Below are 288,358 nucleotides of genomic sequence, written 5' to 3' on the forward strand. Positions count from 1 at the left end.
TAATCTCTAATATGGATATGGGTGTTCTAAATGCAACGTCTTAAATTATTTGAATTAATCATCACCTTAGAAAGCGCTTCCCATTTTGTGGTTTGGCTTTGAAACAATGACCATGTTTTCCACTCTGTCGTCAACCTGTTCAAATTGATAGATCACATTGAGGTGAGTTTTTAAAGCCTGATACTGTTTTGATGACAACTGTTTTAGATGTGATTTTCGATTGTATTTCCATTGATGAGGGACGGTTAGGGACGGTTGTTAGCCAGTTGGGTTCCCCCAAGCATGTCCAGAGTGCATAAGAGGAGAATAACGTGACTCAATGGTAGTACAGTCACCGCAACAGCCCTAGTTTTACCACGAGATGCCTGTCAACACACACATCAGCCCACACCGCTACATGAAGCTGTCATGCACCTGAGGAAGATGAGCTGCGAGGCCTTGCGCAACTCTCAAATCTAAAAGACTACTACAAGCCCTGCTCCAGGGAGTGACCATACCCACACCAGTTGGGAGCTGCTGAGGGACTACGAGACGCTACTCTGTAAGAGAGAAGAGATCACAAGGGTGTTCTCTAGGCCCTCCCAGGTCAGTCGCCCCCACGGGAGCATCAGTACCGCTGCTACTCTCCTGACCACCACCAATCTGGGCCCTACCAGCTAGATCCACTGTCACCGTGTCAGGAGCACCACCGTTATTCCCAGACTCAGACAGTCTACTTCCCCGAGAGACACTACCCCATGCCCCCCGGCCAGAGCACCTCCACGGGACAGTTAGGACTTTCACAATGTCTCGATGTGGCACAGTTATTCAGTAGATCTTTGTCGCTCCTACCCCCCCTCAGCTGGAGCCCACGTCGTATCGACCACAGCGGCCCAGCTGCTCCCCCAACCAACATACCGTGGATCTGCACCCCGCTCAGCCAGAGCCTCAACTAGCCATTGAAGAGGCGATACCCACTCCAATTGTGGAGCCACAGCCAGCCTCTACCATGGGGCTCATTCTGGTTGCTGTTGCGGAGTCGTTCTCTCCTCCCCGTAGGGATGCCTTGCTAGATGAGGCAGATGCTCGTGTTCCCAAGGTTCCACTGTCTGCTGCCCTGGAACCTTTAATCACAAAGTCACCACCTGCCGCTTCTGGCCCGGAGCCCAAGCCAGTGGGGGATTCTTCACCTGCTCACAGGATTGAGCTGCAGCTGCAGATGTCAAGTGCAGCCAGGGAATTGGGGCCTCTCCAGCCCTGCCTGCCAGCGCCGTGCTAATTCCAGCCCGAGGGTCCTGCTACCTCCAGACATTCCAGACCACGCCTCAGGGGACCCACCAGGCATTGCCCCGGGTGACCCACCAGAGGTCGCCCCCGACCTTGATGTTAATTTCCCTGCCCCACGGTAGGATCAGAGTTTCTGTTTCCTGAGAGTTTCCATTTTCTGTAGAGCTGTGGAACTCATTGTGCGGGCCGTGAGCCCTTAATTTGCGGCTCGCAGTGATTTTCCGATTTTCCGTTCATAATAGATAACAATGATACAATTTCAATTAAATTTGTTTAATGCAGGCCTGAATCACTTCATTGAAATATATCTATTGTTCCCTGGATGGCAGATAGATGGCTGAATAGCGCAGCTGTTGAACAGATAGGCCGAAATAGAACGTTTGCCGAAATAGAACGCAACTGCTCAGCTATAGTGACCGACACACATCAGTTTGCTACTAGCTGATTTTGCAGTATGATATACATGGATCAATTTATTGTAAAAAAGAAGCGTAAATCTATTGACAATGAAAATTAGGGGGACCCGATTTAACCAGTTTTAGAATCTTCAGAGTGTTTTCTATCCACACATACTTATCATATGCATATACTATATTCCTGGCATGAGTAGCTGGACTTTGAAATGTTGCGCGATTTTTAACAAAAAGCTGCGAAAATTCGCATCATCCATAACAGGTTTTAACCTCCACACATTAACAAGTCCAATAGCTCAAATGAAAGAAAAAAACCTTGTTCATCTAGCCAGCAAGTCAGATTTCTAAAATGTTTTACGGCGAAAACATAGCACATATATATGTCAAACCACCACCAGACACAGCTCATTTGAATAGCCAAAACATGCAATCAACAAACGCAGGATTAAAAAATAAATCATGCACTAACCTTTTGAAAATCTTCATCAGATGACAGTAATAGGACATGTTACACAGTACATTTTTTTTTTCAATAATATGCCATTTAAATCCATAAATGTCCATTTACATTGAGTTCATGTTCAGAAATTACTCAAAAATGTCCGCAGGAAATCTAGGTAGCGCGGCAAGATAACGTAAATAGACATCATAAACTTTGACTAAATATACATGTTCTACATATAGTTAGAAAGATACACTGCTTCTTTATGCAATCGCTTTGTTACATTTATTTTTAACGTTACAGAAATCGCACACTATTCAATATTCTGAGACGGCGCTCAGATATAAGCTACATTTCTCCGTAATGTTGGAGTCAACAGAAACACAGATTTCAGCATAAATATTCCCTTACCTTCGATGGTCTTTGTTCAGAATGTTCTGGAAAGGTTCATACTTACCCAATACATCGTTTGGTTTCAAGTCTTGCGTCTTTGTATTAGCTACTGCTAATAACATCAGCTGAAATGCACCCAAAATGTCCTCTGGTCCGGAAAAGTTGCGCATCAAAACTTCAAAATTACATATTATATGTCGACTAAACAGGTCAAACTAAGTGCAGAAGCAAGCTTTATGATGTTTTAAACACACAAAACAAATTTCAATTCAACCGGTCATCATTAGCTCTTCCCAGGAGTGCTGGAACAAAGGAATGACCGGGACCAATTCGCGCCCCAACGCACAACATATTTTCTCATGGCACACACTAATTTCACTCCCATAGGGCCAATTCTCGCGGGATTTGAACGATTAAAAGCTCTACTGAATGATGACATCTAGTGGAAGACATAGAAAGTCTCCCCAGATTCATAACTGGTTGGGAAGGGTGGGGGCGATGACGTCAAAGTTGCTCCAACTTTCATGACCACAAAAAATAGTTTGGAAGAATGCCTGCCCTGTGAGTTCTGCTATACTTACAGACATAATTCCAACGGTTTTAGAAGCTTTAGAGTGTTTTCTATCCAATAATAATTATTATATGCATATATTAGCAATTTTTGACAGATTTTTTTTTTAGTTTACTAGGGGTACCCAATTCCTCCAAAGGGGGCATAAGTCAGCCATATCCTCAACAGGCTTTAGAGTCACAGTAGGACCCACAATGTAACGATGTGCGCTGACAGTCGGGAAGCAAGTTCAGGGAGTGAGTGTTTTTGATAAAATAAATGGAGCATAATACAAAAAAAGAAACACTGACAGCACACAGACAGGAAACAGAAACAATGACTCCTGGGGAAAGAGTCAAAGGGAGGGACATATATAGGGCAGGCAATCAAGGAAGTGATGGAGACCAGGTGAGTGACGCGCAGGTGCTTGTAACGATGGTGACAGGTGTGCGCCATAACGAGCAGCACAGTAACCTAGAGGCCGGAGAGGGAGCAAACGTGACACATAATCAGTGCTCGCCCTTGCACTGGTCTGGAGCAATGAAGTGGTGACGCAGGGTACCGTACCTAACCACAAATTACCTCTAAATCCCGCAGCAAAATCACAAAACCTTTAGTTGAGAAAACACTATAGCAGGTGTGGGTTCCCTCTGCAGAGCCTGGTGGCTGTCCACGTCTTTGTCCCAGAGCACATTATACATTTTTCCAGAGGGTGGAATGAGGATCGGGATCGGAACCTCAGGATCGGAAACTCTCCCAAATTGGGCTGACAGGAGAGAGCATTGGCTTTGATGTTCTTAGAACCTGGGTGATATGACAGGGTGAAGTTGAATCTAGTGAAGAAAATAACCCACTTTGCTTGGCGCAGATTCAGCAGCCTCGCTGAAGATGAAGAATGGCTCCTTGGCGCCCTCCATTCAGTGTCTCAACTCCTCTGCCAACTTGACAGCCAGCAGCTCCCCATCGTCAATCATAGATCCTCTCGGCAGGAGACAGTTTATTTTGAGAAGTATGCACATGGATACAATTTCTCTGGGATACCTTGGCTTTGGGACAGGTGACTCCCACGCCCACTTCTCTAGCGTCCACCTCCACCACAAAGGGCAATGTAGGATCTGGTTGTTTCAGCAATGGGGTGAAGGTGAAACGACCCATCAGCAGGCAGAAGGCCTCATTGGTTGCAGGACTCCACACCAACTTATGAGGACTACCCTTGAGGAGAAGTAAAAGGAGAGGCAATAGAGCTGAAGCGGCGGTAGAAGTTGGCAAACCACAGACACCTTAGGAGCCCCTTTATGGTGGTTGGGACTATCCATGACCTGACTGCTTCGACCTTCCTTTCATCCATACTCAGGCTGATCCAGTACCCCAAGAAGGAGACATAAACCTGATGGAACTGGCACTTCTCCGCTTTAATATAAAGGTGTTTATCCAGGAGGCGTCTCAGGACTACTCGGACTTGAGTGATGTGATCCTCAAGGTGGCCAAGTAGACCAGGATGTTGTCGATATACACAACCATCTGGCGCCCGATCATGTACTGGAACACCTCATCATGAATGCCTGAAACACTGACGTAGCATTTGCTAGTCCAAAAGGCATCCCCAAGTACTCGTAGTACCCAGACGTCATGCTGTAGGCCGTTTTCCACTCATCCCCCTCGCGGATGCGAAAAAGATTGCAGGCACTCCGCAGGTCTAGCTTCATAAAAAAAAGCAGGCCCCGCAGAGCTGTTCAATAGCGGGAAAGGATAGGGATACTTAGTGGTGTTGGAATTGAGACCTCTGTAATCAATGCAGGGGCGCAGACCCTCATCCTTCTTAGTCATGAAGAAGAAGCCTGCCGATGCAGGAGAGGTGGATGAGCAGACAAAACCCTGTTGGAGAGGCTACTGGATGTACTCCTCCATGGCCTCAGTCTCAGCCACCAACAGAGGGTAGACACAGCTGCTCATACATAGCCTTCTAGCATGTCGATGGCACAGTCCCTGGGGCGATGAGGAAGGAGACCGGTGGCTTGGGTCTTGGAGAACCCCTCCAATAGATCCTGGTACACCTCTTGGATGGCGGGCAACCACAGGACACTCAACCAACGTGGAACCGCTGGGCAAGGGAAAGCTGGTTCTTCGGCATCCGAGTGCCGTCAGTGATTTCCATCTTCGACCAGGAGATGGTGGTGTCATGACGTTGGAGCCACGGGACGCAGAGGATGACGCTGTGCACTGGTGTGGTGATGATGAGGAAGGGAAGGCTCTCCTGGTGCATGGATCCCACGGTGACGTGTGTGATAATGCCAGATCCCACTGGTTTATTATACAGGCCATGGATGGGAAAAGAAGAGGCGAGTGAGTACAAGGAGATATTCATGGAGGAGATGAGTGCCTGGTTGATGAAATTCAGCACCAGAATCCACTAGAAAGGTAGAATCAATTTGAGGGACAGCCAACCAGTCAACTGGAAATCAGGAACGTTTAGGCGGAAAAATGTTGGAATGCCAACGCCTTTGCCGGGAGACGGATGTTGACCGGGCCGCCCCTCAGCTCTCATGGATGCACCAGACATCGCTGAAGCTGGTGCCCTTCCTGGCCATAATAGGGTAGAGCCCCAGTTGTCTCCGGCTACGCCGTTCTGCCGTGGGGAGGTGTGGATGCTATCTCCATGGGCTCTGCCTCAGGATGGCCAAAGGAGTGAAACGAGTGGTGAGGTGGGCACCGGCTCTCCTGAAGAATGTTATCCAGATGGATGGCCATTGCGATGAGGACGTCCAAGGAAAGTACATCCCAATACGTCAACTCTGGACCTCTTCGCGCAGTCCTCTCTGGAATAGGGTGTGGAACGCCGGCTCATTCCATCTGCTGTAGACTGTCACAGGTAAAGGTGAGGGCATACTCCGCAGCGGTCTGGGCACCCTGATAGAGTTGAAGTCACTTACCTACTTATCTGGTGGGTGGTCGAAGAAGAACCGCCTCTCCTCTCTTCCAGACAGCCGTAGCCCACTCCAATGCCCTCCCGTACAGCAGGGAAATGACAGGGCCAACCTTGGACCTCTCGGTGGTGGGGGCTCCCGTTTGATGGGCGAAATAGAAGGAGCACAGGAGTAGGAAGCCACAGCGTTTCAACAGAGTACCATCGTTTCAACACAGTACCACTTCTCCGGAAAGAACAGTTGGGCATTGCTGACCTGGGCGGACTGCTGGGTAGGCTGGGGGACTGGCTCACTGACAACCCGTGGTAGGAGGCCCTCTGATAGTGGTATGAAGATCGTCTCTGGTGGTGTCGAGGTAGTGGAGAACGCAGAGGACCTCCTTCATAGCCGTACCCAGTTGCGCCAGCTGGTCGTGGTGCTGGTGGAGTAGATGACTCTGTTCTTTGACGGTCTGGAAGATGGTTTTATCTTCTGCTGCTTCCATATGTGGAAGTAGTATTCTATTTACACATATGCCGGGAGTCAGGATGCAGGTGCAGAAGGTGAGTTTAATAATAAATAAATGCAGATAAACAAAACAACAAGGGTACAGAACGTGACTCAAAACAATGCTGCCTAGTGACTGATGGCTAAATAAAGGGAGAGTAATCAAGAAAATAATGATGTCCAGGTGTGTGTAATGATGGGGAACATCTGGATAACAGGTGCAGTTAATGATGGTTGCTAGGGCCGGTGATTATCAGACTGATGATGTCGAACACCGGAGTGGAGGTTGCCGTGACAATGGGCTAAGAAACCAAAATAAAACAACATTAGCTGACATAGTCTAGTTGAAAAATTTAAAATGTAATTATTATGCGACTTGATGAGCACGTTTTTACTCCTAAACTTCCACAGCACAGGGATTGAATACTTATTGACTCAAGACACTTCAGCTTTTTTTTTGTATTAATTTGTAAAAATTTCAAAAACATAATTAAACTTACATTATGGGGTATTGTGTGTAAACCAGTGAAAAAACTTTATTTTTTATTTTTTTACATTTATTTTAAATGATTTATTACAAAAAACACAAGGAAGGGGTAACATTAAAGTATTATAACATGAAGGACAAACAATACAGCACCAAGACACTATCAAACATGTATCAGTCTTTCCGTAACAATTTAATACATTTTAAATTCAGGCTGTAACACAACAAAATGTGGAAAAAGTCGAGGGGTGCGAGGTCCAGGACCAGAGAGGTCCAGGACCTGAAGAACAGTTTACAGTTCTCCCAGGGTCAGCTTGATTGAGAGAGCACATCAGAGAGCACATCAGTTCTGTGTGTGAATCCTTGATAACAAAGTCAATGGAGGGACAATCAAGGCGGAACAACTTGGTTGTGGACGGAATTGCAGAATATCTACATGAGACCTGGATGGAGTCTGAGGACAAAGTGAGGGAAATTAACTCAGAGAATTTGAAGACAGACCACAGGAATTGCGCCGAAGGAGATGACTGACGTTTTATGATCCCGTAACCAATTGTGCTATTTTAGCGTTTTGTACGTAAAGTTTCTGCCACCGTGTCTTATGACCGAAAAGATTTTCTAGATATCATGACAGCAATTACTCACCCCGTACTGGAGGAAAACTTTTTCTTCAATGAGTTGGACAGGAAGGATTAACTTCAGACGCCCGACGAGGCCCTCATTCCTGTCATTCGCAGGAAAAAGAGATGGAGATATCGGAGACGAAGGTCTGGTAGCCTTGTAAAGATCTGCCGCCGAGAGGGTAATCTATTTTATACAGTTGAAGTCAGAAGTTTACATACACTTAGGTTGGAGTCAATAAAACTTGTTTTTCAACCAATCCACACATTTCTTGTTAAGAAACTAGTTTTGCCAAGTCTGTTAAAACATCTACTAATCTAATTTTTCCAACAGTTGTTTGAGACAGATTATTTCACTTGTAATTCACAGTACAACAATTCCAGTGGGTCAGACGTTTACATACACTAAGTTGACTGTGACTTTAAACAGCTTGGAAAATTCCAGAAAATGATGTCATGGCTTTAGAAGCTTCTGATAGGCTATTGACATCATTTGAGTCAATTAGAGGTGTACCTGTGGATGTATTTCAAGGCCTACCTTCAAACTCTGCCTTTTTGCTTGACATCATGGGAAAATCAAAAGAAATCAGCCAAGACTTCAGAAAATAATTGGAGACCTCCACAAGTCTGGTTCATTCTTGGGAGCAATTTCCAAACTCCTGAAGGTACCACGTTCATCTGTACAAACAATAGTACATAAGTATAAACCCAATGGGACCATGCAGCCATCATACCGCTCAGGAAGGAGATGTGTTCTGTCTCCTAGAGATGAACGTACTTTGGTGCGAAAAGTGCAAATCAATCCCAGAACAATAGCAAAGGACCTTGTGAAGATGCTGGATGAAACAGGTAGAAAAGTATCTATATCCACAGTAAAATGAGTCCTATATCAACATAACCTGAAAGGCTCTCAGCAAGGAAAAACCCACTGCTCCAAAACCGCCATAAAAAAGCCAAACTACGGTTTGCAACAGCACATGGGGTTAAAGATTGTACTTTTTGGAGAAATATCCTCTGGTCTGATTAAATAAAAAATAAAACTGTTTGGCCATAATGACCATCGTTATGTTTGGAGGAAAAGGGGGGAGGAAAATGTCAGGAATTGTGAAAAACTGAGTTTAAATGTACTTGGCTAAGGTACACTTCCGACTTCAACTGTATATCCTACCAAAAGGGACATAAAAAACTGTAATATCTTATGTTTCACCGAGTCGTGGCTGAACAACGACATGAATAACATACAGCTGCCGGGTTTAAAGCTTTTTCGGCAGGGTAGAATAGCGGCCTCTGGTAAGACAAGGGATGGCGGTCTATGTATGTTTGTAAACAGCTCGTACACGAAATCTAAGGAAGTCTTGAGGTTTTGCTCGTTTGAGGTAGGCATTAATACTGCACTCAATGAGCTGTATATGGCCGTAAGCAAACAGGAAAACGTTCATCCAAAGGCGGGCACTCCTAGTTGCCGGGGACTTTAATATAGGGAAAGTCAAATCCGTTTTACCTAATTTCTACCAGCACATTAAATGTGCAACCAGGGGGAAAAAACTCTAGACAACCTTTACTCCACACACAGAGACGCGTACAAAGCTCTCCCTCACGCTCCATTTGGCAAATCTGACCATAAATCTATCCTCCTGATTCCTGCTTACAAGAAAAAACAAAAGCAGGAAGCATCATTGACTTGGTCATTAAGAAAGTGGTCAGATGAAGCAGATGTTAAGCTACAAAACTGTTTGCTATCACAAACTGGAATATGTTCCAGGATTCGTCCGATGGCATTGAGTACACCACATCAGTCGGAGGCTTCATCGATAAGTGCATTGATGACGTTGTCCCCACCATGACCGTGCCTACATACCCCCATCTAGAAGCCATGGATTGCAGGCAACATCTGCACTGAGTTGAAGGGTAGAGCTGCCGCTTTCAATGAGCGGGACTCTGACCCAGAAGCTTATAAGATATCCTGCTATGCCCTCCTACGAACCATCCAGGCAAAGCATCATTACAGGACTAAGATTAAATCGTACTACACCGGCTCTGACGCTTGTCGGATGTGGCAGGCTTGCAAACTATTACAGACTACAAATGGAAACACAGCCGCGAGCTGCACAGTGACACGAGCATACCAGACGAGCTAAATAACTTCTATGCTCGCTTCAAGGCAAGTAACACTAAAGCATGCATGAGAGCACCAGCTGTTCCGGATGACTGTGTGATCACTCAGTAAGACCTTTAAACAGGTCAACATACACAAGGCCGCAGTGCTAGGCGGATAACCAGGACGTGTACTCTGAGCATGCTCTGAACAACTGGCAAGTGTCTTCACTGAGGTTCTCAACCTCAACTGAGTCTGTATTACCAACGTGTTTCAGGCAGACCACCACAGTCACTGTGCCCAAGAACATTAAGTTAACCTGTCTAAAATGACTACCGACCCATTATCCCAGAAACCCTAGACACACTCAATTTGCATACCACCCCAACAGATCCACAGATGATGCAACCTATTGCAATCAACACTGCCCTTTCCAACCTGGACAAAGGAACACCTATGTGAGAATACTATTCATTGACTACAGCTAATAGTTCAACACCATAGTGCCCTCAAAGCTCATCTCAAAGCTAAGGACCCTGGGACTAAACACCTACCTCTGCAACTGGATCTCGGACTTCCTAAAGGGCCACCCCAGGTGGTAAGGGTAGGTAACGACACCTCCACCACGCTGATCCTCAACACTGGGGCCCCTCAGGGATGCGTGCTCAGTCCCCTCCTGTACTCCCTTTTCACTAATGACTGCATGGCCACCCATGACTCCAACACCATCATCAAGTTTGCTGATGATTTAACAGTGGTAGGCCTGAACACTGAAAACGATGAGACAGCCTATAGGGAGGAGATCAGAGACTTGGTAGCAGTTATTTATTTTTCCTTTGCCTCCAACCCCCTTCGATGTGTAGAACGGATGTGGTGGGAGAGGCTAGGTCCACATAATGGTGCAACTTTCAAAAAATCCCAAAAGCTCTGACGAAGGCCGTGTGGCCGATACTTAGCTTATTAAAGATCAGTGATACTATCAAGAGCAGTGTGCAGTTTCCTTTTCCCTTCAATTTAGAATTATATAAAAGCACGTTGGCTATTCTCACATATATATTATTAACCCTGCTTTTAGCTGGACAATATAAATTGGTCATTGCTCCCGAGTGGCGCACAATGGGATTGCCTTGCAGTTCTCCAGCTGTATCCACTGAAAGCACGCAAGGTTCAAGGCACGAGGGCAGGGGGCACTGGATGGGCTGCAGATCCCGTGGACAGAAGACCGACCTAGCCCATGGGGAAGGGAGGACGAGATAGGGGGAGGAGGGGTGGACTCTCCACACTGGCAACACTTTAAGGGCCATTGCACTTATAATGGCGCTGACTAGGGAAACGTTCCGCTGTTCTGTTCTTAGTGCCAGTCTGCACGTTCAAACTAAAACAATGTAACTAAGAAAGGCATATTCATGCTTTCGTTAATAAAATAATGATAAAAATACTCTTTCAAAATGCCGAAGTGTATTTAGTAATGGATCCATAACGAATTATGGGAACTATGGGAATAAACATCTCTGAATTACAGAAATATCCTCCAATCCTCTATATGTTAATTATTAGGGGAAAATCACGTCATATTTTTCGATATACAGTAGGCCTACCGTAGGCGACATGAGTCTCACTAGTGTTGAGTAATGTGCTATTTAAAGGGTGTAGGTCTTAATTATTTGAAGAGCATATTGAAGTTTGCAACACAAACCCAGGTGGCAGTGTGTTTAGGGTCATTGTCTGCATTTGGAGAAGAGAAAAATAATTTTAGCCTAACAGCCAAAATTAGGGACAATACTAGAAATATACATGTCAATAGGCCTAAACATAACAAAATATTGCTAGAGTCCTACCTTGAAAGAAACGATGTGGTCCCAGAAACACCTCTCTGACATAGGGTCCACCATATCTCTTGAGGATTTCTTCCTCAAAGAAATCTCGAGCTATGATACCTGAAAAAGGAAGCAACAGTGAATTATTGTGGAACACATAGCAGTCCGTGCGGTGTAGGCTACAATATTTTATGTACCTTTTGATTTGTAAATAGCTAAACCTACTATCAAAAATGAAATATGGGCCTGGTCTCTGGTGAGAAATTGCCCCCCACAAAGTTTGAGCGGATGTTTGGGACTCGGCTTGCTTGACCTTCTTCCTTTTTTTCTGTAGCAATTTTGAGCAAATTGCTCAAGGCCCACAGTTGATTCCTCTGTGAAGATGACATCATTGAATGTCTCGCCAGCTTTAATCCATGCCTGGGCCTGCAGGATGCAAAGTTCTTTGTTTGTCAGACGAATCGTTGGGTCGAAACTACAGAACAGTTAATGTTATGAAAAAAAATATATATATATATATATATATATATATATATAAAACATGTCTTATCGCGGTTTCCATAAATCCACACAACTTTCTTCAACTGTCTTCTGATTGTGATTAGAGTGATGTTGTGCCGTGATGCCAGCAGATTACAGATGGCCTTTGCCGATCAGTCCTCATATTTTTTTGAACACAAAATAGCCTCCAAAATATTGTTATATATTATCAAGTTGATGACAGTCATATAGTCCGGCACCAACATAAAGCTGAGTGACTTACTCATTCATGGCCTTGGATTAAAATAAATATGTACCAACAATCTTTCTGATAGTCTTTAGTAAATAAATGTTTGGTTATCCTGACCTGGATACCATGTACAGTATGGGCTATTAGCATTATAATATACTTTTACCAACACCTCCCGCAGTGCAAAATGTTTTGCTACAGATGCTGGTTTGATACCCATATCGGCCGCAGCTGGGAGACCCATAAGGTGGCTTTTGGTTTTAATTTAGAATCCTCCAATCCTCTATATGTAATTATTGGAGGAGAGTCACGTCATATATTTAGATATACTGTAGGCCTACCGTAGGCAACATGAGTCTCACTAGTGTTGAGTAATATGCTGTTAAAATTGGGGTAGGTCTTATTTATTTAAAGTCCATATTGAAGTTAGAAGCAAATGGATTTGAAGCAATAGCCTACAACTATTTTAGCACCGTTTCGCGCTGCTCTGAGACAACATTGGGACTGGTCTTGGTAAATCAATGACATTTTTATTTGAACTGATTCTCCGTTTGGGTATTTGGTTAGAATATAAATTGAAAATTAAGGTGTAAAAATGTTATTCTCTTAGTGTAACCTTTATTTAACTAGGCAAGTCCTTTTAAAAAAAAATATATTTACAAAGACAGCCTACTCCTTCCTCCCCATCAGGGAAATGAACCCCAGTCTCCTGAATGCCCGCATGACATGGGGCCTCTTTAGCTAAATAGCCCAGAGGGTTTTTCATGTTTTTTATTATGGAAACACCATAATATTAATCAAGCAAAAGGTCTTAATCAATCCCATATACTAAGTTCTTACAAAAAGGGTTTAAATACTCTAGGAAAGCCTCTATTGAAGGCTATCAACTGAATCTCAAAAATGCCCTCTGGTGGTCAAACTAGCATTAATGGTACCAGTGGTCCACACTTAAAATAACGTGCCATAGAATTCTCCAGCACCAAGCAAGCTGCGCCGCATTACGCTGCAACTTTTAAAGGACGAACCTCTGAGCATTTGTTGGATGCGTTTCCTTCACCTTGCGGTCCATCCCAAACCATCTCAATTGGATTGAGGTCGGATGATTGTGGAGGCCAGGTCATCGGATGCAGCACTTTATCACTCTCCTTGGTCAAATAGCCCTTACACAGCATGGAGGTGTGTTGGGTCATTGTCCTGTTGAAAAACAAACAATAATCCCACTAAGCGCAAACTAAATGGGATGGCGTAATACTGCAGAATGCTGTGGTAGCCATGCCAGTTAGTGTGCCTTGAATTCTAAATGAATGACAGTGTCACCATCAAAGCACCCCAACACCATCATACCTCCTCCCCATCATACCTCCTCCCCAATGCTTCACAGTGGGAACAACACATGCGAGATCATCCATTTACCTGCTCTGTGTCTCTCAAAGACAAGGCAGTAGGAACACAAAATCTCAAATTTGGACTCATCTACACTAAATGACACAGGTCTAATGTCCATTGCTTGTGTTTCCTGGCCCAAACAAGTCTGTTCTTCTTATTGGTGTCCTTTTAGTGGTGGTTCTTTGCAGCAATTTGACCATGAAGCACTGATTCACGCAGTCTCCTCTGAACAGTTAATGTTTAGATGTGTCTGCAATTTCTGAGGCTGGTAACTCAAATGAACTTAGCAGGGTCTTCCTTTCCTGTGCCGGTCTTTATGAGAGCCTGTTTCATCATAGCGCTTGATGGTTTTTGTAACTTTGCAGTTGAAAAACTATCAAAGTTCCTGACATTTTCCAGATTGACTGACCTTCATGTCTTAAAGTAATTATGGACTGTCATTTCTCTTTGCTTATTTGAGCTGTTCGTGCCATAATATGGACTTGTTATTTTACTAAATAGTGCTATCTTCTGTAAAGACACCTACCTTGTCAATACACAACTGTTTGGCTCAAACACATTAAGAAGGAAAGACATTTCATGAATTCACTTTTAACAAGGCACACCTGTATATTAAAATGCATTCCAGGTGACTACCTCATGAAGCAGGTTGAGAGAATGTGCAAAGCTGTCATCAAGGCAAAGGCTGGCTACTTTGAAGAAACAATCATTTAATTTGATTTGTTTAACACTTTTTTTGGTTTGTCAAATCATATAAAATGTTATTGGTCACATACACATGGTTAGCAGATGGTTAGCAGTTCCAACAGTGCAGTAATACCTAACTAGTAATCTAACAATGTCCGAACAACTTCCTAATACACTCAAATCTAAAGGGAATATGTACATATATTGATGTACATATATATAAATGCATGTACATATATATAAATGAGAATATGTACATATAAATATACGGATGAGCGATGGCTGAGCAGCATAGGCAAGGTGCAATAGATGGTTTAAAACACAGTACACCTGATATGAGTAATATAAGATATGTAAACATTACTAAAGTGGCATTATTTAAAGTGGCATTGTTTAAAGTGACTATTGATTCCATTATTAGTGGCCAACTTTCATTGTTGATTTGTTATTTCATAGTTTTGATGTCTTCACTATTATTCTACACTGTAGAAAATAGTGAAAATAAAGAAAAATCCTGGAATGAGTTAGTGTCTCAACTTTTGACTGGCACTGTATATACATTGTATATGTGACCGGCCGGCACAATTTGGTCTTATGTAGCAACATTTTTTATTGTATTTTTTTACATTGGATAAAAGTAAAATGGTATATCACACACTGATTGAACGAATCCTCACTATCAGTATCTGAAATTTGGAAGTACGCCCAGACCCTTGTTTTGAGAATGAAAGATATGTCAATTTCAAGGTCTCAACTTAGAGAGAAGAAGCCTCGTGAGGTATTGATACAGTGGTTCCTCCTTTAAAAGCTGCGTCATACTACGGCACACTTTGCAGGCTGCCTCAGCATTCTGTGGCACGTCATTTAATTGTCAGCCATTTTTTCGGTTAAAGCAAGTTAGTGCTAGTTTGAACACCAGAGGGCATCTTTGAGAAGCATTCCATAGTCCTCCATATTGCAGGCATGTGGGAGACCGGGGTTTACCACCCCGACTAGGAGGAAGGAGAAGGCTGTCCTTGTAAATAAGAATTTGGTCTTAACTGATTCCATATGTTATTTCATAGTTGTGACGTCTTTACTATTATTCTACAATGTAGAACATTTAAAAACGTCTCTGGGATATGTGACTAGCCAAAAGCCAGTGAAATTACTATAAAAATCTAACTTTCATGAAATCACACATGCAAGATATCAAATTAAATCTACACTTGTTGTGAATCCAGCCAACGTGTCAGATTTCAAAAAGGCTTTTCGGCGAAAGCAAATTATGCTATTATCTGAGGATAGCACCATAGTAAACAAACACTGACAAGCATATTTCAACCCTCCAGGCGCGACACAAAACACAGAAATAAAGATACAAGTCATTTGACGAGCTTCTTTTGTTGGCACTCCAATGTGTCCCATAAACATCACAAATGGTCCTTTTGTTTCATTAATTCCGTCGATATATAACGTAAACTCACGTAAACCCGTACAACACCTTGGTCCGTACAATTGCCCTTATTTTAGCGCCCCAAAAACATAATACTTCCAGATCAACTGTAATGTCAATACCATTGTAAAGCACAATTTCTCCCCTTTCCAACATAATCAATTACATGACCTAAACACTGCCAGTTTCTGCATAATTCAAGCAGGCAATGAGCCCCCTCGGGTCTTTTTAAAAATGGCGGGTGGGGAAGCAAAACTAATGTGTGATGGTGAGAAGGAGAGATGTCGTGTGAGAAAACGCCTTTTTTTCACTCGATCTGTCCAAATTATTACCTTATCGTCTCTAAAATGTAAATAAAACACTATAAAGAGTTTATATAATGTGTCATTACATACCTATTTGAAGATTTGTGTTGAATTTGAATCAGGTTTTAGGGCTGTGCTAAAGTGATCTTAGAAGTAAACAGTGGCTTTGAGAATGATGATCGCATGCAATGATGACGCAAAAAATGACTAGGTATCCCCCTTACCCCCGTCACTGTGCATTTCTTGTTTTTAAAGGATGAGAGAAGTGATACACCTGTGCTACGAGTGCTACAACTCTTGAATAGAAACCTAGTTCATACCCCCGATTTTGAAGTCAACACAGTCGCTACAGTCCCATTAGTTGTCTTTGTAGCCTTGTTTGAACGTTGCGGTTGTGCACATTTGTACGGAATGGGGTGTGTTTACGTTGTCCAAAATGTCCATTTATTTGGCGCGTTTGATTCAGAAAAACACCAGTTCCAACTTGCGCAACGTGAATACAAAATATCTCAAAAGTTACCTGTAAACTTTGCCAAAACATTTCCAACTACTTTTGTAATACAACTTTAGGTATTTTTTAACGTAAATAATCTATACAATTGAAGATGGGATTATCTGTGTTCAATACCGGGGGAAAACAAACTGTAGCTAGCTTTCAGGTCACGCGCCTCTAACAGAGTCCTCTTCACTCTTGCCTCGTTCTGAACAGTGTTACTTATTCATTACACATAGGAAAAACATCAACCAATTTCTAAAGACTGTTGACATCCAGTGGAATCGGTAGAAATTGCAAAAAGGTCCCTTAGAAATCTGGATTCCCAATGAAAACCCATTGAAAAGAGAGTGACCTCAAAACAAATCTGAATGGTTTGTCCTCGGGGTTTCACCTGCCAAATAAGTTCTGTTATACTCACAGACATGATTCAAACAGTTTTAGAAACTTCAGAGTTTTTTCTATCCAAATAATATGTACAGTATATCTTATCTTCTGGGGTTGAGTAGCAGGCAGTTGAATTTGGGCATGCTTTTCATCCAAAATTCTGAATGCTGCCCCCTATCCTAGAGAAGTTTTAAGAATATAGAAAAATCCTAGAATGAGTAGGTGTGTCCAAACTTTTGACTGGTACTTGCATACCTTAAGGGAACATTTTGACATTCGCCATATGGTTAGTGAGAAAGTCCACATTGCAAATGTACGGCCCCTTACTAGACGTCCGACAACGTTTCTAAAATTCGCGGACGGCAGCGGGCCGTGCAGCAGGGCCGGATCTTCCAGGAAGTCATCAAACGAAGTCTCTCGGACATTCGGTTTCCGTTTTATAAAATGTTCCAATTTTGGTAATTTTTCCGCTGTCCCGGTAAATCCCACAAGAGGGCGAGTGGAATCATATTGCAAATGTACAAAACATCACCAATCATCACGTGGCCTTATCTCCTAAATGGAAAAGACTTCGAAGACAAAACTTGGTGAGCATAGGTTTGGCATAATGGGCAGTTGGCCCCGAACAAGATGGCGTCCAGGCCTCAACGGTTTTTGAGTTATGGCCATTTTTCTGGGATTAAATGTCAAAAATGAAAATAGAGCAATAATATTTCCACTTCACGTCAAAGAAAATGAACCTACGGTGTCAATAAAAAAAGAACCAGCCATCTATTGTAATTTAAGAGAAATCGTACAATGTGTTGTTTTTTTTAAAGTTACAGATCCGGTAGCAGTGTGTTCAGACTAATCTTTTTTAATTGTGTTTCCGAGCTATGCGAGATTTCTGTGATTTTCTGTGATTTTCTGAAATAACACACACTCATTCAACCCTCTGTAAATAAGTCAGTTCTTAACAAAAATACTTAAAACTAAATATTCTATAAGTGCCTACCCAAAGGAGGATATGTGTTCACTTTCAGCTTCCTGTGTAAACCGGAAATGCCTAAAAATTGTGTCATATGTGCTGTTTCAAAGGGTTAAAAAGGTCTGATCTTTTCAAAACTTTGTATGTGTTATTAGGCAACCCACATGAACTGTAAATCAGTCATTTCACCCAACAGATGTCAAAGAAAAGCTCTCTCTCACACACACACACACACACACACACACACACACAGCAAGGATGGAGTGACAAAGTCCGGTGCTTAAAGACACACAGAGCCTGCAATGGCATTTCCATATTCTCAACGCCGTGCCGAGTTCAACAAGATGCCCCGCTTAACCGTAGCTCGCTCTGAGTGCAGCGACCGTGAAAAAAGTAGGCCCAAAATGTCATTTGCTTTTGGGTGACATTGGGAGACCCTTTAGGGTGAGAAGCACAATTTGACCTCAGGAATGTTCCTGAGGTCCTCCCGATCTGTGCAAGCCTAAACTTGACGGTGTGGCATTAACCCATAACAGATAAAACAGTTAATTTTCATCAAACAGTTTACAATGACTTCTCTCCCCATAGGAATACATTGCCTGCTCCTCTAAAGTCAACCTGAAGCCTATGTGGGTTATGAATGCCTTATGAACCTGTCTTCAATGACATTCCATCAGGCCACTATGAGGTCTACCTGTGTCGATTATAAGCTTCCTGTAGCAACCGGAAGTGGTTAAAAACACCCTAAAAGTGTTTTTCCATACCCAACCTGATGTTTGATAGAAATACTGCATTCAACCCTGTGTAAATCAGTCAGTTCTTAACGTAAAGACTTAAAACTCAGGATTCTGTAAAAGCATACCCCAGTGAGGATACAGTGGGGCAAAAATTTAGTCGGCCACCAATTGTGCAAGTTCTCCCACTTAAAAAGATGAGAGAGGCCTGTAATTTTCATCATAGGTACACTTCAAATATGACAGACAAAATGAGAAAAGAAATCCAGAAAATCACATTGTAGGATTTTTAATGAATTTATTTGCAAATTATGGTGGAAAATAAGTATATGGTCAATAACAAAAGTTTCTCAATACTTTGTTAAATACCCTTTGTTGGCAATGACAGAGGTCAAACATTTTCTGTAATTCTTCACAAGGTTTTCACACACTGTTGCTGGTATTTTGTCCCATTCCTCCACGCAGATCTCCTCTAGAGCAGTGATGTTGTGGGGCTGTTGCTGGGCAACACAGACTTTCAACTCCCTCCAAAGATGTTCTATGGGGTTGAGATCTGGAGACTGGCTTGGCCACTCCAGGACCTTGAAGTGCTTCTTACGAAGCCACTCCTTCGTTGCCCGGGTGGTGTGTTTGGGATCATTGTCATGCTGAAAGACCCAGCCACATTTCATCTTCAATGCCATTGCTTATGGAAGGAGGTTTTCACTCAAGATTGCCCCATTCATTCTTTCCTTTACACGGATCAGTCGTCCTGGTTCATTTGCAGAAAAACAGCCCCAAAGCCTGATGTTTCCACCCCCATGCTTCACATTAGGTATGGTGTTCTTTGGATGCAACTCAGCATTCTTTGTCCTCCAAACACGACAAGTTGAGTTTTACCAAAAAGTTATATTTTGGTTTCATCTGACCATATGGCATTCTCCCAATCTTCTTCTGGATCATCCAAATGCTCTCTAGCAAACTTCAGACGGGCCTGGACATGTACTGGCTTAAGCAGGGGGACACGTCTGGCACTGCAGGATTTGAGTCCCTGGTGGCGTAGTGTGTTACTGATGGTAGGCTTTGTTACTTTGGTCCCAGCTCTCTGCAGGTCATTCACTAGGTCCCCCCTTGTGGTTCTGGAATTTTTGCTCACCGTTCTTGTGATCATTTTGACCCCACGGGATGAGATCTTGCGTGGAGCCCCAGATTATCAGGGTCTTGTATGTCTTCCATTTCCTAATAATTGCTCCCACAGTTTATTTCTTCAAACCAAGCTGCTTACCTATTGCAGATTCAGTCTTCCCAGCCTGGTGCAGGTCTACAATTTTGTTTCTGGTGTCCTTTGACAGCTCTTTGGTCTTGGCCATAGTGGAGTGCATATGCACAGTGCACAGTGCATTTGCAATATGATTTAACAGTGAAAAAACATCACCAAATGGACATGATGAAATCAACACAACGAGCGATGGAGAGGAACCACTATCACTGCCCGGCCATCCCAGGTTCATCAGTCCAGTCAATTTTGCATTTTGGCAGTATTTTTGAGCATGCTAAATTAGTGATGGTAAATGCACATTGAAACATACTGCAAATGCACAGCCGTGCACCTGGTGATTGGGACGGGTTACCAGGAGCACATTTTTAAAATGTTTTTTAATGCCATTACGAGGTAGCAAGTGGTCCACGGTTGGGTAGGGAGCACCCCCCACCCGTGCCCACTTCTCCCTCATCATACATGACAAATCAACCATTTAGGTTGATTCATGGCTTGACATTGTGCTATATATCATTTTGGCAGTATAAATGCCTTTTGGACATGGTTCACTGACTTTTGGGTTTGTAAACCAACTTACATTGATCGTACATGGCAAATGGACATAACATCCTGATTTGGCACTTTCAAATCATTTATATTGCATTTGGACATTTCTTATGGCATTTGGCTCCCCCCAAAAAAGTGACTTTTGACTTCCTATGAAATCATATTGCAAATGGACAAAACATATGCCTTATGCACAAGTATAAAAATTTAAAAAATTTTAAAAAACATGATGATAATAATATTACATGACTAAAGTATGTTGATACAGTTCTTATACATGTGTAATTGACACAAACATCGAAATAATTTTGAAAAACGGTCCAGAAAGCACTTTTTTAAAGGGGTGATAAGTTTTTGATTTAAAAAAAAAAAAAAAAAAATTTTACTCTTGGATCTTGACTTGTGTTACATTTGCAATATAAAAAATTACGGTGGAGCGCACTCGCCATCTGTTTTTCGGTGGAGCGCACTCGCCATTTTTGCAGTGTTACACTTGGCATTTGCCATATGGCATTTGCAACTAACTTTGAATGAAACGACGCCGAATTGAGTGGTATTGAACATCGTGTATATGTTTTGTACGGTGCCAATATGTTCCCATTCATTTTTGTACATTTCAGGGGGGTGTTCCCTTACTTAATTAATTTGATTCATATTATGGTATTTCTATTCCATGAAAATCAAAAGAACCCATGGGTAATTACAGACCGTTTCGCTCACGGAGTGCACGCTGGACGTTCGGGCTGAGGAGTAGGGTTGAATTTGAGCGTTCTGGCCTTACAACGGCAGTCAAGCACCCAAGCTATCGTTGTCTATCGCTGCCCATGTTACTCGCCGTAGCAGAGCTGGTTATGCAGTTTTCGTGTTAACCAGAGCGTTGGTGACTGTTTCCAGCAGCACAGTTACAATTTAATTACGCTTTTTTGCCAACGTTTACTGACACTGGCCATTACTGACACCGGCCATATTCAACTGGTGTTGAGCGCTAGTAAATTCATTATTCTGCGCTCTGGTACACTCGAGGCGAGAATGTTCTGATATTAGAGTAGATAGACAGAGCAAATTTACGAAAGCACCCGAATGTCCATTGAGAACACACAACCACTATACCATTTAGCTAAGCTAAGAATGACTGGAATCATCAAGTCAATAAACATTGGGTAGTTTGATAGCCTATAGTTAATGTACTGGCATGTTTGATAACTACTAACGTTAGGTAGATAGCTAACATACCATTACATACTGCTGTAATGATATGCTATGTGGTTCGTAAGGACAACGTAGCTAACAAATTGTCAGCCACATAACGTTTAAGGCAACTTATTTGAAAAGTCATTACTTTATTACATTGAGTAGCAAGCTACCGCGAGGACGCGCTCTATTGACTCTGTGGCTTGAGAATGCTTTTTGTGCACAGTCGATAGCGCGCTGGACTTCGGGCAAGAAGGCTGAGGGTTCGAAATCTCCCTGCTTGTTTCATTTCAAGTAGTGCACAATTATCAGTTTATTATTTTATTTAAATTGTCCATTCATTGTCAGTTAGAGACACAGTAGGGCATTGGGGCCCAAAAGCATAATCAGGTTTCTAACTCCCCCTTGGTCGTTAGGGCAAGTCTGGTCTGTGATAGGACGGGGTTTTTTCACACTTAGCTCAGCTATTAAACTATTCTTTTGTAAAGGTTGAACAGTCTATTGTTCAGCTATTAGCCCCCCTCCCCAACTTGCAACAAATTAAGGTATTTTTGTTGAGAGCAAATATTTTTTTATTTTCAATCAAAAATTATTGTTCTGAAAGAAAAAACAGGGCTTCAAAATAATTTTTTATTGCAATCAAATATTTTGTAATAGAGCGCAAAACTTTATGCATTTTATTCCTCAAAAATATATATTTTTAAATGTATTTGAAAACAGAACTCCAATTTAATTACGCTATCAACCACCCCCCATTTTGGCCATTTTTGAGTGTCAGTTTGGCTACAACCAATATTATTCAGCCTTTCTTTCCGACACAAAGGAAGTCATAGCGGACACCTACGAAGAAGGACTGTGTGATGATGACATCTCAGGTAAGCAGCACTTACCTGAGAATGCACAGGCGTTCTTTCATCCAACTTTTACATAGCTAGTAGTCAGCTCCTACGATTCAGTGTCGGTTCATAACATTCTACTATAGTACATACATACATACATACCGTGGAATGATAAATCATGCAATTATTATTCTCAAGCTAACCAAAACCATTTAGCTACAAACGCCTGTTCTTGACATTTTCAGTTGAATGATTCTAACTTGTACTTCCGGCGCCGACAGAGATGGCCGCCTCGCTTCGCGTTCCTAGGAAACTATGCAGTTTTTTTACGTGTTATTTCTTACATTAGTACCCCAGGTCATCTTAGGTTTCATTACATACAGTCGAGAAGAACTACTGAATATAAGATCAGCGTCAACTCACCATCAGTACGACCAAGAATATGTTTTTCGCGACGCGGATCCTGTGTTCTGCCTTACAAACAGGACAACGGAGCGGATCCCATGCAGCGACCCAAAAAAACGACTCAGAAAAAGAGGGAAACGAGGCGGTCTTCTGGTCAGACTCCGGAGACGGGCACACCGTGCACCACTCCCTAGCATTCTTCTTGCCAATGTCCAGTCTCTTGACAACAAGGTTGATGAAATCCGAGCAAGGGTAGCATTCCAGAGGGACATCAGAGACTGTAACGTTCTTTGCTTCACGGAAACGTGGCTCACTGGAGAGACGCTATCCGAGGCGGTGCAGCCAACGGGTTTCTCCACGCATCGCGCAGACAGAAACAAACATCTTTCTGGTAAGAAGAGGGGCGGGGGCGTATGCCTTATGGCTAACGTGACATGGTGTGATGAAAGAAACATACAGGAACTCAAATCCTTCTGTTCACCTGATTTAGAATTCCTCACAATCAAATGTAGACCGCATTATCTACCAAGAGAATTCTCTTCGATTATAATCACAGCCGTATATATCCCCCCCCAAGCAGACACATCGATGGCTCTGAATGAACTTTATTTGACTCTTTGCAAACTGGAAACCATTTATCCGGAGGCTGCATTCATTGTAGCTGGGGATTTTAACAAGGCTAATCTGAAAACAAGACTCCCTAAATTGTATCAGCATATCGATTGCGCAACCAGGGGTGGAAAGACCTTGGATCATAGTTACTCTAACTTCCGCGACGCATATAAGGCCTTGCCCCGCCCCCCTTTCGGAAAAGCTGACCACGACTCCATTTTGTTGATCCCTGCCTACAGACAGAAACTAAAACAAGAGGCTCCCACGCTGAGGTCTGTCCAACGCTGGTCCGACCAAGCTGACTCCACATTCCCAGACTGCTTCCATCACGTGGACTGGGACATGTTTCGCATTGCGTCAGACAACAACATTGACGAATACGCTGATTCGGTGTGCGAGTTCATTAGAACGTGCGTTAAAACATTCCCTAACCAGAAACCGTGGATTGATGGCAGCATTCGCGTGAAACTGAAAGCGCGAACCACTGCTTTTAATCAGGGCAAGGTGTCTGGTAACATGACCGAATACAAACAGTGCAGCTATTCCCTCCGCAAGGCTATCAAACAAGCTAAGCGTCAGTACAGAGACAAAGTAGAATCTCAATTCAACGGCTCAGACACAAGAGGCATGTGGCAGGGTCTACAGTCAATCACGGAATACAGGAAGAAATTCAGCCCAGTCACGGACCAGGATGTCCTGCTCCCAGGCAGACTAAATAACTTTTTTGCCCGCTTTGAGGACAATACAGTGCCACTGACACGGCCTGCAACGAAAACATGCTGTCTCTCCTTCACTGCAGCCGAGGTGAGTAAGACATTTAAACGTGTTAACCCTCGCAAGGCTGCAGGCCCAGACGGCATCCCCAGCCGCGCCCTCAGAGCATGCGCAGACCAGCTGGCCGGTGTGTTTACGGACATATTCAATCAATCCCTATACCAGTCTGCTGTTCCCACATGCTTCAAGAGGGCCACCATTGTTCCTGTTCCCAAGAAAGCTAAGGTAACTGAGCTAAACGACTACCGCCCCGTAGCACTCACTTCCGTCATCATGAAGTGCTTTGAGAGACTAGTCAAGGACCATATCACCTCCACCCTACCTGACACCCTAGACCTACTCCAATTTGCTTACCGCCCAAATAGGTCCACAGACGATGCAATCTCAACCACACTGCACACTGCCCTAACCCATCTGGACAAGAGGAATACCTATGTGAGAATGCTGTTCATCGACTACAGCTCGGCATTCAACACCATAGTACCCTCCAAGCTCGTCTTCAAGCTCGAGACCCTGGGTCTCGACCCCGCCCTGTGCAACTGGGTACTGGACTTCCTGACGGGCCGCCCCCAGGTGGTGAGGGTAGGCAACAACATCTCCTCCCCGCTGATCCTCAACACTGGGGCCCCACAAGGGTGCGTTCTGAGCCCTCTCCTGTACTCCCTGTTCACCCACGACTGCGTGGCCACGCACGCCTCCAACTCAATCATCAAGTTTGCGGACGACACAACAGTGGTAGGCTTGATTACCAACAACGACGAGACGGCCTACAGGGAGGAGGTGAGGGCCCTCGGAGTGTGGTGTCAGGAAAATAACCTCACACTCAACGTCAACAAAACTAAGGAGATGATTGTGGACTTCAGGAAACAGCAGAGGGAACACCCCCCTATCCACATCGATGGAACAGTAGTGGAGAGGGTAGCAAGTTTTAAGTTCATCGGCATACACATCACAGACAAACTGAATTGGTCCACTCACACAGACAGCATTGTGAAGAAGGCGCAGCAGCGCCTCTTCAACCTCAGGAGGCTGAAGAAATTTGGCTTTTCACCAAAAGCACTCTACAGATGCACAATCGAGAGCATCCTGGCGGGCTGTATCACCGCCTGGTACGGCAACTGCTCCACCCTCAACCGTAAGGCTCTCCAGAGGGTAGTGAGGTCTGCACAACGCATCACCGGGGGCAAACTACCTGCCCTCCAGGACACGTACACCACCCGATGTCACAGGAAGGCCATAAAGATCATCAAGGACATCAACCACCCGAGCCACTGCCTGTTCACCCCGCTATCATCCAGAAGGCGAGGTCAGTACAGGTGCATCAAAGCTGGGACCGAGAGACTGAAAAACAGCTTCTATCTCAAGGCCATCAGACTGTTAAACAGCCACCACTAACATTGAGTGGCTGCTGCCAACACACTGACACTGACTCAACTCCAGCCACTTTAATAATGGGAATTGATTGGAAATGATGTAAATATATCACTAGCAACTTTAAACAATGCTACCTTATATAATGTTACTTACCCTACATTATTCATCTCATATGCATACGTATATACTGTACTCTATATCATCGACTGTATCCTTATGTAATACATGTATCACTAGCCACTTTAACTATGCCACTTTGTTTACATACTCATCTCATATGTATATACTGTACTCGATACCATCTACTGTATCTTGCCTATGCTGCTCTGTACCATCACTCATTCATATATCATTATGTACATATTCTTTATCCCCTTACACTGTGTACAATACAGTAGTTTTGGAATTGTTAGTTAGATTACTTGTTGGTTATTACTGCATTGTCGGAACTTGAAGCACAAGCATTTCGCTACACTCGCATTAACATCTGCTAACCATGTGTATGTGACAAATAAAATTTGATTTGATTTGATTTGAACTTTCTTTCATGGCAACTCATAAGCAGGCCATGTTCTATTTGTTTCATGGTCAATATGTAATCATATTGCGTGACAGTGTAGTTTTTTTACAGAAGAATGAAAAAACACTATGTCTGTCAGAGAATGCTATTCTGATATGTCAGATTTAGAGGTAGACCAGAAAGTCAGCCCCATTAAGTCAAGGATTCCCCATGCGGCCATATCAGAGATATGGGCCACCGTGTAAAATGGCGAAGAGTTAGGGAGTCTTTGCAGCTTGTGCCTAACTAGATGGTGCAGGTATCATTGCCAGAATGATCTAGCTTCGTTGCATTGCTCGGCAAAAATACTCTGTTCTTGCTCCCCTGTCTCTCGTCCACATTGATACAAATCATATATTGATAAGGTACTAAGATGTAAAATGTCTCCATCAAATCTAAGAAGTTATTTAAACTTTTTTATTCTTACTTATTCGTAGACAAATGTTCAATGATGTTTGGAGTTGGAGTTGTTCTTCATCAACTGGTAATACTAAATAATGAAGCAGGTTAATAGGTTACACATTTCACTTTTAATTCCAATGCTTTTTGTCAAGATACAACATTGTCAGTTTTGGCGGTATAGATGGATTTTCAAGGAAGGTAAGTATATTATTTTGTATACATATAGCGAATTTCTAATCACCTAATGAACAACCACAATACCAGTCTGGTGTTAAGCTTTCTGTGCTGTATTGACATATGCTGAAATTTTTGTAACAATTTTTTTTTCACCTTTATTTAACCAGGTAGGCAATTGCGATTGCAATTGCAATTACAATTGCGACCTGGCCAAGATAAAGCAGAGCAGTTGGACACATACAACAACACAGAGTTACACATGGAGTAGAAAAAACATACAGTCAATAATACAGTAGAAAAATAGGTCTATATGCAATGTGAGCAAATGAGGTGAGATAAGGGAGGTAAAGGCAAAAACAAGGCCATGGTGGCGAAGTAAATACAATATAGCAAGTAAAACACTGGAATGATAGATTTGCAGTGGAAGAATGTGCAAAGTAGAAATAAAAATAATGGGGTGCAAAGGAGCAAATTAAATAAATAAATACAGTAGCGGGAAGAGGTAGTTGTTTGGGCTAAATTATAGATGGTCTATGTACAGGTGCAGTAATCTGTGAGCTGCTCTGACAGCTGGTGCTTAAAGCTAGTGAGGGAAGTAAGTGTTTCCAGTTTCAGAGATTTTTGTAGTTCGTTCCAGTCATTGGCAGCAGAGAACTGGAAGGAGAGGCGGCCAAAGGAAGAATATACCTGCAGGAGCGAGATATACCTGCAGAGAAATACCTGCAGGAGCACGTGCTACAGGTGGGTGCTGCTATGGTGACCAGCAAGCTGAGATAAGGGGGGACTTTACCTAGCAAGGTCTTGTAGATGACCTGGAGCCAGTGGGTTTGGCGACGAGTATGAAGCGAGGGCCAGCCAACGAGAGTGTACAGGTCACAATGGTGGGGAGTATATGGGGCTTTGGTGACGAAACGAATGGCACTGTGATAGACTGCATCCAATTTATTGAGTAGGGTATTGGAGGCATGAGTGAAGGATGCTTTGTTGCGAAATAGGAATCCAATTCTAGATTTAACTTTGGATTGGAGATGTTTGATGTGAGTCTGGAAGGAGAGTGTACAGTCTAACCAGACACTTAGGTATTTGTAGTTGTCCACATATTCTAAGTCAGAACCGTCCAGAGAAATTATGCTGGACGGGCGGGGAGGTGCAGGCAGCGATCGGTTGAAGCGCATGCATTTAGTTTTACTTGTATTTAAGAGCAGTTGGAGCCCACGGAAAGGGAGTTGTATGGCATTGAAGCTCGTCTGGAGGGCTGTTGACACAGTGTCCAAAGAAGGGCCAGAAGTATACAGAATGGTGTCGTCTGCGTAGAGGTGGATTAGAGACTCACCAGCAGCAATAGCGACATCATTGATGCATACAGAGAAGAGAGTCGGGACAAAAATTGAACCCTGTGGCACCCCCATAGGGACTGCCAGAGGCCCGGACAACAGGCCCTCCAATTTGACACACTGAACTCTATCAGAGAAGTAGTTGGTGAACCAGGCGAGGCAATCATTTGAGAAACCAAGGATATTGAGTCTGCCGATGAGGATGTGGTGATTGACAGAGTCGAAAGCCTTGGCCAGGTCAATGAATATGGCTGCTAAGATATCATTTAGGACCTTGGGTGCACCTCAGCCACGCTCATGACCAGATCTGAAACCAGATTGCATAGCGGAGAAGGTACGGTGGGATTCGAAATGGTCGGTTGACTTGGCTTTCGAAGACTTTAGGCAGGGCAGGATAGATATAGGTCTGTAGCAGTTTGGGTCAAGAGTGTCTCCCCCTTTGAAGAGGGGATGACCGCAGCTGCTTTCCAATCTTTGGGAATCTCAGACGACACGACTACTGGATTTGGGAGAAGGAGAAATGGGGAAGGCTTGGGCGAGTTGCTGTGTGGGGTACAGTGCAATTGACCGGGGTAGCCAGGTGGAAAGCATGGCCAGCCGTAGAAAAATGCTTATTCAAATTTTAAATTATAGTGGATTTATCGGTGGTGACAGAGTTTCCTATCCTCAGTTCAATGGGCAGCTGGGAGGAGGTGTTCTTTCTCCAAGGACTTTAGTGTCCCAGAACTTTTTTGAGTTTGTGTTGCAGGAAGGACATTTCTGCATGTTAAATCTAGCCTTGGCTTTTCTAACTGCCTGTGTATATTGGTTTCTGACTTCACTGAAAAGTTGCATATCACGGGGGCTGTTCGATGCTAATGCAGAATGCCATAGGATGTTTTTGTGTTGGTTAAGTGTTCCCTTTATTTTTTGGAGCAGTGTATAACACTGTATTTGTTTCAAAGCACATCTCTCCGACAGCAGGCATCTCTCATGTTGAGACTACGGTCTCTTTGCAGAAAAGCCTTGCATGAACACATCAATAAACAACAGTGACACTATACATAGCTACACTGAGTATACAAAACATTAAGAACAGATGCTCTTTCCATCAGTTTTTAATGCTCAACAGTTTCCCGTGTGTCAAGAATGGTCCACGACCCAAAGGACATCCAGCGAAATTGACACAAATGTGGGAGGCATTAGAGTCAACATGGGACAGCATCCCTGTGGAATGCTTTCGACACCTTGTAGAGTCCATGCACCGATGAAATGAGGCTGTTCTGAGGGCAAAGTATACTCATCAATTACACATGAAAAGCAAACATAAAACACAAAGCAAAACCCAATCATATCAAACAAACACATTCTTCAGTAAAAAAAAAGACCCTCTAACATCCAACAGAATTGCCCAAGAGGCACCAACTTCATCAAGTTTAAGTAGTTTTTTTTAGATAATTCCACGAGAGGAGCAAAAAAACCAAAGCATATATACCTAACTCTGTGAAGATTGGAGGGATCTCCAGGGTTAGCCATACCTGAGTCCGGGTCTGGTAACTTATATGTCTGAAGGTTAACACCCTGGCCATCCTACAATCTAAGCTTGATGCCCTCAATCTCACACAAATTATCAATGAACCTACCAGGTACCACCCCAAAGCTGTAAACACAGGCACCCTCATAGATATTATCCTAACCAACTAAATACATCTCTGCTGTTTTCAACCAAGATCTCAGCAATCACCTCATTGCCTGCATCCGTAATGGGTCAGCGGTCAAGCCACCTCCACTCATCACTGTCAAACGCTCCCTGAAACACTTCAGCGAGCAGGCCTTTCTAATCGACCTGGCCCAGGTATCCTTGAAGGATATTGACCTCATCCCGTCAGTAGAAGATGCCTGGCAATTTTTTTTAAATGCCTTCCTCACCATCTTAAATAAGCATGCCCCATTACGGATGCAGGCAATGAGACAGTGATTGCTGAGATCTTGGTTGAAATCAGCAGGGGTGTATTTAGAGGACATGTTGATTATGATGATATCTATGAGGGTGCCTCTGTTAACGGCTTTGGGGTGGTACCTGGTAGGTTCATTGATAATTTGTGTGAGATTGAGGGCATCAAGTTTAGATTGTAGGATGGCTGTGGTGTTAAGCATGTTCATGTTTAGGTAATCTAGCAGCACGAGTTCTGAAGATAGATGGGGGGCAATCAGTTCACATACGGTTTCCAGAGTACAGCTATCGGCAGAGGGTGGTCTACAGCAGGCGGCAACGGTAATAGACTTGTTTTTCGAGAGTTGGATTTTTAAAAGTAGAAGTTCAAATTGTTTGGGTACAGACCTGGATAGTTGGACAGAACTCTGCAGGCTATCTCTGCAGTAGATTGCAACACCGCCCCCCCTTTGGCCATTATATCTTGTCTGAAAATGTTGTAGTTGGGGATTGAGATTTCAGAGTTTTTGTTGGTCTTCCTAAGCCAGGATTCAGACACGGCTAGAACATCCGGGTTGGCAGAGTGTAGTAAAGCAGTGAATAAAACAAACTTAGGGAGGCTTCTAATTTTAACATGCATGAAACCAAGGCTATTACGGTTACAGAAGTCATCAAAAGAGAGCGCCTGGGGAATAGGAGTGGAGCTAGGCACTGCAGGGCCTGCAGGGCCTGGATTCACCTCTACATCACCAGAGGAAAAGAGGAGGAGTAGGATAAGGGTACGGCTAAAAGCAATGAGAATTGCTCGTCTAGAACGTCTGGAACAGAGATTAAAAGGAGGTTTCTGGGGGCGATAAAATAGCTTCAAGGTATAATGTACAAAACAAAGGTATGGTAGGATGTAAATACAATGGAGGTAAACCTAGGTATTGTGTGATGATGAGAGAGATATTGTCTCTAGAAACATCATTGAAATCAGGACATGTCATCGCATGTGTGGGTGGTGGAACTAATAGGTTGGATAAGGTACAGTGAGCAGGACTAGAGGCTCTCCAGTGAAATAAGCCAATAAACACTAACCAGAACAGCAATGGACAAAGCATATTGACATTAAGGAGAGGCATGCTTAGTCGAGTGATCGAAAGGGTCCAGTGAGTAGTGAGGTTGGTTGGGGTCATGGGGATTCAGACAGCTATCCGGGCCATCGGTAGCAAGCTAACATAGGATGGAGGTCTGTTTTTAGCCACCTCGTGCGTTTCCATCGGTAGGATTAGCGGGGTTCCGTGTGGTAGAGGGGATCAATCCAATTCGCAAAAAATATATATATAGTTATAGAGGCCTAAGAAAAAATAAATAATAATAATAATAATTGTCCGATAGATCTATTCAGATAGCAGCGGATAAGACAGCTAACGATTAGCGGGCCGTAGATGGTCGTTCATGTAACGTCGCGACGGAGGGGCCAGTTGGATAATTCCTACGGGCAGATAATGTCGGTACTCCAGTCGTGAAGGCCCGGTGGGGCTCCGCGTCGGCAGTAAAACGGGTCCGGATAGGTGATTGTAGCCCAGGAGTGGCTGATGGAACTCTTCAGCTGGCTAGCTCCGAAATAATTGATGTTTGCTCCAGGACCTACGTAAGCAATAGTCACTCGGATAGCAGCTAGCTAGCTGCAAGATCCAGGTGAAAATGTCCGGGGATATGGGGAGAAAATACTGTAGGTCCGGTATGCTCTGGTCTGAGTCGCGTTGTACAAAACTGCCGATAGCTTTTCGAGCTAAAGGATAGCTGATGACCACCAACTGTGGTTACCTGAATACTAATGTCAGCCAGTAAACTGGCTAGCTTCTATTGTGGATTTCAGATTTAAGGTGAATAATACTTTTTTTTTAAATTGGTAAGGCAGGTTGCAGGAGAGTGTTTTGAAGTTGAGATTTTTAGAAAAAAATACATATAATAAGATATGCGAGGAAAATGTGTAAATATATATATACACGGGACACGACAAGATGAGGACAAAGGACGTCTGACTGCTATGCCATCGTGGGTCAAGATGTGTAAAAATCTGATGCTTTAGATTGAACGGTCATATCTCAGTTATTGTTTTCTTATCTACATTAAAGAAGCTATTTTCTTTACTTTCAGAGTGTGAGCTGATCAAGGGGTCGAAAATGTAGATATTGCCAGATGTTCACTGTCCGAGGAACCGGCCGTGGAAGCTTTATTGTTGGCAAAAGTGTCCATAACCAGAGGTAATTAAACTGTTCTGTGTTATTTTTATCTCTTCCTCTCTGTCTGTTTTGTTGTACATGGAACCTGTCTCACATGCACAGGTTGGAGGAAGGAGGATACCTTGACCTGTCGAATTCTATCCACCTCTTCTGTGTGGGATGTGTTCCTACCTCGTCTGTGGGCAGATCGGCAGCATTTCACAGAGAGTTGGAATAATCACCCTTCATTAAGTTCAGAGGCGAACCTGACGCCTCACCAGCTGTGGCATATCGGAATGCTCCAAACACCTGTGCACGTTTTTGTTTTTGCCTTATCACTACATAGCTGATTCAAATGATCAAGCCATCATCAAGCTTCAAGTGGTATTTATGTCGAATAGTGTCATTATCTTCTATTGTTTTGTCCTCATGTGTCTGTTTTTCATCATAAAGTACTATGTAGCCACTTAGTGTGGACACCAGGTGAGACCACACATACAAACACACAATAGCAGTCTCTCTCCTTCACTTCATCCCTCTCCCCCTTCTCCCTAAATCCTTTAGGTTATATCAGCTGTGTTGGTGAACCCCTCCCGTATCTGAACTGGTTGACACAGAGAGCACAGCATGATCATAGGTGAGAGGTCACTTGGTCGGGTCAACATGAAGTATTATGAAAGAGAGACTTTACATTGAAATAGAGATGTAGTAGTCCCAGAGTTAATGATCCAAGGTCAGCTTTGCATTTCACCTCCTGATGATTATGATGACTGACCGTGTTAGAATAGAATAACAAGGCTTATTCATGCTCTCTCTCCATCCATCTGTCTCTCGTCTGCAGGTATGTTTTGACGTGAGAGAGGAAGCCAGTCCAGTCATCGCCACCTCACCCGCTCTTAAGATAACCTTCAGGCCCACTGAGAATATTAGGGTAGCACTGTAATTCATTAATCATATGCTGTTTGCCTCTGTTCTAGCTAGCTAGCTAGCTGACTCGTTTTGACGTTATAATTACTTAAAGTTGCTTTCACCGTAACGTTTTGTCAGCCATATTTGCAGAAGAAAGTCACCAGGGACGGGTGGCTCGCGTCAAATTCGTCATTGGAACCACTCAATAACGAGTGCTCTAACTCCCCCTTGTGGTGGTCTGGAGCGATAAAGCCATGACGCTGAGTACCTCTAAGTCCCTCGGTGTAAGCTCGCAACTTTTAAAGGAGGAACCACTGTACGTGCCAGGAAAACATTATACCCCCCAACCAACATGTACCGTTGACACCAAGCAGGATGTGGCAATGGACTCATGCTGCTTATGCCAAATCCTGACTACCATCAGCATTACGCAAAAGGAACCAGGCTTCGTCGGACCAGGCAAAGTTTTCCCACTCCTAATTTGTCCAGTGTTGGTGATCGCGTACACACTGGATATGTTTATGTTGTTGCACCATTCTCAGTAAACCCTAGAACTGTCGTGCGTGAAAATTCCAGGAGGCCGGCCATTTCTGATATACTGGAAATAGCACGCCTGGCACTGACAATTGTACCATGATCAAAGTCGCTTAGGTCAGTCGTTTTGCCTATTCTAATGTTCAATCGAACAGTAACTGAATGCTTTGATGGCTGTTTGCCTGCTTTATATACTAGCAAGCCATGGCTACGTAACTCAGTCTATAGGAGCCAACCATTTTCGTGATCGGGGTGGTGTACCTAATAAACTGGGAAGTGAGTGTATACATCATAACACACAAAGATATGGAACCCACACACATAGGGACACACAAAAAAAGTAGGAACAACCCTCTCACTACTCGTGATGAAAATTAATCAACTTGGACATCTTTTGTTGAACAAGTGTCCTTCCTCTCTAAATTTCTCTTTCCCTTTTTGCCAAGTGGTGTATCCTGATTTTTGCAGTACATGGAGGATGCCTTTTTCACCAAGAGATGTACATCTTCCACAGTGGTGTGAAACATGTGGCTATGCAGCTCTGGAAAGAGGGTCTTAACAGCACTATCAGCTAGTACTTTATTGGCAATAGATGCTTTTTGTATTCCAGGTCCCTGGGATGGCTTTTCAGAGTTGTTTTCAGAGTAATCTGAAAACAACACTCTGTGTCTTTACACACTGCAACAATCCTTGGTGGTGGTTTTTGCAACCCTCCACAATCTTTCAACGTGACAAACGAATGTACAGAGGAATCTGAATTTAGAGCCTTGGATCAAGGCATACAGGTGTGTTGTTCCTTGATTTTTAAAGGAGATCATAAGAGACCGATGAAAACCATGTGATAACAATGGAATCAACCATTGCACCTCCAATAGATAGCCTATTTCAGGGGTTCTCATTCTGCACACAACCCCAGATCAACAAAATAAAATGCAATGTACCCCACTTGAAAAAATTGTCTTGCTCATAAAAAACTAGCAAACGTTAGGCTATATCTTGACCTATTTATATGTCAGTTAGATTATTGAAATCAAAACACCAAAAAGTAATATAATTAATATTAGTATATAGTTACACTTATTCACATTGTTTTCTTTATCTTATTTTGAAAAGTTTTATTAACATTACACATTATTGCATTGGATATAATAAATGGTGAATTCCGCATGTTATGACTTCTCTACATTTTTCTTGACATATTTCTGATTTAAGACTGAAGATTCACATGCAGCACAACTCTTTGTCGAACATATTTTAAATGCAACATCGTATCATCATTACAAAAAAGCAATACAGTAAACATTTAATAAACATTTCCATAAATGTCATGATCTAACAAAACTATTTGGACCCATCAATTCACTTAAACAGGCATTCACATTCATCTTCTAGTCTCAGGCCAGGTTTTCAGCACAGCACCCAGCACAAGCAGGTCTCGGTTGAGTGGTTGAGTGAATGATTTCTATTGTTTATTGTCTATTGTCTATTGTCTTAAGTGTGTGCATGTGACACAAGCTCGTCCACTTGGGCATGACATCACAGCTTGAACATAACAGATTAATATCTTTGGCTGTGAGTGGTGAGGGATTTTGTTTTTGCCTCATTGACAATTATTTGAAAAATTAAATTGATGGTTTGTGCACAAGGGTGATGTCTAAAGTGTCTTATTAGGAATGTTCAAATCGGACTTCTCTATGTGGCCGTCTAAGAAAATTGTCTTTCTGGGCCGGGCGTCAGTTAAACTGCAGTACCGAAGCAAAACTGTTGGAGCAGTCAAAACCGTACTTCTGGACCGGAAGCCCGGGTCCGTTGATGAGACTAGGCTGAACAATCATCGGTAGTTTCCAAACTTTCAATGGAGCCTCCAGACCCCCTTGTTCTCACCTCTTTTTCCTCCATTATACATGGTACTAGAGTTATGAGGAGTTTCCAAGCCTTATGAATTCCTTTCCCAACGGCTGTAACTAAACATATATTGTTCTTATTTCATGAGGGGTGAATCTGAATGCTTTCACTGTGACATCAGCCTCTTTCACGCTTGCACACTGGCACATTGTTGTGGCCGTGCGGCCGGAGGAACTTGGCAGGGACTGGGGAAGTGGTAGGGCTGAGGTGTGGACTGGAGCTGGGTTCGGGAGCAGGGAATGAGACTTGGACTGGAGCTCGAGGCTAGGACAGGAGCTGGGGTAGGTAGGGGCTTGGGCTGGGGCTGAGGGTAGAGACATAGGCAGCGGTAGGGACTGTTGTATAGGGGATGGGGCTGGGTAGTGATAGTAGGCATATTGTTGTGGCCAGGCCGGTGGACTACGCAGGGTTAGGGACAGGGCTGGGTGATGGGTTGATGCTTGGACAAGAGCTGGGGCAGGGAAATACTGCAGTCAGTTGTAGAAGCTGGGGCAAGGGCTGTTGTGGCCAGGATGGTTAGAAGCTCAGGGGGCTCCCGAGTGGCACAGCGGTCTAAGGCACTGCATATCAGTGCTGGAGGCATCCCTACAGACACACTGGTTCAATTCCAGGCTGTATTACAACCGACCGTGACTAAATAATACAATTTAATTTAAAAAATAGGCTAGGACTGAAGCTGGAGTAGGGGCAAAGTATTTGCAAACAGTATTCACCCCCCTTGGCGTTTTTCCTATTTTGTTGCATTACAACCTGTAATTTAAATTGATATTTATTTGGTTTTCATGTTATGGAAACAAAATAGTCCAAATTGGTGAAGTGAAATGAAAAAAAAACTTGCTTAAAAATGTATTCAACAACAGCATATGTACTCACCCACTTTGCTATGAAGCCCCTAAATCAGATATGGTGCAATCAATTACCTTCAGAAGTCACATAATTAGTTAAATAAAGTCGACCTGTGTGCATTCTAAGTGTAACATGATCTGTCACATGATCTCAGTATATTTACACCTGTTCTGAAAGGCCCCAGAGTCTGCAACACCACTAAGAAGGGGTACCACCAAGCGAGCGGCACTATGAAGACAAAGGAGCTCTCCAAACAGGTCAGGGACAAAGTTGTGGAGAAGTACAGATCTGGGTTGGGTTCTAAAAAAATATCAGAAACTTTGAACATCTCATGGAGCACCATTAAATCCATTATTCAAAAAGAGGGCTGTTTTTCATCGGCAGAGACTGGGAAACTGGTCAGAATTTAAGGAATGATAGATGCCGTTAAATACAGGGACATTCTTTAGGGAAACTTGTTTCAGTCTTCCAGAGATTTGTGTCTGGGACGGAGGTTCACCTTCCAGCAAGACAATGACCCTAAGCATCCTGCTTAAGAAACACTTCAGCATTTTAAGGGGAAACATTTAAATATCTTGGAATGGCCTAGTCAAAGCCCAGACCTCAATCCAATTGAATCTGTGGTATGACTTGAAGATTACTTTACACCAGCGAAACCCATCCAACTTGAAGGAGCTGGAGCAGTTTTGCCTTGAAGAGTGGGCAAACATTCCAGTGGCTAGATGTGCCAAGCTTATAGAGACATACCCCAAGAGACTTGCAGCTGTAATTGCTGCAAAAGGTGTCTCTACAAAGTATTGACTTTGGGGAGGTGAATAGTTAGTTTTTTTTGTCTTATTTCTTGTTTGTTTCACATTAAAACATATTTTGCATCTTCAAAGTGGTAGGCATGTTGTGTAAATCAAATGATACAAAACACCCAAAAATCTATTTTAATTCCAGGTTGCAAGGCAACAAAATAGGAAAAATGGCAAGGGGGAATAATAATTTTGCAAGCCACTGTAGGAGCGGTTACAGTTGTAACTGGGGTGGTGTCAGGAGTTGAGGCATAAGCTGTAAGCAGGACAGGAGCAGGCAGGAAGAGAGACAAGGGCTTATTGCTCATTGCTCACCTGCAGAGAGATTGTGACACTTTTGGGTCCACTACTGAAAGATTAACAGGCAGCTAGGCTTCAGGGCAGTCTTTACAGAGGTGTGTTTATGTGCCTCTGTACATGGAGTTGCGCAAGTGTATGTGTCTCTGTGTGAGTGCACATGGGTTAACCTGTGCATGTGTGTCTCTTTCTTTGTTTGCCAGTGCGTTTCTATGTGTGTGTGTGGTGTTAAAAGTAGACAAAATGGTCTGTTTTTTGTTACATGCACACATTCATCATGTGCGCTCCTTGGCTCAAATCAAATTTCATTAGTCACATACACACATTTAGCTGATGTTATTGCGGGTGTAGCAAAATGCTTGTGTTCCTAGCTCTGACAGTGCAGTCGTATCTAACAATTCACAACAATACACTCATCTAAAAGTAAAAGATTGGAATTAAGAAATATTTAAATATTAGGATGAGTAATTTCGGGAATAGCATTGACTAAAATACAGTAGAATGTCTATAAAATGTCCAAGTCTATGTACATAGAACAGGTGCAGGGTTGAATAACCGCTGGGATACAGAGTATGTTAGTCCCTGAAGTGTCTCTGGAAGGAGATCCTCACCCTGAGCTCGTCTACTTTATTGTCCAGTGACTGAACATTAGCAAGTAATATACTCAGAAGTGGTGGATGGTATGCACACCTCCTGAGTCGGACTAGAAGTCCACTCAGAATACCTCTTCTCTGCCGGCGGGGGCATCTTGGAGCAGCCTCTGGGATAAGTTCAATTACCCTGGGGGTTACGAACAAAGGATCCAATTTGGGAAACTCATATTTCTGGTTGTGACCGCCTTTCTGACATCCAAAAGTTATTTCCGGCTGTATGTAATAACACAAAACATTTTCTGGGCTAATAATGTAAGAAATAACACACAAAAAAACTAAACACTGCAAAGTTGCTTAGGAGCTAGAAGCAGAGATGCCATGTCTGTCGGGCACCATCAGCTGTGGTCAGAGTGTTGATTTTTCTGTGTGTTCTTGTAAAAAATATTTTATTCAATATTGAATTTGGCCTACTACTATAACACATGTAACCGCATTGAATAACACATTCATAAATGGCAAATAAATCAGAAGGAATACGTTTCTATATCTATGAGAAATAACAAAGCTCAGGAAATATACATTACCGTTCAAACGTTTGGGGTCACTTAGAAATGTCCTTGTTTTTGAATGCAAAGCACATTTATTTGTCAATTTAAAAAGTGTAGACATTGTTAATGTTGTAAATGATTATTGTAGCTGGAAACTGCAGATTCTTTATGGAATATCTACATTTCTAAGTGATCCCCAACTTTTGAACGGTAGTGTATATATGTGATCCAATTCAGGAAACTAGGCGTAGGTGTCAAGCCCTGACCTCAGATATCTGTTTTTCTATATATTTTGGTTAGGTCGGGGTGTGACTAGGGTGAGTACTCTAGTTTTTGTATGTCAAGGGTTTTTTGTATGTCTATGTTGGCCTGATATGGTTCCCAATCAGAGGCAGCTGTTTATCGTTGTCTCTGATTGGGGATCATATTTAGGTAGCCATTTCCCTCATTTGTGTTGTGGGATCTTGTCTATGCATAGTTGCCTTAATGCACATCAGTAGCGTCACATTTCGTTTGGATGTTTGTTGTTTTGTTCAGTGAATTTAGATTTATTAAAATTATGTGGAACTCTACTCACGCTGCGCCTTGGTCTCATCATTATGACGAACGTGACAGTAGGTCGCAAGTCACGACTTCACATGAGAGCCGTTTGAACGTAACATTTTTTTTTAACAAAACGCGTTTTTTGGCAAAAATGCCTTCTCGAACATGTGAACTTTCTTGATCCTTAAATAACAAACTTGTATGCAATCTGTAAACAGGAATACAATTGTTAAATTACGAGCCTTGTTGGTTTTAAGGCACAGAAAAAGTAAGCAACCTTCCCACTAGCCATGATTGGCTGAGATAATAGTGGGCTTGACTTCCCAAGAGAGGAGTTTGGATTGGTCTGACATATAGAAGGCTTCTGTCTATTTGAGCTCGTCAGCCTGTGTTGGTAATCCTGTCGAACGCAGCTTATTTTGTTATGTATTGTGTAGTGGAGCTGCATTAGTGTTGCTCTCCACTTTCTGGAAGATCAAGTTTTGAAATCAGTGGAATTAGAGTATGATAGCTAAAGAGATGGAGAAAACACGTGTCTCGATTACATCTTAAAACTAAAGGCAATCGTGGTATGGCATTCCTGACAGGAAGACGCGTCCATCATGCATGATGATGTATACAGGTAAGATAGTCCAGCGTTAGCTAGCTACATTTTCAGATATTACACGTTTCTAATTTTGACAGAAAGTGGTTTCATTCCAAGCTAAAGTGTACTGTTAGCTAGCTAAATAACGTTAGCTGACTGGCTCCCTAGCTGACGTCATTATTTGTTTCCCAGAGCTGTTTGCTTTTCTAGTTAGAGCCTAATGTTAGCTAGCTAGTATTGGACCTGGTTGGTTAGCGCCCAGCACTGTGGCATTGTTGGCACGTTGTTCATTGTTTAACTAACTAACGTTAGATGGCTGGCTCGTTATGTGACGTGTGTGATCTTAAACATTGGTTACATAGCTAGGTTCATTGTTCAGCTAGCTAGCTAGATATATGTCTTAAATCTAAAGAGTATTGTTAGCTAGCTAGCTAACATTAGCTAGCTGGCTCCTTAGCGGATGTTATTATTTGTTTCCCAGAGCTTTTTGCTTTTCTAATTAGAGCCTAATGTTATGCATTGTTGGCACTTTGTTCATTGTTGTTTAACTAGCTAACGTTAGCTGGCTGGCTCGTCAGCTAAAGTTACATGACATGTGTGATCTCAAACATTGTTTACCTAAAATAGTTTCATTGTTTACCTAACTAGCCAAATGTCTTAAGCTAAAGTGTATTGTTAGCTAGCTAGCTAATATTAGCTCTCTAGCGGAGGTTATTATTTGTTTCCCAGAGCTGTTTGCTTTTCTAGTTAGAGCCTAATGTTAGGCAATGTTGGAACTTTGTTCATTGGTGTTTAACTAGCTAACATTGGCTGGCTGGCTCATTAGCTAACGTTACGTGACTTGTGTACAACACCCGTTGAATACGGCCGGTGTCAGTAAACGTCTGCAAAAAAGCTTAATGAAATTGTTGCCAGCAGAGCTGGTTAAGCTGTTTTAATGTTATCCAGAGGTAAACAAATCGGCCAGAGCGTCAAGTGTAAGCTCAGAGAGTGAAACGAGATGGATAGGGCTAAAGCTTAAGATGGTGTGAACGATGCTGAATGGATGTAGACGAAGAAGAGCTCTTCACTAGATACCAAGACATTCAAAGGTGATTTTCTCAAAAGTCAGCTTACAAGCTGATCTACTTTCAAAGCAGAATTTCTTTCCCATTGTTCCTCAAATGCAGTGTATGATATGCCATTTTGTAGCTCTGAGTCTCTACTTTTGTCCAATGTAAAAAACACCATTTCACATTTTGCTACATAAGACCGAATCCAGGTGGTGAGTCACATTTAGCCCATCTGGTAGGCTTGTGCTACTGGGCAGATCGTGGCTGTCCTTCCCTTTTATAGTCTGTAATAGTTTGCAAGCCCTGCCACATCCGACAATTGTCGGAGCCGGTGTAATACGATTCAATCTTCGTCCTGTCTTGATGATTTACCTGTTTGACGGTTCGTCGGAGGGCATAGTAGGATTTTCTATAAGCCTCCAGGTTAGAGTCCCGCACCTTGAAAGCGGAAGGTCTACCCTTCAGCTCAGAGTGGATGTTGTCTGTAATCCATGGTTTCTGTTTGGGGTATGTACGTACGGTCACTGTGGTGACGACATCATCAATGGACTTATTGATGAAGCCAGTGACTGATGTGATGTACTCCTCAATGCCATTTTAAGAATCCCGGAACATATTCCAGTCTGTTCTAGCAAAACAGCCCTGTAGCTTTGCATGTGCGTCATCTGACCACTTCTGTATTGAGCGAGTCACTAGTACTTCCTGCTTTAGATTGACCTTGTAAGCAGGAATCATGGGAATATAGAGATATGGTCAGATGGAGGGCGAGGGAGAGCTTTGTATGCGTCTCTGTGTTTAGAGTTTTATTTCCCTCTGGTTGCACATACTGGTATAAATTAGGTAAAACAGATTTAAGTTTGCAGGCATTAAAGTCCCCGGCAACTCGGAGCGCTGCCTCTGGATGAGCATTTTCTTGTTTGCTTATATGGCCTTATACAGTTCGTTGAGTGCGGTCTTAGTGCCAGCAGTTGTTTGTGGTGGTAAATAGACAGCTACGAAAAATATAGATGAAAACTATATGGTGTACAGCTTATCATTAGATACTCTACCTTAGGTCAGCAAAACCTTAAGACTTCCTTAACATGACAGTTTGTGCACCAGCTGTTATTTACACATAGACACAGACTGCCTCCCCTTGTCTTACCGGAGACAGCTGTTCTATCTTTGCAGATGCACAGAAAACCCAGCCAACTATATATTATCCATGTCGTTGTTCAGCCACGACTCAGTGAAACATACGTAAGATGTTACAGTTTTTATTAACTTCTTATGGCCAGGGGTACATTGCTCTGAAAAGGCAGCGCGCGAAATTCCAAAATATTTTTTTTAAATATGTAACTTTCATACATTAACAAGTGCAATACACCAAAATAAAATAATTTTCTTCCAGTATTCTAGTTAAGCTAATAAGCATGCACCCGTTAAGACATTGACTGTAAAAACTATTTAAATAATTATTCCAGTGCTCCAGTTACTAACAGCATGCACCCATCAATAAATTGACTTAAAGCTGTTAAATCCCCTTGGATAGTTGAGGAATAAGAAAAATGTAATGGTTGAGATGGGTGAGGCAAAAGGTATGGCACATAATTGACTGCAAATTGAGAAATCAAGTTAATAAACTAAAAAAAAGAAGAATGAACTGTATTATAAAACAAAACTAAATGATATGTAGAATGATAGTAAAAAGCTTTGGAGCCCCTTAAATGAAAATTTGGGCAAAAGTCAAACTTAGCTCCATCATTCATTGAATCAGATGGCTCATTCTTCACAAAACCCACTGATATTGCCAACAACTTTAACGATTTTTCCATTGGCAAGATTAAAACCTGTTATGGCTAGCATTCCCCTAGGGGAACAACCTCCCCATTCAGGTGAAAAGGTGGCGCGGGAAATTCAAAAGATACTCTTTAGAAATATTTAACTTTCACACATTAACAAGTCCAATACAGCAAATGAAAGATAAACATCTTGTTAATCTACCCATCGTGTCCAATTTTTTAAATGTTTTACAGCGAAAACACAACATATGTTAGATCACCACCAAATTCAAGAACACTCACAGCCATTTTTCAGTCACAAAATCAGAAATATAGATTAAATGAATCACTAACCTTTGATTATCTCCATCAGATGACACTGATAGGACATCATGTTATACATGTATTGTGTGTTTTGTTCGATAATATGCATATATACTGTATATATAAAAAATCTGAGTTTACATTTGCGCGTTATGTGCCATAATGTTTTGATTCCAAAACATCCGGTGATTTTGCAGAAATACTCACAATAAGCATTGATAAAAGATGCAAGTGTTATTCAAGTGTATTAAAGATAAACGTATCCTCTATGCAACCGCTGTGTCAGATTTCAAAAAAACTTTACGGAAAAATAATAATCTGAGAACGGCGCTCAGAACCCAAATTAGCCAAAGAAATAGCAGCCATTTTGGCGTCAATAGAAGCTACAAAAAAACACTATAAATATTCACTTACCTTTGAATATCTTCATCAGAAGGCAGTTCCAGGAATCCCAGTTCGACAATAAATGACTGATTTGTTCCATAAAGTTCCATAAAGCCCATCATTTAGCCACTTGTTGTTAGCTTGTTCAGCCCAGCATTCCATCCTCAAAAAGCACGAGCAATTCCTCCAGACAAAAACTTTAAAAGTTCCGTTACAGATCGTAGAAATAAGTCAAATGATGTATGCAATCCATATTTAGGATGTTTTAAACATTAATCAGCAATAAGGTTCCAACCGGAGAATTTCATTCTCTGAAGAAACGCATTGGAACGGAAGAACACTCCACCGCGCACAATGAGACCGAGGCTTTCTGCCAGACCACCCACTCAAAGAGCTATTATGAGCCCCTCCTTTATAGTAGAATCATACAACCAGAATCTAAAGATGGTGACATCTTGTGGAAGCCCTAGGAAGTGCATGATCATCTATATCTAAGATGGACGTCAAATGGCACTGTTTTCAAAATTGAGTTCTCACTTCCTGTTTGGATTTCTTCTCAGGTTTTTGTCTGCCATATGAGTTATGTTATACTCACAGACATAATTGAAACAATTTTAGAAACTTCAGAGTGTTTTCTATCCACCAGTAATAATATGCATACATTCCCATCTGGGAAAGAGTAGGAGGCAGTTTACTCTGGGTACGCCTTTCATCCAAAAGTGAAAATGCTGCCCCCTAGCCCCAACAGGTTTTAACAAACGTAGGCATTAAATGCCAACAACAAATGTTGACACCACACATAATGACACAGAAAAAAACAGGTTTTTATAAAACTGTACACCACAAAAAAAATGACATACATAAGTTTTCAGAACCTTTGCTAATAGTCTCGAAATTGAGCAAAGATGCATCCTGTTACCATTGATCTTCCTTGAGATGTTTCTGCAACTTGATTGGAGTACACCTGTGTTAAATTCAAAATGATTTGGAAAGGCACACACCTGTCTATATAAGGTCCCACAGTTGAGAGTGCATGTCAGAGAAAAAACAAACAATGAGGTTGAAGGAATTGTCCGTAGAGCTCCGAGACAGGATTGTGTTGAGGCACAGATCTGGGGAAGGGTATCAAAAAATGTCTGCAACATCAAAGGTCCCCAAGAACACAGTGGCCTCCATCATTCTTAAATGGAAGAAGTTTGGAACTACCAAAACTCTTCCTAGAGGTGACCAAGAACCCAATGGTCATTCTGACAGAGCTCCAGAGTTCCTCTGTGGAACTGGGAGAACCTTCCAGAAGGACAACCATCTCTGCAACGCTCCACCAATCAGCCCTTTATGCTAGAGTGGCCAGATAAAAGCCACTCCTCAGTAAAAGGCAGGTGACCGTCCGCTTGGAGTTTTCCAATAGGCACCTAAAGGACTCTCAGATCATGAGAAACAAGATTCTCTGGTCTGATGAAACCAAGATTGACCTCTTTGGCCTTAGTGCCAAGCGTCATGTCTGGAGGAAACCTGGAAACATGGTGAAGTATGTTGGTGGCAGCATGATCCTGTGGGCATGTTTTTTAGCAGCAGGGACTGGGAGACTAATCAGGATCGAGGGAAAGATGAACCGAGCAAAGTACAGAGAAATCCTTGATGAAAACCTGCTCCAGAGCGCTCAGGCCCTCAGACTGGGGCAAAGGTTCACCTTCCAACAGGACCACGACCTTAAGCACACAGCCAAGACAACACAGCAGTGTCTTCGGGACAAGTCTCTGAATGTCCTTGAGTTGACAAGCTAGAGCCCAGACTTGAACGTGATCGAACATCACTTGAGAGACCTGAAAATAGCTGTGCAGCATCGCTCCCCATCTAACCTGACAGAACTTCAGAGAATCTGCAGAGAAGAATAGAAGAAACTCTCCAAATACAGGTGTACCAAGCTTGTAGCGTCATATCAAGCAAACAAAGTTTGTCCAAGATAAGATTTACAATGGATCCCTCTTCGTCTGGAGAAATAAATGTACGGTTCCAGCGCTGTAGGAGCTGTATCTACTACGCTTTGTTTCAGGACAAACTAGGCTTGAGGTGGCTTGCCTGATCAGGCAGGTTGCCAGACTGCATAAGAAACTGTAGTAAAAACGCAAAGTCGAATGTTTACCTTTTCTACTCCGGTGGCTGGATGGCGTTCGCGATTGCTGGATGCCTCTCCGCCATGTGACTGTTCATGGTGCAAAGACAATGTCCTATCCCGGAGCTCAAGTAAAAGACATTACTAAGCTGCCCCCAAATGTACTACGCCAGGACATGGACATCGATTCTATCGTAGTCTATGTGGGTTTTAATTACATTTCGAAGGGCAGCTCCGAACAGTTGAAACTGAATTGACTCTGCTGGACACTAATATCTGGCCCTGTGCCCTCTTTGAATCATGTCATTGAATGCTTTATTAGGATTCTTTCTCTTCACAACTGACTACGTGGTTACTACAGCTCTATGGGTGTAACTTTTGTTGACAATTTCCATACCTTTTGGAAACAACACATTTTATAAGGAGGATGGGATCCACACAAATAATTTGGGTTCCTGGATCCTTTCCCAGCATTATAAGGCTGTATTGAGACAATTACTTATCAATGACCCAAGCCCAGCTCAGTTAATCCCTACCATTGTGTCGCTAAGTCTTTATAATGCTTTAGCAAATGTACATTATACTGGAGGAATTGGTAGACACAATGTAAGTAACCTAAATGATGTCCCTCCAACTGCCCTGAATGCCTCTGCTGATCCTACAGCTATTGTATGCTGAAATCATGTGCCTATGAACCAGAGTTATACTGTTAGCGCTGAGGCGTTGTGCCCTAGTAGGAAGTCCACTGTGTGCAGCTCACTTTGCACTAACATAAATAACATGAGAATATCTACTTCTGCTAAGCTTCCCAGTAAAGCAATGAAAACATGCAAGCATCCCAGAAAAGTGTTAATAGCTTACTTGAACATACAGTGGGGAGAACAAGTATTTGATACACTGCCTATTTTGCAGGTGTTCCTACTTACAAAGCCTGTAGAGGTCATTTTTATCATAGGTACACTTCAACTGTGAGCGACGGAATCTAAAACAAAAATCACTTTGTATGATTTTTAAGTAATTAATCTACATTTTATTGCATGACATAAGTATTTGATCACCTACTAACCAGTAAGAATTCCGGCTCTCACAGACCTGTTAGTTTTTATTTAAGAATCCCTACTGTTCTCCACTCATTACAGGTATTAACTGCACCTGTTTGAACTCGTTACCTGAACAAAAGACACCTGTCCACACACTCAATCAACAGACGCCAACATCTCTAAAATGGCCAAGACCAGAGAGGGTGTAAGGACATCAGGGATAAAATTGTAGACCTGCACAAGGCTGGGATGGGCTACAGGACAACAGGCAAGCAGCTTGGTGAGAAGGCAACAACTGTTGGCGCAATTACTAGAAAATGGAAGAAGTTCAAGATGACGGTCAATCACCCTCGGTCTGGGGCTCCATGCAAGATCTCACCTTGTGGGGCATCAATGATCATGAGGAAGGTGAGGGATCAGCCCAGAACTACATGGCAGGACCTGGTCATTGACCAGACACATGCATACACATACACAATACCATATACACTATACATATGTACGCATGGTTTTTGTGCTGTAGATATGTCTTCGTAGAGTAGGCGCCTGAGGGCACACACTTAATGTGTTGTGAAATCTGTTGTGAATGTATTGTAATGTTTTTGAAATTGTATAACGGTCTTAATTTTGCTGGACCTCAGGAAGAGTAGCTGCTGACTTGCCTGTAGCTAATTGGGATCCATAATAAATACAAATCTGTAGATGTTAAATACAAATAACTCTCTTATAGGGTAGCATAGTGTCTAATACTAAATTGTCATACATTCTTCTTCTCTACCATAGATTTCCCCAAGATCTCAGACTCCGGAATGGGAAAATGCTTACAAGAAAGAAACATATGAAGACAGACAGTTGTTGTTACTTGCAAAGTTAAAAAGGGGAGAAAATGACAATCCCTTTGTCACACCCTGATCTGTTTCACCTGTCTTTGTGCTTGTCTCCACCCCCCTCCAGGTGTCAGCCATCTTCTCCATTATCCCTAGTGTATTTATACCGATGTTCTCCGTCTGTCTGTTACCAGTTCATTTTCTTCGTCAAGCCTACCAGCGGTTTTTCCCTTGCTCCTGTCTTTTTTTACTTCCTGTTTTCTAGTTTTCCTGCTTTTGACCATTTCTGCCTGCCCTGAACTTGAGCCTGCCGTTTTGTACCTTGTCACACCACCCTGGATTATTGACTTCTGTCTGCCCTGACCGCGAGATTGCCTGCCGTTCTATACCCTATGGACTCTGATCTGGATAACTGACTTCTGCCTGTCCTCGACCTATTGTTTCGCATGCCCCCTGTTCTAGTAATAAACTTTTATTACTTCGACACTGTCTGCATCTGAGTCTTCTCCTGAAACGTGATAGTATGAACTGGCCATGACTGACCCAACAGACTCAGACTAACTCTACAATGCTGTCTCCCTGCAAGGAGCCACCATTGGAAGACACAAGGAGTTGCTTCAATGTCTTATGGAGGGACTCCATGGCAGAACACCATGACGAGGCATTACATTGCTGTAGCAATTCCGCGGATTCCCCACAGGGCAGCGGGTCACACCTGTAATCTCCCAGCCTACCCCAGTTTCCTGAGAACCCCGCTTACCACCTCCGGCGTTGGCGATTTCGGAACCTACGGGGCATTTCTCTCCCAGTGCTCCCTCATTTTCGAGCTGCAGCCTTCTTCAGACCCTATGACTGCGAGATCGACCTTCGCCCAGGCACCAACCACTCTGCCCGGGGATGACTGTACTCTCCATCGTGTCCGGAGACCAAGGCTATGGAGTACCTACATTGGAGGACTCCCTAGCTGCAGGGTTCATCTGTCCTTCTGCCACACCTGCAAGCGCAGAGTTCTTCTTTGTGGAGAAGGACAAAACCCTGCACCCATGCATCAACCACTGGGCCTCAACTCATCTCCTCTGCTTTCGAGATGATCCAGGGGGCCACCGTGTTCTCCAAGCTGGACCTACGGAACGCCTACCACCTGGTGCAGATATGGGAAGGGGATGAGTGGAGGACTGCCTTCAATGCGGCCAGACGTCACTACGAGTATCTGGTCATGCCATTTGGCCTTACCAACGCCCCTGCTGTGTTCCAGGCTCTGGTGAATGATGTTTTCTGCAACATGTTGAACAGGTTTTCTTTGTCTACGTCGACATCCTCGTTTTCTTCCGCTCCGTCCAAGAACACGTGCTCCACATCCGACAGGTTCTCCAATGGCTGCTGGAGAACCAGCTTCTTGTGAAATCAGAGATGTGCAAATTCCATCGCTCCACCGTCCCCTTCCTGGGTTACATCATCGCTGCAGGGAGTGTACAGATGGATCTCGGAGGATTGGCCCCAGCCTACGTCCAGAGTGCAACTGCAACATTTCCTGGGATTCTTCAATTTTTATTGCCGCTTTATCCGGGGATACAGAACCCTGGCTTCCCCCCTGTCTGCACTCACCTCTCCCAAGGTTCCGTTCACGTGGTCCCAAGATGCTGACCGGGCGTTCCGTGATCCTTGTACCTTGTCACACCACACTGGATTATTGACCTCAACCTGCCCTGACCCCGAGACTGCCTGCTCCCTGTTCTAGAAAAATACTTTTGTTACTTCGACACTGTCTGCATCTGGGTCTTCTCCTGTAACGTGATACCCATTTTTCTACATTTACTATCTAGGCTACTCACCGTTCTATGGGCTACAGATTTGAGTCACCACTAGAATAGTTATTTGTGTGTTACCTTATATTATTAAATCTAATTAAACATTGCAAATAATGATTTTGTAAGACATGTAAAGTCTTTTTACATGTTGCAATAAAGATGAAGCTCATCTTTTGTTTTTAGGTATTTTCACTTGGTAATGAATAGTAGGCCAAAATAATTATATATAATTATATAGAAAGTGCTAAATCCTGTGTAACACCTAGTAACTACATTGTATTTTTGCAGATATTACATTTACTCTGTGGTGTAATAGTGTTTATTTCTCACTTGAATGGAGCTTTCATAAACTGGTGATTAGATTGTCAGGATGGGTAACGTACTTTGCAGGTACACTATAATTACAAGTCAGTACCCTTCAAGATACACTTAATTTTGACTAGTTGGGTAACAACTAGTAATTACATTGTACTTATGTGAATATTACATGCACTCTACGGTGTACTAGTGTGTTTTCTCCCACTTAGAGCTTCCAGAAACTAAAAAAAGGAGGCCAGGGTACTGTATAAGTACACATTAGTTACAAGTAAGTACCCCGCAAGATACATTTCATTTTAACTAGCTAAATCCTGTGTAACAACTAGTAATTACATTGTACTTAGGCAAACATTACATGCACTGGGATGACACTCGTATTAGATCTGTTTTCGTAAGCTCAACCAACCCAGATGGTACGCTTTATTTTTGCAGCAATTGCTAGCAGCAATGTTGACTGCAGATATAGTTTAAACCGTGTACATTCGTGGTTAAGTGATTAGACCCTATTGAGTATAGGCTTTAATCTCTCAGACACCCAGAGCATCCACAAGGGATCCCAAACTTTGTCACAGTTGTTAATGAATCAAATGCAGCTGAGAAGAAGCAAAACAATAAGTTGGTTAATTTTGTGGAAGCCTGGCCATTTGTAACAAGCATGGTACCAAACATTTATTACACTTCTGTAATTACAGACCGCAATTACTACCAGTTACATGTTATTACACTGTAGCTATGAACTACAATACTTATTACAGTGTAATTACACATGTTACCAAATTTTCATGTTTGTTTTAGACAATTACAAAAATACATTTAAGAAAAGTACAACATGTCTTAAACTTACTTTCACCATTGCATGCTCTCGTTCACTTCACCGGCCATAGACCGGTGCCCCCCGCGGCTCAGCATAATCAAATCCTCCCAGTGCTAGCTAGCTAGCTAGCTAACAACAGGAACATTAAGCCTGCCAAGACCAAAAACACAAACAAATGGACTATAGAGCTACAAGTAGTGATTGAAGTTACAAATGGACAATACTAAACAAGTTAAATGCCTTACCTGTGATGAAATGTGTTCCACACACATACGTGTACTGTGTGTGCACAGAACAAGACTCCGCGGCAAGCTCCGGCTGGCCTTCATCAACCACTCCTTGTGTCCCATATACAGTTGAAGTCGGAAGTTTACATACACTTAGGTTGGAGCCATTAAAACTTATTTTTCATTCACTCCATACATTTCTTGTTAACAAATTATAGTTTTGGCAAGTCGGTTAGGACATCTACTTTGTGCATGACACAAGTATTTTTCCAACAATTGTTTACAGACAGAGTATTTCACTTGTAATTCACTGTATCACAATTCCAGTGGGTCAGAAGTTAACATACACTAAGTTGACTGTGCCTTTAATAAACAGCTTGGAAAATTCCAGAAAATGATGTAATGGCTTTAGAAGCTTCTGCTAGGCTAATTGACAATTGGGGGTGTACTTGTGGATGTATTTCAAGGCCTACCTTCATACTCAGTGGCTCTTTGCTTGCCATCATGGGAATATCAAAAGAAATCAGCCAAGACCTCCACAGGTCTGGTTCATCCTTGGGAGCAATATCCAAATGCCTGAAGGTACCACGTTCATCTGTACAAACAATAGTACACAAGTATAAACACTATGGGACCACTCAGCCATCATACCGCTCCGGAAGGAGACTCGTTCTGTCTCTCTCCTAGAGATGAACGTACTTGGTGCAAAAAGTGCAAATCAATCTCAGAACAACAGCAAAGGACCTTGTGAAGATGCTGGAGGAAACAGGTACAAAAGTAAATATATTTCCACAGTTAAAACGAGTCCAATATTGACATAACCTGAAAGGTCGCACACCAAGGAAGAAGCCACTGCTCCAAAACCACCATAAAAAAGCCAGACTGCAGTTTTTAACTGCACATGTGGACAAAGATTGTACTTTTTGAAGAAATTTCCTCTGGTCTGATGAAACAAAAATAGAACTGTTTGGCCATAATGACCATCGTTATGTTTGGAGGAAAAAGGGGGAGGCTTGCAAGCCGAAGAATGCCATCCCAACCGTGAAGCACGGGGGTGGCAGCATCATGTTGTGGGGGTGTTTTGTTGCAGGAGGGACTGGTGCACTTCACAAAATAGATGGCACCATGAGGAGGGAAATTATGTGGATATATTGAAGCAACATCTCAAGAGATCAGACAGGAAGTTAAAGCTTGGTTGCAAGTGTCTTCCAAATGGACATTGACCACAAGCATACTTCCAAAGTGGTGGCAAAATGGCTTAAGGACAACAGAGTCAAGGTATTGGAATGGAATGGGCCAAAATTCACCCAACTTATTGTGGGAAGCTTGTGGAAGGCGACCCGAAACATTTGACCCAAGTTAAACAATTTAAAGGCAATGCTACCAAATTGTAATTGAGTGTATGTAAACTTCTGACCCACTGGGAATGTGATGAAATAAAGCTGAAATAAATAATTCTCTCTACTATTATTTTTTTTTGACATTTAATATTCTTAAAATAAAGTGGTCATCCTAACTGACCTAAAACAGGGAATTGTTACTTGGATTAAATGTCAGGAATTGTGAAAAACTGAGTTTAAAGGTATTTGGCTAAGTTGCATGTTAATTTCCGACTTCAACTGTATCCTTGGACTTCGTCACGGGCCTCCCTCAGTCAGAAGGCAACACCACCATCCTTACGGTGGTGGACAGGTTTTCCAAAGCCACCCATTTTATTCCCCTTCCTAAGTTGCCCTCAGATAAGGAGACGGCCCAACTCTTGGTGTAGCACGTCTTCCGGATCCATGAACTCCTGGTCGACATGGTCTCCGATCTCAGTCCTCAGTTCTCGTCCCGGTTTTGGAAAACGTTCTGCACCCTCATTGGTTCGTCGGCCAGCCTGTCCTCTGGTTTCCATCCCCAGTCTAACGGCCAGTCGGAGCGAGCCAATCAGAACCTGGAGACGACTCTTCGTTGCCTCGCAGGAAGCTTGGTCACGAAGCAGGAAGCTTGGTCACGAAAATCAGAAAAGCAATCAAATTCAATCGTTTACCTTTGATGAGCTTCGGATGTTTTCACTCACGAGACTCCCAGTTAGACAGCAAATGTTCTTCCTTTTGTTCCATAAAGATTACTTTTATAGCCGAAATACCTCCGTTTCTTGTCCACGTTTTGTTGAGAAATCCAATGCCGGAAAAACTCCACATTAGATCCATAATATCGACAGAAACATGACAAACGTTTTTTTATAATCAATCCTCAAGGTGTTTTTCAAATATCTATTCGATAATATATCAAGAGGCAGAATCAGCTTTTCAGTAGGAGCGAGAGGAACAATGGCCGCCTTTGTCTATTACGCACAAATCACTCTGAGAGCCACCACCTGATGCAATGTTGTCGTTCACGCTAATTTTTCAAAATAAAAGCCTGAAACTGTCTAGTGCCTGTAGACACATTAGGGAAGCCATAGAAAAAGGAATATGGTTGATATCCCTTTCAATGGGCAATAGGGATGCATAGGAACACAGGGGTTTCAAAATAAGAGTCACTTCCTGATTGGATTTTTCTCAGGCTTTCGCCTGCAATATCAGTTCTGTTATACTCACAGACAATATTTTTACAGTTTTGGAAACTTTAGAGTGTTTTCTATCCTAAGCTGTCAATTATATGCATATTCTAGCATCTGGTCCTGAGAAATAGCCTGTTTACTTTGGGAACGTTATTTTTCCAAAAATGAAAATAGTGCCCCCTAGCTTCAAGAGGTTAAAGAGTCATCCTTATTGTAATAAAAACACCACATTATCTCCCCCCCCCCCTAAAACACATTGTGTACCACCAGAGAAAGAGAGAGAAAGAGCAAGAGAGGATCTATATACATCTACATAGCAGGCGCTTGAGCAGGTTGGATGGTTTTCAGGCTTTGCCTTTTCCTCTCTGCTCTTCCCCTGAAAACCAGATGTTTGTGTTGACTCCACTGAGCCTGCCCTCAATACAGTTTCAGCCACCATGGTTTGTGATGTTTCACAACAAAACCAATTCACATGAAAAATACAACGTGTGATAAGTAACCATTCAACCTTTCGAATACCAGGAAAGTCACTTCACTCAGAGCCCTATGGTACCTGGTCAAAAGAAATGCTCAAGATAAGGAATAGGGTGCCAATTAGGTCACAGCCTATGTATTCAAATGTAGTCATGTGGAGCGGGCAGCTGGGCAGTTCAGGCAAGCCACCATCAATTGCCATACATTGCACAGAGGTTAGGTGCTGCATTTTCCCAGTTCCGGGTTCTATGAAACAAGTCCATGATGGTGTGTTTTGACTGCCACACACTATCTGTATTAGAAGAACAGCTATCTTGAATAACTATCTGTTTTGGTAATATAGAGGATTGTATGGAGGCAAGTAGCTGGATTCTGAATTTTTTTAATAATGCCCTCGTTGCCCTACAGCAACCCCCTAGGGGTTACTATAGCACTTTGACACAGTTCGTGATGGGCTGCATTCCGTGCGACTGTCAAACAAACCTCAGAATGCAGGTGAGCTTCATTGCACCTGCATGAATTAACAATGACTCTCCCTCTGTCTTTCTCTCTTTCTCTTTCTGTCTCTCCCTCTTCTCTACTCTGTTCTGTTCTGTGTTTGGTGCTGACTCATATTCTGGCAACAAATCAAATATTGTGTTGTCATATGGACACATACTGACTGTCGATGATTTGAACCCATTTGTTTCGTTATTTAACCATTTATATTTTTGCCCATTTCATTTTGCACTTCAGACTGACAGATGAAACAGACCATTGTCATTTTGAAGTCGCCGATCTTCTAGCCATCACGGATCCATTTTTCATTTTCCATTGGTTTTGTCTTGTCTTCCTTCACACCTTGTTCCAATCCCATCAATTACATGTTGTGTATTTAACCCTCTGTTTCCCCTCATGTCCTTGTTGGAGATTGTTTTGATTGTATGTGATGTGATATTTAGTGTTGGTGTGCAACGGGTTTTGTACCCACTTTGTTATTTTGAACATTTTGGTTATTTGGGAGTTTTGTCAGCATTTATTAAACAACTCCATTTAAACCAAGTTCACTCTCCTGCACCTGACTTCTCTGCCACCAACACGCAACCCTTACACATTTGAAGTTTACATTCTGCTCTTCTGATGTGGCCCTGCATTTTGTAGGAACATACAGCAGAGGACAGGAGTCTGGACGAGCCAGGTTTCTCCTTCTCTCTGTTCCGGGTTAAATTATCTTCACAAGATGCTGGTAATACTGCTATTAACGTATTAATGTTTAAGCGTTCAGTCACATACTTCTCCTCTGATAAGGAAGTGGCTATATTTCAAATCCAATTTATAAGCAGTAGGTTGGCTCTCAAAAAGCTCATTTACAAAATTATTGTATGCTTTTTTTTCATTAAGGCAACAAGAGCAAAATAAAAACATTTAGGCTTTAACCATCACCAAATGGACAGGCTGAAATCATCACTGAAAGTGTCACTGTAGTCTCTAGACCTTGCCGAGTTCAACGAGGTGCCCGGTCTGACCGCAGCGACCCGTGCAAAAAGTAGGCCCGAAATGAAGCCTGACTAGTTGTGATTTCAACATGCTTTTGACATATTGCGGCCTCTGGGTCACACAGAGACACGCCATTTTCGATGGGCTCATCGGGAGGAGGTTGGGGTGGATAAGCCATAGAGTTATTCTAGCTGAGCTCGCTGGTTCATATAGGTTGACACTTCCGAGTTTCTCCCTTATGATTACAATGGTTTACAGGTTTTGCTCTAACTCTGCTTCTGTTAAAGCAATTTTCAAAATTCATTTTGTCACATGTTCAAGGTCACCTCTACCTCTACAGATATCAGCCTGAAAAGATTGAATGGTCCCCTTTATATCCTAAATGGGAAGTATGTACCATCAAATAGGGCTGAAATCAACAAATGGGCAGGCTGAAATCATCACAGAAAGGGAAACATATGGCATCACCATAGTCTCTACAAAGTGGCGACTTCAACGAGGTGCCACGCTTGACCTTAGCTCACTCGGTCTGACCGCAGCGACCGTGCAAAAAAGTAGGCCCAAAATGAAGCCTGACCTACATTTCAAATCAAATCAAACTTTATTGGTCACAAACACATGGTTAGCAGATGTTAATGCAAGTGTAGCGAAGTACTTCTAGTTCCGACCGTGCAGTAATATCTAACAAGTAATCTGACAATTCCTAACAATTTCACAACAAATACCTTATACAGGAATGAATAAGAATATGTACATATAAATATATGGATGAGCGATGGCCGAACGACATAAGCAAGATGCAGTAGATGGTATAGAGTAAAGTAGATACAGTGGGGCAAAAAAGTATTTAGTCAGCCACCAATTGTGCAAGTTCTCCCACTGAAAAAGATGAGAGAGGCCTGTAATGTTCATCATAGGTACACTTCAACTATGACAGACGAAATGAGAAAAAAAATCCAGAAAATCACAATGTAGGATTTTTAATTAATATATTTGCAAATTATGGTGGAAAATAAGTATTTGGTCAATAACAAGTTGACCAAGTTTAAGTTTAAGTTTATCTCCAATACTTTGTTACATACCCTTTGTTGGCAATGACAGAGGTCTTCACAAGGTTTTCACACACTGTTGCTGGTATTTTGGCCCATTCCTCCACGCAGATCTCCTCTAGAGCAGTGATGTTTTGGGGCTGTTGCTGGGCAACACAGACTTTCAACTCCCTCCAAAGATTTTCTATGGGGTTGAGATCTGGAGACTGGCTAGGCCACTCCAGGACCTTGAAATGCTTCTTACAAAGCCACTCCTTCGTTGCCCGGGCGGTGTGTTTGGGATCATTGTCATGCTGATAGACCCAGCCACGTTTCATATGACATTCTCCCAATCTTCTTCTGGATCATCCAAATGCTCTCTAGCAAACTTCAGACGAGCCTTAACATGTACTGGCTTAAGCAGGGGGACACGTCTGGCACTGCAGGATTTGAGTCCCTGGCGGCGCAGTGTGATACTGATGGTAGGCTTTGTTACTTTGGTCCCAGCTCTCTGCAGGTCATTCACTAGGTCCCCCCGTGTGGTTCTGGGATATTTGCTCACCGTTCTTGTGATCATTTTGACCCCACGGGGTGAGATCTTGCATGGAGCCCCAGATCGACGGAGATTATCAGTGGTCTTGTATGTCTTCCATTTCCTAATAATTGCTCCCACAGTTGATTTCTTCAAACCAAGCCGCTTACCTATTGCAGATTCAGTCTTCCCAGCCTGGTGCAGGTCTACAATTTTGTTCCTGGTGTCCTTTGACAGCTCTTTGGTCTTGGCCATAGTGGAGTTTGGAGTGTGACTGTTTGAGGTTGTGGACAGGTGTCTTTTATACTGATAACAAGTTCAAACAGGTGCCATAAATACAGGTAACGAGTGGAGGACAGAGGAGCCTCTTAAAGAAGAAGTTTCAGGTCTGTGAGAGCCAGAAATCTTGCTTGTTTGTAGGTGACCAAATACTTATTTTCCACCATAATTTGCAAATAAATTCCTTAAAAATCCTACATAGTTGAAGTGTACCTATGATGAAAATTACAGGCCTCTCTCATCATTTTAAGTGGGAGAACTTGCACAATTGGTTGCTGACTAAATACTTTTTTTGCCCCACTGTACGTAACATTAGCTAGCGAGCCAGCAAGCAAAAGTTTGCTAGCTACCTTACAGTATGCATTAACTTGCAATAAAAATGACTTTCTGACAAAATTAGCAACTCATCTGGAAAATGTAGCTAGACTCTTACCCGTATACATGGATGAATGCTTCCCGGCAGACTGGAACCATTTAACACCGTTTTGTTTGTAGCTACATCTTGTTTGGCCAGCTTTGTGTCAAGTAACTCCAGTTCACATTGAATGCGGCATGTGCAGAAAGTAGCCCGTCACTTTTTCCTACCGATCTGTCGATATTGCCTGCTAAATTCAGAGCATCAATGATGTTGAGAAAAGTAGAAAAAAGTAGACGCGGTAGAAAGGACTGTCAACACATACTGAACAGATTACGTTATAGACAGAATCATGCTACAGGCCAATCCAAACTCATCTCCCGGCATCTCAGCAAATCAATGCTAGTGGGAAGGTTCCTCACTTTTTCCATGGCTAAACCAACTAGGCTCGTAATTTAACAATTTTATTCGTATTCATGGATGGAATACAAGTTTGTTATTAAGGCACATGAAAGTTCACGTTACAGAAGATGCTTTTGACAAAAAAAAATGCATTTTGATAAAAAATAAATGTTTACTTTCAAATGCTTCTCCTCTAAAGTAGTGACGTGCGACACACGCCTAGTTTCCTGAAACGAGTCACATATAATATATATTTAACCTTTAACTATACATTTCCAATTAAGTCAGAAGACCTTTTTCCCAATGGCTAGTCCTGCACAGTAATATCCATTTTTATTTAACTGTATTGGGATAGGCCTGATCAATGTCAACTGACTTCACACCCATGTATAAACACCAAACCCGTCTGTGTGTTTTTGTATGTTTCTGCCGTGTGTGTTTTGACAACAACAATGGCCTGTTTCTCTTGCCCTGTTCCTGCAGCAGTGGTTTGAGATCATGGGAAAGGCACAAGGCCGTAACAACACTGGGGCTCTGTGTGTGTGTGTGTGTGTGTGTGTGTGTGTGTGTGTGTGTGTGTGTGTTTCCCCCTCTACTCCAGATGCTTGCCTCTGTGGTCTGCTTGGCTGGCTCCAGAACAGTTTATAGCACTCCCCTTTTCTGTTTACCGGGGACCTTATAGGAGCCAACGCAGAAACTTAAGGAACTGAAGGAACTTAACTTTCACTCTGCAGGAACTTACAGTGGAGGATTGGAGAAGATTGAAAAGAAAAAAACAACACAGAGCTTCCTCTACTGTTCTATACATCCTACCTTTCTTCTCTAGGTTAAACCACTCACTCACCCTCTCACCCTCTCCCTCTCCCTCTCTCTCTCTCTGTCTCTCACACGCCCTTTCACACTGTATCTGTCTTTTCATCACGTTTACAGGCGGTAGCCAAGAAAACATTTGGGTGCAACAATTTCCGATCTGCACTGGAGAACGGTCTCTCTCTCTCTCTCTCTCTCTCTCTCTCTCTCTCTCTCTCTCTATAAATATATCTTGCTGTTGCTCTTTCAAGCCTCCCATTCATTCAGGACCCTCTCTCCTATCTCCAGAGCTCTACTTCTTCCGTAAGTGTTACTGAGATTGCCCAGCACTGAATGTAGTATAGAATGTTTGCTTGTTAGACCTTGTTGTTAAACCACCTTATTGAAAACAGAGCCCATTTGGACTTAAATATATGCCATGTTAGTGTTTGATTGTCATATTTTCCTCTGTTCAATCTTGTTTCGCAATGACGTCTTTTTACTGACATTTCCTACTAGTAACATTTCCAACGAAGAATGTTACTAGTAAAACCCACACATTTTTTGTTCGTTTGTTCTCTGTCCCATTTCATTTTGCTATGATGTCTTGTAATGTATTTTAAATGGGGATGGTTTTGCCTGTGGAACAGATATGATTGGGATGGAGCGGGCTGGTTGCCATCTTGGCTTCTTTAATGAGAGGGGTGATAGGCTGTGGAGTTAATTGGGATTGCTGTAGCTGAAACCACAGTGGAAAGCAAAGCAGTGTTGCATTGACCTAAATGAATTTAAGAACACTCAACTCATGTGGAAGGAGATGTTAGCATAACATTATGATAACATTGAGATGCATGCATGTGTAAGCGTGCATGTATCTTCAGCGTGTGTGCGTGTTGCTGTTCTTTGCGTGTGTGTGTGTGCGCGTGGGCCTCCCAGACACCCTGGTGTTGTTTCAGTGACTCAGCAGAGGGCTTTAATTACCACAGGCTGTTGCGAAATCTCCCTGACCACTCGGGCCATCCACTCTGTAAAGCACAGTCAGACACAGACAGACAACCACTCGTTCTGCTGATCTCATCCTGACTCCACTTTTTACCACCCTCAGGATAACGGCAGACATAGGGGAATTCTCAATGTTTTCTCAATGTCTATGGAAGTAGTCTTCAGTACTGTTAGCCTGGTTCCAGATCTGTTGGTGCTTTATAGTCAACTCCTTAACAGAACTCAGAACAGTTCGAATCACAGAGGTTTATTTACAAAACAGGGGGCAGGAAAACGACAGGTCAAGGGCTGGCAGAGGTCAGTAATCCAAAGCAGAGTCCGTAAAATACAGAAAGGCAGGAAGGTTCAGGGCCAGGGCATGGAGCAGTCAGTAATCCAGGGCAGTGTCAGAAGGTTCAGAAGGGCAGGCAGGCTCAGGGTCAGGGCAGGCAGTATGGTCAAAACCAGAAGAACTAGATGATAGGGACTAAAGAAAACAGGAGTACGGGAAAAAACATGCAGGTAGGCTGGTAACAGACAAACAGTCAACACAGGTATAAATGCACAGGGCATAATGGGAAAAATGAGCGACACCTGGAGGGGGGTGGAGACAAGCGCATGACAGGTGAAAAAGATCACGACTCCTATGGTCGTCATGTTTTTCATGACAATAACTTCACTGTAAAACCCTATAAGTTCCGTGAACTAATTGTAAATCAAAACACTAAAAAGTTCAAATGAAGGCACACCTAATTATTTTTAATTACTTGTAGTTAACCTGATGGTTTTATGCTAATTTAAAAAAATTTAACTGTACTTTACTTAAAAAAATAATGTTAATTAGTTTAATACATTGGATTGCTGCATATTGAATAGCTATGTTTTAGCTGTAGTCAACTTAGTTTGTATTTGTATTTATTAGCTGATGCCAAGGCAGCAGCTACTTTTCCTGGGGTCCAGCAAAATGTATACAAAAGTTATACTTAAAAAGAAAAAATATTACAATACATATACAACAGATTAAGTGTGTGCCCACAGGCCCCTGCTCTACTACCATATATCCACAACACAAAATCCATGTGTACGTGTGTGTGTATAGTGCGTTTGTTATCATGTGTTTGTATGCATGTGTCTGTGCCTGTGTTTGTGTATTTTTATAAATGTTTCTATCGGAATTTACTGCTTGCGTGAGTTACTTGATGTGGAATAGAGTTTCATGTAGTCATGGCTCTATGTAGTACTGTGCGCCTCCCATAGCCTGTTCTGGACATGGGGACTGTGAAGAGACTTTTGGTGGCATGTCTTGTGGGGTATTTTTAATTTAATTTAATTTAACTAGACAAATCAGTTAAGAACAAATTCTAATTTACAATGACGGCCTACACCGGCCAAACTCGGACGACAATGTGCCAATTGTGCGCCGCCCTATGGGACTCCCAATCACGGCCGGTTATGATACAGCCTGGAATCAAAAAAGTGTGTCTGTAGTGACGCCTCTAGCACTAAGATGCTGTGCCTTAGACCTCTGCGCTGTGAGCCCAAAAGGACGAGGTCCTACTGAGATGCATGGGTGTCCGAGCTGTGTGCCAGTAGTTTAAACAGACAGCCCGGTGCATTCAACATGCCAATACCTCTCACAAATACAAGTAGTGATGAAGTCAATCTCTCCTCCACTTTGAGCCAGGAGAGATTGACATGTATATTTTTAATGTTAGCTCTCTGTGTACATCCAAGAACCAGTCGTGCTGCCATGTTCTGAGCCAATTGCAATTTTGTGGTCAGGTGCCACAAAAAGTCCCACTTTGTGGCATCTGACCACGTGACTAAACAGTAGTCCAGGTAAGACAAAACTAGGGCCTGTAGGACCTTCCTTGTTGAGAGCTGTTAAGAATGCAGAGCAGAGCTTTATTATGGACAGACTTCTCCCCATCCTAGCTACTGTTGGATCAATGTGTTTTGACCATGACAGTTCACAATCCAGGGTTACTCCAAGCAGTTTAATCTCCTCAACTTGCTCAATTTCCACATTATTCATTACAATATTTACAGTGCCTTGCGAAAGTTTTCGGCCCCCTTGAACTTTGCGACCTTTTGCCACATTTCAGGCTTCAAACATAAAGATATAAAACTGTATTTTTTTGTGAAGAATCAACAACAAGTGGGACACAATCATGAAGTGGAACGACATTTATTGGATATTTCAAACTTTTTTAACAAATCAAAAACTGAAAAATTGGGCGTGCAAAATTATTCAGCCCCCTTAAGTTAATACTTTGTAGCGCCACCTTTTGCTGCGATTACAGCTGTAAGTCGCTTGGGGTATGTCTCTATCAGTTTTGCACATCGAGAGACTGACATTTTTTCCCATTCCTCCTTACAAAACAGCTCGAGCTCAGTGAGGTTGGATGGAGAGCATTTGTGAACAGCAGTTTTCAGTTCTTTCCACAGATTCTCGATTGGATTCAGGTCTGGACTTTGACTTGGCCATTCTAACACCTGGATATGTTTATTTTTGAACCATTCCATTGTAGATTTTGCTTTATGTTTTGGATCATTGTCTGGTTGGAAGACAAATCTCCGTCCCAGTCTCAGGTCTTTTGCAGACTCCATCAGGTTTTCTTCCAGAATGGTCCTGTATTTGGCTCCATCCATCTTCCCATCAATTTTAACCATCTTCCCTGTCCCTGCTGAAGAAAAGCAGGCCCAAACCATGATGCTGCCACCACCATGTTTGACAGTGGGGATGGTGTTCAGGGTGATGAGCTGTGTTGCTTTTACGCCAAACATAACGTTTTGCATTGTTGCCAAAAAGTTCAATTTTTGTTTCATCTGACCAGAGCACCCTCTTCCACATGTTTGGTGTGTCTCCCAGGTGGCTTGTGGCAAACTTTAAACAACACTTTTTATGGATATCTTTAAGAAATGGCTTTCTTCTTGCCACTTCCATAAAGGCCAGATTTGTGCAATATACGACTGATTGTTGTCCTATGGACAGAGTCTCCCACCTCAGCTGTAGATCTCTGCAGTTCATCCAGAGTGATCATGGGCCTCTTAGCTGCATCTCTGATCAGTCTTCTCCTTGTATGAGCTGAAAGTTTACAGGGACGGCCAGGTCTTGGTAGATTTGCAGTGGTCTGATACTCCTTCCATTTCAATATTATCGCTTGCACAGTGCTCCTTGGGATGTTTAAAGCTTGGGAAATCTTTTTGTATCCAAATCCGGCTTTAAACTTCTTCACAACAGTATCTCGGACCTGCCTGGTGTGTTCCTTGTTCTTCGTGATGCTCTCTGCGCTTTTAACGGACCTCTGAGACTATCACAGTGCAGGTGCATTTATACGGAGACTTGATTACACACAGGTGGATTGTATTTATCATCATTAGTCATTTAGGTCAACATTGGATCATTCAGAGATCCTCACTGAACTTCTGGAGAGAGTTTGCTGCACTGAAAGTAAAGGGGCTGAATAATTTTGCACGCCCAATTTTTCAGTTTTTGATTTGTTAAAAAAGTTTGAAATATCCAATAAATGTCGTTCCACTACATGATTGTGTCCCACTTGTTGTTGATTCTTCACAAAAAAATACAGTTTTATATCTTTATGTTTGAAGCCTGAAATGTGGCAAAAGGTCGCAAAGTTCAAGGGGGCCGAATACTTTCGCAAGGCACTGTAGTTGAGGTTTAGGGTTTAGTGAATGATTTGTCCCAAATACAATGCTTTTAGTTTTTTTTTTTAGGACTAACTTATTACTTGCCACCAATTCTGAAAATAAATACATTTCTTTGTTAAGTGTTGCAGTCATTTTAGTCACTGTGATAGCTGATGTGTATAGTGTTGAGTCATCTGCATACATAGACACACTGACTTTACTCAAAGCCTTTGACCTTCCTTCAAGCATTTATGGAAAACGACTACCTCGATTTAGTTAGGTACTATTAACTCTAAACGTAACAAACCATACTATATTGTTAGTACACACAACTCAGTGAGTTAGTCAGTCAATGTTCATGCATTCAAGGAATCTATATTCTAGTTTGAGGAAGGCCCTTTCCTGTTTCAGCATGACAATGCCCCCGTGCAAAAAGCGAGGTCCATACAGAAATGGTTTGTTGAGATCGGTGTGGAAGAACTTGACTGGCCTGCGCAGAGCCCTGACCTCAACCCCATCGAACACCTTTGGGATGAATTGGAACACCACTGCGAGCCAGGCCTAATAGCCCAACATCAGTGCCCAACCTCATTAATGCTCTTGTGGCTGAATAGAAGCAAGTCCTCGCAGAAATGTTCCAACATCTAGTGTAATGTCTTTCCAGGAGATTGGAGGCTGTTATAGCAGCAAAGGGGGACCAACTCCATATGAATTCTAATGCAATAATATAGTATGACATAATGGACAAAACATGAACAGCAACCGTTTTAACCAATCAAATGGGCAGACAATGGTGGGAAGGAAGTGGTAAGCACATTTCATCCCTCCCTGCATATTTCCGCTATGTATCCAGCTCTTTAAGTAGAACATGAGCGAAAGGGAGGAGGGGACAAGAGGAGAGGATGGCAAGGGAGAAAAGAAGAGGAGGGAAGGGGGTGCTGAGAGGAGAGGGTAGAGGGGGAGGAGAGGAAGGAGGAGGAGAGAAATAGAGTAGAGAATGAGAAGTAGAGGAGAAAGGAGACGAGCTAAAGAAACGTACTTTGTCCAGGGTTGGGGTCAATTCCATTTAAATTCCAGTCAATTCAGGAAGTACACAACAATTCCAATGCTTTTCAATGAGGAACATTTGGAATTGGAATTTGATTTACCTTCTGAATGGAATTGACCCCAACCTGGTTGTGTTTTTATCTTTCTCATTTTTTATATTTTATGGGAAGCACTTTGCACTGCATCTTACCTTTAAGGAAATGTGCTTTTTCAAAAAAGTTTGGTTTGATTTTTTAAAAGAGGTTATGAGAGGAGGCAAAACAAGACAATAAAAAAGAAGAGAGCTGGCAGACACATGGCGCTTACAACTGTGTTAACCTTTGCTCCTACTAATCATCTAGTATAGTGTGAAACACTGACCTTTGTGATCAGGTTATTGAATGATTCATTGCAGTGTGACATCAAAAAACAAAGAAACTATCCCTCTGGTGTAATGAGTCAGATAAGGACACAGATTTACAAGTAGGAACCATTTCTGACACCTATACATTGTGCCATTGTTGATTAGGATATACAAGCAATGGTTTGATAGTTCGCTGCATCCTCCCTCAGTAAGTATTCATTACTACTACACAATGCAATTATCTCACATAATACATGGATTGTTTTGGTTTGTAGTATGTCAATTTGCAGTGTTATACAGCACTGTAGCCTGGTCCCTGATGTGTTTGTGTTGTCTAGCCAAAGCCTGCGCACCGTAAACCCTAACAGTGTCATGGAGTTAAAACCAGTTAAGTCTATAGGGGCGCTATTTCATTATTGGATAAAAAAAACGTGCCCATTTTAAGCGCAATATTTTGTCACGAAAAGATGCTCGACTATGCATAGAATTGACAGCTTTGGAAAGAAAACATTCTAACGTTTCCAGAACTGCAAAGATATTATCTGTGCGTGCCACAGAACTCATTCTACAGGCGAAACCTAGATGAAACGTCAAACAGGAAATGAGCAGAATCTCTGAAGCTCTGTTTTCAAATGTCTCCTTATATGGCTGTGAATGCAGCAGGAACGACCATGTGCTTTCTATCGTTTCATCAAGATGTCTGCAGCATTGTGACGTATTTGTAGGCATATCATTGGAAGATTGACCATAAGAGACTACATTTTCCAAGTGTCCGCCTGGTGTCCTGCGTCGAAATTGGTGCTTGGCAAAAAGCCAGGTGCAAGTATTTTTCCATTTGATAGAGAGGAGAAACCAGGCTTCCACGAACGATATATCATCGAAGAGATATGTGAAAAACACCATGAGGATTGATTCTAAACAACGTTTGCCATGTTTCAGTCGATATTATGGAGTTAATTTTGAAAAAAGTTTGGAAAAAAGTTCGCGTTTTGAGGACTGAATTTTCGGGTTTTTTTGGTAACCAAATGTGATGTACAAAACGGAGCAATTTCTAATACACAAAGAATCTTTTTGGAAAAACTGAGCATTTGCTATCTAACTGAGAGTCTCCTCATTGAAAACATCTGAAGTTCTTCAAAGGTAAATTATTTTATTTGAAGGCTTTTCTTGTTGTTGTTGAAATGTTGCCTGCTAGATGCTAACGCTAATGCTAACGCTAAATGCTACTCTAGCTAGCTACTGTTACACAAATGATTGTTTTCCTATGGTTTGAGAAGCATATTTTGAAAATCTGAGATGACAGTGTTGTTTACAAAAGGCTAAGCTTGAGAGATGGCATATTTATTTCATTTCATTTGCGATTTTCATGAATAGTTAACGTTGCGTTATGGTAATGAGCTTGAGTCTGTATTCATGATACCGGATCCGGGATGGGGAGATCAGAGAGGTTTTAAACACATTTTTGTTGTAAACTCATTACGTGGCAAACCGTTATCCAGACTCTAAAGTATTGGGTTACCCTGATGTAGCTTTTACTTTTCCTGAACTCAACTATTTTATCTGAATACTGTAACTCATATTTTTAACTGTACAGCCCGACGTCTGGCGTCATGTGCATCAACAACGTTCTGTACCGTGGTGCATCTCAAAGCGAGGGAATTTCAAATACTGTTAAGGATTTTCATAGTAAGAAGAACCTTGGTAAATATCTGTTTTGTCAATGACTGTATATTCAAACAGGTTTTACTGTGTAACTGCAACTAAACAGACCTGTTTGGACAGCAACCATGCTGATTATGAGTTTTATCTAAGTTTTTATTATTGGTGAGATATTAGTGAGATATTGTGCAATTCAGTTTGGCTAACATTACTCTAGGTATGTTAGTGTGTTGCTTGACAAGTAAATGTTTTGACCGCGTGTACAGAGTATGGCGACAGAATTAGTTTATTAATGTTATGCCAAGGGTGCACAATGTAGAAAATAGTAAGAATAAAGAAAAACCCTTGAATGAGTAGATGTTCTAAAACATTTGTACGGTACTGTATAAATAAAAATATTACAATACTTTAAATACTTTAATACTTTAATAAAATGTGTAGAAATAAAATACACTCATGAAATAATAATATTTATGTGATAATCAAAAAAGCATGTTGCTTGGATAAGTTAAACAATTATAAAAAATGTATAAATATATATACAGTACAAGTAAAAAGTTTGAACACACCAACTCATTCATGGATTTTTCTTTATTTGACTATTTTCTACATTGTAGAATCACAGGGAAGACATCAAAACTATGAAATAACACATATGGAATCATGTAGTAAGTAAAAAAATATTAAACAAATCAAAGGTACAGAGGTACATGTGACCCTGACCACGTGGCAAAAGGAATTTTGAAAATTGCTTGCACAGAAGCAGAGTTAGTGCATTGCAGCATCACAATCGACACACAATTTTTTGAAGGAAACTACAACTCTGCATATTTTCCCATTTCACGGGAGCATAATATATGTGATTCTAGTTATTTTACCTCACACTGTCTTGTCAGTTTGCTTTGTAACGTGTTAGATAAGATCAACTTTGACACAACATAGGTCACATACTGATCGAAGGGGATATAAATGCAATAGTAAAAACAAAATGGCCTCATGTATCAAGGCCTTTAACTGTAGTAAACTATACCTATGGTATGCATTGAGTAACAATTTTATGAATTCCGTTCACACAATGGGATGTCCATATGAATTATATCTGATTGTTTTTAAATGAGTGTTTGTTTCCTCAGGTGGCTATAACAGCATGCGATGTCAGCCAACCAGTTAATTCAGCATTTCATATTTTTCTGCCACCAGTCTGGGGGATATGGCAAGAAGCTGGCTAAAAATGGGCATGGTATCATTTGACTCAACATCTAACAAGCTTAGCTTTCTGAATGAACCAGAAAATCAATAGTTATTTCTGAATGATTATCAAAGTTAGATGGCTAATTTGGTTATCCTGCTTTGTGATATACCCCACAGGATTGGTCTTACTGTATCACTGTTCTGTTCAACCCAACAGTAATCAGATAAGCCTTCCCGAACATAAATAGACCCAGATAAAACAAGACCCCCCAATGTACAGCACTATTACAAGTAAACAGTGCAACTGTTAACCGCCCATGCAGGAAGTGAGGGGCTTTTGACCTTTCACATTTTGAGGTCCTACTACTGTGAGCTTAGAGGCCCACTAAAATTTCCCTAATGCGAAGCCGGCAGCTGCTGAGGTCAACTCTCCCCTGCCATCTGCTAATAAGCATGTTCAGTGTTTAAATATAGACCCAGCTACCCCTGTTATTTTTTCAGCCCCATGTTGAATGCTTGAATCCAATGTGTCATTACATGGAGTAGGGTTGTGTGTAGTCCTAAATCACTAAGGGTTATGCAGATGTACAAACGAGGAGGGGGAAGGAGGCACTGGGGAGTTGGAGCATGAAACATTAAAGCTTTACTGTTCTAGGAAGAAGGAATTGACCGATTGTACACAGTACACGCGCTAGGGATCTGTTTTTGGATTGTAATACAGGGTTCAAATATGCAGGGTGTTATGTCAGGACAGGTGACATATACAGCCTGTAACACTCTCTCTCACACACAGTGCATGCATGAGCACACACTCACACAAAACATTATTGCATTGAAGAGAGAATATTTGCTCCACTCCTTTCTAGTCACTAGCAATATTTGCATGGTAGTTTTATTTACATTTTAGTCATTTAGCAGACGCTCTTATCCAGAGCAACTTACAGGAGCAATTAGGGTTAAGAGCGTTGCTGAAAATCAACAGATGTTTCACCTAGTCAGCTCGGGGATTCAAACTAGCAAACTTTTAGTTACTGGCCCAACGCTCTTAACTGCTAGGATACCTGCCGTCGCTCAACCTCTTGTTACAACCGCAGGTGTTCTACAGTGCAGGGAGGGTAGGGGCCAGTTTATTACGGGTGTGTGTGAGAGAGAAAGTGTTACAGACTTGTAAACTTCACTCACCTCTCCTAGTTCCAAATACCCCGCCCCCTTAGCCGGCCCACACACTCTCACAGGTAGTTTTAGAGCTGTCAATTTGCCGGTCATGCTGCCCTGCCCCTGCTTGTGTGTGTTCTGCATTGTGTCACTCTCTATTTGCTACACACACACATGCTCCTACCCGCCCCTTTCTCAGTTATCCCCGGTGGTGTGCACTTTGGATATGCAGCAGTGAAGTGTGGAACTGTTGCTTGTCAAGTCTGCCAGAGAATGCCTGAGTCATTATTGACGGTGACTCTAAAGTTGGAAAACCTTCTCTCTCCCTGTCTGTCTCTCAGTCAGTCTGTTTGTCTATCTGTCTCTCCATAGGACAACTTCAACGTCTTCCTTCCTGTGGGAAGCTCTGACTAAAGGAGGCACAGCTCTTTCACGCAGGAGACCTCCAAGACACATCCACTAAAGCCACTGTCAAGTAAGTACTGCTACATATTAGGATGCACATACAGTACCAGTCAAATGTTTGGACACACCTACTCATTTAAGGGTTTTTCTTTGTTTTTACTGTTTTCTATATTGTAGAATAATAGTGAAGACATCAAAACTATGAAATAACACATATAGAATCATGTAGTAATCAAAAAAGTGTTTGGTTACTACGTGAAAAGTGAATGAGTAGGTGTGTCCAAACTTTTGACTGGTGCTGTATTTACATACAGATGACAAGATATTGATTACTTTTGTATGCATTGTCTGATCTGTGACTGGAACATACTGGGCAGATTATGTGAGCGGAGTTGAGCAGTTGGAAATCCAACTCAGAGATGTGCACCACTCATCCTTTCAAACCGCTCTGCTAAAAACCACTCCATGCACACAGGAGAAGAAACTGCAGCTCCAAATTCGCTCCATTCGCACATCATATCAAATAGACTACATGTCATATTAAACAGCATATACACACTCAAAATAGGTCAGGAGCCAGACAGGGAGCCTAAGAAGGAACTTAAAAAAAAAAAAATTGGCTATATTATTTAAATGATTTTAAGGTTATTGCCTACAAAGAAATGCATTGTGAAGCATTTGCGAGTGTGACACAATAGGCTGGTAGGGATATAAAGCGCTCAGCATTTAAACAACATTTTGTTGTATTAAATCATTATTGTCTATAAATTGTGCATATAGGCTGTGACTTACTTAGAATGAAATACAAATTAACCGAAAAATGACTTATTAGTGCCTTTTAATTCATTTTTAGAAACAGTAGTTTGGCCAGTATGTGGCTTCGGGCTCATGTGATGGTGCCTGGAGAGCAGGCCAGCAGCGGAGAATATCCTCTCCACACTTGCAGAGCCACTGGGGATGCTTAACATCCTTTTGGCCACTCTTGCCAGGCTGGGCAGAGATACAGAGCTGTTTTTTTATTTGTATATAAGTAGGCCAAAATGTTTTTAGGCAAAATAACCCAATCAAAAGGGCAAGCCTCTTGAACATGGAAATATGCCAGGCCTATTGTGCCAAAATCAATTAAGTCCTATTGTATCAATAATAGAACAAAAATTTATGAAATGTTTAAGAGATCAGATTTTTTGTCTAGAAATACTTTGCTACAATGACACATTTAGTTATCTACCCACCTTGTTCCTTTCTTTTAGCATGTGCATGTAGTAAGTACACCATCATGCTTTCGTGATATGTGTCTTTTCAGATTCCACGATGATACTTTAGTTGTGGACATTACATCACCACACTCCTTCTCTTGCTATTTGTCCTCATCTTTGTTAGTCACCTTGATTTTGCACCTGTGTATTTTATCAGTTTCTTTATGGACATATCTGTCAAACTCCATGACAGTAGCTAAAGCAAGGGGCTATAGCAGCTCACAAGTAGACTGCAAATGTATGCTGGACTGGGCATGCCCTGAGCTCGTGAAGTGAGTGCTACTTTGAGCACTACTAGAGTAAAATTGGAGAGGGCGAGAAGGACCACACTCCAGCATTTGGGCATCTGGCTCTGTGCTCCAGTCAAATTGGGCACACCGCTCTTTGCTCCGCTCACATACTCTGAGATCGGTTATTTTATGAGACTAAGTTTGAACAGTGTGAGAGACTCACCTTTCTCTTTCTAACAAGACAAGACTAAACTATTACAGATAGTGCGTGTGTGTGCAGGCTTTTGTGTGTGTTTAAGGGTGTGGGTGCGTGTGTGCAGTTGACAAGTGTGTACGTGATTGGGGTGAACTTGTGAACGTGTTTGTAGATGACCCCAGGTTTAAATGTAACTATGTGGACTGTTTTCTCGAACAAGCGGCTCTCAATGTGAAATCTCTTTCATATTGAGAGGTTGAGAAGGGGTCAACAAAAAGGTGCTATTCAAAGTGTAAATCTCTGGGGCTATTCGGCATTTAATTTGCTATTGTCTCTACTGTTTGCTGTAGAGTACAATAGAATAGATACCTGCCATCAATCAATACTCTCTGTGTGTGTGTGTGTGTGTGTGTGTGTGTGTGTGTGTGTGTGTGTGTGTGTGTGTGTGTGTGTGTGTGTGTGAGAAGAGCAGCACTTATGTTACATGTATTTGTATTTTAAATGACTTTTGAGTATTTTGTCAATTATATTTTACTGGCCTGAACTTCACTTCAGTGTATTTTATAGACTTTAGAGAGCTGTATTTTTTGTATTTTCAAAATACAAAATACTTTTCAAAATACAAAATAACCCCAAATACTTTTCAACAGTCCTGATAGAGAGAAGGGCCTGTTTCTTCTAAAATAAATTGAAATTGAAAGAACATTTGGCGTTCACACATGTATTTATATTTAATCTCATTAGCTGCTGCCAAGGCAGATATATATTACAATACATTCACAACATATTTTACAACATATTAAGTATGTTCCTTCAAAATCCATGTGGATGTGTGTGAATAGCATGCATATGTTTGCACGCATGTGCCTGTGCCTATGTTTGTGTTGCTTCACAGCCCGCTATTCCATAACGTGTATGTTTATTATATCATTTATAACATAAGGTGTTTTTTATTTAATTTTCTGCTTGTTTGAGTTACTTGATGTAGAATAGAGTTCAATGTAGTCATGGCTCTACGTAGTAGTGTGCGCCTCCCATAGTCTGCTCTGGACTTGGGAATTGTGAAGAGACCTCTGGTGGCATGTATTGTGGGGTATTTATGGAAGTCCGAGATGTGTGCCAGTAATTCAAACAGACAGCTCGGTGCATTCAACATGTCAATATCTGTCACGAATACAAGTAGTGATGGAGTCAATCTCTCCGTCACATGGAGCCAGGAGAGATTGACATGCATATTATTAACATTAGCTCTCTGTGTACATCCAAGGGCCAACCGTGCTGCCCTGTTCTGAGCCAATTGCAAGCCTAAGTCTCTCTTTGTAGCACCTGAACACACGACTGAAAAGTATTCCAGGTGCGACAAAACTGAGGCCTGTATGAACTACCTTGTTGTTGTGCTGTTAAGAATGCAGACAAGAGCTTTATTATGGACAAACTTCTGCCCATCCTGGTTATTGTTGTATCAATATGTTTTGACAATGACAGTTTTACCATCCAGGGTTACTCCAAGCATTTTAGTCACCTCAACTTGCTCAATTACCGCATTATTCATTACAATTTAGTTGAGGTTTATAGTTTAGTGAATTGTTTGTCCCAAATACAATGCTTTTAATTTTTGGAATATTTAAGACCAATTTATGCCTTGCTACCCATTCAAACTAACTACAGCTCTTTGTTAAGTTTTGCAATAATTTCAGTTGCTGTGGTAGCTGACTTTTTTAGTGTTGAGTCATCCGCATACATGGACACACTGGCTTTACTCATAAGTAAAGATTGAAAAAAGTAAGGGGCCTAGACAGCTGCCCTGGGGAATTTATGATTTGACCTGGATTTTGTTGGAGAGGATTCCATTAAAGAACACACTCTGTGTTCTGTTAGACGGGTAACTCTTTATCCACAATATAGCAAGGGGTGTAAAGCCATAACACATACATTTTTCCAGCAACAGACTATGATCAATAATGTAAAAAGTCACACTGAAGTCAAACAAAATAGCCCCCTCAATCTTTTTATCATCAATTTCTCTCAGCCAATCATCATCAATAATTTGTGTAAGTGCTATACTTGTTGAATGTCCTTTCCTATAAGCGTGCTGAAAGCCTGTTGTCAATTTGTTTACAGTGAAATAGCGTTGTATCTGGTCAAATTATTTTTTTATTCAAAAGTATACAAAGGGTTGGTAACAGGCTTATTGGTCGGCTATTTCAGCCAGTTAAAAGGGCTTTACTATCCTAAGGTAGGAGAATATCTTTTGCTTCCCTCCAGGCCTGAGGGCACACACTTTCTAGTAGGCTTAAATTGAAGATATGGCAAATAGTAGTGGCAATATCATTCACTATTATCCTCAGCAATTTTCCATCCAAGTTGTCAGACCCGGGTGGATTGTCATTGTTGATAGACAACAAAATAATTCACCTCTTCCACACTTACTTTACGGACTTCTAAATGATAATGCTTGTCTTTCATAACTTTGTAAAATATACTTGAATGTGTAGTGTCAGCGTTTGTTGCTGGTATGTCATGGCTAAATTAGCTAATCTTGCCAATGAAGAAATCATTAAAGTAGGTGGAAATATCAGTGGGTTTAGTGATGAATTAGCCATCTGATTCAATGAATGTTTACCTTTTTGCCCAAAATTTCATTGAATGTAATCCAAGCTTTTAACTATCATTCTTTATGTCATTTATCTTTGTTTCATAGTGTAGTTTCTTCTTTTTATTTAGTTTAGTCACATTATTTCTCAATTTGCAGTACATTTGCGCCAATCGGTTGTACAGATAGACCTATTTTACATTTATTTTGCCTCATCCCTCTCAACCATAACATTTTTCAATTCCTCATCAATCCACAGGGATTTTACAATTTTTACAGTCATTTTCTTAACGGGTGCATGCGTATTAGTAACTGGGATAAGCAATTTCATAAGTGTTAAGAGCAGCATTTAGTTGCTCCTCATTACACACCAAGGACCAACAAATAGTCTTTACATGAACAACATAAGAATCACTTCCAAACATCTTGTATGACCTCCTATACATTATATTATGCTCGGGAACTTTGCTTTTCCTAGATATGGCTAGTACAGTTGGAGACGGAAGTTTACATACACCTAGGTTGGCGTCATTAAAACTAGTTTTTCAACCACTCCACAAATTTCTTGTTAATTAACAAACTATAGTTTTGGCAAGTTAGTTAGGAGATCTACTTTGTGCATGACACAAGTAATTTTTCCAACAATTGTTTACAGATTGAAATAATCTATCACAATTCACTGTATCACAATTCCAGTGGGTCAGAAGTTAACATACACTAAGTTGACTGTGCCTTTAAACAGCTTGGAAAATTCCAGAAAAATGTCATGGCTTTAGAAGCTTCTGATAGGCTAATCGACATCATTTGAGTCAATTGTAGGTGTCCCTGTGGATGTAGTTTAAGGCCTACCTTCATACTCAGTGCTTTTTTGATTGACATCATGGGAAAATCTAAAGAAATCAGCCAAGACCTCAGAAAAAGAATTGTAGACCTCCACAATTCTGGTTCCTCCTTGGGAGCAATTTCCAAACGCATGAAGGTATCATGTCCAAACAATAGTACGCAAGTATAAACACCATGGAACCACGTAGTCATCATACCGCTCAGGAAGGAGACGTGTTCTGTCTCCTGGAGATGAACGTACTTTGGTGCGAAAAGTGCAAATCAATTCCAAAACAACAGCAAACGACCTTGTGAAGATGCTGGAGGAAACAGGGACAAAAGTATCTATATCCACAGTTAAAACGAGTCCTATATCAACATAACCCGAAAGGCCGCTCAGCAAGGAAGAAGCCACTTCTCCAAAACCGCCATAATAAAGCCAGACTACGGTTTGCAACTGCACATGGGGACAAAAATCGTACTTTTTGGAGAAATGTCCTCTGGTCTGATGAAACAAATAATGACCATCGTTATGAAAAAGGGGGAGGCTTGCAAGTCGAAGAACACCATCCCAACTGTGAAGCACGGGATCGCAGCATCATGTTGTGGGGGTGCTTTGCTGCAGGAGGGACTGGTGCACTTCACAAAATAGATGGCACCATGAGGAGGATATTTTGAAGCAACATCTCAAGACATCAGTCAGGAAGTTAAAGGTCTTCCAAATGGACAATGACCCCAAGCATTCTTCCAAAGTTGTGGCAAAATGGCATAAAGGACAACAAAGTCAAGGTATTGGAGTGGCCATCACAAAGCACTGACCTCAATCCTACAGAACATTTGTGGGCAGAACTGAAAAAGTGTGTGCGAGCAAGGAGGCCTACAAACCTGACTCAGTTGCACAAGCTCTGTCAGGAGGAATGGGCCAAAATTCACCCAACTTATTGTAGGAAGCTTGTGGAAGGCTACTCGAAACATTTGACCCAAATTAAAAAATGTAAAGGCAATGCTACCAAATTCTAATTGAGTGTATGTAAACTTCTGTCCCACTGGGAATGTGATGAAAGAAATAAAAGCTGAAATAAATCATTCTCTCTACTATTCTTCTGACATTTCACATTCTTAAAATAAAGTGATGATCCTAACAGACTTAAAACAGGGAATCTTTACTCAGATTAAATGTCAGGAATTGTGAAAAACTGAATTTAAATGTATTTGGCTAAGGTGTATGTAAACTTCCGACTTCAACTGCATTTTGTGATCACTACATCCAATGGATTTTCTGTACAGATGTGATCAATACATGTTGATGATTTCATTCCTGTGCTGTTTGTAAAATACCCTGTAGGTTGATTGTTAACCTGATCCAGGTTACAGGCACTAGTTACAGTTTGAAGTTTCTCTTGAGTTGGCAGCCTGATGAAAACCAGTCAATATTTAAATCACCCAGAAAATATACCTATAGCATATAGCAGCTTCCCACCAGAATGGGCTTTAGGTGTAGCAGATGAACCTGTAGCCATATGACTTCAACAGTATTTAACATGAGATCCTCTCTAAGCTTTACAGGAATGTGGTTCTGAATACTAACAGCCACACCTCCACCTTTGGCATTTCTGTCTTTTCTGTAGATCTTATGTATTGCTACCACAGTATCATCAAAGGTATGAACTACTGAACTAGCGGTAAGATTTCTAAAGCTTCGCCCGTCTGTACTACCTGGATTGATCCACAGAAGATTTCTAACTCTCACTAGCTTCGTTCTCCTTCTCAAGATCATGCCCCATGCTCTAAATAACTCAACTGGCTAGTTTTCCTGTCTGTAAAGGGAAGAGCGGGCTTGTAGGTTGATCCTGCAGCTCTGATTGCATAGAGCGAAGCTATCTTCGTTCCCTTGCTTCATATTTCACCCTATCACTTCTCATCGCACTTCTTTCAGTTTTCACACACTTCTGAAGTTTAGACACTGACCACAACCACACAACTACTGACCAGGTACATACTGTAGGGCCCAAAGACCCTGCAACACAACCACACAAATACACAACTACTGACCACAACTACTGACCACAACCACACAACTACTGACCACAACTAATGAACCACACAGCTACTTAACAAAACTACTGACCAAAACATGAAGATCCCTCCCAGGAAATAAACATTATTTGAATTTGAACTACTGACCATAACTGACCACAACTACTGACCACAACCACACAACTACTGACCACAACTAATGCACCACACAGCTACTTAACAAAACTACTGACCAAAACATGAAGTTCACTCCCAGGAAATAAACATTATTTGAATTTGAACTACTGACCACTACTGACCACAACTACTGACCACAACTAATGACCACAACCACACAACTACTTACCACAAAACCTATGACCATTACACCAAACTGTTACAACAAACCAACTTTCACATATTCAGGCTATCCTATCCTATGAACCAACCAATCAATCTTTTCATCTACGTACTTTTTCAACTATAACTATCACCACCACTACTGCAGACACTACCACTATTTTCTTCAGGAAATGCAATTTTCAGTGATCACTGATAGCCAAAAGAGTGTATTTATTAGATAGAACTACACCTAGCTATCTGTAGATCTACATACAAAGCTATTCTACATAGTTCTTCAACTCAAATCAAATCTAAGTTTATTTGTCACGTGCGCCGAATACAACAGGTGTAGTAGACCTTACAGTGAAATGCTTACTTACAGGCTCTAACCAAAGGTGCAAAAAATGTATTAGGTGAACAATAGGTAAGTAAAGAAATAAAACAACAGTAAAAAGTCTTTCTTCTTTTAGTTTCCACACAGTAGTTTAGACAGTGACCACAACTGCTGATCACATCTACTGACCACAACAACAAAACTACAGAACACGACTGACCACAACTAGCTACCGACCACAACCACACAACTACTGACCACAACTAATGAACCACACACCTACCTTCGATTTCTTCAATTTAAGCCTACTAGAAAGTGTGTGCCCTCAGGCCTGGAGGAAAGCAAAATCCATTCCCAAGAATAGTAAAAGCCCCTTTGCTGGCTCAAATAGACGACCAATCAGCCTGTTACCAACCGGAGATCAAATCAAATCAAATTTTATTTGTCACATACACATGGTTTTTGACTTCATCACTATTTGTTTTTGTAAGAAGTGTTGAAAAACTGAATGTACCGAGCTGTCTATTTAAAATACTAGCACAAGACATGACACCAGAGGTCTCTTCACAATCCCCGAGTTCAGAACAGACTATGGGAGGTGCACAGTACTAAATAGAGCCACGACTACATGGAACTATTCCACATCAAGCAGTAGAATCAGATTTAAAAAGCAGGTAAAAATGCACCTTATGGAACATCGGTGACTGTGAAGAGACATACACAAAGGTACAGACACACATATATGCACACAAGCACTATCACACACATTCTACACAAACATATATTGTGAAATTGTTGTATGGTGGTATTATACATTTTGTACTGTAGATATGTAGTGGTGTAATAATATTATAATGATGTACTGTTTTGTCTTTTGTTTTATATGTAATGTAAGTGCCTTCATGTTTTTGGACCCCAGGAAGATCTCCTTAATGGGGCTCCCTAATAAATACAAATACACCTACTTACAAAACTACTGATCACTACTGACCACAACTACTGACCACAACTATTGACCACAACCACAAAACTACTGCCCAGAACTACTGACCACAGCTACTGACCATAACCACACAACTAATGACCACAATGACTAAACCACAACTACTAACTACAACCACTAACCTCAACCACACAATTACTGACGACAACTACTGGCCACTACTGACCATAATTACACAACTACTGACCACAATTACTAAACCGCACACCTACTTAGCAAAACAACTGATCACTACTGACCACAACGAATGACCACAGGTACTAACCACAACCACACAACTAATCACCACAACTACAAAACCACAACTACTGATGACAACAACAAAACTATTGACAACAATTATTGAACCACACACCTACTTACCAAAACTACTGACCACTACAGGCCACAACTACTGGCCACAAATACTGACCACAAAACTACTGAGCCACACAGCTAGGGACCACATCCACACAAATATTGACCACAACTACTGACCACAAACACAAAACTACTGACCACAACTACTGACCACAACTAATTACCACAGCTACTGACCACAACCACACAACTAATGACCACAACTACTAAATCACAACCACAACACTACTGACCACTACCGACCACAACTACTGACCACTACTGACTACATCAACCAACCACAGCTACAGACCACAACCACACAACTACTGACCACAGCTACTGAACGACACACATACTTTCCAAAATGAATTACCACTACTGACTACACCTACTGACTACAACACTACTGATCACAACTACTGACCGATACTGACTACATCAACCGACCACAGCTACAGACCACAACCACACAACTACTGACCACAAACTACGGAACCACACAACTAATGACAACACTACTGACAACAACTACTGACCACAACCACTCTACTACTGACACACCCCTACTGACAACGTCCATACTGTAGGGCTCAAAGAACCTGCAACACAAGCACAAAACTAGAAAAATACTGACCATAACTACTGACCACAACTACTGCTCTGGTCTGCACTAACTCTTGTCCAGCTCTGGTCTTGGGTGTAGCTAGCTAGCCTCTAGGTTAGAGTGTTAGAGTTGGGTTAGGTTGCTGGTTTGAATACCAGAATCGACAAGGTGAACAAATCTGTTGCTGTGCCCTTTAGCAAGGCAATTAACCCTAATTGTTCCATGGGTGCTATATAAGAGTGGCCATTACCCCACTCCCTGCTTGTGTCTCAGGGGGAGTTGGGATATGCAAAAAAAATAAAAAATCCATTACACACGTGTGTGTATAACAGGACAAATATAAGCACCCCCCAAATGATTATAATTGAATCCTAACTACTTATGGGCATTCAGGTTAGAGACCCCAAACCAACTTTCGCATGTTCATGCTATCCTATCCCCTCAACCAACCAACCAATCGATTGGTCAATCAATCTTTCCATCTTCCTACTTTTCCAACTATAACCAGTCACCACCATTACTACTGCAGACTCTACCACTACATTTACATTACATTTGAGTCATTTAGCACTATAACGTATGTCAAAACCATATGTACTTTAAAACAAGCTAGCAAGCAAAACACATTTTCTTCAGGAAATGTACTTTTCAGTGATCACTGTTAGCCTAAATAATGTATTTATTAGATAGAACTACACCTAGCTACTGTATCAGTAGGTCTACATACGAACGTATTCGACATAGCTCTTCAACTGCCACAAAAAAAATATGATTAAAGAGTTGTCATCACTAAATGCACAATGATATTTATCTCCCCAAATAATAGCATAAAATGTTCTTATTGTTATGTCATAATTCAACTAAAATCAAACGTATACACTGAACGTTTTGCAAAAGTAAATTGTGCATCTATTTATCTGAAACCCACAGCAAAAATGATTCAGTTGCTTTGCTTCCCTATGAGATCCTACCTTTTTTCATATCTACTGACAGAAGATCGCATTGTCCAATGTCTTTCTTCTTTCAGTTTTCACGCTTAACAACTGTAGTCTATACATTTTTGTAATCTAACTGAACCAAAATCCAAAGTAATACGATTTATATAGTAGTTGTCACGTTCTGACCTTAGTTCCTTTGTTATGTCTTTGTTTTAGTATGGTCAGGGCGTGAGTTGAGTGGGTTGTCTATGTTAGTTTTTCTATAATTTGGGATTTCTGTGTTCGGCCTAGTATGGTTCTCAATCAGAGGCAGCTGTCAATCGTTGTCCCTGATTGAGAATCATACTTAGGTAGCCTGGTTTCACTTTTGAGTTGTGGGTGTTTGTCTTCCGTGTCAGTGTTTGTTACCACACGGGACTGTTTCGTTTTTTTCACGTTTATTGTTTTGTTGTTGTGTGTTTGATTAAACATTATGGACACTTACCACGCTGCGCATTGGTTCTCTGATCCTTCTCGCTACTCCGCCTCAGAAGAGGAGGACGAGATCCGTTACAGTAGTCTATCAAAGTAATCAGACCAATAATATTACTACATTTAACTCAGACTATATGTACTACTATGTTTTAAATAGTAAAGTAAAACGAGTTAAATGCAAGTCCCACCAATCTATTTTTCTTTTAAAATATATTGTTGACAACTTATTTAGCATTTTATTTTTATACATTTTTATTAAAATGTACTTTTGTTTGGGGCTGGAGCTCATTAGAATAATAATCATACCCAGCATGCTTTGCTAGTGTTCATTTTTACATTTATGTTTGATTTTGGGTATTTAGCATCCTGAGTGACTTACCACATACAGAGATCCTTCATGAAAACCTGCTCCAGAGCACTCAGGACCTCCTACTGGGGCAAAGGTTCACCTTCCAACAGGATATTGACCCTAAGCACACAGCCAAGACAACTCAGGAGTGGCTTTGGGACAAGTCTTTAGATGTCCTTGAGTGGCCCAGCCAGAGCCCAGACTTGAACCCAATCAAACATCTCTGGAAAGTTCTGAAAATATCTGTGCAGTGACTCTCCCCATCCAACCTGACAGAGCTTGAGAGGATCTTCAGAGAAGAATGGAAGAAACTCTCCAAATACAGGTGTGCCAAGCTTGTAGCATCATACCCAAGAAGACTCAAGGATGTAATCGCTGCCATTTTTTTATATACATTTGCAAAAGTCTAAAAACCTGTTTTTGCTTTGTCATTGTAACGGCTGTCTTGGGTGGAAGAAGGAGAGGACCAAAGCGCAGCGTGGTTAGTGTTCATCTTAATTTAATAATAATCAAAAAGCTGAACACTACAAATAACAAAAGTGAAAACCTAAACAGTTCTATCTGGTGCAGACACACAAAGACTGAAAACAACCACCCACGAACCCAAACAGAAAACAGGCTACCTAAATATGGTTCCCAATCAGAGACAATGACTAACACCTGCCTCTGATTGAGAACCATATCAGGCCAAACAAGAAACCCCACATAGACTGCCCACCCAACTCACGCCCTGACCACACTAAAACAAAGAAAATACAAAAGAACTATGGTCAGAACGTGATAGTCATTGTGGAGCATTGTGTATAGATTGATGAGGGGGAAAAACTATTTAATACGTTTTAGAATAAGGCTTTAACGTAACAAAATGTGGAAAAAGGTAAGGGGTCTGAATGCTTTCCGAATGCATTGTATCACAGTAATAGCAAGCAAAACGTATTTGTTACCATTACTGATAATGTGTTGAGGTTAAAGGGGGTACTTGCAGATATATTTAGAAAATACAAGATACTTGTATCTTAATTCAATACAATACTTCGCAAAAGTATTTTTATTTTATTTTGGAACATTAGTCTTTGGGGTATTTTGTAATTTCTTCCCATCCGTGTGTATAAGGGCTGACAGTGAATGAGTTACAGTGGGGCAAAAAAGAATTTAGTCAGCCACCAATTGTGCAAGTTCTCCCACTTAAAAAGATGAGAGAGGCCTGGAATTTTCATCATAGGTACACTTCAACTATGACAGACAAAATGAGAAGAAAAAAAATCCAGAAAATCACATTGTAGGATTTTTAATGAATTTATTTGCAAATTATGGTCAAAATAAGTATTTGGTCACCTACAAACAAGCAAGATTTCTGGCTCTCACAGACCTGTAACTTCTTCTTTAAGAGGCTCCCCTGTCCTCCACTCGTTACCTGTATTAATGGCACCTGTTAGAACTTGTTATCAGTATAAAAGACACCTGTCCACAACCTCAAACAGTCACACTCCAAACTCCACTATGGCCAAGACCAAAGAGCTGTCAAAGGACACCAGGAACAAAATTGTAGACCTGCAGCAGGTAAGCAGCTGCAATAGGTAAGCAGCTTGGTTTGAAGAAATCAACTGTGGGAGCAATTATTAGGAAATGGAAGACATACAAGACATCTCCCTCGATCTGGGGCTCCACGCAAGAGCTCACTCCGTGGGGTCAAAATGATAACAACAACGGTGAGCGAAAATCCCAGAACCACACAGGGGATCTAGAGAATGACCTGCAGAGAGCTGGGACCAAAGTAACAAAGCCTACCATCAGTAACACAATACGCCGCCAGGGACTCAAATCCTGCAATGCCAGACGTGTCCCCCTGCTTAAGCCAGTAAATGTCCAGGCCCGTCTGAAGTTTGCTAGAGAGCATTTGGATGATCCAGAAGAAGATTGGGAGAATGTCATATGGTCGGATGAAACCAAAATATAACTTTTTGGTAAAAACTCAACTCGTCGTGTTTGGAGGACAAAGAATGCTGAGTTGCATCCAAAGAACACCATACCTACTGTGAAGCATGGGGGTGGAAATATCATGCTTTGGGGCTGTTTTTCTGCAAAGGGACCAGGGCGACTGATCCATGTAAAGGAAAGAATGAATGGGGCCATGTATCGTGAGATTTTGAGTGAAAACCTCCTTCCATCAGCAAGGGCATTGAAGATGTAACGTGGCTGGGTCTTTCAGCATGACAATGATCCCAAACACACCGCCCAGGCAACGAAGGATTGGCTTCGTAAGAAGCATTTCAAGGTCCTGGAGTGGCCTAGCCAGTCTCTAGATCTCAACCCTATAGAAAATCTTTGGAGGGAGTTGAAAGTCCGTGTTGCCCAGCAACAGCCCCAAAACATCACTGCTCTAGAGGAGATCTGCATGGAGGAATGGGCCAAAATACCAACAACAGTGTGTGAAAACCTTGTGAAGACTTACAGAAAACGTTTGACCTCTGTCATTGGCAACAAAGGGTATATAACAAAGTATTGAGAAACTTTTTTTATTGACCAAATACTTATTTTCCACCATAATTTGCAAATAAATTCATAAAAAATCCAACAATGTGATTTTCTCTTTTGTCTGTCGTAGTTGAAGTGTACCTATGATGAAAATTACAGGCCTATCATCTTGTTGAGAGAGTTTGGTGGCTGACTAAATACTTTTTTGCCCCACTGTATGTCTCTTTATTATACAGTGCTACCATGGTTGTCATCCAGTGAAACCAAACAAATAAATGGAGCAGAGAAAGAGAGTTAGCTAGAGAGAAAGAGACAGTGAAAGCGAGATAGGCATGAGAGAGAAACAGAGACAGAGAATTAGAGAAAGAGGAAGTAAACATTCAGCCGCAGGTGAAGTAACACTTTGGCATGATAAGAGCCCAACGGATGATGGAATTCAAACCTTTACACGACCAACGTCCGATTCAGTTCCGCATGGTATTGACTTAACAAAATCAGCCTGCATTGTAAAGCTTAATGACGTTTGTGTGTGTGTGTGTGTGTGTGAGAAAGAGAGGTTGTGTTTAGGATATAAGGTGTGTGTGTTGCCACAGTGAGGGGGTACGTGGATGTTTTGTATGTACAAACTGGAAGGTCTACGAATATATATATACTATATATATACAGTGCCTTGCGAAAGTATTCGGCCCCCTTGAACTTTGCGACCTTTTGCCACATTTCAGGCTTCAAACATAAAGATATAAAACTGTTTTTTTTTGTGAAGAATTAACGACACAATCATGAAGTGGAACGACATTTATTGGATATTTCAAACTTTTTTAACATCAAAAACTGAAAAATTGGGCGTGCAAAATTATTCAGCCCCTTTACTTTCAGTGCAGCAAACTCTCTCCAGAAGTTCAGTGAGGATCTCTGAATGATCCAATGTTGACCTAAATGACTAATGATGATAAATACAATCCACCTGTGTGTAATCAAGTCTCCGTATAAATGCACCTGCACTGTGATAGTCTCAGAGGTCCGTCAAAACGCAGAGAGCATCACGAAGAACAAGGAACACACCAGGCAGGTCCGAGATACTGTTGTGAAGAAGTTTAAAGCCGGATTTGGATACAAAAAGATTTCCCAAGCTTTAAACATCCCAAGGAGCACTGTGCAAGCGATAATATTGAAATGGAAGGAGTATCAGACCACTGCAAATCTACCAAGACCTGGCCGTTCCTCTAAACTTTCAGCTCATACAAGGAGAAGACTGATCAGAGATGCAGCCAAGAGGCCCATGATCACTCTGGATGAACTGCAGAGATCTACAGCTGAGGTGGGAGACTCTGTCCATAGGACAACAATCAGTCGTATATTGCACAAATCTGGCCTTTATGGAAGAGTGGCAAGAAGAAAGCCATTTCTTAAAGATATCCATAAAAAGTGTTGTTAAAAGTTTGCCACAAACCACCTGGGAGACACACCAAACATGTGGAAGAAGGTGCTCTGGTCAGATGAAACCAAAATTGAACTTTTTGGCAACAATGCAAAACGTTATGTTTGGCGTAAAAGCAACACAGCTGAACACACCATCCCCACTGTCAAACATGGTGGTGGCAGCATCATGGTTTGGGCCTGCTTTTCTTCAGCAGGGACAGGGAAGATGGTTAAAATTGATGGGAAGATGGATGGAGCCAAATACAGGACCATTCTGGAAGAAAAGTAGTGTTTTGTAAGGAGGAATGGGAAAAAATGTCAGTCTCTCGATGTGCAAAACTGATAGAGACATACCCCAAGCGACTTACAGCTGTAATCGCAGCAAAAGGTGGCGCTACAAAGTATTAACTTAAGGGGGCTGAATAATTTTGTACGCCCAATTTTTCAGTTTTTGATTTGTTAAAACAGTTTGAAATATCCAATAAATGTCGTTCCACTTCATGATTGTGTCCCACTTGTTGTTGATTCTTCACAAAAAAATACAGTTTTATATCTTTATGTTTGAAGCCTGAAATGTGGCAAAAGGTCGCAAAGTTCAAGGGGGCCGAATACTTTCGCAAGGCACTGTATATATACAGTACCAGTCAACAATTTGGACGCACCTACTCATTCAAGGGTTTTTCTTTATTTTTTACCATTGTTTACATTGAAGAATAATAGTGAAGAATAACACATATTTGTAGTAACCATGTAGTAACCAAAAAAGTGTTAAATAGATCAAATAAATCAAATTAGATTTTAGATTCTTCAAAGTAGCCACCCTTTGCCTTGATGACAGCTTTGCACACTCTTCGCATTCTCTCAAGCACCTGGAGTGCTTTTCGAGCAGTCTTGAAGGAGTTCCCATATATGCTAAGCACTTGTTGGCTGCTTTTCCTTCACTCTGTGGTCCAACTCATCCCAAACCATCTACATTGGGCTGAGGTTGGGTGATTGTGGAGGCCAAGTCATTTGATGCAGTACTCCATCACTATCCTTCTTGGTCAAATAGCCCTTACACAGCCTGGAGGTGTGTTGGATCATTGTTGTGTTGAAAAACAAATGATTGTCCCACTAAGTGCCAAATAGATGGGATGGCATATCACTGCAGGTTGCTGTGGTAGCCATGCTGGTTAAGTGTTCCTTAAATTCTAAATAAATCATCAACAGTGTCACCAGCAAAGCACCCCCACACCATCACACCTCCTTCATGCCTCACAGGGGGAACCACACATGCGGAGATCATCCGTTCACCTACTCTGTATCTCACAAAGACAAGGCAGTTGGCACCAAAAATCTAAAATTGGAACTCATCAGACGAAACGACAGATTTCCACCAGTCTAATATCCATTGATTGTGTTCTTTGCCCAATAAAGTCTGTTCTTTATTGGTGTCCTTTAGTAGTGGTTTATTTATTCGACCATGAAGGCATGATTCACGTAGTCTCCTCTGAACAGTTGATGTTGAGATGTGTGTTAACTGTGTGAAGCATTTATTTGGGCTGCAATTTCTGAGGCTGGTAACTCTTAACTTATCCTCTGCAGCAGAGGTAACTCTGAACCTTCCTTTCCTGTGGCGGTAGTCATGAGAGCCAGTTTCATCATAGTGCTTGATGGTTTTTGCGACTGCACTTGAAGAAACTTTCTTGAGAAAGTTCTTGACTGACCATGTCTTTAAGTAATGATGGACAGTCGTTTCTCTTAGCTTATTTGAGCTGTTCTTGCCTTAATATGGACTTGGTGTATTGCCTTGGGTCTTTTGCCAAAAATATAATTTAAGCATTTGACATGAGATCCTCTCTAAACTGTACAGGAATATGACTCTGAGCATAAATTATATTGAGATTGCCGGGCTACCCAGAATAATTGCTCCGTTCAAACCCTACGCCATGCCTACGGACTTTTCTTACTCTGCAAGGAGTCTTAATCAGACCATACTCCCTGACCCTGGGCCAGAGCCAGAACGCACATGGCTTAAGCAATGTTTTCAAAGTGTGTGTATGTGTTAACTATAAATTGATTGGAATAAAAGCAGCTGTAAATACTGTTAAGGATATTGAAGGTCCAACTTGTCCAATAATAAACGCAAATTTTTGTTACTGTGTGTCTGCTCCATAATGAATACCACCCAGGTGTTCGAATTTGACATCAGCTGTGGTTGAGTTATGTCTCTTTAATATACAATGCTACGCTGGTATTCACCTAGTGAAACCAAAAACAAAGTGAGCAGCGAAAGAGAGAGAGCTAGAGACAGAGAGAGGTAGACAGCAGAAAGAATGAGAAATATGTGTGTGTGTGTGTGTGTGTGTGTGTGTGTTGGTTGCTCTACTTCTCTCAGCTCCAACCTGCCGCACTGGGCGGAGTTGCATGCGGTATGTCGAACAACCTGTTCAGTTTTGACACAGGTGTGTCTTAGGGAGACAGGGAGGCAGAAAGGTGAGGTGGGGGGATGTAGAGACCATACACTCAGACATGTTCACCATGGCAGAAGACGCAGCATGGAGAAAACCACAAGCAAATATCAATAGACTTTGCTTAGAAGAATGTCTATAGTGCCTGGCTGCCTATAGTGGTCCAAAAACCATGAGACACAAACATTAGTATGCTCACAATGAACTTTGCTTAGATGAATCAGTTCGCTATGAGACTCAAATTATTTGTAACAAATAGGATTTTTATAAGATAAATGCACTGTATACTAAGAGGTGTGCCACACTACTGATGTAGACTATTGACTCTTATGGTTGAAGTGATTCATTTGACAGAAGTGTTTTCCAGTAATGTCTTAAAACACGAAACCACTGTGAAGTGAATCTGCCATGCCAGTGAATCTCTCTCGCGCGCCTCTCTCTCTCGCTCTCTCTCTCGGATTTAGTGTGTCATTCAGCATTGTATAATAATCCAGCTATGCTTAAATTAGCCACTCCGTTGATAAGGTGGAGTGGTACAAGTCAGCAGGTTAATTTCTCCCAGGATCCACAATGGCTGTGTCATCCACCAATCTGTCAAAGGCGCGGCTGGTGAACACACATAGGTTGACACACAACAACAACACACACACCAAATAGCACCCACACTAACCAGCCCACACACACATCAAACAAAGCTAACTCTGCCTGTTGGTAACTAACCACACCACACCTTCCTGACCCTAACAACACGGTCAGCACAGACAGACAGAATCTGAAATACAGATGAAACAGGAAAGGGTCATGATGTCATGAATGGACAGATTCTGCAGTATGCAGAAGTTGTAAACATGGAGATAAATAATGCTTGTAAATAATAATGGGCCAGACTATTGCGCTTATGCAACGGAGAACTATGAATTCAGCTACTGCACCGCAGTAAAAGTGAATGGAACTGGATGGACATAATGGAAGCTCTAGATCAGGTAGTCCCAAACTGGGGTACGCAATGCTTTCAGGGGTACGCCAAATAAAAATGTGATTCACATTTTTTTTTACATTTTCAAACAGTACATTTCTATTTTCCAACAGGGCTATACATTTGGGTGAGTTTTTTTTCTCGCCTAAGTAGCCTCGTTTCACTGCAAAAAATCAAAATAAACCATCTAGCGTTCAGCAAAATAACAACACAATGTCAAATACAAGTCAAATAATTAACATCCATTCACATTAACCGTTACTCTCTCACGGTAAACCTTCACTCTTGCACAGACATTTAGAAACGAAACAAGACAATTTTAAATATAAGCCAAGGGAGTTTTTTGAGCGAGAAAAAAGGTGACTTTCAAGTAGTAACACATGTATAAAAGCAACAGAAATCATTATTAAGAAGGGGCTAGAAGCGTCTGATATGGTGAGCTACCGAGTGGCTAGGACAGGCAAGCCCCATACTATTCTGGAGGACTTAATTCTTCCTGCTGACGTCGCCATGGCTGGGACAATGCTGGGGAAAAGGCCCAATAAACTATATAGACTTTGTCTTCATCAAACAACACTGTTTCATGACGCATCAGTGACATGGCAGGAGATGTTTTGAAACAATTACTGCTTGCATACAAGCCAGTGAATTATATGTTGTTACACCTGGATGAGTCAACAGACATGGTGGGCCTGGCACAGATCCTGGTATATATTCGTTACATTTATGGGGGGGGGGGCGGGGGTTCAATTAAGGAAGACTTCCTCTTCTGCAAACCACTGGGAACCAGTGTACTGATGATGCTGATTGCACAAAAGCCAAGACAGGAAGACATAGTAAAGTGGTAACGCGTGCAAGCAGTTGCTCCCGACGCCACTTGGGTGCACTGCAGCATCCACCAAAAGGCTCTTGCTGACAAGGGAATGCCTGACAGCTTGAAATACGTTTTGGACACTACAGTGAAAATGGTTAACTTTTGTTAAAGCAAGGCCCCTGAACTCTTGTGTATTTTCTACATTGTGCAATGATATGGGCAGCGACCATGTAATGCTTTTACAATATACAGAAGTGCACTGGTTATCAAGGGGGAAAGCATTGACACATTTTTAAAAATAGAGAAACAAGTTTAAAGTTCTCTTTACTGACCATAAGTTTCACTTGTCTGACCGCTTGCATGATGACGAGTTTCTCACACGACTGGTCTATTTGGGTTATGTTTTTTCTTGCCTGAATGATCTGAATCTAGGATTACAGGGACTATATGCAACTATACAACAACATTGAGGCTATTAATAAGAAGTTGGAGCGCTTCTTTGTTTGCATCAATAAGGACAACAAACAGGTCTTTCCATTTTATGATTTTTTTGTGTGCAAATGAACTCAAGCTTACGGACAATGTCAAATGTCATATAGCAAAGCACCTGAGTGACTTAGGTGCGAAATGTACAACACAAACAACTGGATTAGTTATCCCTTTCATGACGTGCCTCCAGTCCACTTACGATATCTGAACAAGAGAACCTCATCGAAATTGCAACAGGCTGTTTTGTGAAAATGTAATTTAATCAGAAGCCGCTGCCAGATTTCTGGATTGGGCTGTGCTCAGAGTTTCTTGCCTTGGCAAATTGAGCAGTTAAGACACTGATGCCCTTTGCAACCACGTACCTGCAGTGGGGAGAACAAGTATTTGACACACTGAAGATTTTGCAGGTTTTCCTACTTACAAAGCATGTAGAGGTCTGTAATTTTTATCATAGGTACACTTCAACTGTGAGAGACGGAATCTAAAACAAAAATCCAGAAAATCACATTGTATGATTTTTAAGTAATTAACTTGCATTTTATTGCATGACATAAGTATTTGATGCATCAGAAAAGCAGAACTTAATATTTGGTACAGAAACCTTTGTTTGCAATTACAGAGATCTTACGTTTCCTGTAGTTCTTGACCAGGTTTGCACACACAGCAGCAGGGATTTTGGCCCACTCCTCCATACAAACCCTCTCCAGATCCTTCAGGTTTCGGGGCTGTCGCTGGGCAAGATGGACTTTCAGCTCCCTCCAAAGATTTTCTATTGGGTTCAGGTCTAGAGACTGGCTAGGTCACTCCAGGACCTTGACATGCTTCTTACGGAGCCACTCCTTAGTTGCCCTAGCTGTGTCATGCTGGAAGACCGAGCCACGACCCATCAATGCTCTTACTGAGGGAAGGATGTTGTTGGCCAAGATCTCGCGATACATGGCCCATCCATCCTCCCATCAATACGGTGCAGTCGTCCTGTCCCCTTTGCAGAAAAGCATCCCTAAAGAATGATGTTTCCACCTCCATGCTTCACGGTTGGGATGGTGTTCTTGGGGTTGTACTCATCCTTCTTCATCCTCCAAACACGGCGAGTGGAGTTTAGACTAAAAAGCTCTATTTTTGTCTCATCAGACCACATGACCTTCTCCCATTCCTCCTCTGGATCATCCAGATGGTCATTGGCAAACTTCAGACGGGCCTGGACATGCGCTGGCTTGAGCAGGGGGACCTTGCGTGCCCTGCAGGATTTTAATCCATGACGGTATAGTGTGTTACTAATGGTTTTCTTTGAGACTGTGGTCCCAGCTCTCTTCAGGTCATTGACCAGGTCCTGCCGTGTAGTTCTGGGCTGATCCCTCACCTTCCTCATGATCATTGATGCCCCATGAGGTGAGATCTTGCATGGAGCCCCAGACCGAGGGTGATTGACCGTCATCTTGAACTTCTTCCATTTTCTAATAATTGCGCCAAAAGTTGTTGCCTTCTCACCAAGCTGCTTACCTATTGTCCTGTAGCCCATCCCAGCCTTGTGCAGGTCTACAATTTTATCCCTGATGGCCTTACACAGCTCTCTGGTCTTGGCCATTTTAGAGAGGTTGGAGTCTGTTTGAGTGTGTGGACAGGTGTCTTTTATGCAGGTAACGAGTTCAAACAGGTGCAGTTAATACAGGTAATGAGTGGAGAACAGGAGGGCTTCTTAAAGAAAAACTGTCTGTGAGAGCCGGAATTCTTACTGGTTGGTAGGTGATCAAATGCTTATGTCATGCAATAAAATGCAAATGTAATACTTAAAAATCATACAATGTGATTTTCTGGATTTTTGTTTTAGATTCTGTTTCTCACAGTTGAAGTCTACCTATGATAAAAAAAATACAGACCTCTACATGCTTTGTAAGTAGGAAAACCTGCAGTGTATCAAATACTTGTTCTCCCCACTGTATGTGAGAGTGGATTCTCGGCTTGCGATTATAATTTTAGCAAACAATTCTTGTGATTCATCCTATCATGACTGGCCTGTTCAGGTCAGGTTACCGTGGATCACAGTCCTACAGTGACATCTCTCACTTCTGGAGAGGTATAGAGGGATTGATGGGGGGGTTTATGACACCTCATGCTAATTGTAAATCTTAAAGCAGTACATGAATCCTTTGTCCTCTCAGTGTGGAGGATTGGAATGTATGGTGGGCCTATGGAGAATCTACCTCAGAACGGTAACGTGCAATAAATGGACTTAAGGACAATATATTTCATCAGCCAAAATGGTGGTAACAGCAATAGTTGGAATATGAAAATGAATGTTGTTTTTGTTATGCTATTAAAAGTTAAATGACGACGTTATAACAAAAACATTGTAACTTCAAGAGTTTTCAGAATATGTACATGATGTTTACATACTGTTCATTATACAGATAAAGGAGAATATCTTTGAAATTAAGAACTGTGATTTAAGTTGTCTAAACTAGATCAGAGTAAAACTTGTCATAAAGACAGAAATGCCCCTTTCTACACTGGGGTATAAAACATGTGAGTTAAGAATTTACATATCAGACTAATACGGACCACAGCTGCAGCATGATCTAAGATAGCAGCAACCCCACAAATGCAGCACGAGGAAGAGGACAAAATAAACTCTTAACAATCAAGGCTACGATTGAGTACTAGGTCTACGAAGGTCAATTAAAGAAGGACCCAACCAGCTATTCTCTTCAAATCATTAGTTGTCTACATGGCGATCCTGCCCATGCTGTCAGCGTTGACACAGCTGATTAGCCTCCTCAGAAGTCCACTCTCACAAACGAGTGCAAGGGAACAGACCACTAAGAGAAAGGACACTGACATGGTGTGGACAATCAAAGACTTACACCCGATAACGAAGGAGACCTCCATTGAAGGAATAGTCCTCGTCGAACCGCCCAGTAAGCAGAACTCGGTCCACGAAGAGACTTTCAACAAGTAATTACATCGTTATAATTCTGACCCATAAGAGTGGCAGCTCGAGGCAAGGTGCTAGGGCTAAGCTAAGCATAGTTTACAAATGTATCCAAGTGTGCTTTTCTCTCGTGCACTCTCTCTCTTTCTAAATCCCCATCTTGTGTAACACGTGTCATATTGTGTAGAAGGTCTGCAAAACTGAGCAAAACTGGGCAAAAATGAAACACCCACACGTGGTCCCCCTTTCATGGCCGACGAAAGAACTGGACAGAAGCTCAGCGTGGTGAGCGTACATATTCATTTATATTAGGATGACGCCGACAAAAACAACAAACACAACCGTGAAGCTTAATTAAAGGTTATGTGCAACAACCAAAGTTAACTTCCCACAAAGAAAGGAGGGAAAAGGGCTACCTAAGTATGGTTCCCAATCAGAGACAACGATAGACCCTGATTGAGAACCATACCCGGCCAAAACATAGAAATACAAAATCATAGAAAAACAAACAGAATGCCCACCCCACATCACACCATGACCAAAGCTGGGACCGAGAGACTGAAAAACAGCTTATATCTCAAGGCCATCAGATTGTTAAACAGCCACCACTAACATTCCCTTTAATTATGGGAATTGATGGGAATTGATGTAAAATGTATCACTAGCCACTTTAAACAATGCTACTTAATATAATGTTTACATACCCGACATTATTCATCTCATATGTATATGTATATACTGTACTCTATATCATCTACTGCATCTTTATGTAATACATGTATCACTAGCCACTTTAAACTATGCCACTTTGTTTCCATACCCTACATTACTCATCTCATATGTATATACTGTACTCGATACCATCTACTGCATCTTGCCTATGCCGCTCTGTACCATCACTCATTCATATATCTTTATGTACATATTCTTTATCCCTTTACACTTGTGTGTGTGTATAAGGTAGTAGTTTTGGAATTGTTAGTTAGATTACTCGTTGGTTATTACTGCATTGTCGGAACTAGAAGCACAAGCATTTCGGATATGCACCCATTTCCTTTCTCACTCACTTAACGCCACACTTTCCCAAACACCAAAAACACACCCCACATCTTCCATCACAATACATCCACACACACCCACATACTGTGCCTTATGTCTACTGTGTTTTTATCTCCACCGTGTTGAATTAGTATTTTTGTGTTCCAATTAGTTATATTTGAAGATTGCTTTTCTATCAATTCATTTGTATTATTGCAATCCCTACCATGGCTAGTATTGTGTGTTCCATTATTCACCTCCTCTACGAGAACTTCGTAATTCTTAGAATAGCCATGGAGTAGTCTTTGTGTCTCTGAACATTTGGTTATCAAATTTATCGACTACAGTTTATCGACTACGAGACATACCCGTTTCCCTTTAAATCTATTTTCCTTGAAGATCGGATACAGAACTTTGAGCGGTTCTGCAATTTCCTTCGGGAACTGATCATTCATGCCTATTTTTGTGCCAGCAAGTCTTTTACCCAGGCTTTTAACCATTATTTTATCTTTAAAGAAAGCTAATTTGTCCGAAACGGTGCACACCGTGGGATTTGCGTGGGATCTGATGCTCTGTAAGGAGGAACTCCCTAACTACACATTCAGGAACTTCTACTTCTTTCTCTTGGATACCTGTAAGTACCAGATTTCCTCTCATGAATCTAGTCTGTATGTCACGTAAGGCTTCTCTCAGAAAGATGTTCTCCTTTTTAAGTTCATTAACATCGGTTTCAATCTTATTGATTGTCCCTTTTAGCTTGTTTTTATCTTTCTCCAATGTCGCAGCATTTTACTCACTCATCTCGAGGCTTGCCTTCAACTCTTTTAAATAATTACTGACTAGTTCAAGTATGCCCAGTTTGACATTTACTAATTTTAACAGATCGATTTCAACCTTTACCATTAAATTGTCTGTGTCTGTAGAAGAGTCACTTCTCGTTTTGAGATTGGTTCCCCTGTTTCACTCTCCATCATGTTTGGGTGTTGCTTGTTTTCGTAATATTTCTAGATACATTTCTCAAGTCTTATGATTTTTTTTGTGTTGATATCCAGATTGAAGGTTATTACCCACCAGTTTATGAAGTGCTAATATTTATTCTAGCTTACCGATATGGTTTTTATCTTGAGGTCTTGGGGTGAGCTACACTGCTGTGTTCAGTCCGCCATTTTGAAACACGAGCAATGGACATTAGACCAGTGGAAATCTGAGTCCAAATGTAAGATTTTTGGTTCCAACCGCCGTGTCTCTGTGAGATGCAGAGTAGGTGAACGGATGATCTCCGCATGTGTGGTTCCCACCATTGAAGTATGCAGGAGGAGGTGTGATGGGGTGGGGGTGCTTTGCTGGTGACACTGTTGGTGATTTATTTACAATTCAAGGCACACTTAACCAGCATGGCTACCACAGCATTCTGCAGCGATATGCCATCCCATCTGGTTTGCGCTTAGTGGGACTATCATTTATTTTTCAACAGGACAATGACCTAAAACAAACCTCCAGGCTCTGTAAGGGTTATTTGACCAAAGAGAGTGATGGAGTGCTGCATCACCTGACCTCTACCCAATTGAGATGGTTTGGGATGAGTTGGACCGCAGAGTGAAGAAAAAGCAGCCAACAAGTGCTCAGTGTATGTGGGAACTCCTTCAAGACATTTTAGGTGACTACCTCATGAAGCTGGTTGAGAGAATGCCAACAGTGTGCAAAGCTGTCATCAAGGCAAAGGTGGCTACTTTGAAGAATCTCAAATATAAAATATATTTTGATTTGTTATTAAACACTTTTTTGGTTATTACATTATTCCATATGTGTTATTCCATAGTTTTGATGCCTTCACTACTTTTCTACAATGTAGAAAGTTATTTTTATAAAAAGAAGAAGAAGAAGAAGAAAAACCCTTGAATGTCCAAATCTTTGACTGGTACTGTATGTAAAAAAAAATAGTATTGAATGTCCAAGAGGCTAATACACCCTTAGGGGCAGTAAACACAGAGTTAATACCAGGCTGAGTACTGGTTCTCTCTAGGGGCAATGTTTCTCTCTGTTCCCCCCATCTCAGGTATCCAAGTGGGAGGAACGATATGGGGGGCTAGCTTGGCTAAATTTAGGACTTGGAGGATCACATTTTGACATTGGATTAAGTGGAATGATGAGAGCACTCTTGGGAATGGAGCTTTTTTTAGCTTATGTTTTCTCCCCCGCTTGGCATTCTCCCCTCGATTAGTCCGTGTGTGTGTTTACGTGTATGTTTTCTCCCCTCGAATAGTCCTTGTGTGTGTGTGACTGTGTTTACGTGTATGTTTTCTCCCCCGCTTGGCATTCTCCCCTCGATTAGTCCTTGTGTGTGTGTGACTGTGTGTTTACGTGTATGTTCTCTCCCCTCGATTAGTCCTTGTGTGTGTGTGACTGTGTTTACGTGTATGTTTTCTCCCCCGCTTGGCATTCTCCCCTCGATTAGTCCTTGTGTGTGTGTGACTGTGTGTTTACGTGTATGTTTTCTCCCCTCGATTAGTCCTTGTGTGTGTGTGACTGTGTGTTTACGTGTATGTTTTCTCCCCCGCTTGGCATTCTCCCCTCGATTAGTCCTTGTGTGTGACTGTGTGTTTACGTGTATGTTTTCTCCCCCGCTTGGCATTCTCCCCTCGATTGGTCCTTGTGTGTGTGTCTGTGTGTTTACGTGTATGTTTTCTTGTAAACCTTAAGTTGCGTGTTGAGGGTGAGGAGGTATGTGGATGTTTTGCATGCACAAACTGGAATGTCTACCAATATAGACCCTGGGCCATGTCTCCTGTCTTCCTGGAGCTGTTGTTGGCCAAACAAACATACACACATACATACACGCACATGGGCACACGAGCGCACACACACACGTTAAGAATGCCACATCAGCTGTTATGTTCCTGGTGTGTGTCCAAGTCTCCACTCCCTCAAACCCAGTCTGACAGGTGTGCTGCTCCATGTCTGTGTGTTCTCATGCACCAGTCATTATCTCATACATCAGCAGCAATATCACTCCTGTTATCATTGGGTTGGTATGTTGTTCTGATGTTGGGCCTGTTGACTTGATGTTCTAGGCCAGGTATTCCCAAACTGTTATTACACGCAATGATGTTGGGGGTATGCCAAAAAATAATATATATTTCTTTCACATTTTCAAACAGTCCATTTAGATTTTCCAACGGGGATAAACATTAGAGTTTTTTTTCATGCCTGAGTAGCCTCATTTCACTGCCAAAAATAAAATTAAACCATCAGCGCACAATGTCAAATACAGGTAGCCTAATCAAATAATTAACATCCAATCACATTAACCGTTACTCTCTCGCGGGAATTCCATTAACGGTCACATGTAACCTTGCTGCTGCTTATTCCGTTTGCTCAAGAGATAGTTCAAGAGATATTAGTGGTCAGGTCACATGGACAGGATAAACCTACTAGCCTTACCAATGATGGTCATCCCTAGCAATGATGTAGCATTGTTCAGTTCTAGAGTTCAGGTCACTTGGTTAGGAAAAACTGTCTCTCACAACAATGTAATGTAACGTTGAATGCAGAAAAATGCACTACAGTCTCTGATTTGTTGTGAAAAAAAAGCTCTGGAATGTATTGAGTCAGGCTTTACCAGCTGACCCTGGAAATCAGCTGATTAGGTCACAGTATGTGAACCTACACCTTCAGAATACGTCATATTACTTCCCAAATCTACAGACTAAAGGGGCTTTCTAGCTTATAGGATGGATACGACTGTACCAACAGCATTGTTCTAGTAATTTACAGTCATGAACCTACTGTACAGTAGGATGTTAGAAATGTGCATGCTTACACAGCTAATTTTACAGTGTTGGTAGAATCATTAGTCAGATAATTTGTACTTCCTCTCTAATGGCTGGGGTTGTAGAGGGTAGAGTAATCTGATCCTAGATCTGTGGTTACGGGCAAATTCTACCTTGCAGCTTAAATATGCAGTATTTAGCTCTGCCTTTGTCTTACTTTGAGACTTTTCTGCTTCTTTTCTGTGTCTATGAGAGACACAGACTGTATTTCTGGTCCAAAGTCACTCTGCTGATTGCCTTTCGATTTAGTAAATTATTGACACAAATGATTGACATGGGGAGATTACTTTACAGCCCAAAAACAGAACTTTACACAGGCTTCTGAATGAGGTAGAGTACAATAATCTTCGGCTCCTGAGGAATTTAACTGACCATCACCAGACAATTAGCTAGAGGAGTGGCAATGTGGCACGATAGCATTTGATTATGCAACACTCTGCAACTGTTGATCGAGCAAACTGTCTGATTTACAGGGTGGAGTTCCTTTTTGTCAGATTGACGGCTGGATATGAAAGTTTACTTTACCTCAACATAAAATCAAGCTGAATAGGAATGCTGAACAAATATGTGATCAACATTTATCTATTCATTAGAAATGTTCATGACAGTATTAAAACCCCTTGAAATCTCATATTCAAGGATTTATTTAAAAAACGTTTTTTATGAAATTTCAGCTTGCCCTTGGTAGCCGTAAAGAAACAACATTTGTTTGTTTTACCTTCACAATGACAAGTCTGTAACTGTCACTTTTCCTCAGTAAAGCAGAAAAAAAGAGCTCTCTGTTTGAATTTCGGATGTGTCTGTGACACAACAGTTGCACTGTATTGAATTGCTTTCATCCCTTACTGTACTGCTCAAACTATCCGTCCTCTGTGCAGCCATGTTTGAACTGTGAAGAGATTGTGAAACGGAACGAGGAGCGATAATGGTGAACGGCCAATAAAGTCCTCTCCCCTCCATGGTTACGGCCCTGGCTGTAAATGGCGACGGGGCAACACAGCTCAAAGGCTATATTTGTGCTCCCTGGCTGGAGAGAGAAATGCCAGCCCAACCGTTTGCCCATCCACTTGTTCTTTCACTCGACAACAGTGGCTATAGTGTCTCATAAGCGTGACACAATCCCTCTCTCAATATTTGTGTGTGTGTGTGATGCCTCCAATAAAACAATATTTGACATCTGAGCTCATCTGAGACTGATCCTAGACATTTTTTTTTTATAACCCACCTTTCATTTTTCATGACACCTGATTTATGCTCAGTGACAAGGTGTTATGTGTAGGTATATATGTGAGGTATTTATTGATGCTGAACGCAGAGTAAGAACATTCCATGCCCTGGCTGAATCAATCAATCACGCAGAAGAACTGATGAGCTTAATTTTCCCAGGTAGGCTGGTGACTGTGCTTTGGTATTTTTATTTTTGGACGGTGTACTTTCGGTACAATGTGGTGTGGTGTTTAGGTATGTGAGTTCAGTGTGTGTCGTTTTTAGTGTTGAGGATTCACTCATCAGGACTCGCAGACCTACCAATCCATTGTGTGTGATGGCCATGTCTCGCCCAGCAGGGCTTGGCATGGGTGGGGTGGACCAATGGGTCATTGAGTGGTGTTCCATTGTGTAGAGGTAGTTAGTTTGGCATGGAGCAATAGCAGGTGCAAGATCCTTTTATTGTTGAGTGTGTGTGTGTGATTAGCATGCGCGTGTGTGATTAGTGTTTGTGTGTGCAATTAGTGTGTTTGTATTTTGTTATTAGCGTGCATGTATGTGTATGTTTGTGATTAGCCCGAATGTGTATCTAAGTCTTCAGAAATCCACCTGCAATTAAAATAGATAAACAATAAACTAGTGTCCTAAAGAAACATAGTGAATAGCTAACAAAGAGGCACTGTAGTTATCCATTATCTAATTGAGCCTCTCAAAACAGTCACATACAAAACAGTAATATACAGTACATCCTTAATGTACACGTTTCTGAAAGATCAGCTCTTTAACTTATTACTCCCATAGCCGTCAGCCTAGCAGATTTACAACGTGTACCTGTATTGGGCTCTGACATATACCTTACCAGTGCAGGTAGGGCCTCCGTCAGAAGGCTCCAGTTTCTGTTTCTGCCTCGGGGACGGTACCGCACAAGAATGTACTGTCTGACTTCCTCTTCTGTTCACATTGGCGGTCGAACCAGGAAGGATGTGACAGGCTCGCGGTTGTTTGGTTTGTTGCTCGACCTATCCCACCCATTGTGTAACCAAGCAGAGGTTGCATCATTTGACTCACAGGAGGGCGCTAGGTCAATGTTGATGAGTTATTGTCAAATATTTGTCCCCAGTTTGTCAACACCAGCAAGATGAATGCTTTCTGATTCAGCAAGGTTGTAAGTTAAGTCACAAAGTGGGAGCAATCAGTTAATCATCTAACATTACATATTGTATGACCTCATTTCCTTGCCTCTAAAAAAAGCTATAGTTGAATATTTTAGTAGAGTTTAGTTTCAAGGAAAGACAGTTATACTCTCACCATCGTTCTTTATAAACAAGAGTGTCAAATGGATTATCTTTTATTTCAAATGTTAGCTGGTTCACTCGTTGACACTGCTTTGTGAAAGAGCCATGTGTTGATGTTGTTAGACAATTGGTTATCATGTGTTCTGAGTGCACAAAATCTTAAGAATACCTTCCTAATATTGAGTTGCACCACCACCCTTTGTCCACAGAACAGCCTCAATTCATCGGGGGCATGAACTCTACAAGGTGTTGACTCCAATGCTTCCCACAGTTGTGTCAAGTTGTTTTGATGTCCTTTGGGTGGTGGACCATTCTTGATACACAAGGGAAATTGTTGATTTTGAAAAATCCAGCAGCGTTGCAGTTCTTGACACAAACTGTTGTGCCTGGCACCTACTATTATACCAGGTTCAAAGGCACTTCAATAGTTTGTCATGCCCGTTTACCCTCTGAATGTCACACATACACTATCCATGTCTCAAGGCTTAAAAATCCTCATTCCCCCCTTCATCTACACTGATTGAAGTGGATATAACAAGTGACATCAATAAGGGATCATAGCTTTCACACGGATTCACCTAGTCACTTTGTGTCATGGAAATAGCAGGTGTTCTTAATGTTTTATAAAATCAGTACATAGTACGTAAGTTGAGCCAAAGGGATAAGTTGAGCCATCCTTGTTTCTAGGAAACCATACACAAAATTAATAATTTGACCAAATATTTAGGAAAATGTAATCATTTCATTGAGTCTCTGAAAAAAGAAACCACATGGAAAAAGTGGTAAGCAACCAAAAAAAGTTTTCACAGTCTAATTAATTTAATGTGTTAGACGTTTCATGATGCTTGTATCTAAATCAAAGTAGATAATTTTAAGACTGTTCCATACACCCGTAATCCTCAATATGAGGTCATAAACCTAGCATGAAAGTGCATCCCTGTAGCTGTGTGGGCTAATATAGTAAAAATGTTTGTCTTTGGGTAAGTTGAGCCAATGGTTGAGCAAATTGAAGTGTTTTCTTCTCAGGTGGGATATGAGGTAACAACAGGGGCTGGGAATTGGCCTAAATGGATAGTGTTAAATTGAAATGTTTCTTAGACAAAATATGGAAAGCTATATGACTAGCTAAATTGTAAAATACGATGTTAGGCTTTAACAGGGCAATTCAGAAAATCCGATCACAATTTTGGTGAATGTAGTGAACATTTTGGACTCACAGGTGTTTGACAGAATGGCTGTCAGTCAAAACCCATACAAAGCTGTGAAACAGAGACCCTGTGATCTGACGTTATGTATAGCATGTTACTGTGTGCCACTGCATTCCAATTTAGGCACTCAGCATCCAAATCTGCCATTTTCAACCTGTAAATGAGTATGAGTATAAAGGGCTAAAGCATGTGCACTATAAACTGTATACAAAAGTATGTGGACACCCCTTCAAATGAGTGGATTTGGCTATTTCAGCCACACCCGTTGCTGACAGGTGTATAAAACTGAGCACACAGCCTTGCAATCGCCATAGACAAACATTGGCAGTAGAATGGCATTAATGGAGAGCTCAGTGACATTCAATTTGGCACCGTCATAGGATGCCACCTTTTCAACAAGTCAGTTTGTCAAATTTCTTCCCTGCTAGAGCTGCCCCGTTCAACTGTAAGTGCTGTTATTGTGAAGTGAAAATGTCTAGGAGCAACAACAGCTCAGCTGCGAAATGGTAGGCCACACAAGCTCAAAGAACGGGACTGCCAAGTGCTGAAGCGCGTAGAGCATAAAAATGGTCTGTCCTCGGTTTCAACACTCACTACTGAGTTCCAAACTGTCTCTGGAAGCAAGGTCAGCACAAGAACTGTTCATCAGCAGCTTCATGATATGGGTTTCCATGGCCGAGCAGACGCACACAAGCCTTACATCACCATGTGCAATGCCAAGGGTTGCCTGGAGTGGTGTAACGCTCGTGTCCATTGGACTCTGGAGCAATGGAAATGCATTCTCTGTGATGAATCATGCTTCACAATCTGGCAGTCTGATGGACGGATCTCGGTTTGGCAGATGCCAGGAGAACGCTACCTGCTTCAATGCATAGTGCCGACTGTAAAGTTTGGTGGAGGAGGAATAATGGTCTGGGGCTGTTTTTCATGGTTCGGGCTAGGCCCCTTAGTTGAAGTGAAGGGAAATCTTAATGCTACAGTATACAATGACATTCTAGATGATTCTGTGCTTCAACTTTGTAGCAACAGTTTGGGGAAGGCCCTTTCCTGTTTAAGCATGACAATGCCCCAGTGCACAAAGCGAGGTCCATACAGAAATGGTTTGTCGAGATCGGTGTGGAAGAATTTAACTGGCCTGCACAGAGCCCTGACCTCAACCCCATCGAACATCTTTCAGATGAATTGGAACGCCGACTGTGAGCCAGGCCTAATCGCCCAACATCAGTGCCAGACCTCACGAATGCTCTTGTGGCTGAATGGAAGCAAGTCCACTCAGCAATGTTCCAACATCTAGGGGAAAGCCTTCCCATAAGATTGGAGGCTGGTGTAGCAGCAAAGGGGGGGCCAAACTCCACATGAATGCCCATGATTTTGAATTTAGATGTTCGACAAGCAGGTGTCCAGATACTTGTGGTCGTGTAGTGTACTTTGTTTTAATCTCCTGCTTTGAAATGGATAGAATTATATTGTAGGTTGATATGGATATACACATATTTATAATTTATATCTAAATGCTTAAACTGCCTTAAATTAATGATCCTCTCTCTATGAATACTGCCTGGAGTGTGTTCAATAAATGTGAAACATTCTAAACTATTATATACATAGAATTTCTAGGGTCTAGACTAGGGTCTCTTTTTTAGATGAGCCCTGCATAAATACATCAAACATACAGTACCAGAGGGCTTCTCGGGTGGCGCAGTGGTTAAGGGCGCTGTACTGCTGTGCCACCAGAGACTCTGGGTCGTAACCGACCGCGAACGGGAGGTCCGTGGGGCGACGCACAATTGGCCTAGCGTCATCCGGGTTAGAGAGGGCTTGGCCGGTAGGGATATCCTTGTCTCATCGCGCACCAGTGACTCCTGGCGGGCCGGGCACAGTGGGCCGGACACAGTGCGCAAACCAAGGTTGCCAGGTGCACGGTGTTTCCTCCGACACATTGGTGAGATTATTGGCTTCCGGGTTGGATGCATGCTGTGTTAAGAAGCAGTGCAGCTTGATTGGGTTGTGTATCGGAGGAAAATTGGGGAGAAGAAGGGGTAAAAAAATAAATAATAATAATAAACATACAGTACAAAAGTTTGGACACCTACTCATTCTAGGGTTTTTCTTTACTTCTCCTTGTACTCTTTTCTATATTGTAGAATAATAGTGAAAATAACACATATGAAATAACCCATGAAATCAAAATATATTTTATATTTGAGATTCTTCAAAGTAGCCACCCTTGATGACAGCTTCATACACAAAACAATAATTCAGTGATAATTATTCCGGTGGTCTTGGCAGTGCACACCACATAAAGAGTGAAAAAGAAGTCAATACGGTCAATACGGCTGCTCTGACAGCTGGTACTTAAAGCTAGTGAGGGAGATAAGTGTTTCCAGTTTCAGAGATTTTTGTAATTCGTTCCAGTCATTGGCAGCAGAGAACTGGAAGGAGAGGCGGCCAAAGAACAAATTGGTTTTGGGGGTGACCAGAGAGATATACAGTGGGGCAAAAAAGTATTTAGTCACCCACCAATTGTGCAAGTTCTCCCACTTAAAAAGATGAGGCCTGTAATTTTCATCATAGGTACACTTCAACTATGACAGACAAAATTAGAAAAAAAATCCAGAAAATCACATTGTAGGATTTTTTATGAATTTATTTGCAAATTATGGTGGAAAATAAGTATTTGGTCACCTACAAACAAGCAAGATTTCTGGCTCTCACAGACCTGTAACTTCTTCTTTAAGAGGCTCCTCTGTCCTCCACTCGTTACCTGTATTAATGGCACCTGTTTGAACTTGTTATCAGTATAAAAGACACCTGTCCACAACCTCAAACAGTCACACTCCAAACTCCACTATGGCCAAGACCAAAGAGCTGTCAAAGGACACCAGAAACAAAATTGTAGACCTGCACCAGGCTGGGAAGACTGAATCTGCAATAGGTAAGCAGCTTGGTTTGAAGAAATCAACTGTGGGAGCAATTATTAGGAAATGGAAGACATACAAGACCACTGATAATTTCCCTCGATCTGGGGCTCCACACAAGATCTCACCCCGTGGGGTCAAAATGATCACAAGAACAATGAGCAAAAATCCCAGAACCACACGGGGGGACCTAGTGAATGACCTGCAGAGAGCTGGGACCAAAGTAACAAAGCCTACCATCAGTAACACATTACGCCACCAGGGACTCAAATCCTGCAGTGCCAGACGTGTCCCCCTGCTTAAGCCAGTACATGTCCAGGCCCATCTGAAGTTTGCTAGAGAGCATTTGGATGATCCAGAAGAAGATTGGGAGAATGTCATATGGTCAGATGAAACCAAAATATATATTTTTGGTAAAAACTCAACTCGTCGTGTTTGGAGGACAAAGAATGCTGAGTTGCATCCAAAGAACACCATACCTACTGTGAAGCATGGGGGTGGAAACATCATGCTTTGGGGCTGTTTTTCTGCAAAGGGACCAGGACGACTGATCCGTGTAAAGGAAAGAATGAATGGGGTCATGTATCGTGAGATTTTGAGTGAAAACCTCCTTCCATCAGCAAGGGCATTGAAGATGAAACGTGGCTGGGTCTTTCAGCATGACAACGATCCCAAACACACCGCACGTGCAACGAAGGAGTGGCTTCGTAAGAAGCATTTCAAGGTCCTGGAGTGGCCAAGCCAGTCTCCATATCTCAACCCCATAGAAAATCTTTGGAGGGAGTTGAAAGTCCGTGTTGCCCAGCAACAGCCCCAAAACATCACTGCTCTAGAGGAGATCTGCATGGAGGAATGGGCCAAAATACCAACAACAGTGTGTGAAAACTTTGTGAAGACTTACAGAAAACGTTTGACCTCTGTTATTGGCAACAAAGTGTATTTAACAAAATATTGAGAAACTTTTGTTATTGATTTTTTTCCCATTTTGTCTGTCATAGTTGAAGTGTACCTATGATGAAAATTACAGGCCTCTCTCATCTTTTTAAGTGGGAGAACTTGCACAATTGGTGGCTGACTAAATACTTTTTTGCCCCACTGTACCTGCTGGAGCGCGTGCTACGCGAGCGTACAGGTCGCAATGGTGGGTAGTATATGGGGCTTTGGTGACAAAACGGATGGCACTGTGATAGACTGCATCCAATTTGTTGAGTAGGGTATTGGAGGCTATTTTGTAAATGACATCGCCGAAGTCGAGGATTGGTAGGATAGTCAGTTTTACAAGGGTATGTTTGGCAGCATGAGTGAAGGATGCTTTGTTGCGAAATAGGAAGCCAATTCTAGATTTATTTTTGGATTGGAGATGTCTGATGTGGGTCTGGACGGAGAGTTTACTGTCTAACCAGACACCTAGGTATTTGTAGTTGTCCATGTATTCTAAGTCAGAGTCTGCCGATGAGGATGTGGTGATTGACAGAGTCGAAAGCCTTGGCCAGATCAATGAATACGGCTGCACAGTAATGTTTCTTATCGATGGCGGTTAAGATATCGTTTAGGACCTTGAGCGTGGCTGAGTTGCACCCATGACCAGCTCTGAAACCAGATAGCATAGCAGAGAGGTGAGATTTGAAATGGTCGGTAATCTGTTTGTTGACTTGGCTTTCAAAGACCTTAGAAAGGCAGGGTGGGATAGATATCGGTCTGTAGCAGTTTGGGTCAAGAGTGTCCCTCCCCTTTGAAGATGGGGATGACCGCAGCTTTTTTTCAATCTTTGGGAATCTCAGAAAGAGAGGTTGAACAGGCTAGTAATAGGGGTGGCAACAATTTCGGCAGATCATTTTAGAAAGAAAGGGTCCATGTTGTCTAACCCGGCTGATTTGTAGGTTTCCAGATTTTGCAGCTATTTCAGAACATCAGCTGACTGGATTTGGGAGAAGGAGAAATGGGGAAGGCTTGGGCGAGTTGCTGTGCGGGGTGCAGTGCTGTTGACCAGGGTAGGGGTAGCCAGGTGGAAAGCATGGCCAGCCGCAGAAAAATGCTTATTGAAATTCTCAATGATAGTGGATTTATCAGTGGTGACAGTGTTTCCTATCTTCAGTGCAGTGGGCAGCTGAGAGGAGGTGGTCTTATTCTCCATGGACTTTACAGTGTCCCAGAAGTTTTTTGAGTTAGTGTTGCAGGATGCAAATTTCTGCTTGAAAAAGCTAGCCTTGGCTTTTCTAACTGCCTATGTATGATGGTTTCTAGCTTCCCTGAAAAGCTGCATATCACGGGGGGCTGTTTGATGCTAATGCAGAACGCCATAGGATGTTTTTGTGTTGGTTAAGGGCAGTCAGGTCTGGGGAGAACCAAGGGCTATATCGGTTCCTGGTTCAAAATTTCTTGAATGGGGCATACTTATTTAAGATGGTTAGAAAAGCATTTAAAGAGTACAGCTAAAAGCAATGAGAATTGGTCATCTAGAACGTCTGGAACAGATAGTAAAAGGTGGTTTCTGGGGGCGATAAAATAGCTTCAAGGTATAATGTACAGACAAAGGTATGGTAGGATGTGAATACAGTGGAGGTAAACCTAGGTATTGAGTGATGATAGCCAGAACAGAAATGGACAAGGCATATTGACATTAACCTGTCTACGATACTGGTTCCCAATTGGGAATCAACCCTCCCACGTGCAGCTGGAACGGTGGCGCATGGAACGCAAAAATATTCTTAAAAATATTTAACCTCCACACATTAACAAGTCCAATAGCTCAAATTAAAGATAAACATCTTGTTCATTTAGCCAGCAAGTCAGATTTCTAAAATGTTTTACGGCGAAAACATAGCACATATATATGTAAAACCACCACCAGACACAGCTCATTTCAATAGCCAAAACATGCAATCAACAAACGCAGGATTAAAAAATAAATCGCTCACTAACCTTTTGAAAATCTTCATCAGATGACAGTAATATGACATATTACACAGTACATATTTTTTTTTTTCAATAATATGCCATTTATATCCATAAATGTCCATTTACAGTGAGTTCACCTTCAGAAATTACTCAAAAACGCCCGCAGGAAATCTATGTAGCGCGGCAAGATAACGTAAAATAGACATCATAAACTTTGACTAAATATACATGTTCTACATATAGTTAGAAAGATACACTGCTTCTTTATGCAACCGCTGTGTTAGATTTATTTTTAACGTTACAGAAATCGCACACTATTCCATATTGTGAGACAGCGCTCAGTTCCAAGCTACATTTCCACGTAATGTTGGAGTCAACAGAAACACAGATTTAAGCATAAATATTCCCTTACCTTCGATGGTCTTCGTTCAGAATGTCTTAGAAGGCTTCATACTTACCCAATACATCGTTTGGTTTCAAGTCTTGCGTCTTTGTATTAGCTACTGCTAATAACATCAGCTGAAATGCACCCAAAACGTCCTCTGGTCCGGATAAGTTGCGCATCAAAACTTCAAAATTACACATTATATGTCGACTAAACAGGTCAAACTAAGTGCAGAAGCAAGCTTTATGATGTTTTAGACGTGCAAAACAAACTTCAATTCAATCGCCCATCGTCTGCCCTTCTCTTCAGTGCTGGAAACAAAGGAATGACTGTGACCAATTCGCGCCCATACGCACAGCCTATTCTCTCGTGGCACGCACTAATTTCACTCCCATAGGGTCAATTCTCGCGCGATTTGAACGGTTTGAAGCTCTAATGAAAGAGGACATCTAGCGGAAGAGATAGAAAGTGTCCCCAGAATCATAGCTGGTTGGGAGGGGTGGGGGCATGACGTCAAAGTTGCTCCAACTTTCATGGCCACAGAAACTAGTTTGGAAGAATGCCTGCCCTGTGAGTTCTGCTATACTTACAGACATAATTCCAACGGTTTTAGAATCTTTAGAGTGTTTTCTATCCAATAATAATTTTTATTTGCATATATTAACAATTTTTGAAATATTTTTTTTCCAGTTTACTAGGGGTACCCAATCTCTCCAAAGGGGGCGTTTGTCTGCCATATCCTCAACAGGTTTTAAGGAGAGGCTTGCTTAGTCGAGTGATCAAAAGGGTCCAGTGAGTAATAAGGTTGGTTGGGGTCACGGCGATTCAGACAGCCATCGGTAGCAAGCATAGAATGGAGGTCTGTTTTTAGCCACCTCGTGCGTTTCTGTCGGTAGGATTAGTGGGGTTCCGTGTGGTAGAGGGGATCAATCCAATTCGCAAAGTTATAGAGGCCCAAGAAAAAGGCCCAAGAAAAAATAAATAATAATAATAATTGTCCGATAGATCTATTCAGATAGCAGCCGATAAGACAGCTAACGATTAGCGGACCGCAGATGGGAGTTCAGGTAAAGTCGCGACGGAGGAGCCAGCTGGATAGCTCCCTCGGGCAGATAATGTCGGTAGTCCAGTTGTGAAGGCCCGTTGGGGCTCCGCGTGAGCAGTAAAACGGGTCTGGATTAGCTTCTGGTTAGCTTCTGGTTAGCTTCAGGCTAGCTTCAGGCTAGCTTCAGGCTATCTTCTGGCTAGCTTCTGGTTAAGTTCTGGATAGCTTCTGGCTAGCTTCTGGCTAGCTTCTGGTTAGCTTCTGGCTAGCTTCTGGTTAGCTTCTATGGAGGATTACAGATTTGAGGTAAATAATACTTTCTTTTTTAATATAAATTGGTGAGGCAGGTTGCAGGAGAGTGTTTTGAAGATGAGTTTATGGAAAAGAAAAAATATATATAAAAAGGTATGCGAAGAAAGTTGTAAATATATATCTATACGGGACACGACAAGACAAGGACAAAAGACATCTGACTGCTATGCCAAAAAGGAAAAAGTGTAGGGTCACTTAGAAATGTCCTTGTTTTTTCAAGAAAAGCACATTGTTTGACCATTAAAATAACAAATTGATCAGAAATACAGTGTAGACATTGTTAATGTTGTAAATGACTATTGTAGCTGGAAATGGTTGATTTTTTTATCTGAACATCTACATAGGCTTACAGAGGCCCATTATCAGCAACCATCACTCCTGTGTTCCAATGTCACGTTGTGTTAGCTAATCCAAGTTTATCAAAGGATAATTGATCATTAGAAAACCCAAAATTGGCCTTCTTTAGACTAATTGAGTGTCTGGAGCGTCAGCATTTGTGAGTTCGATTACAGGCTCAAAATGGCCAGAAACAAAGAACTTCTTCTGAAACTCGTCAGTCTATTCTTGTTCTGAGAAATGAAGGCTTATCCATGCGAGAAATTGCCAAGAAACTGAAGATCTCTTACAACGCTGTTTACTACTCCCTTCACAGAACAATGAAAACGGGCTCTAACCAGAATAGAAAGAGGAGTGGGAGGCCTTGGTGCACAACTGAGCAAGATGGCAAGTACATTAGTGTCTAGTTTGAGAAACAAATGCCTCACAAGTACTCAACTGGCAGCTTCATTAAATAGTACCCGCAAAACACCAGTCTCAATGTCAACGGCAAAGAGGCGACTCCGGGATCCTTGCCTTCCCAGGTCTTCTCCCAGCCTCTTTTATATAAGTCCCATATCTCAGCTGAATCCCAATCCCACAGGAATTTTGTTCAACATAATCGTTTTGAAGGTGACTGAACTATGATGACTAGTTCGGTATACGTTTTAGTATGAGAGTGAATAACTGTAACTATATCTACAGGATGAAATTAGGCGGCATAATACCTGTTTCAATGACGACACTAGTCACAATGCCTGGTGCTGTTGATAACTCTCTCTCAGCTGATCTGGTGGTGAGGCGTCAGTTCAGACCCGAGGGGCACAGAGAATAGGTTTTTATCCCATGTTCTCCTAACAAGGCCTACATCCATTACCACCCCTCATAAATTAGCATTAGGTAACCAGGCCTGTGGTAGTTTGGCCTGAACCCCCCCACCCACCCACCCCTCCAGTCCTCGCAGTACCATAAATATTAAGAATAATGTAGACTTTGTTCCAGGCCACACCAGAGATGTTTTATTGGCCCCATAAATCCGGGAGACGTGGAATCGGAGAACGCCTGGTTTAATTTTCACTTTGGTTCACAGGTTTGTTGGGGTGTAAGGATCGCTTGCATTTGAAATGATGCAGGTCCTTGAGAGCCAGCCGTGGTGATATCACATACTGTGGTGTTGTGTCAACCCATGTTGACTTAATTAGCTAGCTTGTTTTCATCAACCATATTGGTGGCATTTAAAGAGAGAGGTCACCCCAAAAATCTAAATTTGCCAGTGGTCTTGTGTTGTGTAGATCAGACTATATTGTACTTTCATATACCAAATAAAGTTGAAAGATCATCTAAAAAGTCATATTGGGAAAACAACACCAATAATTTATCTTCAAACTGAATTGAACCTTTCTAATACCTATATGTTTTTTTGTTGTCGCTTTTCATGCTAAACCAAAGCAGTAGTAGAATTTTGAGAGAAAGTCAGATGGTCGTCGTCGCAGCAGCAGAATGTTCACACCCAGTATACTCAGCAAGTGCTCCAAACCGCACCAGCCCCATTGCATGCTGGATAAAAGCATGGGCCACAGGACACCACACACACGCTCAGTGTGGTGTGAGTATTGTATTACCGTCGTATGACGGGAGAAATGCGGAGCACGGAGAGACGGAGAATGGTTGTACACAGTATATCCCTCTGTCACTGTGGTTATCACGTTAGTGCTACTTTACAGCACTATTGGTCCCCTGTTGAAGCACACATGACATACGTACGTACTACTGTCCTCTTCACAGGTGACATATGGAGACTAATTGGAGGCAGAGTGTAAGTTCAGGAAGGTTAGAATGTGCTTTGTTTTTCGGTGTAGTTTGGTTGCACTTGCAAATCGACCCATTGAGACTCAATACTTCTACTACTAGCGTGATTTACTGACATTTGGGGGTCAGTATACACAAGAACCAAAAATATGACTGAAATTCAGTCTGTGAACATACGTACAGTGCCTTGCGAAAGTATTCGGCCCCCTTGAACTTTGCGACCTTTTGCCACATTTCAGGCTTCAAACATAAAGATATAAAACTGTATTTTTTTGTGAAGAATCAACAACAAGTGGGACACAATCATGAAGTGGAACGACATTTATTGGATATTTCAAACTTTTTTAACAAATCAAAAACTGAAAAATTGGGCGTGCAAAATTATTCAGCCCCCTTAAGTTAATACTTTGTAGCGCCACCTTTTGCTTCGATTACAGCTGTAAGTCGCTTGGAGTATGTCTCTATCAGTTTTCCACATCGAGAGACTGAAATTTTTTCCCATTCCTCCTTGCAAAACAGCTCGAGCTCAGTGAGGTTGGATGGAGAGCATTTGTGAACAGCAGTTTTCAGTTCTTTCCACAGATTCTCGATTGGATTCAGGTCTGGACTTTGACTTGGCCATTCTAACACCTGGATATGTTTATTTTTGAACCATTCCATTGTAGATTTTGCTTTATGTTTTGGATCATTGTCTTGTTGGAAAACAAATCTCCGTCCTAGTCTCAGGTCTTTTGCAGACTCCATCAGGTTTTCTTCCAGAATGGTCCTGTATTTGGCTCCATCCATCTTCCCATCAATTTTATCTTCCCTGTCCCTGCTGAAGAAAAGCAGGCCCAAACCATGATGCTGCCACCACCATGTTTGACAGTGGGGATGGTGTGTTCAGCTGTGTTGCTTTTACGCCAAACATAACGTTTTGCATTGTTGCCAAAAAGTTCAATTTTGGTTTCATCTGACCAGAGCACCTTCTTCCACATGTTTGGTGTGTCTCCCAGGTGGCTTGTGGCAAACTTTAAACGACACTTTTTATGGATATCTTTAAGAAATGGCTTTCTTCTTGCCACTCTTCCATAAAGGCCAGATTTGTGCAATATACGACTGATTGTTGTCCTATGGACAGAGTCTCCCACCTCAGCTGTAGATCTCTGCAGTTCATCCAGAGTGATCATGGGCCTCTTGGCTGCATCTCTGATCAGTCTTCTCCTTGTATGAGCTGAAAGTTTAGAGGGACGGCCAGGTCTTGGTAGATTTGCAGTGGTCTGATACTCCTTCCATTTCAATATTATCGCTTGCACAGTGCTCCTTGGGATGTTTAAAGCTTGGGAAATCTTTTTGTATCCAAATCCGGCTTTAAACTTCTTCACAACAGTATCTCGGACCTGCCGGGTGTGTTCCTTGTTCTTCGTGATGCTCTCTGCGCTTTTAACGGACCTCTGAGACTATCACAGTGCAGGTGCATTTATACGGAGACTTGATTACACACAGGTGGATTGTATTTATCATCATTAGTCATTTAGGTCAACATTGGATCATTCAGAGATCCTCACTGAACTTCTGGAGAGAGTTTGCTGCACTGAAAGTAAAGGGGCTGAATAATTTTGCACGCCCAATTTTTCAGTTTTTGATGTTAAAAAAGTTTGAAATATCCAATAAATGTCGTTCCACTTCATGATTGTGTCCCACTTGTTGTTGATTCTTCACAAAAAAACACAGTTTTATATCTATCTTTATATATATGTTTGAAGCCTGAAATGTGGCAAAAGGTCACAAAGTTCAAGGGGGCCAAATACTTTCGCAAGGCACTGTATATGTGCAGGATGTATGTTACTGTATTAAATTCATATAAATCAATAGGCCTGTGTCAGGACCTCAAATTGTTTTCTCACCTCTGCGTTTTACCCTTCAAAGTCCAATTATTTTTATGGCTGTGTGGTATTTAGTGACTGTCGTAAATAACCAAGCAAATATGGACCAAAAGCTGAACCATCTATGCACACACAGAAGGTTCTCAAGTCAAACTTGAGAAAAGGTTTATGAGAACATAAAAGAGATTGATACAATCAATGTACATAATTAAGGCAGTTTTATTGGCAACTATGTATGCATGCATCTTCTTTGATAACAATAAATTATCAATAAAGCCATGACCCCCCACCTCCAAAACATGCTCACATAGAAGATAGTTCTGGAATCAAACTTGTGTTCGATTTTAAAACATACACTTCTTATTAAAGAGATCAGAAAATCTATTTGATATAACCCATTTAGCCAATGAAGCCATGTATTATTGCCAAATACAGTGCCTTCAAAAAATTTTCAGACCCCTTGACCTTTTCCACAATTTGTTACGTTAAAGCTTTATTCTAAGTTGAATCAAATACAATTTAAATCCTCAGCAATCTACACACAATACCCCATAATGACAAAGCAAAAACAGGTTTCTAGAAATGTTAGCAAATTTATAAAACATAAAAAACAGAATTACCATATTGACATTAAGACCCTTTGCTATGAGACTCGAAATTGAGCTCAGGTGCATTCTGTTTCCATTGATCATCCTTGAGATGTTTTTACAACTTGATTGGAACTTGAAATTCAATTGATTGGAGAATTATTTGGAAAGACACACACTGGTTTATGTGTCCCACAGTTGACAGTGCATGTCAGAGCTAAAACCAAGCCATGAGGCCAAAGGAATTGTATGTAGACTTCCGAGATATGATTGTGTCAAAGCATAGATCTGGGGAAGGGTACCACATTTTTTTGCAGCATTGAAGGTCCCCAAGAACACAGGGACCTCCATCATTCTTAAATGGAAGAAGTTTGGAACCACCAAGACTCTTCCTAGAGTTGTCCGCCCTGCCAAACAAAGCAATTGGGGGAGAAGGGCCTTGGTCAGGGAGGTGACCAAGAACCCGATGGTCACTCTGACAGAGCTCTAGAGTGGAGATGGGAGAACCTTCAAGAAGAACAACCATCTATGCAACACTCCACCAATCAGGCCTTTGTGGTAGAGTGGCCCGACGTAAAGCCACTCCTCAGTATCAGGCACGTGACAGCACGCTTGGAGTTTGCCAAAAAGACTCTCTGACCATGAGAAACAAGATTTTCTGGTCTGATGAAATCAAGACTAAACTCTTTGACCTAAATGTCAAGTGTCACGTCTGGAGGAAACTTGGCACCATCCCTACTGTGAATCATGCTGTGGGGGTGTTTTTCAGCGGCAGGGACTGGGAGACGAGTCAGGATTGAGGGAAAGACGAATGGAACAAAGTACAGTGAGATCCTTGATAAAAACCTGCTTCAGAGCGCACAGGGCCTCAGACTGGGCCGAAGGTTCACCTTCCAACAGGATAACGATCCTAAGCACACTGCCAAGACAACTCAGGAGTGGCTTCGGGACAAGTCTCTGAATGTCCTTATATTGCCCAGCCAGAGTCCGGACTTGAAACCAATCGAACATCTCTGGAGAGACCTGAAAATAGCTGTGCAGTGACGCTCCCCATCCAACCTGACAGAGATTGAGAGGATCTGCAGAGAAAAATGGGAGAAACTCCCCCAGGTGTGCCAAGTTTGAAGTGTCATACCCAAGAAGACTCAAGTCTGTAATCTCTGCCAAAGGTGCTTCAACAAAGTACTGAGTAAAAGGTCTGAATACTTAAGGAAATGTAATATTTCTGTTTTATTTTTAAGAAATTAGCAAACATTTCTAAAAACCTGTTTTTGCTTTGTCGTCATGGGGTATTGTGTGTAGATTGATGGGGGGGAGGGGGCATTTTAATCCATGTTAGAATGAGGCTGTAACCTAACAAAATTTGGAAAAAGTCTATAGGTCAGAAAACTTCCCGAAGGCACTATGTATGTGTGCGAGTCTGTGTGCATATGGCCATTGACACAAATTGTTTGTGTGCTTAGTGTGCCCATTTGTGTGCTTGTGTGTGTGGCCTCCACTCCATCCCAGCCCCAGCCTTTGTCTTGTTCTGTTGTTGTGTAAGGGGGGCAGGGGTGATTCAAGGGCTGGCAGTCGCATGGATTGTACTCTCTCTTTCCAGCTCTTTCAGTGGGAGAAGCACATAGACCTAAACTACCACACTATTCTTTTATTGTCATTTTAGCAGGCTGTGAGTGATAAACCACACACACACTCCCACATACCCTTCTCGTACACACACACCTATCAAGAGACCAACAGGGGACTGAAACATGTGAGTGGAAATGTTTTTATTTTACTTGGGAAGGTTTGAGGAGATGGCGGAGATTTGCTTTGCCCACTACTGTAGAATCCAATGGAACAGTAAGGGTGATTTTAGGGTTTTTGTGCTTACAGTATGTCTTTATCCATCCTATTGCTACATTCCAATCTACTGTATACAGTATGTAGTCATTTTTTAACTATCAGACTGCTTCAATAGAAGTGATTTCCATAATACCATACCCAAATCACTTTCTGGGGCAGAAAGAAGCTTAGGCTAGGGGGTGGCAGGTAGTCTAGTGGTTGGAGCGGTAACCAAAAAGTTGCTGGTTCAAATCCCTGAGCCAGCAAAGTGGAAAAATCTGCTGTTCTGCTGTTGAGCAAGGTAATTAACTGCTCCCCAGGTGTAGATGATGTCGAATAAGGCAGCCCCCCTGTACCTTAGGTTAAATGTGGAAGACACATTTTGGTTAAATGCATTCAGTTGTGCAACTGACGAGGTATCCGCTTTAGTCTAAAGACTCTTGAGCAATGTTTTTGCAGGAAAGGCTTGTAAATATGCACTGTAGTTAGTATTACCCTGTGCTGCCAATACAACATGTAATTACCATGTAATATGCAGAAAACTGAACATAAAGGGGAACTACCATCAAAGAGTGGGACACCGACAAAAACGTACTAAATGGAGTAAATGCATCCCTCCACATTATTTACATGCAAATAGCACTTGAGTTCTGTGATATCTGTAGTGCTCATGGAATGACATTATTGAGAGCTGCATTACTTTTCTAAAACATGATTCAAAGACCTACATGTTTACAAGAGGTATAGGTCAGGTCAGTGCACACAAACAAATAGCGATGTATCAGACGGTTCTGGATGAGGCAGGAAAGCAAAGAGCTGGACACTAGTGGCCACAGGAGCCACAGAGGCCAGTATAACCTCAGGACAACTATGTATAAGCATTACTATACAATAACAATACAGAAATCTAATCATGAGCCATCCTAACAGTCCATACTATATGTAGGCTACGTAGTGTTCTGCTCGAATGTACTGTAAGTGTGTCCTTATCAATATATAACTATGTACTACTGTTTTCCACTGTTTTCCAGGGTTCAAACAGGATTTGTTTTCATTCAAATACTTTAGCCACACTTGATTGAGGGTGCCTGGCTTTTAACCAATTGTATAGTCCCACAAGTGCAAACCCTGCCCATCTGGCACTCCTCAAACACTCAAAGTATTTGAAAGAAAACAAGTACTATTTGAACCCAGGTCTGCATGTTTGTTCTGTTTAATAGCTGTTTAATAGAGTAGAAAAATGTCTGTCAAAAAGCATATGCACCCACCCAGTTGCTGTATTTAGAGACATTGGCATTGCTCCTGAAAAGTACTTATGCATACATTACAATCATGATTTTTGTAATAACTCATGTCCTCTTTCTCCCAGGTGCTGATCTCCAAATCCTGGCTGGGTAGGAAGGCACAAAGTGAAACTTTCTATAATAGACCTAACCTAAACCTCAAGGCCTTCGAACGACTACTGGGCATAGCAGCAATATCCAAGGTAAATATATAACCTTACTGTACATACTGTACGCTGTGCTAGGCTAGGTTAACACTTTATTATTATTTCGTTATTCACTCTATTATACTCTATATAACCCATTCTTTTAAATGTTTGCCCCTTTTAGTAATTATATTTATATGTGTACTGTATTAGTAGACTGGTCCCAGATTTGTTTGTACTGTCTTGCCAATGTGTTTAACCACAGGAGTTTGCACGACGAAGACAGGCTACGGTATTAGCAGTATTCAAAGTAAAGCTGCCTCACTGTACTTCAGTGGGCTAGTTAAGTTTGGGGTCCATCAATTGATGGACATTCCATTTTAATTTGGTCAATTCGGGAAGTGAATTGAAATTGCAATTCAAGAATGGAAAGATGTCTTAGTTTCAGTTAGGATTTTTCAACACTTTATTTGGAATTTCACTTCATGAAACTGAAATGAATTGGAATGGACCTCAACCCTGATGTACCTGTACATTGTTATTCAAACTACAGTTTTTGTGTTGTGTGCTACCATGTAAAGGTTTGAGTAATCAGCATAGCTACAGTAGGAATCAAATCGTATGAATGAAATCCTCTTTTACACTCATACCCCATCACATCTCTACATCCTTCCCGGTATTTTAGCTATGTGTTGAGGAAGCCAGCCCATTGGCCGAGGGGCTTCAGGCTCAGAATACTTGACAGTCTGTATTAAAACCATAGCAAAGTTAAGTCATAACTGATCCAATCTCCTGACGCAGCTATTTTAATCTTGTTTACTTCAGAAGCCCATAGGTCACTTGGTACATGCATAAAAGTGTGTTTCGGTGTGTGTGTGTGTGTGTGTCGTTCTTTGCACATGTGTGTTTGTGTGTGTCGTGGCATTGCTGAGTTTTACAGTTTGGTCTGTTTGTAGTTAGATTTACCAAGCACATTCAAGCCCTACGATTACACTCACTACCATGGGATTTTATATGATTAAAAACAGGCAAAAGTGATGATTAGTTAAAGTGATGGTTAGTTACAACATGTTCCATGCGTTTATCTGTTCTAGTCCGAGCTCAGTGAAGCGATGTTAAGCCAAGCTCAGTAGGGAATAGCATAGAATAGCATTGTTTAGTCCTGGATTCAAAGTACATTTTTGATCGGACATTGTCTGTGTCCGATATGGCACCCTATTTCCTACATATTGCACTACATTTGACCAGGGCCCACGGGGATGTGTTCAATAGTATTACATTATGTAGGGAAATGGGTGCCAGTTGGGAACAGAGGCAGTTATTGTTTCATAAAGAGCGGCTGACAAGTTGTTGCTTGTTGGGAAGCAGGCTGGTTAGAGAGGCTCCAGGCCATTTTTAAATGTTTTTAATTTTAACATTTATTTAACTAGGCAAGTCCATAGAACAAATTCTTATTTACAATCACGGCCTACCAAGAGGCAAAAGGCCTCCTGTGTGGACATGGGATAAAAAAGAAAGTAGGACAAAACACACATCACGAGAAGAGAGACACCAAAACACTACATAAAGAGATACCTAAGACAACAATACAACATGGCAGCAACACAACATGGTAACACAAAATGGTAGCAACACAACATGACAACAACACAACATGGTAGCAACACAACATGATAACACAACATGGTAGCAACACAACATGAAAACAACACAACATGGTAGCAACAGAACATGATAACACAACTTGGTTGCAAGACAACATGACAACAACACAACATGGTAGCAACACAACATGAAAACAACACAACGTGGTAGCAACACAACATGGTACAAACATTGTTAGGCACAGACAACCGTACGAAGGGAAAAAAGGTTGAGAAAACAATACATCCCGCGAAGCAGCCACAAGTGTCAGTAAGAGTGTCCATGATTAAGTATTTGAATGTGTAGATGGATATAAAACTGTCCAGTTTGAGTGCTTACGCTATAAGCCAGTCTTTAGACTGTCAACATTTATCATGGTTGTCACTGTCACACAACGCATGGCTAACTGGGTTGTGCTTGCATGAGGCAGAGTGGAAAACACTCTGAAGTTTGTGTGTGGGGGAGGTGTGTGTGCGTGAGTTGTCATGTACCAGTGAGAATAACCCTAAAGAGCTAAATGACTAAGAGACACATCACTCTGTCTTCAAATAAAATTAAAATTAAATTAAATGTTATTGGTCACACACATATATTTAGCATATTTAGCTGTTATTGTGGGTGTAGCGAAATGCTAGTTCCTAGCGCCAACAGTGCATTAGTATCTAACAATTCACAACAATACAAACAAATCTAGAAATTGGAATTAAGAATGGAATTAAGAAATATATACATATTAGATTGAGCAATGTCGGAGTGGCATTGACTAAAATACAATAGAAAGGAATACAGTATCAATCAATCAATAAATCAAATGTATTTATTAAGCCCTTACATCAGCTGATGTCACAAAGTGCTGTACAGAAACGCAGCCTAAAAGCCCAAACAGCAAGCAATGCAGGTGTAGAAGCACGGTGGCTAGGAAAACCTACCTAGAAAGGCCCAAACCTAGGAAGAAACCTAGAGAGGAACCAGACTATGAGGGGTGGCCAGTCCTCTTCTGGCTGTGCTGGGTGGAGATTATAACAGAACATGGCTATGGTTATAGAGGGTGCAACAGGTCAGCACCTCAGGAGTAAATGTCAGTTGGCTTTTCGTAGCCAATCAGTATATGTATATCAGTATATGAGATGAGTATGCGATGAGTAAAGCAGTATGTAAACATTATTAAAGTGACTAGTGTTCCATTATTAAAATGGCCAGCGATTACAAGTCTATGTACTTTGGAAAGACTCTTCCTAGAGCTGGCCGCCTCGGCCAAACTGAGCAATCGGGGGAGAATAGCCTTGGTCAGGGAGGTGACCAATCTGAAAGAGCTCTAGAGTTCCTTTGTGGAGATGGGAGAACCTTCCAGAAGGACAACCATCTCTGCAGCACTCCAACAATTAGGCCTTTATGGTAGAGTGGCCCGACGTACGCCACTCCTCAGTAACAGGCACATGAGAGCCCGCTTGGAGTTTACCAAAAGGCACCTAAAAACTCTCAGATCATGAGAAACAAGATTGAACTCTTTCGCCTGAATGCTAAGCGTCACTTCTGGAGGAAACTTGGCACCATCCCTACTGTGAAGCATGGTGTTGGCAGCATCATGCAGTGGAGATGTTTTTCAGTGGCAGGGACTGGGAGACTAATCAGGATCGAGTCAAAGATCAACGTTGCAAAGTACAGTGAGATCCTTGATGAAAACCTGCTCCAGTGTGCTCAGGACCTCAGACTAGGACGAAGGTTCACCTTCCAACAGAACAACGACCCTAAGCACACTGCCAAGACAACACAGGCTTCGGGACAAGTCTCTGAATGTCCTTGAATGGCCCAGCCAGAGCCAGAACCCGATCAAACATCTCTGGAGAGACCTGAAAATAGCTGTACAGCAATGCTCCCAATCCAACCAAACAGAGCTTGAGAGGATCTGCAGAGAAGAATGGGAGAAACTCCCCAAAATACAGGTGGCCAAGCTTGTAGCATTATACCCAAGAAGACTCGAGCCTGTAGTCACTGCCAAAGTTATTTAGCAAAGTACTAAGGAAAGGGTCTGAATGGTTATGTAAATGTGATATTTCAGTTTTTTATTTTTAATAAATTAGCAAACATTTCTCAAATCCTGTTTTTGTTATCTCCTTATGGGGTATTGTGTGTAGATTGATGAGGATAAAAAAAAAAATACATTTTAGAATAAGGCTGTAACCTAACAAAATGTGGAAGAAAGCAAGGGGTCTGAATACTTTCTGATAGCACTGTATATAGGGCAGAAGCTTCTAAGAAGCAGGGCTGCGTAACCGGGTGGAAGCCGGATAGTGATGGCTATTTAACAGTCTGGTGGCCTTAAAATAGAAGCTGTTTTTCAGTCTCTCAGATTCAGCTTATCTTTATTTTTTACCCCTTTTTCTCCCCAATTTCTTGATTTCCAATTGGTTGTTACAATCTTGGTTGTTACAACCACTGCAACTACCATATGGACTCAGATGAGGCGAAGGTCGAGAGCCGTGCATCCGCCGAAAAACGACACCGCCAAGCTGCACTGCTTCTTGATGCAATGCTCGCTAAATCCGGAAGCCAGCCGCACCAATGTGTCGGAGGAAAGACCTGGCAACCATATCACTGTGCATTGCTCTCGGTCCCAGCTTTGATGCACCTGTACTGACCTCGCCTTCTGGATGATAGCGGGATGAACAGGCAGTGGCTTGGATGGTTGATGTCCTTGATCATCTTTTTGGCTTCCTGTGACATCGGGTGGTGTAGGTGTACTGGAGGGCAGGTAGTTTGCCCCCGGTGATGCGTTGGGCAGACCTCACCACCATCTGGAGAGCCCTGCGGTTGAGGGCGGTGCAGTTGCCATACCAGGTGGTGATACAGACCGACAGGATGCTCTCAATTGTGCATCTGTAAAAGTTTGTAAGGGTTTTAGGGGCCAAGCCAAATTTCTTCAGCCTCCTGAGGTTGAAGAGGTGCTGTTTCTCCTTCACCCCACTGTCTGAGTGGGCGGACCATTTCAGATCGTCAGATCGTCATGATGTGTATGCAGAGGAACTTGAAGCTTTCCACCTTCTCCATTGTGTTCCCATCGATGTTAATAGGGGCGTGTTCCCTCTGCTGTTTCCTGAAGTCCAAGATCAGCTCCTTTGTTTCGTTGACGTTGAGTGAGAGATTATTTTCCTATCACCACTCTCCCAGGGCCCTCACCTTCCTCCCTGTCGGCTGTCTCGTCATTGTTGGTAATCAAGCCTACTAGTGTTGTGTCTTCTGCAAACTTGATGATTGAGTTGGAGGCATGTGTGGCCATGCAGACATGGGTGAACAACGAGGTGGAGGTGTTGTTTCCTTCCTTCACCACCTGGGGGGCGGCCCATCAGGAAGTGCAGGACCCAGTTGCACAGGGAGGGTTTCAAACCCAGGGCCCCGAGCTTAATGATGAGCTTGGAAGGTACTGTGATGTAGAATGCTGAGCTATAGTCAATGAACTGCATTCTTACATTGGTCTTCCTCATGCCAGGTGGGATAGGGCAGTGTTCAGTCTGATGGAGATTGCATTGTCTGTGGATATATTGGGGCGGAGACAAATTGAAGTGCGTCTAGGGTGTCAGGTAAGGTGGAGGTGATATGATCCTTAACTAGGCTCTCAAAGCACTTTATGATGACAGAAGTGAGTGCTACGGGCGATAGTCATTTAGTTCAGTTATCTTTGGTTTCTTTGGTACAGGAACAATGGTGGACATCTTGATGCAAGTGGGGACAGCAGACTGGGATAGGGAGAGATTGAATATGTCCGTAAACACTCCAGCCAGCTGGTTTGCGCATGCTCTGCGGACGCGGCTAGGGATACCGTCTGGGCAGGCAGCCTTGCGAACCTTTTAAAGATCTGGCCCTTTTTTTCAATTTTCACCTAAAATGACATACCCAAATCTAACTGCCTGTAACTCAGGACCTGAAGCAAGGATATGCATATTCCTGATACCATTTGAAAATAAACACTTTGAAGTTTGTGGAAATGTGAAATTAATATAGGAGAATATAACACATTAGATTTGGTGAAAGATAATACAAAGAACAAAACATGCGTCTTTGAAATGCAAGAGAAATGCCATTATATTACTTAGGAGTCTAGCCGCAATTTATATTTTGGCCACTAGATTGCATCAGTGAATGTACAAAGTTTTAGACTGATTCAATGAACCATTGCATTTCTGCTCAAAATGTTGTATCAAGACTGCCCAAATGTACCTAATTGGTTTACTAATACATTATCAAGTTCATAACTGTGCACTCTCCTCAAACAATAGCATGGTATTCTTTAACTGTAAAAGCTACTGTAAATTGGATAGTGAAGTTAGATTAACAAGAATTTAAGCGTTCTGCCCATATCAGATATGTCTATGTCCTGGGAAATGTTCTTGAAACTTGAGTTTAGTTTGAGTTTATTTTTTAAAGGGACAGTGCATATTAATCAACATTTCAGTTAAAGTGCCGGTTTTAGCCAGCCGGCTAATTTTCAACAGCAGTCCCTGGGCAGGTTATTAAAAACAATTACAATACAGACAATCAAGTATCGAGTAGTGAGCACTCGCAGAGCATCATTGGACAAGCAAGACATAGCATTAGACAGAGCAACATAGCACAAAAAGCAACAGGGCAAAATCCATAAAAGCAACAAAGTGTTTCCACTGCTCACAAGCTACAGATAACAGACACCATGGAAACCGGCAGTACAAGCTAGGGATTATTTCACAAATCTGATTGACCTTTAGCCATGTCTTCATGTTTTTTGTAAAAGTGTGATAGGTGGTGCAGTTATGTGTGTCTGATGGCAGTGTATTCTAGACATGGGAAGCTCTCACAGAAAAAGCGATTGACTAGAGGATGCTTTTCCTTAAGGGAACTATACAGTCACCTCTCATGGCAAACCTTGTGGATCTACTGCCATATATTTGGGTTTTCTGTTTAACAAAAGTACTGAGTAGAGGGGGAGCCAGGCCATTTAGGATCTTGAATAGAAGACATGCGTCGGTGTATTGCACAAGATTTTCCCAACTCAGGAGCTCATGCTTTCTGAGGATGTAACAGTGATGATGGCTATTGGGCTTCCTATCAAGCACTTTGAGAGCCTGTTTGTAGACAGACTGAATGGGTTTTAATGTTGTACAGCAAGCTTGGGCCCAACTAGTCAAGCAGTATGTTAAGTGGGGGAGTATCATAGATTTGAAATACAGTTTTGCTACCTCTGTAGTCAAACACTTTCGTATAAATCAGAAATTAGCTATGTTGTATTTGGTTATTTGAATGATCTTTTCCACCTGCTTTTTAAGAGAGGTTGGAATCAAGTATGATGCCAAGTTACTTAAAATGAGATACCACCTGGAGCTTCTCCCCAGACACATAGACTGGCTCAGTAGCATCTGTTGCCCTCTTTGTGAAGAACATGCAGACAGTTTTTTTTCACATTGAGATGCAAACACGAGTCACAGAGCCACTTTGTAACCTGGACCATTACAGTAGTGAGTTCTTGTGCAGCTTGTTGTTTGCTCTTTGCATGCACATATATCTCTGTATCATCTGCATTTGAACTTCAGACCCAGTACAGACAGAAGGCAGCATTGACCCGTACTCTTGGGACACGCCCACATCATAGCTAAGAGTGGGCGACAGCTCATTGCGCACTCTGACACACTGAGTTCTGCCTTCAAGGTATGATTTCATCCATCTCAAGGCATTGGGGAAAAAGTTGACTTGGATCATTTTGTGATGAGAACCTCATGGTTAATAGTATCAAAAGCCATCCTTAGGTCCAGAAACACAGCCCCAACAACGCCCTCTTTGTCCATCTTGGACGTCACATTTTCCAGAAGAAAGCAGTTGGCCATTTCTGTGAAGTGTTTCGCTCTGAAGCCAAACTGCATGGAGTGTAATGTGAAGGGGCTGTTGTTGAGGTGGGCAAGCAGTTGTTCTGCTACACACTTTTCAACAACCTTCGACACCACAGGTAGTATACTAATGGGCCTGTAGTTACTCACGTCAGCAGGGTCGCCTGATTTAAAGATGGCCGTTATTATGGCCGACTTCCATAACCTTGGAAACACCCCCAGACTAATAGATGTGTTGGTGACCTTAGTAATGGGACCAATGAGTGACTCTTTGGAGTTTTTAAGAAAGGTAGAGTCCAGCCCAAACACATCTTTGGCTTTAGAGTTCTTTAGTAAGCTAATCACCTTGTTCACCTTTGACTCAGAAATCTCTCTTATGATGAAGACAGGTTGAGTGTCATTCACTAGCACTGAGCCCAAGAAACCAGTGGAGGGGTTCTGTGTCAATACCCTGACAGAGTCAATAAATTCACACTGAGCATGTTTATTTTACGGATACCGGATCTTTGTTGACATTTGACAATGTGTGGACTATTTTATCGGTTAAAAGTCTCTCAGCCGACACTAAAATTGGATAGTTTCATAATACAATGTCTTAGTCTCACTGTAAAATAAATAATGTTTTGGGATACAAAAACATGTAGCATCAGTTGAAGAGAGCTACTTATAATAAGAAACACATACCGCCCTCTAGTGGTTGATAAATAAAACTATATTTTCTCGTCAAAACTTATCAAACTCACTGTAAGAAGACAAATATATTACACAAACAGCTTTTTTTCTACTTCTATTTAATAATAGTTATTTCAATTAAGTCGAATAGGTTTTGTTTTGGTTCGTGGTGTTTAAGGCCAGGAGAGCAGGTCAGTAATTAGAGAGAGAGACTTTCCAGCGGTTTGCAGAAGAGTATGTCTTCCTTAATTGACCCCCCCATAGATGTAACGAATATAAACCAGGAGCTGTGCCAGGCCTGCCACGTCTGTTAACTCATCCAGCTGTAATGCATAGAATTCCCTGGCTTGTATGTGAAGCAGTAATTGTTTCAAATCATCTCCTGCCATGTCACTGATGTGTCGTGAAACAGTGTTGTTTGATGAAGACATTGTGTATAGTTTTTTTGGCCTTTTCCCCCAGCATTGTCCCAGCCATATCCGCGGAAGCAGGAAGAATTAAGTCCTCCACAATAGTATGGGGCTTATTTGTCCTAGCCACTCGGTAGCTCACCATATAAAACGATTCTAGCATCAGTTTTGCTGTATGCCCTTCTTATTAATGGTATCTGTTGCTTTTAAACATGTCTTACTACTCGAAAGTCATCTTAATTCTCGCTCAAAAAACTCCAGTGACTCATTTTTCAAATTGGCTGTGGCTGAGGAAAGGCACTACTTCCAATATAAGTGAACCCCAAATCAATGTAGTTCTCATCATATTTGCACCACTTGGATGGTCCAACGACGCTGTCTGTTGTTCGGTGCTTTCCAGGGTAAGGGGGCAGTAGCTCTTCGGCTGCATCAGAATTACAACTGTCAGTGTCCATGCTAGCTGGGCTAACAACAAATGTAGAATTACTGATGCTAGCATTGGATGTGGTCGTGGAAGCAGAACAACTTGATTGCAGGTGTCGTACTGCTGGTAGTAGCAGTACTACCAGTAGAACTGGTATGTGTCTCTATGGACGCAGGCCTTACTTTTTTGGACCATTGATCCATTTTTGAGCAAACGGAATGAGCAGCAGCTACATTTGGCTACATGTGACCATTAGTGGAATTCCCATGAGAGAGTAACGGTTAATGTGATTGGATGTTAATTACTTGACTAGACTAGCTGTATTTGACATTGTGTTGTTACTTTGCTGAACACTAGATGGTTTCATTTTATTTTTGGCAGTGAAACGAGGCTGCTCAGGCGAGAAAAACATCTCACCCAAATGTATAGCCCCATTGGAAAATATAAATGGACTGTTTGAAAATGTGAAGATGTATTTTTTTTAAAATGTGAAACACTTTTATTTGGCGTACCCCCTACGGCATTGCGCTTACCCCTGGGGGTACCTCAGTTTGGGACTACCTGTTCTATCATATTATAACGGACAATCATATTATACACCACACTAAATAGACCTTTACTCCGCCCTTTCCTTTTCTCTACTTTTCTTCCTTACTGTACCTCTCAACTCTACCCTTTCCCATTCCTCTTCTCTCCTCCCCCTTCTTGTCCCCCGTCCCTCTTCACACCTTCCTTTTCCAATCTCCACTCGGCTATTCTTATCTTCCCCTCCTCATTAGACTTCTCCCTCTTTCTACTTTTTCTCTCCTCTTACACTTCCCTCCCCTTTTCATTTGCAGTGTCCTTCCCCTTCCTCGTTAAATTCTCACCTCTTCCTTCTCTATATCTTCTCACTCCCCCAGGTTGTGGGAGTGACGCGGAGGTGGACTCAGTCTTCAGGATGGCGGTGGACAGTAACAAGGATTCGCTGCACTACCGCCGCTCGTTGGTCATCGCACCCAAAACGACCACACAGTTCAACCAGTTCCTGCCCACCAAGGACAAGCCAGCGGCCTACGTGCCAGCACCTCTCCGCAAGAAGCGGGCCGAGCGCCACGAGGACAGCCGCCGAAGCTGGGCCAGCCCCAAGTACACTGAGGAGGATGGCACCTTCACCAGGTAGCAGAGTCATACACACACCTGTAGCTTATACACCAGAAATCAGCTACCTCGAGTCTTTATCCACAGGTACTGCTCTAGCAAATCCTTTCGGATATACGAAGGGGCTATAGAAGTGTAAAATGTTAATTCCGGTCTTCTCGTCTGTCAATGGTTAAATCATCCAGAAGGGTGTGGCTCCATTCCATTTTAATTCAGTATAATTCAGGTGAATTGGTGTCCTTCTGTTAAATGGTAATGGTATCGAGTCAAACCTTGCCACCCAGTTTCTTTGATCATTATGAAACTCCATTGCAACACAAGCTACAGTAAGCTAGCTCTATAAGCCAGCTTTTTTTTCTTTCACACCAAATAAAACTATTGCTTTGCACTGGTGAATACTGTATAAGACATGGATCTGACTCTATGTGGTTTAAATCTACTGTATGCCATACCCTGATACTTGCCCTTGTCTTTACACACTCCTCTCCTATCATCTCCACTGTCTTTCTGTCTGTCTGCTGGTTGGTTCTCCCATGGTTGTGTATGGCTGTCTCATGTTTATGGTTGTGTGTGTGCACTGTACAACATCATATGTTGCGACTAACCTCGGAACACTGACCTCTGTGAGACCAGGTCCGAATCCTCCAACAACAGATGCATATCCCAGGATTCCCTGCCCACCGTCCAACTGCAGTGGGCGTACGAGTACGAGAGTGGCAGTGGCGATGATTCTGACCCCGAGCGGCCGGACCCCGACCTCGTTCTGGATGACCTGGCCAGCCGGCGCTTCCACAGTCCCTCCCCTGCCCTGCCTACCAACTTCGCACTACCAATCAGCCCTGTGGAGGCCGGGAATGCTGTGGGATTAGGAGGAGGGGGAGGAGTGGTTTCAGTGGCGAAAGGAGGGACCTGGCCAATGGTCACAATGACCACAAACACAAACGCCCCACCGCGGCAGACGGTGACCTGCCTCAGGTCAGAAAGCCTGATGCTGTGGGATCTGACCAGAGCGAGAGAGAAAGAGAGAGTGCTTCTTCTGTTATGCCTGCCGGATGAACGAGTGTGGGAGAAAAAAAGAATGAGAGAACGCTTCAATTTGCATGGTTTTCTAGAACCAGGCCACCTTGGTCTTAACTTGCCGGCTCTTCTAACTGATTGATTGAATACGTTTCTTTTGTTTGTGTGTTTGATTGTTTTGTTTTATTGTTTTCTTTAGTTGTATTTGCTCGTTCCTCTTGCAGTTGGATTTGCAGTGACTTGCCATCCGAAATATCCAATTTCACATTGACTCGATTTAATTTACTTGATTTCATTGAATTTACTTGATTTCATTGATCATGTGTTTTTCATTTTGGTTCTGCCTTGCCCTTTACCTCTATCCTTGTGTGCTCTCACTGGAGATTGTGTGCCGTTTACCCAAGGATGTTCCAACACCATACGCTCCTTGCTCTGCCTTTTAATTGCTTGTACCTTCCTGATAAACCCTTTCCCCTCATACGATTGGCTGGTCTCTCTTTCTCTCTCTCGAGTAGCAGCAGTGGGCCAATGACGCCGATGTGCTCCCCCCAGCCTCAGATGGGCTCAGTCAGGGTGGACCACCACTGTCCTCTCCCCACTGACAGCCTTCTCCGACAGATGTATGACGATTCTGAAGACGAGGAAGATGATGTTGGGTATGCTGACCCCATTCAGGACGACCTGTACGCTCGCAAAGTGGGTGCGTTGCCCAAGTCAACTGTCGACGTGTCATATGACCGGTTTCTGCCCAAGTTCTGGACGCCTGAGGAGGACACCCACGTGCAGAAGATCAAACTGGGCTCCCAGAGGAGACCCTGGTACAAGAAGATCCAGGGCTTCAGGTCTGTGGACATACTGACACAGGGTTAGGGGGGGACGATGCAAAGAGGGCCAATGTTAAAGAACGCACATACACAAACACTTACAGCATCATACCCCATAACACAGATTTAACGTCATCATTTAAAGCACTTGCATTCCATTCACATGTTCATACTGTACATTTCAAATACTATATAAAACATTAGTACATACAATGCCAACATTTACAAACCACACACATAATTTCCTTACTCTTTCTTACATTCACTATTTCTAATGGCACATCCCATTCTTATTGCTAACAATACTTTATCACTCTATCACCAACTATATTCATTATCTTTCTATCACAGTTTCCTGTTTCTATCACAACATTTTCCATTGATTCCCTATAGTCTGTTTAATGCATGTGATTCTAACATCATTCATAAAGCTTTCATTTGATTGATAAGTTGGGTCCGCACTGCTGTGGGGAACTATTCTACTCTACTTTTACACGACTTCACTGTATTGATTCCACCTGTCTGACTTCTGCTTCTCCGTTTCTCTCTTTTCTTCTCACTTTGCCTTACACTCCTTTTCCACATTCTATTTTCCCTCACTTTCTCTCATCAATCCTTCTCCCCCCGCTCCCTCTCGTTCTGTCTCTCTCTCTTTTCTGCACCCACTCCTCTCTGGGGCCATAGCCGAAAGAAGTCTGGCGGCTCATCCTCTGACGACTCTGACTGCGATGTCAGTCGCTGGCTCTCCTCAGCCCCTTCCGGCCCCTCCCCCTCCTCTCACCCCCATGCACCTGAAGGCTCCGCCCACACCAGCCTCCCTGCTGGTCAAAGGTCGATACAGCTGCTCGATTGACTGTGAAATCACAGGAGCACTGGTCTAACGCATTGCCTTAAAAGGGCAGGAGTTCTGATTGGCTGCCCTCCCTCATGTACTAACAGCAATACTGTGCTAAAAAGCTTAGCTAGTAACTGTGCCCTAACATGCCTTGAAGAGCAGTTTTGAGAGTTATACCAGTTATACTGAGGTATAATCACTTTGCTGTCTTGCTGTTTAGTCCAATTTGCATCAGTGCATATGTTAAGATACTGTACTGTGTTTGCCAAGCACTTACGATTTGAATAAGCTGCTTCAAAATACAAGGTCCTCAGTTTGATGCAGCCCTGTTTTGAATCAAATAGCCTTCCATTTTTTAAACCTCCTTTTCCTAGCTCTTTCTGCTTTCCTCCTATTCTACTTGCATGCAACTCATCAACCCTCTGTCCTGTCTCTCCTTCTCCTCTCTCTTCCACCCCCCCCCCCCCCCCTCCTCCAGTCCTTACAACACTCAGCCACAACACACTGCCCTCTACCAGCCCCCCAAAAAGCAAGCCACCAACATCCCATACTTTGAGCGCTTCCCGGTGGTATTCCCTATGATCGACCCCACCTCCGGCCCCCGGCTGGTCAAATGCGAGAAGTGTCCCCTTCTGGGGCGTGACAACCCCCTGGATCCACCAGAACAGTTGGATGAGTCCCTGGCAAGCATCTTCCCTGACCTGGAGAATGACGACATGTTCGCCCGACGCACCCAGGCCTTCCACTCCAACTCGGCGCTGGCTGTGCTGAAAACCCGGGTGTGCGTAAACCACTTGTCCAGCCACCTCTACGCCTCGAACGCCCAGCTCAACATCGCCACCCAGCCGCAGACACCAGGCAAGGATCACAAGACCGTCATCCCCGACATCGAGAGGGACGACTTCATCTTTCGGAAGGTCAACCAGCCCCAGGATGGTCGGCGGCAGAGACCACTGTTGGGTGCGGCCGACAGCTACAACCCGATGACCATCCCTGAGCCCTGGGCACTGCCTGCCAAGCTCCAGGCACGGCTGCTCTGCGCCCCCTCACCTTTGACCCAGGAGGTTGAAGCTGAGGGCAGGGAGAACCATGAGGAAAGAGGAGATCGTGATGGGCACCCTAAAACGGACGACATGTTGCTGAGGAAGTTTGGGATAGTGCTCGGGGTGGGGGTGGGGGCAGTGCGTGTCCAAGGTCAGCGGTCATATCTAGGTATGTCGCTGCCCACTTCCTGTAGCGAGGGTGACCTGCAGAAGATGGTGGCGATTAGGGAGGCGAGTCGGCTGAGGTACAAGAAGAGGATGATGATTGAGAGGTTAGCCTTTCTGAAGAGTTAGGAACTAAAATGGCTGCTGAAAACAACAACTTCGCTACAGTGCCTGTTGCTCTCAGGGCAAATCTCATATGGCACCCCAAACCCTATATAGTGCACTGCTATGGGCGACAGGTAGCTTAGCGGTTAGAGCTTTTGGGCCAGTAACTGTTGCTGGTTCAAATACAAGGTGAATAATCGGTCAATGTGCACCTGAGCAAAGTATTTAACTCTAATTTGCTCCAGGGGCGCTGTACTACTTTGACTGACCTGGAGCCACATAGGTCTACCGTATAAGGCTCTAGTCAAAAGTAGTGCACTATATAGGGAATAGGGTGCCATTTGAGACAGAGACTCAAATCTCCAGGTTGTGTATTGTTGTTTTCTTCTTTAACCCCCACAACTCCTGCCCCCCCACACACACCGGTGCTGTTTACTTCTAATAAACCCTTTTCTGTCTGTTATTGAAGTGCCCTAAATCGCATGTGGACATGCATTGATACGGAGTGGTGCTTATAGAAGGACCTCATTGAAGGAAATTTCAATTAACTATATTAAGCACTTCTCTACCAAAAACAAACATGTGCCTTTCACACTAACTGCAACAAATTGATAAAAGACAACTTTACAGTAAATTTATTTTTAACACATAAACCCAGTGGTGGAAATGTAGAAAAATAACCCACGGTTAAGTTACCTCAGCTTTTGAGAAAGTGGTTTGATTGATTAGGTCAAACAAATTACTTTTTTTACGCAGGTTGTGGTATTTTCTGAAACCATACAAGCTATACGATTCTGAAGCTCTAAAACGCAACACTAAGTAAATTATTATTAATTATAACTTGTATAACTGCTGCTAACCTTTTTTTAAGTGCTAATTCTAGACACCACCACATGAGTACTGTCGTCAATGCATTGACCAAAAACGTATACCTCCATCAGAATTAACACAACAAGACCCCATTCTGTTATACATTTGTTTGTTTTTTTGTTTTTTGTTTTTTGCTCATGGATTGCCTTTGCCTGTGAATTTAAAAATACTTTGTCCCATGCTTAATAAAAATAGTCAAAAACAGACTGAAAACTTGTCATGGAATTAATCGGAGGTGGTTCACGAATGGCGAAGCATGATATCACCCTAGCACCTCTATTTGCCTTGGAATAACACAGTGTCTCTCAACATCAGAGGACTTCACACTGACTTGGGGGAGCAGTATGAGCGCAGTGGTATGAAAAGGGATTTGAACATGAGTAAGATCTATTGACCCCACATGAGTTAGATCTATTGACCCCACACTCACTCTCATGGACAGACGCACGTAACATAGGATGGTAATGTCGAACAGACAGGGATGAGACGACTAACAAGGAACATTTGGCCCATGCTTTGGCTGAGAGTTTCCGTTTAGGGGGGTGGAGACTTCGCTAGTTTTGTTAGTATCTTTTCTCATAAAATACAGTATATTATCTCCCTCCTGAACCTAATCAAGCATCTTACGCAATTATGCAATATTTTAGTTTGGGGGTTCTGAGATAAACCCCATACTTACCCCTAGACACTGCACCAAACCTGGGTTCGAAATACTATTTGAAATAATTTAAAATACTTTAGCTGTGGTCAATTGAGCTTGCCTGGTGCAATGGATTCAATAGAGAATTCTCAAAAGTGCAAACCCCACCCACATGGCACTCCTGGCACTGGCAGTCACGGCTGAAGTAAACTCTCAAGTATTTGAGACATTTCTAATAGTATTTCAACTCAAGTCTGCATAGCAGAGGTAAATGATGATCGTAGAGCATACGTTTTTTAATAACGAAGACAGACATGAAAACCTAGACTCAAATTCCCCATCGTCGTGTGAGGGGATGAAAGCTGTTACCTGCCACTCTTGGCAACGTGAAAACACATACACAGTTTACACACACACGCTCTGACATCACTCCCCTCCATATGTATTTGGACAGTGAAGATACATTTTTTTTACTTGGCTCTATACTCCAGCATTTTGGATTTGAGATCATGTCTTTCATGTTAGGTGACAGTACAGAATGTCACCTTTTATTTGAGCGTATTTTCATACCAATTACAAATGAAAGCACTTCATGTAACTAGCCCCCCCCCCCCCCCCCCCCCATGTGATGAAGTCCTAAGTAATTTGGACTAAGTTCACTTAGTGTATTAATTTAAAGTATTTAAAGTATACCTATTAGGCATTACTTAATCCAAAACACAACCAAAACAAGAGTCACAAGCTTGATGTAGTCATTGCGTGCAAGGAATATGGGACCAAACACTACACTTTTGACTGTTTTAATACACTATAAGTGCAAATACTTGTGATTTCTTCAAATGAGGGGACTAAATTTTAAAAATGTAGCTTCACTGTCCAAATACATATGGAGGTGAGTGTACATATGAAGCATACACACTTTCCCTCTAACAAATTCACAATCACACTCTTTCTATTTCTCTGTGTGACTCACTCACAAGACAGGCCATTCAAACATGGGTCTGAAGCATCTGGATGTATTTCCCTCACACATGGAAAACTCCTGTAGAGTTTCCAGTGACATCACCGTAGCTGTGGTCTCAAAGAGATGAAAGGAAGGTGTTACTCTAGCTGTGATACACACCCACCTTCAATAAAAAGGACATTGAAACCCCAGGAGGAGGAAGCTGAAGTGGAGTGGCACTTGACTATGCATTGCAATGAACCATTGTGTCCATCCATGCACTTTACCTTTTCCCCTTCCTTTTTCCCCTACTATATGAATCTTGAAGACAGAGGATGGAGGTAGCAATCCCTTACCACAGGTCTAGGATTAGATTCCCAATCCTGAATTTAGCCATTAGAGGGAGAGAAAAACTCCAGACACTGGTTAGGGATCACTTCACCTATACTTATTCCCAGAGTAGGAAAATAAATTCTGGCCCAAATGTGACTTTTTTGTCTGTGTGGTTCTCTTTTCTGGTTCTCCTAGACTGCTCCAAAAGTATGACGTTGCTAACGATGGGTGAGTTGATTATGTTGGTTCCCAGGAATGTGGCATGGTCGTGTTCTCTCCACAGCCTCCCCCCACAATGCAATCACAGAGCACTTCCTGCCTCCTTCCTCCTTTTGCCTTTGTGTTGCTGCTCATTTACTGGTTTCCTCACTCGCTGACTGACTGCTATACGATGACACTGACACATTGTTGGGGATTGAATGGCGCAGTGCCAAACCAAAGGGGGTGGGACACAGCGTTTGATAAGGCAACAAAGTGGAGTGAGGGGATTGTACACACGATACCAATATGCTGGGTCATCCAACCAAACATACTGTTTGCTATGTACAGCTGAGAGTTAGAAAATGTTTGAAGCACAGGTTGTAGGCTACCGTGATGGTTGGTTTTGTGTAACAGACAGACAAGATAGAGAGACATTGATAGCGGTATGATTCAGAAGTTTACAGTAAAATGCAGTGAATGTTTTTGGCCATAGACAACTTTGAAAGTTTTGAGTAAACAAGCGTATTTTGCAGAATGGGATGGCTGAGATATACTGCATGGTTTGTCTAACCCAATTAGGCTAAAACCGCATCAAGCTTGTGTTTAGCGTGACTCAACTGTTGCTTATTTTGTTTGCTTACTAATACCTAACTAAGAAATGTGAAAAATGGGGAACATGTTTTGTTTGTACTTTTAGTCTTAATGGTGTAATGTAGATGAAAATTATTGTTTCATCTTCAATGAATGTTGAATCTTGTTTTTGTTTTCTGTGTTCTTACAATAAACGTATGTGTAAAAGTATGTTTCAGTTTATTTAATTGAGATTTACTTTAACAAGCACTTTTGCTCCACATTTTGAGTGCATTTATGATTGGCATGTGTGTCGCATCTGTGATTATAGTGGATTTGGAGTGTCTTTTGATACATACTGTACATCTGTAGCCTACTTTATGACCGTCTTGTAAATAGCGTCTTGTGTACTGTAGGTTTATGCTCCTAACTGATGGTCCAATGCCTGTAACTGAGTTGACAATGATCTCAACCCCGTCTTTAAGCCGTCTTCCTCTTCTCTTGTGGTGTGTAGGAGCAAATCAATGACAGACCTTGCGGTTGACCAGGAGGCCCTAAAGCAGGTGCGCTACGAGGAGCTACAGAAGATCAGAGAGCAGGTCAGGGAGAACGAAGACCAGTGGCAGGATGTGAGTAGATGAACTGGCGACGACCACACACAAAATATTTAGAAACGCTAAATGAAAATGAGTGTTTGTTATTGGATCAGGTGGATTAGGGTGTATTCACTAAGAACCAAATGGAAGCAAACAGGACGAAACTGGTAAGGACCTACCTGAATTTGTCCAATAGAAACTGTAGTTTGCATTGCAAAACATTTTTCTACGGTCTGCACTAATGAGTATACCCCTGGTATTCTCACCCTGTGTCAGTCCTTTGGTTAGGTTTGGTTTGGTGGCAATAAACCCTGCATGCCCCACATAGCCGTTCAACACTAACGGTCTCCAACTTACCAGGGGTCGCACACATTCAACCCAAAAGACTGTTATTACACTTGACTTGAACCCTCCCTTATGAGGGCTACATTAACGTAATAATCATGACATGAGAGATTGCTTAAAAAAGTATATATGTATATTTTTATTGCACATATAAAGAATTACAAATTGAACACATACATCCTTTTAGCTCCCTATACCAGTGGTTCTCAAACTTTTTATAGTCCCGTACACCTTCAAACATTCAACATCCAGCTGCGTAACCCTCTAGCACCAGGGTCAGCACACTCTCAAATGTTGTTTTTTGCCATCTTTGTAAGACTGCCACATATGATACATTTATTTTTTAATTCAGTCTGTGCCTGTATTTAGTTTTCATGCTAGTGAGGGCCGAGAATTCACTCTCACATAGGTACGTGGTTGCAAAGGGCATCAGTGTCTTAACAGCTCGATTTGCCAAGGCAGGATACTCTTCTGATTAAATTAAACGTTCACAGTTTTGATGAGGCTCTCTTGTTCAGATATCCATAAGTGGACTGGAGGCAGGGCAAGAAAGAGATAACGAATCCAGTTGTTTGTGTAATCCATTTTGGGAAAGTACCTGCGTAATTGCGCACCCAACTCACTCAGGTGCTTCGCTATATGACATTTGACATTGTCCAGTAAGCTTGAGTTCATTTGCACACAAAAAAATATATAATGATGGAAAGACCTGTGTGTTGTCCTTGTTAACCTCTTTCACCTAGGGGGCACTATTTTTATGTTTGGAAAAATAACATTCCCAAAGTAAACAGCCTATTTCTCAGGCCCATATGCGAGAATATGCATATACTACAATTGACAGATTAGGATAGAAAAGACTATAAAGTTTCCAAAACTGTCAAAATATTGTCTGTGAGTATAACAGAACGGATATTGCAGGCGAAAACCTGAGGAAAATCAAACCAGGTAGTGGCTTCTATTTTGAAAGCTCCATGTTCCATAACCTGCCTTCACTCCATTTAAAGGGATATCAACCAGATTCATTTTACTATCGCTTCCTCAAGGTGTCAACAGTCTTTAGACATAGTTTCAGGCTTTTATTTTGAAAAATGAGCAAGAAAGATGACATCGTGCCAGGTGATCGCATGAGTTTTGCTTGCGCAACAGAGTTTGGGCAGCCATCGTCTCTCCTTCTCCTACTGAAAAAGAGACGGTGCCGGTTGATATATTATCGATTATATATTTTAACAACAACCTGAGGATTGATTATAAAAAACATTTTGACATGTTTCTGTGGACATTACGGATACTATTTGGAATTTTCGTCTGCATTGTCGTGACCGCTCGAGCCTGTGGATCTCTGAACATAACGCGCCAAACAAACGGATGTATTTTGGATATAAAAATAATCTTTATGGAACAAAAGGAACATTTATTGTGTAACTGGGAGTCTCGTGAGTAAAAACATCTGAAGATCATCAAAGGTAAGCGATTAATTTGATTGCTTTTCTGATTTTCGTGACCAAGCTACTTTGATGCTAGGTTTTCATGTTTTGCCTAGTGATTGATAAACTTACAGAAACGCTTGGATTGCTTTTGCTGTAAAGCATATTTTCAAAATCTGACACGACAGGTGGATTAACCTTTTGCGTGTAGGGGGGAGTATTTTCATTTTTGGCAAAAAAACGTACCCATTTGAAACGGCCTATTTTTCAGCCCCAGAATATGCATATAATTGTCAGATTAGGATAGAAAACACTCTAAAGTTTCCAAAACTGTAAAAATAATGTCTGTGAGTATAACAGAACTGATATTGCAGGCGAACGCCTGAGGAAAATCCAATCAGGAAGTGCCTCTTATTTTGAAACCTCTGTTCCTATGCATGCCCATCCTCCATTTAAAGGGATATCAACCAGATTCCTTTTTTCTATGGCTTCCCTAAGGTGTCAACAGTCTTTAGACATAGTTTCAGGCTTTTATTTTGAAAAATGAGCGTGAAGGATCACATTGAGTAAGTAGATAGGTGGGGGCTCTCAGAGTGAGTTTTGCGCAACTGAGTAAAGTGGCCACTGTTATTGAAAAAGCTACACACTCGGTTGATATATTATCAAATATATATTTTAAAAACAACTTGAGGGTTGATTATAAAAAACGTTTGACATGTTTCTGTGGACATTGATATTATTTGGAATATACATCTGCGTTGTCGTGACCACTCTTTCCTGTGGATTTCTGAACGACAAACAAACGTCGGTATTTTGGGTATAAAAATCATCTTTATGGAACAAAGGGATCATTTGTTGTGTAACTGGGAGTCTCGTGAGTGAAAACATCCGAAGATCATCAAAGGTAAATTATTTTTTGGATTGCTTTTCTGATTTTCGTGACCTAGCTGCTTAATGCTTAGTGTACATAATGTTATGCTATGCTATCGATAAACTTACACAAACGCTTGGATTGCTTTCGCTGTAAAGCATAATTTCAAAATCTGAGACGACAGGTGGATTAACAAAAGGCTAAGCAGTGTTTTGCAATATTGCACTTGTGATTTCATGAATATGAATATATTTTTGTAATATTGTTTGACTGTGGCGCTCTGCAATTCAGCGGTTGTTGATGACAATTATCCCGCTAACGGGATGAGTAGCGTCAAGATTAATGCACACAGAGAAGAGCTCCAACTTCTTAATCATAGCCTCAATTTTGTCCCGCACATTGAATATAGTTGCGGAGAGTCCCTGTAATCCTAGATTCAGATCATTCAGTCCAGAAAAAACATCTCCCAGATAGGCCAGTCGTATGAGAAATTCGTCATCATGCATGTCCTCAGTGTCCTCTGTCTCTGTACAACCCTGTGTGGATGAACCAGTGAGAGCTGGTCAAACTTTTAGCTTTTTGCCATTCTCAGTGCAGGTGGTACATAAAAGCCCTGAAATCCTTAGATCAGAGAAAGCCTGCAGGTCCTGATCTTTTGGATCCCTCATTTTTAAATCTGGCAGCTGATTTCATAGCTGAACCACTTACAACTCTGTCCAATCTAACCCTGGAATGTAATGAAATTCCAAAGATCTGGAAATCAGCATGTGTCCTACCACTTTTAAGAGGGGGAGATCCAACTACCATGCAGTTGCATGGTTTGCTAACTATCTGTCTGATAGAACTCAGTGCACTCAATTTGATGGACTTATGTCTGTTAAATTGTTTGTCTTGAATGGTGTTCCCCAAGGCTCTGTACTTGGTCCTCTCTTATTCACTATTTATTTAAATGATTTAGACAAAAATGTCCAAAATGCACAACTTTATTTTTATGCTGATGATAGTGTTTTTACTGTTGTGCCTCGTCTCTTACAAAAGCTTTCCAGAACCTGCAAACTACTTTTTATACTGTTCAACATACCTTGTGTCAATTGAAGCTTATCCTCAATACTGACAACACTAAACTAATGGTGTTTTCTAATGCAAGAAATAGACCTCTGAACCTTTCACCTACAGTGCCTTGCGAAAGTATTCGGCCCCCTTGAACTTTGCGACCTTTTGCCACATTTCAGGCTTCAAACATAAAGATATAAAACAGAGATCCTCTGTTATAAAAACAGTTTTATATCTTTATGTTTGAAGCCGTCTCAAAACGTCTCCTGCCATCACTGATGTGCCGTGAAAAAGTGTTGTTTGATGAAGGCATTGTCTGTACAGTTTTTTTGGCCTTTTCCCCCAGCATTGTCCCAGCCATATCTGCGGCAGCAGAAATAATTAAGTCCTCCACAATGGTATGGGGCTTGCCTGTCCTACCCACTCGGTAGCTCACAATATAAGACACTTCTAGCCCCTTCTTATTAATGGTATCTGTTGCTTTTAAATATGTTTTACTACTCGAAAGTCGTCTTACTTCTCGCTCAAAAAACTAAAGTGGCTGACTTTTCAAATTGGCATGTTTTGTTTCTAAGAGTGGTTTCATCGAGTTGTGAGACAGTACTTTTGCACATATAACACACTGTAGCTGAGCAAAGGCACTACACCCAAATATAAGTGAACCCCAAATCAATGTAGTAGTCATCATTTTTGCACCACTTCAATGGTCCAACGACCCTGTCTGTTGTTCGGGGGCTTTCCTGGGTAACGGGGCAGTAGCTCTGGAGCTGCATCAAATTCACAACTGACAGGGTCCATGCTAGCTGGGCTAACAACAAATGTAGAATTACTGATGCTAGCATTGGATGTGGTCGTGGAAGCAGAACAACTTGTGTCGTTGACAGGTGCAAGTGTAGTACTGCTGGTAGTAGCAGTACTACCAGTAGAGCTGGTATGTGTCTCTATGGACGCAGGCCTTACTTTTTTGAACCATTGATTCATTTTCGAGCAAACGGAATGAGCAGCAGCTGCGTTTGGCTACATGTGACCGTTAATGGAATTCCTGTGAGAGAGTAATGGTTAATGTGATTGGATGTTAATTACTTGACTAGACTAGCTGTATTTGACATTGTGTTGTTATTTTGCTGAACACTAGATGGTTTCATTTTATTTTGGGCAGTGAAACGAGGCTGCTCAGGCGAGAAACAAATCTCACCCAAATGTATAGCCCCTTTGGAAAATATAAATGGACTGTTTGAAAATGTGAAGAAATGTTTTTGTTTAAAACATTTTTTTAAATGTGAATCACATTCTTTTTGGCGTACCCCCAATGGCATTGGGCATACCCCTTCCCCAGTTTGGGAATAGCTATACTTATTGAAACACCTCCCTCCCCTTACAACAAAAGCAGCATACATACAAAAATAAATTAAAACATACAATTGGAAATAATAAAATATAAATATACAGTATGTACACATACATTTTGTTTATTTAACCTTTATTTAACCAGGAAAAGACTACTGCGCTCCGACAGTGAAACGGTCTGAATTTACAAACTGACCATTTTTCTCTGAAAGAAAACACCATAATATTAATCAAATTAATCAAGCCAAATTTCTTAAACTCAATCCCATATACTGTGTTATTACAGAAAAGGTTTTACATTCTCTGGTAACGCCAATATGGAATACTATCAAATGCTTCTCAAAGATGCCCTCTGGTGGTCAAACTAGCAATAACTTGCAGTAACATAAGAAATGGCTCAAAATTAAATGACGTGCCACAGAATGCTGCGGCAACACGCAGGTTGTGCCTCAGTGTGACGCAACTTTTAAAGGAGGAACCACTGTATGGGTCCCGGCTGTCTGTACCTGCAGACTTTTTAGTGTCCATTGCCTTTAGTGCTTCATAGATCTCAGTATAAGAAACAGGCTCAAAGTTAAAATGGTTCACATGAGGGACTATGGGCCTGGGCCCCACCATTATTAAAAACTGAACAGATATGAAGTGCTTGTTAAATCCCCCTACAATATGAGCTTTATCTTTCACTTCATTAGAATCCATCATTAAATGGTCAGGAAGGCCGGAGGATACATTAGAACCTGACACTGATTTGATTAGCTTCCTGAACCTGGTAGGGTTGTTTAGGTTCTCAAAATCAAATCAAATTTTATTTGTCACATACACATGGTTAGCAGATGTTAATGCGAGTGTAGCGAAATGCTTGTGCTTCTAGTTCCGACAATGCAGTAATAACCAACAAGTAATCTAACTAACAATTCCAAAACTACTGTCTTATACACAGTGTAAGGGGATAAAGAATACGTACATTAGGATATATGAATGAGTGATGGTACAGGGCAGCATAGGCAAGATACAGTAGATGGTATCGAGTACAGTATATACATATGAGATGAGTATGTAAACCAAGTGGCATAGTTAAAGTGGCTAGTGATACATGTATTACATAAGGATGCAGTCGATGATATAGAGTACAGTATATACGTATGCATATGAGATGAATAATGTATATGAATAATGTATATGTAACATATAAGGTAGCATTGTTTAAAGTGGCTAGTGATATATTTACATCATTTCCCATCAATTCCCATTATTAAAGTGGCTGGAGTTGAGTCAGTGTCAATGTCAGTGTGTTGGCAGCAGCCACTCAATGTTAGTGGTGGCTGTTTAACAGTCTGATGGCCTTGAGATAGAAGCTGTTTTTCAGTCTCTCGGTCCCAGCTTTGATGCACCTGTACTGACCTCGCCTTCTGGATGTTAGCCGGGTGAACAGGCAGTGGCTCGGGTGGTGGTTGTCCTTGATGATCTTCATGGCCTTCCTGTAACATCGGGTGGTGTAGGTGTCCTGGAGGGCAGGTAGTTTGCCCCCGGTGATGCGTTGTGCAGACCTCACTACCCTCTGGAGATCCTTACGGTTGAGGGCGGAGCAGTTGCCATACCAGGCGGTGATACAGCCCGCCAGGATGCTCTCGATTGTGCATCTGTAGAAGTTTGTGAGTGCTTTTGGTGACAAGCCGAATTTCTTCAGCCTCCTGAGGTTGAAGAGGCGCTGCTGCGCCTTCTTCACGATGCTGTCTGTGTGAGTGGACCAATTCAGTTTGTCTGTGATGTGTATGCCGAGGAACTTAAAACTTGCTACCCTCTCCACTACTGTTCCATCGATGTGGATAGGGGGGTGTTCCCTCTGCTGTTTCCTGAAGTCCACAATCATCTCCTTAGTTTTGTTGACGTTGAGTGTGAGGTTATTTTCCTGACACCACACTCCGAGGGCCCTCACCTCCTCCCTGTAGGCCGTCTCGTCGTTGTTGGTAATCAAGCCTACCACTGTTGTGTCGTCCGCAAACTTGATGATTGAGTTGGAGGCGTGCGTGGCCACGCAGTCGTGGGTGAACAGGGAGTACAGGAGAGGGCTCAGAACGCACCCTTGTGGGGCCCCAGTGTTGAGGATCAGCGGGGAGGAGATGTTGTTGCCTACCCTCACCACCTGGGGGCGGCCCGTCAGGAAGTCCAGTACCCAGTTGCACAGGGCGGGGTCGAGACCCAGGGTCTCGAGCTTGATGACGAGCTTGGAGGGTACTATGGTGTTGAATGCCGAGCTGTAGTCGATGAACAGCATTCTCACATAGGTATTCCTCTTGTCCAGATGGGTTAGGGCAGTGTGCAGTGTGGTTGAGATTGCATCGTCTATCGGACCTATTTGGGCGGTAAGCAAATTGGAGTGGGTCTAGGGTGTCAGGTAGGGTGGATGGTCCTTGACTAGTCTCTCAAAGCACTTCATGATGACGGAAGTGAGTGCTACGGGGCGGTAGTCGTTTAGCTCAGTTACCTTAGCTTTCTTGGGAACAGGAACAATGGTGGCCCTCTTGAAGCATGTGGGAACAGCAGACTGGTATAGGGATTGATTGAATATGTCCGTAGACACACCGGCCAGCTGGTCTGCGCATGCTCTGAGGGCACGGCTGGGGATGCCGTCTGGGCCTGCAGCCTTGCGAGGGTTAACACGTTAAATGTCTTACTCACCTCGGCTGCAGTGAAGGAGAGACCTCATGTTTTCGTTGCAGGCCTTGTCAGTGGCACTGTATTGTCCTCAAAGCGGGCAAAAAAGTTATTTAGTCTGCCTGGGAGCAAGACATCCTGGTCCGTGACTGGGCTGGATTTCTTCTTGTAGTCCGTGATTGACTGTAGACCCTGCCACATGCCTCTTGTGTCTGAGCCGTTGAATTGAGATTCTACTTTGTCTCTGTACAGACGCTTAGCTTGTTTGATAGCCTTGTGGAGGGAATAGCTGCACTGTTTGTATGACTGCATTGAAATCGTAATCTGATTTGGACTTCCTGATCAAACCTGTGCATTTGTTTCTTAGCACTCTGAAGGAGGCCCATTTGTATGTCTAGCTTGAGGCCAAGATATATTTATCTTTCTAATAATTCTGCCAAGTTATCTGAAAACCAGGGATTGTCCCTTCCACTGATTCTAAATTTCTTCACAGGGGCATGCTTATCACAAATGGACACGAATTTCATATAAACATGTCGCAGTTCAAATCTCCTAAAATAATGAATTCAGATTCATTTAGCTTGTTGCAGGACATTAGAAGGAGAGTTTAGTTCGAGGGTGGTCTGTAGCAACCGACGACAGCGATGTAGGAGTACATACTACAGACATACATACACACATATACAGTACCAGTCAAAAGTTTGGACACCTACTCTTCAAGGAGTTTTCTTTATTTCTACTATTTTTTACATTGTTGGATTAATAGTGAAGACATCACAACAATGAAATAACACATGGAACCATGTACAGTTGAAGTCGGAAGTTTACATACACTTATGTTGGAGTCATTAAAACTTGTTTTTCAACCACTCCACAAATTTCTTGTTAAACTATAGTTTTGGCAAGTCGGTTACTTTGTGCATGGCAGAAGTACATTTTCCAACAATTGTTTACAGACAGATTATTTCACTTATAATTCACTGTATCACAATTCCAGTGGGTCAGAAGTTTACATACACTAAGTTGACTGTGCCTTTAAACAGCTTGGAAAATTCCAGAAGATGATGTCATGGCTTTAGAAGCTTCTGATAGGCTAATTGACATAATTTGAGTTAATTGGAGGTGTACCTGTGGATGTATTTCAAGGCCTACCTTCAAACTCAGTGCACCTTTGCTTGACATCATGGGAAAATCAAAAGAAATCAGCCAAGACCTCAGAAAAATAATTGTAGACCTCCATAAGTCTGGTTCGTCCTTTCGAGCAATTTCCAAATGCCTGAAGGTACCACATTCATCTGTACAAACAATAGTACGCAAGTATAAACACCATGGGACCACTCAGCCGTCATACCACTCAGGAAGGAGACCCGTTCTGTCTCCTAGAGTTTGGTGCGAAAAGTGCTAATCAATCCCAGAACAACAGCAAAGGACCTTGTGAAGATACTGGAGGAAACGGGTACAAAAGTATCTATATCCACAGTAAAACGAGTCCTATATCAACATAACCTGAAAGGCCGCTCAACATGGAACAAGCCACTGCTCCAAAACCGCCATTAAAAAAAGCCAGACTACGGTTTGTAACTGCACATGGGGACAAAGATCGTACATTTTTGAGAAATGTCCTCTCGTTTGATGAAACCAACATAGAACTGTTTGGCCATAATGACCATTAGGAGGAAAAACGGGGAGGCTTGCAAGCCGAAGAACACCATCCCAACCGTGAAGCATGGGGGTGGCAGCATCATGTTGTGGGGGTGCTTTGCTGCAGGAGGGACTGGTGCAATTCACACAATAGATGGCATCTTGAGGAGGAAAAATTATGTGGATATGTTGAGATGTTGCAACATCTCAAGACATCTTGGTCGCAAATGGGTCTTCCAAATGGACAATGACCCCAAGCATACTTCCAAAGTTGTGGAAAATGGCTTAACCTTTCTGATCTCCCCATCCCGGATCCGGGATCGTGAATACAGCCTCAAGCTCATTACCATAACGCAACGTTAACTATTCATGAAAATCGCAAATGAAATGAAATAAATATGCTAGCTCTCAAGCTTAGCCTTTTGTTAACAACACTGTCATCTCAGATTTTCAAAATATGCTTCTCAACCATTGCAAAACAAGCATTTGTGTAACAGTATTGATGGCTAACGTAGCATTTAGCATTAGCATTCAGCTGGCAACATTTACACAAAAAAACAGAAAAGCATTCAAATAAAATCATTTACCTTTGAAGAACTTCAGATGTTTTCAATGAGGAGACTCTCAGATAGCAAATGTTCAGTTTTTCCTGAAAGATTATTTGTTTAGGACAAATCGCTCCGTTTTCTGCGTCACGTTTAGCTATGAAAAAACCCCTGTATCCAGGATTGTGTAAATCTATCAGCAAGCTCATTAGCATAACACAACGTTAACTATTCATGAAAAGCGCAAATGAAATGAAATAAATATGCCATCTCTCAAGCTTAGCCTTTTGTAAACAACACTGTCATCTCAGATTTTCAAAATATGCTTCTCAACCATAGGAAAACAATCATTTGTGTAAAAGTAGCATTTAGCGTTAGCATTTAGCGTTAGCATTTAGCGTTAGCATTAGCGTTAGCATTAGCGTTAGCATCCAGCACGCAACATTTCAACAAAAACATAAAAGCCTTCAAATAAAATAATTTACCTTTGAAGAACTTCTGATGTTTTCAATGAGGATACTCTCAGTTAGATAGCAGATGCTCAGTTTTTCCAAAAAGATTCTTTGTGTATTAGAAATAGCTCCGTTTTATACATCACATTTGGCTACCAAAAAAAATCTGAAAATTCAGTCCTCAAAACGCGAACTTTTTTCCAAATTAACTCCATAATTTCGACTGAAAACATGGCAAACGTTGTTTAGAATCAATCATCAAGGTGTTTTTCACATATCTCTTCATTGATACATCGTTCTTGGACACATGGTTTCTCCCCTATATCAAATGGAAAAGTACGAGCAGCTGGCAATTGCGCACCAAATTCCACGCAGGACACCAGGCGGACACTTGGAAAATGTAGTCTCTTATGGTCAATCTTCCAATGCCTACAAATACGTCACAATGCTGCTAAGACCTTGGGCGAACGACAGAAAGTGTAGGCTCATTCCTTGCGCAATCACAGCCATATAAGGAGACAATGGAAAACAGAGCTTCAGAAATTCTGCTAATTCCTGGTTGATGCATCATCTTGGTTTCGCCTGTAGAATGAGTTCTGGGGCACTTACAGACAAAATCTTTGCAGATTCTGAAACTTCAGAGTGTTTTCTTTCCAAAACTGTATATGCATAGTCGAGCATCTTTTCGTGACAAAATATCGCGCTTAAAACGGGAACGTTTTTTATCCAAAAATGAAATAGCGCCCCTAGAGATCTAACAGGTTAAGGACAACAAAGTCACGGTATTAGATAGGCCATCACAAAGCCCTGACCTCATGCTATGGAAAATGTGTGGGCAGAACTGAAAAAGTGTGTGCGAGCAAGGAGGCCTTACAAGCCTGACTCAGTTACATCGGCTCTGTCAGGAGGAATGGGCCAATGTTTAACCCACCTTATGGTGGGAAGCTTGTGGAAGGCTACCTGAAACATTTGACAATGAAAGGCAATAATACCAAATACGAATTGACTGTATGTAAACTTCTGACCCACTGGGAATGTGATGAAAGAAATAAAAGCTGAAATAAATAATTATCTCTACTGTTATTCTGACATTTCACATTCTTAAAATAAAGTGGTGATCCTGACTAACCTAAAACAGGTCATTTTTACTAGAATTAAATGTCAGGAATTTAGAAAATCTGAGATTAAATGTATTTTGCTAGGTGCATACAAACTTCCAACTTCAACTATAGTAACAAAAAAAAAAGTGTTAAAACAAATCAAAATATCTTTTATATTTGAGATTCTTCAATGTAGCCCCACTTTTCCTTGATGACAGCTTTGCACACTCTTGGCATTCTCTCAACAAGCTTCACCTGGAGTGCTTTCGAGCAGTCTTGAAGGAGTTCCCATACATGCTGAGCACTTGTTGGCTGCTTTTCCTTCACTCTGCAGTCCAACTCATACCAAACCATCTCAATTGGGTTGAGGTTGGGTGATTGTGGAGGCCAGGTCATCTGATGCAACACCCCATCACTCTCCTTCTTGGTAAAATTGCCCTTACACAGCCTGGAGGTGTGTTGGGTCATTGTCCTGTTGAAAAACAAATGATAGTCCCACTAAGCCCAAACCAGATCGGATGGCGTATCACTGCAGAATGCTGTGGTAACCATGCTGGTTAAGTGTAACTTGAATTCTATATAAATCACAGACAGTGTCACCAGCAAAGCACCTCCACGCCATCACACCTCCTCCTCCATTGTTTCACGGTGGGAACCACACATGCGAAGATCATCCGTTCACCTACTCTGCATCTCACAAAGACACAGTGGTTGGAACCAAAAATCTCAAATTTTGACTAATCAGACCAAAGGACAGATTTCCACCAGTCTAATGTCCATCGCACACGTTTCTTGAGAGAATGCCAAGTGTGTAACGCAGTAATTTCTTTTGTAAATATAATTTTGCTATTGAAAATGTTAGCATCACCTCCACAATTGCAGGATACGTGGGGGATATGTTCAGTAGTGTAACCAGGAGGAGAGGCCTCATTTAACCCATTAAATTCATCAGGTCTTAATCCATGTTTCAGTCAGGCCAATCACATCAATATTATGATCAGTTAATTGACTATAACTGCCTTGGAAGTGAGGGATCTAATGTTAAGTAGCCCTATTTTGAGATGTGAGTTATCACAATCTCTTTCAATAATGACTAGAGGTCTTAATTCCAGTGAGATTGCTAAAGCAAACACCACCATGTTTAGTTTTGCCCAACCTAAATCAAGGCACATACACAGTTTCAATAGTTTTTTTATTTAACTAGGCAAGTCAGTTAACAGAAAATTTATATTTACAATGACAGCCTAGGAGCAGTGGGTTAACTGCCTTGTTCAGGGGTAGAACGACAGATTTTTACCTTGTCAGCTCTGGTATTCGATCTAGCAACCTTTTGGTTACTGGCCCAACGCTTTAACCGCTAGGCTACCTGCCACCCCAATGGGGATAGCTGAGCTGACTACACTGACTGTGCTAGTGGCAGACTCCACTAAGCTGGCAGGCTTATTTCCAACACATATTTCTAGCTGATTTACGCGCTGAAGCTATGTTGTGCTTGGTGACCTCTGACTGTCTCGGAGCGTTCAGAGCGCACGCTGGATGCTCTGGCCAAGGAGTAGGGTTGATCTGAGCATTCTGACCTAACAACAGCAGTCAAGCACCCAAGATAACGGGCTAAAGTTGCTAGCTTGCTAGCTATTTCCATACAAAAATGAGGGAACAGCGCATACAACAGCCTCCTGTGTGTTCTCTTTTTATAGCCATCTGCATATTTGCAATCAAACGGCAGAATTTTCTTCATCTCCTTAGCTATCATACTCTAAATCCACCGTGCATTCCACTGATTTCCAAACTAGGTCCTCCAGAAAGTGGAGAGCAAAACCTTTGCAGTTCTACTACGTGATATTTTTCAAAAATGCCTCGTTAGAAAGGATTACCTACACATACTGTCCAGCTCATATTATAGACAGAAGCGTGCTACATGGCAGACCAATCCAAACTCATCTCTCGGCATGTCCAGCCCATCCATTATCTCAGCCAATCATGGCTAGCGGGAAGGTTATTTTTCTGTGGCTGAACCAACTAGGCTCGTAATTTCACAATTTCATTTGTATTTACAGATGACATACACGTTTGTTATTAAAGCACATGAAAGATCACAAAAAAAAACGCATTTAGATTATTTATTTTGAGTTGATTCAAATGGCTCTCCTGTGAAGTACTGATGTGCATCATACGCCTAGTTTCCTGAAATGAGTCACATTCAAACCGATTGGATTCTTCCAGCTAAGGAGAGAGGCAGACTATCCCAGCATTGTAAGTCTGCTTTAAATCGTGTGACTAGACTCGCAAAGTTAGTTTTATGGAGGGTAGCCTGAGTTATTTTCACACCTAAATACGAAAAACCAGAGGGCAATAGATGGAAAGGCAGGACTGCAGGGGGAATTTGCTTGATCGGAAAACATTTTCTGAATGTTCAATTTGTTACCTGAGAATGATCCAATTGTGTTTAAAACATGCAGTATGTTTCCTGACAGAGTTCACATGGTTAGTGATATATAATAGTAAATCAGCTGCATACAGTGACACTTTGTGTTCTTCACCAGCTTGGTGGATTCCATTGAATAATGATGATTTTAAGGCCAAGGAAAGCGGTTCTATCGAAAAGTGTAAAAAGGAGCGGGGAATGAAATGGGAATCCACCACATTCTGACAGATCTTTATCTTTTTTGAGTGTAAGTGAGATAGTCTTGAGTTAGCGTCGGTGGGAAAGAGCCCTGTGAGTCGGTGAACATATCTAATAGTGATGGGGAGAGTTAAGAAAATCGACTGGGAAGCCATCAGGGTCTGGTGCCTTGCCACTTTGCATTAACTTCAGACCCTTTGTTATCTCATCTAGATTTTTTATTTTTTTTATTTTACTAGGCAAGTCAGTTAAGAACAAATTCTTATTTTCAATGACGGCCTAGGAACAGTGGGTTATAACTGCCTGTTCAGGGGCAGAACGGCAGATTTGTACCTTGTCAGCTCAGGGATTTGAACTTGCAACCTTACTACTCCAACGCTCTAACCACTAGGCTACCCTGCCTACCCTGAGGGTTGTCCAGAACTTTACTCATGTCCCTGTCAATGGATGGGGTATCCAAGTTATCTAAAAAGTTGTCCATAGCCGTATTATCTCATCGGGGTTCGGATTTGTAGAGGTTAGAATACAACGACACAAACATTGAATTAATATTAGAGGAATCACTTGTAAGATTACAGGAAGAGTCATATACCTGAGAGATAAGATGAGATGCTGACTGGCGTTTAACTTTACCCCTAACTACATGTACAAAATACCTCAACTAACGTACCTCCGCATATTGACTCGTTACCGGTACTGTCACGCTCTGATCTGTTTCACCTGTCCTTGTGCTTGTTTCCACCCCCTGCAGTTGTCACCCATCTTCCCCACTTATCCTCTGGGTATTTATACCTGTGTTTTCTGTCTGTCTGTGCCAGTTCATCTTGTTTGTTCAAGTCAACCAGTGGTTGTTTCTGCTCCTTTTTCCCAAGTCTCTCTTTTTCCTCATCCTCCTGGTTTTTGACCCTTGCCTGTCTTGACCCTGTACCTGCCCGTCTGACCACTCTGCCTGTCCCTGAGCCTGCCTGCTGTCCTGTACCTTTGTTCCACCTCTGGATTACTGAACTCTTCCTGACCTGAGCTTGCCTGCCATTCTGTACTTTGGCCTCTACTATGGATTTATCGACCCCAACCTGCCTTGACCTGTCATTTGCCTGCTCGTGTTGTTACAATAAACATTGTTACTTAACAAAGCCTGCACTTGGGTCTTACCTTGATTAGTGATAGGTATAGGGGGTGGGCGGGACACAATGCAGATAGCCCGGTTAGCCAATGTGTGGGGGCGCTGCTTGGTCGGCCCAATTGAGGTAGTATGTACATGAATGTATAGTTAAAGTGACTATGCGTATATGATAAACAGAGAGTAGTAGCAGCGTAAAAGAGGGGTTGGAGTCTTACTACAGAGTTCTGGAAGAGGGTGCCACTAACTATTGTATAACATCCTCCAGGATCTGAAATGATCTGTGAGGGTGAAAACTGTACTAGTTTGTGAATCACAAAATGTATGTTCCCCTGGCTTTGCCGTTAAAATTAGAATGCAAAACCTGTCCAACCCATGCTTTACACAATCTAGTCGTGTTTAATATCTAGGGAACTAGGCCTGTTTAATCATCACTGATTAAACAGCCATCGACCATATCATTATATAAGCCATGGTTATTGTGTCCTTGTCTAAATGTGTACACTCAAGTCAAAGCCATCCCAGCTGTCTACAGGTAACAACATACTGTATGATAGATCAGTCTAGTTCGTATTTGAAATGGGGAGAATGGAAATCTGAAGAGAACAGCTATTCAGGCCCAGTTTGTGCCTGTGGGTACAGGTGAAAGGAGAGCTTGTTTTGTAAAGGTACAGAGAGAAAGAGAGAGAGGGTAGAGAGTGCGCAGAAAAAGAAAGAAAGAGAGAGAGAGAATAAAAAGAGGTGCAGGAAGCAAAAGTTAGGTATATTCACAATGTTTCACCATGTCCAACTAAGTTCATATTCCACGAAATATGAGTATGTTAAAGGCCTCATTCTTACCTGTTACTGGGTTATATGTCTATCAGTTGTAACATTGTCCAGCAGTATAGTATGGTGTCTTGGCATAGATTTAAGTCATCCACGGGCCCACATGGGACATGAGGTGGGAGGAGCTAAACTGACACAAATAGGAAAGTCTCTCTCTCTCTCTCTTTCTCTCTCTCTTTCTCTCTCTTTCTCTCTCTCTTTCTCTCTTTCTCTCTCTCTTTCTCTCTTTCTCTCTCTCTTTCTCTCTTTCTCTCTCTCTCTCTTTCTCTCTCTTTCTCTCTCTTTCTCTCTCTCTTTCTCTCTCTTTCTCTCTCTCTTTCTCTCTTTCTCTCTCTCTTTCTCTCTTTCTCTCTCTCTTTCTCTCTCTCTTTCTCTCTCTTTCTTTCTCTCTCTTTCTTTCTCTCTCTCTTTCTCTCTGTCTTTCTCTCTCTCTTTCTCTCTCTTTCTCTCTTTCTCTCTCTCTTTCTCTCTTTCTCTCTCTCTTTCTCTCTCTCTCTCTCTCTCTCTCTCTCTCTCTCTCTCTCTCTCCCCCCCCCTACCTATCACATTAGCCACCCTCAACATCCGTTAGAGGATTTAACTGTTACATTCATTTTTTCCAGGATGCACGTTTCTGACTTGCGTTTCTTCTCTGCAGGATCTCACCAAGTGGAAAAACCGTCGCAAGAGCTTCAACTCTGATATTGTGAAGAAGAAAGAGGAGAGGGAGCAGACCACAGCGAGCAGCGGAATAGGGAGCCGCGGTTTCCAGAATTCCAATTGGAGGTAATAGAGTGACAGGTTTGGTGCCCGATGAACATGAGGGGATGAGCTCATGAAATATGGTCTGATTGAATGTAAGATTTAAATAAGGAATCTATGATTGATGGATTGATGAAAATACTGTATCTGCTAGACTAGACATCCTCAAATACAAATCCTACATGTGTTCTAGTTATTATGTTCTCTATATTCTATACAGTTACCAAAGGGCATTTGGGCTAGCCATGCTCCTACAAGGTATAAATCATTTTTTTTGTACAGACAATTAGAAACATACAGTGCCTTCAGAAAGTATTCAGACCCCTTGATTTTTTTCACACATTTTGTTGCATTACATCCTTATTCTTTGTCATTATGGGGTTTTGTGTGTAGATTGCTGAGGATTTAAAAAAAATCTGTAACAAAATGTGGAAAAAGTCAAGGGGTCTGAATAGTTTCTGAAGGCATTGAATAATCCTTTATTGGTTGAATATGTTTTACCCTGTTTTAAAGTATTTCATCATCAGAATTCTAATCAGTATTTTTAGATGTGTTTTCACTGTCACTCAAAGCTGTCCTGTTACTGTATAAGTACTTACTACACCAACAAACTCCGGTCGATGACAACTCAGGCACAAATACAGGGCCATGCAAACTTTTGTGTTTTTACAGACTTTTGTTGAAACGTTTGCCCTGAGAGAAAGTGACCTGAGACTGTGTTAATGAATGAACAGTAATTGTCTCTCTGCAAAGCGTTGTGTGAAAGTGTAATCTAATCGTGGCTTAAATCCTACCTCACCTCTTTTTTTTTGTTCTTTCAAACTTGTCTTTCCCTCCCCCTTTCACCTTTCCTCAATCCTTTTCTCATTCTGCTTTTATCCCCCTCCACCTTTCACTTTTTCCTCTGGTTTTCCCATCTTCCCTTGCCACTTCACCGCCTTTCCTCGGCTCCTTTCTCTCTTTCACCCATCCTATCTTACTTTTACCCTGCCCTCTCTCTCTCTCTCTCTCTCTCTCTCTCTCTCTCTCTCTCTGTCTTTCTCTCTTTCAATCGCTTACATAACACATTTTAATCCCTTTCCCCTCTCTCTTTCACCTCCCTTCCCTTCCATCCCTCTCTCCCCTCACCCTCCTCTCTCTCCCTCCCTCTCTCTCTCTACTTCACCACCCTCCCTCTCTTCTCCATTCCCACAGCTCCATCGGCAGTCGCCTCAACTCCCTCACCTCTCTGGACCAGGACGTGTTTGAAGACTCTGCCCCGGTCCTCCGCACCCTCCCTCCGAGGAGCTACACCTTCGACAACCCCTACACCCCTCTTGACCGCCTCAGACCAACTCGCTCCTCCGTGCTCCCCCCAAGGGAGGAGGCGTGCGCTGCCACCACGGCAACCAACAAGGCTGTCCCGCCTTCTAGGGGCAACATGAGTGACAGTATCGACAGTCCCTTCGGTTCTGGTAGCGACATCACTACCACTGTGGGTCGCACCCCCAACTACAACCCCTACGTTCCAGCCCCGAATCCTTCAGAAAGAGCCCCAAGCCTGGCCTCACGGTACACCAGTGCAGCCAAGACGGAGGAGACCTTCAGCACCACCACCACCCCCAGCCTACTACCCAAAGCTCATGAGCCCAGTCGCCCATGGGTGGGGAAGGTGTCTGAAGAAGTGACCCCATCCACTGGTGGTGGCTCTCTGTACATACAACAGCCACAGTACAACTCGGTGGTGATGGACCCACAGCCCGTGCCTCCTGGTGTGTCTCGGGTTTCTGCCTCTCTCCCCAGGAGCTACATGAGATCGGACAGCGCTCGGCTCAACTCTGTCTTCATGCCAAGGCCCTTCGGGAGCCAGTCTACAAGCGTCGCATCACTGCCACCCGCCTACACCGTGAGTACCGTAGTATACAGTAATATTACGACACTTTCCAGTTCTGTCTGTGTGTGTAGTTACCTAAGGACTGCTTTCTGCAGAAACTGCTTTTAGTAGACTGGAGGATTTGGGTGAGGTACTTCAATGGCTGTGGGTTATGTTCATTAGGGCAAGCAACGTTTTTGCAACAAAACATTGAAATTAATGTTTCTTAATAGACAAGTCCAGAGAATCGCTACCTGTTCCAGTCCATTTTCCTCTATTTGTTACATAATGAACAGGACCTAAGACCGGTAGGAATGTTGTGTTGTGTCGGTCGCAACGTAGTCTATTTCCAGTGTAGTGGTTGCTCACACGCCTTATTTGTTTTATCTGTCAGTGAATAATGAATGAGGCTTTTTTGAACTATGTGACCATTTACTTAGCAAAGCTGCTGTTTCCAGCCTTGTCACTCTATTACCTTCAATTTCGCTGTGTTAACAGTTGATGTTATTCTTCAATAACACAGACCCCAAAGTAAATCAAGGGGAGAAAAATATATTTATTCAAAAATAATAAATCATAGTTGTTATGCTGGGAAGTAGATGGTCATTCTTCCCTGTTCTCAATATCTTCTCCTCAGAACAAAGCGACAGGATCTAATTTATAACCCAACTCTAGCCTGTGGTTGACCAATTAGAATTCCTCGCAATAAAACTGTGCCAATGGCCAAATACCAAGTATCCTGTTTCAGGCCTAATGTATAGACAATTCGGACCAATGAGAACTTGCCACGTAGCTATGAGTCCTAGACTGAAATTCCTCCTGTGTCTCTGTCCCATTAATCTTCAATTCCATATTACAGAAAAACATTGATCGTTAATTCCCTCTTTACCTTTCATCCTCTGCGTTGTGTATTTATCTTAAAATATTCGTACAGCTTTCACGAAGGCGTGAAGTATAGCATCAGAAGAATATCATTTAGTAGGGCATTTTGATATAAACAGTTTGGGTGATTATTTGAGTGTTAGTATTCTCGGTAACCCAGAACATAGAGGCAGATGCTCGATTAGGTTCTAGGGGGAGATGGAAGATACGAGATATCAACGAGATATCATCAAAGATGCAAACACCTGTGAAATCATGATTTGTCCAAATGATCAGTGACGAAGAAATCTGCACACTGGAACGAAGTTCCTCATTAGTCTTTGCATCCCACAGTTTGTGGGATACCATCCTATGTTACGTGCATCTGTCCACCAGCGAATAACTTGTGTCATGAACTTGTTCAGGCAAGATCTCTTTAAGTTGTTTAGCATCAACACATTGGAGCTAGCAACAATTCTAACTAGTATTAGTATATTGTACATTAAGCTTGCGAGACCTCCAGACAGTGTTGTCCAAATAGTTACTTTACATCTCTCAGTCTATATAGAGTTTGATACAATAGTAATAATTAAAAAACTATTGGCTCACGACTTTGATCATTTTATAATTGTCCCTCGCAATGAAATCGGTGAGGGGACTATGGATCTGTGTCCTCTGTACGTACATCACACATGATATCTCAGACACCACTGGCCTGATTTTGATGAAATGATGTGTCTTGCCATAGAGATCCTGCATTTTCAAAATTACACTGACTGGCCAGATGATGCCGCTATAACAAGCGTTTGAAAGGCCAAGCGTCTGACCCCGTTAGACCTAAAGTCATTTAGAATGAAAGTTATTCCTCTGGCACCGAATGACCGATCTGCACAAAACTTGATATGTGGGATCTGGGAACAAAGGTCTCTCAAGCAATATGTTTCAGGCTAGTACCTAAAACAACAACGCTATTGACCAATAAATATTTTACTTGGGTGTAGTCTGGTACATAAATGTAAATAAATTAGTCAAGGATTTTTACATACTCATCTCATTTGTACATACTGTACCCGATACCATCTACTGTATCTTGCCTATGCTGCTCTGTACCATCACTCATTCATATATCCTTATGTACATATTCTTTATCCCCTTACACTGTGTACAAGACAGTAGTTTTGGAATTGTTAGTTAGATTACTTGTTATTACTGCATTGTCGGAACTAGAAGCACAAGCATTTCGCTACACTCGCATTAACATCTGCTAACCATGTGTATGTGACAAATAAAATTTGATTTGATTTGATTTGATTTGATTTGATTTGATATTTGTATTGTCACAAGATGTGGTACACATGTTGCTAACACTATAAAGACTAAGAATGTACAAGAACATTCCTATCAACCACACTGTGGCACTATAACTAGCACATGTTTATTTATCTTGATCTTCTTGACTCAGTCATGAAATGACACATGCTCAGGGATATGACTCTTACTAACCCACGCGATATCTCTGGCACCACTGGCCAGATTTTGACGAAACATTGGTGAATGATGCATTTTGCCGTAGAGCTCCGGCATTTCCAAATTGATTGGCGCTGCGTCATTCGTGTGGAATGACATGTTTACTGTTGGCTTGTTATGACTTTGATTATTATTTGTTTACAACTTTTAATTATACTAAATTGAGCTCAGGTGCATCCTGTTTCCAAAATTGAGCTCAGGTGCATCCTGTTTCCATTGATCATCCTTGAGATGTTTCAACAACTTGATTGGAGTCCACCTGATGTAAATTCAATTGTTTGGACATGATTTGGAAAGGCACACCTGTCTATATAAGGTCCCACAGTTGACAGTGTATGTCAGAATAAAAACCAAGCCATGAGGTTGAAGGAATTGTCAGTAGAGCTCCGAGACAGGATTGTATCGGGAAAGGGTACCAAAACATTGGCATTTGAAGGTCCCCAAGAACAAAGTGGCCTCCGTCATTCTTAAATGGAAGACGTTTTAGACCACCAAGACTCTTCCTAGAGCTGGCCGCCCGGCCAAACTGAGCAATTGGGGGAGAAGGGCCTTGCTCAGGGAGGTGACCATGAACCCGATGGTCACTCTGACAGAGCTCTTGAGTTCCTCTGTGGAAATGGGAGAACCCTCCAGAAGGACAACCACCTCTGCAGCAGTCCACCAATCAGGCCTTTATACTAGAGTGGCCAGACGGAAGCCACTCCTCATAAAAAGGCATGTGACAGCCTGCTTGGAGTTTTCCAAAAGGCACCTAAAGGTCTCTCAGACAATGAGAAACAAGATTATCTGGTCTGATAAAACCAAGATTTAACTCTTTGACCTGAATGCCAGGCATCACGTCTGGAGGCACCGCTCATCACCTGGCCAATACCATCCCTACGGCAAAGCATGGTGGTGGCAGCATCATGCTGTGGGGATGTTTTTCAATGGCAGGGACTGGGAGACTAGTCAGGATTGAGGGAAAGATGAACGATGAAAACCTGTTCCAGAACGCTCAGGACCTCAAACTGGGATGAAGGTTCACCTTCCAACAGAACAATTTGTAAACATTTTAAAACATTTCATTATGGAGTATTGTATGTAGATTGATGGGGGGGAAACTATTTAATCAATTTTAGAATAACGCTGTTACAAAATGTGGAAAAAGTGAAAGGGTCTGAACACTTTCCGAATGCACTGTAGGCTCCTCTGATGGCTGACTCTCAGAAAAGTGTGAACGGAGAGACGGATTTCACCAAGAAGCTGTCGGCCCCCAGCCGCTATATCCAGGTCATGACCTCTGAGGATAAGGCGCACTCCCTCTCCAGCTCTGCCCACAGCAGTGGAGAAGAAGAAGAAGAAGAAGAAGAAAGGGGTGTGACCCCCACACTTGCCACAACACTTGTCCCTACCCTGGCCCCTTCTCCTGTCCCTTCTCAGGCCAGGAGTCCTTCACCCGCCCTCCAGACCCCAAAAGTGGCCTACACAGCCCCAGTCAGTCCGTTACCTACAAAAGACCAGGTAGGTTTAGATTTTGGTTATTAGGCAGATTAGACTTTTTAAGGGCACATTTGCAGTATTCCAGAGCTGAAGCCAAAAATAGCACAGCGGCAGGGTAGCCTAGTGGTTAGAGCGTTGGACTAGTAACCGGAAGGTTGTGAGTTCAAACCCCCGAGCTGACAAGGTACAAATCTGTCGTTCTGCCCCTGAACAGGCAGTTAACCCACTGTTCCCAGGCCGTCATTGAAAATAAGAATTTGTTCTTAACTGACTTGCCTGGTTAAATAAAGGTAAAATAAAAAATAAGGACATCACATGTAAAAGCAGTCACTGCACTGGAGCGAGTGAGCGAGCATACTATACTATGTGCATACTATACCATGCAGCTAGTGCTACATACAGTAGGAGATACAGTAGGATCGATGCTTCCCATTGTCAGAGAGCAACTAATAATTCATAGTGAAGAACAAATGTTATTCTTTCCCTGGCTTTGGAACACAACCTGGCATTCTTAATGTGTGTGTGTGTTGTGTAGGAGAGCTACGCTGACATGCGGATCAGTCTCAACCAGAAGTCCAACAGCAGTCGAGACTTTGGCTTCCAGACAGAGTGGGACTCCACTGGAGCACACGTCACCTCCATCCAACACACATACACACACACACACATTTAGCACAAAACACACACGTTTAGCATGGTTAAAACAAACAAAGAGTAACAACTGAACCAACTGTCTGATTGTAAACCGGGGTACATACAGCATGTTGGAGGATAGTGAAGGAAGAATGAGCACAGAGTAATGGCAATGAATGTAATGGTATCAAACACTTGGGAACCATGTTTAATGTGTTTGATATCGTTCCAGTCCAGCCTTAACAATGAGCGCATCATTTGATTTAAAGTGACACCAGCCTCCACTGGCACAGCAGGCTCATCTCTCATTTCAGTGAGAAAGTTTTAAAGGTTGTTTATTTAAGCAATGTGAGACACTGGGAATAAAACTGTTGCTTGGTTAGATTTGATTAGTTGACAATGGTTTCACTCCCTTTTGTTCAAAAACCATTCATAATTCACACAGAAGAGTAAATACCATTCCACTGCTAACACTGCACCAGTAGCTGGAGGTCCATGAGTTTGATGTGTTTGATACCATTAATATGATTATATTCCAGCCATTACAATGAGTCCGTCCTCCAATTTCTGCCTCTGCTGGCCACCACACATAGTGCCAGATACCTTAGTACAGTGCCAATAGACTGTGAAATAGTGAAATATATGTAGTTAAACTAGTAATTTAACTACAGTTTACAGTAGCTTGTTGGTAATTTAATTAAATTCAAATATGGGTAGTGTTTTTAGTAGTTAATTACTATTTTGCCATGTAGTGGTTTTTTTTGCAAAAAAAGTAGGCAAGAAGTTTCATACATTTTTGACATCAGACCTTCCTAATTTACACTTGAATTCAAACATTATGTTAACAGTTGACTCCAGAGTGATCTGTTCTTGCAAAATTTGTATCTCTGATATTTCAGATTTAGATATTAGTATTTATCACAAAGTAGTTTAGTTCAGTAAACTATATGTTTCTAAGGGTAGCTTTAGTTCAGTAAACTGTATGTTTATTAAGGGTAGCTTTAGTTCAGTAAACTGTATGTTTATTAAGGGTAGCTTTTGTTCAGTAAACTATATGTTTCTTAAGTGTATCTTTAGTTCAGTAAACTGTATGTTTCTTAAGGGTAGCTTAAGTGTAGCTTAACTTCTTCCAGTGGGAAGTAATTGGTAGCTTGGTAAACTATATTACATAAAATTAAAATAAAAAATAAGAGTTATGTAAAGGAAAGACACCAAGAGACTACAAAAAATACTATTTATGCACTATTTATACATACATTTTCATATTCTTATATACAGTCCAGTTAAATTAGATCTTTAGAAAGAGGAGAGGCGCTGTGATACAGTATGTTTTTGAATCAGTTTTTTTTTTGCTAAACTTGCTTTTTTGCCTGAGTAACCTCTGGTGGCAGCGCATTCCATGATGACGTGACACTATACATAACTAAGCAATGCATTAAATCTCTATTTGGTTTGGGTACCGTGAAGAAACCCATAGTGGCGTGTCTGGTGTATTTTGAAGTGTATGCAAATACAAGTGGCTAGGCATTTTCAACACACTAATGTTTCTTAAAATTACTAGAAGATAAGTAGTCAGTAGCAGATCATGTGCCCGGCCTTATGTAGGGTAGCCTCTATCTAGGTCAGATTTGCTGGGGTTGTCTCTCTCTAGCCTATACTGTATTTACTAGGGGAGTACCTGATACCTATAGTCCAGTTCTTTCTCATCAATGTAAATGAGGGAAGGAGACAAGAAGCTGAAGCCACTTTAAAAAGTTGAGGAGATTTATTGCAATTGCTGCCTTGTCCCTATCTCTGTATCTCTCTATTGTAACAGTTTAAATGTATCTTGACTGGCCTACATCACTACTGTGACACCTGTTTTGCCCTCTCTATTACTCACCCCAATGCCTTCTCTGCCCCTACATCTGAGACCCAATTCCATCTATACATATCTATCTCACCCTCTGTGCTCTCTACACTCTCTATATCTGACCACTGTTCCTTCCTTCTGTTCCTTCTTTACACTCTCTATATCTGACCACTGTTCCTTCCTTCTGTTCCTTCTTTACCCTCTATCTGACCTCGCTGCCCCTCTCTGTGCCCCGCAGGCAGCCCAGCCGAGCTGTGCCAACTGCAGGTGGGCGACGAGGTGATGTCGGTGAGCGGGCAAAGGGTGGCAGAGATGAGCTACGGCAAGTGGAAGAGCAGCACAGAGCAAGCTCTGCAGCAGGGAAGCCTTACCATGGACATACGTCGTCACGGCAGGAACAGTGAGTAGACGACTAGAGAGAGAGAATGTGTGTGTTACAGAGTATTTGTAGAATGTCAGTGTTATTTATGTTTGCTGTGTTGGTAAACTATTGCGACACGTTAAACTGGTCAGTACATTTTTCTGGTATCATGGCTCAATTATTTAATGGCAGTTTAATGATAATTTCCTTCGTTTAGTCCTCTGTTCTGGGATAACCCTTTAGTTAGTGATATGTGTGCCCAGTTTTGTCTATCTTCCTTGTCTGTAGTTTCCCCGTCTCTGCCTGCCTGTCTCTGTCTGTCTCTCACTTTCTGTATGCCTGTGTTTCTATACTTCTGTTTCTCCTTGTCTGTCTGCCTGACAGTCTGTTTGTGTTTCTCTGTCTCTGTCTGTCTCCCTCTGTTCTCCTTTGTGCATTCTTTATGTGGTGTCCACCTTGTGGAAAACTAACTCGTACTCAGGCACAAGATCCTACAGGTCCGAACTTGGTCTTTTGGCTCTGTACTCCAGCACTGGATTTGAAATGATACAATGAGTATGAGGTTAAAGTGCAGACTGTCAGCTTTAATTTGAGGGTATTTTCATCCATATCAGGTAAACCGTTTAGAAATTGCAGCTCTTTGTACGTTGTCTCCCTATTTTAGGGGACCAAAAGTATTGGGTTCAAATTTACTTGTGTAAATTTACTTGGTTTTTAATACACCCAAAACAAAACATGAATACAAAAACACACAAAATAATCTGGAACAACCAAAGCAAACTGCAAATACATCCAACAAATGTGTAGAGTCACAAGCTTGATGTAGTCATTATGTCACGCACGTCGTCAGGGAAATGACCAGACCAAGGTGCTGCGTGGTGAGCGTAAATTTTTCTTTATTAAGAATGTCGCCAACAAAACGAGACACAACCGTGATGCTTACTAGGGCTATACAGGCCACTAACAAAGACAATTACCCACAACGAAGGTGGCAAAAGTATGATTCCCAATCAGAGACAACGATAGACAGCTGCCTCTGATTGAGAACCACACACGGCCAAACACACAGAAATACAAAACATAGAATGCCCACATCACACCTTGACCTAAACAAATAGAGAAATAAAACGTCTCTCTAAGGTCAGGGCATGACACATTAAGTTTTATATGAAACCAAATACTTAACCTTTTACTAATTTAATACACATATACGTGTATTTGTCCCAATACTTTTGTGCAATGTGCTGTTATGTCTAAACGGGTTAACCCGATTTGGATGAAAATACCATAAAATTAAAGCTGATAGTCTGCACTTTAACCTCACAGTTATTATATAACAATCCAAAAATGTAATTGTCACAGTACTTTTGGAGCTCACTGTATGTTTTCACCAACCGGTTTACACATCCTACTATATCACGATTACTCCACCAAAACATCAGTCATTGTATTGATTTGTGTGATCTGTTGAATGTGCAATGCATATCAAAATAGACGCTTTTGTAGGAGAGAGTGTAAACCAGTTGGTAAAGCTAGGGGTTTGTAGATTGTGCATGGGTGTGGAAGGTTATCCCCGCTGTTATCCTCTGTTATCCCCGCTGTTCTTTAGAATGACACCATAACAACAACCTTATGTTCCCTTCCAAGTGGTAGCGTACAGTACCAGTCAAAAGTTACACATTCAAGGGTTTTTCTTTATTTTTACTATTTTCTACATTGTAGAATAACAGTGAAGACATCAAAACTATTAAATAACACAAATGGAATCATGTAGTAAGTAAAAAAGTGTTAAACAAATCAAAATGTATTTTAGATTCTTCAAAGTAGCCACCATTTGCCTTGACAGCTTTGCACACTGTTGGCATTCTCTAAACCAGCTTCACCCGGGATCCTTTTCCAACAGTGTTGAAGGAGTTGCCACATATGCTGAGCACTTTTTCTCATCCCAAACCATCTCAATTGGGTTGAGGTCGATTGTGGAGACCAGGTCATCTGATGCTGTACTCCATTACTCTCCTTCTTGGTCAAATTGCCCTTACACAGCCTGGAAGTGTGCTGGGTCATTGTCCTGTTGAAAACAAATGATAGTCCCACTAAGCGCAAACAAGATGGGATGGCGTATCGCTGCAGAATGCTGTGGTAGCCATGCTAGTAAAGTGTGCCTTGAATTCTAAATAAATCACTGACAGTGTCTCCAGCAAAGCACCTCGATACCATCACATCTCCTCCTACATGCTTCACAGTGGGAACCACACATACAGTGGGGAGAACAAGTATTTGATAAACTGCCGATTTTGCAGGTTTTCCTACTTACAAAGCATGTAGAGGTCTGTAATTTTTATCATAGGTACACTTCAACTGTGAGAGACGGAATCTAAAACAAAAATCCAGAAAATCACATTATATGATTTTTAAGTAATTAATTTGCATTTTATTGCATGACATAAGTATTTGATACATCAGAAAAGCAGAACTTAATATTTGGTACAGGATCCTTTGTTTGCAATTACAGAGATCATACGTTTCCTGTAGTTCTTGACCAGATTTGCACACACTGCAGCAGGGATTTTGGCTCACTCCTCCATACAGACCTTCTCCAGATCCTTCAGGTTTCGGGTCTGTCGCTGGGCAATACGGACTTTCAGCTCCCTCCAAAGATTGTCTATTAGTGGCTAGGCCACTCCAGGACCTTGAGATGCTTCTTACGGAGCCACTCCTTAGTTGCCCGGCTGTGTGTTTCGGGTTGTTGTCAAGCAGGAAGACCCAGCCACGACCCATCTTCAATGCTCTTACTGAGGGAAGGAGGTTGTTGGCCAAGATCTCGCGATACATCGCCCCATCCATCCTCCCCTCAATGCAGTGCAGTCGTCCTGTCCCCTTTGCAGAAAAGCATCCCCAAAGCATGATGTTTCCACCACCATGCTTCACGGTTGGGATGGTGTTCTTGGGGTTGTACTCATCCTTCTTCTTCCTCCAAACATGGCGAGTGGAGTTTAGACAAAAAAGCTCTATTTTTGTCTCATCAGACCACATGACCTTCTCCCATTCCTCCAGATGGTCATTGGCAAACTTCAGACGGGCCTGGACATGTGCTGGCTTGAACAAGGGGACCTTGCGTGCGCTGCAGGATTTTAATCCATGACGGCGTAGTGTGTTACTAATGGTTTTCTTTGAGACTGTGGTCCCAGATCTCTTCAGGTCATTGACCAGGTCCTGCCGTGTAGTTCTGGGCTGATCCCTCACCTTCCTCATGATGATGCCCCACAAGATGAGATCCTGCATGGAGCCCCAGACCGAGGGTGATTGACCGTCATCTTGAACTTCTTCCATTTTCGAATAATTGCGCCAACAGTTGTTGCCTTCTCACCAAGCTGCTTGCCTATTGTCCTGTAGACCATCCCAGTCTTGTGCAGGTCTACAATTTTGTCCCTGATGTCCTTACACAGCTCTCTGGTCTTGGCCATTGTGGAGAGGTTGGAGTCTGTTTGATTGAGTGTGTGGACAGGTATCTTTTATACAGGTAACGAGTTCAAACAGGTGCAGTTAATACAGGTAATGAGTGGAGACCAGGTGGACTTCTTAAAGAAAAACTAACAGGTCTGTGAGAGCCGGAATTCTTACTGGTTGGTAGATGATCAAATACTTATGTCATGCAATAAAATGCTAATTAATTACTTAAAAATCATACAATATGATAAAAATTACATTCTACATGCTTTGTAAGTAGGAAACCTGCAAAATCAGCAGTGTTATCAAATACTTGTTCTCCCCACTCTATGGAGATCATCCGTTCACGTACTCTGCATCTCACAAAGGCACTGCGGTTGGAACCAAAAATCTCAAATTTGGACTCATCAGACCAAAGGCCAGATTTCCACCGGTCTAATGTCCATTGCTCGTGTTTCTTGGCCCAAGCAATTCTCTTATTGGTGATCTTTAGTAGTGGTTTCTATGCAGCAATTCAACCATGAAGGCCTGATTCACGTAGTCTCTTCTGAACAGTTGATGTTGAACTGTGTCTCTTACTTGAACACTGTGAAGCATTTATTTGGGTTGCAATCTGAGATGCAGTTAACTCTAATGAATATATCCTCTGCAGCAGAGGTAATTCTGAGTCTTCCCTGTGGCGGTCCTCATGAGAGCCAGTTTCATCATAGCGCTTAATGGTTTTTGCGAATGCACTTGAAGAAACTTTCAAAAATCTTGAAATGTTCTAGAGTGACTGACCTTCATGTCTTAAAGTAATGATGGACTGTCATTTCTCTTTGCTTATTTGAGCTGTTCTTGCTTGTTCTTCTGTATACCACCTCTACCTTGTCACAACACAACTGATTGGTTCGAGCGGATTAAGGAGAAAATAAAAATAATTAATTTTACCAAGACACACCTGTTAGTTGAAATGCATTCCAGGTGACTACCTCATGAATCTGGTTGAGAGAATGCCAAGACTGAATGCATATCTCTTATCCATAGTTTTTATGTCTTTACTATTATTATACCATGCAGAAAATACTGTAAGTACTCTGGGTACTATAGTTGTATAGTAGTACCTTTCCTAAGTACTAGTACCTTTCCTAATGTTGTTCTTTCACGCCCACACACTATCTCTTACACATACATTTTTTCTCACACACACACACACACAACTTTTATCTTTGCCATTGACACACGTCTACGACGTTCAGACTGGGACAGAGACCTACCTTCCCTGCCGTTTAAAAGCCATAAGACCATCAATCTGACCAGTATGGATCATCATCCAACAGTTATAGGTTTCCCCGACACAACCACCGTTAACGCAACCACCAGCTTGGATTTCACCTCTCGGGGATCCATGGAAACCACCAAGAAGGTCACTACCCAACCAATCATTGTGAGTTTTACAGGAAGACCTCGTGGTGTTGATAATGTTCAAATGTTTCTTATTAGCTTATTGCTATGTTACTCACAAATACCCAAATAAACTTGATATATCACAAATCTGCAAACATGTTGTGACAAGGTTGGTAAGAAAATTGACATAAGACATCATTGTGAAAAAATGTGTGATTTTTGTTTGTTGCATGGTCACATTTGAATCTATATGAATACAATGTACTGATTAAACCCCAGACAGCTCTCAACAGGCTTTTAATTCATCTTGTTGCAGGATGTAGCATCCAATGGAGTGAATGGAGGCTTCCGTGACGAAACAGTGACCGTGAGAAACAAAGGTAAAGAACATAGAGCAGATCTACTAACCAGAGAGGTTATGACTAGCCTTTATAAACAGGAACAAGTTTGAGAAAGCAAGGACAACGTTCTCTCTTTGGGACTGTATGTGTTTCTCGTGGTGAATGCCCATTGTTCAATTATGTACTGTATAATGATGTACATTTACACATTTTGTTTGCGCATGCCACCACATGACTTGATCAGAGTGTGCAGCTGAAAATTGTATGCTGTAAAAACACTTGGTTTGTTATTATTGATTAAAACAAAACTGCTATTCATTAACTACAAATACCGAACTTGTTTTTACGTGAATTCCTTGACACGGTTAGCTTTTAACAGCTACTATAGGACCGCTATTTATTTTTGCAGACGTTTCCTGACACCTGCCATATTCAACTGGTGTTGAGTGTTCGTAAATTCAACAGTTGTTCTGCGCTCCCTGGCACACTCAGACAAGAGTGCTCTGAAATCAGAGTAGATGGCTAGACTGAATTTATGAACTCACCCAAAATGGGTACTTGCATAGTGAAGTCTTTTGTTAAGACATATAGCTAGCTACACCTTACTGCCCTTTATGAATCTGCAGATTGCCAACCAACCAGCCAGCTAATGTTAGCTACTTAGCTAGGTAAACAATGAACCATAATCACAACTCATGACGTTACTACCCTGCATGAATCTCCAGGTAAATAACCAACCAAGTTTGTGGTAGCTAGCTAACATTAGGCTATAGCTAGCCAAGCAAATGGTTCTTTCTGTCAAAATTAGAAAGGCGTAATATCTGAAAATATAGCTAGACTAATCATCATTCACTCATCATTCATGGTTGGATGCATTTCCTGTCGGATGCCAGGGTTGCCCTTAGTTTGAAGATATCATCTGGAGACAGGTGTTTTCTCCCTCTCCTTAGCTATCATACTCTAATTCCACTGATTTAAAACTCAGTCCTCCAGAAAGTGGAGAGCAACACTCATGCAGTTTTAATATACGATCAAAAAAAAAAACGCGTTAGACAGGATTACCTAGACACACTGACCAGCTCAAATAGACAATCCAAACTCATCTCTCGGCATGTCAAGCCCACTCATTATCTCAGCCAATCATGGCTAGCCGGAAGGTTGCTGACTTTTTCTTTAGCTTAACCAACTAGGCTCGTAATTTAACTATTTATAATGTTTACAGATGGTATGAAAGTTCACATGTTTGTGAAGGCATTTCTGCCAATAACCATATTTTGATTTTCTTTAAAGTTTACATTCAAGTGGCTCTCCTGTGAAGTAGTGACCCGCGACATACGCCTAGTTTCCTGATGGCAGCTTACCACCATGCTATAGACTACCAAGTGCTAAAAGACAGTATCTGGATAACATGTGAAATTCTTGATAATGTATGTGACATCAACAGAGGTATATTTTCCAAAAGTTGCAAACATGTTGTGACAAGGTTGGTAAGGACATTGACATAGCACATCATTGTGAGAAAAAAAATTGATTTTGGTTTGTTGCATGTTCACATTGAATCTATATTAATACAATGTACTGCTAACATTTTCTGAGTGATTAAAATATTGAAATGCCTTTCATCAAGCTGCCCACTCAAGAAAAAGCTTCAAAATATAACCAGGGCCTGCAACCTGGTTCAGGTTATCAGTCAACCTACCAGGGTAGTTACAAACAGCACAGGAATGAAATCATCAACATGTATTGATCACGTATTTACTACTTTTGTAGTGAATTCTATGTTGTTGATGTAAAGAATATTTGTTGGTCTGTGGTGTGTAATGAGACACTGCACTTGACACAGTTATGAAATTGCTTATTCCAGTTACTAATAAGCATGCACCCATTAAGAAAATGACTGTAAACACTATTAAATCCCCATAGATTGATGAGCATTTGAAAAAAGGAATGGCAAAAGGAATGGCAAATAAGTCTGGCTGCAGAACCGATTGGCAAACGCATTGCAAATTGAGAAATCATGTGACTAAACTGAATAAAAAGAAGAAACTACACTATGAAACAAAGATAAATGACATAAAGAATGATAGTAAAAAGCTTTGGAGCACCTTAATTGACATTTGGGGATAAAAAGGCAAACTCATCTCAATCATTCATATAGTTTTTTATTTATGTATTTAACTAGGCAAGTAAGTTAAGAACAAATTCTTATTTACAATGACTTCCTACCCCGGCCAAACCCTAACCCCGACAACGATGGGCCAATTGTGCGCCACCCTATGAGACTCCCAATCACGGCCGGTAGTGACAAAGCCTGGAATCGAACCAGGGTCTGTAGTGACTCCTATTTGCAATATTTTCAGTTTAAACCTACTAGAAAGTGTGTGCCCCCAGGCCTGGAGGGAAGCAAAAATCATTCCGCTACCTAAGAATATTAAAGTCCACTTTACTGGCTCAAATAGATGACCAATCAGCCTGTTCTCAACACTTAGTAAAAAAAATAATTTAATTGTGTTTGACCAGATACATTGCTATTTTACAGTAAACAAATTGTCAACAAACTTTCAGACTTTTAGGGAAGGACATTCAACAAGCACAGCACTTACACAAATGACTGATGATTGGCTTAGAGACATTGATGTTTTTTTAGTGCAGCCTTTGACATTTTCGATCATAGTCTGCTGCTGGAAGAAACGTATGTGTTGTGGCTTTACACCACCTGCTACATTGTGGATGTTCTACCAGAACACATAGGTTGGATTCCGTCTGAAATGACTGAAACACTTAAAGATTTGAAGTTTGTTTCAGAGTGGGTGGCAAGGAATTAGTTAGTCCTAAATATTTATAAAACTAAAAGCATTGTATTTGGGGCAAATCATTCACTAAACCCTAAACCTCAACTAAATCTTGTAATAAATTATGTGGAAATTGTGCAAGTTGAGGTGACTAAACTGCTTGGCATAACCCTGGTTTGTAAAATGTCATGGTAAAAACATATTGATACAACAGTAGCTAAGATGGGGAGAAGTATGTCCATAATAAAGCGCAGCTCTACCTTCTTCACAGCACTATCAGCAAGGCAGGTCATACAGGCCCGAGTTTTGTCGCATCTGGACAACTATTCAGTCATGTGGTCAGGTGCCATAAAAAGGGACTTAGGAAAATTGCAAGTGGCTCAGAACAGGCCAGCACGACTGGCCCTAGGATGTACATAGAGAACTAATATAATAAATAATATGCATGTCAATCTCTCCTGGCTGGGGACTGTGAAGCAACACGCACATCAAATGCGCCGAATACAACTTGCAAGCCCTTAACCAACAATGCAGTTTTAAGAAAATACAAAAAAAGAGTAAAAGATAAGAATAACAAATAATTAAAGAGCAGCAGTAAATAACAATAGCGGGGCTATATATATATATACAGGGGGTACCGGTACAGAATCAATGTGTCAATGTGCGGGGGCACCGGTGTCGAGGTAATTATGTACATGGAACTAGAGTTATTAAAGTGGCTATGAATAGATAATTGCAGAGAGTAGCAGCAACGTAGGGGAGGGGGGGGCAATGCAAAAATATTACATAGGCACAGACATACATACACACACAAGATAACATACGCACTATACACACATGTACCTATGGATTTTGTACAGTAGACATGTGGTAGTGGTGGAGGGCACACATTGTGTTGTGAAAACTTTGAATGTATTGTAATGTTTTTTAAATGGTTTAAACTGCCTTAATTTAGCTGGACCCCAGGAAGAGTAGCTGAAGCTAATGGGGATCCATAATTAATACAAATATGATGATGTACTGTTTCCTTGTAATGTAGGATATGTCTGTGTGAGCATTTTTGGAAAGACCTGGGCAGACCTCACATATGATCAGGACCACCAAAAGGGCAATTTTTTTTAGTGGCCCCCTTTTGACGGGGGGGTGAAAAATGTATTTTTTTTTTCCTGCAAGTCTACACATTTTGCAATCGGGTGTAGATTTTTTTGATGGGGGGATTTTATAAAACAATGTCATGCAATTCCAATACGTTTTCAAGGGACTGAAATATATATTTTTCAGTTTTAAAGCTAATTTGTTGCAATTCTACACATTTTGCAATTTTAATGATATCTGAGTGAGAGTGACTAACAAAACAATGTGCCCGGTTGGTATTCTGCAATGATTAATACAAGTTTAGATAACTGGCTGGACTAACTTTTCGATCAAAAAATGATTAAATGACATGGATAATTGAGTGACTGTCAATGACTGACAAAACAAGAGGAAAACTGCTTGATGCACAACCACATTTTGAACTTACACCTTGTGTATTGTACTATTCTAACTCTCAAGAGTAAGTTCAGACCCCAACTGAGAGGTAACCTTATGGGCTTTCTGTTTCAATGACAATCTATTCCCCCCCCAAGAAATTTGCTTATGCCCGGAGCTGGCCCTGCATGTGATTGTTTTTATTTTCAGTGTGATGACATAATCCTAATGTAGTTGTTATGTGTCCAATAGTGCCATGATAGCAGGGCCGTGCACAGAGCTTTCATAATTCATATCTCGAAAATTATAACATACCATATGCCTCTGTTGCAGTGACTCCTTGAGACATAATTGACATTGGGAAAAGAGTGTGGGCAATCAGCTGACCATTGATGTAGATGATTGATGTAAATCTGCTTGTTAGCCACCTCAATTTCTTTTACTGATTGTGATTTACCTCTATGTCTTACTGCCTCTCTCTGTTGCACATATCAGCTAACCAGACCAGAATATTGATCATGCTGTAGGCTAAATCAAGTGTTAATCAAATGTTGTGCTGCTGTGGCACCAAACAACAGTGACAAAATATGTATACCAAAAAAATACTACCACCCAAAAGGGCGATTTGGAGACTGGAAGGGCAAAGGGGCATGTGCTCTGCACAGGTAGAACCATATCTGTGCACGTGCCTGCATGATTGAAGCTATTACTTCAAAGTTTCTCTCCCACTCTCTTACGCTCTCTGACCCTGTTCTGATTTTTCCATCTCTCACGTAGAACCCATATCCATGAAAAATTTAAAACGGAGGTCAGAGTTTTTTGAACAAGGTAAAACACCCCTGATCGAGTCCTGGTGTTGGTGAAGGGTTATTATCAATGGTCTGTGTAATTATCAAGAGGCTGGGTGCTCTAGGCTTCCATCTCTTTCTATCTATCCCAGTGGTTGACCTTCCTGGTGTACAGGTTTTGTTTCATCTATGACTTATTAACCTAATCATGATTATGGAAAGATTGAGACAAACAGTTGAATACTCAGGAGTTCCCTAGGGATCCATGTTGGGCCCGCTGCTTAAAATCTACTGCTTTTTTCCATCTGATCTGGTACTGAGTGAGTGTGACTCCACTGGTCTCCCCCTCCCTCCCACACCCGGGCTTCTCAGGGCCCAGTTTCAGTGCGCTGGTCTACCTCTGTTGTGGGACCAGCAATCTATCTACATTTCTATTGCAGCTCTGAGTTGATAACTAATCACAAAGGCCTTGATTAGTTGAATCAGGTGGCTAGTTCAGGGTTAAAACCAAATTGAGAACTGTCTGAGGATCCCTCAGTAGAGGGTCGGGATACACTTGACTAGAAAGTTGTGTTTTCACCAACACTTTGAAGCACCAAAGGGGAGACAGCATGTCAGAATGCCATACCAACATACCAATCTACTGGACTCCATAGAAGTGGTTACAGAATTCTCACTTCTTGCTTGTGCGTTTTGATCAATGATCAATTCTAGTCTGTTCCAGAGCCATATAGGATAGCGATATACACTATACTTTATATACAAAAGTATGTGGACACCCCTTCACATTAGTGTATTTTGCTATTTCAGCCACACCCGTTGCGATCAGGTCTATAAAATCGAACACACAGTCATGTAATCTCCATAGACAAACATTGGCAGTAGAATGGCTTTACTGAAGAGCTCAGTGACTTTCAATGTGGCACCGTCATATGATGCCACCTTTCCAACAAGTCAGTTTCTGCCGTGCTAGAGCTTCCCCAGTCAACTGTAAGTGTGGTTATTGTGAAGTGGAAATGTCTAGGATTAACAACGACTCAGCTTCGAAATGGTAGGCCACACAAGCTCACAGAACTGGACCGGGGAGTGCTGAAGTGTGTAGATCGTAAAGATCGTTTGTCTTAGGTTGCAACAATAACTACTGAGTTCCAAACTGCCTCTGGAAGCAAGGTCAGCACAAGAACTGTTCGTCGGGTACTTCATGGGTTTCCATGGCCAAGCAGCCACACACAAGCCTAAGATCACCATGCGCAATACCAAGCTTCAGCTGGAGTGGCGTAAAGCTTGCCGCCATTTGACTCTGGAGCAGTGGAAATGTGTTCTCTGGAGTGATAAATCATGCTTCACCATCCGGCAGTCCGACGGACTAATCTGAGTTTGGCAGATGCCAGAAGAACACAACCTGCCCGAATGCATAGTGCCAACTGTAAAGTTTGGTGCAGAAGGAATAATTGTCTGGGGCTGTTTTTCATGGCTCGGGCCCCTTAGTTCCAGTTAAGGTAAATCATAGCGCTAGAGCATACAATGACATTCTAGACAATTCTGTTGTTCACACTTTGTGGCAACAGTTTGGGGAAGGCCCTTTCTTGTTTCAGCATGACAATGCCCCCGTGCAGAAAGCGAGGTCCATACGGAAATGGTTTGACGAGATCAATGTGGAAGAACTTGACTGGCCTGCACAGAGCCATCACCGCCTTGGGGTGGCAGGTAGCCTAGGTGGTTAAAGCGTTAGGTCAGTAACCAAAAGGTTGCTGGATTGAATCCCCGTTACTGTCAAGGTAAAAATCTGTCGTTCTGCCCCTGAACAAGGCAGTTAACCCACTGTTCCCCGGTAGGCTGTCATTGTAAATAAGAATTTGTTCTTAACTGACTTGCCTAGTTAAATAAATGTAAAAAAATAAATACAATTAAAATAAATAAAAACCCATCGAACACCTTTAGGATGAATTGGAACGCTGACTGCGAGCCAGGCCTAATCACCCAACATCAGTGCACGACCTCACTAATGCTCTTGTGACTGAATGGAAGCAAGTACCTGCAGCAGCGTTCCACCATTTATTGGAAAGACTTCCCAGAAGAGTGGAGGCTGTTTTAGCAGCAGGGGGGACTAACTCCATATTAATGCCCATGATTTTGGAATGAGATGTTTTACGAGCAGGTGTCCACATAATTTTGGTCATGTAGTGCATATCTATGGCTCTGGGCTATTCACTAAGCCATAAGCCTAGAAAGTAATGCCATCACAAGGCTAACTCGGGTGTCATATGCTGTCAGGTGAATGGTACAGTATGTTGGTATGATGTCCAGGTGTCACACATTGGCTCCCCTCCTTTTCAACCTTGCATGCTTTGCTGTGCTGTGCTTTTGCTCTTGTGTTATTACTAATAGCCAATGCTTTTGCATGCATCAACATGCATTTTGGTGACTGACTTTTTTTGACTCTTTGCATCTTGTGCATGTTTGTTGTTATATCCATTAAAAAACAGAAATGATGAGATGTTAATAAGTTGAATCTAGTTAGTGTGATGTACTTTGGTAACACACCAACAGTATGTTGGGACCTACTATTAACATTAGATCGATTTATTTGATGATTGTTATTCTTTTTCAAGGAGGATCAGAGTCAGCAAAATCAGATGTAAGCAAATCTATTTAATATTTACAAAATGTTTACAAGCAAGTGGTTGTTTTTTTTTCTCTCAAGTACGTATTTATGTTCTTAAGTTTTTACAATGCATTGACCCATCAATGTGAGTGACATCTTTACTGTGTGGGATAGTAATGGGTTATTTAACTACCACACCAGGGGCAGGATCCTGAGCCCCCTTAAACTCCTTGATTGAAAATGCTAGTCCCAACCTTTGACATTGTTCATAGAATAACTCAATCTTTGAAATTGGATGGTGAACTGAAGCATCTGTGGCTCACTTTGAAAAGGTTGACTGGAGGAATAATATAACTAACAGCTCAAGTTTGAACTTTTCATCTTAGTCATAGACACTGAAATGCTGTACATGGGTAGCATGTTAATACATAAACATTTAAATGAAAAACAAGTGATATGCATGACAATATGTATAAGGGTTGGGGAGACTCAAATAGCTTTGTTGATTAAGTGTGATTAAGATACTGTAAGAATTACTTATATTCAAACATCAGATGAAGAAAAAACAATAAAGTAATTTGTTTATTTGCAGGATAAATTTGTTCTCCTATAAATGAATAATGGCAATGTCTCTTCTCTACTCTCCTCTTCCTCTCCTCCATCAGATGCCCGTTGCCTCCATCGCTCCCTCCTCTAACCGCTTGTCCTGTGACCCGGAGGAGGAGCGCAGGAGGCAGGAGAAATGGCAGAAGGAGCAGGAGAGACTGCTACAGGTAACAGTGTGTGTGGGGGGGGGGGGGGGGGGGTTGATTGTTGTGTGTGTTTTTGATTGTTTGTTTTGTTTGTTTGAAGTGTGTCTGTGTGCACATTGTGAATTACTCCCGAGGTCTATTTATGGAGGTAGAGAGATAAAAATGTCTCCAGCCTGACCCCTGCAGAGCAGCTGTAGACTAGAAGCCAAGGCTCGTTATTCCTCCACTCTCTATTCCCCGCAGGTCAAACGGCCTAATTTCTTAATGAGACATAGAAGCTTGGCAGAAAATCTAACAAGGTTCACCTACTCTGGGGAACGAAGCTGGAATGTAGAGCTGAGCGGTTGAAGGTGAAACTTTGGGATTGTTTTCGTTCTCAGGAGTTAGGTCGACTTCATCTAATCCTTGTCTTCCAATTGCCGTTTACTTGGGTTTTGGTAGACTAAAATGTGGAAATTATTTTTTTGTCGGGATATTAAGGGCTGTCAATTGTTGAATGAGTTGAAGCACTTTCCTTGTCTTTACCATGAAACTAGAACTTTCTATTTCTATTGTTTAACAAGAGAGACTATTTTCCTCTTACATCAAATTGTGATTAAAAGGGGTTGGGCCTGCGACCAAAGTGCTTGATAAATTCTGTGTGTGTGTGTGCATACAGTACAGTAACCTGTCTCTCTCTGTGTGCGTGTTTGTGATCAGGAGAAATACCGTCGTGACCAGGAGAAATTGGAGGAGGAGTGGCGTCGGGCCCAGCAAGAGGCTATGACAGAAGGGGGAAGACACCACCAAGAGGTGAGGAACCATATCACTTTAGCAATGTAATTTTCTGGTTGTAACTCAGGACTTTGGCTTGAACCCTTTACTGTCTGTTCCCCAGCAGCCGAGGGGCCTGGAGACGGACAGCAGGAGTATCAGCCCCCTCTCCCCCCTCCGCCAGCCTACCATGCCCTGGGAGGACGAAAGGGGGAGGAGGGTAGAGGAGGAAGCACAGAGAAGACAGGAGGAGGAAGAGAGGAGGAGAGTGGAGGAGCGGCAAAAGTGGGAGGAGGGGAGGAGGAAGGAGGAGAAGGAGCAAGAGCTGCTGCGTCTTCAGGAGGAGAGGAAGAGGAGGGAGAAGCAGGAGGATGAGGAGAGGAGACGGAGGGAAAAGGAGGAGCTGAGATGGCAGAGGGAGAAGGGGCGCCAGGAGGCTGCTGAACAACAACACAAGGAGAGAGAGAAAATGCAGGAGCAGCAGCAGCAATGGTTAATAATAATAATATTTATTTTCTTTAAAGGTTTAGTTCACCCAAATGACAAAATTACATATTGGTTTCCTTACCCTGTAAGCAGTCTATGGACCAGGTATAACAGCAATCCATGCTTTGTTTAAGTTTCTCTGGCACTGTTTCCAAATGCTAACATTTTAACATTTGTGGCACTAATCTAATGCAAGTCGTTGTACCTATGTTAGCATTTTTCGCACATCATGTCCAAATTATCCTAAAGTATCTAAAATTGATTATGTAGCCGAACAAAGTCACTTATAGATGATGCTCCAGTATACATTACCGGAATTTTGTATTTTTTCCCCCCCAGTTTTTCAGTGATGCTTTTTACAATGATAAAGATTTGCAATAATGTTGTTTTTCCTCCATAATTCTCCCTTCCCATCCTACCCAGTTCCCTCCCCTAATTTTGAAAAAGTACGTATCATTTGTCTGCAGTCTAAAAATATATTTTTTTCTGGCAGTGGGAGGAGGATAAATTGACAAATGTAGAGTTCAAGCTGAACAGAAGTTGAATGAGTTAAATAGTGGGCCTTTCCGAAAACCCGTACTTGAGTACCCATAGTTGGGTTGATGGAAAGATAAAGAGTGTTGGGGGATGGCAAGGGCGAAGAGAGGTTAAAGAATTCAATTGATGGATAATAAAAATAGCAAGCACACTAATAAAAAAGAAGAATGACGCATAACAGTAGTGGTCTTGCTGAAGCAAGCACACTAATAAAAAAGAATGACGGATAATGGTAGTGGTCTTGCTGAAGCAAGCACACTAATAAAAAAGAAGAATGACGGATAACAGTAGTGGTCTTGCTGAAGCAAGCTATCTTCTGTAGCGCTTTTGTCGTTACAGACATAATGTTAAAGGCTTTAAGATTTGTGTGTGCTAAATCTTCAAATGCTTATTGTAAACACCAAACCCACTGCAGTATATTATACATTACCATTTAGTTAATTAATAATTAATTGTTGCCTGTTCTAAGGTCTACTTTACATTGTATTGTAACCTCTAAACCCCTCTATTGGTCTGCTTGTGTTTTGTCTTCTCTCTATGTGTTTTGACCTGTCTGTCCTTGTCTGTTCATCTGTTTCTGTCTGTCTGTCTGGTCTGGTCTGGTCTGGTCTGGTCTGTCTATATTATCTTTATACTGCTGTAACCCCATAACCCTTTCGCAAAACTGCTGGCAGGGTCGGGGACTCCTATGGCTATGCCAAGGCCCAGTCTGAGATATCCATAGCAGACAGGTCAGTGTGTGTCTGCCAAGGTCCAACCTAAACATCAAATACTTAAAAAATAAATTAAAATACTCAGAGTATTTGCTTACGTCTGCCTTGAGTGCCAGATGGGCTGGGTTTGCAGTTTTCTGAGTGCATGCGTGTCTGTATGCATTAGAATGGCCACGGCTTTGCCTCTGTTGCAATCAGACAAACATACAGTATGACTTAATTGCATTCATAAAATCTATGGTCTGTTACTAGCAAACGCAAAGCATGCCTCAGCCTATAACTAATACATTATGTTATAAGAGTCAATACTTAACCAACATAACTAAATGTGTAGCGCAGCCCATGTCCCAAATGGGACCCTATTCCCAATACAGGGCACTACTGTTGACCAGAGCCCGAATGGCTCAAAAATATTACATCACAGCCTAATTCTAAAATGGATTAAAAATAATAACAACTCGGCAGCAATCTACACACAATAATACACCATAATGACAAAACAAAAACAGGTTTATGTTTTTTTGTGCAAAAAAAAACAGAAATACCTTATTTACTTAAGTATTCAGACCCTTTGCTATGAGACTCGAAATTGAGCTCAGGTGCATTCTGTTTCCATTGATCATCCTTGAGATGTTTCTACAACTTGATTGGAGTCCACCTGTGTAAAATTCAATTGATTGGACATGATTTGGAAAGACACACACCTGTCTTTATAAGGACCCACAGTTAATAGTGCATGTCAGAGCAAAAACCAAGCCATAAGGTCAAAGGAATTGCCCGTAGAGCTCTGCGACAGGATTGTGTCAAGGCACAGATCTGGGGAAGGGTACCAAAACATTTCTGCAGCATTGAAGATCCCCAAGAACACAGTGGTCTCCTTCATTCTTAAATGGAAGAAGTTTGGAACCACCAAGACTCTTCCTAGAGCTGGCCGCCCGGCCAAGCTGAGCAATCGGGGGAGAAGGGCCTTGGTCAGGAAGGTGACCAAGAACCTGATGGTCACTCTGACAGAGCTCTAGAATTTCTCTGTGGAGATGGGAGATCCTTCCAGAAGGACAACCATCTCTGCAGCACTCCACCAATCAAGCATTCATGGTAGAGTGGCCAGATGTAAGCCACTCTTCAGTAAAAGGCTCATGACCTTCTGCTTGGAGTTTGCCAAAAGGCTCCTAAAGACTCTCCGACCAATGTCACATCCGGAGGAAACTTGGCACCATCCCTGGGGATGTTTTTCAGCGGCAGGGATCGAGGCAAAGATGAACTGAGAAAAGTACAGAGAGATCCTTGATGAAAACCTGCTCAGGACCTCAGACTGGACTGAAGGCTCACCTTCCAACAGAACAATGACCCTAAGCACACAGCCAAGACAATGCAGGAGTGGCTTCGGGACAAGTCTCTGAATGTCCTTGGGGGGCCCAGCCAGAGCCCAGAGTTGAACCCGATTGAACATCTCTGGAGAGACTGGAAATAGCTGTCCAGCAACCTGACAGAGCTTTGAGAGGATCTGCAGAGAAGAATGGGAGAACGCCTCAAATACAAGTGTGTCAAGCTTGTCACGTCAATCAAAGAGGACTCATGGCTGAAATCTCTGCCAAAGGTGCTTCAACAAAGTACTGAGTAAAGGATCTGAATACTTATGTAAATGTTACATTTAGTTGTGCAAATTTTTTTGCAAACGTTTCTAAAAACCTGTTTTTCTTTGTCATTATAGGGTATTGTGTGTAGATTGTTGAGAGAAAACATAACATTTAATCCATTTTAGAATAAGGCTGTAACGTAACAAAAAAAAATGGAAAAAGTCAAGGGGCCTGAATATTTTCCGAATGCACTGTAAAGTAAAAAAGTGGTATCATAGAGATTATGCAACAAAGCCGGAAGGCTTATTTCCATTGCAGGCCACTCATGTACTGTATGTGTCCATGTATTGAACTGTACGCATTTGAAAATACAAAGAGCCCCAAGGGCCCTGATCAAATGTAGTAGTACACTTTGTAGGGAATAGGGTACCATTTGGTACCACGTAGACTAGTAAAATCAATAATGTGTTTTACAGTGTACATTGATTTGAGAGATAATGAATTTTCTTAATTATCAGCCCCTAAATGTGTTTTGTTGTGATTGGCAGGGCAAAGTCGAAATCTACTCCAGAGCTGGACAACGTGGAGAAAACTAAAGGTCAGTGGGGATTTACTAATGTCCTCATGTATTCATCAATAGTAGATCATCCTTATTGACCTTCGGTGGAAGTTGAACCATTACTTAGCTGCTCAAATTAGCAAGGGGAGGTGTGTGTGTGTGTGTGTGTGTGTGTGTGTGTGTGTGTGTGTGTGTGTGTGTGTGTGTGTGTGTGTGTGTGTGTGTGTGTGTGTGTGTGTGTGTGTGTGTGTGTGTGTGTGTGTGTGTGTGTGTGTGTGTGTGTGTGTGTGTGTGTGTGTGTGTGTGTGTGTGTGTGTGTGTGTGTGTGTGTGTGTGTGTGTGTGTGTGTGTGTGTGTAAGTAACTGTATGTCAGTGAGTGTGTGCCCAGGCTGGTACGGCAGCTCTGGGGGCATGGCCCAGAGGTTACTGGAGGAGGAGTTGAGACGTAAAACAGACAAAAAGGCCCAGAGTCTCCGGGCTGCGTCAGAACTGGAGTTGGAGAGGAGAAACATCCTAAACGCCATGAGATACAGAGAGCCAGAAAGAGGTGTGGTTCACAACCTCGACCGTTCCTCGACCGCTCCTGACCACTCCTGTCTAATCAATGCAGGACCCAGTCAACCAACCAGCTCAGCCGATCAATCGCGTTTAGCATGAATTAATATATACATTTTATAATATGTCTTGATCATGTCCTATTGGTCACTGAAGCTGAATACAAAAAATGAATCTGTCCTCTCCAGTGGCTCTGTCACAATGATGAATCACTGGTCTTATTGGTGTTTCCTGGATTAATCACTGGTCTACAGTCTATTTCTGGACTTCCATCCAATCTGATTGGCTCTCATGTCTATCCCCTGACACCCTCTCCTCCCCCATTGACTCATCTTTATTTTCTGATTCCCTCTTCTCTCTCATTGGCCCACAGTGACTAGCAGCTGTGGGATGGGCGAAGAATTGGGGAGGAAGGGCCAGCAGAGCGTACCCCAGGCGGAGCTGGAGAGGCAGCAGATCCTTCAGGAGATGAAGAAGAAGACCAACCTAGCCACAGACAACAGCTGGATCCGCCAACGCTCCACCAGCACCACCAACAGCAAGGACCCCACTGCCAGCCCCATCAGGAGGTACTCTTCCTGGGGCTTGACTGGGGCTCCGCTGGCATGGGGGAAGTGGATCAGTACAGTACAATGTGTGTGTTGAATGATGGATAGGGGTTAAGCCAGCCTCAATGGCCCTATTAGAAGGTACTCTACCTGGGACTCACATGGGCGTCCATATTAGGACAGCTCCACATGACTCTGACACCAACTCCAAGTAACGCCTTCCATGGATTTGTGACTACTCTGTTCCAACATGGACAGCACACTAAACTGCCTAGATTGGGTCACCAGGGGTTTAATGCTGTATAATGCTAGCTTGAATGAGTGTGTGTAACATGTTAACACATAATTTACAACAACTATTTTAGTAGAAGTAACTGTTTTTAGTGACTTTAACATTTTGGGCTCTAGCCTGGATGCCAGTCTCTTTTCTGTTGCAGTTATCAAAAGAGTTGGCTAAATCAGAAACATAATGGCCAGTGGTATCCAGGCTATTTGGGTGCTTACGCTAACCCGCTAACATCCACTAACATCCGGTAATCTGTTCAACTTTTCAGAGGCGAGTCTCTGGACAACCTGGACACCGCGCCCCGTTCTTCCTGGCGCTCGTCATGGACACCAGGAAGCACCTCGTCCATCCCCAACTACAGCCGGCCTCATTTAGCCCTTTCTGGCCTCAAAACTACATCCTCCTATAGTGGTGTTGCCTACGGTGGTGGTGGCTATGGCAGCGGGGTCGGAAGTCGTCCTGGCTTAGCCACCCTGCCCTCCTCCCTCTCCATGAGCTCCCTCAGAGAGGCCAGGGGGTGTAACCTATCTTTCTGGTCCCTGCGCTCACCCTCGCCATCCCCCACCCCTTCTCTTGGCCCCGAACCCGAGTCACGCCCATGCTCACAGCAACGCAGCAGGTAAAACATCCAACGTCCAGTCACGTGGCACACTGCTGCTTGCCAAAGAACTGAGTCGGTAGATTTGCTCCCAAACCCTGATACAATGTCATATATCTGAGCTAAAAGTCAGATTCTCGATCTGGGGTTAAGGGTAACACCAAAAGCCCTTGCTCAAAGTAACAAATGCTGACATGCATCAAAATGTCGGTGCTTAGGCGTTTGTGTTCACCACAAACGTGAACCACGGTTTCTTTTTTATTTATTTATATTACAGCATATTGAATGACTGTCATTCATATTCCATTCACCCAGCTCAATGTAACATTGATAGGTTTAGGCAACTACATGACACTCATATTTTCCCTATACCCATCATGAGGTTGCTACAACCTAGCCTACGAAAGAAAGTGTATCAGGTAGGTGCACATGTCGAGAGACAAATTGGAGTAAACAAGGTGATAGTGACACATTCAATACCGCCTTACACACTCTTGCCTACATCTAGTTGATCTAGTTTGTAATCATTAGTCCAAACAGTTGCAAAACATTCCAAGAGTTTCTATTGGACAAATTCAGGTAGGTCTATCCCCATTTCCTTTGCTTCCAATTAAGAAACTTTTTTTCAACAGAATTGACGGAATAAATACACAACTGATCACCACACACACAGTTCACTTTCATAGCAGCCACATACAAACAGCACTATCACTTTTCTCGTTGTATAATTCCTTCTCTCATCAACGTTTACCTTTTCCCTTCGCTTGTGGACAGTGCACAACACAACAGCTGTCTTGACCTCTCCAAGCTAAACCTTCATACCATAACCGCTAACCACTACACACAGCCTACATCGTTGTCAACCATATTAGCTAACGTCATAGTCAACATAGCTACTAGAACTAACTCATTAGTAAATCCACTACAATCACACAGGTCAGGGTACAGCAAGCAATTTAGCATTTACACAGGCGGCCCACAATGGTAATAAATTAATACAACCAAAAGCTTATCTCGACTTGGAAGAGTTTCAGTGTTGGATAGCCAGCTAGCTAACATAAATAACATTCCTCTCTGTTCGAGTAGGCTAAGTGACTCAAAATTGAGCTCAGGTGGATCATGTTTCCATTGATCATGCTTGAGATGTTTCTACAACTTTATTGGAGTCTACCTGTGGTAAATTGAGCAATCAGGGGAGAAGGGCCTTGGTCAGGGAGGTGAACAATTATGAAAGTATTTTTGTTTGGATAGGAATGTGTGTGTATTCTCAGTTATCCAGTGTGGTTGATGGTGCGTGGGAGGGCATGTATATTCTCGATTCTCCAGTCTGTGTGTCTGTGTTCTCCAGTAAAGTTATGGTTCTGCATTCTGTAATCTCAGGTCAGTGAGTGGCAAGAAAATCTGTACGTTCTGTGACACGGTGCTGGGCAAGGGAGCCGCCATGATCATCGAGTCCCTGGGACTCTGCTATCATTTGACCTGTTTCAAGGTGAGAGTTCAAAGTTCAAGACCGGACCTACCTGACCTGGAGATTGAGGTCATGATTGGTCCATAGCAAAGACTAAACCTAACTGATCCTCTCAGTACTAACCGTATCCACGGAATGAGACTGTACTAATATGGACAACTTGATCCTGATTAATGTTCTACTAACCTAACCAGCATGAATGGATCACAATCTGGTCTGATCCTTTATAACCGTACACACAAAACCAAGGAAACAGAAGTCCAAAGTCCCACTGGGTTGTAAAGATGGATAGTTGATGACTTTTCCAATGTGGACAATCAATACCATTTAATTAAGGTTTCCAGTGTAACATGACTGGAGTAATGTTTCCATTCGCTTGTTAATTGAAAAATACAGCTCTTCCAAATTCCCGAAGATCTATGACTTGCTGCAAGAATGGCAAACAGTTTGGGACATTGTTTTCATGGTTATGAGCATTTCAGGAAATCTGACTGTATTTGTGCCAAACCTCACTAATCAATCCTTCAATCCTCCAGTGTATCGACTGTAAGTCTGACCTAGGAGGATCGGAGGCCGGAGCTGAGGTCAGAATACGTAACCGACAGCTCTACTGTAACTCCTGCTACATGCGATTCAAAAGTGAGTATGACTTTAGCTGGGTACCAGCTGAAAAGTGAGCCAACTAGAATCAAAGCTGAATAATAGTAATTTGGTGGGTGCTTACATGTACATGTGTAAATTGGAAATATGTTTTTGCATATCCCAACTCCGCTTGAGAGTGGGGTCACCATTGTTCAGCACCCCTGGAGCAATTAGGGTTAAGTGCCTTGCTCAAGGGCACATCATTTCAAAATGTTCAGCTCAGGGAGGCTACCTGTCACCATTTATAAAAACTCCATAGTCATACCTGACCGGTATCGCCAATAGTAACAGGGCTCCTGTTACTATTGTCTGTGTTGTGTCATGTCAGTTATATTATGTTGAGTGGTGCCATGTCATTTAGTGATATGCTGTGTTGTTGTGTTATCGAATAGTATCGTGTTATAACCTCTATCTTCTTTCCCCTCTAGCTGGACAGCCAACGTCCATGTGACAACGCTGTACTAGAGTAGATAAAGGACTACTTGACAACAACCCATGAACACTGCAACCAGCTGTAACTTCAGATGTATTAATGTGGTTTTGTGATTTGACAAAAAGCCCTGATTCTTCAATTAACAACTATCTTATTCTTTATTTCTACTGTACACTTGAGAGGGTGAGATTGACCAAAAAAAGTGAAAATGTTGATATCAACGTATTATTTTTACCAGTTGCTTGTATAAAGTAGTAGGGATGTGCATGCGCCTGCAAGTTTTAGACTTTTAGCTGAAAATAGGGTTGGAAAATTCTGAAAACTTTCCCAAATATCAGAAATCACTGGTGGAGAGCTTTGGGAATTTTGCAACCCTAACGAAACAATACTGGAAATTGATTTTGGTCTTGTTCATGAGATTATTGATCCTGATTACTTCATACTTCAGAGATGTAAGAGTTTTCATGTTAGGCTGAATTTATTCTCCTTTTCACCTACAAATATTTTGGTTACAACAAGTTTGTTGATGACTGAGGTTTGTTGTTGACTCTTTATTTTTATCGATGTGCCTTTTTGGTTTGTTATGGGGGGGGAGATTATTTAAATAAAATGTATTGAAAATATATTTATCAACTTCTTATGGCTTGGGGGCAGTATTTTCACGTCTGGATGAGAAGCATGCCCAAAGAAAACTGCCTGCTACTCAGGCCCAGAAGCTAGGATATGCAAATAATTGATAGATTTGAATAGAAAACACTCTAAAGTTTCAAAAACTGTTAAAATAATGTCTGTGAGTATAACAGAACTGATATGGCAGGCGAAAACCGGAGGAAAATCCATCCAGGAAGTGGGTATTTTCAATTGAATGCCTATAGAGTATCTAATGGGTTTTAGAACCCAGATTGCAGTTCATATGGCTTCCACCAGATGTCAACAGTCTGAAGACATTGTTTCAGGCTTGTTTTCTGAAAAATGAAGAAGAATGAGACCTTTCTCTCAGTGGACTGTATAATCAAGCTGGTTTTGCGCATGACCGAGTGTGCCCCTTCGTTGTTTTTCCTTTCTATTGAATACGCTATTGTCCGGTTGAAATATTATCGATTATTTAGACAATTGACAACCTGAGGATTAATTTTAAACATCGTTTGACATGTTTCGACGAACTTTACCGGTACTATTAGGAAGTATATGTCTGCATGTTTTGAGCCAGTGGATTTGAGCCAAATTTGAGCCAGCCTTTGAGCCAGTGGATTACTGAACAAAACGCTCCAACAAAACTGGGTTTTTGGGATAAAAAGAGGGACTTTATGGAACAAAACAAATGTTTATTGTGTACCTGGGACTCTTGTGACTGCAACCATATGAAGATCTTCAAAGGTACGTGATTAATTTACATACCTGAAGGTCACTTTTCGGCATTTGCTGTATGATCGATGAGAATCTCCATATTGGAAATGTACGGTCGCTTACTAGACATCCGCAAATGTTTCAAAAATTTGCCGACGGCGGCGGGCCGTGCACCGGGGCCAGATCTTCCGGGAAGTCATCGAACGAAGTCTCTCTGACATTTGGTTTCCGTTTTATAACAATGTTGGTCATTTTTCCGCTGTCCCGGTAAATTCCACCAGATGGCGAATGGAATCTTATGGCAAATGTACAAAACATCACCAATTACGACATGGCCATTTCTCCTAAATGGAAAAGACTTCAAAGACGAAACTCGGTAAGCATAGGTTTTGAACTAATGGAAACAAGATGGCGATGAGGCCCAACGATTTTTCAGTTAAGGCCAAAATTTTGGGATTTAAGGTGAAAAAAAAAATAGAGCTATAATTTGAAGAGAGCGCTACATGAACGTACGCTGTCAGGAAAAAGAACCAGCCATTTATCTATCGTAATTTAAGAGAAATCGTACAATGTACAATTGGTGTTGTTCAAAGAAATTTGTTTTTTTTCCCCAAAAAAAGTTACAGATCCAGTTGTGACGTGTTCAGACGAATCCGTTAAGGTGGGTTTCGGAGATTTCTGTGAATTTCTGTGATTATCTGAAATCACACACACTCATTCAACCCTCTGTAAATCAGTCAGTTCTTAACATAAAGACTCAAAACCCACAATTATGTAAGAGCCTACCCCAAGAAGGATATGTTTTATCTTTCAGCTTCCAGTGTCATCCAGAAGTGCCTTAAATTGGGGTCATAGGGGCTGTTTCGAAGGGTTAAAAATGTCAGATCTTTCCAAAACTTCATATGTGTGATTAGACAACAATGAACTGTAAAATCAGTCATTTCTCCCAACAGATGTTCTTCTTTCAAAGAAAGAACTCTCACACACACACACACAGACACACACACACACACACACACACACACACATGAAATAGGGGGCGCCCCTGGTCATTTTGGACTTTTTTCAATACAAAAACAAACAACTGAGTCCCACTTCTCCCTCATCATCATGACCAATAGACCATCTAGGTTGATTCATGGCTTAACATAGTGCTATATATCATTTGGGCGGTATAAATGCCATGGTTCACTGACTTTTGGGTTCGGAAACCCATGGTCGTACATGGTAAATGGACATAACATCCTGATTTGGCACTTTCAATACTTTCATATTGTATTTGGACATTTCTTATGGCATTTGGCAATGGTTCATTGACTTTTGACTTCCTATGATATCATATTGCAAATGGACAAAACATGATCCTTATGGACAAGTTTAAAAAATCTGACAATAAAATCTGACAAAAGTATGTTCAAAACAGTTGTTATACATGTATAAATGACAAAAACATCAAAAGAATTTCAAAAAACAGTCAACACTTTTTTAGGGGGTGATAAGTTCTTGAAAAAAAAAATAATAATCAAAAATTTGCCTCTTGGGTCTTGACTTGATGTACATTTGCAATATGAAATTTACTGTGGAGCGCGCTCGCCATCTATTGGATTTTTGCTGTGCGACACTTGGCATTAGCCATATGACATTTGCAATAAGTTTTGAATGATATGCTTGAGTGGTATTGTACATCGTGTATATGTTTCGTAAGGTACCAATAAGTTCCCATTCATCTTTGTCCATTTCAGGAGGGTCTTCACTTGGTTGTAAAATGTTTGTATGCTTTTGTAAGCGGGGCGCTGTCCTCAGATAATTGCATGGTATGCTTTTGCCGTAAAGCCATTTTGAAATCTGACAATTAACAAGAAGTTCATCTTTAAACCTATGTGTAACACTTGTATTTTTTATGAATGTTTATTATGACTATTTCTGTATTTTGAATTTGGCTCTCTGCAATTTCCCTGGATGTTGTCGAGGTGGGTCGCTAGCGTAACGCCTGCGCCAGAAATGTTAAAAACAAAGGATCCAATTCGGGAAAGTCGTATTTCTGGTCGGAATGCTGGTTAGTTCCCGCCGCACTGATATCCAAAAGTTATTTCCGGCTATATGTAATAACATAAAAAACGTTCTTGGCTAATAGGTTTCCTCCAGACGTGACGCGTCGCATTCAGGCCAAAAAGTTTAATCTTGGTTTCATCAGACAAGAAAATCTTGTTTCTAATGGTCTGAGAGTCTTGTTGGCTTCCGTCTGGCCACTCTACCATAAATGGAAGACAGGCCTGATTGGTGGAGTACTGCAGAGATGGTTGTCCTTCTGGAAGGTTCCCCCACCTCCACAAAGGAACTCTGGAGCTCTGTCAGAGTGACCATTGGGTGTCACCTCCCTGACCAAGGCCTTTCTCCAGTTTGGCTGGGGTCGGCCAGCTCCAGGGAAGGCTCTTGGTGGTTCCAAACTTCTCCCATTTAAGAATGATGGAGGCCACTGTGTTCTTGGTGACCTTCAATGCTGCAGACATTTTTTTGGTACAGTTCCCGAGATTTGTGTCTCGTCAGAATCCTGTCTCGAAGCTCTACGGACAATTCCTTCGACCTCATGGCTTGGTTTTTGCTCTGACATGCACTATTAACTGTGGGACATTCTTTAGACAGGTGTATGCCTTTCCTAATCATGTCCAATCAGTTGAATTTACCACAGGTGGACTCCAATCAAGTTGTAGAAAGATCTCAAGGATGATCAATGGAAAACAGGATGCACCAGAGTCTCAAAGCAAAGGGTCTGAATACATATGTAAGTGTATTTCAGTTAAATTTTTAAAAAACATTTCTAAAAACCTGTTTGTTTTGTCATAATGGGGTATTGGGATTTCAGAGGCTTGAAAAAATATATCCATGTCTTCTTAGGATGGAGGTAAGTTGGCATTTCAGCAGCACGCTTGTAAGGGTCTGGACCGTCCTCTTCTACTGTTGTTCACTCTGGAAGACAGCCAGCTGTGTCGACGATTCTCATTGGTGATGATAGTCGGAGAATACGGTGATTTGAGACTTGCAGTAGGATGGGATGGTTCGAAGTGTAGTAGGATGGTCCCTCTCTGATTCGCTTTTCCTGACTTAGCTAATCAGCCTTGCCAGTGATTGTCTGAGAAGGGATAGTCGCCTCTTCCTCCTTGTCTTGATAGTCAGGATTTAAACCACTTTAGACGGTGGGCTGCAGCTCCCTGTCTTTCCTGGTCTAAAGAAAGGTGAGTTTATTTCTTCACCTCATGTTGAGGTTCAAAGTTCCAACCATTTTAGACATGTAGCTACCGCTCCGTGCTTTTCTGGTCTAATGTTAATTTTGTTACCAAGGCTTTTTATGCACTCTGGCCAAAGGGGACGACTCCATCCGTCTGACATGCTCTCTGACGTCACTTGGGGCATGGCTACTTCCTTATGTACAGTTTATTTTCCACCATAATTTGCAAATCAATTCATAAAAAATCCTACAATGTGATTTTCTGGATTTTTTTCTTCTCATTTTGTCTGTCATAGTTGAAGTGTACTTATGTTAACTAGCTAGCTAGAAAATTATATAACTATCTAGTAAGCTAATCAAACTTGCCAAATTATCTCACTACCTGGCTAGCTAGCTATAGACTTGTGACCTTCAGCAACAAGAAACCGTTCTCAGCTACAGGCTTACTTGTTAGCATCCTCCTGCTAGTAGCCTCTTCGGTCCAGGAGACATGTACACATTGGATACACCAATGTCTAACTTACAGGTCTCCTGTATCAAAGATGCTGTTAGCTGACATTAACAATAATATATTTTCCTGTCAGCGTACACGTCTAGGTCCTAAAAGTTATGACGTTGGCAACCTAGTCAGTTATTTAGCTAGCTGGGTATTTATTACTATTCTAGAATTACTAATATCTGGCCATATATTACTTTGACCTCGCTAGTTAACGTTATCAACCAGATAGACATTCAAGTCTTGGCTACGATTCCTAGCAAGTTGTCTAATAATAGCTTAAAACAGCCAAATTGACTTCCTATTTTAAAAGGGCTTGATGCTAATTAACGCTAGTATTTGAAACCATCCAGTCCTATGATTAATTGTATATAATTTACAAAGTGTTAATTATTTCAGTGTAGATCTGGTAGGATAGTATTTTTTTATCACATTTTCTAGATATCCACCTGTAATCTGCCAACACATTCGAAGGTACAGTACAACGCCACTCAAAGTAAGTACAGAATAACATTTATTTTTTGTACATTTACCCTTTTCTCAATATTGTAATAATTTAATAACATGATGTTCACCTGGAAGCCTTTATCTATGTACGTGGGTGTGTGTAATAATGTGTATGTCACAAGTGTAGAGAGGAGAAGGCAGGAGGTAGTCGCAGGTTTAGAACTACTGAAATTATTAAAGCACCATATATAAAAGTGGGACAAAACCCAAAGTGCAAAATAATAAAGTACTCAGGAAATAGTAGGAGAGATTCCGCTCAGGAAACAAGCAACATTTACAATGACCGACAAAGACAAAAGGTCAGAGGGAGTAATTTATACAGTGATAGAGTGGGGATTGGAACCAGGTGTGTGTAATGATGACGAGACACGTCCTGGGTTGATGAGTGAAGGGCGTTTGCCAGCAGCAGGTTCGGCAGCAGCTCTTTGGCCGGTGACACCGAACGCCTGAGCTGGACAGGAGGGGGAGCCAAAGCGACCAAAGCGACCCCCCCACAACGCCGTGAGTCCAACAGGCTACGGACGGAGTACGCCGGGGCCTCCATCGACATCCAAGGGAGCGTGAGGTGCGTCGTGGGGTCCAGCACTAGGCAAGGGACCAGCTACCATCGGCATGAGGAGAGATACATGAAATGAGGGTGAGATACGGTAATTGACGGGGAGCTGTAATCTGTACCTCATTGACTCTCCTCAGGGCTTTGAGCGGCCCCACAAACCGCGGGCTCAGCTTCCGGCAGGACAGGTGGAGGGACAGGTCCTCCACCTGTCACCGGGTTGAAAGCTAGACCCTGTCACCGGGTTGAAAGACAGGGGTCACACTGCGGTGATGATCAGCCTGCACCTTTTGCCGGAGGAACAAATCGTCCACCGCAGGAGCCTTTGATCTGACTAAGGTGCCAGGGCCGGCTGATAGCCTAGAACACACTGAAAGGGGGTGAAGTTAGTGGAGGAGTGACGGAGGGAATTTTGTGCGTATTCTGCAGCCCACTCCCCCGGCCAGTCCTGACACTAACTACGAAGGTACCTACCCAGTTCCTGATTTCCCTTTCCACCTGCCCATTTGATTGGGGACGGTACCCGGAGGTGAGGCTGACCGTGACCCCCAATTGTTCCATGAATGCCTTCCAGACACGGGAGGTAAACTGAGGACCACGGTCAGACACGATGTCCTCCGGGATCCGTAGTGCCGGAAGACTTGAGAGAAGATAGCCTCCATGGTATGCATGGTTGTAGGGAGACCAGGCAGAGGAATCAAACGACAGGCTTTGAAAAACAGGTCCACAACGACCAGGATGGTGTTGTGCACCTCCGAGGGGGGAAGGTCTGTGACAAAGTCTACGGAGAGATGGGACCAGGGTCATTGTGGAACTGGCAGCGGGTGGAGTTTGCCATAGGGGAGGTGTCTCTGTGTCTTGCTCTGTGTGCAGGGGGAGTAGGAAGAGAAGTAAACCCAGACGTCCTGGGCCAAGGTGAGCCAACAGTACTTGGTGGAGAGACAGTCGACAGTACGGGCTATACCCGGGTTCCCCGACACAGGTGCTGTGTGCGCCCAGACAAGGAGACAGTTTCGCACATTAGAGGGCATGTAGGTACACCCCTTTAGGGACAGTGGGCAGGTGAGGGCTCCCATCACAGGGCTCGACTGATGTCCGCGTCCACATTCCACACGACAGGGGCAACAATGCGGGACAGGGCAATAATGGGTGTCACTTTCTCCCTCTGATCCTCTGTGTCATGCACCCAAGACAACACATCGGCCTTGACTTCAGATCCCGGCCGGTAGGAGAGGGTAAAGTCAAACCTGGCGAAGAATAGGGTCCAATCTGGCCTGACGCGAGTTCAGCCTCTTCACGGCTCAAATATACTCTAGGTTCTGGTGGTCCGTCCAAACCAATGGGTGTTGAGCACCCTCAGGTACAGGTGATGCCCTATCAGCCTCTCCAAAATGGACCTGACGAGAGACATGTTGCTCGTGTGTAGTGGAGTACACCAAGATGTCATCTATGTATACCACTACACAACGACCCAATGTGTTTGTAAACACCTCGTTAATGAAGGATTGAAACACAGAGGGTACATTTGTCAGTCCATAGGGCATTACCCTGTATTTGCAGTGCCCGGTTCTGGTGCTGAAGACAGTCTTCACTAGGTTGTAGGCACTGCGTAAATCCAATTTGGTAAAGTACTGAGCACCATGCATTTGTTCGATCACAGTGGGTATGAGAGGCAAGGGATAACTTACTTAACAGTTGCCTTACTCAGAGTCCGGTAATCGATACAGGGGTGGAGACCTTTCTTCTTCACAAGAAAGGCTGGAGAGGTGGACGGACAAAGGAATCCTTGGGCCAGCGCCTCCTGGATGTAGACTTCCATGGCTTCAGTCTCTGCATGCGAGAGAAGGTAGATGTGCCCCTGCGGGAGGGTAAAAACCAGGCAGTAGGTCAATAGTGCCATCCCAAGGGTGATGAGGGGGCAGGCACGTGGCACGAGTCTTCGAAAAAAACACCTTTAGATGTATAGGAGGTATTCCTCCGGGATAGAGACGTGGGTGGCCGTGGGTGGCCTGGTCCGGACTTTCCATGGAGGTGGCACAGACACAGAGAGACAACTCAACAACCTCTCTGCCCATGATATCCTGGGGTTATGCAACTGTAACCAGGGGAAGCCTAAAACTATGGGAGAGTCTAAGATGAGGAAAATAATGCGTTCATGGTGGGTGTGAGCAACTATGAGGGAAATGGGAATCGTGGTTTGGCACAACAGTCATGTTCCTAGGGGACGGTTGTCTAGGTCATGGACTGGGATAGGGGGTTTTAAAGAGACTAGAGCAATGCGTAATGACAAGGCCACTGACCGGTCTAGGAAATTGCCTGCAGTACCTGAGTCCACTAGGGAAAGACTCAGTGGGGGGCCAGGATAGGCCCGGAAGGTGACAGGAAGGAGGTGGACAGAGAGGAGCAAGGCACAACCACGCCTACTTGGGAAGGTGCAGGAGTGCTCCCCGGCCTGTCACTTCCTCGCCTTCACTTCTTCTAGGACAGGTCTTCCAGGGGTGGTCTGACTCCCCGCAGTAGGAGCAGAGACCCTGTTGACGGCAGCGTTGACGTTCCTCTGGGCTCAGTCTCGCTGGAGATTCCTGGGAGAGACCAGAATGCCCGGGATGGGCGACGACGGGCACTTAGGAGATTATCCAAGCGGATGGCGATGGCGATGAGCTTCAATGAGGTCCTCATTTCAATAGGCCAGCTCAGTCTGGACATCCTCCTGTAGCCCGCTGTGGAAAACCGTCAACAGGGCCTGTTCGTTCCAGCCAGTGGACGTAGCCACCGTCCGGAAATCCAGAGTGTACTCAGATGCTGCCCTGGACCCCTGGCGTAGACAGAGGAGATGTTCACCCCCCTCTCTGCCCTCTGTAAGGTGGTCGAAAACGGCACGGAAGAGTTGGGTGAAGCGCTCATAGAACTGCACTTCTGAACCGTCCCTCTCCCAGCACCGAGATCACCAAGGCCAGCCACCTTGTCCCTCTCGGAGGCCGTCCTGGCATGACGGGCAAGGTGGAGGTTGCTCCTATGGCGGAGAGGTCGGGATGTCCTGCTGCTTCCGGTTCTGTTGGGTCGGTCATTCTGTCACAGGTGTAGAGAGGAGAAGGCAGGTGCAGGTTTAGAGCTACTGAAATTATTAAAGCACCATATATAAAAGTGGGACAAAACCCAAAGTGCAAAATAATAAAGTACTCAGGAAATAGTAGCTACAGGTAATAATCATAATATTAATAATAATAATAATCATAATCACTGCCCCAAAACTTTCAGAATGTTCAAACTAAATAATTTGAAGAGCTTAAAAACACATTATATGGCTAATGATGATATAGTCCTCACTCTAGCATACTATACTATCCCACTACAACCCACTATAATAATTCCACACCTACAAACCGAAAATAGGTCAGTATAACAAACACAGCCTAGCCTACCCTACTACTACAATTACTATTGCTATCACTACACTACTACTATTTCACAATCATAAATACTTCAAGACTAGCAAGCACACTACATTTACTTTACTAATGTCATTTTCTAGTTCAAATTAATGTTCCATTGATTCCTTTCATTTCACAGACTGGCTGATAATCTTTACCATAATCTGAGCCAACGGAGTATCCTAAACAACGGAGTATATTAAACAATATCAATGTATTGAAGCAAATTTATGAATAGTGAATTATGTACACTATGTTTCTTTCACTCTGGCACCTTTAAAGTGACATGATGAACGTGTTCTTCGTGCCAAATAAATTACATCTTAATGGGAGATTTTAACATTAATTATGAAGACAAGTTTTGTAGGAAAACCGTCAAACCTTTGAGCTTACACAGCTAGTTAAAAGGGCCAACCAGGGTGACTTGTTGCTCTAAAACACAGATTGATTTGGTGTTCTAGTAATAAACCAGAGAGAGTGACTAAATCATTCAATATGGTTACTGGGCTATCTGATCATAATCTGACACTTATAGCCAGAAAGCTGTCTAAGAGCAGGTTTAACCTCTCTACTGTTAGAAAGCCGGATCAACTAAGAATACCTAAGAGTGAATTAAGCTATTTTGAAAACACAATTAAGAGAATTAACTGATAGTCAGTTAACTGATAGTCAGTTAACTAGTTAACTGATAGTTAGCTGATAGTCAAGTTTTTCTATCAACAATCCAGACTACAATAAATGGTTTCCTAAAGAAAATTAAAACCAAACCTGGCCAAAAGAGCACTCTTCCTTGGCTAAAAAGAAAAAATCTGGAAATTGATGAAAGAATGAGATTATGCTCTAAAAATAGCCCTAAGATCCAAATTAAGAGCATGACAGACGTAGGTTTACCATGTTGAGAAATAAGGTGATGAAAGAAATCAGACAAGCCTAGACAAACCTTTTTATTAACATAATTGGTGAAGCAAAGGGAAATTCTAAACTGATCTGGGAGAATCTAACAGGGAAAGACCATTGCAAAAAGACTAGAAATCATAGTGAATAACAATCTAACACAGGATGCAGTCGAAATAGCAATAGCCTTCAATTCCTACTTTATTGACTCTGTCAGGGTACTGACACAGAACCCCTCCACTGGTTTCTTGGGCTCAGTGCTAGTGAATGACGCCTGTCTTCATCATAAGGGAGGTTTCTCAGTCAAAGGTGAACAAGGTGATAAGTTCACTAAAAAACTCTATCGCCAAAGATGTGTTTGGGCTGGACTCTACCTTTCTTAAAAACTACAAAGAGTCACTCATTGGCCCCATTATTAAGGTCACCATTGGTCTCGGGGTGTTTCCAAGGGTATGGAAGTCAGCCATAATAACGGCCATCTTTAAATCAGGCGACGCTGGTGACGTGAGTAACTACAGACCCATTAGTATACTACCTGTGGTGTCAAAGGTTGTGGAAAAGTGTGTAGCAAAACAACTGATTGCCCACCTCAACAACAGCCCCTTCACATTACACTCCATGCAGTTTGGCTTCAGAGCGAAACACTCCACAGAAACTGCTTTCTTCTGGAAAATGTGAAGTCCAAGATGGACAAAGGGGGCGTTGTTGTGCACTGTCCCTGTAAAAATAAAATAAACTCAAATAAACTCAAATAAATACATACAGTAACTAAATTGAAAGATAGATATTTCTGGTAGCAAATGTTGTTTATTTAGAATGAGATAATATCTTGGGTCAATGGCAGGTCGTCTCCACTCATGGATGTCCTCGATTCCAGTGATTCTGATCCAGGGGAGTAGGGGAAGATAACAAACAGTTGATATAAAAATACAAAAAAATTATTTCAGAAAATGTAAAAGGTTGAGAAGCTCTGCTCTACTTTTACCTTTCACTCTATCATCACAGATCCTTTTCCCATTTATCTCTCTCCCACTCTCTCATCTCTGCAGCTGGAGCCTTTTGTTATTTACACTTGAAATGATAATGACATCATAAAATGAGGCCAGCTGCTCCATTTTGCACTAACATCACACACAGCCCAATTTGTGTTATGAAGAGATGAGGGAAACAGATACTATTGTAACATTTACACATCTCCTAAATATTCACATGTGGAGTGGCATGGGGTGGCATTTGTAAAGTTGAATGTATGAGTTGAATGAGCTGTGGGGTTGTTCCCTTTAATTTACAGTACTTGGATGACCCATTCTCAGTGTGATATACTGAGCCAATCAGTCAGAAACAGACTGGCAGTCGAGCAGATTCCAGAAGGACTGGTACATCTTAGGGCCCGATTCGGATTTAGACGGTGTCAAATCCATAACGGCCCTCAGGCAGGACATTGCCATTGCCAAAAAAGACAGCAATTTTCCCGCTATCCATGATTGGCTGAGATAATGAGTGGGCTGGAAATGCCGAGAGATGAGTTCGGATTGGTCTGGTATGTAGCACGCTTGTGTCTATTTGAGCTGGTCAGGAAGTGTAGCATGTAATCCTTTCACAGCTTTTTTAAAAAGATATCACATAGTAAAACTGCATAAGTGTTGCTCTCCACTTTCTGGAGGAATTAGAGTATTAGAGTATAATAGCTAAGATGATAGATCTTCAAACTAAGGGCAACAATGGCATCAGTGACCGAGAGGGAGAAATGTCCATCCATGTAAGATAGAAATGCTAGCTAGATTTTCAGATATTACACATTTCATATTTAGTCATAAAGTTATTTTCATTTAAAGTGTACTGTTAGCTAGCTAGCTAACATTAGCTGGCTGGCTTGCTAGCTAACGTTACATGTATGATCTGTGTAGTAATATTATTTGAATCTCAGAGCAATTGCTTGTTAAAGCCCAATGTTAGCTAGCTAATATTGAACATGGTTGGTTAGATACCTGCAAATTCACGCAGGGTAGTAATATCATGAGTTGGGATTATGGTTAATCTTTTAGCTAGCTAGCTACATGTTTTAACAAAAGACTCCACTATGCTACTAACCATTTCAATAGAATGTTAATGATGTCACTGCAACAACTGTTGATAGAAATAGCTGGTAAATTTGCTCTGGCTATCTACTCCGATTTCAGAGCACTCTTGTCTGAGCTTGCCAGAGAGCAGAATAACTGACAAATTTACAAATGCTCAACACCTATTGAATATTGCCAGTGTCAGTAAACATTGGCAAAAAAAGTGTCATTTGTTGGTGCAGTCCCCAACGGTCTGGATAACATAAAAACAGCCTAACAAGGTCTGCTAGGGCGAGTAAAGTGGTCAGGGTGAGCTGTTCTCTCATTTGTGTCTGGAAGTAATTAGCAAGCTAGCCAATGTTAGCCAGTTAGCTTGGGTGCTTGACTGCTGTTGTTATGACAGAACGCTTTGATCCACCCTACTCCTCGGCCAGAGCGTCCAGTGTGCATTCTGAAAGCTTTAAAGAGATGGGCTGGGCTAAAAGCTTTAGAGGGTGTAAACGATGCTGAATGGATGTTGACAAAGGAGAGCTCTCCAGTAGGTGTACCAAAATATTCAAAGGCCATTTCCACGAAAGTGGAAAGTTTATCAACTTTCAAAGCAGAATTACTTTCCCATTGTTCCTAAACTGTAGTGTATGATATACAATTTTGTAGCTCTGAGTCTCTACTTTTATCCAATGTAAAAACACAATTTCTAATTTTGCTACATAAGACCGACTCAAGCCGGTTGGTCACAAATGTCTAAAAATATCAGTCAAAAGGTTGGACACACCTACTCATTCAAGGATTTTTCTTTATTTTTACTATTTTCTACATTGTAAAATAATAATAGTGAAGACATCAAAACTTTGAAATAACACATAATGTAATCATGTAGTAACCAATATAACCAATATATCACCAATATATGATACAATATCAGTACTTGTAACATTTACAACTATGTCCTATCATCAACTGATTTCAGCCAGTGTATGGCTGTGGATTGATTGACTGTTTGAAAGTAACGCTGGCATAATGGCATTTAAATTCAAAAGTTTATGGAATCATTCCTCTAAAACTGGGTGGCTAGCTAACAAACATACAGTGGAGATACATTATTTAAATTAATTGTTTTCCACAATAGGCTGTTATTAGTAAAACGTCACAATAAGGTGCAGAGCGTTTGATTTGAATGCAATCAAATCAAACGCTCTGCACCTTATTGTGACGTTTTACTAATAACAACCTATTAGGTGTAGTTGTCACCCCCAGCTCCGCTAAAACCATTGGCAACTGTGTGCCGTTTTCAAGGGATCGTTAAATAAATGTCAACTATTTGATTGTAATAACGTTACTTCTTGAAGAGCGTAGTCAGAACTACACATTTCAAATTATTCCATGCAAAACAATTACACACATGTATCTCGATCATCAGAGTTATACAGCAAGTAACTGCATGCTTTTCATGATCAGTAAATAATCAGAACTGTGTAGTTCTGACTAACTTCTTCAAGAGCTGGGGGTTTCCTGTCCATTTTTATTGTGCTTATAACAAAATGCCTGAAGGAATTTATGGAAACTATTACAAATATGGCATTGAAAAATACAATGTTCAGACTGGTATGTTCACAATATTGGGTTATAGAGAAAAAATATTCTACGTGCTGAGGTATAAGTGGTTTAAGTGGCCTTTAATTTCCCTGCACTCTACGTGTGGAATTATCTACAATAGACTTTAAAATTGGCGGAATTGGTGCCTACAAGGAATTTCAGATGGTTGTTTTTATTGAACCTTAGTTAGTTAGGCAAGTCAGTTAAGAACAAATTATTATTTACGCTGGGCCAATTGAGAGCCGCCCTATGTGACTCCCAATCACGGCCGGTTCAGCCTGGATTCGAATCAGGATGTCTGTAGTGACGCCTCAAGCACTGAGATAAAGTGCCTTAGACCGCTGCGCCACTCGGGGACCTTTTTACTGAAGAATGTCTGTTTTTTTATGATTTACGGGTATTTTATTGTGTATATGAATGTGTAGTTTAATGTGCTCATTGTATTTTGGGGCTCATCTGGAAAAGAGACCTTGGTCTCAGCATTGACTCTCTGTCAAAATAAAGAATCAATAAAAATAAACCATTTCTTTGGGGACTGTGGTCTAAATACCCAGCATCACTTTCTACTCCACCCATTCCAATAGACCAACAGCATAGCAGCGCCCTTCGAACAGTTACGTGCCTTGATCAAGGGCACAATGGCAGTAGGTGTCACCTGGGATGTAATATCATATGCAGTGCTTTCAAAAAGTATTCATACCCTTGACTTATTCCATATTCTGTTGTGTTACAGCCTGAATTCAAAATGGATTAAAGATTTTTTTCTCACCCATCTACCTTCAATACTCCATAATGCAAAGTTTTTAGACATTTTTGAAAATGTATTGAAAATGAAATAAAGAGATATAAGATGTTTTCACAACCATGAGTCAATACTTTGTAGAAGCACATTTTGCATCGATTACAGCTGTGGGTCTTTCTGGGCAAGTCTCTAAGAGCTCTCCACACCTGCATTGTTCAACATTTTCTCATTATTGTTTTCAAAATTATTCCAGCTCTTTCAAATTGGTTGTTGATCATTGCTAGACAAACATTTTCAGGTTATACCATAGATTTTCAAGTAGATTTAAGTCAGAACTGTGACATGACCACTCATGAACATTCATTGTCTTCTTTGGTAAGCAACTCCAGTGTACATTCGACCTTGTGGTTGTTGTCCTGCTGAAAGTTGAATTAATCTCCCAGTGTCTGGAGGAAAGCAGACTGAAGAAGGTTTTCCTCTACGATTTTGTCTGTGCATAGCTCCATCCCGTTGCTTTTTAATTCCCTGAATGATGCAGGCACCACTATGCTTGAAAATATGGAGAGTGGTACTCAGTAATGTGTTGTAATTGGTTTAGCCCCAAACATAACACTTTGTATTCAGGACTTTTTTTTGCTCTATCACATTGGAGCCTTGATGAGGATGCATGTTTTGGAATATTTTTATTCTGTACAAGCTTCCTTCTTTTTTTTTTCCAGGAAAACCTCCCTTGTCTTTGAGGTGTTTGTCTTTGAAATTTACGTTTGAAATCTGTGTTTGAAATGTACTGCTCAACTGAGGGACCTTAAAGATAATTATGTGTGTGTGTGGTACAGAGATGAAGTAGTCATTCAAAAAGCATGTTTAACACTATTATTGCACAGTGAGTGAGTACGGTACATATCATGACTTATTTAGCACATTTTTACTCCTGAACGTAATTTAGGCTTACCACAACAAATGAGTTGAAAACTTATTGACTTAAGACATTTCAGCTTTTCACTTTTAGTAAATTGGTGCAAATTTTGAAAAACATTCCACTTTGACATTATGGGGTATTAATGCGAAGGCCAGTGTCAAAACAATCCCATATGAATCCATTCAGGCTGTAACACAACAAAATGTAGGAAAAGTCAATGTCTGTGAATACTTTGGTAAAGGCACTGAAAGCCATATAGCAGACCTTCTATCCAAAGCAATTTACAGTCTTTGATGCATTTACGCAGGGCTCCTCTGTAAAAGACCATAGTCTCTGTATGACATCCCTGTAAAAATAAAGCTGAAATAAAAATAATTGTGCATACATTTAATGCATGGGTAGTCTCAGCAGTAATCGAACCCTCAAACATAGCTGTTGCAGGCGCCATTGCATACCGACCATGTTGATGTTCACTCCCAATAAATTTATCCTGACTGTTGGAATTGTAGAATACCTTATTTCAGTATCTGAACAGGTTAACAAAAATACAACACAACAAAATAATCAGATTAGTGTGGAATGAAGATAAGCCAAGTAGAAAATCCATAATTTGTTCTAGCAGCAAACAGTTAATTCAGCCTCATTTACTGCCTAATGAAGGAATTACACCGAATAAAATGCTGCATTTAAAAAAAGGACTGTCATGGCTACATACGATGTTGTATTAACTTTATAGATCACTGGAGTCTGTTGGAGTCAATGTAACATTTTCATTTGATTGTATTTGATTGTATTATTTATCCCTGTGAGACCAGGCAATGTCATTATAACACCATTATTATTACAGGAGTTTACATTTGTCAGCTCTGCAGAGAGAAGTGTTTCTCTTAGTAGGCTAATATATATTTCAGCTCTGTAGAAGATCTAGTATCTGTGGCGATTTTAGCATGTAAATGATGGGGCAAACTCAAAAAAAATATGTTGATGCATGCCGGCACTACACTAAACAATACATGAATTGTACTTTAATGGTGACAAATGGTACCCACAATTTGTAAGGGCCTACATAAAGCTGTCCCAATAGCAGAGCTTTCTTTTCAGCACCATGGAGTGAATCCTTACCACTGCTACACCTGGCTATTAGCAGAGCCTTGACTGGCAGCAAACAGTTAATTCAGCCTCATTTACTGCCTTTTTAAAAACATGGCTGACTTGCGCTGAGCTAGGCTGAAACACCTGCATTTTGGAGCTGCCCTTACTCAAGAAAGCAAAGAAGAGACCATGTTTGTATGTGGCTTTATTAACTCAATTATTATTATTTTTTACATTGTTTTCAAACTGATATGTGACACGTATTAATGCCAAATTAACATGCTAACAAGCTCTGCCCCACCTGCCCTAAAATGACAGGTCTCCACACGGTCTAGTATACAAAATAAAGTACAACTACATTTATGTCTATTATTCTTGGACATTCAGAATGATCTCTTACAACAATCATCTCTATCAATTTATTTTTTAACAGGACTTGGATTCAGAAAACAATACTGTAGTGGCTCAATGCCACTAACTGGCATAATGACTAATCTGTGAAATAACTGGAAGGAAGGAGTGCGTGCGTGCGTGAGTCCTACTTTCACCAGTAGGCTAAACCAAAGAAAATGTCAGTAAACATCAATATCAAAGCGGCTACTGGGGTGGGATCATATCAACATTTTAGTCCCGACAAAACACATAATCCATATAAATCGTCCAGATTGTATCCTCGTTTGGATCATTGTAGGCGCACGTGCTTGTGGAGCTACAAGCCACCATGTGAAAGCCAACCGCCGTCAGCTTGTCAAACGCCTGCTCAAGGAAATTGAATTTCAGGTAGTAGCGGGACGTGTATCTCTTCGGTGGCCGATCGGGGTCTCTGCTCTCATTCAAAGTGTCCGAGAACACCTCTTTGGCAAGGACCCTATGCCGCACTGGAGCGCACCCTCCTCGGTCTCGCTCTGGCAAATATCATCACTTTATTAGTTATCCTTGCTCATCCTGGGGCTGATGCGCGTGGACCTGTCCACAACTGGAAGAACTCAGCCTCTCTGCAGCCGGCTTTGCTCGGGGAAATAATCGTGCAGTATCAGGTTGAGGTCCCGTAGGTAGTCTAAAATATAACGAAACAAGAGTCCGTCCCCTGTCCAAGAAGTAGCGCCGTTTGTTGTCGCGCGCCAGGTCCTTTGGAGTCTTCTTGCTGAACGAGGAGCGAGTCTGGGACAGCGACCAAAGTCATGTGCCGTGTCACATACACCTGTCCCCCTACATTCAGTTCAATTACCTCCGAGAAAGGGCACTCAGACTCGGCGCCAAAGAACCCACGCTCTGTGTCGGTGTCAGCCAGTGACATTTTCACTCGCAGCCCTGGGTCTCTGTTAACCAACTGGAATCATGTAATAATGAGAGTGAACGTCTAGCAGTTTGTTTATGTAGTGCTGTGCTTGTCGTTGTGGGAGGAGAGAGTAGACAGCTGATTTGAGTGATGACTGTTAACCCTTTCTAAAAGGATGATAGAAAAGACTTAGGGGAGACCGGTTGTTAGAAGGCTTTTTGAGTATACACTTAATGGAATTCATAAAGTAAACAGTTACTCAATAGCGTTCATTATTAGTTGTACATAGAATGCATAAAAATTGACTGAATTGAAACTCAGAGAATTCAGATGCTCTTGTTCTTTTACAAGACTAAAGGTGACATTTGTGTTTACCTCTACTGTGACTACACATTCACTTACATTTTTTTCAGACACACATTACATACAACTCTCCTCCATTCCTCTATGCACCTCAGATCGCCAGTGCCCTGCCCTCTCTCTTTATGGCCATGTCCCCCTACTACGTCTTTATGAGTATGAGTAGACCCTGTATCTGTCTGCAGTTTTGCCAAAAATACATGCTCTATCTAGTGGTACTCTTACAGATTACAGGTGATTTGTGTGTTTAGCTATGTTTAGCTAATGTTCTCTTTCAATACTTTTTTTTTTTTTTTGTAAATTTTTTATAACACACGTTCTTTCCTGTACTTGAATACTTATTAAATTTAAAAAAAATTATAATAAGTTTTCATTTGTTTATTAGCGTCTCATTTCAACTTTATAACCTTATTTCCTCCCTAAACCTTTGCAGATCTAAGACAAAATTAAAGTAAAAACCTATTTTCTTCCTATTTAGTGTTTTTCCACCTGCATTTTGTTGTCAGACCAGAAAGAAAACTGAAAACTAGAAAACTGTACTATTTGTATCAGTATGTCGTATGACCTTAATCGGAGCTCCTGCTCACCTGATGTACCATGCCAGCTGTGTATAAAACTGATTTAATGAGAGAGGGAAGGATGTGGTTAGTCACTTAATATAACTCCATATATATTATTAAAAACATTGCATTGGGAAAGCATTCAGACACCTTGACCTTTTTTGTTACATTTACAGCCTTATTCTAAAATAGATTAAAATGGCGGGGGGAGGGTCATCATACATCTACACACAATACCCCATAATGACCAAAAAAACTGGTTTTTAGAAAGCTAATTAAAAATAATAACATGAAATAATAATATGAAATATCACATTTACATAAGTATTCAGACTCTTTACTCAGTACTTTTTGAAGCACCTTTGGCAGCGATTACAGCCTTGAGTCTTCTTGGCTATGACGCTACAAGCTTAGCACAACTGTATTTGGGGAGTTTCTCCCATTCTTCTCTGCAGATCCTCTCAAGCTCTGTCAGGTTGGATGGGGAGCATTGCTGCACAGCTATTTTCAGGTCTCTCCAGAGATGTTCTATCCGAAGGTTCTCCCATCTACACACAGGAACTCTGGAGCTCTGTAAGAGTGACCATCGGGTTCTTGGTCACCTCCCTGAACAAGGCCCTTCTATCCCCGATTGCTCAGTTTGGTCAGACAGCTAGTGGTTCCAAACTTCTTCCATTTAAGAATGATGGAGGTCACAGTGTTCTTGGGGGCCGTCAATGCTGATGAAATGTTTCAGTACCCTTCACCAGAGCTCAGAGGTCTCAGTACAATTCCTTCGAACCTCATGGCTTGGTTTTTTCTCTGAAAAAACTGTGGGATTGTATTTGTGCCTTTCCAAATCAAAGCAAAACATTCTAAAAACCTGTTTTAACTATGTATTTGTATTTGTATTTGTATTTATTCAATTTATTTTAGAATAACAAAATCTGGAAAAAGGGATGGGGTCTGAATACATTCCAAATGTACTGCAGGCCTAATAACATGCATAATAACATTGTTCATTGAATATTGCAATTATATTGTCTATATTATCTGTCAAATATCCTCACCCTTTTGCTGCTATAACAGCCTCCTCCACTCTTCTGTGAAGGAGGGACTTGCTTCCTTTCAGCCACAAGAGCATTCATGGCCAATCTTACTTTGCTACCTTTCAACTTTACTTTTTATGAAAAAAAAGTTAAGTGAGGGAAAACCAAAAATATAAACGTAATTAAAAAGTAAAGTGTGGATGGAAGCAATTCCCTTCTTCACAGAAGAGTGGAGGCTGTAGCACAGTTTAGAAAGAAAATTACAGACTCCTCTACTTTCCGGCTACCCAGATAGAGCACTAAATAAACTTCAGTTAGTGCTAAATACGGCTGCTAGAATCCTGACTAGAACCAAAAAATTGGATCATATTAGTCCAGTGCTAGCCTCCCTACACTGGCTTCCTGTCAAGGCAAGGGCTGATTTCAAGGTTTTACTGCTAACCTACAAAGCATTACATGGGCTTGCTCCTACCTATGTCTCTCTGATTTGGTCCTGCCGTACATACCTACACGTACGCTACGGTCACAAGACGCACGCCTCTTAATTGTCCCTAGAATTTCAAAGCAAACAGCTGGAGGCAGGGCTTTCTCCTATAGAGCTCAATTTTTATGGAATGGTCTGCCTACCTATGTGAGAGATGCAAACTCGGTCTCAACCTTTAAGTCTTATCTCTTAAGCCATATGATTAAGTGTAGTCTGGCCCAGGAGTGTGAAGATGAAAGGAAAGGCTCTGGAGCAACGAACCGCCCTTGCTGTCTCTGCCTGTCCGGTTCCCCTCTTTCCACTGGGATTCTCTGCCTCATAACTCTGATTCATAACTCCAGAGAACGCATTTCCACTGCTCCAGAGTCCCATGACAGCGAGCTTTACACCACACCAGCTGACGCTTGACATTGCGCATGGTGATTTTAGGCTTGCTATTCAGCCATGGAAACCCATTTCATGACGGACAGTTGTTGTGCTAGTGTTGCTTCCAGAGGCAGTTTGGAACTTGATAGGGAGTGTTGCAACCGAGGATAGATTATTTTTTATCTACTAAGCGCTTCAGCACTCAACGGTCCCATTCTTTGAGCGTGTGTAGCCTGGAGGCGAAATAAATGCACACCTGTTTTAGACAAGGTGCAGAACACTTGAAAAAGAAAAGGAGAGGAGCACACTAACATCACTAGTTTATATAGTGTCAAAGGGCACACATTTATCAAGCAAGATATTGAGCCCTGCTCATGTTGTAACGTCAGTCTGCTTCCAACTCACACCCTCAAACACGTAGATCCCCCTGAACGCAGCTCCCTTCCAGCCCACTTTCCAGCTCACACTCTCAAACACCTAGATCCCCTGAACGCAGCTCACTCTCCAGATCCCAATCACCTGAATTCCAATCACCTGTTCACACACCTGTATGTCATTATCAGTTTTTTGCACCCCACCAATGTGAGGTATTTTTGGTTTTGTGACGCACGTCTTTCTGAGCTCTGTTTTTCCCGTGATTTAATCCTCCCGTGTATGATCGTTTTTGCCTGCCTCACTGTCACGACTTCTGCCATAGTCGATGCCTCTCCTTGTTCGGGCAGTGTTCTGGGCGGTCGACGTATTTGTCTTGTCTTGTTTTCCCACACACCTGGTTCTCAAGTCCCTCATTATGTGTTGTGTATTTAACCCTCTGTTTGTGTGGTATTGTTTATTCTGTTTCATGTTACGCGCACGTTAGTCTGTTGTGCTGGGTTATGTTAACCCGTATTGTTATTTCGTGTTCACTTTGCCGTGTGTTTTTGGTTGGCTACCCAATTATCTCTTCTCCTGGTCCTGACTCCCTGACAGCCATTTATTTACGCATACCTGACACTCACTAACGACACCTTTTGCCTATTTAGCGGATAGCCGATTGCCTGTTATCTACCTATTGCCTGATCTCCCAGACTACGTCACTAGCCTTTTCCCTGCCTGTACTGTTGCCCTTTTGGACCCCTCTGTATTACTTTCTGCTTGTCCCTGGACCCTACCTGCCTCTTCCTGTGGTCCTTTGCAATAAGACAACTTTTGCGCCCTGCGCTTGAAACCAGCTCTCTGTCTCCAATCATGTTCATTACACATGACTCCCCTACTTCCCAATTTCAGAACACTATCTTTACTGTCCTAGATGAGTATTTAAGTTCTGGTCAAATCACCAACATAACTTTTGGGCTATTCAACATACAAAACATTTCACTTTCTATACTTTGCAGAAATGCACAAGAATGTTACAAAACCTCCAGGACACCCTATTGTAGTGGGCATTGATGCAGTCGGCCCCTTTATCGAATTTATTGACTTTTTTATTAGACCATTCCCTGCTTTGTAAAGGACACCAGCAGGATGATCTCTATTATAGTTTCTCTTGATCCTCTCCCTGATAATACATTTACTTTTGAAGTTGAGTCATTATAAACAAATATTCCACATGAGGGCGGTATTGAAGCCATGGAACATTTTCTTCTGCAATGTGCCTCAAATGAACCTATTGCATGCATTATATACTATTTGTTGAAATAGGACTTACACACAACTACTTCATGTTTCTAAATTATTTCTTTATTCAGACGAAGGGTATTGCTATGGGATCCCCCATGGCTCCTAACTATGCCAATGTGTACGTGGGTTACATGGAGAAACAGTCCATTTTCAATCCTCTCAAAAATGTTTTCTGTCTTGACATTATTATTTGGAAACGGTACATTGATGATATTTTTGTTCTATGGAGGAGTGATGCAAAACAGCTGCAGGCATTCCATGCTTTTCTTAACTCTTGTTCTGAGCACCTGAGATTTACTTGCGCTTCTACCAGATGGACACTACAAGTACAATGGCACTTACAAATGCAGATCCTTCAAACACCCCCAAACAGGGAAACAGATCCCAATCAAAGGTGTTATTAGGTGCTCCACCATAAGACGGTTATTTATCTTATAACTTGTCCTTGTGGGAAAAATGACCTGGGTGAAACAAAGCACAAATAAAAAATAAGAATATCTGTGCATCGTTGCACCAAGGTGTAAAAACTCGACTTACCTAGTTGCGGCCCACTTGCCAGTTGCAAACCACTCAATTTCGTCCCTATGTTATATCGGCATTGAACATGTCACCCTCTCTTATATTTTTTTATTTCACCTTTATTTAAATAGATAATAATGCCAGTTGCGAACAAGTTCTCATTTACAATTGCGACCTGGCCAAGATAAAGCAAGCAGTGCAACACAGAGTTACACATGAGATAAATGTACAGTCAATTACACAATAGAAAAAAACTGTATACAGTGTGTGCAAATAAAGTAAGGAGGTAAGGCAATAAATAGGCCATAGTGACGAAGTAATTACAATTTAGCAATAACACTGGAGTGATAGATGTGCAGATGAGGATGTGCAAGTAGAAATACTGGTGTGAAGAAAAACAGAAAAACAAAAACAAATATGGAATGAGGTAGGTAGTTGGTTGGATGGGCTATTTACAGATGGGCTGTGTACAGCGATCGGTAAGCTGCTCTGACAGCTGATGCTTAAAGTAGTATACTTAATACTTAAAGTATTGCATTGCCCAGAATGGGGAACAGAAAGTTGCTGTTGAAGCTGACCACTTTCCTTCTCCTTACCAAGACACCCAATCAGTTGCTTCTACCACCGTCCAAACACTCACATCTTTCCATTGCTTTCCAGAAGCTTTTGATAAGCTACATTAGGGAACAGGGACATTACCAAGAAAATAATCAATCACACATTGATTGGCTAAAAAGACATACTTGAAGAACTGAGGGCTTGGGCTCAAAGATTGACATTGGACCCATTAAAGGAGCTGCACCAGTTGTGGTCATTCCAAAAAGCACCCACAGCTCACCCTCTTAGCTAATATTCCCATTAATAGTGCATTCGTTGAAATAGGTGCTTTGATTCCTTGTCCAATTCACCCTGTAACACACCAATTTATCCCTGTGGCTGAAGAGTAACATGAGTGGTTCTCGTTTACGTTTCTTGGTAATTGACTTGGATGGTGATGCCAACATTCTGTTGACAATGTCCCATGTTACTCTGAAACGATGTAAAATCCTTAACCCTGCAAATCTACTCCCCATTAGAAAATCCAGATTTTGAGTATTTTGTAGATGGGTCTGCTCCACGTAATGATAAAGTGGAGCCTTTAATTGGTTATGCTGTTGTGACTATTTTGGAGATGGTGGAGAGTGCAAGGCTCCCGTCCCAATTTTTCAGCTCAATCAGCCGACTGATTTGGTTTGACTCGAGCCTGTATTTTGGCTAAAGATAGCTCTGTTAACATATACACAACAGTAGATATGAATTTGGTGTAGTGCATGATTTTGGAACATGGTGGAAGAAAGAATAGAGGGTTTTTGACCTCTGGGAAAACAAATGCTCAACGTTAAGCTTGTGTCCTCTCTGTTGGAGGCTGTTCAACTCCCCTTGTCAATCTGGGTGATAAAGTGTCAGGCCCATAGTCCCTGTAAAAGAGAACATTTCTGGGGAATGCAAAGGCTGAATGTGCAGCTAAATTGGCTGTGTTGTCTTCCGTTTCCCCCTCCTTACAGATGGGAGTTGTTCCAGATCCCACCAACTTTTTCTCTGTTGATGATATCAGTGCTTTACAGGCCACAGCTGAAGCTTCAGAGGAATTCAAGTGGGCTGGGTGCTGTCATAAGGACACCTCGGGTGTATGGCTTGATGCCCCGTTGTACATTCCATTTCCTCGTAAAATTATCACATTGTCACATAGTCATAATCTTGTAAATAAATAATGGTGTAGGGGTAGGGGTTACTGTGTTTCCAGACATTTTGTGCAAGACATTTTTGATTTGTATGAATAACAATTTTGAATGCGGCATTTCAATATCCCCAGTGTCCCATCCAAGGACCTTTTAACTTCGGGATCGGTGTCCCATCGACGGGACGGTTCAGCTAATGTAGGCTAATGCGATTAGCATGAGGTTGTAAGTAACAAGAACATTTCCCAGGACATAGACATCTCATTCCATTGTTTTTCTACAGACAGTGGAATTCTCCGGTTGGAACATTATTGAAGATTTATGATAAAAACATCTTAAAGATTGATTCTGATATTGGCAGAAAGCTTCAATTCTTGTTAACTTCTTGGTGACAGGGGGGCAGTATTGAGTAGCTTGGATGAATAAGGTAAACTGCCTGCTACTCTGTCCTAGATGGTATTGGATAGAAAACACTCTGTTTGAATGATGTCTGTGAGTATAACAAAACTCAAGCAAAAACCTGAGAAAAATCCAACCAGGAAGTGGGAAATCTGAGGTTTGTAGTTTTTCAACTCTTTGCCATTCCAATATACAGTGTAAATGGGGTCATATTGCACTTCCTAAGGCTAGATGCCAACAGTCTTTAGAACTTTGTTTGAGGCTTCTACTATGAAGGGGAGAGAATGAGAGGGGATTTAGGCCAGGTGACTGGCAGAGTGCCACAAGCTAGTGGCGCGCGGTCACGAGAGTGTTAGCTCTCATTCCATTGTTTTTCTACAGACAGTGGAATTCTCCGGTTGGAACATTATTGAAGATTTATGATAAAAACATCTTAAAGATTGATTCTATACTTAGTTTGACAGGTTTCTACGACCTGTAATAAAACTTTTTAAACTTCTCGTTCCACGTTCGGCTGGACCTGAATGCGTGTTTGGATTTGTTTTGTTTAACGCCCTAAAAAAAGAAGCTATTTGGACGTAAATTATGGACTTTATCGTACAAAACAAACATTTATTGTGGAACTATATTTCCTGGCAGTGCATTCTGCTGATGATCATCAAAGGTAAGTGAATATTTATAATGCTATTTCTGAGTTTTACTGACTCCACAACATGGCAGGTATCATCTGTATGGCTTGTTTTTGTGTCTGAGCGCTACACTCAGATTATTGCATGGTGAGCTTTTTTGAAATGTGAAACCGTGGTTGCATTAACCTCTTGAAACTCTGGGGGCAGTATTTCATTTTTGGATAAAAAACGTTCCCGTTTTAAACAGGATATTTTTTCACAACAAGATGCTCGACTATGCATATAATTGACAGCTTTGGATAGAAAGCACTAACGTTTTCAAAACTGCAAAGATATTGTCTGTGAGTGCAACAGAACTGATTTCTCAGCCAACCGTGAAGAACAAACGGAGCTATTTCGCCTACAAAAAATAATATTTTGGGAAAAAAGGACTATTTGCTATCTGGGAGTCTCGTGAGGGAAAACATCCAAAGTTCTTCAAAGGTAAATGATTTAATTTGATTGCTTTTTCTTATTTTCGTGAAAATTTTGCCTGCTGCTAGCAGGGCATAATGCTATGCTAGGCCATGATAAACTTACACAAATGCTTGTCTAGCGTTGGCTGTAAAGCATATTTTGAAAATCTGAGATGACAGTGTGATTAACAAAAGGCTAAGCTGTGTCTCAATATATTTAATTTGTGATTTTCATGAATAGGAATATTTACTAGGGATATTTATGTCCGCTGCGTTATGCTAATTCGTTTCAGGCATTGATTACGCACCCGGATCCGGGAAGGGTAGTATCAAGAGGTTTAGGAGAAGTATATCTTTAATTATGTGTATAACACTTGTATCTTTTATCAAAGTTTATGATGAGTATTTCTGTAATTTGATGTGGCTCTGCAAATTCGCCGGATGTTTTCGAGGCACAACATTACTGAACATAACGTGCCAATGTAAACTGAGATTTTTGGATATAAATATGAACTTTATCGAAAACATACATTTATTGTGTAACATGAAATCCTATGAGTGCCATCTGAGGAAGATCATCAAAGGTTAGCGATTCATATTCTCTCTATTTCTGCTTTTTGGGACTCCTCTCTTTGGCCCTAAAATGGCTGTATTTTTTTTGTGACTAGTCCTAACATAATCATAATCGTGCTTTCGCTGTAAAGCCTTTTTTGAAATTGTAGGGTAGATTAATGATAGGTAGATTAACAAGAAGTTAAGCTTTCATTTGGTGTATTGCACTTGTGAATGTTGAATTTGTTGAATGTTGAAAGTTTGAATTTCGCGCTCTGCCTTTTCAGCAGATGTTGTCGAGGGGTTCCACTAGCCTTAAGAAGTTTTAAGACACGATCTGATGTCACCTTCCATGATAACCTCAAAAAGAACAAATCATAACAGTTTAGTTCATTTCATATCTGTCTCAGGAAATCCAGACAAATTTAGACACCTTTTCTTAATAAAATTAATCTCTACGACAAATTTCAAAAAAGCTTAACATGCTGACCAGACCGGACACGTCGCGTGATATTCAATAATTTCACCCACACTGCTCGAGCGCGCCAACGAGTGTCTGCGACGCCAAGGGCTAAAACAGAAGTCGTTCCTATTTCTGACGCAGATCGGCTGAAAGTCATCTCCTCATTGGTTTATAGAAGCAGGTACCCACGTGCCATCTCCTCATTGGTTATACCCACGTGGGTGACTGAAAGACGAACTTTGTTGCCTGTTGTCGTGGTAATACAATGAAAGTTTAGATGCGATCACAATATAAATTCAAAGATGAAAAAGCCTGGAAGGAGGATAGATGACAAGAAAGGATTTGGTTGGCCCTTTTATGTGTGGATTAATTGTCGTAGTAGAGGTCCTTGTGCATTTCAGGTAAAATAACAACTCAATGTTTATTTACCAGGACAAATGAGCTAGCAACAGCAAGCTAGCTAAATAGGACACATTAACGTTAGCTAGCAAGTGCAAGCTAGCTAGCTAAATTGCCATACATGTTTAATGCTTTTCGACCTCCCCAAATGAATGTCTTTGGTTCAGAGTTTTTTGATATTTCAACCCGCATGTCGTGATCGCGTTTGGTGTGGGGGGGCAAAATATATTTCTGCACGATAGTGCACAGGCACAACCGGTTTGGATTTCGAGGTTACATGTTGTTAGTGCTAAAACCATTTTCGAAATTAGTCCTTACTCCCTTATTCTACTGGCGACCTATCGGAAGTGTTACCAGATCATGAAGCACCCTAAAACCCTTGCAGAATTCCACACTCCATTATCCAATCTGGTAAAATTTGTATCGAAATAAAAACACAAAATGAAATCAGCAATACATTTTTCACAATCCATTTGAAGTAACTGTCATCCCGCAATAGCATATATTTTCCTTTCTATATACAGATTGAACACAGTACGTTTATTCCAAAAAAACAACAACAACATGTTAGATAAAAAATAAAAAAATTTGAATAACTAATCAACTTAGAATTACAACTCTTTATATCTCCCTACGGAAATAATAAAGTAATGGTACGATTTGGATAGAGAATGGTGTTTCTCATACATTTTATAATTAAATCCCCCTGTTCCGATCATCTCTAGTGAGGTTGATCATTCCTCACGAGAAATTCTAGGATACAGGGCATTCGACACCATTAAAATATTTCCTCTCCCTTTTCTTTCAAAGTCCTTCAGAAACCATTTAAATACCTTTCAAAACATTTCCATCCTTCTGCATTCCCAATTTAACTGAATTGAAAAGACCCCATCCAAATAAATCTCACAGTATCAACACACTACTGACGCACATTTGTAACCAGTAAATGGTGTGTGCAGGGCTCATTATCTGGAACTCGTTTATGGCCTAATCCAGATACGTTTATACCTCAAATTTCAGAATATCACTAACTGCTCTCCCCCTAAATCTCTGGGGACCTTCCAAAGCAAAATAATGAAACCCCCTCCTTCGTTAAAGAGAGTGTACATTCCGTTAGCATTCACTATGCAACATTTTAATCAGCAATCCAAAACTATTAATTATAAACCAAACCTGTTATTTGTAAATCCACTGTCCTTTATTTAGCAGAGACACGGCAACATTATCTCTACAACGAGTCTAACACTGGTCTCCTTACCCCATGATTCTCCATAACCAACACACCACTTACAAAAATAAAAAGTTATTTTTAGGTTTGGTAACCTCTATACTAATTCCTCGTGACCCCTCTCCACCCTTTCGACCATTCTGGAATTCTATTTCAGAATAAGACGACAAAAGCGTAAATCTATTTAAAAATAAAACCACGTAAAATGTGGCTTTCTGAGTTTGCAAGGAGTGTTTGGCCATCTTATTTAAACATGTTACCTTTAGAATCCATTCCCCTGGCATTTTGCCTAGATCCTTCAACCCAAAATACGTTTTCCTGTGGCAAATTTAGCCAATTTCTCATTTCTCATCAATATCTGCAATATTTAATCCCTGGCCTCTACTAAAAGTTAGGTAAAACGGGATCTCATACGTTTTCCATCACAAAGAAACAGTAATCTCTATGAGGCAATACACAGCTAGGTGAAAGTTTCATTTTTACTGATCTCAAAACGATTAGTTGTTACTCTTTTGCACGTCTGCGAGGTGAGCTGAGTTATAATCCACTTCTTCTTGAATTAAATCTACCACCCCCGCAATTATCTTTTTGATCACAGGGTTCAACTTGCCATCAAAACAGAAGTGCAAATTCTATCAATTACACTCCTGTTCCCAGTCTTTCTGTGGTAGTATACCTGTACTCATTCCGGGTTTATCATGATGCATTTTTTGTTGATAGAATGCTGACATCAACACGCTGGTATATTGAGCTTTTGATTCTGATTTTATGTCTCTATGCCAAGTCATAATTGCCTCCCTGAATTCTTTATTTGATTTAAATTCCCCGCCAGCAGGAAACTGTTGTCCAATTTGATCTAATTTGCTCAATACACACAACGACAAGGTTCCAGTTTAACAAAGTTTACTATACCATACACTACAAGGTAGCCATTACACTCAACAAGACTCTCTGCGCAGGTGCACTCTTGACTGAGCGATAGCCCCATAATAACAGAAATATAGGGATACTTAAAACATGAACTTAACAAATATTACCCATATTCCAGCCGAATTGGTAGAGTACTTTATAGTACTAGCAGGAACCAACCTACTAGGATTTACCATTTACTTTATAGTACTAGCAGGAACCAACCTACTAGGAATTTACCATTTACTTTATAGTACTAGCAGTAACCAACCTACTAGGAATTTACCATTTACTTTATAGTACTAGCAGGAACCAACCTACTAGGGATTTACCCTCTAAGACTTACCCTACAGGTCACAGCCTGTACGAGATTACCTTCCGGGATTTACCATCTACCATAAAGCTACGACCGGTCATTATACAAAGGGCCAATCAAATTAAACGCCTACGATTCTCATCTCCCCAAGATGTCAAAAGGAGTGGAAACAGATATAGAAACTTGCTTACCTTATTTTTTGCCAGATCTGCTCCACTGATTTGGACTCTTTGGTTTGACTACAAATCGTGGTAAACCCTGCTCGCAGCACCATCTGTTAATCCAACAACTGTGTCAGATTTGAAAAAAACTACGGAAAAAGCAAACCATGCAATAATCTGAGTACAGCGTTCAGACAACAAAGCAGCCAAAAAGACATCCGCCATATTGTGTCGTCAACATTAGTCAGAAATAGCATTATAAATATTCACTTACCTTTGATGATCTTCATCAGAACGCACTCCCAGGAATCCCAATTCCACGATAAATGTTTGATTTGTTTATTTATGTCTAAATAGCTTCTTTTGTTAGCGCGTTTTGTAAACAAATCCAAACACGCGTTTGGATCCAGCCGAACGTCGGACGAAAAGTTCAAAGTTATATTACAGCCCGTAGAAACTTGTCAAACTAATTATAGAATAAATCTTTAGGATGTTTTTATCATAAATGTTCAATAATTTTCCAACCGGAGAATTCCTATGTCTGTAGAAAAGCAATGGACCGAGAGCTTAACTCTCTCGTAACCGCACCTCAGAGCCTGTGTCACTCTGCCAGAGTGCCAGGCTCAATCCCCTCTCATTCTCTCCCACTTCACAGTGGAAGCCTGAAACCACATTCTAAAGGCTGTTGACATCTAGTGGAAGCCTTAGGAAGTGCAATATGACCCCATTTACACTGTATATTGGAATGGCAAAGAGTTGAAAAACTACAAACCTCAGATTTCCCACTTCCTGGTTGGATTTTTCTCAGGTTTTCGCCTGCCATATGAGATCTGTTATACTCACAGACATCATTCAAACAGTTTTAGAAACTTCAGAGTGTTTTCTATCCAATACTACTAATAATATGCATATATTAGCATCTTGGACAGAGTAGCAGGCAGTTTACTCTGGGCACCTTATTCATCCAAGCTACTCAATACTGCCCCCCTGTCACCAAGAAGTTAATTTGCATAATTTAGTGCAATTAAATTGGTGCGTGTATTTTTGTTAGTCGTCATGCATATTTGGATTCAATGCACTATTGAGTCTTCACATATGACACAATGGTGTCATGTGATTAATGCCTTTGTCCATTAATTTATACAGTGCCTTGCGAAAGTATTCAGCCCCCTTGAACTTTGCGACCTTTTGCCACATTTCAGGCTTCAAACATAAAGATATAAAACTGTATTTTTTTGTGAAGAATCAACAACAAGGGGGACACAATCATGAAGTGGAACGACATTTATTGGATATTTCAAACTTTTTTAACAAATCAAAAACTGAAAAATTGGGCGTGCAAAATTATTCAGCCCCCTTAAGTTAATACTTTGTAGCGCCACCTTTTGCTGCGATTACAGCTGTAAGTCGCTTGGGGTATGTCTCTATCAGTTTTGCACATCGAGAGACTGAATTTTTTTCCCATTCCTCCTTGCAAAACAGCTCGAGCTCAGTGAGGTTGGATGGAGAGCATTTGTGAACAGCAGTTTTCAGTTCTTTCCACAGATTCTTGATTGGATTCAGGTCTGGACTTTGACTTGGCCATTCTAACACCTGGATATGTTTATTTTTGAACCATTCCATTGTAGATTTTGCTTTATGTTTTGGATCATTGTCTTGTTGGAAGACAAATCTCCGTCCCAGTCTCAGGTCTTTTGCAGACTCCATCAGGTTTTCTTCCAGAATGGTCCTGTATTTGGCTCCATCCATCTTCCCATCAATTTTAACCATCTTCCCTGTCCCTGCGGAAGAAAAGCAGGCCCAAACCATGATGCTGCCACCACCATGTTTGACAGTGGGGATGGTGTGTTCAGTGTGATGAGCTGTGTTGCTTTTACGCCAAACATAACGTTTTGCATTGTTGCCAAAAAGTTCAATTTTGGTTTCATCTGACCAGAGCACCTTCTTCCACATGTTTGGTGTGTCTCCCAGGTGGCTTGTGGCAAACTTTAAACAACACTTTTTATGGATATCTTTAAGAAATGGCTTTCTTCTTGCCGCTCTTCCATAAAGGCCAGATTTGTGCAATATACGACTGATTGTTGTCCTATGGACAGAGTCTCCCACCTCAGCTGTAGATCTCTGCAGTTCATCCAGAGTGATCATGGGCCTCTTGGCTGCATCTCTGATCAGTCTTCTCCTTGTATGAGCTGAAAGTTTAGAGGGACGGCCAGGTCTTGGTAGATTTGCAGTGGTCTGATACTCCTTCCATTTCAATATTATCGCTTGCACAGTGCTCCTTGGGATGTTTAAAGCTTGGGAAATCTTTTTGTATCCAAATCCGGCTTTAAACTTCTTCACAACAGTATCTCGGACCCGCCTGGTGTGTTCCTTGTTCTTCATGATGCTCTCTGCGCTTTTAACGGACCTCAGACTATCACAGTGCAGGTGCATTTATACGGAGACTTGATTACACACAGGTGGATTGTATTTATCATCATTAGTCATTTAGGTCAACATTGGATCATTCAGAGATCCTCACTGAACTTCTGGAGAGAGTTTGCTGCACTGAAAGTAAAGGGGCTGAATAATTTTGCACGCCCAATTTTTCAGTTTTTGATTTGTTAAAAAAGTTTGAAATATCCAATAAATGTCGTTCCACTTCATGATTGTGTCCCACTTGTTGTTGATTCTTCACAAAAAAATACAGTTTTATATCTTTATGTTTGAAGCCTGAAATGTGGCAAAAGGTAGCAAAGTTCAAGGGGGCCGAATACTTTCGCAAGGCACTGTACAGTCATTGGATGGAACGTTATTGTTTAAATAACTGTACTTACTGTTACAACTTATTACAAAATATTGTCATAAATATATACAGTTCATACAGGTTTTATACCTGTTTTCTGTATCAATAGACAACAAATATATATGTAAACAGACCATAGCTACCTACATCTTTGTTTTTTGGAAAGCTTTGAGTGCTATAAGATACAATATTAGTACTTGTTACTTACATTTACAACTTGTGTCAGTCCTATCATCAACTGATTTCAGCCACTATATGGCTGTGGATTGATTGTTTGAATAGAATGTTGGCATATTGTAAAAATGTATATAATTTCTTTAAAACTGGCTGGCTAGGTAAGCTAACAAACACACAGTACAGATACAATCTTCAAATTCATTATTTTTAAACAAATCTTATCACAGCACTGATGTCACTGTTACAGTTACTAGCTAGTTAGCTAATGTTATCTACGTTAACATTGCCACAGCCATACAATTAGGAATTACAATACTAGAAAAGATATGAACCTTCTTGTGATGTCATAAAGGTTTAGGTTTATGACATCATAAGAAGGTTCATGTCCTTTCATATCCTTTCTAGTATTGTAATTCCTAATTGTATGGCTGTGGCAATGCTAACGTAGATAACATTAGCTAGCTAGCTAGTAACTGTAACATTTCCTAGTCAAATGATTTGGTAGATAAAATATTTAGAATTTAACGTTTAGTTTTAGTTATCTACTTAAGTGAATGAGTAGATACTAATCTTGACAAACATTAAATGATGGTGGAAGGAAAGCTAACGTTAGCTAGCTGTTAGCATACCCATCCGCTTCCTTACCTTATGTTTACACTTGGCTGGATAGCTAATGGTAGCTGTTTGCAGTGAAAAATATAATCACTGAAAACTTCAACCCCATAATGAAAAACGTATTCGCCCGAGCCAAATAACACTTATCGGGAACCAACTCGGTGCCATCAGTTTAAGATTGAGCAAGATTTAGTTTTCTTGAAGATACAGTATGTTTGTGTGAAAAGCTATATTCCCGGTGACCTTAATTCCTTCGCGGGAGATTCAGCTTGTTCCCACCCTCCATCCCTGAAATGGCGATAGGTTATGACAGAAGCGGTGTATTGTGGGTGATACCAAATATTTTGTATAACTAACCCAAGATAGACAGACACACAGCCTGTCATTTCCAAAGGGAACAAATTACTAACAGTGGGCAGAACAAGCAAGGACGTGGACAGAGCCAAGCACGAGCTAGCATTCTTTGCATTAGGAATGCTTACTTTGAAGTGCGTGTGTGCAATAACTCAATTAGCTCTTGCACTCGTTCTAAACAACACAATTTTTAAAACTTTGGCAAAGGGTACAACACATACTCTACTTTGTTCGTAACATATTTTAGTTTTGGAAACTGAAAATTGTATTGAGAGGAAACGTTTAATCCATGAGAAAATTTGCAGAATGTTGGCCAAAATCCATCTCGCTCCATCTTCAGCCACATAGCTTCCTCTCACCACCATATTTGGCAGTGAGTGGAAACGCCAACCCGATGCTTCACATTCATACATCCAGTGAAATATTTGTCTCATTGTTCTATTTGTGGTGGTCCTGTATGAAATGGCTGGCTCCTGTGTTGAATATTTTCAAAATCATTTTTAGAATACCTACTTCGGAGGAAACATAGCATAATGCAGAGCATATCTCAAACACAGTGAAGTCTGCTTTACTACACAGCAGTATGGCATATGCAGTGCTTGACTAAAATAGGTTTTTTTTACTCATTTTGGGTGGCGATACTGTTTATATTTACATGCAGGAACTGTACAATACTTTTGAGCAAATATTTTATAAGAGGTGCAGGAACTCAAGCAGTAGAAAATGTAAGGAGCCTGTACTCAGTTCTGGTAAGCTCCTGCCCAATTAAGAAATAATAATCTGCCCAAAGTATGACAAAAATTGAGAGACATTACAATTTCATGAAATGCACAAAATTCCTTTGGCATTGAATGTCCGATGTACTGCCCTTTTCTGTGTAAAACTGTGCAGCAGTAATAGTAATAATAACTGGCAATTCATATTCTCTACATTACAGTCAACGCCAGATGTATTTGGACAGTGAAGCAAAAAATATATAATTTGTCTATATTCCAGAATTTTGGATTTGATATTTGTTTCATATTAGGCACAGTCAACCTATATTTTTGCCCAATAGGAACTGAATGGGGAATAATGTCTTGTCATTTTGGAGTCACATTTATTGTAAGATTAGATGATGGACTTGCGAATAAATTGTGAATAACGATGAAAAATAAAGTTAGAGACAAAGATCCCCCCAAAAGCTAAGATCCCCTGTTACTGGTAATAAGGAGAGATTAGCATGTTTTGTCATAGCCTCTGTAACCTTCTCACTCATCATTATTCATGATTAATTCATGATTTTTCTTAATCATGGCATTATCAGGATTTATTTAGTAGCGTTAGTGTTCAGAAACATGTTATCTACTCACTTCGAAAGAAAATTACTCCAGTCATCATTCACCATTTAGTTACTATTGGGCAAAACAAACCAGAGCCAAAAACATTAGCTAGCATCACTTTCCAAATACATGTGGTGATGACAGTCTCAGCAGTATACTGTATGAAATGACTTGCATTGGGGTGGTAAAACTATAACCCGGTGAAATAAACACACAGGAGTCCGCTTGAATGTACCTTGCGAAACAGAGAACCTGGTTTATTACCATTCAACTCCATCCATCACAGATACAGAATCACAAGTATTAAGCTTTTATAACAGCAGCTGTTTGTTTTTTCTCTCAAACCCCCATACCCATATGTCCCGCCTGCCTCCTAATGATGGAGAAGCATTACAGAATCACAATTATTTTTTATATTTGGTGAAGAAGACCGGCCCAACACGTTCAGTTAGCACTCCTTTACAATACAATGGTAGCCTATAGCGTAATCACCTTCTCAGTTGTTTAAAAAAAATGACAGAAAGAAAGTTTGTACCACCACGTTATTTGTCTAATTGAGGAACTAAAAAAAGGGTTCACATCAATCAACCTTCATACACTGAAGATGCTGGGATCTGCTGCAGAGAACATAAGTGATCTGACATTTTGAATTGGGGTAATACACGACTGTGTTTATCACTGTATAAAAAAGTACAGTGGCTTTTATTGACATACATTCCATAGGTTAAACTGCTGCAAGATAGGAGGCACACTCAGTATTGCACTTCATTAAAAGTTCTGGCTCAAAACATAACCCAGAATATCAAACGAAACTGAAGTGTAGAGTAGCAACTTCGGAATACAGCTATTTTGGATACTATCATTATATACAAGATTAGATAAATCGTACACTTTTTCACCCCCTCATCAGAATTCTCCTCTTTTTTTGTTGTTGTCCCCTGATGCACTCGACAGTGGAGAGAATACTGTACAGGATTACGGAAAAAAAAAGTCTGTTTACATACAACAATATTTAGAATTCATAGTTAGGAAGCTGGAAATAAGGCCTGTCACATTTTTTTTCCTTTTATATATCCAAGTCCATCCACAGTTGCCTAAGCAAAATGTATTTCATATACAATTTTTAAATACTTTTTTACACTTCAGTGATCGGGGAGGTGTGCAACGTCTATGGAAGCCGAGGGGTTACAACGGCCGCATGCAAACATGTCACAAGTAAAAAAAACAAATTATACTAATAATAATTTTTTTTACATGGGAGTTTCCTCTGGAATCCACAGAGAGCTGTTTTTGTAGTAAAGCCTTGAAGACTTTGATTGGTATGTCGAAGAGCACAACTTGAGACTCTTGGGTACGTTAGAAATACCTGAAACAGTGTCCATGGCCACCTGACAACGAGAGCCAACACGAGGAAATACTTGACAGGCTGGGCCCCGGCTGCAGCCAACAGCCTGCAGTCACAGAAGAAGAACGAGTGTTCGGTACAGGTCTCTGGGTTTTCAGAACTGGGTGATTTTAGAAGGTATGGGCGTTCCTGCACACTCCACAGCCCAGGGCAAACTCCTCGCCGGTGGGAGGGTGAACCACGTGTAAGGGGCACTCCGTCCCCTCCAACTGCTTGCCTTTGGGACCTGGGGATGGAAGGGGAACAATGAGGAATTTGGCTTGAAATACTTTATCTGACGGAAAACATTTGATTCCAGCTTAGTCATTCTGTTGGTTGTAAGAATTCTGTATAATCATTTACTTGAAAAATTATTTTGAATCTGGCGTCGTTTACGCATCAATTCATAAACCATGTGCCATGGAATCGGTATGTCAAAAAACTATTTTGCAATCTATATGGCAAGGCTGTCCATTTTTTGGTCCTTAAATGAAACTGGTATACTTTTTTATTTATCACAATTTAATTTTCTTTAACCAATTATGGCCTTTAATGCAGGGCCAACAGACAAGTTCCTTACCTTTTCCCTCTTCCACTTTCCTCTTCCATTTTTTTGTAATGCCGCAATTAGTTGGTTGTAATTTTGGGTAGAGCAGACATTTCCATATGTTTTAGTTAGCTGCATGTATGACATAACTCTTCTAGTCGTATTTATGATATAATTTACGAAGATTACACTTAATCTTCGATGGCAGGTAGTCTAGTGGTTAGAGCGTTGGGCCAGTAACCGAAAGGTTGCTAGATCAATTCTCAGAGCTGACAAGGTAAAAATCTATCGTTCTGCCTCTGAAAAAGGCAGTTAACCCACTGTTCCTAGGCCATCATTGTAAATAACAATTTGTCCTTAACTGACTTAAATAAATATTAAATTAAAAAAATGTATTTATCAATTAGTATATTTGAGTTTAACCACAAAATTTGTTGTATTATTTGTTCGGTCTTTTCTGGTGGATGAAATTGCAACCAACTTTCTATGCCATGTTTTAAAAATAGAAATATTTGGGAGATTATTTCCTTCTCAAATAACTGAAAGTGCGAGGTTGTAATCTGAATGAATGGAAAAAGGCCTTTTTTGAACATAGATAGGGTGACACATTCCTTCTAATTTGCTAGAGAACCAGTTCGGATTTAAGTATAACTTTTGTACGACTGAAGCCTTTAGTGAGAGGTCTAAAGCTTTAATATTTTATAAAATTCATATTCATTATATCAATAGGCCTGTTTAATTTCGTCTGGCTTGCCGTTCTAAATAAAAATGTAATATGTTTTTCTCATATAATAAAAAAAAACGGTTCATTAGAGAAGACCATAAGCAAATAAGTAAACTGTGATATCACTAAAGAGTTAATTAGGGTGATTTTCCACAAATAGAAAGGTATTTTCCTTTCCATGGTAGCAAGATCTTATCTATTTTTGCTAACTTTTTATTCAAATGTATTGGAGTAAGATAATTGATATGTATAATGATAATATGTTACCGAGTATATCCACATCACCACTACCTGGCCTGATAACTCCTTGCTGTCCCCAGTCCACCTGGCCGTGCTGCTGCTCCAGTTTCAACTGTTCTGCCTGCGGCTATGGAACCCTGACCTGTTCACCGGACACGCTACCTGTCCCAGACCTGCTGTTTTCAACTCTCTAGAGACAGCAGGAGCGGTAGAGATACTCTGAATGATGGGCTATGAAAAGCCAACTGACATGTACTCCTGAGGTGCTGACCTGTTGCACCGCTACAACCACTGTGATTATTATTATTTGACCCTGCTGGTCATCTATGAACATTTGAACATATTGGCCATGTTCTGTTATAATCTCCACCCGACACAGCCAGAAGAGGACTGGCCACCCCTCATAGCCTGGTTCCTCTCTAGGTTTCTTCCTAGGTTCTGGCCTTTCTAGGGAGTTTTTCCTAGCCACCGTGCTTCTACACCTGCATTGCTTGCTGTTTGGGGTTTTAGGCTGGGTTTCTGTTACAGCACTTTGAGATATCAGCTGATGTAAGAAGGGCTTCATAAACACATTTGATTTGATCACCATCAGACCATTATATTGGTAAACTACATGGTAAAGTAAAAGTAGTATTTTTCAGTCATCCAATAACTAATATAGTACACTTAATTTGGTTGTAATCCAGAGGTTAGAAAAATGATCAAGATCATCTAAGAGGCTATGGAGGGATCCGTGTTGTGGATTTAAAAGATGAACATGAATCAGCAGCAATGACACATTTGTTTTTAAGCCCTGTATTTCTAATCCCATGATATTATTGTTGGATCTGATTTTAATATCTAACATTCCAATGGCCATAATAAATAGATATGCCGATAGTGGACAACCTTGTTTTACTACTCATGAAAGTTTAAAACTTTTTGAGAAGTAGCCATTATTTACAATGTTACACCTAGGGTTACTATACATGATTTTAACCCATTTTATAAGATATTCTCCAAAATGGAAATGTTCCAGGCATTTACATATAAATTCCAGTTGTCCGCTATGAATAGCAGGCCTGGATTCCAGATTTTTGAAATATGTTCTATTGTTTCCAGTACTAGCCTTATATTATCTCCAATGTATTGTCCATGTAAAAAACATTTTCTGATTAGAATTAATATTGTCGAATAATAGCTTTTTAATTATATGCGCAATACATTTTGCTAGAATTTTAGCATCACAACACTGAAGTGTAAGGGGCCTCCATTTTTAAAAAAAAAGGACTGTACCTTTATATTTACCACTTGCATCCTGTTTCAGTAATAATGAAATCAGACCTTGTTGAGTGTCCGATAATCTACTATTTACATAGGAGTCGTTAAAACATGCTAATAACGGCCCTCTTGAGTATATCAAACATAGTTTGGTATACCTCAACTGGTATACCATCCAGCCTGGAGTTTTCCTGGACATAAAGGCTTTAATTGCATCAAGATGTTCTTCTGTAAATTCACCTTCACTTGAGTCTTCTGTATGGCTGTTAATTTTACATTATTCATAGAAAAAAATATATAAAATTAGCTTTGGTTAGAGGAGCTGGAGGAGACAGAAACAAAAACATATGCTTTGCTCACTCCTTTCTTTTTGTTTTTCCACTGAATTATTCTGTGCCTTTATGGTACAGTTTTTACTGCTATACATCTGTTCTGTTAGACCTATTTCCTTTGTTAGTATGGACTCCATTGACCTAAATTACTTTGGTTTTAGAGATAAGTACTGAATTGCATGACCTCTAAAGGCATATTTAAAAAGTGTCCCATACAATAAGCAGATTTGCTGTAACTATGTTATGTTGGAAAAATTCAGTTATAAATTATTCTGTCCTAGTTAAAAACAAATGATCATCCAATAGGCTTTGATTAAATGTCCAATATCCTCGCCCACGTGGAAATTCAGTACAAGTAATGTATATGCCAATTATCTGATGGTCCTACCACATTCTATTCCCTATCAACACTTTTTTCACTTTTGGTGCCAATGAGAATGACATGAGAAACAAGTCAAGACGACTAGCATGATTGATCCTCCGCCATGTATATCTCACTAGGTCAGGATATTTAAGCCTCCATATATCAACTAGTTCCAATATATCCATGACATTCATGATTGCCTTAAGGGCATGAGGGTGATAGTTTGTATTGTGATTTCCTCTACTGTTCATTGAGGTATTTAAAAACAGTATTATCATCTCCAACCATAATAATAGCTTACAGGGTTGATCATTTATTATATTGATAAAATAATGCATATGTTGAAAGATAATGATAAAATAATTCCACTCTGAAACCTTATAACTGTATGAAATTGATTAGAATCATAACATTATAATCTGATGATGTGTGTAGTTTTAGTCAGATTTAGGTTAAACAATGTATCTGTATAGTGGAAAAACACAGACTGTGTGAGCAAGGCGTAGCTCAGGATTTGAACTTGTATGTGGGGGCCGAAGGAAAATACCAAAGAACAATTAAAACTGTGTTTGAACCGACCTGGCTAGGCCTCAGAGGAACCTATGAGAGCATAGGGAGTATTTCTCAAGGTTTCCCTAATCTCGGGGGAATGGAACTGTCGGCTGGGTAGTGATCCACAGTGGTGAGAACTATAGATAAAACTCACCTACTGTTTGTGTGGAAGTATGTGCGTAGGATACCTATTGTTTGTGTGGAAGTATGTGCGTAGGATACCTTCTGTTTGTGTGGAAGTATGTGTGTAGGATACCTACTGTTTGTGTGGAAGTATGTGCGTAGGATACCTACTGTTTGTGTGTAAGTATGTGCGTAGGATACCTACTGTTTGTGTGGAAGTATGTGCGTAGGATACCTACTGTTTGTGTGGAAGTATGTGCGTAGGATACCTTCTGTTTGTGTGGAAGTATGTGCGTAGGATACCTACTGTTTGTGTGGAAGTATGTGCGTAGGATACCTTCTGTTTGTGTGGAAGTATGTGCGTAGGACACCTACTGTTTGTGTGGAAGTATGTGCGTAGGATACCTACTGTTTGTGTGTAAGTATGTGCGTAGGATACCTACTGTTTGTGTGGAAGTATGTGCGTAGCTATAAAATGGATGTCTTTGTATAATGGACTTTAGAACGTTCTTGTGAATAAACTGTACTATCCTTTTGCATAAGCTGAGTCTGACTAATTATTATTAAACCCATGGTCTTACAGATCTCGGGGATTGGTCAGAGCTATTGATTGTCAGTTATCATTGGGATTGAAAATTCTCGTGACATATATATATTTTTTCAAAGACGCGTGGATCATCATTATTTGGTCCGTAAAGGTTATTGAGCCATATCTGTTTATGGTCCAATAACATATTTAAAACCATCCATTTACCTTACGCATCTGTTTGGACAATTTGCACATTCGGATCAAAATGACTGTTAATTAATATAATCAAGCCTTTTGAGTTTCTTTGCCCATGAATGAAGTATATTTCACCCCCCCCCCCAGTCTATTTTCCACTAACCTTCATCTAAAATTGTTGAATGAGTTTCCTGTAAACAATAGATATTATATTCCTTCTCTTTGAGCAAGGTAAATATGGTCATTTTCTTATTATCTGCTATGCCATTACAATTATAACTGGCTATACTTTGCACCATTTACCATAATGAGATACAAGTTTCATATCTATTCATCATAATATATGTTTGTACATTTACCATAAAAAAATGCATAGTGATTGAGTGCCCATATAGCTGTACCATGATATCTGCATTGCTACTAAGTAAGCCTCCAATTGTTCTCCACTATTCCACCCGTCAAAGCCCCTCCCAAGTTGGGCTGTCATCCCAGTGACCGGGAAACCACCCCCAGACCCCCAGATCCCTATCCACCCGAAAGGCCAGGACCCATCCTTTGAAAAGAGCACACAGTGCCACCCACAGAACAGATCAACCGCTAAAATTATTTCCAATGCTTTCACCTCAATTTGTTTTATATATTGCTATAAAATATATATATATATATATATATATATATATATATATTCATTCAAATATCCTACGTATCTTAATTTACAATTAATATGCGTAATAATGTCAGCAGTTTGTGCAAAGGATTGCTACCTTTTACCAGGATTGCCTTTGCATTACATTACATTTTTGTCAAGCAATTATTTTATTGTGATTCCTCCTATATTGTCTCGAACATCCTTACCCCCTTGCAACAGATGTGGAAAAACACACACACTTACTCACACACTCAACCATAAACTCAGATGCTTAACGGTTGTTATATCCCAGAGCCCAACTCAAGAAAGGACCTGATCTATGAATGCATATAGTTAAAGCTGGCAAAAATGTGAGATTTGATTAACCATTGTCAAGTCCTAGGTGGAGATCAGATCCCAACCCCTTCCCCTGAAACACACACACGCTGGTCCCAAGTTGTGACCATTTCCCCAAGCATCTCTGTGCAGTCAGACCTTTGATTTTGTGCCACAAGGGCCACCATAGTATGTCACATCTCTGATTGTCCGAGTGTGACCCCCTCCCCATGGGTTATGACAGCCTGTGTTGCCAGCACTGCCACAACCTGGGTGGGGATACCCTATCGGAATCTACACCGGCTAGGTACAAGGTCGTAAATGTTCTCATTAGCAGCTTCGAGAATTTCCTTGTATATTATGCTCACCCATCAGGGGGCCCTGGCTTTGTCGGACCAACCCTGCCAGGCAGGCTCAGAAAATTGAGGGGCGGTACTGCTCTAGTAGGTCTCTGACTGCATTTATCTTTCTGTTTTGGCTGCATACAGGCAGCTTACAGCAGGCCCATAAAACAGATAGGGTCTTCTCTTCAGTGTATGGGTCATTCAGGTGGGTGTCTAGGGTAAAGGGTTGTGGACTGTTCCATTATGACAAGACAATAAATAAATACATTAGATGTATAATTTATTTTAAAATGTATATCCCTCATCTGCACAAAATGCAAAGCTCTCTCCCAACCCCTGCTCACAGACATACATTGGTTCTGGGATATGCAACCATTTCCTTTCTCACTCAACGCCACACTTTTCCAAACACCAAAAAACACACCACACCACAATACATTCACACATACTGTGCCTTCTGTGTCTTCTATTTGCTGTGTTTTTGGATAATTGGACGTTCATATCTCTGTCCTCTGTCCAAAACAGTGTATATGTTTGAGTTGGATTTTATCGACAGCATCGAGTGGGATTTGAAGCACTGTAATAAAGAATTCCTTCACTACGTTTTCGGGAACTTCTCCTCTCTCTCGGATACCAGTAAGTACCATATTTTCTCTAATAGATCTAGTCTATGTCTAGTAAGGCTTCTCTCAGAATTATGTTATTTTTAAGTTCATTAACATCCGTTTCTATCTTACTGACTGTCCCCTTTTAGCTTAGTTTCTTTCTCTATTATCAGAGCTCTTTCGTCACTCATTTCAAGGCTCACCTTCAAATCCTTTATATATCCTTACGAACTAATTCAAGTATACCCAGTTTGTCATTTATCGACTTTAACAGATCACTTCCCACACTTACCAGTCCCAGTGGTGAAAAGCATAAATTGTTTGTATCCGCGGAAGAGTCTCGTTTATTTTTCGATATTGATTCTCCACGTTACCTCTCGGTCATGTTTGAGTGTTGCTTGTTTTCGTTATATTTCTCAATACATTTCTCTAGCCTTATGATTTGTTTTGTGTTATTATTCAGATTGAATGTAATTAACCCTGAGTGTATATATATATATATATATATATATATATATATATATATATATATATATATATATATATATATATATATATATATATTTTTTTTTTCACCTTTATTTAACCAGGTAGGCCAGTTGAGAACAAGTTCTCATTTACAACTGCGACCTGGCCAAGATAAAGCAAGCAATGCGACACAAACACAGTTACACATGGGATAAACAAATGTACAGTCAATAACACAATAGAAAAGTCAATATACAGTGTGTGCAAATGTAGTAAGATTAGGGAGGTAAGCCAATAAATAGGCCATAGTGGCAAAATAATTACAATTTAGCAATTAAACACGAGTGATAGATGTGCAGAAGATGAATGTGCAAGTAGAGATACTGGGGTGCAAAGGAGCAAAAAAATAAATAACAATATGAGGATGAGGTAGGTAGTTGGTTGGATGGGCTGTGTACAGGTGCAATTATCTGTAAGCTGTTCTGATAGCTGGTGCTTAAAGTTAGCGAGGGAGATATAAGACTCCAGCTTTAGTGATTCCAGCAGAGAACTGGAAGGAAAGGTGGCCAAAGGAGGAGTTGGCTTTGGGGGTGACCAGTGAAATATACCTGCAGGAGCGCATGCTACGGGTGTGTGCTGCTATGGTGACCAGTGAGCTGAGATAAGACGGGGCTTTACCTAGCAAAGACTTACAGATGACCTGGAGCCAGTGGGCTTGGCGACAAATATGAAGCGAGGGCAAACCAACGAGAGCATACAGGTCGCAGTGGTGGGAAGTATATGGGGCTTTGGTGTCAAAATGGATGGCACTGTGATAGACTGCATCCAATTTGCTGAGTAGAGTGTTGGAGGCTATTTTGTAAATGACATCACCGAAGTCAAGGATGAGTGAAGGATGTTGTGTTGTGAAATAGGAAGCTGATTCTAGATTTAATTTTGGATTGGAGATGCTTAATGAGTCTGGAAGGAAGTGCTAAAATTTGGTCTAACTTACTGATATTGAATATTACGTATTTATCTTGAGGTGATTTTGCACCGTTGTGTTCAGGACGCCATCTTGCCTGGTTTTTAGTGCTATTAACAAAGTTGCAGCGGACAGTATTTTTCAGTGACAACACGCATTAGGTGTGGGGACAGTTTACACACAGGTGTTCGGACGCAGATAGCTAATTAGCACTGGTAGTCTCCTCTGTTTTCTGTAAACAAGTGCTGTAACATAGAAATATAGCCATACGGGGACACTAACACTTTAAAAGGTATGTAGTAATTTAACCTTTTGTTTTTAAATTAATTCTCACTGATACGAAAGATACGTTCCTTATGTTTCCAAAACCGTACCGCAAGCGATGCATGTTAACATTTAGAGCAAGTGTTGAGGCTCTTAACAAAGCTCCCCGGCCAGAAGATACTATCGTAAATAGGCGCTAAATCAACGTTCCTGGTTATAAATAACGGGTAAGTATATAACTGAATAGATAAAAAGGGTATTGGTCCAGTTGTCTGGTTGCATACCTGGTGCTTCAACTGTGGCAACAACTAAAACTTGCCCCGTACCGAGTGAAATGGAGGACATTTGACAACGGCTTGATATGCTCCTTAAAGGAGCTAATGGCTTAAAGGAATACTACACTCACAAGCAATCTTTCAGTGTTTTGTTCAGTATTTAGTTAATTTTGTTTACTTTTAAATACAATCCCGAAGAAGTATGCATATCAGCAGTCAAGTTAAGATGGAGCACTTTCCTTACAGAGCAAAAACGTATGTTATGATGATGCATTTTGCACGGTAAGTCAGTACCTGCAGGACAGTGAGGCAGCTCCTCCTTGGGCACACTGGTCATCTTCTGGAAGTCATCATGGCAGGCGTTACAGAAGTGAGTGGTGCCGAAGCAGAAGAAAACAGCCACTGAGCAGCAGTAACGGCATTTGTACTCCAGAAAGTCTGTCCCGTGCTTGGAACACATCTGCAGACAGAACATGGATGTATAGTGTGTCAATTGTATTGTATAAAAATGTATTGATTTGTGTATTTAGTATTTAAAATGTATTGCTGAGGTTACAAAATTAATTTATATTGAAATGGACAATAAATCGTATTATTATTTGAAAAATAATGTCTTAATTTTAAGTAATAGGGTCAGGAGTTAAAGTGTCAAGATGTGTCCCACTATACAAACTTGGATACTACCAAGTATTCAGCAATGTGTTGGTTACACAGCCCAATGGAGTCAATGCCCTAAAAGGCCTTCGCTGGACCTTGTCCTCCACCCACCTGTGCCCTGGACACATCTGAGCATGCTCCACATATCAGCTCGCTGGGGTCGTAGTCGTCTCCCTGTCCTGCCTCCGCGTCACAGCGCGCCTCTCCCCCAAAGTACGCCTGCAACAGAGGAAGGGAATGGGTCAGTTAAAAGTAGTTAATTAGAGACAAGCGAAACTGACTGAAGGACCTCTGCGAAATATATTCCATGTAGGGGAAATATATGCCTGCTGCTACTGTATTCTCACAAGTTAATCCTTAAGAGTCTATGCCTAAACTATTAAGATGGTCAGACGAAGGATCATTTGGCAATTTGATATGGAATTTTAGGACCCCTTTAGGTATTCCCAAAATATATTTAAAAAAAATACTTGCTGAAACATTGAATTTGGCCTTACTGCTATTAGCGTATAGAAGAAATACGTTCGGAAATTATTCAATCTACACACAATACTCCATAATGACAAACAAAAACATTTTTTTTTGTTGCTTTGTCTGAATACTTATGTAAACAAGGTATCTTTATTTTTTATACATTTGCTAACGTTTTGTTTTTCGTTATGGGATACTATGTGTAGATTGATGAGAAAATCCATCTTACAATAAGGTTGTAACATAACAAAAATGTGGAAAAGTCTAGGGGTCTGGTACTTTTTGAATTTACTGTATGCTTTTGAGTTATGTACCCAGTACAGGTCCTCTGGCACTGGCCTTTTAACTATCCCAAAGCCTAGTGATATATGATTCAGAATATACTCATATATGGAAAAACAGATTGTCCAAAAATACATCAAAATACATTTTGTTTTAAAAGTGTCTGTCCTATATCTGAGATATATAAGAAAGATCAGGAAATTACAAAAAATAAATAAATAATATATTACCCATAATTAACCCCCTTTTTGGAGGGTACTAAATTACTTCCACATCAGGGTTTCAGTTAAGAAAATTTGGCAGCGGACAATGCGACCGGCAAGATTTGAATTTACCGGACATTTGAGAATTTTACTGGACATCCATATGCATTGGGTAGGTAAAGCATTAGGGCGTCCACCCAAAATAAAATGGCTATGCGGACTATTTGCATTGTGTGCCCCCTCCCAACCAAATCCCTCTTTTTATGCTGCTGCTACACTGTTTATCATATATGCATAGTCACTTTAACCATATCTACATGTACATACTGCCTCAATTGGCCCAACTAACCAGTGCTCCCGCACATTAGCTAACCGGGCTATCTGCATTGTGTCCTGCCACCCACCACCCCCTCTTTTACTCTACTGCTACTCTCTGTTCATCATATATGCATAGTCACCTTAACCATATCTACATACTACCTCAATCAGCGTGACTAACCGGTGTCTGTATGTAGCCTCGATACTGTATATAGCCTGTCTTTTTACTGTTCTTTTATTTCTTTACTTACCTATTGTTCACCTAATACCTTTTTTGCAATATTGGTTAGAGCCTGTAAGTAGCATTTCACAGTAAGGTCTACCTACACACCTGTTGTATTCGGAGCACGTGAAAAATAAACTTTGATTTGACCCACAGTGCTCAAAATCACATTTACATTCATCTTAACAGAATAGAAATGAGCGTTTTATTGAAAAACAAAACATTGCGCCTCTTCATCCCTGCTATAAATCATAAATTAATATGATCAAAAAAATAAAAAAACATTGAACAAGTCACCTTGTTTCTGTACAGCACTTTGAGATACCAGTTGATGTACGAAGGGCTATATAAATATAACATTTTGATTTGACCTACACAGTATAAAACGTAAAAATATATTATTTGTATAATTTTGCGAACAACATGTCCTATTGTATGAACATTTTAATAAATAAATAAAACACAGCTGTTTTCAAATACAAATCTAGGCCTCTAATTTAATTTAGCCTAGGCATGAACATTCTAATTAGTCCTAATAAATAACAAAATATGGCTGTCTATGAACACAAGGGCTGGCCAGTCATGGCTAAAATTTATGTCAAATTAACGTCAGATTTGACTTTTTGTAGCTGGTTAGAAGAATTAGGTTAAGGTTATAGTTGTGAATAGTTGGCAACGATGGTTTCATTTCCAAGTGCTACTGAATAATATGATATACATCATTACTTTACTCTAGTCTATCAATCCATTCCAAATATTTAAACTATACATGACATAGGGGCTGCGTATGTTGATCTTGTCCAGGGCGGCAGCAGAACTGCTAGGACTGGACCTGATGAACACAATAATTATGCCTCTAATTTACTTGAGTTTGTGGCGGACCTTGGCCTTTTCAAAGTGAGCCGCTGCTGTTGGGCAGTCAAAACTGCCCAAATCCTTGGAGCAGCATTGTTACTTTGTCCTCAAGAAGGCAGTTTTTAATCTGTTTTGGAGAAAGAATCCCATCTTGGCGGACACACTGGAAACAGGGATAATCAACACAATCTTTGCCAATTTTTCACAGTCGAGGTACACTGAGCTGAAGTCCCTTATGAGGACCGCAGATGGGAAGGCTGCCATTGCCCATGCAAATATATTATTTACATTTTTTTTAAACCAACGGGATGTTATTATTATGCTAATTAGATTACCGCGGGGGGAAAAGACAGACACTAGGGGATAAGGATATTATTCCTTATTTTGAAGTTTAAGGTTATTTTTTCCAAATTGACAACACTAAATATACAAATAATTTGAACTTAAAAAAGTCAACTAGCCCTTTAAGGGAAAGATCCATTCTATTATGAAACCGAATTCTGCCTACCTTCTTGCACTTGTAGCAGACGTAGTAGGCGTATCGGTTCATTGCGAAGCCGGCCGGATCATTGTGGAAGCGGGCACCGGGCGTGGTGATGGCCTCGCTCTTGTGCAGACCCTCGTACTCCATTCTCATCAGAGCTTTCCTCCGTACGTCCTCAAACAGCTCCTTGATAGGGTCCAGTAGGTCCTTGATGACCGAGTGGTTGATCTTGTTCTGGGAGGAAAAAGGCAACAGTCCAGTCAAGTCTCAAGTCTTGGAGTATGAGTCAATTTTCGCTCCTTAACAAAATGTTAGTTCAAACAAACAGAGCCAGAGTTGTTATGATCCAAGCAAGTTAAATTGAAGATATGAATCTTTGTAAGGTCAATTAGTAAATTTGAGAACTCAAGTCCTCAACTCTACACAGCAATGTATTTTTAGTTTTGTTTTATTGACCAGATAGGACAGTGAAGAGTAGACCGTAAAGGTAGGAGGACTGCGAGTCAGAAGGGCAGTGGTTTGGATTCGAGAATGGCCCCAGGAGGGATGGCCACTGTTACGTGCTATTTTTTAGGGGGGCCTGGTCCTAACTTTTTTTGTACATAATGTTTCAGACAATGTTTCATATGACCAAAAAGGGCTTCTGGACATCAAAACAGCGATTACTAACATCGTTTTGGATGAGGACTTCTATTTCAATGAATCAGAAGTGAATGATAATGGCGCCGGAGGGGATGGCTGCAGTTTTACGGGCTCCTAACCGACTGTGCTATTTTGTTCGTTTTTTTCGCATTGTTTGTAACTTATTATGTACACAAAGTTGTTGCTACCATCTCTTATGACCGAAAACAGCTTCTGGACATCAGAACAGCGATTACTCACCTCAAACTGGACAAAGAGTCCGTCGCGAAGGATATAATGCAATTCGGAGACCAAGCCCAAATCCCTGTCAAGGGATAAGATTATCCGACACGGATAATATAGAGCCGGCTGGGTTTTCCGTGCATTTGCAGGACAGAGCAGCTAAGACGAGGGCGGGGTGTGTGTCTATTTGTCAATAACAGCTGGTGTGCGATGTCTAATATAAAATAAGTTTCGAGTTATTGCTCGCCTGAGGTAGAATACCTCATGATAAGCTGTAGACCACACTAGCTACCAAGACAGTTCTCATCTATATTATTCATAGCCGTCTGTGTACCACAACCAACCGATGCTTGTACGAAGACTGCACTCAACGAGCTGTATAAGGCCATAAGGAAACAAGAAAATGCTCATCCATAAGTGGCACTCTTACTGGCCGGGGACTTTAACGCAGGCAAATTTAAATCAGTTTTAACTAATTTCTACCAGCATGTCATGTGTAACCAGAGGAAAAAAAACTCTAGACCACCTTTACTCCACACACAGAGACGCATACAAAGCTCTCCTTTGCCCTCCATTTAGCAAATCTGACCATAATTCTATCCTCCTGATTCTTGCTTGCAAGCAAAAACTAAAGCAGGATGTACAGGTGACTCGCTCAATACGGAAGTGGTCAGATGAATCGGATGCTACGCTACAGGACTGTTTTGCCTGTACAAACTGGAATATGTTCTGTGATTCATCCAATGGCATTGAGGTGTGAACCACATCAGTCACCGGCTTCATCAATAAGTGCATTGACGATGTCGTCCTCACAATGACTGTACGTACATATCCCAACCAGAAGCCATGGACTACAGGCATCCGTACTGGAATAAAGGGTAGAGCCGCCGATTTCAACGAACAGGACTCTAACCCGGAAGCTTATAAGAAATCCTGCTATACCCTCAGACGAACTATCAAACAGGACTAAGATTGAATCCTACTACACCGGCTCTGATGCTCGTCAGATGTGGCAGGGTTTGCAAACTATCACGGACTACAAAGGGAAGCCCAGCTGTGAGCTGCTCAGTGACGCGAGCATACTAGACCTAATGCCTTCTTTGCGCTCGCTTCGAAGCAAGCAACACAGAACCATGAATGAGAGCACCAGCTGTCCTGGACGACTCTGTGATCATGATCTCCATAGCCAATGTGAGTAAGACCTTTAAACAGGTTAACATTCAGAAGGTCGCAGGGCCAGACGGATTACCAGGACGTGTACTCAGAGAATTCGCTAACAAGTGTCTTCCCTGACATTTTCAAACTCTCCCTGACTCAGTTTGTAATACCCATATGTTTCAAGCAGACCACCATAGTCCCGTGCCCTAGAACTCCAACGTAACTTTGCTAAATGACTATCGGCCAGTAGCACTCACATCTGTAGCCATGAAATGCTTGTCATGGCTCACTTTAACACCATCACCCCAGAAACCCTAGACCAACTCCAATTTGCATACCGCCCCAACAGACCCACAGATGACACAAACTCTATTGCACTCTACACTGCCATTTCCCACATGGACAAAAGGAACACCTACATGAGAATGCTGGTCATTGAATACAGCTCAGCGTTCAACACCATAGTGCTCTCCAAGGTCATCACTAAATTAAGGACTCTATAGGATTAAACACCTCCAACTGCATTCCGATCCTGGACTTTGACGGGCCGTCCCAAGGTGGTCAGGGTAGGCAAAAACATCCGCCACGCTGACCCACAACATGGGGGTCCCTCAGCTGTGCGTGCTTAGCCCCCTCCTGTACTCGCTGTTCATCAACGTCTGAATGGCGAATTAAGTTTGCTGTAGTGGAGACGATCGAGCGTTTCAAGTTCCTTGGTGCTCACATCACTAACGACCTATCGTGGTCCAAACACACACCAATCAAACAAGCTAAGCGTCAGTATAGAGACAAAGTAGAGCCGCAATTTAACGGCTCAGACACGAGAGGTATGTGGCAGGGTCTTACAACCAATCTCGGACTACAAAAAGAAAACCTGACTTGTCGCGGACCACGATGTCTTGCTCCCAGACCAACTAAACAACTTCTTTGCTCGCTTTGAGGACAATACAGTGCCACCGACATGACCCGCTACCAAAACCTGCGGGCTCTCTTTCACTGCAGCCAACGTGAGTAAAACATTTAAACATGTTAACCCTCGAAAGGCTGCCGGCCCATACGGCATCCCTAACTGCGTCCTCAGAGCATGCGCAGACCAGCTGGCTGGTGTGTTTAAGGACATATTCAATCAATTCTTATCCCAGTCTGCTGTTCCTACATGCTTCAAGAGGGCCACCACTGTTCCTGTTCCCAAGAAAGCAAAGGTAACTGAGCTAAATGACTACTTCCGTCATCATGAAGTGCTTTGAGAGAATAGTCAAGGACCATATCACCTCCACCCTACCTGACACCCTAGACCCACTCCAATTTGCTTACCGCCCCAATAGGTCCACAGACGAAGCAATCGCAATCACACTGCCCTAACCCATCTGAACAAGAGGAATACCTATGTAAGAATGCTGTTCATCGACTACAGCTCAGCTTTTAACACCATAGAACCCTCCAAACTGTTCATTAAGCTCGAGACCCTGGGTCTCGACCCCGCCCTGGGCAAGTGGGTCCTGGACTTCCTGATGGGCCGCCCCCAGGTGGTGAGGTTAGGAAATAACATCTCCAGACCCGCTGATCCTCAAACTGGGGCACCACAAGGGTGCGTTATCAGCCCTCTCCTGTACTCCCTTGTTCACCCCCATGACTGCGTGGCCATGCACGCCTCCAACTCAATCATTAAGTTTGCAGACGACACTATAGTGGTAGGCTTGATTACCAACAACGACGAGACGGCCTACAGGGAGGTGGTGAGGGCCCTCAGAGTGTGGTGTCAGGAAAATAACCTCACAATCAATGTTAACAAAACAAAGGAGATGATTGTGGACCTCAGGAAACAGCAGAGGGAGCAGTCCCCTATCCACATCGACTGGACATTAGTGGAGAAGGTGGAAAGTTTTAAGTTCCTCGGCGTAGACATCACGGACAAACTGAAATGGTCCACCCACACAGACATTGCGTTGAAGAAGGCGCAACAGCATCCTGTTGGGCTGTATCACCGCTTGGTACTGCAACTGCTCCGCCCATAACCGTAAGGCTCTCCAGAGGGTAGTGAGGTCTGCACAACGCATCACCGGGGACAAACTACCTGCCCTCCAGGACACCTACACCACCCGATGTCACAGGAAGGCCAAAAAGATCATCAAGGATAACAACCACCCGAGCCACTGCCTGTTCACCCCGCTATCATCCAGAAGGCTAGGTAAGTACAGGTGCATCAAAGCTGGGACCGAGAGACTGAAAAACAGCTTATTTCTCAAGGCCATCAGACTGTTAAACAGCCATCACTAACATTGAGTGGCTGCTACCAACATACTGACTCATCTCTAGCCACTTTAATCAAAAATTGGATATAATAAATGTATCACTAGCCACTTTAAACAATGCCACATTATATAATGTTTACATACCCTACATTACTCATCTCGAATGTATATACTGTACTCTATACCATCTACTGCATCTTGCCTACACCGTTCGGCCATCGCTCATCCACATATTTTAATCTACATATTCTTATTCATTCCTTTACACTTGTAAGATAAGGTAGTTGTTGTGAAATTGTTAGATTACTTATTAGATATTACTGCATGGTCGGAACTAGAAGCACAAGTATTTTGCTACACTCACATTAACATCTGCTAACCATGTGTATGTGACAAATACAATTTGAACTACTCGGCATCCGGCCGCAAGGCGCTACAGAGGGTAGTGCATACATCCCAACTCGTAAAAGAAATGAAATACACCAAAACTTGTTCCTCACAAGTGTAGCCTAGGTTGTGCAATAAGCAAACAACATGTCCACTCGACAATGAGAACGGTAAAATACGGTAATAATAATATTGAATGCATTAACATGAAGATGGATTTTAAAGAATTGATTGGGTCACTAACTTGACACCAACAAACGCCCCATAATATCTGTCCCTCTTGGCATTGAATGGTTCAGCAGACTGTTCGCTCTCCATAACTGTCTATGAGACTATTGCAGCTCTGTGGTTGTAACATTTATTGACCATTTTGATACCTTTTGGAAACAAAGTATTATAAGGAGGATGGGATCCACCCAAACTACTTGGGTTCCTGGATCCTTTCACAGCATTATAAGGCTGCGTTGAGACAATGACTTTATCAATGACTCAAGCCCAGCTCATGTAATCCCTACCATTGTGTCACCGAGTTGTCATAAACTTCAGCAAATGTACATTCTCAGGGGCGCTGGAAGACAATGTAAGTAACCTAATTTATGTCCTTCTTACTGCCATGCATGCCTCTGCTGTTCCTAGAGCTATTGTATACAGTAATCATGTGCCTATGAACCAGTTATACCGTTAGCACTGAGACGGTGTGCCCTAGCAGGAAGTCCACTGTGTGCAGCTCACCCTGCATTAACATAAATAACCTGAGCATGTCTACCTCTGCTAAGCTTCCCAGCAAAGCATTAAACAATCAAGCATCCCAGAAAAGTGCTAAAATCAGCCCACGTTAACATATGTAGCTTGAGATTCATGAAATCAATAATTTGCTAGTAACAGATTACAATCATATTCTGACAATCTCTGGAACTCACTTAGATAATACTTTTGATGAACAGTGGAAGAAATACATGGTTATAAGACCAACAGAAAAGCCAAATGTGGAGGTGTGGCCATTTATATTTCAGAGCCCCATGCCTGTAAAGCTTAGAGAGGATCTAATGTTAAATACTGTTTAAGTAATATGGTTACAGGTTCATCTGCCTAACCTAAAGCCCATTCTGGTGGGAAGCTGCTATAGACCAAGTGCTAACAGTTAGTATCAGGACAACTTGTGAAATGCTTGACAATGTATGTGATATCAACAGAGAGGTTTATTTTTAGGTTGATTTAAATACTGACTGGCTTGCGTCAGGCTGCCCACTCAAGAGAAAGCTTAAAAACTGTGCTTCCTGCAGCCTGGTTCAGGTTATCAGTCAACCTACCAGGGAAGTTAAAAACAGCACAGGAATTAAATCTTCAACATGTATTGCTCAAGTCTTTACTAATGCTGAAGAAATTAGCATCCAAATCCATTGGATGTGGTGATCACATTGAAGCAGCCATACAGTTGAAGTCGGAAGTTTACATACACTTAGGTTGGAGTCATTCAAACTCATTTTTCAACACTCAACACATTTTGGCAAGTCAGTCTGGACATCTACTTTGTGCATGACACATACTTTTTCCAACAATTGTTTCCAGACAGAATATTTCACTTATCACAATTCCAGTGAGTCAGAAGTTACATACACTAAGTTGACTGTGCCTTTAAACAGCTTGGAAAATTCCAGAAAATTATGTCATGGCTTTAGAAGCTTCTGATAGGCTAATTGACATCATTTGGAGGTGCATCTGTGTTTGTATTTCAATGCATACCTTCAAACTCAGTGCCTCTTTGCTTGACATCATGGGAAAATCAAAAGAAATCAGCCAAGACCTCAGAAAAAGAATTGTAGACCTCCACAAGTCTAGATCATCCCTGGGAGTAATTTCCAAACGCCTGAAGGTACCATGTTCATCTGTACAAACAATAGTACACAAGTATAAACACCATGGGACCACGCAGCCATCATACCGCTCAGGAAGGAGACGCATTCTGTCTCATAGAGATGAATGTACTTTGGTGCGAAAAGTGCAAACCCATCCCAGAACAACAGCAAAGGACCTTGTGAAGATGCTGGAGGAAACAGGTACAAAAGTATCTATATCCACAGTAAAACGAGTTCTATATCGACATAACCTGAAAGGCCGCTCAGCAACGAAGAAGCCACTGCTCCAAAACCACCATAAAAAAAGCCAGACTACGGTTTACAACTGCACATGTGGACAAAGATCATACTTTTTGGAGAAATGTCCTCTGGTCTGATGAAACAAAAAATAGAAATGTTTGGCCATAATCACCATTGTTATGTTTGGAAGAAAAAGGGCGAGACTTGCAAGCCAAAGAAGACCATCCCAACCGTGAAGCACAGGGGTGGCAGCATCATGTTGTGGGGGGTGCTTTGCTGCAGGAGGGACTGGTGCACTTCACAAAATAAATGGCATCATGAAGTAGGATAATTATGTGGATATATTGAAGCAACATCTCAAGACATCAGTCAGGAAGTTAAAGCTTGGTCGCAAATGGGTCTTCCAAATGGACAATGACCCAAACATACTTCCAAAGTTGTGGCAAAATGCCTTAATGACAACAAAGTCAAGGTATTGGAGGGCCATCACAAAACCTTGACCTCCATGCTATAGAAATGTGTGGGCAGAACTGAAAAAGTGTGTGCAAGCAAGGAGACCTACAAACCTGACTCAGTTACACCAGCTCTGTCAGGAGGAATGGGCCAAAATTCACCCAACTTATTGTGGGAAGCTTGTGGAAGGCTACTTGAAACGTTTGACCCAAGTTAAACAATTTAAAGGCAATGCTACCAAATACTAATTGAGTGTATGTAAACTTCTGACGCACTGGGAATGTGATGAAATAAATAATTCCCTCTACTATTATTCTGATATTTCACATTCTTAAAATAAAGTGGTGATCATAACTGACCCAAGACAGGGAATTTTAGCTAGTATTAAATGTCAGGAATTGTGAAAAACTGAGTTTGGCTAAGGTGTATGTAAACTTCCGACTTCAACTGTATCTAGTAAAACCATAGTTCCAAAGGCTGGGCCTAATATAGAGTATAAGAGGTTATTCAATATGTTTTGTATTGAAACTCCCCTACCTAAGAATAGTATAAAGCCCCCTTTACTGGCTCAAATAGCTGACCAATCAGCCTGTTACCAACTGTTAGAAACATTGTTGAAAAAATGGTGTTTGTTGAGATAATGCTATTTTACAGTAAACAAATTGACAGACTTTCAGCACGCTTATAGGAAAGAACATTCAACAAGTAAGGCAGTGTATGATTGTCTGAGAGAAATTGATAAGAATTATTGTGGTGGGTATTTTGTTAGACTTCAGTGCGTCTTTTGACATTATCCATCATAGTCTGCTTCTGGAAAAAACTTGTGTTATGGCTTTACACGCCCTGCTATATTTTGGATAAAGAGTTACCTGTCTAACAGAATGTTTTGAATGTTTTGTCCCAGATACAATGCTTTTAGTTTTACAAATATTTAGGACTAAGATTCCTTGCCAACCATTCTGAAACTAACTGCAGCTATTTCAGTCGCTTTAGTAGCTGACGTCTATAGTGTTGAGTCATTTGCATACATACACAAGCCAGTGGCATGTCATTAGTAAAGATTGAAAAAAGTAAGGGGCCTCGACAGCTGCCCTGGGAATTCCTGATTCTACCTGGATTAAAGAACAGCCTCTGTGTTAACACAGAGTTAGTTTCAGAATGGTTGGCAAGGAATCTTAGTCCTAAATATTTGTAAAACTAAAAGCATTGTATCTGGGACAAAACATTCACTAAACCCTAAACCTCAACTAAATCTTGTAATGAATAATGTTGAAATTATACAAATTGAGGTGACTAAACTGCTTGGAGTAACTCTGGATTGTAAACTGCTATGGTCAAAACATATTGATACAACAGTAGCTAAGATGGGGAGAAGTATGTCCATGATAAAGTGCTGCTCTACCTTCTTAACAGCACTATCAGCAAGGCTGGTCCTACAGGCCCTAGTTTTGTCACACCTGGACTACTGTTCAGTCATGTGGTCAGATGCTACAAAGAGGGATTTATAAAAAAAATGTACAAAGAGATTGCAAATGGCTCAGAACAGGGCAGTACGGCTGGCCCTTGGATGTACACAGAGAGCTAATATTAATAATATGCATGTCAATCTCTCCTGGCTCAAAGTGGAGGAGAGATTGACTTCATCACTACTTATATTTGTTAGAGGTGTTGAATGCACCGAGCTGTCTGTTTGAAATACTGGCACACAGCTCAGACATCCATGTATACCCCCACAAGACAGTCTAGAACTGACTATGGGAGGCGCACAGTACAACATAGAGCCATGACTACATGGAACTCTATTCCACATCAAATAACTCATGCAAACAGTAGAATTTGATTTAAAAAAAGAAGACGACACAAATACACCTTATTGAACAGTGGGGACTGTGAAGCAACAAACATAGGCACAGACACATGCATGTGAACACACGATAACATACGCACTATACACACATGTATTTTATGTTGTAGATACTGTATGTGGTAGTAGAGTAGTGGCTGGCCTGAGAGCAGACTGTGCTGTGCAATCTGTTGTGAATGTATTTTAATGTTAAAAGAATGTATTAATTTTGCTGGACCCCAGGAAGAGAAGCTGCTGGACAGCAGCTAATGCTTGGCAGCAGCTAATGGGGATCCATAATAAATACAAATACATCAGTGACCTCATCTCAATCAGCGAGGCGCCTCGCACTCTCCGCTCTAGCTACTCCCTACTGCTTCAAGTCCGCAAGACATATCTTTGAACTATGGAGGACCGAGCCTTTAGCTCACTTGCCTCTCACCTATGGAATGCTCTCCCTGACCAACTAAGACATTTTTAAAACAGCCACTTCTACAGCCTTTTTACCTGCTTTGATTCTAAATGTAAGTTGTTTTTAAATTGTATTTTTTTTCTGAGTAGAGCTTTTAGATAACCTTAGCACCATACAAATTAAATGTATTATTATTAGCATCATTAGCATTCCCATAGATTCAAAATGGCAGGTTAGCTAGTTAGCTTTGTGGCACAACCAATGATGTATATACATTTTGGATTGCTGATGCTATGCATTGGGTTTGAAGCAACTGGTCAGCCATATTGGCACTCCCCAGTAGGAGCTGTCCTCCATAGGAATGAATGGAATTCTACACTATGTCAATGAAGTGTTTCAAGGACAAAATTATGTAGTTGTATCTAGGTATTTTTTTTGATGCCGTGGGGACAGTAACATTATTTAAAAAATAATATATTCCTTAAGGAAAATGTTATATATTTTTATATTTACATTTTTTGCCCACATAATATAACGGCTTAAAGTGTCTGTAATAGAATAAATGTGTCCAAAAATGAATGTATAGATTAATAAATGCATTTCTATAGCTTCCAAGATGGAGGCACAGTGGCAGTCATCTAGTGTATACACAAATCATTGGGCACAACCGACTGCAAATATCTTAATGTTATCTACATCAAAACATTTCAGCACTGTTTCTGTCTTTTGTCATTGGTATTCTGTCTAACAACATTTGCCCTTTCAAGCATTGATCTTCAATTAAAAGGCTGTACGGATAACGACCATTTGATACAGCCTAATAAGCTAGCTAGCTAACCTGTCATTTTAGGTCTCCAGGAATGCTGAATATGCTAATGTCGGCTTCAGAGTGCTTATACTACATGATAATGACACATTTATTTAATATTTAACCATGGTTTTGCTTGTGTGTCAATGGGCCGGAAGTTGTAGGACGACCACGTTTGAAATGGCTCAGGTCGAGAGGGGGTGGCTACATAAGGTGAATAGTACCTTGCAGATTGGGCAGGACATGAATCCAAAAGTGATCCTGGGTCCGAGCCAGCGGTTGTCCAGAACACGACGGGTACACTGGAGATGGAACACGTGACTGCAGTCCAACTGAGGAACAAAACAGAATCACACACATAGAACCTGACCTTGAATCTGAACACATCTTTGGCATAAAGGTAAACAAGAATCCTTGGTTCAAATTGATTTTTTTTTTCAAACAACAAAACCAATAGAATTGTCCCACAAGTTCAAATCCTACCTATCTGGAACTCCAGGGAGGTAAAACATTATATATTTTTTTAATATAAACTCAACAAAAAAAAGATACGTCCCATTTTCCTGTCTTGCAAAGATAATTAGTAAAAATACAAATAACTTCACAGATCTTCATTGTAAAGGGTTTATACACTGTTTCCCATGCTTATTCAATGAACCATAAACATGCACATGTGGAACGGTCGTTAAGACACTAACAGCTTACAGAGAGTAGAAAATTAAGGTCACAGTTATGAAAACGTAGGACACGAAAGAGGCAGTTTCTACTGACTCTGAAAAACACCAAAAGAAAGATGCCCAGGGTCCCTGCTCATCTGTGTAGGCATGCTGCAAGGAGGCATGATGACTGCAGATGTGGCCAGGGCAATAAATTGCAATATTTGTACTGTGAGACGCCCAAGACAGCGCTACAGGGAGACAAGACAGACAGCTGATCGTCCTCGCAGTGGCAGACCATGTGTAACAACACCTGCACAGGATCGGTACATCCGAACATCACACCTGCAGGACAGGTACAGGATGGCAACAACAACTGCCCGATTTACACCAGGAATGCACAATCCCTCCATCGGTGCTCAGACTGTCCGCAATAGGCTGAGAGGCACAAACCAACCGTCGCTGGACCAGACAGGACTGGCAAAAAGTGCTCTTCACTGACGAGTCGCGGTTTTGTCTCACTAGGGGTGATGGTGGGATTCGTCGAAGGAATGAGCGTTACACCGAGGCCTGTACTCGATTTGGAAGTGGAGGGTCTGTCATGGTCTGGGGCAGTGTGTCACAGCATCATCGGACTGAGCTTGTTGTCAATGTAGGCAATCTCAACGCGGTGCGTTACAGGGAAGACATCCTCCTCCCTCATGTGGTACCCTTCCTGCAGGGTCATTCCTGACATGACCCTCCAGCATGACAATGCCACCAGCCATACTGCTCGTTCTGTAAGTGATTTCCTGCAAGACAGGAATGTCTGTTCTGCCATGGCCAGCAAAGAGCCCGGATCTCAATCCCATTGAGCATGTCTGGGACCTGTTGGATCGGAGGGTGAGGGCTAGGGCCCCCCAGAAATGTCCGGGAACTTGCAGGTGCCTTGGTGGACGAGTGGGGTAACTTCTCACAGCAAGAATGGGCAAATATGGTGCAGTCCATGAGGAGGAGATGTACTGCAATACTTAATGCAGCTGGTGGCCACACCAGATACTGACTGTTACTTTTGACCCCCTCACCTTTTGTTCAGGGACACATTATTCAAATTCTGTTAGTCACATGTCTGTGGAACTTGTTCAGTTTATGTCTCAGTTGTTGAATCTCATGTTCGTACAAATATTTACACATGTTAAGTTTGTTGAAAATAAACGCAGTTGACGGTGAGAAGACATTTCTTGTTTTTGCTGAGTTTACTTATTCAACAATGACTGGGCTATTATCACATCATTAGCATCCTCATTAGCAAACTCAATGTTTCTTTTTTTGCTATATATATATATACAGAGGGAGAACAAGTATTTGATACACTGCCGATTTTGCAGGTTTTCCTGCTTACAAAGCATGTAGAGGTCTGTCATTTTTATCATAGGTACACTTCAACTGTAAGAGACAGAATCTAAAACAAAAATCCAGAAAATCACATTGTATGATTTTTAAGTAATTCATTTGAATTTTATTGCATGACATTAGTATTTGATCACCTACCAACCAGTAAGAAATCCGGCTCTCACAGACCTGTTAGTTTTTCTTTAAGAAGCACTCCTGTTCTCCACTCATTACCTGTATTAACTGCACCTGTTTGAACTCGTTACCTGTATAAAAGACACCTGTCCACACACTCAATCAAACAGACTCCAACCTCTCCACAATGGCCAAGACCAGAGAGCTGTGTAAGGACATCAGGGACAAAATTGTAGACCTGCACAAGGCTGGGATGGGCTACAGGACAATAGGCAAGCAGCTTGGTGAGAAGGCAACAACTGTTGGCGCAATTATTAGAAAATGGAAGAAGTTCAAGATGACTGTCAATCACCCTCGGTCTTGGGCTCCATGCAAGATCTCACCTCGTGGGGCATCAATGATCATGAGGAAGGTGAGGGATCAGCCCAGAACTACACGGCAGGACCTGGTCAATGACCTGAAGAGAGCTGGGACCACAGTCTCAAAGAAAACCATTAGTAACACACTACGCCGTCATGGATTAAAATCCTGCAGTGCACGCAAGGTATCCTGCTCAAGCCAGCGCATGTCCAGGCCCGTATGAAGTTTGCCAATGACCATCTGGATGATCCAGAGGAGGAATGGGAGAAGGCCATGTGGTCTGACGAGATAAAATAGAGCTTTTTGGTCTAAACTCCACTCGCCGTGTTTGGAGGAAGACTAAGGATGAGTACAACCCCAAGAACACCATCCCAACCGTGAAGCATGGAGGTGGAAACATCAGTCTTTGGGGATGCTTTTCTGCAAAGGGGACAAGACGACTGCACCGTATTGAGGGGAGGATGGATGGGGCCATGTATCGCAAGATCTTGGCCAACAACCCCCTTCCCTCAGTAAGAGCATTGATGGGTCGTGGCTGGGTCTTCCAGCATGACAACGACCCGAAACACACAGTCAGGGCAACTAAGGAGTGGCTCCGTAAGAAGCATCTCAAGGTCCTGGAGTGGCCTAGCCAGTCTCCAGACCTGAACCCAATAGAAAATCTTTGGAGGGAGCTGAAAGTCCGTATTGCCCAATGACAGACCCGAAACCTGAAGGATCTGGAGAAGGTCTGTTTGGAGGAGTGGGCCAAAATCCATGCTGCAGTGTGTGCAAACCTGGTCAAGAACTACAGGAAACGTATGATCTCTGTAATTGCAAACAAAGGTTTCTGTACCAAATATTAAGTTCTGCTTTTCTGATGCAATAAAATGCAAATTCATTACTTAAAAATCATACCATGTGATTTTCTGGATTTTTGTTTTAGATACCATCTCTCACAGTTGAAGTATGATAAAAATTACAGACCTCTACATGCTTTGTAAGTAGGAAAACCTGCAAAATCGGCAGTGTCTCAAATACTTGTTCTCCCCACTGTATTTTTTTTTATCTCTATCCATCTATGGACACAACTACTCATTCAAGCTTTTTTCTTAATTTTTTATTATTTTCTACATTATAGTGAAAACATCAAAACTATGAAATAACACATATAAGACCATGTAGTAAATAAACAAGTGCTAAACAAATATATTGTAGATTCTTCAAAGTAGCCATCCATTGCCTTGATGACAGCTCTGCACACTCTTGGCATTCTCTCAACCAGCTTTACCCGGAATGCTTTTCCAACAGTCTTGAAGGAGTTCCACATATGTTGAGCACTAGCTGGTTGCTTTTCCTTCAGTCTGCGGTCCAACTCGTCCCAAACCATCTCAATTGGGTTAAGGCACTAGCTGGTTGCTTTTCCTTCAGTCTGCGGTCCAACTCGTCCCAAACCATCTCAATTGGGTTGTGGAGGCCAGGTCATCTGATGCAGCACTCCATTACTCTTGTTCTAGGTCAAATATCCCTTACACAGCCTGGAGGTGTGTTAGGTCATTGTACTGCTAAAAACAAATGATAGTCCCACTAAGTGCAAAACAGATGGGATGCTGTATCGCTGCAGAATACTGTGGTAGCCATGCTGGTTAAGTGAGCATTGAATTCTAAATAAATCAGAGTGTCACCAGGAAAGCACCCCCATACCTCCTCCGTGCATCATGGTGGGAACCATATATGGAAAGATATGTTCACCAACTCTGCATCTCACAAAGACACGGCGGTTGGATTCAGAAATCTCAAATTTGGACTCATCAGACCAAATTATAGATTTCCACCGGTCTAATGTCCATTGCTCGTGTTTCTTGAACCAAGCAAGTCTCTTCTTCTTATTGGTGTCCTTTAGTAGTGGTTTCTTCGCAGCAATTCGACTATGAATCTATCCTCTGCAGCAGAGGTAACTCTGTTTTTTTTCTTTCCTGTGGCGGTCCTCATGAGAGCCAGTTTCATCATAGCGCTTGATGGTTTTTGTGACTGCATTGAAGAAAATTTCTTAAAGTAATGGAATGTAGTTTCTCTTTGCTTATTTGTGCTGTTCTTGACATAATATGGACTTGGTCTTTTACCAAATAGGGCTATCTTCTGTATGCCACCCCATATCTTGTCACAACACAACTGATTGGCTCAAATGCATGAAGGAAAGAAATCCCCAAAATATACATTGACAAGACACATGTTAATTTAAATGCATTCCAGGTGACTACCTCATGAAGCTGGTTGAGAGAATGCCAATAGCTGTCATCAAAGCAAAGGATGGCTACTTTGAAGATTCTCAAATATACCAAATATATTTTGATTTGTTTATCACTTTCTTGGTTACTAAATGCTTCCATATGTGTTATTATATAGTTTTGATGTCTTCACTATTATTCTACTAGGTAGAAAAAATTAAGAAAAACCCTGGAATGAGTAGGTGTGTCCAAACTGTTGACCTTGTACTGTGTATACATACACACAGATATATATACACACACACATATATATATATATACAGTGCCTTGCGAAAGTATTCGGCCCCCTTGAACTTTGCGACCTTTTGCCACATTTCAGGCTTCAAACATAAAGATATAAAACTGTATTTTTTTGTGAAGAATCAACAACAAGTGGGACACAATCATGAAGTGGAACGACATTTATTGGATATTTCAAACTTTTTTAACAAATCAAAAACTGAAAAATTAGGGGTCAGCCCCCTTAAGTTAATACTTTGCTGCGATTACAGCTGTAAGTCGCTTGGGGTATGTCTCTATCAGTTTTGCACATCGAGAGACTAACATTTTTTCCCATTCCTCCTTGCAAAACAGCTCGAGCTCAGTGAGGTTGGATGGAGAGCATTTGTGAACAGCAGTTTTCAGTTCTTTCCACAGATTCTCGATTGAATTCAGGTCTGGACTTTGACTTGGCCATTCTAACACCTGGATATGTTTAATTTTGAACCATTCCATTGTAGATTTTGCTTTATGTTTTGGATCATTGTCTTGTTGGAAGACAAATCTCCGTCCCAGTCTCAGGTCTTTTGCAGACTCCATCAGGTTTTCTTCCAGAATGGTCCTGTATTTGGCTCCATCCATCTTCCCATCAATTTGAACCATCTTCCCTGTCCCTGCTGAAGAAAAGAAGGCCCAAACCATGATGCTGCCACCACCATGTTTGACAGTGGGGATGGTGTGTTCAAGGTGATGAGCTGTGTTGCTTTTACGCCAAACATAACGTTTTGCATTGTTGCCAAAAAGTTCAATTTTGGTTTCATCTGACCAGAGCACCTTCTTCCACATGTTTGGTGTGTCTCCCAGGTGGCTTGTGGCAAACTTTAAACAACACTTTTTATGGATTTCTTTAAGAAATGGCTTTCTTCTTGCCACTCTTCCATAAAGGCCAGATTTGTGCAATATACGACTGATTGTTGTCCTATGGACAGAGTCTCCCAACTCAGCTGTAGATCTCTGCAGTTCATCCAGAGTGATCATGGGCCTCTTGGCTGCATCTCTGATCAGTCTTCTCCTTGTATGAGCTGAAAGTTTAGAGGGACGGCCATGTCTTGGTAGATTTGCAGTGGTCTGATACTCCTTCCATTTCAATATTATCGCTTGCACAGTGCTCCTTGGGATGTTTAAAGCTTGGGAAATCTTTTTGTATCCAAATCCGGCTTTAAACTTCTTCACAACAGTATCTCGGACCTGCCTGGTGTGTTCCTTGTTCTTCATGATGCTCTCTGCGCATTTAACGGACCTCTGAGACTATCACAGTGCAGGTGCATTTATACGGAGACTTGATTGCACACAGGTGGATTGTATTTATCATCATTAGTCATTTAGGTCAACATTGGATCATTCAGAGATCCTCACTGAACTTCTGGAGAGAGTTTGCTGCACTGAAAGTAAAGGGGCTGAATAATTTTGCACGCCCAATTTTTCAGTTTTTGATTTGTTAAAAAAGTTTGAAATATCCAATAAATGTCGTTCCACTTCATGATTGTGCACCACTTGTTGTTGATTCTTCACAAAAAAATACAGTTTTATATCTTTATGTTTGAAGCCTAAAATGTGGCAAAAGGTCGCAAAGTTCAAGGGGGCCGAATACTTTCGCAAGGCACTGTATATGCATGTGTCTGCTCAAACGGTCAGAAACAGACTCCATGAGGGTGGTATGAGGGCCCAACGTCCACAGGTGGGGGTTGTGCTTACAGCCCAACATCGTGCAGGACGTTGGGCATTTGCCAGAGAACACCAAGATTGGCAAATTCGCCACTGGCACCCTGTGCTCTTCACAGATGAAAGCAGGTTCACACTGAGCACATGTGACAGACGTGACAGAGTCTGGAGACGCCGTGGAGAACGTTCTGCTGCCTGCAACATCCTCCAGCATGACCGGTTTGGCGGTGGGTCAGACATGGTGTGGGGTGGCATTTCTTTGGGGGGCCGCACAGCCCTCCATGTGCTCGCCAGAGGTAGCCTGACTGCCATTAGGTACCGAGATGAGATCCTCAGACCCCTTGTGATGTGATATGCTGGTGCGGATGGCCCTGGGTTCCTCCTTATGCAAGACAATGCTAGACCTCATGTGGCTGGAGTGTGTCAGCAGTTCCTGCAAGATGAAGGCATTGATGCTATGGACTGGCCCGGTTCCCCAGACCTGAATCCAACTGAGAAAATCTGGGACATCATGTCTCGCTCCATCCACCACAGACTGTCCAGGAGTTGGCGGATGCTTTAGTCCAGGTCTGGGAGGAGATCCGTCAGGAGACCATCCGCCACCTCATCAGGAGCATGCCCAGCTCTGTTTATTAAGTTTTGAACATACACACACACAGACAAGACAAAGCAATATAAATAATATACTCAACTAGAAAAGAAAATACAAATAAAAATACAAATAAAAAAATAGCTTTAAAGATACCATACTTTAGACAAGTTAAACACACCGGGCAGAAGGCTACAGAGGTTAAAGGGCAATCTATAGTACAGGGACAGGGCAAACATCTCACCATTGTTCCTGTAAACAGTCAAGGGATAAGGGTGGAGAAATGCAACCACTCACAGAGAGTCATGGCCACAGACCGACCATCCACTGGATAAAAAAAAAGTTTACAATGCTTTAAAATAAAAAAAATAAAATGATTATTCATGTAGGCGTGAACAAAATGTAAAAATAACTGGGAAAAACAAGCTCACACTTCAGTCTCTGCCTGGGCAAGATGAACAAGGCATCTGCGGACCACAATCAATAAGCACATGGATCTTAATGCCCCCCCCCAGCAAAAACAGAGAGAAACTCCTCCAACCCTTAAGTCACAGACTTATTTTAGTATTAATTGGAATGCCATCAGAGGATGGACTGTTTAAATTAAGACCGAAATGGAGCCCAAGCCTCATCAAACAGTTTGGGGTTCCCACATGAATTGAATTGTTTCTAGTTTCAGAGAGCACAACACATCCCTCACCCAATATTTATAAGATGGGGGAGCTGCCATCTTCCAGTTCTGTATTATTAGCCGTCTAGCTAAAAGAGTTGTATAAGCAACAGTGTCCGACTGGATTCTTGATAGGGGGGTCCCCCACGGGCAGTACTCCAAAAAGGGCTGTAAGGGGAGACGGATCTATAACAGTGTCATATATATCAGAGAAACATTTAAATATTAATTCCCAGAAACCTGACAGTTTATGACACTCCCAAAACATATGCAACAGTGTGGCTGGTTCCACCTTACATCTGACACAGGTAGGATCAAAATCAGAGAATATTCTTCCAAGTTTGGCCCCCGACCAGTGGATACGGTGAACCACCTTGAATTGAATGAGGCTGTGTCTAGTGCTAAAAGAGGACGAGTGCACCCTGTGCAGCACAGATTCCCAGGCGTCTTCCCCAAGTTCCTCCCCCAAATCCTTTTCCCATCGAGTCTTTAAAGGCACCAAAGAAGGGTTCTGCAAGTCATGAATGATTGCATATACATATCTGAAATTGCGCCCCTAGGAAGCTTATTCAGCTCCAAGATGCTCTCTATAGCTGTATTCGCAGGCCTATTGGGAAATCCAGGTGTGTTAGCCCTGACAAAGTTTCTAGTCTGGAGATAGCGGATTTCTCCTGCAGCTGAGAAAAAGAGGCAAATGTACCATCAAAGAATAATTGGGCTAGCGAGGAAAGGCCTAGTGAGTGCCAAATGCCAAAAGCCCCATCATTCAAAGATGGAGGAAATAAAATGTTCTGATTGATTTGTTTACCGGAAAAAGCTCACTCTTGCCTAGATTCAGCTTGTACCCTGAGATTGATCCAAACTTTTTAAGAACAGATAGGGCACGTGGCAATGAGGTATCGGGATTGGAGATAAACAAAAGGAGGTCGTCAGCATATAGCGAGACTTTCTGCTCCCAGCCCGCCCTGATTATGCCTTGAATGGCATCATTAGAGCGTAGTGCAATGGCGAGAGGCTCGATTGCCAAAACAAACAACAAGGGGGAGAGTGGGCAACCCTGTCTGGATCCGCGGTGCAAGGGAAAATAGTCAGAGGACAAGTTATTAGTCCGTACCGAAGCCATGGGGGAAAAATAAAGAATCTTTATCCACGCAATGAATTTGGGGCCAAAGCCAAATCTATAAAGGGCAGCTGTTAGGTAATCCCACTCAACGCGGTCAAACGCTTTTTCGGCATCAAGTGAGACCACCACCTCCGGGTCCTCCGACGCTGGGGAGTACAGTATATTCATAAGGCGCCTAATATTGAAAAATAAATGCCTATTTCTAACAAAGCCAGTCTGGTCAGAGTGTATTACTTGGTGCAGCAAGCCTTCCATACAGATGGCTAAAAGCTTAGCTAGGATTTTGTAATCACAGTTTAAAAGCGAGATTGGGCGATAGGATCCACATTCCAGGGGGTCTTTGTTTTTCTTTAGTAGTAATGAAATTGAAGCCTGATAAAGACTAGGCGGCAGCTTTGAAGTATTGAGGCACTCTGCAAATAGTCGGGACAAGAATGGGCAAAGCAGACCAGAAAACGTCCTGTAAAATTCGGTTGGAAAACCGTCCGGACCCGGTGATTTACCACTTTTCATTGCGGACACTGCTGTTGCAATCTCCTCAAGCGTAAATTCTTCTTCTAGACAGTCATGGGAGTCTGTATCAATTGAAGGCATATTCAAGCCATTAAAGAAGGAGTCAATCAGCAAAGGGTCTTGAGGGGATTCAGAGGTGTATAGCGCAGAGTAAAATTGTTTAAATTGATCATTGATCTCTTTATGTATAACTGTGGTGGCACCAGACGGGGTCCTTATTTGTGGGATTAGCCGTGAGGCCTCAGATTTACGGATCTGATGTGCAAGGAGTTTACTGGCCTTGTCGCCTTGTTCATAGACTTTGTATCGAGCTCGCAAGAGTAACTGTTCAGCTTGCCTGGTAGAAAGCTCATCAAATTCAGATTGGAGTAGTTGGCGCTCTTTATGCAGATCAGAGGAAGGATCTGTAGCATACTTCTCATCCAATGTGGCTATGGACTCGCTCAGGTCCCGAAGTCGCTGGGAGCGAACTCTGTTTTGGTTGGCTGTATAAGAAATAATTTGGCCACGTAGGTATGCTTTGAGAGACTCCCATATGGTAGAGCAGGACATACCTGGTGTTGAATTAGTTTCTAGGAATAAGGTAATTTCAGAAGAAATGAAATTGACAAACTCCTTATCTGAGAGTAAAATGGGGTTGAGACGCCATTGATAACACCTAGGAGGTCGCTGGGGAAACTCTAGTTCAAGCACTAATGGTGAATGGTCAGATAACAATACTCTCGTACGTACACTGCCGAAGGTTAGGCAGAAGTTTTTTGTCCAAAAAGAAGTAATCAATCCGGGAGTATGTTTGATGAACATGAGAATAAAAGGAATACTGTAGGAAACGCCAGGCCTCAAACATAGCATATTTCTGAAGAAAGGATGGAATAAGTAGGGCACATTTTGATGGGCCTGTATTTGTTTGTGAGGACTTGTCCAGAACTGGGGACATTTTACAATTGAAATCCCCCCTAAAATCAACAAATGAGAATCTAAATTGGGAATAGCAGACAGAAAGGAAGAAATGAAACTTGTGTCATCCCAATTGGGAGCATAAACACTAGCCAAAACAAGAGGGGTAGAAAACAGTTCACCAGTTACTATGACGTATCGTCCCTTAGGATCAGCAATAACCTCAGAAGCTACTTCATCTTCAAATAAAAATTTTGCAAGAATCTCCTTGCGAATGATTTTGTCTGAAGATTGTATCACCAGAATAGCAGCACCTCCTGATTTACTATGAAAGTTTGAGTGGAACACTTGACCAACCCAGTCCTTACGCATCCTAAAATGCTCACCAGTCCTCAAGTGAGTCTCTTGTAGAAATGCAATATTTGCATTCAAACCCTTTAAGTGTGTCAACACCCTCTTACGCTTCACCGGGTTGTTAACCCCTTTGGTATTCCAAGAAATGTACTTGATCGTATTATTTCGGCCCCTCTGGGCATTCCCGTTATTCAACCCTGTCATTAGAGCACAGAATGGAAAAGCAATGAGCGCCCAAAACCCCAAGAATAACTTGTCTCAGAGTAATAATGTACGGTGGTAAATGTTTGGAAAAAGTACAGAAAAATAAACTAAAAAGACAGAATGACAACATTAGAACTGAACAATTCAACCTGCCCCCCCACCCCAGACAATACCTCCCCAAACGAGGTACAAGCCTAAATAGAACATGTTCTCTTTGCACAGTATGTCTGTGAGAGTGCGGTCTTAAACCTAAACCCACAGTCCCGCTCTTTAAAGTCGCGTTTTGTTAGTGGATCAAGGAGCAAAAAGAAAGATTTGTATGTATTTTTTCTAATAAAAAAAAGGCGAATCCCTTGTGCAAACAGAATGACAAAAGCACCACTTGTAGATGTATATTGTGTCCCACTTGTTGTTGATTCTTCACAAAAAAATACATGTTGAAGCCTGAAATGTGGCAAAAGGTCGCAAAGTTCAAGGGGGCCGAATACTTTCGCAAGGCACTGTAATTGTATTCCCCGTCCTATAACAGGCATTGAGAGAGAAAATAAATAAAATGTATAAAGGCTCTCAGCCAAAAATCTAATTTGAAGTAAGGAAATCGTAGTTAGACAATCAAAAATAATAGTAATTATAATAGTAGTCTAGTTGAAGCTGAGACAGTTTACAACCAATACCAAAAAACTACGTTGAACGTTTGCTGGGCATAAATGACGCTCAAAACTTTTAAAATTAAAGTGAGGCCCCAGAAACTGTGTAGCCTCGGGAGACATTTACTGTTTACTGGGTCAATACAAACGGATGCAGTAAACTAATAACCAAAACTATTTTGAGTCACTGAGACAATGTGTAAACAAACTAAATAGGTGAGCGAGATAAGGCACGCACACTAGATAATCAAAACATTAGATCACATCAAATAAGCCTGAATAGTTTCACCAACTATACAAGACTAGCCTGTTATATCTAAACATAATTGTACCACAAGTGGGGTACTTACAATCCACACTGTGAGCATATTCAAGACTTCTTGATGTGACGTTGAATGTGAGCCATAGCCTCATCCGGAGATTCAAATGTGTGGTCTTTACCCTCATGAGATATCCATAAACGGGCCGGGAATCGCAGTCCATACTTCACACTTGGATGGTCCCGAAGTACTCGTTTGGCCTGTCCGAAAGCTGCGCGCTGCCTGGAAACAGTGGGGGAGTAGTCCTGGTAAATGAAAAAGCTCTGTCCTTGAAAGTTCAGAGTGGTATTGCGGGCTCGTCGGAGGATCTCCATCTTCTCATGAAAAAAGTGCACTCGAAGAATTATGTCACGGGGCCTCTCCCCATCCCGGGGCTTTGGGCGCAGCGACCGGTGGGCTCGATCAATCAGGGGCTTTTCATCTAAGGCAAGAACATCCTTCAGCAGCCCCGAAACGAAATCCGTGGCGCGATGCATTTCCGCGGACTCTGGGTCTGGTACAAGTCTCAGATTATTGCGGCGAGAGAATCCCTCTAAACTCACACAGCTCTCCCTCACCTTTTTCAAATCCGCAGCTAGGCGTTTAACTTCAGTCTCCAGGGATGTAGTTAAATCGGAGACATTAGTAGCGGAAGCCTCCAGTGCTGCAATCGTTGTAGTGTGTGACACAGTTGTTGTTTTGAGTAATGTAATTGCCGGCACAGTCTCGTTCCGCAGGATGGTTAAATCTGCTTTTAAAGTATCAGAAACCTCCTGTATTCTGGCCTCAATTGTAGCAACCACCTGTGTTTTCATTTCAACTATCTCAGAGCGTAGTAGTTTGATGGCCTCGAGAATGTTCATTTCAGCGCCGCCAGGCCAAGCCGCGCCCTCGGGTAAAGTGTGCGTCCCCGGGCCCTCAGACTCAGGAGAGGGCGGTGATGAGAGCGGGTCTTGTAGGCCGGGTTTTCTCAAAGTCATGCTCTTGGCCTTATGTTTGGTCGACATGCTGACATTCGGAAGCAAAGTAGTCTTGGTTTTTACGGAAAGGGATCACCAAATTAATATTTGAAAATAAATACGGTTCTGCTGCAGAATTCACATAAACTTTAAGAATACCACGGGAGCAAACGGAGAACACTACCATCCCCCTACTGAGCCTCATTTTGACTTGTTTTAAGGACATTACATCAAAGTTGGATCAGCCTGTAGTGTGGTTTTCCACTTTAATTTTGAGTGTGACTCCAAATCCAGACCTCCATGGGTTGATAAATTTGATTTCCATTGATAATTTTTGTGTGATTTTGTTGTCAGCACATCCAACTATGTAAAGAAAAAAGTATTTCATAAGAATATTTCATTCATTCAGATCTAGGATGTGTTATTTTAGTGTTCCCTTTATTTGTTTGAGCAGTGTATACAGTGGGGCAAAAAAATATTTAGTAAGACACCAATTGTACAACTTCTCCCACTTAAAAATATATGAGAGGCCTGTAATTTTCATCATAGGTACACTTCAACTATGACAGACAAAATGAGAAAAAAAATTAAGAAAATCACATTGTAGGATTTTTAATGAAATTATTTGCAAATTATGGTGGAAAATAACAAAAGTTTATCTCAATACTTTGTTATATACCCTTTGTTGGCAATGACAGAGGACAAACATTTTCTGTAAGTCTTCACAAGGTTTTCACACACTGTTGCTGGTATTTTGGCCCATTCCTCCATGCAGATCTCCTCTAAGGCAGTGATGTTTTGGGGCTGTTGCTGGGCAACATGGACTTTCAACTCGCTCCAAAGATTTTCAATGGGGTTGAGATCTGGAGACTGGCTAGGCCACTCCAGGATCTTGAAATGCTTCTTACGAAGCCACTCCGTTGCCCGGGCGGTGTGTTTGGGATCATTGTCATGATCATTGTCATGCTGGACAGGTGTCTTTTATACTGATACGTTCAAACAGGTGCCATTAATACAGGTAATGAGTGGAGGACAGAGGAGCCTCTTAAAGAAGTTGTTACAGGCCAGTGAGAGCCAGAAATCTTGCTTGTTTGTAGGTGACCAAATACTTATTTTCCACCATAATTTGCAAATCATTTCATTAAAAATCCTACAATGTGATTTTCTTAATTTTTTTCTCATTTTGTGTGTCATAGTTGAAGTGTACCTATGATGAAAATTAGAGGCCTCTCATCTTTAAGTGGAAGAACTTGCACAATTGGTGGCTGACTAAATACTTTTTTGCCCCACTGTATATATACACACACATATATGAAAGAAAACGGATACTAATTTAACCCAGGTGTGAGTCACCGTCTGATTCAAGCAAGTTAGTATCGATACAATATACTATAAATAAATAGCATATTGTATTTAATTCCGTGTACAGTATAGTATACCTGGACAGCGGGAGCGGCAGAGAGTGCCTCTGTGAAGCAGATCATGCACATGTCATCGGCGTCCTGTTTCAGGCAGCCTGTGCTTTTGTCGCAGCCGTGCAGACAGGGCAGGCAGCTCTCCTCGTTCTTCACCCCGCCACAGGGGTGGCCGCACGCGTGCGTCTTACTGCACGCCAGCTTGGCATACTCCTACATAGGACACGGAGGGTCATGTTATGCTTTTTTACATCTAATCAAATCCAACTTTGTTCAAAGTGTGTTTAAAATAGCAACACCTTTTGCAGTGTGATACTGTACAGAAGAGTCTGGGTCAAATCTATCAATTTAGAGAGTGACTTGGAATTCAATTCATGAACTGTACAATTTAAAATAAATTGAGTTTCAATGTCCATATTTATTTATTTATTTTATTTAACCTTTATTTAACCAGGTAGGCAAGTTGAGAACAAGTTCTCATTTACAATTGCGACCTGGCCAAGATAAAGCAAAGCAGTTCGACCTATACAACGACACAGAGTTACACATGGAGTAAAACAAACATACAGTCAATAATACAGTATAAACAAGTCTATATACGATGTGAGCAAATGAGGTGAGATAAGGGAGGTAAAGGCAAAAAGGCCATGGTGGCAAAGTAAATACAATATAGCAAGTAAAACACTGGAATGGTAGATTTGCAATTGGAGAATGTGCAAAGTAGAAATAAAAATAATGGGGTGCAAAGGAGCAAAATAAATAAATTAATTAAATACAGTAGGGAAAGAGGTAGTTGTTTGGGCTAAATTATAGGTGGGTTATGTACAGGTGCAGTAATCTGTGAGCTGCTCTGACAGTTGGTGCTTAAAGCTAGTGAGGGAGATAAGTGTTTCCAGTTTCAGAGATTTTTGTAGTTCGTTCCAGTCATTGGCAGCAGAGAACTGGAAGGAGAGGCGGCCAAAGAAATAATTGGTTTTGGGGGTGACTAGAGAGATATACCTGCTGGAGCGTGTGCTACAGGTGGGAGATGCAATGGTGACCATATATTGAATGGACTGGACGGAAATGGTCTCCAAGCCTAATAAGCCAAGTTGAGTTGGGTGTCTCCCACCGGTGGCAGGTAAGGTAAGTTTAGACAGTTGAAAATCCATTACTATGATCATTATTACCGAGTTGGGTTTTTCATAATAGTGGCGGATGTGGTAAAATAAGCCATCTCCTGAGTGGCACAGTGGTCTAAGGCACTGCATCTCAGTGCTAGAGGCGTCACTGCAGACCCTGGTTCGATACCGGGCTGAATCACAAATGGCCATGATCGGGAGACCCATAGGTCAGCGCACAATTTGCACAGCGTCGTCCGGGTTAGGGCAGGGGTAGACTGTCATTGTAAAATAAGAATTAGTTCTTAACCGATTTGCCGAGTTAAATAAAATAAGGTCGTTATAGTATATTAACTTTTTTTCCTTATTTTCCCCCCGCTCGTCTCACTTTTCCAAAAAATGTATCAGTTAAACATTCAAGTTGTATGGCCTACGCATTTTGAACACTTTGAAAGAGCTAGCTATATACAGCTGAAGTCAGAAGTTTACATACACCTTAGCCAAATACATTTAAACTCAGTTTTACACAATTCCTAACATTTAATCCTAGTAAAAATTCCCTGTCTTGGGTCAGTTAGGATCACCGCTTTATTTTAAGAATGTGAAATGTCAGAATAAAAGTAGAGAGAATGGTTTATTTCAGACTTTATTTCTTTCATCACATTCCCAGTGTGTCAGAAGTTTACATTCACCCAATTAGTATTTGGTAGCATTGCCTTTAAATTGTTTAACTTGGGTCAAACGTTTCGGGTAGCCTTCCACAATAAGTTGGGTGAAATTTGTCCCATTACTCCTGACAGAGCTGGTGTAACTGAGTCAGGTTTGTTGGCATCTTTGCTCGCACTCATTTTTTCAGTTCTGCCCACAATTTTGTCTAAAGGATTGAAGTCTGGGCTTTGTGATGGCCACTCCAATACCTTGACTTTGTTGTCCTTAAGCCATTTTGACACAATTTTGGAAGCATGCTTGGGGTCATTGTCCATTTGGAAGACCCATTTGCGACCAAGCTTTAACTTCCTGACTGATGTCTTGAGATGTTGCTTCAATAAATCCACATAATTGTCCTACCTCATGATGCCATCTATTTTGTGAAGTGCACCAGTCCCTCCTCCCTCAAAGCATTCCCCACAACATGATGCTGCCAACCCTGTGCTTCACGGTTGGAATGGTGTTCTTCAGCTTGCAAGCCTCCCCGTTTCCCTCCAAACATGACGATGGTCATTATGGCCAAACAGTTCTATTTTTTTCCATCAGACCAGAGGACATTCTTCCAAAAAGTATGATCTTTGTCCCCATGTGCAGTTGCAAACCGTAGTCTGGCTTTTTTATGGCGGTTTTGGAGCAGTGGCTTCTTCCTTGCTGAGCAGCCTTTCAGGTTATGTTGATATAGGACTCGTTTTACTGTGGATATAGATACTTTTGTACCTGTTTCCTCCAGCATCTTCACAAGGTCCTTTGCTGTTGTTCTGGGATTGATTAAGAACGTTAATCTCTAGGAGACAGAACACATCTCCTTCCTGAGAGGTATGACGGATGCGTGGTCCCATGGTGTTTGTAACTTGCATTCTATTGTTTGAACAGATGAACGTGGTACCTCTCATTTGAAAATTGCTCCCACGGATGAACCAGACTTGTGGAGGTTTACAATTTTTTTCTGGGGTCTTAGTTGATTTCTTTTGATTTTCCCATGATGTCAAGCAAAAAGGCACTGAGTTTGAAGGTAGGCCTTGAAATGCATCCACAGGTACACCTCCAAATGACTCAAATTATGTCAATTAGCCTATCAGAAGCTTCTAAAGCCATGACATCATTTCTGGAATTGTTCAAGCTGTTTAAAAGCACGGTCAACTTAGTGTATGTAAACTTCTGACCCACTGGAATTGTGATACAGTGAATTATAAGTGAAATAATCTGTCTGTAACAAATTGTTGGAAAAATGACTTGTGCCATGCACAAAGTAGATGTCCTAAACGACTTGCCAAAACTATAGTTTGTTAACAAGACATTTGTGGAGTGGTTGAAAACGAGTTTTAATGACTCCAACCTAAGTGTATGTAAACTTCTGACTTCAACTGTAGATCTAATATGTTACTATGATCACTATGACTGGACTAAGTAAGTTTAGCTCTCTGAACACTTCAATATGAAAATAGCTTTATCAATGCAATTCAGAACAATGATCATTATGACGGATGTTGTGAGTGGTTGGTACCTGGCAGTCTGGGTCAGAGCAGACACTGCCCACGGCTGAGAGCTCGGTGCCGTTCCTGGTGCCACAGAACCTACAGGCGTCTGAGCTGCTGGAGGCTGGTTTCCCTGCACATAGAGGCAGAGCATTAGCTATGCACAACAAAAGGATCATACGACATACACATCCCTGTCATTAACATCACACGGCAGATCAACAGTCATGACAGCCGGTGTCGTTTTATGATCGTAAAGAATTAGAAAGGTAGAAGCAACAAGTAGTAGCTCCACTTTACCTTCTAATAGGCTCGGTGGAAATGTAACCATATTCAGTCCCTCTCAGATCTACACAAGTGTCTAGGGGGGTAATGGTAAGCTGGGGTTGTTTCTGGACAGTGCTAGAAAGGGTCTGTTACCTGTGTGCTCCCTAAACTCCACCATGGCCTTCATGGTCTTAGAGTCAGCCAGAGCCATGAGCCAGAAGAGCTTTGTCCTCCCACAGCCCTCGTGGAGGTCCACTTTGATTGCCTCCTCTTCCTCCTTAAACACCTGGAGAGAAACAGCAGACTAGGGTTACCGCCATGTTGAATTATATTCCTGTCAGAAAGGGATGCTGTTGTAATATGAATTGGATTGTAGGGTGTTAGACATTTTCAGAATGAATGGTAATATTGAAAATACAGAGCATGACTAATCAATACCTTAAGCTAAATGCATGTCCAAAAACTGTCTTGTAAATTACTATAGCCAACGTAGGGGGAAAAATCATTTTAGGTTGTATTTTGTGTAGAACATCTTTAACATTTATAGGTGGTCAGGTCTTCACAAATGAGGGTATACACATTACTGCAGGTGGCAAAAAAGGGGAAAGAAGAATTACATTTTGACAGGCTCCCAGTCTAGTGCCTTCAGAAAGTATTCATATTGCTTGACTTATTCCACATTTTGTGTTATAGCCTGAATTAAAAAACTCCTAAACAGATTTATATACACAATAATGTCATAGTGAATACATGATTTTAGAAAATTTTGCTAATTTATTGAAAATGAAATACAGAAATTTAATTTACATAAGTATTCACACCCCTGAGTCAATCGTTTGTATAAGCATCTTTGGCAGCGATTACGGTTTTGGGTCTTTCTGGGTAAGAGCTTTCCACACCTGCATTGTCCAGCATTTACCCAATATTCTGTTCAGAATTCTTCAGGCTTTGACAAATTGGTTGTTGATCCTTGACAGAAAACCATTTCCAGGTCTTGCCATAGATTTTTAAGTAGATTTAAGTCAAAACTGTAACTCGGCCACTCAGGAACATTCACTGTCTTCTTGGTAAGCAACTCCAGTTTGGTAAGCAACTCCAGTATAGATTTGCCCTTGTGTTGTAGATTATTGTCCTGCTGAAAGGTGAATTAATCTCCCAGTGTCTGGTGGAAAGCAGACTGAACCAGGTTTCCTCTAGGATTATGCCTGTGCTTAGCTCCATTCCATTAATTTTTTTATCCTGAAAAACTCCCCAGTCCTTAACGATTACAAGCAAACCCAGAACATGATGCAGCCACCACTGTGCTTGAAAATATCGAGTGGCACTCAGTAACGTGTAGTACTGGATTTGTATTCAGGATTAAAAAAAATGTTTTTCAGTATTATTAAGGACGCCTGAATCTTTGTTGTGACTGGGTGTATTGATACAACATCCAAATTGTAATTATTAACTTCACCATGCTCAAAGGGATATTCAATGTCAGATTTTTTTGTTTTGTTACCCATCTACCAATAGGTGCACTTATTTGCGAGGCATTGGAAAACATCCATGGCCTTTGTGGTTGAATCTGTGTTTGAAATTCACTGCTCGAGTGAGGGACCTTACAGAAAACTATGTGTGTGGGGTACAGAGATAAGGTAGTCGTTCAAAAGTCATGTTAACCACTATTATTGCACACAGAGTGAATCTATGCAACTTATGTGACTTGTTTTAATCTGGAACTTATTTAGACTTGCCATAACAAAGGGCTGAATACTTATTGACTGAAGAAATTTCTGCTTTTCATTTTTAAGTAATTAGAAAATATTTCGAAAAACATCATTCCTCTTTGACATTATGGGGTATTGTGTGTAGGCAAGTGACATTTTTGTTATTTAATTTAACATATTTTAAATTCAGTCTGTAACACAAAATGTGGAAAAAGTCAAGGGCTGTGAATACTTTCTGAAGGCAATGGAATGACTGGGAGCAGATTGCCACCTACAGGTGAATGTGGGTACTATACTGACCTGTCTCTGATGGGAGCGTGTGCGTCGGTGCAGGTGGAGGAAGCGGTCACAGTCGGTACACAGGTTACCACACATGTTACACAGGATGATGGCTGCAGTCTCGCTGTCGTCATGGTTATCGCACATAGGCTGTGGATGAGAGCACAAGACTTTCGGTTACGACCTGAACACCTCGGCAAGGCTGTGCACAGACCTTTCAGGGGGCAAGTGCAAAAAAAAAAAAAAATGCACTCCCAGCTTGAATTTGTGACTAGTTTAAGGAAACTAGGCGTATGACGCCCATCACTATTTCACAAGAAAGCCATTTGGCAGAAATGCCTTCTATAACATGTGAACTTTCATGCCATCTGTAAACACAAATAAAATTGTTACATTACGAGCCTAGTTGGTTTAGCCACAGAAATTTCATTTCAAGTTCAAGTGTACTGTTAGCTAGCTAACGCTAGCTGACGTTACGTGTATGATCTGTGTAGTAATATTATTCATATCTCAGAGTCATTAGCATTGCTAGTTATAGCCTAATGTTACAGCAGCTAGCTAACATTGAACCTGGTTGGTTATCTACCTGCAGATTCAAGCAGGGTAGTAACGTTATGAGCTGGGAATAAGGCTCATGGTTCAGCTAGCTAGCAACACGTCTAAACAAAAGACTCCACTATGCAAGTAACCATTTCAATAGAATGTTCATGATGGTACTGCGACAACTGTCGATAGACATAGCTGGTAAATTCGCTCTGGCTATCTACTCCAATTTCAGAGCACTCACACATATTTAAATTGTTGCCAGCAGCACAGTTACAGTCAACAACGCTCTGGATAACATAAAGTTAGCCAGTTGAAGTCGGAGGTTTACATACACCTTAGCCAAATACATTTCTTCACAATTCCTGAAATTAAAACTAGTAAAAATTCCCTGTCTTAGGTCAGTTAGGATCACCACTTTATTTTAAGAATGTGAAATGTCAGAATAATAGTAGAGAGAATTATTTATTTCAGCTTTTATTTATTTCATCACATTCCCAGTGGGTCAGAAGTTTACATACACTCAATTAGTATTTAGTAGCTTTGCCTTTAAAGTGTTTAACTTGGGTCAAATGTTTCGGGTAGCCTTCCACAAGCTTCCCACAAAATGTTGGGTGAATTTTGGCCCATTCCTCCTGACAGAGCTGGTGTAACTGAGTCAGGTTTGTAGGCCTCCTTGCTCGCACACACTTTTTCAGTTCTGCCCACACATTTCGATAGCATTGAGGTCAGGGCTTTGTGATGGCCACTCCAATACCTTGACTTTGTTGTCCTTAAGCCATTTTGACACAACTTTGGAAGCATGCTTGGGGTATTGTCCATTTGGAAGACCCATTTGCGACCCATCTTTAACTTCCTGCCTGATTTTTATTCAATATATCCACACAATTTTCCTACCTCATGATGCCATCTATTTTGTGAAGTGCACCAGTACCTCCTGCAGCAAAGCACCCCCCACAACATGATGCTGCCACCCCCGTGCTTCACGGTTGGGATGGTGTTCTTCGGCTTGCAAGCCTCCCCCTTGAATGTAGGCCTTGAAATACATCCACAGGTACACCTCCAATTGACTCAAATTAGGTCAATTAGCCTATCAGAAGCTTATAAAGCCTGACATTTTCTGTAATTTTCCAAGCTGTTTAGAGGCACAGTCAACTTAGTGTATATAAACTTCTGACCCACTGGAATTGTGATACAATGAATTATAAGTTAAATAATATGTCTAAACAATTGTTGGAAAAATTACTTGTGTCATGCACAAAGACTTGCCAAAACACTAGACAAGACATTTGTGGAGTGTTGAAAAATGAGTTTTAATGACTCCAACCTAAGTGTACGTAAACTTCTGACTTCAACTGTAGCTAGCTATACACTCGACCGGACAACTGGGGAAAAGGCGCAACCGGGCACGGGTACATGGCAGTTCAACATGCTCAACCAACGGACAGGGTGGGGGTGGTGGCGACTTGCGGGTAGTAGTTTCTGAACAACAATGACAAAATAATAACCTCAGATTTAAAAAAATCTTCACATATGTTGTAGCTTAGGTCTTAAGATTTTTGTGTTGTGCCCGCCATCTGTTGAGACATGTTCTTGAACACACATCATGTTTTGGCTGCTAATTATGCTAAAATTGGAATAACATTTTTTATAAAAAAAAATGTTGAATTTTACCCCTTTTTCTCCCCAATTTCGTGGTATCCAATTGTTTAGTAGCTACTATCTTGTCTCATCGCTACAACGGGCTTGGGAGAGACGAAGGTTGAAAGTCACGCGCCCTCCGATACACAACCCAACCAAGCCGCACTGCTTCTTATCACAGCGCCATCCAACCCGGAAGCCAGCTGCACCAATGTGTCGGAGGAAACACCATGCACCTCGCTGGTGTGCGATGAGACAAGGATTTCCCTACCGGTCAAAACCTCCCTAACCCGGACAACGCTAGGCCAATTGTGCGTCGCCCCACGGACCTCCCGGTCGAGGCCGGTGACAGAGCCTGGGCGCGAATCCAGAGTCTTTGGTGGCACAGCTGGCGCTGCAGTACAGCGCCCTTAACCACTGCGCCACCCGGGAGGCCTGGGAATAACATTTTAAGTAAACTTTTAAATTATATTAGAAAGACTTGACTTGAATGGGAATATATGTTTTTTTAAATTAATGTCAATCTATATAAACATAACATGACCAATTAAGTTTACATGCTAAGGTGGATGGACCTGCAGTCATCTTTGTGATAGTATTTAGAAGTTAACATTTAAATTACATTTCAATGGTGTACCAGCGAAACTGCAGTGGTCTGATGGGATCAATTCTATGAATCCTATTTCTATGATTGAAATTACACTCACCCTGTATTCAAGAGCACAACACTAAAACCTCAGATGATGTGAATTAAGGTCTAAGCTACAACATATGCAACTTATTTTTAAGGAATACTCAAATAGTTTAACTTTTCCAGTGATAAAGTGATAAAGACAACTTTGTTTTGCAAAAACAGTTCAACTGAGCACCTTAATCTTGTGAAAGTTTTAGCATTCAGGTCCTACTTCCATGAGCAAACATGTATGGAAGTTTTGTTTAAATCAAAAGGGATGCTGTCAAAAGGTGATTGAATTAAAATTGATTTACCATATAGTCCTATGAATGGAAATTTAAAAATGATCGTATTTCTAAGGAATTCGCTTTTGAGTGCTTTAAAGCCAATCCATTAATTAATGCATTATCTCAACGGGCTACAATTGAAAACAGCTTCTGATTGTATTGGTTACAAGTTACAATGCAAAGTCTTGACTCTATATTGCTTTGCCAAAGTGCACATGTTCTATGAGGCCAATATGGACAAGTTACCATCTGTTTCTGCTGTCCATCTTTGCCCATCCAGCGGCCCGAGGACAGCCTGTCCACATGATCCTGGTCCAACACACACAGAGAGGCCAGGGCCAGCCACAACTACAGTACAGAGAGAAAGGACAGAGAGGATAAAGGAGAATATCCCAAGAATGTACTCAAATACACTAACCTGACATATGTGTAAGGACAAACATCTGTCACACACACACACAGAGTGCAGTTCATACAAATGCTTCACCCACACGCCAGACCTGGGTTCAAATACATGTGTATTTTGATTATTTGTTATAGCTACTTACTTTCTGTGTATTGATTATTTTCAAATAATGTGGCCAAAATATTTGAAATAATTTTTAAATAATGTCCTATAAATGATAATGTCCCACTATAATGTCTTACTTTTTGAAAATATTTTCAAATACTTATTTACAAATGCATTATTTCAAATACACCTAGGTTCAAATGCATGGTTGTATTTATTTGATTTAAAAATTTCAAATACATGCCAATATTTTCCAAGTGTATTTCCAAACACATTCCAATATTCAACTCCATTCATAGGACTGACTATATGATATGTATGTATATATATGTATGTATGTGAAAATATGAACAGCTTTCGCCAACTTTCAGCTACCAATCATTTGAAGGTGTAGATAATGTTAAAGAAAGTAGAAGTAAAAGTATGAGAAGAATGTTGAAGTAAGAATATAGAATATATATATATATATATATACATACATACATATATATATATACATACATACATACATACATACATACATACATACATACATACATACATATACATACATACATACACATACACATACATACATACAGTGCCTTGCGAAAGTATTCGGCCCCCTTGAACTTTGCGACCTTTTGAAACATTTCAGGCTTCAAACATAAAGATATAAAACTGTATTTTTTTGTGAAGAATCAACAACAAGTGGGACACAATTATGAAGTGGAACGACATTTATTGGATATTTCAAACTTTTTTAACAAATCAAAAACTGAAAAATTGGGCGTGCAAAATTATTCAGCCCCTTTACTTTCAGTGCAGCAAACTCTCTCCAGAAGTTCAGTGAGGATCTCTGAATGATACAATGTTGACCTAAATGACTAATGATGATAAATACAATCCACCTGTGTGTAATCAAGTCTCCGTATAAATGCACCTGCACTGTGATAGTCTCAGAGGTCCGTTAAAAGCGCAGAGAGCATCATGAAGAACAAGGAACACACCAGGCAGGTCCGAGATACTGTTGTGAAGAAGTTTAAAGCCGGATTTGGATACAAAAAGATTTCCCAAGCTTTAAACATCCCGAGGAGCACTGTGCAAGCGATAATATTGAAATGGAAGGAGTATCAGACCACTGCAAATCTACCAAGACCTGGCCGTCCCTCTAAACTTTCAGCTCATACAAGGAGAAGACTGATCAGAGATGCAGCCAAGAGGCCCATGATCACGCTGGATGAACTGCAGAGATCTACAGCTGAGGAGGGAGACTCTGTCCATAGGACAACAATCAGTCGTATATTGCACAAATCTGGCCTTTATGGAAGAGTGGCAAGAAGAAAGCCATTTCTTAAAGATATCCATAAAAAGTGTTGTTTAAAGTTTGCCACAAGCCACCTGGGAGACACACCAAACATGTGGAAGAAGGTGCTCTGGTCAGATGAAACCAAAATTGAACTTTTTGGCAACAATGCAAAACGTTATGTTTGGCGTAAAAGCAACACAGCTGAACACACCATCCCCACTGTCAAACATGGTGGTGGCAGCATCATGGTTTGGGCCTGCTTTTCTTCAGCAGGGACAGGGAAGATGGTTAAAATTGATGGGAAGATGGATGGAGCCAAATACAGGACCATTCTGGAAGAAAACCTGATGGAGTCTGCAAAAGACCTGAGACTGGGACGGAGATTTGTCTTCCAACAAGACAATGATCCAAAACATAAAGCAAAATCTACAATGGAATGGTTCAAAAATAAACATATCCAGGTGTTAGAATGGCCAAGTCAAAGTCCAGACCTGAATCCAATCGAGAATCTGTGGAAAGAACTGAAAACTGCTGTTCACAAATGCTCTCCATCCAACCTCACTGAGCTCGAGCTGTTTTGCAAGGAGGAATGGGAAAAAAATTCAGTCTCTCGATGTGCAAAACTGATAGAGACATACCCCAAGCGACTTACAGCTGTAATCGCAGCAAAAGGTGGCGCTACAAAATATGAACTTAAGGGGGCTGAATAATTTTGCACGCCCAATTTTTCAGTTTTTGATTTGTTAAAAAAGTTTAAAATATCCAATAAATGTCGTTCCACTTCATGATTGTGTCCCACTTGTTGTTGATTCTTCACAAAAAAATACAGTTTTATATCTTTATGTTTGAAGCCTGAAATGTGGCAAAAGGTCGCAAAGTTCAAGGGGGCCGAATACTTTCGCAAGGCACTGTATACATATACACACACACATATACATACATACATACATACATGTATATATATATATATATATATATATATATATAAATACTTCAAAATGTATGTGAAAGAAATTGAAATAGTATTTGAACCATGGCCCGCGCACACGCGGCGGTAGTGTGATATGAAAACAGCCGTACCCGGGTGGTGGCGATGCAGCGGACTGGCGAGCGATGCTCCTCCTCCATCTTGGTGAGGGCGATGATGGTCTCAGCAATGGCGTTCTTCGTCACCCGAGACCAGGCGTCTGACAGGTGTCCGGCAGCCATGTCTTTGACCAGCTTGATGATGATCTCAGCGATCTGAGGGGGAGTGGATCCCTTCATCCACCAGTGGCTCTCCCCCCGGCGAATGTAGCTGCACATGGAGAGAGGCCACCAATGTGTTCAGTGTGGGACATAATACTACAGAGATATGATAAGCAAAACAAGGAGAAATCACATCTGATAAGACAATATACAAACAACCACAAATGAGAATTGGTTTGAGAATATCTCAAAATGCTTGTTGATGAAGTCATGTATTGTTTTTGATAACCCATCCAGGTGGGCTACCTTTATAGTACCAGGGTTGTTAGGGCACAACACTGCAAAACGTCTAGCAAAGGAAAACAAAAACAAGCTTTTTTTATTGGACAAGCCCACATAGTCATAGTCCCTCCCCATTTCACTGTTTTTTTTTACAATTTTATGCCGAAGAAACAACACCATCACCCAGGTACATCTCAAAGTTGTGGTCTCACCTGGAGTTGAAGATCATGGGCAGTGTGACCGTGGTAACGCCTTTGCCTGCCGCCGTGCCGGAAATGGTGGTTCCCTTGGCCTTGAGCTGCACGGTGAGTGCCTTGGCGATGCAGCCCAGGAACATGTCCAGGATGCCCAGCTTGTTCCAGTCACCCTTCTCGGTCGAGTGGATGATGTCACTGATATCAGCAGGCGGCAGGGCCTTGACGCCGATGATGCTGGCCAGGCGCACAGGCGTCACCTCGGGGAGGACACGACGGAGGAGAGAGGTCACCTGGGAGAAAGGGGACAGGTGAAGAGTGAGAATGGATAGCCATGTGGTCAATGTTATCAAACGGTTGGAGTGATATACTGTACATCATGCAGAGATTTTCTTTGGCTTTACTGATGTTATAGGGGGACTGAATTCATTGATTTCGCCAAGTTTTTTTTCCACCATTACTGATGCAAAAAGAGTTGGGAGTGAGTTATGTTCGCTAATAGCCTACCGTTGTGTGTTCCTGTTGACTTGAAATATCCCAAACAGCCACCGTCCGTGTGAACAATGGCATAGCAAACGGGTGATGCCACATGACAACGCAAACTTGACTGGTCAAGAATCTCAAGTTCTGAGCATTTCCATATCTTTAATGACAGTTGTTTGTGATGTTAACGTTAGCTCATGAATGTAAGGATGTTTGAGTTCGAAAAAATAAATCAGATGTTAATATATTAACCCATAATAGTTATTTATATACATACGTTATATGACAGTGCATTTGGAAAGTATTCAGACCCCTTGACTTTTTCCACATTTTGTTACATTACAGTCTTATTCTAAAATTAATTAAATTGTTGTTGTTTTTCCTTATCAATCTACACACAATACACCATAATGACAAATCAAAAACGTGATTCCAAGTCCACTTGTGGTAAAGTCAGTTGATTGGACATTATTTGGGAAGGCATACACCTGTCTATATAAGGTCCCACAGTTGACAGTGCATGTCAGAGCAAACACCAAGCCATGAGGTTGAAGCAATTGTTCATAGAGCTTCGAGACCGGATTGTGTCGAGTCACTGATCTGGGGAAGGGTACCAAAAAAAAAGTCTGCAGCATTGAAGGTCCCCAAGAACACAGTGGCTTCCATCATTCTTAAATGGAAGAGGTTTGGAACCACTAAGACTTCTTAGAGCTGGCCGTCCGGTCAAACTGAGCAATTGGGGGAGAAGGACCTTGTTCAGGGAGGTGACCAAGAACCAGATGGTTACTCTGACAAAGCTGTAGAATTCCTTTGTGGAGATGGGAGAATCTTCCAGAAGGACAACCTTCTCTGCAGCACTCCACCAATCAGACGTTTGTGGTAGAGTGGCCAGACGGATGCCACTCCAGCTTGGCATTTGCCAAAAGGCACCAGCATGAGAATCAAGATTCTCTGGTCTGATGAAACCAATATTGAACGATTTGGCCTGAATGACAACTGTCATGTCTGGAGGAAACCTGGCACTACTGTGAAGCATGGTGGCAGCATCATGCTGTGGGTATGTTTTTCAGTGGCAGGGACTGGGAGACTAGTCAGGATCGAGGGATAAGATTTACGGAGCAAAGTACAGAGAGATCCTTAATGAAAACCTGCTCCAGAGCGCTCAGAACAGAACAGAGACCCTACGCACACAGCCAAGACATTGCATGAGTAGCAAGGGACAAGTCTCTGAAGATCTGGGGTATTGTGTGTAGATAGAGGAAAAAATCCCTTTTAGAATAAGGCTGTAAATGTAACAAAATGTAGATAAAGTCAAGGGGTCTAAATACTTTCCGAATGCACTGTATTATGACATTTTGGTATATTTTTGTTCGCTTTGGTCTTTGGCAAGGGTTTTTTCGGCTGTTCGTGCAGGCAACATTTTTTTCTCAAGGCAAGCCAAAGCCAGTAGCTGAAGTCTACGCATCTTGGTCAATGAAGTCTACGCACCTTGTTGATTGGTCAACAGTAGGGATTCTTCAATTAAGTGTTTGTCATTCAACGAGAGACGACTCATTTTCAAGCACGTTATTTCATTGACAAATAATGCACCAAACATCTCAGTTAGATGTAAAATTCCAGGACTAAGATCTCCTCGGCAAAAAAAAAAAAATGAATGTTAGATTTCTTGAGTTATCTTAGATAAATTCTGACTATATTGAGGAAGTCTCAATATGGACCAACATCACTATTGATGTTTTTTCTAGTTTGTCAAGTGAAAGTCTTTATTTCACCAGGTAGGCCAGTTGAGAACAAGTTCTCATTTACAACTGCGACCTGGCCAAGATAAAGCAAAACAGTGCGACACAAACAACAGAGTTACACATTGAATAAACAAACATACAGTCAATAACACAATAGAAAAAGTATATATACAGTGTGTGCAAATGAGGTAAGATAAGGGAGGTAAATAGGCCATAGTGGCAAAATAATTACAATTGAGCAATTAAACACTGGAGTGATAGATGTGCAGAAGATGAATGTGCAAGTAGAGATACTGGGGTGCAAAGGAAAAAAAAAAATAATAGTATGGGGGTGAGGTAGTTGGATGGGCTATTTACAGATGGGCTATGACAGATGCAGTGATCTGTGAGCTGCTCTGACAGCTGGTGCTTAAAGTTAGTGAGGGAGATATGGGTCTCCAGCTTCAGTGGGTTTTTTTTCAAATTGTTCCAGTCATTGGCAGCAGAGAACTGGAAGGAAAGGCGGTCAAAGGAAGAATTGGCTTTAGGGGTGACCAGTGAAATATATCTGCTGGAGTGCGTGCTACGCGTGGGTGCAGCTATGGTGACCAGTGAGCTGAGATAAGGCGGGGCTTTACCTAGCAAAGACTTCTAGATGACCTGGAGCCAGTGGGTTTAGCGACAAATATGAAGCGAGGGCCAGCCAACGAGAGCACACAGGTTGCAGTGGTGGGTAGTATATGGGACTTTGGTGACAAAACGGATGGCACTGTGATAGACTGCATACAATTTGTTGAGTAGAGTGTTGGAGAATATTCTGTAAATGACAGAAGTCAAGGATCGGTAGGATAGTCAGTTTTACGAGGGTATGTTTGGCAGCATGAGTGCTTTGATGCTTTGTTGCGAAATAAGAAGCCGATTCTGGATTTGATTTTGGATTGGAGATGCTTAATGTGAGTCTGGAAGGAGAGTTTACAATCTAACTATACACACCTAGGTATTTGAAGCTATCCACGTATTCTAAGTCAGAACCGTCCAGAGTAGTGATGCTGGACGGCGGGGAGGTGCGGGCAGCAATCGGTTGAAGAGCATGCATTTAGTTTTACTTGCATTTAAGAGCAGTTGGAGGCCACGGAAGGAGAGTTGTATGGTATTGAAGATCGTCTGGAGGTTAATTAACACAGTGTCCAAAGAAGGGCCAGAAGTATACAGAATGGTGTCGTCTGCGTAGAGGTGGATCAGAGAATCACCAGCAGCAAGAGCGACATAATTTATGTATACAAAGAAAAGAGTCGGCCCGAAAATTGAACCCTGTGGCACCCTCAGAGACTGCCAGAGATTTATTTTATTTTTTATTTTATTTTACCTTTATTTAACCAGGTAGGCAAGTTGAGAACAAGTTCTCATTTACAATTGCGACCTGGCCAAGATAAAGCAAAGCAGTTCGACAGATACAACAACACAGAGTTACACATGGAGTAAAACAAACATACAGTCAATAATAAAGTATAAACAAGTCTATATACAATGTGAGCAAATGAGGTGAGAAGGGAGGTAAAGGCAAAAAAAAGGCCTTGGTGGCAAGGTAAATACAATATAGCAAGTAAAACACTGGAATGGTAGTTTTGCAATGGAAGAATGTGCAAAGTAGAAATAAAAATAATGGGGTGCAAAGGAGCAAAATAAATAAATAAATTAAATACAGTTGGGAAAGAGGTAGTTGATAGGGCTAAATTATATGTGGGCTATGTACAGGTGCAGTAATCTGTGAGCTGCTCTGACAGTTGGTGCTTAAAGCTAGTGAGGGAGATAAGTGTTTCCAGTTTCAGAGATTTTTGTAGTTCGTTCCAGTCATTGGCAGCAGAGAACTGGAAAGAGAGGCGGCCAAAGAAAGAATTGGTTTTGGGGGTGACTAGAGAGATATACCTGCTGGAGCGTGTGCTACAGGTGGGAGATGCTATGGTGACCAGCGAGCTGAGATAAGGGGGGACTTTACCTAGCAGGGTCTTGTAGATGACATGGAGCCAGTGGGTTTGGCGACGAGTATGAAGCGAGGGCCAGCCAACGAGAGCGTACAGGTCGCAATGGTGGGTAGTGTATGGGGCTTTGGTGACAAAACGGATTGCACTGTGATAGACTGCATCCAGTTTGTTGAGTAGGGTATTGGAGGCTATTTTGTAAATTACATCACCAAAGTCGAGGATTGGTAGGATGGTCAGTTTTACAAGGGTATGTTTGGCAGCATGAGTGAAGGATGCTTTGTTGCGAAATAGGAAGCCAATTCTAGATTTAACTTTGGATTGGAGATGTTTGATATGGGTCTGGAAGGAGAGTTTACAGTCTAACCAGACACCTAAGTATTTGTAGTTGTCCACGTATTCTAAGTCAGAGCCGTCCAGAGTAGTGATGTTGGACAGGCGGGTAGGTGCAGGTAGTGATCGGTTGAAGAGCATGCATTTAGTTTTACTTGTATTTAAGAGCAGTTGGAGGCCACGGAAGGAGAGTTGTATGGCATTGAAGCTTGCCTGGAGGGTTGTTAACACAGTGTCCAAAGAAGGGACGGAAGTATACAGAATGGTGTCGTCTGCGTAGAGGTGGATCAGAGACTCACCAGCAGCAAGAGCGACCTCATTGATGTATACAGAGAAGAGTGTCGGTCCAAGAATTGAACCCTGTGGCACCCCCATAGAGACTGCCAGAGGTCCGGACAACAGACCCTCAGATTTGACACACTGAACTCTATCAGAGAAGTAGTTGGTGAACCAGGCGAGGCAATCATTTGAGAAACCAAGGCTGTTGAGTCTGCCGATGAGGATGTGGTGATTGACAGAGTCGAAAGCCTTGGCCAGATCAATGAATACGGCTGCACAGTAATGTTTCTTATCGATGGCGGTTAAGATATCGTTTAGGACCTTGAGCGTGGCTGAGGTGCACCCATGACCAGCTCTGAAACCAGATTGCATAGCAGAGAAGGTATGGTGAGATTCAAAATGGTCGGTAATCTGTTTGTTGACTTGGCTTTCGAAGACCTTAGAAAGGCATGGTAGGATAGATATAGGTCTGTAGCAGTTTGGGTCAAGAGTGTCCCCCCCTTTGAAGAGGGGGATGACCGCAGCTGCTTTCCAATCTTTGGGAATCTCAGACGACACGAAAGAGAGGTTGAACAGGCTAGTAATAGGGGTGGCAACAATTTCGGCAGATAATTTTAGAAAGAAAGGGTCCAGATTGTCTAGCCCGGCTGATTTGTAGGGGTCCAGATTTTGCAGCTCTTTCAGAACATCAGCTGAATGGATTTGGGAGAAGGAGAAATGGGGAAGGCTTGGGCGAGTTGCTGTTGGGGGTGCAGTGCTGTTGACAGGGGTAGGAGTAGCCAGGTGGAAAGCATGGCCAGCAGTAGAAAAATGCTTATTGAAATTTTCAATTATGGTGGATTTATCAGTGGTGACAGTGTTTCCTATCTTCAGTGCAGTGGGCAGCTGGGAGGAGGTGTTCTTATTCTCCATGGACTTTACAGTGTCCCAGAACTTTTTTGAGTTAGTGTTGCAAGAAGCAAATTTCTGCTTGAAAAAGCTAGCCTTGGCTTTTCTAACTGCCTGTGTATAATGGTTTCTAGCTTCCCTGAACAGCTGCATATCACGGGGGCTGTTCGATGCTAATGCAGAACGCCATAGGACGTTTTTGTGTTGATTAAGGGCAGTCAGGTCTGGGGAGAACCAAGGGCTATATCTGTTCCTGGTTCTACATTTCTTGAATGGGGCATGTTTATTTAAGATGGTTAGGAAGGCATTTTAAAAAAATATCCAGGCATCCTCTACTGACGGGATGAGGTCAATATCCTTCCAGGATACCCCGGCCAGGTCGATTAGAAAGGCCTGCTCGCTGAAGTGTTTCAGGGAGCGTTTTACAGTGATGAGAGGAGGTCGTTTGACCGCTGACCCATTACGGATGCAGGCAATGAGGCAGTGATCGCTGAGATCTTGGTTGAAGACAGCAGAGGTGTATTTAGAGGGGAAGTTGGTTAGGATGATATCTATGAGGGTGCCCGTGTTTAAGGCTTTGGGGAGGTACCTGGTAGGTTCATTGATAATTTGTGTGAGATTGAGGGCATCAAGTTTAGATTGTAGGATGGCTGGGGTGTTAAGCATGTTCCAGTTTAGGTCGCCTAGCAGCACGAGCTCTGAAGATAGATGGGGGGCAATCAGTTCACATATGGTGTCCAGAGCACAGCTGGGGGCAGAGGGTGGTCTATAGCAGGCGGCAACAGTGAGAGACTTGTTTTTAGAAAGGTGGATTTTTAAAAGTAGAAGTTCAAATTGTTTGGGTACAGACCTGGATAGTAGGACAGAACTCTGCAGGCTATCTTTGCAGTAAATTGCAACACCGCCCCCTTTGGCAGTTCTATCTTGTCTGAAAATGTTGTAGTTTGGAATTAAAATGTCTGAATTTTTGGTGGTCTTCCTAAGCCAGGATTCAGACACAGCTAGAACATCCGGGTTGGCAGAGTGTGCTAAAGCAGTGAATAGAACAAACTTAGGGAGGAGGCTTCTAATGTTAACATGCATGAAACCAAGGCTATTACGGTTACAGAAGTCGTCAAAAGAGAGCGCCTGGGGAATAGGAGTGGAGCTAGGCACTGCAGGGCCTGGATTCACCTCTACATCGCCAGAGGAACATAGGAGGAGTAGAATAAGGGTGCGACTAAAAGCAATAAGAATTGGTCGTCTAGAACGTCTGGAACAGAGAGTAAAAGGAGGTTTCTGGGGGCGATAAAATAGCATCAAGGTATAATGTACAGACAAAGGTAAGGTAGGATGTGAATACAGTGGAGGTAAACCTAGGTATTGAGTGATGAAGAGAGAGATATTGTCTCTAGAAACATCATTGAAACCAGGAGATGTCATTGCATGTGTGGGTGGTGGAACTAATAGGTTGGATAAGGTATAGTGAGCAGGACTAGAGGCTCTACAGTGAAATAAGCCAATAAACACTAACCAGAACAGCAATGGACAAGACATATTGACATTAAGGAGAGGCATGCTTAGTCGAGTGATCAAAAGGGTCCAGTGAGTGGAGAGGTTGGTTTAGGGTCACGGCGATTTAGACAGCTAGCCAAGCCAACCGGTAGCAAGCTAGCATAGGATGGAGTCTGTTGTTAGCCACCTCTTGCGTTCGGTCAGTAGATTAGTGGGGTTCCGTGTGGTAGAGGGGATTAATCCAAATCACACAACAACAAAAATAAGAACAATAGATATAGTTATAGAGGCCTGAGAAGAAAACATAATAATTCAAATAAATAAATTGTCCGATTGTCTATTCAGATAGCAGCCGGAAAGACAGCTAACGGTTAGCGGGCCGCAGATGGGCGTTCCGGTAACGTCGCGACAGAGGAGCCAGCCGGATCTCCTTCAGGTAGATAACGTCGGCAGTCCGGTTGTGAAGGCCCGGTGGGGCTCCGCGTAGGCAGTGAAACGGGTCCGGATAGGTGACTGCAGCCCAGGAGTGAATGATGGAACTCAGGCGTGATTGACGGAGCTGGCTAGCACCGGAACAATCGATGTTTGCTCCGGAATCGACGAAAGCCGACTGTCACACGGATAGCAGCTAGCTAGCTGTGAGATCCGGGTATGAATGTCCAGAGAGCAGTTGAAATCCAGGGACATGGAGAGAAAAATTGGTCCGGTATGTTCCGTTCCGAGCCGCGCTGCGCCGTACAAAACTGGCGATAGATTTTCGATAGATTTTCGAACTAAAGGACAGCCGATGACCACAAACCGTGGTTAGCTTCTGATTAGCTTCTGGGCTAGCTCCTGGCTAGCTTCTGGCTAGTTTCTGGCCAGCCTCCTGGAGTTTCTGGCTAGCTTCCTGAAGGATTGCAGATCTGAGGTAAATAATACTTTTTTATAAATATAAATTGGTGAGGCTGGTTGCAGGAGAGTTTTTTGAAGATGAGTTGATGGAAAATAAAAATAAAATGTATGTGAAAAAAGTTGTAAATATATATATATACAGGACACGACAAGACGAGGACAAAAGACGTCTGAACTGCTATGCGATCTTGGATGAGAATGATCCGGACAACAGGCCCTCCGATTTGATATACTGAACTCTGTCTGAGAAGCAGTTGGTGAACCAGGCGAGGCAGTCATTTGAGAAACCAAGGCTGTTGAGTCTGCCGATAAGAATGTGGTGATTGACAGAGTCTAAAAGTCTTGGCCAGGTCTATGAATACAGCTGCACAGTATTGTCTCTTATCGCTGGCGGTTATGATATCGTTCAGGACCTTGAGCGTGGCTGAGGTGTACCCATGACCAGCTCGGAAACCAGATTGCATAGCGGAGAAGGTACGGTGGGATTCAAAATGGTGGGTGATCTGTTTACTTGGCTTTCGAAGACCTTAGAAAGGCAGTGTAGGATAGATATAGGTTTGTAACAGTTTGGGTCTAGAGTGTCTCCCCCTTTGAAGAGGGGAATGACCGAGGCAGCTTTCCAATCTTTGGGGATCTCAGACGATACAAAAAGAGGTTGAACAGGCTAGTAAAACAGGTTGCAACAATTGCGGCGGATAATAGATTTTGCAGCTCTTTCAGAACATTGGCTATTTGGATTTGGGTGAAGGAGAAATGCGGGGGGCTTGGGCAAGTTGCTGTGGGGGATGCAGGGCTGTTGACCGGGTAGGGGTAGCCAGGTGGAAAGCATGGCCAGACATAGAAAAATGCTTGAAATTCCCAATTATAGTGGATTTATTGGGCAGCTGGGAGGAGGTGTTCTTATTCTCCATGGACTTTACAGTGTTCCAGAACTTTTGGGGAGTTTGTGCTACAGGATGCAAATTTCTGTTTGAAAAAGCTAGCCTTTTCTTTCCTAACTGCCTGTGTATATTGGTTCCTAACTTCCCTGAAAAGTTGCATATCGTGGGGGCTAGTCAATGCTAATGCAGTACGCACAAAATATTTTTGTGCTGGTCAAGGGCAGTCAGGTGGAGTGAACCAAGGGCTATGTGTGTTCCTGGTTCAACATTTTTTTTTAAAAATGGGGCATGCTTATTTAAGATGGTGAGGAAAGCACTTTTAAAGAATAACCAGGCATCCTCTACTGACGGAATGAGGTCAATGTCCTTCCAGGATACCCGAGCCAGGTCGACTGGAAAGGCCTGCTCGCCAAAGTGTTTTAGGGAGCATTTGACAGTGATGAGGGGTGGTCGTTTGACCACAGACCAATTAAGGATGCAGGCAATGAGGCAGTGATTGCTGAGATCCTGGTTGAAGACAGCAGAGGTGTATTTGGAGGGCAGGTTGGTTAGGATGATATCTATGAGGGTGCCCGTGTTTGCGGATTTGGGGTTGTACCTGGTAGGTTCATTGATTATTTGTGTGAGATTGAGGGCATCTAGCTTAGATTGTAGGACAGCCAGGGTGTTAAGCATGTCCCAGTTTAGGTCACCTAACAGTATGAGCTCTGACGATAGATGGGGGCAATCAATTCACATATGGTGTCCAGGGCACAGCTGGGGGCAGAAGGTGGTCAATAGCAAGCAGCTACGGTGAGAGACTTGTTTCTGGAAAAGTGGATTTTTATAAGTAGAAGCTAAAATTGTTTGGGCAAAGACCTGGATAGTATGACAGAACTCTGCAGGCTATCTCTACAGTAGATTTCAACTCCACCCCCTTTGGCAGTTCTGTCTTGTTGGAAAATGTTATAGTTAGGGATGGAAATTTCAGGGTTTTTGGTGGCCTTCCTAAGCCAGGATTCAGACACGACTAGGACATCCGGGTTGGCAGTGTGTGCTAAAGCAGTGAATAAAACAAATTTAGGGAGGAGGCTTCTCATGACAGCTTTCGATAGAAAACACTAACGTTTCCAAAACTGTAAAGATATTGTCTGTGGATATAACAGAACTGATGTTACAGGCGAAAGCCTGAGAAAAATCCAATCTGGAAGTGCCCCAGGTTCCAAAGCGCTGCGTTCCAATGACTCCCTATTTGGCTGTGAATGTACCACCAACGAGCTTACGCTTTCTACGTATTCCCCAAGGTTTCTACAGCATTGTGACGTAGTTTTACGCATTTCTGTTGAAGAATAGCCGCAGGCGGCCACATTGCATAAGTGGTCACATGGTGGCTCCGAGAGAGATTCTCACGTAAAATACAGAGGTAGCCATTACTCCAATCGGTCCTAGAGAAAAACGAATTGTCCCGACGGATATATTATCGAATAGATATTAGAAAAACCCCTTGAGGATGGATTATAAACAACGTTTGCCATGTTTCTGTCGATATTATGGAGCTAATTTGGAATATTTTTCGCCGTTGTGGTGATCGCAATTTCCGGGCGATTTCTCAGCCAAACGTGAAGAACAAACGGAGCTATTTCGCCTACAAAAATAATATTTTGGCTATCTACCTGGGAGTCTCGTGAGTGAAAACATCCGAAGTTCATCAAAGGTAAACTATTTTATTTGATTGCTTTTCTGATTTCCGTGACAAGGTTGCCTGCTGCTAGCAAGGCATAATGCTATGCTAGGCTATGATAAACTTACACAAATGCTTGTCTAGCATTGGCTGTAAAGCATATTTTGAAAATCTGAGATGACAGGGTGATTAACAAAAGGCTAAGCTGTGTTCCAATATATTTCACTTGTGATTTTCATGAATAGGAATATTTTCTAGGAAGATTTATGTACGTTACGTTATGCTAATTCGTGTCAGGCGATGATTACGCTCCTGGATCCGGGATCGTGAATACAGACTCAAGCTCATTACCATAACGCAACGTTAACTATTCATGAAAATCGCAAATGAAATGAAATTAATATATTTGCTCTCAAGCTTAGCCTTTTGTTAACAACACTCATCTCAGATTTTCAAAATATGCTTCTCAACCATTGCAAAACAAGCATTTGTGTAACAGTATTGATGGCTAACGTAGCATTTAGCGTAGCATTTAGCGTAGCATTTAGCGTTAGCATTCAGCAGGCAACATTTACACAAAAAAACAGAAAAGCATTCAAATAAAATCATTTACCTTTGAAGAACTTCAGATGTTTTCAATGAGGAGACTCTCAGATAGCAAATGTTCAGTTTTTCCTGAAAGATTATTTGTTTAGGACAAATCGCTCGTTTTCTGTGTCACATTTAGCTACGAAAAAAACCCTGTATCCAGGATTGTGTAAATCTATCAGCAAGCTCATTAGCATAACACAACGTTAACTATTCATGAAAATGGCAAATGAATTGAAATTAATCTATTTACTCTCAAGCTTAGCCTTTTGTTAACAACACTGTCATCTCAGATTTTCAAAATATGCTTTTGAACCATAGCTAAACAAGCATTTGTGTAAGAGTATTGATAGCCTAGCATTGCATTAAGCCTAGCATTTAGCATGCAACATTTTCCACAAAAAACATAAAAGCATTCAAATAAAATCATTTACCTTTGAAGAACTTCAGATGTTTTCAATGAGGAGACTCTCAGATAGCAAATGTTCCGTTTTTACAAAAAATATTATTTGTGTAGGAGAAACCGCTCCGTTTTAAAAAAAGAAAAAAAAGTCATTTAAAACACGAACTTTTTTCCAAATTAACTCCATAATATCGACAGAAACATGGCAAACGATGTTTAGAATCAATCCTCAAGGTGTTTTTCACATATCTATCGACGATAAAATCCATCGTGGCAGTTCACTTTCAATTCTGAAGAAATGGAACGCGCATGGACCTACAGATTACGCACACAGGACACCGGGCGGGACCACCGGGTAAATGTAGTCTCTTATGGTCAATCTTCCAATGATATGCCTACAAACACGTCACAATGCTGCAGACACCTCGGGGAATAGACAGAAAGTGCAGGCTCATTCCTGGCGCATTCACAGCCATATAAGGAGACATTGGAACACAGCGCCTTCAGAATCCGGGGCATTTCCTGTATGAAACTTCATCTTGGTTTCGCCTGTTGCATTAGTTCTGGGGCACGCACAGATAATATCTTTGCAGTTTTGGAGACGTCAGTTGTGTCTTTCCAAGCCTGTCAATTCCATGCATAGTCGAGCATCTTTTCGTGACAAAATATTGCGCTTAAAACGGGCACGTCTTTTTATCCAATAATGACACAGCGCCCCTATAGGTTCAACAGGTTAATCCAGGCCCTGCAGTGCCTAGCTCCACTCCCATTCTCCAGGCGCTCTCAGTTGTTGACTTCTGTAACCCGTAAAAGCCTTGGTTTCATGCATGTTAACCTCTACATCACCAGAGGAACAGAGGAGGAGTAGGCTAAAGGCTATAAGGACTGGTCGACAAGTGCGTTCGGAACAGAGAGTAAAAGGAGCAGGTTTCTGGGCACAGAAGAATAGATTCAAGGCATGATATACAGCCAAGGGTATGGTAGGTGAATACAGTGGAGGTAAACCTAGGCATTGAGTGACGATGAGTGAGGTATTGTCTCTAGAGTAGAGGTCGACCGATTAATCGGAATGGCTGATTAATTAGGGCCGATTTCAAGTTTTCATAACAATCTGTAATCGGCATTTTTGGACACCGATTATGGCCGATTACATTGCACTCCACGAGGAGACAGCGTGGCAGGCTGAATACCTGTTATGCGAGTGCACCAAGGAGTCACGTAAGGTGCTAGCTAGCATTAAACGTATCTTATATAAAACAATCAATCTTAACATAATCACACTTGTTAACTACACATGGTTGATGATATTACTAGTTCATCTAGCTTGTCCTGCGTTGCATATAATCGATGCGGTGCCTGTTAATTTATCATTGAATCACAGCCTACTTTGCCAAACGGGTGATTTGACAAGTGCATTCGCGAAAAAAGCACTGTCGTTGCACCAATGTGTACCTAACCATAAACATCAATGCCTGTCTTAAAATCAACACACATATATATTTTTAAACCTGCATATTTAGTTAATATTGCCTGCTAACATGAATTTCTTTCAACTAGGGACTTCAACTAGTGTCACTTCTCCTGCGTTCTGTGTAAGCAGAGTCAGGGTGTATGCAGCAGTTTGGGCTGCCTGGCTCGTTGCGAACTGTGTGAAGACCATTTCTTCCTAACAAAGACAGTAATTAATTTGCCAGAATTGTACACAATGATGACATAACATTGAAGGTTGTGCAACGTAACAGCAATATTTAGACTTAGGGATGCCACCCGTTAGATAAAATGCATAACTGTTCCGTATTTCACTGAAAGAATAAACGTTTTGTTTTCGAAATTATGTTTCCGGATTTGACCATATTAATGACCTAAGGCTCGTATTTCTGTGTGTTTATTATAATTAAGTCTATGATTTGATAGAGCAGTCTGACTGAGCGGTGGTAGAAAGCAGCAGGCTCGTAAGCATTCATTCAAACAGCACTTTCTTGCATTTGCCAGCAGCTCTTCGCTGTGCTTCAAGCATTGTGCTGTTTATGACTTCAAGCCTATCAACTCCCGCGATTAGGCTGGCAATACTAAAGTACCTATTAGAACATCCAATAGTCAAAGGTATATTAAATACAAATGGTATAGAGAGAAATAGTCCTATAATAACTACAACATAAAACTTCTTACCTGGGAATATTGAAGAATCCTGTTAAAAGGAACCACCAGCTTTCATATGTTCTGAGCAAGGAACTTAAACGTTTACTTTTTTACATGGCACATATTGCACTTTGACATTCTTCTCTAACACTTTGTTTTTGCATCATTTAAACCAAATTGAACATGTTTCATTACTTATTTTTTTGAGACTAAATTGATTTTATTGATGTATTAAGTTAAAATAAGTGTTCATTCAGTATTGTTGTAACTGTCATTATTACAAATATATAAATAAAAAAATACGCCATCTTGGATTACTCAAGAACAGAAGCATGCTGACGCCTTTAGAGGCATGTTTCTCGTCCATAACATATTTCTATCTGAAAGTTAAAAAATGCTGCATCCTGCTGAATGCGCTACAGGTTGTTAGCTATAGCTAGGTAATGAGGTAACATGACTGAGCAAGGTGTAGCCTAAACAAATGATTAACGGTCCGGTCAGCAAGTAGCCTAGATTTAGAACGGCCAGCAATATGCTTAATGAATGCAAAATGTGGCCCGCCAATGAACAATCGGAATAAAAAAAAAACTTAGCACCGGTATTATGGGTCATATCTTTTGAACGGCAATGCTGTTTTCTCTGAGGAAAAGAGGGAGACTTGGTTAGTACGTCGGGCTACAGAACCTAGCCATGAAATGCAGTGGGTAAAGTGCGAGGGTTGAGTGAGACTACAAAATCTAAAACCTTTCTTTACTCAAGGGAGAGAAAAACATAGGTAGACTATTGTTTTACTATTAAACTTAATGCTAATATTGATTTTAATTTCAAAAAGCAGCTTGTGTTTCATAACCAAGCAAAGGGTATATTATAACTAGAAGGCTGGTGGTGACTGATTAGCTATGGGGAAGCAAGAGTCGTCTGCACGATGTGTATAATCGGAAGCGGAGTCAGAACGGAGCCTGTCTGCCCACACTCATCGCTTGCTCCCAGGCAGCTCACCAGCTGATGAAGGACGGGTGCCGGGTGCGGCGTGTCCTTTCCACTAATGAACAGAACTAGGCTGCACATCTGTGCTTTTAATATTAATTGTGCTTATCACTGAACTGCTCTCAATCTCTCCAAAAACTATTGTTCAGTCCACTTAGTAGTCAGATTTTAGTGCCAGAGAATTTTTTTTGGTTCTAGTTTTTTCTATTTAGCCAGCCATCTCTCGTCAATTACCACTGAAAAATAGGTGTTTTTAGTCACAATTCTTGATGACGAAAAGAACACTGCCCACCTGTCTCTGGACACGCGGCGAGGCCGTGTGCAGCAGCGAGAACAGGTCCTGCATCAGTGTTAGCTGCTGGGCCAGGTATTGGCGGCCCACGTTGGAGCCGCTCAGTGCCAGCACCATGGAGAGCAACTCGAAGCAGTAGGCGTCTGAGGAGGCGTCGTCATCGCTGGGCTGCGAGTTGGCGTTTTCCTTGCTGGAGATGGCATGCTCCCATTCCTCACGCACACGGGTCGCCTCCATGCGAATGGCCTGGACTATGTGGGCGCACACCTAGAAGGGGGAAGGGTGAGGAAAGCGAAAGAGGGATATGAAGTCGATTTAAAGTGTTAAGATAACATGGAGAGGGTAAGCAGAGTCAGGGGCTTGAACCCTGTCCCTCAAAGCCTGCTACTGAGGATTATTGTAGCCAGGGTAGCCTAGTGGTTAGAGCGTTGGACTAGTAACCGGAAGGTTGCGAGTTCAAACCCCCGAGCTGACAAGGTACAAATCTGTCGTTCTGCCCCTGAACAGGCAGTTAACCCACTGTTCCCAGGCCGTCATTGAAAATAAGAATTTGTTCTTAACTGACTTGCCTGGTTAAATAAAGGTAAAATAAAAAAAATAAAAAGAGATCACATTGTATTGTAGTTTTATATTGTAGTTAATTGCACTATATTGGCCAGGTATTCCATAGGTTGTCAGGTAGGAGACTACTGACCTGTTTCTGCAGGTTGGTCAGCTTGCTCCGGCTGAAAATTATGCCCACCATGTGTTCCTTCAGGTCTGCATCTGAAGGCGCCTGATGACAGGTAAACAATAAAATGTAAACAACAATATTTATCATCTTAATTTGCTAAAAAGTTAGTGTGAAATAGTGGGTGAAAAAGGTTGGGAACCCCTGGTATACAGCATGACCCCTGACCTTATCCTCTCCCTCTGGTGATGACAGCAGGTTCTTCTCCTCCTGTTCAGGGGTGGGCTCAGCATCTCCGCAGATCAGCTTCCCAAACACCTACATACACACACACACCAACGGTAAAACTTTAACCTAGCCAATTCTTAGATCTAAAGTGAACATTTTGACCCCATAGTGTGATTGACAGTTGAACCGACCTGTGAGGTAATGAGGCGGAACACGCGGAGTGTCTCGGCCTCACAGTTCTTCTGTTGGGCCACGCTGGCCGAGATCTGACCCGCAATCTTGATGCTCTCGCCCTCCTTCCATCCCAACACCTTGACCTGGCGCACCCGCAGCGTGTTCTCGGGCCCCTTCAGCTCCACTTTGATCACATGGTGGTCTCCCCCAGGAACCTCGCTGGTCACCCAGCCCATGTGACGCGAGTCGAGGTCGATCTGGAGAGAGGTGGGGAGAAGGGATTGGTGAGTTAAGGTTGTATTGACACCGGGGTGAATCAAAATGTTTAGTACTGCTTTTCTTTTGTTTCTTCTTTTGAAAACAGATTTTATTACGTACAGTAAATTACAATACACATTGTACAGAAGGGCTTTAATTGCTGTAAGATTGCCATATCCTGTAGTATAGTGGTTAGCTATATTAGGCTGTATCTCACTTATATTCCCAATTAGTAGTGCAATACATATAGTGACCTACTTTTAACCAGAGGCACAGCTTAGGGTGATTATTTAAGTCCTTTCCTTATTTACACAACATACCCAATCAGATGCCTGGGGCTGGTCTGGCGTGTAAAGCCATGGCCTGCAGCACATATGTGTTAATTAATGTGTTGTGAAATCTGTTGTGAATATATTGTAATGTTTTTAAAATTGTATAAGTGCCTTAATTTTGCTGGAGCCCAGGAAGCTAATGGGGTTCCATAATAAATACAAATACATATTCAGTGTGTGTTACCGTGGGTATGAATCCAACTGCTCCTATGTCTGTGTCCCATTCAATGCACCGCTCTCCTTCAAGTTCATAACTTGGGGGATTTTTTAATGTATTTTTAAAAAATTACAAAAATAAGAGGCCAAACCTGTTTGATTCTGCAGAGGTCCTCCACGGCTTTGCCACACAGGAACGTCACGGAGGTGACTTTGTTCTGTGAAGTGAGATTGATATTAAAGCCGCTCTTCTCTATGAAAACAGACAGTTTTGCCATTAATCTTAGATTGTGGTTAATTATTAATTAATTCTATTTTGGATAAATACGTCCCTTTCAGTCCTCCCTACTCACCCCGATATCGCGGGAGTTGTCCACGTGCACGGTGACGTAGGAGGCGTTGATGCCCTTGACGCAGCTGATGGTGATGCTCTTGGTCTTGTTTTTGTCCTCATCTCCCGACTCCCAAAAGGTCTCAGTGGAGCCGTCCGTTAGGCTGCCAATCATGGCAGGTCGGCTGGACGTCTTGATGTCCACCAAGATGGTCAGGTCCTTCAGACTGGTCACCAGGCACAGCTCCTGGAAGGTCAAATGATGTTCAACACCTCCCAGCTATATAGATAAATAAGATTTATTGGACAATTTAGAAATTAACATTTCAGCCACACAAGTGGATACAATGCATTTAAAACGATAGAGGATAACAGAAAATATTTTACAATTTAGCTAGCAATCCTAAATGTTTTTATTTCAGCCACACAAGTGGATACAACACATTTAAAATCAAAAAGTTTTACAATGTAGTTACTCCTAAACCTAGTCCCACAAAAAAGTTATAATTTTATCAATAAAGAAGGTCCAGGGTCATGTTCATTAGGCACTAAACGGAAGAAAGCAGACTGAAAATAGGAGGGAATACCATTTCATTATTTTATTTTTTTGTGTTGGTCTGCACCTTGGGTCTCAGACAGCATTTGTGGTACCTGACTCACCTAGTCTCTTCTTTACCTGCTTTCATAAGGTCAAGCTAGCCACCACAAAACATCATGGGCCAGTTTCCCAGATCCAGCCCTGGTTTAAAAATCATTCTCAAAGGAGATTCCCTATTTGAATAACGGGAAAACAGCCCTATGAGTGTGGCTCTCCTATTGGATTCTGTCTCACCTGGCTCATGGCCTCGTAGCCAGACTGCACACTGATGTTGAAGCTCTCCTCGCTGTCGCCATCGTCCGACTTGGACAGGATGTTGTTGATGTGGTGGAACACATTGCTCTGGTGCAGGAACTGGTGGTCTGACTGTTTGAACTTCAGACTCCAACACCTGATAGAAAGAGGGGGACACACTCCGGGTCAACGGTGAGATCACACACTCACATTGATCAGTACACAGTGGTAGCTAAGTTGGTTGGAGAATGGTGCACCCATAGGCACCTGAGCAATGGAGAAAACGGAGTAGCTGCAGCACCACTTTCAAATATATACTGTATATTTTTTGCAACCCCACTCTATTACTAGAAAATGATCCATTTGTAATTTTCATTGATTTAATGTATTGAACTAGTCTGTATTAAAATATTTTAGAAGTAAGATTGCATTTTGCACCCCCAACCCCCGTCGCCTCAAGTTGAATGGTTTTGACCACTAAAGTTTTGCTTCACTTCTGCGCGACATACTGTTTTGGTTCAGTTAATAGAAAGTACTAGTTACACCGCTGGTGTTAAAATGAAAAAGAACTGCAAAGGAAAATGGTTTATTTATTTTGTTGTGCTGTGCTGTTACATTTGTATTGTTGTTTCATGTCCGATGCACTCAGGGTGTTAAATATAATTTGAGAGTAAATTCATTGTATAATTTCACTTTGCCTGTAAGAACCAAATACATTTTTTATAAAGTGCCTTTTACATCAGCAGATGTCACAAAGTGTTATAGAGAAACTCAGCCTATTACCCAAAACAGCAAGCAATGCAGATGTAGAAGCACGGTGGATAGGAAAGACTCCCTAGAAAGGCAGGAACCTAGGAAGAAACCTATAGTGAGGAACCAGGCTCTGAGGGGTGGCAGGTCCTCTTCTAGCAAAGCAGGGTGGAGATTATAAGAGTACATGGGCATGTCTGATTAGGCTTTGCTGTGTCGCAGCCTCTGGACTGAGTAGCCTTATCTTCCATCAGCCAATTCATGTTAGGTAGCTCGTGGGCTGTCAATGAGAAGCTCGCAAGTAGATACGGAGAAATAATCAGTATGCCTAATATTACATGATTAAATCTAGGGGTGTAATGGTACTCTTATTGTACCAAAAACTGTCCGCTACGGGAAGCTCGGTTTGCACTGTGAACTCGAATGAATAAATATTTAAAAAAACACTAGGCCTATAGGCTATGCCTGCATTGTATGCCCTTGAGTAAATCTGAGCTGTAAAAACCATTTCAGGCTATAGCCTATGCACACATTGTAATCAAAATTCAAATCTTAATTGCCGCATTTCAAACTGACCTTTTGTGAGGCACAGCCGGGAACTAGTTCTGTACGATGACGAGTGGTGGGGTCATTTCACCAGGATGATCCTCCATCATCGTAAAACCCAAATTTCCTCTCATCTTAAGAAGGCACGATTCTCAAGGTAGGCTTCAGTAGAATGGTGTGTGGTTATAAGAACCAAAACGCAATCACATTATGTATGCCGTGCTGTATTTTGTCTCTATTCATCAAATTCGGCTTAAACAGAAACAAATTACGCAGAATGAATATGAATAGCTCGCAAGACCGTTTATTTTTATGAAGTAGCTCTTTTGAAATAAATGGTTGGAGTCCCCTGCTCTAGCCCAAACCGTTCAAATATGACCCATATTACTGGAGCAAAAGTTTATTATTTTAATTGCAGATTCAGGGTGAAATGTATATATATATATAGCTGCCCAAAAATATCAAATTTTCTTATGATTCATTAATAATATGTTTGCATGTGGACATAATCTATGGCCAGATGTTTATGCAAAAATGTTCAAGTTGACAGTTCAATGCCCTACCTGATAACACTGCCATATTGAGAAAGAAAATTGATGTTTTGTGGGTCACAGGGTTGGTAGGGTTTCATACCTATCAATTAATTATTGGGCGTGGGATTTTCAGGGAAGGGAGTAGAATAGTAATCTAGTCATCAAAACACTTTTCAATAGAATTTATTGTGTCAAAACCAAAGAAAAATACAGTGCCTTCAGAAAGTATTCAAACACTGACTTACTCCACATTTTGTTGGATGGATTTTTCTTTCTCTCACGCATCTACACAATACCCCATAATGACAAAGTGAAAACATGTTTTTAGAAGCATTTTCAAATGTATTGAAAATTAAATCCAGACAATCTCATTTACATAAGTATTTACACCCCTGAGTCAATACTTT

At 41.7% G+C, this 288,358-nt stretch overlaps 2 protein-coding genes and 1 pseudogene across 38 annotated transcripts in view; 1 reads left to right on the forward strand and 2 right to left on the reverse strand.

Moving 5' to 3' along the window:
* The first annotated feature begins 58,174 nt into the window (after positions 1-58,174).
* On the forward strand, positions 58,175-182,719 carry LOC110519946 (LIM domain only protein 7). 14 transcript variants are annotated; one of them, XM_036974005.1, is made up of 30 exons: positions 58,175-58,642; positions 68,718-68,820; positions 115,706-115,822; positions 125,670-125,925; positions 126,541-126,882; positions 127,440-127,766; positions 128,433-128,579; positions 129,062-129,898; positions 132,878-132,910; positions 133,968-134,082; positions 150,691-150,818; positions 151,989-152,679; positions 156,217-156,534; positions 157,049-157,160; positions 159,234-159,398; positions 164,045-164,232; positions 164,509-164,572; positions 169,573-169,623; positions 172,196-172,221; positions 172,854-172,961; positions 173,640-173,732; positions 173,818-174,185; positions 175,391-175,447; positions 177,555-177,604; positions 177,940-178,113; positions 178,495-178,690; positions 179,224-179,574; positions 180,934-181,042; positions 181,558-181,660; positions 182,092-182,719. In XM_036974005.1, exons 4-30 carry the CDS (start codon positions 125,708-125,710, stop codon positions 182,112-182,114), a joined length of 5,394 nt encoding a protein of 1,797 aa, XP_036829900.1. In that variant the 5' UTR covers positions 58,175-58,642; positions 68,718-68,820; positions 115,706-115,822; positions 125,670-125,707; the 3' UTR covers positions 182,115-182,719. The 14 variants fall into 14 exon arrangements, with proteins under 14 accessions (XP_036829900.1, XP_036829911.1, XP_036829901.1 ...); XM_036974006.1 differs by lacking the exon at positions 58,175-58,642 and having other exon boundaries at positions 68,526-68,820; positions 173,821-174,185; XM_036974007.1 differs by lacking the exon at positions 58,175-58,642 and having other exon boundaries at positions 68,527-68,820; positions 177,955-178,113.
* A 16,447-nt stretch (positions 182,720-199,166) lies between these two features.
* LOC110519947 lies at positions 199,167-200,385 on the reverse strand (annotated as a pseudogene).
* A 17,536-nt stretch (positions 200,386-217,921) lies between these two features.
* LOC110519948 (E3 ubiquitin-protein ligase MYCBP2) overlaps positions 217,922-288,358 on the reverse strand; it is a 344,395-nt gene continuing 273,958 nt past the window's right edge. For 17 of the 24 annotated variants that reach the window (XM_036974053.1, XM_036974051.1, XM_036974058.1 and 14 more), the window contains 19 exons: positions 286,123-286,279; positions 285,313-285,570; positions 285,112-285,177; positions 284,231-284,470; positions 284,040-284,129; positions 283,836-283,916; positions 283,142-283,408; positions 268,139-268,413; positions 267,537-267,753; positions 264,904-265,005; positions 261,535-261,663; positions 259,679-259,811; positions 259,288-259,391; positions 256,000-256,188; positions 241,821-241,928; positions 231,348-231,557; positions 228,599-228,706; positions 228,125-228,290; positions 219,187-219,327 (listed from right to left, as the gene is read on the reverse strand). In XM_036974053.1, the coding sequence (XP_036829948.1) occupies positions 219,212-219,327; positions 228,125-228,290; positions 228,599-228,706; positions 231,348-231,557; positions 241,821-241,928; positions 256,000-256,188; positions 259,288-259,391; positions 259,679-259,811; positions 261,535-261,663; positions 264,904-265,005; positions 267,537-267,753; positions 268,139-268,413; positions 283,142-283,408; positions 283,836-283,916; positions 284,040-284,129; positions 284,231-284,470; positions 285,112-285,177; positions 285,313-285,570; positions 286,123-286,279 (3,016 nt within the window). In that variant the 3' untranslated portion in view covers positions 219,187-219,211. Of the gene's footprint in view, positions 219,328-228,124; positions 228,291-228,598; positions 228,707-231,347; positions 231,558-241,820; positions 241,929-255,999; positions 256,189-259,287; positions 259,392-259,678; positions 259,812-261,534; positions 261,664-264,903; positions 265,006-267,536; positions 267,754-268,138; positions 268,414-283,141; positions 283,409-283,835; positions 283,917-284,039; positions 284,130-284,230; positions 284,471-285,111; positions 285,178-285,312; positions 285,571-286,122; positions 286,280-288,358 lie in introns of all 24 variants that reach the window. The other 7 variants (XM_036974062.1, XM_036974063.1, XM_036974061.1 and 4 more) reach the window with 4 other exon arrangements.

Source organism: Oncorhynchus mykiss, chromosome 3 (assembly GCF_013265735.2).
Source record: "Oncorhynchus mykiss isolate Arlee chromosome 3, USDA_OmykA_1.1, whole genome shotgun sequence".
NCBI lineage: Eukaryota > Metazoa > Chordata > Actinopteri > Salmoniformes > Salmonidae > Oncorhynchus > Oncorhynchus mykiss.

What these genes read in the sequence shown, in the direction of transcription:
- LOC110519946 (XM_036974005.1), top strand. Translation starts at nt 125,708, where the DNA reads ATGGCGGTGGACAGTAACAAGGATTCGCTGCACTACCGCCGCTCGTTG. An exon ending in CAGACGGTGACCTGCCTCAG is followed by an intron (nt 126,883 to 127,439) that starts GTCAGAAAGCCT and finishes TCTCTCGAGTAG; the next exon opens with CAGCAGTGGGCCAATGACGC. An exon ending in TCACTACCCAACCAATCATT is followed by an intron (nt 164,233 to 164,508) that starts GTGAGTTTTACA and finishes ATCTTGTTGCAG; the next exon opens with GATGTAGCATCCAATGGAGT.